The sequence below is a fragment of the Anser brachyrhynchus genome (genome assembly GCF_964034855.1).
Source record: "Anser brachyrhynchus genome assembly, chromosome: 6".
Lineage (NCBI taxonomy): Eukaryota > Metazoa > Chordata > Aves > Anseriformes > Anatidae > Anser > Anser brachyrhynchus.
Window position 1 is genome coordinate 25,369,934 of NC_137700.1, and position 226,434 is coordinate 25,596,367.

At 41.9% G+C, this 226,434-nt stretch overlaps 5 protein-coding genes across 25 annotated transcripts; 1 reads left to right on the forward strand and 4 right to left on the reverse strand.

The window, feature by feature from the left end:
* Window positions 1-1,676: 1,676 nt before the first annotated feature.
* ALOX5 (arachidonate 5-lipoxygenase) lies at window positions 1,677-32,832 on the reverse strand. 2 transcript variants are annotated; one of them, XM_080597137.1, is made up of 14 exons: window positions 31,840-32,832; window positions 24,183-24,381; window positions 22,292-22,373; window positions 20,297-20,419; window positions 18,210-18,316; window positions 14,928-15,100; window positions 14,039-14,185; window positions 13,738-13,941; window positions 13,423-13,509; window positions 12,851-13,029; window positions 8,858-8,979; window positions 6,443-6,543; window positions 4,264-4,434; window positions 1,677-2,998 (listed from the first exon to the last, which is right to left on the reverse strand). In XM_080597137.1, the coding sequence occupies exons 1-14, from the start codon at window positions 31,987-31,989 to the stop codon at window positions 2,819-2,821; spliced, it is 2,025 nt and encodes a 674-aa protein (XP_080453263.1). In that variant the 5' UTR covers window positions 31,990-32,832; the 3' UTR covers window positions 1,677-2,818. The 2 variants fall into 2 exon arrangements, with proteins under 2 accessions (XP_080453263.1, XP_080453264.1); XM_080597138.1 differs by lacking the exon at window positions 31,840-32,832 and adding an exon at window positions 31,596-31,777.
* Window positions 32,833-38,889: 6,057 nt separating this feature from the next.
* Window positions 38,890-134,447, reverse strand: MARCHF8 (membrane associated ring-CH-type finger 8). Of its 10 annotated transcripts, none has more exons than XM_080597139.1 (9): window positions 134,211-134,434; window positions 112,082-112,260; window positions 79,477-79,606; window positions 64,463-64,513; window positions 53,568-53,647; window positions 52,420-53,265; window positions 50,303-50,483; window positions 46,238-46,385; window positions 38,890-43,727 (listed from the first exon to the last, which is right to left on the reverse strand). In XM_080597139.1, the coding sequence occupies exons 2-9, from the start codon at window positions 112,132-112,134 to the stop codon at window positions 43,423-43,425; spliced, it is 1,794 nt and encodes a 597-aa protein (XP_080453265.1). In that variant the 5' UTR covers window positions 112,135-112,260; window positions 134,211-134,434; the 3' UTR covers window positions 38,890-43,422. The 10 variants fall into 10 exon arrangements, with proteins under 10 accessions (XP_080453265.1, XP_080453267.1, XP_080453268.1 ...); XM_080597141.1 differs by lacking the exon at window positions 134,211-134,434 and adding an exon at window positions 82,564-82,720 and having other exon boundaries at window positions 112,082-112,192; XM_080597142.1 differs by lacking the exon at window positions 79,477-79,606 and having other exon boundaries at window positions 134,211-134,431.
* Window positions 134,448-146,569: 12,122 nt separating this feature from the next.
* On the reverse strand, window positions 146,570-169,098 carry ZFAND4 (zinc finger AN1-type containing 4). Of its 7 annotated transcripts, none has more exons than XM_080597131.1 (10): window positions 168,298-169,098; window positions 167,497-167,799; window positions 160,266-160,341; window positions 160,103-160,170; window positions 158,298-158,484; window positions 155,383-155,530; window positions 153,327-154,508; window positions 152,668-152,722; window positions 149,486-149,603; window positions 146,570-147,475 (listed from the first exon to the last, which is right to left on the reverse strand). In XM_080597131.1, exons 2-10 carry the CDS (start codon window positions 167,678-167,680, stop codon window positions 147,340-147,342), a joined length of 2,154 nt encoding a protein of 717 aa, XP_080453257.1. In that variant the 5' UTR covers window positions 167,681-167,799; window positions 168,298-169,098; the 3' UTR covers window positions 146,570-147,339. The 7 variants fall into 7 exon arrangements, with proteins under 7 accessions (XP_080453257.1, XP_080453259.1, XP_080453256.1 ...); XM_080597133.1 differs by lacking the exon at window positions 168,298-169,098 and adding an exon at window positions 168,092-168,271 and having other exon boundaries at window positions 149,486-149,600; XM_080597130.1 differs by lacking the exon at window positions 168,298-169,098 and adding an exon at window positions 168,092-168,271.
* Window positions 169,099-170,067: 969 nt separating this feature from the next.
* On the reverse strand, window positions 170,068-204,460 carry WASHC2C (WASH complex subunit 2C). Of its 5 annotated transcripts, XM_080597125.1 has the most exons (31): window positions 204,407-204,460; window positions 204,184-204,297; window positions 203,876-204,040; window positions 202,197-202,262; window positions 201,472-201,645; window positions 200,748-200,841; window positions 200,303-200,361; window positions 199,471-199,518; window positions 198,153-198,242; window positions 197,531-197,618; window positions 196,216-196,284; window positions 195,738-195,850; window positions 193,971-194,043; window positions 193,124-193,180; window positions 191,044-191,205; window positions 190,509-190,642; window positions 188,958-189,050; window positions 188,348-188,452; window positions 186,929-187,045; window positions 185,959-186,122; window positions 185,416-185,527; window positions 184,304-184,486; window positions 183,125-183,304; window positions 181,723-181,851; window positions 181,415-181,510; window positions 179,163-179,264; window positions 177,492-177,554; window positions 176,597-176,809; window positions 174,460-175,071; window positions 173,673-173,847; window positions 170,068-170,552 (listed from the first exon to the last, which is right to left on the reverse strand). In XM_080597125.1, exons 2-31 carry the CDS (start codon window positions 204,295-204,297, stop codon window positions 170,416-170,418), a joined length of 3,987 nt encoding a protein of 1,328 aa, XP_080453251.1. In that variant the 5' UTR covers window positions 204,407-204,460; the 3' UTR covers window positions 170,068-170,415. The 5 variants fall into 5 exon arrangements, with proteins under 5 accessions (XP_080453251.1, XP_080453255.1, XP_080453253.1 ...); XM_080597129.1 differs by lacking the exon at window positions 177,492-177,554; XM_080597127.1 differs by lacking the exon at window positions 193,124-193,180 and having other exon boundaries at window positions 204,407-204,451.
* Window positions 204,461-215,173: 10,713 nt separating this feature from the next.
* LOC308197188 (beta-microseminoprotein-like) lies at window positions 215,174-217,190 on the forward strand. The gene is made up of 3 exons (XM_080597276.1): window positions 215,174-215,312; window positions 215,843-215,945; window positions 216,835-217,190. Exons 1-3 carry the CDS (start codon window positions 215,189-215,191, stop codon window positions 216,962-216,964), a joined length of 357 nt encoding a protein of 118 aa, XP_080453402.1. The 5' UTR covers window positions 215,174-215,188; the 3' UTR covers window positions 216,965-217,190.
* Window positions 217,191-226,434: the final 9,244 nt, after the last annotated feature.

A 226,434-nucleotide genomic window follows, 5' to 3' on the forward strand; every position in this document is an offset into this window, starting at 1 on the left:
CAGGGAAATATGAAGACCTGTGTTATACTGAGATCAGCCTAAGCAATCATAAATACATCTTCTGGCCATAAAAATCCATGACTCAGTTAACATCCAAACTTACCAGCCTTGTCTGTTTGTGTAGTATTTACGCTTGTTTATAGTACAAATAAAACAAACCAAGCACTCTGAGCTACCATCTTAGCATGTGCAATTATTTCCTAAGGTACCACTTAGCTGCTACTGTGGCTGGAAAGGTCAACTGCTGATTACAAGTTGCTGTTCATGAACAGGTCTTTTGGGGGCTATTCCATGCTCTGCCCTATGTGAAACAGAGCAAATAATTCTGCGTGCCCAGCCTTGAACACGGTGTCTGCCCTCTGGAACCAAACTGTTAGTGTAAGCAGGGATCAGGCACTCCCCTTGGGCAGAGGAACGTGACAGAGTGATGGCTACCTGACGGGGCTGGTGACTGGGAGAGGCCTCTCTCATGCAACACAGAAGAAAGCTGGATAAATGAACCAGAGTCTCACTCTGCCTAAGGGGGAAAGCTTCCAACAACACTTCCCCATCCCTTTCTCACTAGCACTAATCGTGTTTTACAGCTGGAGCATACTCTTCTGTGACCAAATGCCAAGAGGAAGGGCAGAGACAACTGAGCCTCCCAACTTTCTGCCAGGACATTTGCAGGGGATGGCTCCCAGTCAACTGTGAGTCACCACAATTGGAAAAGACAGCAAGGAAGCTCAAGCTGAAAAGCTGGGTTAAATTTGCTTGGTTGGGCCAGCAAAAACAGCCATCCAGCCAAGACACTTACCATTGATTTTCAAATCCTGTTAGATACTACCGTTCAACGTGCATCATTCCTTGTCTATTACATTGAGTGCACGACCCACACCCCTCTGAAGAGTGAGCACTTTACTTTTTGCTTGTTATTTGCTTCGTTACAGCAAGTGTTACTTTTAACCTCCTCCCCTCTTTCCGCAGCCTCTGCTGCAGTTGAATTAGGCTGCTAATATCAGCCTTCAAAGCTTTACAATCAATTCCCCATGCTGTACTTGTGTCCCCCAGGTCCACAGGCTGGAATGCAAGGGAACAGATACAAGAGAACAACCATCAGCCTCTCTTCTGATATTTTTCCTAGACAGGTGCTTGACTGTACAGATCATTATCATAAAAAAGCTGAGGCAAGAGGACATTCACTTTACACAGGCAAAGAACACGTGTAAGGACTAGTAAGTTGGATATATTGCATCAGTTTGTTGTGAAACTCAGTGGTGTTTTTTTTTTTTTTTTGGCTCACGTTATGTTCTCTGATCCCCTGGTACTATTTCAGCATCACTAAGCAATTGCATGCCTTGGTGTCTGCAGTCATCACTTCTTACGTGTTGTGGTAAAAGGAATATGTACTTCCTCAAGAAAAGGAAGTGGTCTCACCTTCCACATTTTTGCTGTAACTCTTCAGCTAGTGGGAGAAAAAGGGAATCAGACTACTGTAAAGAGTCTAAAATCAGCTGTGAAACAGAAAGAAAATTCACTTTAGTAACACCCTTTTCTGAAACTCACACGAGGGACAGAAATAACTGCATTTCTTGAAGTGCAGAAGTTTCATTTCTCTACACAGCACATTGTGCATATTCCTGCAAGATTTTCAAAACATACAGCATTAGAAATTGAGCGAAGAAGTAAAAGCTAGATTTTCTTGTTCAGTTTTATTAGCATATGAAGCTTTCTTATTTATTGAAAAAACACACCGCAGGCTTACGACACCAGTACAATGAATAATTTCTTTGAAAAATATGAAATAAAAATGACTTTTTCTCAGGTGAAAGAGATAACGATTACTTGGACAAATCCAAAGATTCCTCTTAGAAACTGTCACTTAAGCCTTCTCCATATTTTTTATTATTATACATGTAGCCTTTTTTTCCCCACAAAACAAAAGAAACTATCCACAAAACCCAGCTGCCTCAGCAACAAAATAGAAATTGAGCATAAGCACTGTTCAGTCTGTACTTGTTATTGTGCTAAGCAAAATATTTGTCCATATGTATCAATGACAGTAAACTCTGCTGGCAGAGGCTGAAACAAACCTTGCTAGTTTTATGTAGAAAGTACATATGTCCATACAGGTAAAAGGTTTTCATCTCTTATGAATCAGGTTTTATAATTTCACATGAACTCAGTAAGAAAGTGATAAAAAACCCCTCAGCTATGTTATCAAAATGTCCTGCTTCTACCTTCATCTTGATGGGGGCATTCAAAGTTGTAGTGAAAATATTAAACATTTGCCTTCTAATCAGATTAAAAACAATACATAAACTTTGAAGTTTATGATATTATGTAACAAGTGTCATCTATTAAAAATAGGATGGATTTTAAAAACATGACTTGCTTATTGCTCCTGGTACTATTTTCATTGAGCAAGATGAGCGACATGAGGAATATGAAGACACTCATCTTCATTCAGTTTTTACTGTTATGTTCAATTCTCACATGTAATGTGGCAGTGCTCAGCTTGAAAGCAACAATTTCTGTGATTTCATTGTTTTGACTGGAAAAGGGAAAACTAACAGAAACATGTTTCTAAACAGTATAAAAATCTTGGAAAAATAAGCTTATAATAAATTTGACCTAAGGAGCTGCCAACTAGCCTTTCAGTAAGATCAGTCATAATTAAACTTGTTTTGAAACCCAAAATAGACTATGGGTCAGCTCCTATGGAGAGGGTATGTTTGTTATATTACCCATTTCTAAAAGGTCACGGTGAGAAAGAAGCATATGTAACAGGAAAGCATACATTAGCTTTATGTTCCTCTGAGCTCTCCTGGGTATCCGCTCAAACAGCAACACTGTTGGGAATGCGGTCTGGGGAAAGGTAGTAGTAAGGGAGCTTTTTGCTCTTGTTGCGCTCAGTGATGGTGCTGACGATCTCATCCAGATTCTTGCGGAATTTTGCCATAGCCTCTTTCACTGGCTTCTCCACGAAGTGTTCATCCGGGTACATGCCCAGAAACAGCTAATCGAAAAATACCAAGAAATCATACTCTGAGATTTAAAAAGCAAAACAAAACAAACAAGCAAAATACTGTTCTGTCTTAATGTTCTCTCACCCAGTAGAACAAACACCCTGAGCTTCAGGAACATTACTGTTACATACAACCAATATTAAGGTAGCCTACCGTAGTACTGACAGTGAAAGATGCTGTCCTGTATTCCCTCCCACCCTAGTTGCTGCTTCTCATCCCTGCATGTGCCTTTCTGCAGTACTGGTACAAGTACCTATTTGGAACCACCTCCACCTGCAAAAAGATGATCCACTAAAAAATTAGCACTTTTTTCAGGCTAGTGGTCAGCCAGACCAGTTTCCCAAGCCTGATCTCTGCAGAGCCACTCAAACATTTGTGCTGCTAAAGGAAGGAGCAGCATGGGAGGGGAATGAACAGCCAGGGATGAGAAAGGATGACTGCTTCTTCCAGCGACAGTGGAAGTTTCTTCTGACTGTCCTTTGAAGTTCAAATTTACAGCTGCTTTCGTCAACTTGGATTTTAAAGGTGCACTGAACACCACGTTGCCAATGTACTTGTTGGCATATTACCTGCTCAAGGTAACTATTTCCCATAAGACTACCCATACTACTAGCTTCTCAGCTGAGATCTGCCTCGCCCTTAGAGAGAAACTTCATTTGAAGTACCCTTTTGCCTGCATCTTCCACTTAAGGACTTCAAAACATGATCTCCAGGTACAGCCTTTGGGTGAGACAACCTACAATCCCATTTTACATGAGGGAAATGTCTGTAGACCATGCCTACGAAGCTTCCTATAGGCTTTTTTTTTTTTTTTTTTGCAGTCCACCCAGCCAGGCACAAGCCACAGCTCTATTGCACATGGCACTGGGGCAGATTTTCCAAATGGACAGGACATGAAGAGACAAAGAGTGCCCCAGCTTCTTTACCAGCTCTACTGGGGCAAGGACTGGAGAAAACTCTTGTGCCCCAGCAACTCTTTTCCTCCCACACCAGCATCGTTACTCAGTAACCCCATGCCCAAGTTCAGAAACTTTCATCTTGGCTGAAACGCAGCTACAGAATAAAAATGACTTATTGCTCAGAGCTGGCTTGTATCTCACTGAACAAGGGCAAACCCACACATCTCCACATGTTCAATTCAATCACAGAGCCAGGAGCAGCATTACAATCTCATGCAGACACGGGGTCTTGCCATGGCCCCTGTGGTCTCACCTACATCCCCCTACGTCCACCAGGAGAAGGGAGGTCGACTTACTTCATTGTCCTGGAATTGGCTCAAGGCCCAGACAGCTCCAAGATGCCAACAAGAACGTCCCCTGTCTGGCAGACTCTCCACAATCTGCTCAATAGTGACTGTTCCCTTTTGTGTCGGAGGAGGGCAGCGCATTGTTGGTGGGGCGTTTGGAATCCAGGAACACCAGTCATACTGCACAAGGCGAGAGAGCACATTGAAAAGCTACAGTGGCTGGTAGCCATTTAGGAACACTGCAAAGAAAATGACAAGTCTTTGCCGTGGGGATTTTGTTTCTGTAATATGAGCCCTTCAAAAAAGAGAAGACACTTAGTACTGTAGTAAAACAAGCCTGCAGTTTTTATTGTGTTTTGAGATTTTTTTTCCTCCAGTCATAATGCATCATTCTTAGATCCCCAGATTTGCTAACAATCCTTGTTATTGGGGTTGTGATTCCAGTGCCACATCTCTGAGCTTACATGTGCACTTGGTGCTGGGGCACTGTCAAAGTCCCCCAGGGCTCTGGTTCCCCGACAGGCACCCACTCAGAGTGAGCCATGGCCACAAACCAGCATTTCCTTGCCAGGCTACTGGGGGAAGAGGGTCGGAGAGGCAGCTGATGGTGAATATCACAGAATCACACAACTGTAGGGGTTGGAAGGGACCTCAAGAGATCATTGGGTCCAACCCCCCAAAATATGGCATGTGGATGTGGACACACTGAGCATCAGACTAGGAACACAGAATCACTCCTGGGCTGCTTCAATGTTGTGGAATGGTGGTGCCTCATTTTATTTTGCCTGAGATATGACCCTGAGTTTTGCCGCCATCTGAGGTGCAGCAGTTACCATTACCCTTTCTTTTCCAAGTAGTTTTTCATTACTTTCATACATATTCCCTGCCATGCCTGATGCTAAGTCCCATTTCAGCTGTGGGCCACACTTACACTGTTCTCAGTCTGTTCTCCACACTGCACAACCTCTCTCCCTGCCATTTTTTCCTATGGCTGAAGACCCTTTTGCTGACAAGCTGAATAACCTCTGCATGCCGAACTCCCCCTCTCATTCTCTGGAGAGAGAATCTCATGTAACGATGGATTAGAAGCAAACAGTTGCAGAGATCCCCAGTCACTGTTGGAACAGCATGGGTTCGTTCAACACCTGCCTCTAGACCTGCTCCGGGGGCTTCTGAGCTGTAGGGGCGGACAGGAGGGTCAGCATTGGAGAGTGATGTAGGATATGTTTGGGAAAAAGGGTCTCCCTGCTTATCTGTGAGATCATCTGTGCCTGAAGCCAGAACATGTACCAAAGAAAGCTCTGCGCAAAAGAGATTGACGAAGAAATTTGCTTCTGGCTGTGAAGTCTGTTTCCCAAAACACTTTGATGCTGGGAGAAACAGCATTTGAAAAGCAGACTGCCACTATAATTTCAGGGTGGATGTGTGTCAGTGAAGGGATAACACAGAGTATCAATATATGACACATTAAACATCACAGAGAAATTGCCAGTTGGATCTCAAACATGAGAAATGAACAGCAATGCCCTATCCATGCATTGGGAATATTAAGCATGTAGGTGCTTTTAAAAACCTGACCATAAACGATCAAAGAAAGCCAAGATCCTCAGGGATATAGGGATATACTGCTTACAAGAACTACTCATGGTAGTCACCCATACATGCCCTCACGGAAAATGCAAAGCAAAGCCACTTAGTGTTACTCTTTGCATTTTGTTGCAGCATGACCCACAGACTACCAGCACACATCCAGGCAGTTCAGGAGATGTCTGGAAGGTATGGGGCTGTGATAGCAAGATTGTGCACCTGAACCCTTCAGCATTTCTGAAACAGGTCTTAGCAACCTGTTTAAATGCTTTAAAAACAACAACAACAAACCTGTTCCCCATAATAAAATATAAATATAAAATAATATAGAAATATAAATAAAATAGAGAAATTATAACCCCCAAACTTGAGCTTTGGTACCTACTTAGGACTCAAAATGTCTTTCTCAAAATAATTTCAAAAGCCTCCAAAACAATTGTTTCCACAACCTTCACAGGGATATGCAGATGGCCCTGCAGTTATTTTGGCCAGAAAGAACAATGTAAATCTGTTCATCTACTAAAAAGCATTTCTCAGACCTTGCCCCAGTAGATGCATCTCCCAGACCAGAAAGAAGAACAGTCTTCCCAGAAATTCCTACCTGACCAAAATTCACAGCTGCATGCTGGGCTGATGTGGTGAATATTATCACTGTGAGATACTCTGCTAGCTTCTCTCGTGTCTTGATCATCTTAGGAAAGCCTGAATGAGAGAGAAGAAAAGCTGAAGTAACCCAGCCATGAAATAATCCAGTTACCCAGTAGCAATCAGTGAGTCAAAGACGTGAGTTAGAGGACCACACAACAGTCACTGAAAAGCAGGGCATTCTCTCTCTGACTCTGTTATGGTTCTGCCACGTGTTCTAACAGGAGTTAATTCAACATCTCTGTGTCCTGGCTGCGCAGCCATAAAAACCAGAGTGATCCTGCCTTACCCCATTCAGGTTTGTGAGGCATCACTACTGCTTGCAAAGCATGGGGCATTCCTTAAGGGAAAGGCAAAGCACAATTATACCTTTAGAACATATGGTATCCCCTGTCCTCTCACCCTACCTACCCCGCAGCAAGGAACCCAGAGAGTCTACAGGGCAGGGGCCTCAGGTCCCTTTTTCTTCCCAAGCTCACTTTTTCTTCCATCTGCAATGCAAGCAGGGAAAGTTCATGCCAAGGAGCAACTCTGTGTATGCTTGTGTTTGTAAAGGTCCAAGGCTCAGTGACCAAGCGTACTGAGAACGAGCACAGGGAGAGCTTATTTGCTGGAAAGGGAAGTGAGGAAATGAGAACTTCTGAAACAGAAACAGCAGAATGAGGAACAGAAATAATTGCATCAAGGTGTCTTTGAGAGATGAATAATCAAACATAGCTATACAAAAAGGAAGAAAGGAATAGGCAGGGACAAGGGAAATATTTTGTTATCAAAGCACAACCAAGCCTGCGTCTCTCCTGTCCTCATTACACCATGGTCCTGTGTTCCTCTCCCTGTCCCAGCCCAGCATGACCACAGGCCCTGGGATACCTAGAGAGCTGACAGCATCCTGGGGTGAGCTGCCTCTGCCCAGGCTGCCTGTGCCAGCTGCTGCCACATCTCCACCATGAACCAGATGCAGATGTGAACTTAACCTGACAGGGGCAAGAAGACATGATAACTCTGGCCAGCCACCAAACCCAAAGAGGAGAGGATGTACCATTGCTTCTTGCACCCTCCTATCCTCAGCACATTGTGCTCATTTTCCAAAGGGGCTCAGCATGATCCCAGTCAGAGCAGTGCTCCCTGGGCACGAGTGGAGACTGGAGAGGGAGCCTAGGGTGCAACAGCACCCCCTATTTATGACTGTCCTGGTTTTTACAAACCCAGACAGGTTACCCTGCTCTCTCTGACCCAACCCTTCAGGTGGCAGCAGTGCAGACAGGTGATGGTGCAGGTCTGGAAATTTTCCTACTACCTATAGTGGCAGTCCTGCCACCAGTGGTGCTTGTATGGTCCCACTCCAGCTGTAGCCCTGGACAGGCTTGCTACTTGTCCCCTGTCAAGACGCTAACGTCAAGCATAAAGTTCCTACAAGCAGGCTATTTTTAAGCCCTAAGAGACAGCTAGAGAAATTAAAATGATAATAACTAGGTATCGTTCAACCCTTTGCTTGTCCAGGCATGTAGGCTCCAGGAGGTTGTTAAAATGAGTGGGAACATCACAGTTTTGCTTGGAGTTCTCACATATAAATATATGTACATGTAATGCCAATGCCAAAGCAATCTGACACAGATCACCAGCCAAAAGGTGCTTCCAGATTTAAATCAGTCAGGACAGTACAAAAAAATCCCCACCCACATGTATTAGCTCCTGAAGACCCTCTTGGAAAAAATATATGGGTGGAAGAAAATAACATGTTTAGGAAAAGGCTGGAGAGCATTAACTTATGTAGAAGAACAGGACCATATTAGAGGTGAGAGCTCCTACAGTCAAGTAATGGTTTGCAAGAAATGAGAGGCAGCAAGAGGAGACAGAGCAAAGGAAAACACTTCTAACGAATTATGAGTACCTTCTCTTGAAGGGAGCAGAATAGCTTGACCATGACTAGTATGCTAAATAAATGCGAAGTGCAGCTTGGCAGTTCTGGGGAGGTTCTTACTTGTCATTTGATGCAAGCTTTGGAGGGCAGGATTCAAGGGGGTGTCACTGCTCCCCGGGATTTCTATCACTATCTGTCTGGTGGTGCCAACAACACATAAAGACAGGCCCTCCCCTGACAAGCTTACAGTCTCGACAGAGAAGATCAAAGGTCCAATCCCCCATGTAAAGAGAGATTACATGAGTTGCCCAAACATATGATGAGAATCTGCGGAAGAGGAAGGAGTAGTCTCCCACGGGAGGGAAGGAGGGCATGACCCAGGGTCTCACCCATAAAACTGCGAGTCTTTGGGCCAAGGGAGAGGCCCTCCAACAGTTCAAGACGTGCTGTGCACACTGCCTCGCTGTCACTAGGGACCTGACAAGCTGCAGACCTGGCCAGGTACTTTACCTGCGGCCTTCATGCCCCTCATCCCGTACATGTAAATGTCCTTGACGAAGGCCTGGAGTTCCACATCCTCACACACCACCTCGTCGGTCTCGTAGTAGATGTGAATCACATCCTCTGCAAAACTGCGGACAGAGGAACAAATGAACAAGACGAAACGAAAAGCGGAAAGAAAGCCTGCCACTCCCAAAGGCCTTCTGCTGAGCTTGCAGAGAGGACGGACACCGCATGAGGAAGAAGGGGGGGAAGAGCAGGGCTCAACATGCTCCCAAAAGCAGTGGGAGTGCAATCATTCTAATTACAGCATCACTCCTGCTCCACCAAAAAGACTCTAGACCACACTCCATCCCCTGACCAGACCCAGTGCTTCCCTGTGCTCCTTACTCTCTTACTTGAGCTTTGCTCCTGCCCAGACCTCTTCCTCACATCCATATCCTTCCCTTAGCACAGACTCCATCTGTGCATCGTACACGTGGCTCTTGCACTGAGAGCAGGGGTTCCCAAACTGCGACAGGGGCACTGTCCCTTCTATGTGGGACGTGCCAAAGCTGCTCCTGAATACTGTTCAGACAGCTCATCTCCTCCTACCACATGTACTTCTCACAAAAGCCAGGTGGCACACTCTGAAGTGAGGGCAGCCCAGGATACTACTGTTGGGGACAGAACAGGGGCTAGAGCTTCTTCCCATGCCCACAGCACACATCAGACATCTCCTCGCTGTTCAGTTCCTCTTCTCACAATCCCTCCTTCTATACAGCCTGCCCAGGCTAACTCATCTCAGGGAGAAAAGCTCTGAAAACACTAAGATAACAGAAACGGTTCTGGAAGCAGTGAAAATAGAAAAGACCAGTTTCCTGCAGATGTGCGTCTCATGATTAACTGAGCTGTGCTGAGAAATTCTGTTAGCTCTGCAGGTACCTATAATCTCTTTCTAAATATTTTGACAACAACCCATAGGGTGAAACATTTGACTGCAGAAGCTTACTGACGGGATTAAGAATTGTTATCTAATCCAGACTTCTCCTCTAATAAGCCATCACTTTATAGTAATTTGGAGACCTTCACGAATCTGTATGTGGTTTCTGTTAGCCAACCAAATCAAAAATTGTTATGGAGGCAGACAGACAAATAACTGCACAAACAGCAAGGATTTTAGTAATTTTTGCTTCCATTGGAAACCAAATAAAAAGAAAAATCCTGCAACATGCAGAGATAAAGCTGCCCTGCCTGACCTCTACCTCCGTCACCTAGCACCTGTGCCAAATGATTACAGAAGGTAATCCTTCTCTTACACAGCAGCAACATTTTAGCCCTCTTTCCATGCAAACAGAAATTAGGATATGAAGTGTAGATAAGGTCTTTGGGATGGAATATTTTTGCCAAGATCTGCAGTTAGATCAGAAAAAAAAAAGCTGACTATCAGAGATTTAAAAATTTGCTGCCTGACCTTCAGTTTTTCTAGAGGGACACACTTATCAGTTTTCTTAAGCCTAAGCCACCTACCTCCTATGAAACAATGGTGGAGACAGAAGTTATTTAATCAAAAGAGTGGAGACTGACACCCCTTCAGAGTGTCTTCAAGGGCATCACACACTCTAAAGGGCACTGCTCAGGCAGATTTGTGGTGACTAGATGCATGACTGTGGATTCAGGGGTCCGGACATCATGCACTCTAAAGGGCACTACTCACACCATTTATAAACCAAATACTTATGAAGAATCTCTCAATCATGTCTGAGGCAGAGTAATACCTTCCTCCAGCTAAATTAAATCATACAAACAATCAAACTAAATTGAGCTAAGCACTATCTGGTATTTGAAAAGGCATCATATCTCAGTTAGCACAAGAAAACACAGGAAAGAGAAGAGGGGCAGGAACAAACACACACAGGCAGGGAAACTACATCAAGAAAACAACCACAGAAAAGTTATAATTTCCTTTTCTCTCAAATGGGCACTTAACAATTGCAGGAAATATCACAAGATAACACCTTGCCAATACACAGAAAAAGCATATGAGGCAAAGATATAACCAACACTCTACTTCGTGTGCACAAATGATCTGGTTTTTACTGAACATGCTTTTCAAAGGCCACAGGATCAGAAACAGCTGCATACTTAGCAAGCAACATATATGGTGCAAAAATACATTGTTTGTTAAATGAAATGCCATTGAAGAATAACTTTAAAAAAAAAAAAAAGGAGCAGTCCATTCTGATTCAGGATTTCAGTTCCAAAAAGGAGCTATGTTTGTATGGCAGCCTTGCAGGACCTCTCCAGATTCAGAATTGCTGCCCTTCCTGGCAAAACCTGGGTCTTGCAATTTTAAGGCATTTTAAGAAAGTTGTTCAAATTGGTTAATGGATAGTCTACTGGGTTTCAAAACACAACTCTCTCATGCAAGCCACACTTACATTTCCGCTTCCACAAGAACCCTGATGAGCTCATGTGGTTAGCTCAGACAGACCACTGGGTTTTCTCCTGGCTTGTGCACAGCTAAAAAAAATACTAGTTAAATTCCCTTTGCAAGGCAAAACTCCAACTCACTAAACCCTGTTAAATCCCATAGAATTCCTATTTCAGGGCTTCTGAAATACAGAATACAAGAAAACAGGGCTGAAAAGAGCAGGAATAAAAAGTCTTTCAGGAGTGTGTGCTTCATTATATATTTTTTCTTCAGATGAGAGGTAAGCTACAGGTATGGCTGTCAGACTCCATCACAGTCCAAGCTCAAAATTAGGCAGAAGGCAGACTGTACTTTGCAGGTAAGAGACTGTTAGTCAGTTGCTCAGCTGTGCCTCACAAAAGTAAATCTGAGAGAAGCAGCAAACACTGAATAGGAAACCCAGCAGGAGCTGTGAACTAATAAGTGTTTTTCGAGATGGGTTCACAACACCCCATGCGATGTCATTTATTCCGTGCCCTGGTGCAGGATCATCTTTACCTACACCACTCCTCCAAATTATTTATTTAAAATGGTATTGGAAGCCCCCACATTTGAGGACTTCACAGGCTCTCCAGATGAGCTCTTCCAGTGCTCCTCTCAATCAAACAGTGATTTGTCCAAAGTCTAGCCAACATCATCTTTGTTGTAATTTTAGCCTTTAATTTCTTTTCCACTACAGACACAGGGAAAAATTCTTTCTGGAAACATTTAACCCTTCTGAATAGTTCTCCCTCAATCTTCTCTCCTCTAGACTTAAACAATGCTAACTCTTTGAATTTCTCATTTTTCCCCTCCGGACTCTGTACCATCAGCCCCAAACTTTCCAAAACCACACTGCTCACTTTGTGGTTTGGTCTTGTTGCTGCCACGCCACTGCTACTGTTTGACATACTGCTGGTTTTGCCTCTCCACTTCCTCAGGGGACAGACGTCTGTCTGTGAGGGAAGGCACACTGTGTTTGCAGGTCCTCCCAGCTCTGCTATGGCAGGATTGAGTCAACACACTCTTTTCCAACCATGCACAGTTCCTGATGACCAAATTCAGTGTGGAGTGGTGGTACCAGCATGTCACTCAAGAACAGAAAAGGGAGGGATGGTGACAGCCTTTGGCCTGTGAGGTTGTATGTGAGCAGTGGCGATGTGGGCACTGATGTGTTAACGACTCTGTGGGTCATGTGAAAGGACAAACTGGTGTTTCCTAGCAAAGGTCTATACCTGAGGAATCAAAACCTGAAGGGAAGAACCACCACAGACAAGTTACAATCCACATGTACAGCAGACACATAAGATGTGCATTACACAAGATAGCATTACACATCTATTCCAAAGAAAACGCTCAAATCAAATGCACCAGAGAGGAGTGCAAGGCAGCAGCTAGTATGACCTACTGATCTCCTGTTGCACCCTTACTGCTCAGTGCAGGCATTACCAAGACATGCTGGTGCCATGTTCACAAGGCTGTGATGAAGAGCAAAGCGTGCAGTGAGAAAACAGAGTTGTCCCTGTGGGACAGTGACTTTATTGGCTCTTTTCAGAACTACAATCTCTTACCTCTTTATAGCCTCCCAGACTTTAATGCCATCATCCCGGTAATAGTAGTAGGGGATATCCTCTTTGCTGTCCATCCCTTTAGCTTTGATCTCATCAGGGAAGCAGAGTGAGCTGTAAGTCAGATCCTTCATTGCTTTCTGAACCATTTGTACATGTCCTCCTCCACCTGTAGCATTTGCCTGCAGGAAGAATGGCAAGACATGAACATAGATAATGTTTTCTTCATGTTGAGATTGGCTTTCCAAATCCCCAGGAGATGGCAGTCAACATGTTGGTGAGTCTGTTTTTACCAGCAGAAAAGCACATCTCCACACACAAAAAGCACCAAACTGCAGAGTTCCAGGTTTGGACATGGAGATTTCACACAGTTCTGAACTGGTGACTCTGAGGTGAAAGATACCATCTTCAGCACAACAGGAAATGAATTCACTATCTCTGTGTCTCAGATGATGCTGGTTATGTTTCCCTTTTAGTAGAAAGGTCAAGAAACAACGTGGTATGTGATGGTTAGAGAGTTGAAACACATAGGGTACTATGAAGAATAATGAAAATATGCAAAGGGGATTACTTACCTTGTCAAAAAGGCCACATTCACAAATAAGCTGTTCTCGGGCTTTGGTATTGATGGCTATTGTGAACCGCATGTGTGGCACCAAGAGCTGTAAAATGGGATGAACAATGAAAGAAAGCAAATTCTCTGACTGAATTTAACAGCAACCATGTATAGAGTTTGATGTCCTGGATGACAGCAGCTAGCTGTATGCTGCCTTGCAAGGCAGCTAGTTGAATCATCTCAACCGAGCAATTACCAGGACTTAACTTTTGGTTTGTTAAAGGTAATGTGAAAACCTCCCTGACCTCCACATATCCCTCATGCAAGAACCAACCTTGAAGAGGGGATGCACAGCAGGCAGCTGCCGGAACATAGCTATGCTGAACACCTCTGAGACTAAATGTGTCCGTAACAGATGGGTCACTGTCTGGTGGATGTGGAAATCAGATGAGCGAACCCAAATTTTGGCCAGCAGCCAGTCATACGTGGCATCTGAAGGAAGGAATATGGGATTTTCTGGCCCAGGCTTTTGACCAAGCTGAAAGACATGAAAAGAATACAAAACCGAAGTCATCCACATTTAAGATGAGACAATAAGAAATGTGCTCCTTTAAAGACCCTGACAGCAAGCCCACCTGGATTGCAATGGGTACAATTTTATTCTCCAGATTCTTGTACAGCAAACAGATGGGTGCAGCCAAGTACTGTACTGTGCATGGGTCTGTTTTATTGGCGTCCACACCATCCAGCAGTTCATAGTCCACAATGAAAATGTTTCCTTGCTGGAAAAAAAAATAATAAAGAAAGCCTGATGTGTTTTAACAGATACGGGCAAGAGGAAAGAACACAGCAAAGTGTTCCTGGTGGGAAGGACAGAAATAGGGCAGGGCAGCAGCTGGAAGGCAGATGAGAAAGGAAAAAGAAAGCACACGGGGAGGATAAGAAAGAAAAGCAGAAAGGCAGAAGCCGCAAGGCTCAGAACAAAAGTTGGGAAGTCTTGGCCAGAGGCTGGCTAGTGCCCTGCAGTTACGAGTGGCTGCAGGCCCACCCTTGCTCATGGTGGCCCAGGGGTGATGTTTGCCACTGGCACAGCAAGCACCTTTACACAGACTACCTGACTTGTGTCTACTAAGCCTGACGGCAAACCTTTCAGCAAAGAGTGGATATATATTTGGTATTCATGCAGTGACACTAAGGCGCAAACAAATTTTGTGCTGTTTCATCCCCCATGCTGATTGTACAGACAAAAGGAAGACACCATCCCTGCCAACCCTTCTTCAGAAGGTTAGTTCAGCTCTGCAGGTGACAGAGGTTAAGATGATTCTAGGTAGGACGTTTTGTCCCTCTGAAGCTCCCTAACCTTTTAGACAAAGCCACTGAAAAGGACCCTTCACCTCCTGGTGACACCTCTGCAACCTGGCCTGCAGCCGAAGAGAGGAGATGTAGCTGAAAGCAGCTAGAACAGGGTTGGGATGTTAGAGAACATAAGGAGCAGATGGAGTCCAACCTCACTTGGAGCCTCACCTTTACTTCCTCCTCCAGGGTCAGGTTCCTCTCCAGACTGCATTCTACCATATCCATAGTCACTGGCAACTTCTTGGGTATCTCTGTGCATCTCCGGATCAGCACGGGATTGCACCCATTCAGGAACTGGTATCCAAACATAAAATCTTCCTTCCAGTGCTGCATCACATATTCTAAAGGAAAATGAGTCTGCAGCATCAATATCAGCGCATTTTGGATTTCTCCCTTCCTCCCCACCTTTTGTTATACTCCACTGCAACTTTGACTAAAGAAAGTTGCAAGAAAGGAATTCCAACAGTGGATTTTTTTTTTTTTAAATCACTTAGACAATGCAATCTTTGCTTTTCTCTTTGACTAGAATGGAATTGATAATAATTTGTTTCTTCATATACAGCAGCTATGAAGAGTAAAATATTCCATTCCAAGGAAAAATACTCTCTCCATCTGCAGACCACCTTCTCAGGTCTTCCACAGCATTTTTAAATCTCACTCTTCAAATTCTCAGGGTGTGCTGTACAGACTGATGACACTGGCAGGGGAAGGGAAATATTCAACATGGGAAGGGAAAGAACAGCAGCGGATGGAGCAGTTCACTTGGCTGGAGCTGGGTGAGGGCTTCCTGGGGAAGGGTTTTGGCTGTGGGCTTCTCACTAAGGCTCCTCATTGGCTGTTTTAATGTTTGTTTTTTTTTTTTTCCTGTTTATTTTTCAATTGTTAATATAAACCTAAATTAACAACTCTTCTGAATAAAATGGTAGTTTTAGGTACTCCATCTTCTTACTATTACATGTGTAGTAATACTGCATGTTTCCAAACTTGCAGTTCTCAGTTTCCTAATATATTGCCACTTCAGCCTACAACTTCAAAGTCAGAAAAAACATGATTAATATTAAAAATTCCATCGGTATCTTCAAGGGAAAAACAAATGACTTAACCAAGTAACATTTCCCACTATGGCCTGTTTTCAGGAAAAAAAATTCATTTTTCATTCAAAAAAATTTTCAGAAAAAAAAAATCAGAAAAACTTTTCCTGAACTCAATTTGTTTTTCCAGGAAAGGTGAAAGGATGAAAAAGAGAGACCTGGAGGAATGCAGTGATAATTAAAAAAAAAAAAATCTCACATTTTTTTCTAACAGAGGAGGAAAAGTTGAGTTTACTTAAAGTTTATATTTACATCATCTCTGTCAACTGCACAGTGAGTTTGGAGCTGTATCTGAAGTCTATAGGGAGTAAAAAATGACTCATCTCCTTGGACAGAAACTGCATGACTGAAAAATGTCTTGAACTTGTTTCTGCCGGGGTAGGGCTTGCAAATAATCATATTTGGTTACGTTAATATAATTGAGACTGATTCTTAAAAATTTAAAACTTGCAAAATTGGAGTATTCCTCATGGACATGGAAATATTATCAATTAAATTAAATGTAAATTATATCTAAGCCTTGTGTTAAAAGTACTTTAGGAAGCAATCTTATTAAATGTAACAAATTGCTGTAATTAGCTTTTAATAGCTCTGGACTCCTTGTGTGGTTTATTTTATACCTGAGACCGTAGAAATTCCTCCTATTTTTGTTAACTGGTCTTTAGCCAGCCTGAAGAGAGGAAATACTTCAGGGCAGGAGGGAAAAGTATATTCTTTTGCAGAGTCAGAACAGGCCATTTACACGCACTTGAGGAGCCACACAGTAACTGCTGAATAGTATCTGTGTATCTATTATATCCAGTAACACAGTAAAATTAAACCAAGTAATATAACCGCCAGTCATAGTATCAGGTTGGGTTTGGCTCACAAATCAAAGGCTTTCCAGCCCTGCTTTACAGAAGTGACACCACCAGCTCATTGTGTCTGCAATACCTTTACTCAGCTTTCAAATGACTGCTAAGATTTCATACTGAGAAAGATTAAAGAAAAGAAGAATTTTCTCTTTGTATCTGAATACTGCATCAGTGGAAGTTTTAGCAGTACCAAAGATACTCCAGAAACCAAATAAGCATGAATACAAAAGTGAAACTCAGGCTCTTACAGTGTTATTTTTTTTTCTAGTAAGAAGATGCGAGCATGAAACGGTAAATGCAGCACCACATTTAATGCAGTACGCACCAGTAATTCTGACACATTTTTGAAGAGAGGTAACATTTTGGGTAGATGCCGCAAGCCTTTTTAAGCACTAACTTGCACTAATTTCCAGTAAGAATTATGGTTCCTCTGGTTGTGGTCTGATGGCCTATTTTGTCTGCAGCAGAACCAGGTAAAGAAGCTACAGCTCCCAGGTCATTCTCAGCTCTGTGCAACCTCTCCCCTGACCTGCTGGACTGATGGCATGCATTTTCATGCTTGAAACAAGTTCTGTCAAAATGACCCCTGTTAGGAACAACTTACCACCAAAAGCATTTGAGTTACACCTCACAATTGGCACAGATGGCCCACAAGAACTGACAGAGGGGAGCTACAGCAGAATTGAGGCATGGTTACCTCCCCATGCCAGAACAGGAATGAGGAGCCGGGAGCTTTAGCAACGGTGTAACCAGGACCAGGCACATGGCTGGGATGTTAGGCAACAGACTTTAATTTGGACTATGCAAGAGGCCAGAGGGCTGATTCTAGCACTAACTTTTAGTGGAGAACATTTCCAAACAGAGCTCTTAGCAGATTGTTCACGTATTTTTATGACTGAAGCGGGAGATACGTGAGCAAACTTTCAAAAATGGCCTTATAAGTTAATATGCTCTGAAAACCCCACTAAACTATCTTTAGGTTTAAATGCTAAACACATTTGAAAATTTGTTCAATGGGACTTGCACATGTCTGAAAAATAGGTTTCTAAAAGCCAAAAGAGACTATGATGCCCAACTGACTTGATCTCCAGTATAACTCAGGACAGAGAACATCACTGAGCAATCCCCAGCAGTTTTAGCTTGTATGACATTGTAAATTAGAGAAGTTGTGGATGCCCCATCCCTGGAAGTGTTCAAGGCCAGGTTGGATGGGGCTTTGGGCAACCTGATCTAGTGGGAGGTGTCTCTGCCCATGGCGGGGGGGTTGAAACTGGATGACCTTTAAGGTCCCTTCCAACCCAAACAGTTCCATGATTCTATGGTAACTTCATCTTTTGGTCTTGCAGGCTGTTACTATGATCAGCAGTCTAACATTAGACGCTGTTTACGATAAATAATGTGAGAGCAGAAGTGTAGATCAGCCACTTCCATCCTAATCAGATATATTCACAACAACAAATTAGTCATTTGACGACGCAAACACAAGCAAATGCTGATAAACCCACCAGAGATTGTATTGCTGATTCTCACGAAGATCTTCTCAAAATCCGCGAAGTCACTCCAGGAGGACTGGAACATGTGCATAAACCGGTTGATATAAAGATTCTCCATTCTAAAAACAAAACAAAGTCCTGAACTGTTACATAAATGCTAAACTTGCTGTTATTAAATAGAAAGGACTTATTTTGATTAGATGACAGTGGATATAGAATAAGGTTGGCTTTCCACTAACACTTCAAATGTGCAAAGAAAAGCACATTCACTGTACAAAGATGGGTGGGGAAGATAACAGAGCAAAGGAAGACCACAGTGTCACAGGAAATCCTCCCAAACAGAATTTGAGGGACGAACAACTCCAGAAGTCTGGAGTTATAAACAGTAAACTAAGACTGAAGGACATTAAAACGAACTGCATTAGAAATGGCCGAAGAGGGCAAAAAGCCTGAGTGAGGGTTTCTGCTTGCTGATAGTGTAGGTCACATAAGCACCTTAAATCTTCAGGATTATCCCCACCTACACATGATTAATCCTGCATATCTAAGGAACTATACGCTGCCAACAGCATCTTAAGATCCAGCCCTGCAAGAGACAAAGGAATCTCCCAGCCATATCTTCTTCTTTCTAAGTTCAGTTTTGCATGTCTCAAGAAACAGAACTTTCCTTCCTTTCTTCCACTATTCCCAAGTCCCATATAACTCTCACAACTCTCATATTTTTCCTTAAGTTTGTACCCTGTCCACTGTTACACTGTGCCTGCCTTTGGGTTTTCAAACACGCCTCAGGTGTCTTCCTTCCTATTGCATCCAACCTAAAGGAAGACCTCATGCCTTCACCTCAGTTGTGCAGATAGCTATCCCAAGTTCCCAGAACACAACAGGGTAGCTAGATAGGAGCTATCAAACTAATTCCCCAGAGCTTTTCAGTCTAACCAGCCAAAAACGTAAGCGTAGATTTTCAACCCAACATGCCAGGCAAGTACATTGCTGTTCCTTGGAAAAATGTCTTTTGTGTCACACCGGTTCTCCAGAACAGCTGGCTATCTGCAATAAAGCTTCAGTTTTCTATTTCACAGCGATGTGCCCTTACAGCCAAAGACAACAACAACAACAAAAGTCCCTGCACTCTGTTAAACATTCTGCAAGTTTTACTTGGCTGTGAGTCAGGATCTCTGACAATATATTGCAGACTGGTAGGAAAGGATGGCTAGATGGGCTGCTAAGCTCCCTACTTCTCTTATCGAACTACGCTTGATGACAAAACCCCCATCTGATCTCCTGGGAGGCACATCTTTCCAAAATATGGAGGGACCAGCATGTTATCAGAATCACAGATGTAGAAATAGTGGGTGATCTTAGAGCAGCCTGGTCTCATCTCAGACTGTCTCACCATTTGATACAGCACGATGCAGCTTGGCCTTGTGAGACAGCTCTGAAGTGGACTCACAGGCCAGAGGGTTCCTATTTTCCTCATTAACCCTGTATTATTTCAAAGAACTCATCAGAATTTTTCAGGCTCACCCAACAGCTCGGACTCTGTTTTTTCAATGACATGAGAAGTGCAAGTGGGTGGGCAGTGACTTTATTGCCACAGGCAGAACACACTCCAATGCAGCTAACCGCACCTACCATCACTTCAGTGAGGAGCTGCTGGGAATAGCTTTTCTTCAGCAGGGTGTCAAGGGCACCCTGATACCATCTTTTGCTATCTGACTGAAAGGCCTAATTTTCCCAAATAGCCAGAGGAGAGAGTATCTTCAGTGGGTGACACTGAGCACTAAGTCAGATGCCTAAGGTAGCACATGACAATAATTCTTCTTCCTGTGCCTTTCATCAGAGCCTCCTCTCTACAACCAAAACAGTCTAGCAAGGATGCAGAGGTGTAGCCAGTTCCAAGTGTGAAAAGCTTAAAATATGGATTTAAAACAAGACATTTTTTCCTTCATTTTTTTCCTACTTTGTTTGACTGCAGGTCCAGCTGGGAGAAAACAATCAAATGTTGAGATTCAATGAAACATAAAAGGTGAACACGTCCTTACCCTGCACTAAAAAAAAAAAATAAAAAAATTTTTTTGCAAAATTCCACAAACACTTACGCTTTAGAGTAGTTCAGGACGAAGTCAATTCCTTTCTCATTGTCAAACTGGATGTCACGGGGCAGTTCACTGTGAGAATGGGCATCAATGCTCAGTGGAAAGCCAGGATGCCACTCCTTCCAGCTGAGAAAACAGGAGAGATTGAATTAACTACTTAACGTTACCAGCACAAGAGCTGTATCATTCATTCACCTGCACTGCTTCTGTGACTCAGCTATAAAGAAAACTTGCTGCAGACTCATTTGGGACAAAAATAGTGACTTACACTACATTAATACCTACCAGTAACCTACAGAAACCTGAAGTACAATAGAAGCCATCTACTTGGCCACCTACCTTCACAAAACCTGAAGTATCTGTTATATATTTATATATGTTATATGTATATATATATGTTATATATTTCCAAACACCTGTCACATTTGGCTGAAATTGGCAGTAGCTACAAATTTACTGGGAGCGGAGGCGGTAGAGAGAAAGATGGCTGTGTAATGCCCACGGTTTGATCACATTATCCTAATTCTTGGTGCTACAGTTTTGCAGAACTGAAATACAGGTGGAGCAGGGTGAAACAAATAACCTGAGATTTGGAGTAAGCAGTGACTCGATAATGTTTTGTTAATTGTATCTGCGTAGTGGAAAGACACAGAAAGACAGACACAGAAACACACAGGAGTTGTAACTAACTTGCACCACAAGTCTCTGGTGACCAAAGGCATGCTCAGACAGCTACCTCCATAAGATAAAAATAATGCTTTACCCAACTGGCATTGCAGAAGTCACTGAGCAGCAATATTATCTGCTCTAAATTTGCAAAAAATACTGTGAAATGACTAGCAGCTAAAAGTACTCAGACATGTATTTAGTTTCCTCCAAAAGGCGACTCTGCCAGAGACACACACAGTCTTGCCTCAACTCCTCAGAAGAGACTCACCTTCATAGCACCCATCTTCTGCAATGTAGGATCTTGCACTGTGCCCCATTTTTACTTCAAAAGAAAGCGGGCAATTTGTAAAGAAGGTTTCAATGGTATTTCCAAATTTCCTGCTGCACATAGACTGCATTGGGCACTGTCAGTTAATGCACATGAACTGCAAATTGCTATTTTCCTGGAACTAAAAGTGGTTTTGCCTTCCTTTTTGCATATATAAATAAATTTTTGTGCCACCCATTTTTTGATCTAGCTTTTCCTCTGCTCTGTTTCCCATCATTTGTATTCAAGATCTTTTCTTAGTCAAATGATATCAACAACACATATGCCAAACCTCAATCCAGCAGTTCTGAATGGACCCACTGTTATTCTTCTCTACTGATAAGGAGGGGCAAGTGAGAGAAACTTTTGTTCTTTTAACAGAGAGTATGTTTCTACAGAAAGGAAATGCATGTCTTCTGGAATTACCCACTGATAAAAGATAGCATTTTCCTGTTGTGACCTTCTCTTGATTAGGAACAAAGGTCCATGACAGTATAGAGGTGGGTCATACAACTGTGTTTTGATGGCCCATTCCAGACCACTCAAACAGGGCCAGATCTTCCACTGCACCTTGTGCAAGAAGCAATTAAAACTAACTTGCTAGAGCAGCCAAGGAAGTTCTGCTAAGAGATGACAAGCTTAGATGACGTTCCAAAACTGGAGTACTACTTGCAAAATTAAAATTAAATCTGTCTTTGACCATTCTTGAAAGAACAACTGTGGGTCAGAGGCTGTACACATGCAGAGACTGTACCACTGAATTCCACCTTAAATCTTCCAGACAGGCTTATCTGGGATTCAAGTATCTCGTAATGCCACTTGCTGCAGCATGGCCATTATTTACATGAATTCCATCTAAAGTAAAAGAGCATAAATGGCCAACATGTGAACTTACTTTTTTTTTTTTTTTTACCCAGCAATTCAGTATTTAGAGGAATATGATGATCTGAATATATTCTGCCAGCCCCTGACACCTGATGAGAACAGGGCCTGGACTTTCTGGGGAGCTATGAGAGACTCACCGATATGTTTTTTGACGGTTCTCGAGCTCTTTGCGTCTGTGCTGCTTGAGAATCTGGGTCTTGTCATCCCGGGGGAGCTTTGCTGTGAACCAGGGAAAAAAGACAGGGTTATGAGGTTTCTCTATCCCCACACAGGTCTTGAGGAGGACAGCAATGTTTCCAAACCTTCAAACTTCTGACCTATACCTTTACAAAGTTTCTGTGGGAAATGCTCACATGATCCAATTGAATACCTCAAGTAGAAATGCAGGTCCCTAGAAAGTCTGTGGAAGGAGATAATCTCCTAACTTGGTGCCTCCCATAGGAAATTCGGATAAGCTAAGAACATCTGTCTTAACTCTATATAAAACCTGGATTCCTAACATAGACACTTGCTGCACTTATCTGGTGTTATATGGTCTGAATAGGATCATTGGAATTAATTTTATATTTCAGCATCTAAGGGTGTTTTCACTGATCAAAGAAATCACAACCACAATTATTCCAGCAAATCTTCTAAGTTAAAATATAACACTGGGAAACATGTCCTACCCTCTCACCTTACACTGCACTCTCCTTGTGCAATGAGCACATTTTTGTATCATGAAAACAGAAAGAAAACCAGGGGGGCTTCATTCCCTGACAGCTTGCTCTTCTGGCTGCATATTCACTATACCACTAAATAACACAGAGACTTCCTTAGTGATCAGGAGAAAGGGCAAGGTATATGGCTTACTTTACATATGCAAATGGAAAGGCAGATAAAGCCCGTAGGAGTTCCATCGAAATACCTATTTGGGGTTGGACACTTCAAAGGTAATACAACTGTTAACATATATGGCTAACAATTTCCAGGTGGTTACGTTTAAGTTACCAACAGGGTTTCACTTGATTTTGTCCTCTACTTCACCGTACTCTGAATGCCATGAAAAGCTGTTTTTTTATGGAAAGGTTGCAGTTGTTACAAATCAAACTATTAAGCATGAAAAGTCCCCTCTGAAGACCAAAACTAAGGAAACTGACACATAGTTGTCATGACATGACAAAAGGCTTTAAACATACATTTCTTCAGCATGCAGCATGTCTAACCAGGAAGCCAACAGATTAATGGGGAGACGAGCATTTATTTCTATCACTTCATATATTGTCATCTGTTTTCAGGCATTCATGCTGCAGACCTCTACAACTACCAATACTAGGAAAACACAGAGGGGAACAAGGAAACACTGGTGAAAAACACCTGCCCCAACCCTGATCACAGTAAGTGGGTAATTGAAGACTGTTAAAACACAAATTTCAGGACCAGTAGGCTACTTTGAACAGAGAACAGAAGTGCCGTAACACTTCTCTCAGTTGGTCTCCGCTACTCACAGCAGACATATCTATCTCACCCTGCTTTCTCCTGGACTTGATAACATGCAAAGAGAAGGGGCCAAAAGCGGAGCTGTTGTTTCATGTTGTTTCACCTGCTGAGCAACCTACTTTGAGATTTTATTTTACTCTCAAGAAAATGAGGCAATTTCCAATCAACTAATCATGGGCCATTTACGGGCTTAGCATGAAACAAAGATGGGACATTAATTATATTAGCTCAAGAGGGCTATGGAGATGTGGAACAGACAAAAATTTGGCATTAGGGTCAGCCTTCAATTTCAAGACCAGCATACTAAGCAAGGGAAAGAGCACTCCCTTGCATGTGTTTCCCAAAACATCCAACTCAACTGCCAGTGTCCAGCCTGACAAAGAAAGTGGTCCTAGTCAGCAGGGACAGCCCGTTCCCTTGGATGCAGAAGGGTTCTGGCACTGGTTCTCCACATGACAGAGAAGACTGGGATGTACATCAGGAAAAAGGAAGGAGAGGTGGGAGAATTCTGGGAACTCCACAGGAAATCTGGTTTCTTAAGGTGCTCACCTCTTCCATCTCGAAGGACAATCTCTTTTTCATCTGTAATCCAACGGTAACATGGAAATTCCAGATAATCACCCAGTGGTGTTTTTACAGTGACATACTTAAGGTACCAATCATCTTGGTACCAATATTTTCGTTTCTCAATTTTTATTAGTTGAATTTCTCCAAGGTCTTCTTCCACTGTCACATCATAGGAGTCAACCTACAGAGCAGAAATACAGTCAATGGTCCACTGCATACATAGGGAGCACAACCAGCACTACACCAGCATACCTGGCCTTCCCGGTGGCCCGGTATGGCATGGGTACAGCAAAACTTTCTCACTTCCACTGGTTGAGAAAAGGAAGGACCATTATGGGATTGCAATGCAACAGTAAGATGAATAAAAGAACAAACAAGAACATGTAGAGCACTCGAGAAATGAAGAAACATTTTGTATGCAAAGCAAAAATGGTATTACTCCTTGAAACATTTGCAAGTCTGAGAAAAATCTACAGACCATGAAAGCTTTTGCTACTGCCCTAGCAATAACCAAAAGAGAGATTGGTTGGGCAAGCCTATTCATGCAACTGGACTGGAAGGATGACCATGAGATCAACACACTGAATTAAGAATCAAAAGATCATTGTGTATTATTCAGACAGTCTTCAGACTCAGGACAGCATACAGATCACCTGAATTCCCTTTGCCTCATGCTTGTTGTGGCTGATCTGCTTCAGTTCTCCATTTTAAAAATGAGGACAATGATGCATTTTTTGTCTTTATCACTCAGATTCACAAAGGAATGTAAGCAGCTAACTGAAAGCAAGGTTCGCAAGAACCCCATCTAGCTCTGTAGGTACTTCAGCATCTTCAGGCACTCAGTCTTTCACAGAAAACAAGTCAGCATGTGGAAACATGGCTTAGTTCCTTCCTTAGTTTAGAGTTAGCTCAAAGGCTCAACTCCCACAATGAGGAGAGACCTCAGAGTGGCACAGTAGCTAGTCTGGTTAGTCCTTTCCCATGCTAAGGGTCACAGGAGCTTTCCACCGAGTGGGTACTGATGGCTTGGGCCACACACACCTCCCCCTTCAGCTGTGTCCTCACCAGCCGCCTACGGGGACAGGCCCCAGAAACCTTGGGCCTGTCCCTGTAGACCTTGCCAGGAAAGGCAAGAAACCTTGCTCGGCCTTGCCAGGAAGTGTGTATTTCTGGCCATGTGCAATAGCAAACCTAAGTAGCCAAGTGCTCTAGCTACTGAGGTGTGATGAGTGGCTGAACTGAGGACCACGTAGATGTAGTCACCCAGACAGAACAAGATACCTCTGGCCACCAAGGTCAGGCACCAGTTTACTGTGAAAATCCTCTTTCCCACAACGCTGCTTTCAGTGTTGCAGCATGGCCAGGCCTGGGAGAAAGCTGGCTGTGAACGTGCTGCTCCCCTCAGCACTTCTTGCCCGTGCTAAGCACCTCCAACCCAGAGCAATGGCTGTGATGAATGAGGATTAAGCACCTCACTAAATGGGCTAGTGTATTTAGGATGGTGGACTCTTACCCCAAAGACAGCTGCTTCAGTCCACTCATGAGATGCATGCAGTCTCTTACTGCATGCCGGGACAACACCGAGCAAACTGTAGTTTTGGTGGCACTTGAACTACCAGAACAGAAAGAAATGAGTAATCGTTTCCAGTATGACCAGTAAGGAAAGGCATGGTGCTAGGCAGTTCTGGAGAATGAAAACTGACTCTCACTTTCCAACAGCATAAACAGCTCAGGGCAAATAGGAGCAGCCAAGTGCTCATTGTAGTTTGCATTGTAGTTTTGCTGAATTTGCTACAGCAGTCAGGAGAGCAGCAGCCAAACCCCGCTCTGCACAGATGATCTGCTAAGCACAATGTGGTTACAAGTGGAGACTGCATTCTGTCATGTTTTTTCTAAATGCGGACAATAATCTTAGAAACAAATCAGTTGCTGATATTGAAAGGGTGAAGCACTCTTCCTCTATAAGCTGCAGAGTCTTGTAGGCACTCACCTGCCTGCATGTGCTTTGTCATTTGGCTCCTTGCCTAGACACCATGCTCTGCTTGTTCCTTTCAGGAGGACTTTCTAAGCCCTCTCCTGGCAGGCATTTGATATATACCCACTATTACTGTCTTATTTGCTTAAAAAAAAAAGCAGCTATTTCACATAAGGACCAAAACTGAAATGTGAAGCAAGTTTAAATTCCAGACAGGGAAAAAAAAAAAAAAGTAATTTATAAATGTCTCCGGCACCTGTTATTTCAACTCTTACAAAAATAAGATTCATAGCACCCATACAGTTAGAAGAACACACATGCTAAGAAGGACCCCTCAGTATCCTTCTCTTTCTCATTTCAACCCAAGTTTCCCACATTACTGATGCCAAATACCCTTTTCTGTGAGCTGTGCATGAATTACTATCTGTGATAATCACTTCAGGATAAAGACATCTACCTGTCCACCAAAAATTTGGGATGACAGACTTCAGTTCTCTCACAACTTGCTACATGAAATTACCAGCTTTCATAAAGTTCATTGCATCTAATTGACTCACAAAAGTGAGAGAAAAATAAACAACCAAACCCTCTAGGCTTTGAAGTCCAAGCTGCAGACAGTGAAAGATTGTCTGTCTGTCTTCCCCAAAAGATGTTCTTCAATATGCTTCGAAACTGTTCAAGCCAGATTGCTACACTACAACTCTTATGAAGTTGTTTCACACCAACAAAGATATTGGAATTTCTTCTAACAAGCAGCCTAATTTCACTTTAAACTCCAATATTTAAAATCAGTATTGGCATCACGTATTTTGATATGCTGAAACTTAACAGACTAATATCAGTTTGAGCTATATTTCCCCTTTCCTACTAAAGCTAAAGACATCAAACAGTTCCTTTTAAAAGCAGGCTTATCATGTCTTAAATCAAAATTTGCAATGTTTTTGTTAACAGTGTACCCATACAAACAAGGTGATAGCAAATGGGGGAACTGTGCTTCACAAACAGCATGGCAGTCCTTGGCAAGCCTGGAATGACAGCATCTGCCTGCCAGGACTGGAGCTGAGAGATGAAAATCACAGAGCTAAGATTTCAGCCGGCATATTAAAATGATGCCTCTCTTTCTTCTTGCATATCCAAGCAGAACAGAAACAGCTCTTTTCGTAGAGCTAATAAATACACTAGTTGTAAACATTTTTGAAAGCTTATGTTGCTGGATCTTGAGCCCTTTCACCCCTCTCACACACACTGTCCCAGACCAGCTAGAAGCATAATGTGTACAGGTAAATCCATTCTCTTGATGATTCAAGATTTTGAACCAGATGTGGAGACTGAAAAAAGTTAAGCAGCTTTTCTCAGAAATCACCATAACAGTGACTTGAGCCACCACTATGGTGATCTGTGACTGCAGGACCTGTGCTCCTGGCTACATGGATGGATATGCCTTCCTCCCACAAATGGAGATTGCAAATACCACCCTGATCTTTGCCTATCCCCCCCGTCCAACATCCTCAGCTTCACTTGTCAATCAGCACAAGCAATTCTGGATGATGCCTAGAAAACATAGGTAATAGGCTCAGATTATTTCCCATTCGTCAAATCTTTCCAGAATGCAGTACTCAAACTGTTTCTAATTCAGGTTAATTTCCCTGCAACTTCTCATTTTCTCAATAAGAGGAGTGACCGTAAGCTTGTAACAATAAACTCTTCACCAGGCTCAGGTTTCGCATTGAGTCAGTATTTCTGCAATTCCGTATGTCTTTTCTAAGACCATACAGCACCTTGCAAAAGTGCTGCTAGTCTCAGGCTATCATACCATTTATCTCAAACTCAGTCACTTCCTGCTCATGTACCTCTTTACGCAATTACAACACAAAATTAATTGTCTTTTCAATTTCAACATGATCCTGTTGCATTTGGCAGTCCACAGCTGGAAGTACCCACCTTTCAGAAACACAGACCCGATGAAACCACAAAGCTATGCGAATAGCTTGTGTTCATCACTGCAAAAGGAATTTAAACACATCAAGACTAATGCAATAACCTATAGAGCAATAGTAAACTACATCTGGATCAGAATTGCTTTGTATTTTGCTATTTGGGATTTTTTTTCCTCCAACTTTTCACTCATTTCCAGTTCCAGAGCTAGTCACGTACAGAGGAAACACAGGCTGAACAAAGACAGTGTCTGGACAGGGGAAACATACTGGACTATTTTTAGCTCAAGTCCTCATGAAAACCTCTTGCTGTCAAGTGTTCAGTATAGCACAGAAAGTCTGAAACTATTTCCCCAAATCCTTGTTGCCCAAGGCCCGGCTACTCTTTTTAAAATTTCTCTTCTTTAAATATTTAGCTAGCTTACATTAATAAAGAATCCTCATATATTTATGACTATAGTTTCGATAATTTCACACTTATATAAATACATCTAGGATTAAAAATGAAACAGCAATGTGAACCAGACCCATCTGTTGATAGAAATGTCAATTTGACAGCCAAGACTTTGGCATAAACCCATTCCTCTGGTAAAAATCTCTTTGAGAATATTACAAGAGCCCTAAAATAGTTGCATAAGTCATTATCAATGTAATGCAGAAAGGACATTCAATTAGCCTAAATGTTGCTGAGGGTTTTTAGCCATTTTATGACCATCATGGTTCCACGTCAATGGCAATTCTGGAAGCAAGGATTCCCTCCTCGCTCAGCTTCCTTTACCTCCGAGCCAGGGAGGCTAAGGAATAACTGAGATTAACTAATGCAATTTTGCTAATGCAGTAAAAGTACATCAGGCGACAGAAATGGTGCAAGGTCCTGATAAATGCTGAAGGTTAGTTGTTCAAGGTTTTTATTGTATCCATTACATGGGGTCTCCTGGTAAACACATGGTGCCCTTGATGCCTGTGCAGTGAGCCAGTGGTGACTGGAGCTTTTATACAGCTGACCTCAGAGTGAAAGAACAGAATTAGTGACGGCTGCTGGACTCTCCAAACTCCCGTAGCATCCTGTCCAGCAATTTACTCTCTGTAAAACCTGAGCTCTTTCTGATTAAGGGGAGCCTCCTGCTGACCAGCCTAATACTGCAGCAGGGATGACACAGACCACCACCCCTTCTGTAAGCTCAAAGCGGACAGAGCTGTACTTCCCTTCTGGAAATAGTTAAGTGAGTTTCAGCAAAAAGCAGATGAAGGGGTAACAGGAAGAAAACAGAACTGAGGGACACGATGACACTCATGCTGAAATTGCTCTGCACCAACAGGAACTTACTCAAAAAACAGTGAGTGAAGAAGAGCAGCTATGGCTTTCTAAATTACCCGTGTCCAGCACTTGGAGTAAGTCAGACTAAAACTAAAACTGAGCTGCCTTTATGCAAGCCCCCCCAGTTTTCTCCCCACCCCTCTCCCTCTATCAACATTTGGCACACAAATCTTCTGTTCAGGAGTGGTTGGAGCCCCTCATCCACTGTATCTAGTAAAACCCACAATTTGCATTAATTTAAATGAAGCCATTACCAGAATAACGGAACTACTGAGACTGGCCCAACATTTAGCAACAAAACTGTAAAGTGGACAAAGCCTTACAAGATAGTACTGCAGAACTGTGGTTATCCACAGGAAAAGTGCCCCCTTTTTTCTTTTTGTGATCACATTTAAATTGCTTGCCAGAAAAAAAAAGTTATAGGGATACTAGTGAAACATCAAGACAGGACTGGTTTCAATTGCTGCATTTTACAAACCAATCAACCCGAAATTTTTTTTGCCTTCTTTGTGTTTTTGTTTGTTTGTTTGGTGGTGGTGTTTTTTTTTTTTTTTGGGGGGGGGGGAGGGAGGAGGGGTTTTCTGTTGTTGTGTATCTGTATTTTTTCTTTTCTTCTTTCTTTGCACAATGTATTAGTAAGACTCACAGTGTTTTGGGCACAACGTTAACTGAATAGGTGCCTGGAGAACTCCACAGCGCTTTCCAAGAAAATGCCTGCAGCAACAAAACTTAGCACATCATATTGCAAACATCCCATAAACCAGGCATAATACAGATCACATTAAGAAAGGACTGCATATTTCTCATATCAGACAAACTTATAACAATGAACGGAAATAATTAATTTGGATACTAGGAAAAGTAAAGGTTTCTGTCAAGGACCTTTGCAAGTTGGAAACAAGTTCAGAAAAACAAAAGTTGGACCCTGCCTCAGAAAGCTTACTTAGCTAACAAAATATTTTGTATAAAATGCTAGGTAAACACTTTACCCAGACAAAAAACTTTCAAATCTACCTAAAAGCTACATTCCTGAGGTGAATGTAAGTGCTTCTTCTAGGTGCACACATCTGCCCTAGAACTACCAAGCTCCACCAACCTCCGCTCCTCGCCCTGCAGATCCCAGTGCTCACACGTCTCTGCCCCTGCCGGACCTGGTCCCAAAGCAGTTCCCAGGCAGCTGCCGGGCAGACACTTGATGCTCACATCATGGCATTTTCTCCCTGTGACAGGATCCAGTCCCCCCTAGATGTTCAAAGCACTGTCAGCCACTTCTCAAAGATCCTGAAGCCCTCTTTTGGAGCCTCGGGATAAGAGCAGACTGCCTGGTGGCAGGAGTCCCTCAGTGCTCATCTCCTCAGCCAGGAAGGGCTCACTCCTGGGCAAAGCACACTAACTCTGAGTCTGCAGGATACTCTGAGGTCTTCTTCAACCTCTCTCACTAATGCTAAGCTTTGCTTAACATTGCTTACTTTGTTAAGTATGTGACTATTCACTGGATAAAGGAAGAAGAATGAGAGGATACCCATTTGGGAGATGAGGATAGCAAGACCTCTATGCAAATGAATGTCTAATCATAAAGGAAAGTAACTGCAAGAGCAGTAGCTGGTAAGTGCCCACACCTCCGAACCTTCTAGACCACTTACCTCAGAACTTTTAACTAAAAACATTGGGGGACCGTATCTACACACACCATCAACCCTTCCTCAAAATGCTGACTTCTGTTAACCATACCTGAGGTGTCTAACGCAGAAGAGGCTGGATAGCTGACTTAGGCTGTGAACCTCATGGGTAGAGATAAGCCTCAATGCAAGGCAGCACCGTGACAGCAAAGTCCCACTTGTATACGCATCTGTAGGTCTCATTTCCAAAGTGAGTTATGCTAAAACTTTCAAAGCCACTTAAATTTTGTTAGATCTTTTGTAAGCTGTGAGTTAGGTTTACAAATAAAAGACACGTTTAAAAAAAAAAAAAGGAAAAGAGACACATCTATTATTTTGACAGCAGACAATAAACAAATAAATAGCATGCTAAAACGGTGAGGATAAACTAAAGCATGTGAGGTTGCAGACGGATAGCTGGGACGCTGTGACAAGGTGCCCAGACCCCTGAGAGGACAGGACACACGCTGCAGTAGCCAAGGGCAGCAAGAGCAGCCCAGCCCCCCTCACCCCTGCACGTCCTCGCTGTTTTCCAGCTTTCCCTGGGGCTGGGGGGACATTTCTCCTGGCAGGCATCCCGCCGCCCCCCCGAAGCTCCCGCCAGGAGGTGCCTCGGGGGCGGCACTGCCCCGACTGCCGCCCCTGAGCATCACCCGCCAGCAGGCAGCACGAAAGCGGCTTTCCCAAGGAAGCACCGGAGCCCCCCGAGGGGCTCCACCTGCCCCGGGCAGCGCGTCCGGGGCCGCGCACTCACCGCGCCGCGCTCGAAGTCGTTGTAGAAGGGCTTGTCCAGGAGGTGCCTCTCGCTGCAGCCCGCCGTGCCCTCCAGGCTCAGGTACACGTAGTCGTCCGTGCCCGCGAACCACTGGCTGCCCGTGGCCACCGTGACGGTGTAGGACGGCATGGTCCCGCCGAGCCCAGCCGAGCCGAGCCGAGCCGAGCCCAGCCGCCTCCTGCCCGCTCCCCGCTCAGCGCCGCCTCCTCCCCGCAGCCCGGCCCGGCTCTGCCCTGCCCGCCCCCCCGGCCCCGCTCCGGGGGGGGACACGGGGACACGTCCCTCGCCCTCTGGCCCTCGCTGCGCGCACCCAAAAGCCGCAGGTCCCCGCAGGGCACCCTGCTCTCGGCTCCCGGCAGCCGTGCGCTGGTAGGCGTTGTGCAAGGAACTCCCCGGTCTTGTCAAAATCCCTCTTGTCCCGGCACAGCTGCCTATCAGCGCATCAGAGCTGTACACACGCGCACCCCCACACCACTTCCACGGTAAAAATCCCGTAATTCCGCAGTCTGCACCCTGCCTATAGCGAGCACCAAATTTCTGCTACAATGAAGATGCTAACATTAGGACGAGTGGAGCTGTCTGATGCTGTACACTTGGCCCTTAGGCACCAAAACCTTCGAAGCTATTCTCCTGTGTTTTCACCCAAAACCACATGCTGTAACCCAGCCGCCCGATGCCCTGCCGAAAGGAGCCAGGCTGGGCTTTTGCAAATCCCAGTGTCCTGCCTCCATTGCTCTGTGGTCAAACCAAGCACCTTGCTTCATCGCTGCCAGCCAGGTTTCTGTGCTGCTGTGAATTTCTGTGGCAGGCAAGCAGAGCAAGATCAATTAAAATCAGCTGAGGAGTGATAAATTAAAATCAGCTTTGCTCATGGCACACTTGCACCTCAGCTGCTGCGCTCACACACATTAACCCACTCCTCACAGCCTGAGGCACTCATTATCAGCCCCCAGCCGTCACATACAGATGACAGAAGTGACAGACATCAGCAGTTTGAAGTTAGCCCTGGCTCTGCCTGCTTCTGGTCTGGCAAGTCTGGCTGCAAAGTGCCTCGTGCCCCCCTCCAGCAAGGACAGGGAGCTGCGGCAGCTTGGGCTGCTGGGCACCACTGCAGATACACTTACTGAGACTCTGCTTCAGCTTCTAAAACTGAAGCTATCCATGTAGGTTGTGGCTTGCTTGCTTGCTTACCCACTGTAGTCAGTGGTGGCCACAGAGCATTGTGGACAGCCTGCAATGCCCTGTTCTTCCATCTAGGAAGTGTGACGGCACTGGGCTAAGCTCCAAACGAGTTGGAGGTCTCCTACATCTCTTCTGTACAGAGAGACTCAGCCACTTGCTATACTGTGACGCCATCAGATATCAAGGCTCTCCCACACTGAGAGTATGTATTTACATGTAGGCACAAAAAAAAATCACTGTGCCTTCCTTGGCTATATGGAATTGCTCAGCGTGAGTCTCTCGTCTGCTGCTGCTTTTTAAATAGCACCCAAAGTGCAACATTGGCAATGGTCACATCGCACACCCAAGGTAGCTGCAGAACCCCAGCCCAAAGCTCTGATCTCTCCTCCCGAGGTTTAATCAGCAAGGGATCCTTCCCGCTACACCGTGATCCCTTCAGACGACGCTGTGACCCCATGAAAGTGCACCACAAACTCCTAAGTCTTTCCTTGCTTTTGATTTTCCCTTCATAACAGATTTCAAAGAAATCACACATCATTTTTTGCACAGGTGCTAACAGTACTGAAGTTCTTAAACTTAGGCTGACAGTCAGCTTTCACTCAGAGTTACCTGAAAATCTTTTCACACGTCGGTGCCTCAGAACCCGCTTTTGTCAGACACGAGGCCACCTTCTGGGCACCTTTGGTTTTGCTGCAAATACAGAGCAAAGTGTTGTCCAAACCTTGTTTGGTGGGTTTCCACGTTTCTTTGCATTTCAGTTCCCAAGCAGCGTTTGAACCCATCCCATTCCCCTGGGTGTTAGGTTTTGTTTTCAGACTGTTCTGGCTTCTTCTGCACAGATATGCCTGGGGAGTCTCCCTACAGTGCTGCAACTTCCCTTATCAACACAGTAAAGAAAATACTTGATAAACTTGGTCCTGTACCTGAAATCCATAGGAGCGCGTTGTTCTCTCCCTCCAGCCCCTTCACAACTCACTCTTTTTAGTCTTTTAGAACCTTTCAATTTTATCTCGATTTCCACCTGCAATGATTTATTGATGATAGCGTTTACTATTGGTAGAATTGCACATGCTTCATATCAAGATCCTGCCAAACAAACTAGATCATTTTCCTGCGTGCAAAGAGCAAAACCAGCCCTTTTATCAAGAGACTACCTTATTTCACCCCTGAGGAGACCACACCATATGAGACCCCTGCATGGTCCTCTTTTGCGTTTTATCCGATGGTTGCTTGACATTGGACAAGGAAACCATACTTGGAAAAGGCAGTTGGATCACCTGGCTGCATCCAAGGCGAGTGTCCTAAAGACGAGGACAAGGGACGAGCGAGCCTGCTGCTCAGGCACGCAGACAGAGGCAGCCTGCTTTCCTCTGGCCAGGCCTGGGATGCGCTGCCTCTGCCTGGTAGCCTTGTTCCTGCAGTAGGGGAAAACACCCAGAATGGTGAAATAAAACTCCCTGCCCCTTTTTGGAAGCAGGGCACGAGCCCGCTGCAGGGACAGGAGGGTTATTCATGGGTCCTGTTCCTCTAAGTACTGCTCAGATTCACTGTGTCGAACTTTCCAGCAGAAGGCAGTTGCTGCCCCTCTCAATCTCCTTGCAATGCCAATGAGAAACAGGGTTGTACTGTGAAGATGTCACATCTCTTATAGCTCCCCTGAGGCTATAGATAATTTGGATCAGCAGATGGCTCCTGAAGTATGCTAATAAAGGGCTGGGGATGGGGAGGAATGATGCAACATGGTAATTACCAAATGATGGAGGTGATCAGCAGAGCCTGCAGAAATTTACAAGCTACATAAGTAATCTAGGGGGCATTGGCTTAGTAGCTGAGAACACACGGGTGCTAAATCTGCACTGCTCCACCAGACCAGAAAGCAGCAGCTCCTTGTTCGCAGGCCTGCTTCTGTCCCAGCTCAGAGGGGCCAGAAATCAACTCTAAGAGAGCAAGGCTCAGCACAGGGTGTCCTTGCTCTGCTATCCAGGTGGTGGCGACGCTGACACCAGTTGAGTCCATCACAAACCCGAAGCAGGGTTGCTATACCAACGCTTACCACAATATCCTTAAACAGTCTGTGTATCCTTAAACACTTACCCGAAATCTGCAAATCCTCTCGCTGCCCCTGCAGATGTAGCCGTGCTGCTCTGGCATTTTGCAAGAAGAGAGAAGAAAGGAGGCAGACAGACAAGGAATGCAGCAGCATTTGGGGCCACCCTTTTGGGATCTGAGAATCACAAAACTGGAATAGCAGTGGGGGACTGAAGTCTGGTGCAAATGTCCCAAGCCCTGGTGACAGTCCCAATAGAGGCACGTGCAATATCAGCTCTAATTTGAAGGCAAGCAGGTCCAAACTCATCCCTCAAATAAAACCTTTGACTTCTGCCTCCACTTTGGCCCAGTGCTACCAGAAAGCTCAACAGTTGGATTTAATTTTCATGAGAAAGTGCTCTGTTGGGATAAAATTAACCATCATCTTGCTGGCAGGAGAATGACTTAGGTAATTCTGTGGTCCTGGAAAAAAAAATCAATCCTCCTGTAACAGCACTTTCAAGACGAAGAAGTAAAGCATGAGAACAAGACAAGTGGCAAGACAGACTCCAGAAAGACCTCTGTTCATCCTCAGGAAGGAAGCAATGGTACTTTATTAGTTAATTTAGGATGCAGAGGGGTAAAAAGCCCATATGAAGTACTACATATGTTGCCTAAGACAGCTGTTTTCTTAGTTGGAATCAAGCCTTCAGTCAGAGACATTTCCTATTCTCTCCAAACCACAAGGATAACCATTTCCCTTGACAAAGGAACACGGTGTCCCCAGCACCAGACCCTACAGCTCTAATAGTGATGAATTCTCCTAAGCTTGCATGGTCTGCCCTATTTGCAGGTGGCCTTTGAGGAAGAGAGCATCAGAGCAAATCAGCACACCAACAGGCTCCCAGCAAAAATGGTTGGGAGGTTAATTTTAGTGAAGTCTAAAAATGTTAGGAATTGCAAGCCAGATTCCTTGAAGTTTGAGGATTTAACAAGCACACCCTCAGTGGTGATCTCCCTCCTCTGCTCTGTGCAGCCTCGGGGTTGTTTTATTCAGTTACTTCAAACCCTCCTCTGATGTTAAAGCCTTTGAGACAACTTCATTCAGCCCCTTAACACTGCCAGCCAAGGTCTCCTCTCTATTTTCAGCTACCAATTCCTCTGTCACCAATCTTGCCTTTTCTCTAGAACACACTTTAAAGGAGTATTCTTAAAGTTTGCCATCACTCGACCCTTTCTGAGCAATATTACTTTTTCAATTATTCTATCCTGAGTAATGCACTGAACTTACTCCCTTTTCCTTTACCCAGGGCTCTATGATTTTTTATTTTTTATTTTTTTTTAATTTTTAAAACCTTCCCTGCCTCCCTTCTGAATTACTTTCTCCTCTCTGTGTGGCCAGGATGATTTTTTTTAAAACCTCTGTTTCTTATTCTATGAGATATTTTTGCCTGATTTTCTGATATCATTCATCCATCCTAAGGCTGTGAAAAAGCATCCTCTTCTCACTGTCTGGATTGTGGTAACACCATACCCCATCAATCCCAAAACATCAGAGAGCATCCTACACATCAGAGAAAGGATCCAAATACATGATTTACAGGAAAAACTGGGAAGGCAGGCTGACATTGAGCTTTATATGCACAGTGCCAGTTTTGAGTACTTCCAACAGTCATCCTTATGAATCACATGCTGATGTAATTTGGCTCCTCCTGACACAACCCTCTCTGCCTTACTTGGCCAAGAGGCGAGCTGAAGACTGAGAAAATAATGACATTGGTGAAAGAGGAAGGGCTGGAAGGAAGACAAAGGAAATTTGGGTTGCATGAATAGAATGAACGGGAAGGGCAAACACGCTATGATATGGGTAAACAGGCTGAGGATGGGGAAATCTGGACAGTGGCCCACAGGGCAGCTGTGGGGAGACGTGCTGGAGGACGTACAGTCCCTGCATGTTGGGCAGAACAGCAGGGCATGGCCCTTCTCCTGCTACTGGCTACACGTGTCCTGTGCCTGCAGCAGGCCTCAGCTCAGCCTCCCAGCCCACTCTGCTGTTACCAGCCTCTCCAAGAGCTCACCTGCTTCCTCCTCAGACATTGTGGGCCCCAAACTCCCGGCCACAGCCACTACAGCTGTTTTCCCTCCCCTGGCTTCCTGACAAAACCCTTGCAGAGAGGTGATCTCCTCTCCAGCCAGGGCGTCCTGTGAACCCCCTTTCTGCACCTCATCCCTCTGCTTCCCTCAGCCCTCTTTCCAAGGGGTCCCACCAGAGCAGGTTAGCAGGCACAAGTCTGGCTCTCAAGGCCCTTGGGGCTTGTTTTTTTGAGGAGCTGGGAGACAGCAGCTGCAGTCTCCATTTGACACCTCCACAGCCTCCAGAAGACACTCAGGTGGATCTTCCCAACCCCTGCTGCTGCCCTCCTGCCTCACACGGCCTCGCTCCGTCCTGGTGCAAGAGGCAGGTCACACCGATACTGCCCACCAGCTGACAGTAACTACTCACCACATGGCTTCAGCTCCTGAGGTCAGCTGAAAAGTTCAGTCCCTGGAGGCACAGCTGTGCCACTGCTCTGCTCTGCCTTGGAGATGGGCACGCTTCACACGGTGACAGCAAGGATCTCAGATCAAAGCGAGGTTTGCAAGAGGGAAGAAGTCATTTTGTAATTAATTTGAGGTGTCTGACCCCAAGATGAAGAACACTTTTAAACCAGAGTCCAAACAGCTCTACAGGCTCTGCTCCTTAGAAAAGCCCATCAGCTTTTCAGCCCAGAGACTGTCAATCAAACGGCAAGCCCTGTATCTTACTTACCATATCTCCAGCAAGGTATTTTTGTATATAAGACTTGCTGGTGCATTTTAGTAAGCTTTATACAAATAGTTTCATGTACCATAACCAGACTTGCTTCACTAAGGAATACAGGACATAGACACTTGTTTTTTTTTTTCCATGCAAAGCAAACAAACAAACAAAAAACTCCTCTGCAGTATTAAGGTGCCCTCCCATTTCTTACCTTAAATAAAATTCAAAACTTATCCTTCTTTTTAAGGGGTGATTAACTAAGAGTCTCTTTGAGACCCCCATGTCTGTTACTGACAATTTTCCAGATCTTACTTCCTCTTTGGCATTTACGCTTTTGTTACAAGCTGTCTCACAGTGGCGCAGATAGCAGTTTTCCTTGATCTACCGGTGCTAGAAACCTATTCTAGAAAAACTGCTGAAGACTTCGTGTCTGAGGCGTGGTCTTGCAATGAAAGGACATATAGCACTGCAGTTGTGCTTCATGCAATAAAAGGCTATTGCAGTTGTCCACCACTCCTTGCTTACGCAAACTTATTTTCTTCTTAGACATGAATCAGTGTAATGAGCATCATCTGTTCAGCACCAATGCACGTGAGAATGCCGACATCAGACATCAAGCACTCATAGCAACACTCAGCGTTGACTCAAGAAGCTCCACAGATTTTACTGCCCACAGGAATCCTCTCTCCACCTCCTGCATGGCACAAGCCAGAAAACTCTTCCCACAATTCCTGCGCCTGACCCCAAAGCACCTATACAAAGTTTTATCTTCTCACTACAATGAAGGGGTCACCCACTTATTCTGATGATTAACTAACCTTTTATGATCCACAACATCATACATCATATTGTCATGGATCCTACTGCGTGTTGGCCTCATACGCTGAAGAGCTATGAGGTCCTGGGTTCACTCTGGTGAAATTAACTCACTTTTTTTGATCATCTCACTACTGGGAAGCTCAACTTTTCTCCAGGCTGGGCCGCTAATGCTGTTTGAAACAAAACGGATACTATGCTGATTTTGTTTTGTTCTGTTTCTTTTTTTTTTTTATAGAAACACTTTATTGTTGCAGTCAATAACCCTGTGTATCACACAACAATAACCAATTACAGTTTAAGAAACTAAAAATAATTCTGCAAGTGTCAATACGGAGAAAATGAACATACATGAAAGGATACAAAACTATACATTTAAGTTACTAGAAATTTACTAACTAAAAAATTCTGCAGAACTGTGAAGTGTCTTGTATAAACTATACAACACATGCCAGTGTAAAGTTGTTTAATGTTATACAATTACCTATCTACAAATGTTTTACCTAAGTACAAGATCAGCTGCAATTTTTAAACAGTTATCTTCTATACAAAGACAAGTGCTTTCCGTACTTCATTGGAATATACAGACACTGCAATATCTCAAAACTAGAAAATAATCACAAAAAAGGTCCTGTTTAGAAGTTTTCTTTGCATATCTAATATAATGCTGTGAAAATCCAGCCAGCAATATCCTTGCTTTTGTATTTGCCCTGTTTCACCCATATTTGAGAGGGACCCAACCAGAAACACAGACCTCCCTTTCATTGCTGGCCACAACCTCCACAGCAGACTACACTGGAAATCTGTATCTTAACACGCCTCAGCTTTAGGCGATCCGAGTCCCAGTTTGTAATAGATACTTACCCAGCCAAGCACAGGGCAGAAGGAATCTGCTCCTGATACAGCACCAGCACAAGTAGGCTGGATGCCCTGATCGGTACAGGGGACACAGTAGAAGGGCTGGACAGGGAGTTACTATTGATTCCCAGGACTTCTCAGGCTGTGGGACAGAGGCCCAGCACTTGTCTAGCTCCTTGCAGGCTTGGTGTAACCTCTGTTGAATCCCTCCTGCTGAAGCAAAGCCAACCTCAATGACATTCACCAGGTAATGGTGCCAGGACTGGCCACATCTTCAGAGCCCAGGGAAACATTTTAAACACTGACCCCCTCCCCAGAATACTGGATTACAACTGAAGAAAGTCCTGAGAAATCATAGGAATGAATTTAACATCTCACGATCTCATAAAGTGAAGCAATCTTCTGCAGCATATGCCTGTATTTCTAACATAATGCATGTTCATGACCTGGCAGATGCACTGAACACGACGTAGCAGGGAGATTTCCTTGGCATAGCCAGTGATTTTTTGGACAGGACTTAAGAGTCAATAGCATGGAAGTCTGGTCAGATGTCTAAGCCGTATCAGTAAAGGCTCTGGCAATTTAGTGAAGGGGCTGTGGTAGATGGTATTAAGCCTTTACTCCCTCCTATTTAAATCTCATCTCAGGGAAGTCACAGGTAATCTGAACTAATGTTGGGGAAAGGACAAGGACCAGAAAAGACTTTATTTGTCATTTCAAAAGCTGCCAAAAGGAAGTTTTGGAATGCCTGGTGTGATGGGGGTGTGATTGTTTCCCTTACCAACATCCGGGCAGAAAGGACGGTGCTCACCTGAGCTAGCATCAGTGCCTCACAGCTAGAAGCTGAAAACAAGTCAACAGAATCTCCTTAAGGAGAAAGAAAGAAAAAGCACCACTCAGCCTTCTTACACCACTTGATAGCACCATGCAGAAGCAGAGAACTGCAGCTCCAGAAGCCCCCTGTTAACATCAGGCAAGAATTAGCACAAGTGTGATTGGCAGAAACAAAAAATCCTGACAGATGGATCTCTTCTGGTTCACACCAGCTCAAACCAGCCCCTGCTGGTTTAAGCAATCCTCAGTAGCATAAAGGATTAAATACTATGCCTTTCTTTCAGAAAAAAAGCTACTGTGGAAAGGGAACGGTAAGCAGCAACACTGGCTAAAACAATTTTATCTGCAATTATTTTTCTCCAGATGATTTTACTGGGGATGGTTTTTCTTCCCAAGTTGAAGATACATAGGGTTACAGCAAAAACAAACAAACAAAACAAAACAAAACTTCAGCATCCTGAATACACTGAACACCAACTGGCATATGTTGCATGGAGCTTCCAAAATGCCAAATGAGATTTCACAATGCTTCACCAAGAATCATTTATGACAGTGATTGAAACAGGACCAGCATTTTACAGTATGCCATACTGGTGCTTGTCAGAACATCAGTCAGACACTTTTGCCTCAGATGTGAGCTGGAGCACACACAGGTTTCATACCAGAACTTGTCCATTTTCATTTCCCCTACTGGCCACAGATCAGATGAGAACACACACAGCATCAGTCTGCAGCTGATTCTGTGCATCTTGCAGACATGAAAGCCATGTGCACTTGGGCATTTCAGAAGAAAATGATGAAGGTGTGTAAGACGTGATTAACCCACCTGTGTTTATCCAGTAAACCTTTTCACAGAACAAAAAACAAACCAAACCAAGACTGTTATCTATCTGGGTTTTCAGAGCAGGATCATCCACAGCAGAGTTCGGGAAAGGGTCCAAGTAATTGCACTTTAAAATATGGCAGGTGTAGGCAACAAACTCTACATGCACATGGCCATGAAGATTGCTGCCCAGGCACTGGCAGGGCTTGTCTGCCTTTATCACATAAGCATGAGACATCCTGACACCTCGCACAGTATGCAAACCCATGCCAGTGCAGCTTTGCTAGAACTGTCTAGAAGTCTGTATATTTTAAAACATCAAGAACAAAATACTGTGTTGTTCATGAAGATCACAGCCAGTAAACTTCAAGCGTGAGATCATACAGAGGCACACACACACACTTCTAACAGCTCTTAGTGTGTGTTCTCTTACCATAGACCCCTCTCAGGCATTTTTTTTTAAAGATTAATTTAGAAATAAATTAATATTACATTTTAAGAAAAAAATCACTGATCTCTTATTCTTTGGGATATGTTAATGCAACTAATTTTAATATGAAAAGATTATGCCCAATGAAAGTTGTACTTGAAAAGGACAAAGTAAAACCTGAACTGGACCTCAGGATTTAATTCAGTATCTCTATAAGCAAACAGAAGCTTTTACCTAACTGAGAAGTCCAGGCAACTCCTAATAACAACAGTCAGAAAATTATCATTGACTTTACAGAGATTTAGACTGGGCTCTGGTAGAGAAAGTTAGCTTTCAGATGTAGAAGCCTCATGTGCTGAGTTTTAGCGGGGCTTCAGGCCTGCCCCAGTCACACTGATGTGAGACTTTGGTTAAATGACTTGAAGATGGACAGTGGTTCAGTGAAGCAGAACGGTCAAGTAAGTGGGTAAGTCTGTCTAAAGCCCTGCAAACAGATTTTAACACTGTCCCTCTTTTCATTAAAGCTGACTGATTAAGAAGTCCCAAATTCAAAGCAATAGCCAAAGCAATTCTCTGACCATGTAATTTATCACATCAGGACTAAAACCATTTTTAAACTCATACACTTTGTGCAATATTTACTTCCTCAACTTTGAACTTAGTACCTCCTCTCACAATGCCAAATTCTCGGGTAATTCACACATGACACAGCACTAAAGAAGGAAAACCAATTTCAGCTGTATTGACTAAGTATCTTTTTTCCACAACAGCTCATGTTTTTACCAATATACTAACAAAACCTTAACCAATGGTTTGGAATGAAAGTTACATCAGGTATATAAGTGCAGGTCCGTTGATGACCTAACCTGTTTAAAAAAAAAAAAAAAAGCAAAACCAATCCCCAGAGCATTGAAACCATTACGCATTGAAAACAAACACTGTACACACCCACTACTCCCCAAACACAAGTCACAAGTGCAACATCCTTTGAAAAAAAAAATTGTTCCTCAAAGGAAACCCAAAGAGGCAGTTTTTTAGTGTTATGTTTAGTAAGATAATGTGTGCATGTGTTAGAAATCACAGGTTGGAATTTTAATTTTTTTTTAAATAAGGCAAGAGGTTTATGTTTCAGTAGAATGAGTGGGATAGAGAATGAAGAAATGTTCTGAAAATGACACATTCTTTCAAGTTTCATTCACATTGGACATACATATTACAAAATAAAGATTTTTAAAAGTGCTATATGCTTTATGAGTCTCATCACAATATGCAAAGCATAATTTTACACCTGCTGCCTAAGACAAAATGTTAGTGGCAGTGTTAGCAGTAGATTAGACTCTAGCTTTCTCATTTCCCTCAGTGTCTGGGACAGCCTCCTTCATCCTGCTTAGAAAAAAAACACAAGACAGGAAAAAAAAAGACAACAACCAACACTCTACACATCTTCCAGAATCATTTAGAGTCATCTTCTAAAGTAACAGACTCCATGAAGTTGATGACAGTTCACTAGTGGCTTGCTTAATACCACAACCAAGGCTCATTCTACTCAGTAACCTGTGGCTCTTTGATCAGCCCAGTACGTGAGACGAAATGTTGAGAGGTATGCAACCATGATAACGCTGATGGATACGCCAAAGGGATTTAAAAAAATTCCCACAAAACGCAAATGTAAAAAACTTCATCTGCCAGCCCTCGGCTGTTAGCCAATTTTAAAAAGGTAGAGCAGTTTGCAGTAAACAATGATATTTTAAATCTTCAAGGACATACAGAAACACCCCTCCCACCCAGCAGTCAGACGTGAAGGATTTCTGCAGCACAGTCTTCTGGCTCTGTGTAATGTGAAGAGTTTGTATCTGAATGGTGAACCCCAAGCATTTCTTTACTTTCAAAGTTTGGCTCCATTAGTGCAGGTTTTTCAAAAATATTCTTTTTGCTAGTTTCCGGACAGTTTTGTACATATATTACTCGGTTATAAGCTTTAAGTCTCTTCCATAGCTGTACGTACACTTTGCATTGTACATACATGAACAGAAGTCCTCCAGTGAAACCAATAGCCACAACCACCAACTTAGTCCAAAATGGCCATTCTAGAATCCCTGGAAGAAAGGAAAAAAAAAAGGAATAAATAAAAAGGACCAGGTCAATATTGGGTAGACTACATTGCATCTCTCAAAAACATTCCTTAAGGAGACTGTCACAGAGTTCCTATTTTGCCTTTTTTTTTGTTGTTTTGTTTTGCCTTTTTTCTCCCTTTAAGTTAAAGGCATGCAGGCTTCTAAGCTTGTTGAGTTCACATAACATGTTTATTTTCACCCACCAGAGGAAAAAAAGAAAAACAACAACAGAACAATTAATCCTCTGTGACTGAGCTCTTGTACAGCACTATCAAGGCAACAGCCAGTAATAACTTCAGGTCCTTTTACACCTGTTTTTACAAGAAAATTGGAACAGATTATGAAAAGAATTCTATGACATGTTTTCCTCTTGATAGCAAGATACTCAGTGACTTAAGAAGTCTGTTCCACTGTCATCACACAGTATACAGTCATAGTTTTCGAACTCAAAATGGAACCACTGATACCATTTAGCTTGACGTGTTCTTTATGCAGAGCAGACAATTTTATCCTCATCAGACCCAGTAACTTCTAGTTGAACTACAGCATCTCTTCTGGTGCAAAATGGGAAGTGTTGAAGATACTGAAGCGTTCTAGCAAGCTTATCTGCCATATTAAGAACAACCACCTGCACTTCTCCTGAATTTGTCTGGCTTGAACACTCAGCCATTGGATCTTGTCACATCTCTATCACCTACTTTTAAATGAGAGATTACTTATTTTATACATCTTCTGCTTTTACAGGTCCTGCATACACTCAGTCTCTCTCCTCTTGAAAGATAAGCATCACAAGACGGATATGAAACCGTACTGAATCGCACACTTCCAGGTTTCTCACAGAATCAGCAGCAGCATAGCAAAATCACAGCCAAGTCTTCAACGTTTTTAACTGACATACAGGCCACTGTTCTTTTGGAAATGCATGGTAGTGTGGGAAGAAAGAAAATATTTTAGTCCCCAAACCCAAAGGGCACTGCAACATGACTACTGATGAAATCCCACCAGGGATTAATATCTGAACCTCTGATTCACAGGTGAGCTATCCGATGCTATCTGTGGGCAGCAATAGCCTACGCCTGCCACTGTGCAGACATGAATTCATAAATGTATGCACACTCTCCACAGGCACCCCAGCTCCTCTGAGCACTCCCTGAGCACTCAGATTTAGAATCCAAATCAAGGGAGCAAAGAAAGCACTGTAACAAGTACTAAATACTCCACTATTCTTCCTAGTCATGTTCATCTAATATTTTTTTGTTTGTTTGTTTGTTTGTTTTTACTAAAATAACCTGGAGACTATAAATCTTTGACAGCGTATGCTTTTCATTATTATATGGAAACCTTACATTGAAAGAACAACAATTTTCACCATACACAGAAAAGAGCGTTGGATAGAACAAAAACTACAAGCTTTCATTCAAAGCAGCTTCCTGACTGAAGCTATGAACAATCAAACTACAGCTAAAATGAAAAGTTACTGCAAAACAGTTCTGTTTGAAGTGTGATTCTGCTCGGAAGAGAATAACAGCTCTGTGGATTTGGAGGTTTATTGATGCTCAGCTACATCCACAGGTGATGCTCTTCAACCACAAGCTAAACATTCTCCAGCTGCTTATCAAGTTGGCATCCAATGCTCTGCAAGCCAGTACAGCTTACTTTGAAACGGCCACAATGGCTCCCAGCCTTGTTACACACCCTGTCCCTCCTATCCCCGCCTTCAGGGGGAGCTCAGCTGCCTGAGAAACCATTCTACAACAGATGGAAATCATGGCCCAGCACACCAAGGTAAATAAGATGTCAATTTGGTAAGTTTACATTCTGAAGAAAACCTATTCAAGAAGTTAAGATATCCTTGCAGTGGCGTGGCAACCTCTAGATGAATTGCAGTGTGTCTCATCTCAGTTGCATGAATTGGAGTCCTAAGAATCAACCTGAATTTCTTCTGCTTCATGTACAACCACTAATTACAATTTCTCCAGCTGAACATGTCTCTCACAGGACACCTGTGCTAACCCATCTCACAGATGGCTGAACAGAAAGAATAATCCTGTTAGTTTGGCTCAAAGATTTGGATTTAGGTTCCTCTTTCTTCTTCTCTTTTTTGAACTGTTCTCATTTTGCTCAGCTAAAGGTAGCCATAGCAGCAAACAAATGCTTACATCCCTATCTGCTCAGTAAGTGTTGCAGTTGAAAACTAAATTAGCTAAGCCAATGCAATTTTGTGTCTGCCACAGTGGATTGGTTCCCATATCTGTGCATTTCATAAGTGCAAAATAAATTGCTATGAAATAGACTTAAAAGCACCCACAGACAAATTTACACCAATTTAACTAAATCATTTAAAAACTGCTTTTAACCCAAGCCAACCCCAGGCTAAAGCTGCCTGGTCTAAGTAAAAGCAGTACCTGCACACTCATGTTTTGCACCCTCTCTGCATTCAGGATCAATAATTATTCCAAGGGAATAAGTGGGAAGATAATCAGGTAACATACCAGTAGTCTGTCCCTGTTTAATCTCTTCAGCAGTCCTGTCTATGAGGACATACAGAGACCACACAACGCAGGTGATGGCAATGATATGGAATGTTACAGAGCACATGATCTTCCTCCTCTCGCTGGCTGTCATCTGTAACTTCTCCCACTGTCAAGAAATCCAGAAGCAGAGCAAAAGATTAAGTGTTTATCACAGTTAACAGAGAGTATAAAAACCAAACACTGATAAGAACAAAAACCAGACAGCAGACCAGTTTTAGAAGTCACACAACGACTGCCCTGACCACAACATGCGTGTGATGGCTGGCAGCTTGCTCTGCTGTGACAGGAACAATCGGTTCAGTCCGGGAACATCAGGGCTCAGCTCTCACCCCGAGCCTCAGCACAAAGTCGTCGCACCCTGCCCACCCACACAGGCTCCGGCACAGAGGGATCCACAAGTAAGGCTGCTTCTTAGTGCGTTCATAACTGAGCAGCAGGCACCCACACTCAGAAATGAACATCTTGAAGGACAAAAGGGCTGCCTTGCTCAGGCAGGCATTCAATAACACACTGCAGTAAGAGTAGTACATGATCCAATCGTCCAGTACGTGTAAGATATCTCACTTTGTGCTGTTAAGAGTCCCCCGGTGCACAGTCAAGGCTGTTTAGCTCTCAGCTCGAGGCTGTTTAGTTCTCACCTCCTACCTCTGGAGGCTTCATTCAATCTTCACGTATATTTAACGCTACTTACAGTAGCAACACCCATATTTTATTTTCAGTGTTTCAAGTGCACTTAAACACGTGCCCTAAGAATATACATCAGAACTGGGATAACAGCTTTAGAAAGTGAGATTATGCATTAAGTTAAACCCCCAGACCTGCATCTTTCAGCAATGTCTTTACAGCCGCAATAGAAACCATAAAGTCAGGTCACTGACATTTAGGAAGGATAGAAAGAATGTAGACAATTATTATAGATGCTTCTAACATAACATACACGGAAATTTTCAAAAACACCTTTTATTTATTTATTAACCAATGGCACCTGGAAGTTTTTTGTTTGTTTTTGTTTTTAAATGCATTTTCTCTATATGATGAAAGCTTTTGCAGGTTTATTACGCATCCTTCAGTGTATTTGCTTGGAACAAAGTGTTAAGGTGTTTTGTTTTTTTTCCCCTCACACTTCCATAAAATATATACCAGGGCACTTAAGCTTCTCATACATACCCATGTGTTATACAGAGCTGCATTTGATGTCTCCTGAGATAACTCATAGAAAAAGTTGACTTTGAAAAGGAGGGAAAGTGTGGAAGATAATGAGGATGACCTTACTGGTATGACTGAAATCACCCATCATGTTGAATTATTGTTACCACTGCTTCAAATACAAGAATGGTTGAACCACAAAACAGAGACTTTGTGATCCTCTGTCTTACCAATAAATAATGTCTTTGGCCAGTTCAAGCCATATTTCTAGATCACTGGGCATCCAAGTCTCATCGTGGCACAAGAACTGAAGACTTCTAGCAATGACATTAAAGATTTGGGTCATGCTAGGAAATTATATTCTTTCAACTTCCTTAGAAAAAGACTGGAGAAAACATTCCCTTTGGATGCTATGTTTTAAATAAGAACTGGATTTTGTATCTAAACAAAGATGTTTAGTTTCTACAGACTCTTACAGAGTCACAAGGTCTTGCGTTTTGACTAGCTAATGCTCCTCTTTTCAGTTCTGCAGCTAGAGCTCCTCTGCTGGACTATATCTCCTGTGAACTGCTGCCATGAGAGCCACCAAACCAACCCACATCACTCCATCTCTTCCATCGATGCAAGTCCACATCAGAGAAGCTGTTCTGCAAATTATGTATTCTGCCCCATCCCCAACTGGAAACTAGAATCTGGAGGCCCCTGGTGCACTGTTCTGATGACAGAGCAAATGGCATTTCACAATTACAACACTCAACATTTCTGACTTTTTTTTTTTTTTTTTAAGTGTTGCTGGAACAAACAAAAAAAATCCACAGAAAAATCAAGTCTAGTTGTCTTCTTTTTTTTTTCATTTAAATTTAAAAATAAAGCTTCCCTCTCTCTCCCCTCACCTTCACTCGTACCATGACGTGGTTTGTTCCTCATTCTCTTCCCTTTGTAACTTACTGTTTGAACACGTCACAGGCCAATATACAGTGATGCAATACAGCCTTAAGATGGTGAGGATGTTAGACTCCATTTCTACCCTACAAATAAGCACAAGCCCTATTATTTGTCCCATCCTGTTCATAAACACCAGTTCCAGACTGTTTTCTCCCCACTGATAGAATACCATTGAGGGTGAGTTGAAGATACAGAAGCAGCTTGTCTTCTGGCTGCAGCTGAACCTCTAAAGGACTCTTCAGACATGTTTGAAAGGTAAATTCCTTCTTATCCTTCTACTTATCCTTCTGGCATCTGGTCTCTCTTCCATGGATGACCTGTTCAGATATAACTAATGATGCCAGATGACTCATTTCTGAAGGTGCCCAACAGCTTTTTCTCACAAATATGCAGAAAATGCTTCCCCTGCCCACTCCAGGCAGAGTGAGCATAGAAGAATGAGCAGCTAATTGGCACCTATAGCACCTCTTTTCACTTGGGCTTCTCTAGAATAATTTCTTTTGTGTCCTATGAATGGGCTGCGCAAATAGTCATCTGTTGAAATAACAGAACCTATGGCAGCCAGTACTGGCAGCTCAGAGCTACAATGCTCTGTGCTAAGGGGCTACCAAGGAAAAAGCTACAGTTCTTCAAAGGCAACGATTTGCTGCAGTCATAAGCAGAGGTCGTCCTATCAACAGGAGATGCTATGCTATATATATTGCAAACTGCACATCTCCTTTTAAAAAACAACAAAAAATGAAGTGTTTGAATTATGCTCCATTTTCCGTTAGGAGTTAGTTGTGGAAACTGGACAAGTTCTCACAGTAGCTTTCAGATAGCTGCAGTCTAGACTGCAGACCCTACATGATTTAAGATCATCATATTTGATTGTGACGTTTCTCATTTATTTGAGCTCCAGACTAAGGTTATTTCTATTAACCTCTTTCACTTTGGTAGATGTGGCAAGATTTGTCTGTGCTAAGAATACCAGTGACTTCCACCTCAAAATCCCAACGGTAAGGATTAACTGAATTTGAAAGCTTGGCGGATGTGGGAGAACAAAAAGAATTCAAGCACAAAACTGGTCTTACAATACAAGTAGTGTTTAAGCACCTATACTTTAAATCACCAGATTTATTAAAGGTATTCCTATTTTATAAAACAAAAACAGAGGTTCTAGCAACCTGAAGTACTAAAACTTAGTCACGCACAAGGAAAAGATAAAACATTTATCAGTGAACCTTCTTCTACTTATACTAAAATAGGTTTTCTTGATAAAAAATGCTACAAATTTCAACTGAATTATATTCAGAACTTATGATTTAAAACAAGTTTAAACTGAGATCTTCATATTTTCAAAAGAATTTAAAAGCCATGTAGACCTCAGTACAGCAAACTGAAGCAGGTAACAGTAATACAAAGCTCAGTCTTAAAAAAAAAAAAAAGGCCACCAAAACCCAATACGGATAACTGCAAAGCAAATGCCTTTGTGCATTAGCTCAGAAATGCAAATATGAAGTGAAAAAACAGGTTGCTGCATGCACATATGCATGAGCAAGCATGTATGTATGTACACTTATACAGAGAGAGCTGCAGGGCTATAATAAATCTCAACTATTTTTTTCCTGTTAGATGTGGGGCAATGCAACGAGAGAAAGGACTGGAACTCGTCTTCAGGTTGGGCATTTGAACAGGATTCCCACCTTGAACTCTCAAAGCAGAATTATTATGACAAAGGTTAAAGCAGAAAAATGCTGCCTCTCAGAGCTGGATTCCATCGACGTTGAATTTGCGAGGCTGAGTGTTAAGCAATTTAAATTCTTCTGCAACTATACAAAACTGACCGGACTTACTAAGGAGCCATAGAAATATGATAAATACGTTGGTTCTGTGAGACTGTGGGCAAGGACAGCCTTCTTTCAGCGTGGATGCATGTGTAACAGAGCCTACCTTTCGCAAAGGCTTCAGTTTTGTCTCCATGATGAACTCGTACTTGCACAGTTCACAGCATCGCGTATCTGAGCTCTTGATCCATTGCTGCAGGCAGGCTTGGTGCACAAAATGAAGACTTCCCGTGCAGTGACAGGGGGTAATCAAAGGGCTCTCGTCATCTCCTTCACAGTGACATATCCTGAATCAGAAGCAAAGCTGCTCATTAGAAGAGGAACCAGAAAGGATGTGAAAGAGGCATGTAATATCTATGATCACACACGGCTGTCCGTTGAGGATCCGAAGACATACATATCAAAGGAATGTCTTTCATAAAGGAGCTAAAACTAGAGAACTCCCTTGCTGCACAAGCACACACATACACGCAAAATAATTGAGTGCAGACACTGCTAACTAATAGATGAGGCGGACACACAGAGCCTAACAGAAATTTGGTATCCTAAAGAAAAAAAAAAGTGTACAAAACGACAACCTTTCATCTACTAGAACAATAGCACTTAACTGAAAATAGCATTTAAACAAATCAGACAGCACTGCCCAAGACAAAATATGCAGAGGTACAGCTACTCACGGATTACGATCTAACACAGAGGATAAAACAAAATTCCCAAACGGATTATGAAACAGCCCACCCCAGTAACATGAAGAGTTAATTTAGCCTGGATTTTGCACAAGGGAAATGATTATTTCTGGTGCCAATTGCTAAGAAACAGAACCATGCTGCAAAGCTATAGCATCGATTTTCCTCAAATACACCTACTCTAAAAGGACTAATGGCTTTGCTCTTCAATTCCTGCCTTGCAAGAGCTGCTAAGGAACAGCTCTGCAAAATTCCCAGTTTCCCTTACTGCCTAACTGTGCAGACAGAAGGGGCACCTGATACAGTGCTACTGCCAGGTGATGGCATTTGATTTCCAGCTTTAATTTATACACAGCACTTGGGCTGCATCAACCACCACTAACTCTTTCTAGCCATGTGGAAGAGGTCATGAATTAAAAGGGGGATGGTAAGAAGCTCAGGGAATGAAAATAAGTTACTACGCATATGCGAAGTATATCCTGGCATGCTGCCATCCCTGTCTATTACTGAAATCTCTTACTGATGTGTAGCATCTTGCCTCTCACGACCTTGCTGATAGCTAGCAAGTGGGACTGAAGGAGTGGGTGGATTACAAGAGCATCTTGTTGATGACAAGCCAGTAAGTAACTAGATATTGCTGGTAACGGGGTGTAGTGGGGGGGGGGAACCAAAAACTGGCAAGTAGTAACACAGCCAGCTCCAGAAAGTGGTGTCAGGGAGGAGAAAGATTAGGACAGTAAAATACTAGGTAGAAGGACCTGACAGTTACTCCTGTACTTGGTGTCTCCTGCTCCTCAGACACATCTTGGAACTGAGATGGGGCAGACCTGCAGACAATTCACCATGAAGACAGTCCAGAGCAGCACGCTCCTACCACCTGCGTATATGATTAATCCTTTGTAGCTGGAACAAGGACACCCCATCCTTTTTGGACCCCATACTACAGACATCACTTGGGCTCATCACTAACACCCAGTGCTTAGGTCTCCCCTTCAACTAAGGCAACCAGAAAGCTCTTCACGAATAAAACAACATGGTGGGATACAAACTGGGACGTAAAGGTTAAAAAACAATCCTAAGATATATGGACCAGATCTCAGAACCAATGTTCAAGCAGCCTCTTTTCCTTCTTATTCCCCACCCTCTGACACAAACCAGCAGTGGCTGTCAGGAAAACACATTGCTCATTAAAAGCCAACGATCTTCAGCTTGGCTTTTAGTATGTGTAGCTGATTCTCTCATGATATTCCCAGTTTGGGCACTGATGAGAGAAAAATACAGCCTCAAAACCCTGAACCTGAAACAAATTGAAGACAATTTATTTGACTCCCAAGGAAATTCTTTTGTTTAGTAGACTTGTTAAGTGCATCAGAGGGGTTAAGGGAAGCAGAGAGAAGGTTGCATGCTTCAAAATGCACAAATTAAAGCAAGGTGACAGGGTGAAGGAAGAGACAAACAACACAAAGGCAGGGAAAGCAGAATGGTCACCACCGCACATGGGAGGGCTCGAAGGTAGGCGGTTCTCCAATAAACCAACCTGCAGGTATCCCCCGATGTAGACACAGGGGAGAGAGGGGGGAATTTTTCTGAGAGAGGGGAAGGGCAGTCAAGGTCACTGTCCTTCTCAACCGAACAGAGCGGCGCCCGCTGCTCTTTTGTTTTCAATTTCACTGAGGTGCTGTCCTCAAAGACGTCATCATCTCCCATATCATCAGAGCAGAAGTCCGTGCTTTCCACCAGCATGCTGGAGGATTTCTCAGCTTGAAAGTGACTGGAATAGCTCTCCAGTTCATGGAACTTATGCAGGCTGCTGGTGCTGGAGTTGTGGGAGAAGGAAAAAAGGTAACGCAACAGTTTTTTGCTTCTTGAGGTGTCATGGTCCACTTTGTCCTCCAGCAAGGGGATGTGTACAGCGCTGCGGTTCTCCGCTCCTCCCGATGCACTCGAATAGTTGGAAAGTGAAGGGATGTAGGAGTGCTTATAATTGCTAAAAGAAAGAGGCCTGAGATTCAGCGATTTCCTCTCTTTAAGATGAAATTTGTTAATCCTCAAATACTGCTCTTGAGTCGGGGTCAATTTGCCTTCTGAGCATGTTCGCTCCACATAGTCAAAGCACTCGCTGGTGCTCTGTGCCTTCTGGTCCACGTCATTGAGGGACTTGGAGAATTTCAGAGTGCAGGTGGGCTTTACATTCTTAGCAGACCTGAGTGCCTGGCCCCGATCCTGCCCACGGGAGTTTCTCTTTGCTGCATGTAACGTGTCCTGACAGATTACTGTCACAGTGACCCCTTGTGTCAGAGAGCTCTGGCAGTGAGGATTTTTCAAGACAACAGCAGACTGCACTGGACTGTGATGACAACATTCAGAAAACACTGCACTGGAACTGCATGCAGAACAGTGGAATAAAAGCACAGAAAGTAAAACACAATTACATAAGAGAACATGTAATTAAAAGTGAAGAAATGAGAATTACAGCTAGTGTGGGAATGTCATACACAGCGGGCCAAACAGTCAGTGGGATTCAATGAAGCAGTGTTAGAAAGCAGCTGAGTCAAACAAATGGGACGCTTCAGATCAGAACCCCGTGTTGCTTACTTCCCCATACACATGCTTTTTCAGTTTTGTTTTTTCTCAACTTGAATCTTGCACGAGCCTCGCTGTAGCCATGCAAATATCACACTTTACCTGCAGATGTCCTGATTGGATGGTGTAACAGAAGTCCGAGAGAAGCCATGAGGAGCAGAGATAGAGGTTGGACTTCCAGCCTGCAGTGAAATAAATCAAAGGGAAAAAAAAGTCAGAAACTGGAAGAGTTTGGTAGGCACAGCAGTCGCCTTCAGGGTTGAACACAGCATATAGAGCCAGATATCACTCTACATCACACTCAAGGGCGAGCTGCAAGAAAGTGAGGCTTCATTGTCAAGTGCTAAGAAGGGAGGTCACACAGCCTCATCCTTGGGAGAAAAGAAATCAGAACAGAAACATTTCTCCCCAAGGTCAAATTCAGCCATCTCTGGAGCAGAACCTGCCAGCTGTCAGACATTGCACAGAACAATAGCTCAGGAAATGAGCAATGCTACAGTAATTAGCATAATTAGACGGAGGTGTGTACATAGACTAGTCGTAATTGAGCTACCACATAATAGCTAATCCTTCCACTCACAACGAATACAAGAGATTAGTGACTTGTTATTTTTTTTTCTCCCCACAAGACGTCACCATCAGTAATTCAACAACCCAGGCACTATTTGGGGACGTATTTTCAGTACTAGCATATGTACACGAGCACCATCTGCCAAAACAGACCATTCCCTGAAGTACTCTTTGTACTTCACGAGGCCTTTCATCCTGCTCCTACTCTGACAGGGTCTTCCACCTACTTGCAGAAAAGGTGTGTCAGCAGCCACGCTCAAGGGACCAGACAAGATCACAGTGTGAAATAGAATAAGCAAAGAATTCAGAGTAAGAAGCATCCTGTTTCAGAGTTGGAACTTGATGGCCTATTATTACCGGCCTTTTTTTGCTGCTATATGCTGTGGGTCACTAGCTGAAAATTCAGGACGCTTCCCAAAGGTTTTGGTGAGAACAAGACCAGTGTTGATAACTCCCTTAATGGGCAGAGAATCTCTGAAGCAGTTTTTCCCATGTTCCACAGCTGCTGGATATGCTGTGCAGCTTACCCACTGCTGCAAAACTGTGCTGTCATATCCCAGTTCAAACAACGGTTTATAGCTCTCTTGATCTGCCCAAGCAAAGCCTGAAAACTACAACAGAGGAATGCATTCAGCACAACAAAACTGTTTAGACCACACCACTGCATTGCATCTGTTCTCGGTACACAAGCATACACTATCACCTCTCTCGGGTCTCTTCAATTCTGTGTTTAACTCATTAAAAGACCCCATGGTGTATTTATACAGGACCACTGCGGGCTTTTACAATATACTTGTCGAACAATATTTTCTTCTTTCTTTCTGTGAGAAGGTGGGTATGCTGGGAGACTTATGCTACTTTATAAATACAAACACAACCCTCATCTTCCATGTTACATGACTCATTTGTCAAAGTTTTGTTTCTCTAGCCCACAGCAGCGAAGAGAGCAATGTGCCTAGCATCGCATCAGGATGTCTCAGGTGCACAAGGCCTGAAAAAACGGGTATCCATTTACAGCTGGGTCTGCAAGAATCAGGAGCAAGGCTCAAACACACATCTCTTGATCTGTAGCGAGGCACCTCAACTTGTTTCCCATCCTACCCAGATAGGTATGTATAGAGAAAAATAATTAAAAAGGGGATAACCTTGTTCTAGAAGGCAAACTGAACAATGTCATGACTGTGACAAAACAAATTAAACATGTAAAGATCAGTCTGGACTTTAATCTGGAAACTATGGTTCTTATATTTTACACCACTTGCACATGCTAATGATATAGGATGTTGATCATACAGGGAAGTGAATTCAGCTATTATGTGGAATTTTTCTAGTTAGTGTCTAACCTATTCTACAAATAGTCAACTCCTATCTCTTAAAAAGAGTGCAGTAATTACTTTTTTTTTAATGAAAGACGAGTAGCAAAAGAGCCGACACTCTATAATCTGGTGCGATAATTATGCAAATGAAAATTAATATGACTTAAGTAATGAATTATTTAAAAAGACATATTTAGCAATCTTCTAAAAACAAAATATTGAACCAGTAAAACAGCACATTGCATTCTGCCATGGAAACAGAGTCATATATTGCTGGAACTGCAGTGACAAATCAATTAATAAATCTGTCTTTTTTTGTTATGAATATATCATGGAAGGTAACCTGCTTATAAAGAATCCACTCTCTTTACTCCTTCATTTTAGAAATGAAGCATTAAAAAAAAAAACACAAACACAAGAGATGTGTATACAATGTGACAGTCTAATGGCAGATGACTAGATTGAGTGATCCAAAATTTCACTTCTGAACCCATATTATCGGTTTCTTGATCCAAACGCCTGGCACCAAGATAGAGTGTCAAAGTCACACTGCTTGGGAAATCAAAAGGCTGGGACAAGCAAGAAATTATGAAATTTTGTTTGCATTTCAAGATCATTATTCTGTGTCTAGATGCCAAGCACTGCTCACAATAGCTTGCAAACAAACAAAAGCTAAAACCACAAATCCACACCAAAACAGCAACAAACATACCAAAAAACCACCCATACACAAACACGTGTGAAGCAACTTTCCTTTTCCTCTTATCTTCCTGCTTCTCTTATACAGGAGGTCTTTTACTCCATCTTCAGACAAAAATGCAAATGCAACCAAAAAACAAACGTAAGATAACACTCATGGAAAGGCACCACAAATTGGAACAAAATACTGGAGGAAGTTATACCCACCCTCAGCTGAAGCTGATGTAAGCTGTGGCTACCGCTAACAGCCACGGTTCAGTGCACCTCCAGTCTCTCATACCTCCCACCCTCCTTTCCTCCCATACTTTTTGCTTGTGAAACTATTTACACAGCTGCACTGCAGATCAGATTAGGATACTGAGGTAAGGCCAAACTAACCACTTACTTTGCTGAGCTTGTTTAACGTCAGTGACTTCCCCAGCTTCATTTGCCAGAGGAACATTAGTTGGTTACAGCAATGAGTCTCTAACGGTGAGAAGAACACAGAAATTTACAAGCTGCTGCCCAAGAAGTAAGAAAGCCACAGCAAAGAATAAAGGAAGAAATACCAGCAGCCCTGGATCAGAACAGGCCAAAGAAGAGGTGATGTTATGGGAGAATGCAGCAGAGAGGTGGATCCAGCTAGCTTGTAGTTCTGACAGCTCTCCCATGCAAGGCTTAGCTCTAAAGAGGTTGAGAAAATAAGCAATCAAAGCCTTTACCATCATCCTTTATGCATCAGAAGCATCCTCCCAAGTGGTAGCACCTTTGGGTAAACTAGCTACTTATGATGTGGACAGCAGTAATGGGTTTTAAAGCACTCCTTATGATAGGGGGTTTCTGCCATGCTCATTATCTGACAGGTATCCTAAGCCTTAATTCTACCCGTCTAACCCCAGAATCACTTGCTGAATCACTGTGGACTTTCATGCCCTTCACTCTGGGTGAATATCACCTCCAACAACAAGCCCTAGGAGCTATGTGCTAGAGAGTTATCCAGTACAGCCAGACTGGTGGCCTAAAATAGCTCAGAAATAAAGGTCAATAGATAGTTAATTGTGTATATTGACATTCCCATCTAATGCAATTCAGTGAGGTCACAGTGTGGTCCTCTGCACTGGTATTTGGATAACCACAATAATTCTGAAGGCAGCAATCCCCGGAAGACAACAGCTCTCTATACTGTTGCCATCAAGAAGATATATATACACATCTTACATATCTTATATAAATATTTATATCGTACATGTATAAGATACATAACATATGTGCATATATATATATATATAAATAAATGCATATGCATATGTGTGTGTGCAGCCACAGCTGGTTGTTCTCATTCTCACCCTATTCCACAACCTGTGATCTCTTGGTGAAATAACTTGGCCTTTTCTTATTACCTACTTGTGACCCCATGCAGCACACGAAAAACAAGAAACGCACCCCACCCTGCCTCAGAAAAATTGTCATCTTTGAAGTGAGCCACAGTGAACACGTCAAGGGCTTGGGTACATTCCCAAACAACCTGTTTACCTGAGATGCCACTTCTGGGTATAGTTGCTGTCATCTCACTCTGAGCTGCGCTTTTGTACTAGTAGTTATACCTCATTTTAAAGAGCAGGGCCTGACACATTTTAACAATGTAATTACATTATTTATTGATGGTAGAAAGTTAAAAAACAACTTCAGTCCAGTATATTTTTCTCCACTGAGGGGAAGTCTGAAGGAAGCAAAGAAGGGGTTTCCCCCATACCTGCAAACCTTATCATTTCTTGGTGCCACATGAATAGGAATAACATTGTGCCCCTAGTATTTGTGCTACAAAATCATCTAGAAGGCTTAGCTAACGACCTGGCAATTAACATACTAAGCACTACACACATTTTAAAATGGATCATACCTCTCCTGCAGTGTACGGATGATGTTAAGGCAGACAAAGAGTTAGAGAAAAGCAGCACAATCTTAAATCTTTTGCTCACGAGGAACTGCAGCACAAGAAGCTTCAGAAAAATATAAATGTAACAATAGAGCAAGCAGCCCAACACTCCGCAACCCAAATCTCAACCTGGCGTTTTGATTATAGGTTTGCCTTTATTTTACACTGCGAATAACCCTTTTCTAAACTACTCTCTTCTGCCGAGTTAATAAAAAAAAAAAAAGGAATAAAAAGCTTAAAAACGTAGCTTGCACCTGCTGTCAAAAAGGCTGGTGCTACAAGATGTGTCAAGTGCCACCAGACCATTGCAGCTGTTTCTGTCTGCCTCTTCCCTGTAAAAAAAACAGGAGCACAGCAATAGTTATCTCCACTGATACAACTCCAATGACCACCAGGTCCTCTGGGGGCTTAAGGAGACACAGATAATCAGGGTAGGTGCTGGCTAAGGGGAGACATGACCACTGCATTGGAGTTGTCAGTGCCCCAGGTACAACAGAGACCTAGCCCCACCATATTACTCCCCACCACACACAGCCTCTGCACTGTGATGCTTTTTCAGCCCGGACATCACAGTGCTGCAGTGAGCCACCAGGACTGTTGTCTGAATCAGATTCATCTCCGCTGGCATTAACACATCGCAGTGATCAATGTGGTAGAAACACACAAGAAAGACAGAATCAGAGGGATGGTCATCATGCGCTGTATTTTAGAAGAACTCATTACTGAAGAGCTGTTTTATCTCTCTTGCACAGATCCCATTTAAACATGTATTAAAAATGCAAGGCTGCTGCTAGACATGGACATGACAGACATTTATCTCGCATTGTACATCTCCAGAGGCAGTGAAAGCCCCAGGCTCTGCTGCCTCCTTAACTTTGACCACGGAAACCAGAAACAACCACCCCGTATCTGTTCCCTGGCAGGATCTAGGTACTGTCAGTACACAGTGATGGGGACCTTGTGAAAAGAGGCCCCAAGCACCACTGCAACACACTCCATAGCTAACCTGGCTATTCTTCAGGTACTTGAATGACATCTATGAAAGGACGCAGGGCCAAGACTGTTGTTCTTCAAGAAGGGGATGCCAGTTTGTACATTACGCAACTGTACCACATGCCAAGAAAGACTGCAGCTACCTATGATCTAGGCTCTGCAATACAGCCATTGCTCAAACACCCAGCTCTCACCTCCGCATTAACCTGTCAGCTACCTTTCCCTTTTTTTTTTTCCTCCCTGTGTTAACAGGGAAACAGCAGGAGCAACTAGTCTAACTGTTCCTCCACCACACCCTCCCAATCCTCCATGTTTGTGGGCCACTTCTGTACCATTCTCTGCTTGTTCCTTTGCCCCAGCCCCATCTCAACCAAAGCGGCAAAATTTAGCTTTGCCTGAGAAGTCCTGAGCCTGGGCTGAGGGCAGGCAGGAAGGTCTCAGTTAAACCCAAGGGATGCATCCATTGTTACATCAGAGTCACTGCAGAAATAATTGCTTTGCTGGAGCCATTCGCCTTCACAGGGATGCAATACATTTGTGTTTGTACATTTTCAGCAAGCGCTGCATTCCCTGCACTCACTGGCCGAGGGCTCCTGCAGAAGTGCACTGCAGCTGTAGTCTCCGACGTGTATTTGTGGAACAGATGTGGCAGCTTTGCTGCACGTGTGATAAAGGAGGCCTCCAGCTGAACCAGCACACCCATGCAGCAGTGCAACGGGGCAGAGACAACTAGTTGTGCAACCAACCTGGCACTTGAGGTGGCCAGAACAGGCCACCTACATGCAGGCTGGGCATTGTGGAGGGTGGGCAGCCCTAGATGGCGTGTTGTTTTTGAAAGCTTTTTCTAAATACCAGCATGTCAGGATCAAACATCAGTAACTTCTGGTCTACACAAGCTAAAATTACATCTAGAAACTAGGAGTAAAGGTGCAGTCAGCTTCTCCTCACATTTCCCCAAGACCTCTAAAGGTGAATTCTGGCAGGAACTTTTCCTAGAGATATCAGAGCTGTAGGAAACACAAAGCAGGCTATTTATCCTTTCAAAATCTCCCCAGGCATAATTCACCCTGCCTATAGCACAGGATTAAAGTTGACTGAAAACAGTAACAACTACACAGATTCTGCAGAGAGAAAAAAAAAATAGCCCATCAACTATAAAATCTTCCTCAAAATACCTTGAATAGACTGGGGAAAGAAATCTCCTGCAGGTTTCTCCTTCACAGGGTTCCCTCCACACCTATATGAAGTAAGAACCCGGAGCCTGGACAGGCATCACAGCAGAGGGAGACTGTTACATCCCTACCAACACTACTGCACTGTGCCCCAGCACAAGCTTACTTCTCTTCTGAGTGGGGAAAAGAGCATACATACCTTTACCTTCACATCAGGCATTTTTTCCTCTCTTATCCTATCCCTAGTAGCTCAGAAGAATCAGGATTTCTTTTGTTTAAGCAACTTCTTTTTTCCCTATTCCTCCTTCCCCCCAAATTGACATACCTGAACAAAACACCTCTGGAGCAGCAGACCTTTCAGCTAGCCCTGGTCATCTGATAAGACTACAGGACAGCTAAGCCCAGTTACTGAAAAACCTGGACTGCTTTTCTACGGGCAAACGCCCACTGAATCCATCTAAGCTGCAGGCAACAGTGGACGTGTGTATTCATATGCTTTCCTAAATCTGTTCCAAGCTGATGAACAGCCTAAATGGATTTTAAATTTCATAGCAAGCTTAGGCTACCACTTTGCATCTGCACTGGCTGCCATTCAGCCCAAGAATAATTTAATACTTTACAGCATGCTTCTGCTCAAAAGATAAAGCTGTGCAGGCCTTCAGAAAAGACAATTTACATTTTTAAGGAGTGTACTTTTGATTCCTTTGCTGTGATCCCAGTATTAGTATTTTCAAAGTTTACCTCTCAGAGGACTATGAAAATAAGACTAGAAAGTGCTTCCCCACTACACTAAAATCAGCCCTCCACAGCAATCAGGTGACAGGAACTATATCACGTCATCAGTTTCGGGGTCTATCAGACACTTTAAAGGTAAACAATATCACTAATATCAGGATAACTGTTTACAGACCAGCTTTGTTATTGACCCCAGTTGTGCTCGTTAGCACAATTTCTTTATTTAAGAGCAGAGGATGTGAATTACCAATGCTGTGCAAATCCTTTTTTTAGCTACTCTATGACTAACTGTGTTTTAGGGTCAATTTTATCTATATTTAGAGGATGAAGCTTCTATTACGCTTAATTATTTCTGCGTGGCTTGTATGATGAAGGTACTTACTAATGAATGGTGGCTTCTCCACAAAAACGCTGGCTTAGGGTACGCAGCTGAGATTTGAACCTGGCCTGTGTAGTTGTGTGCCAACCAGCAATGTTTCAATCAGTCACTGCTCCTGAACAGGGCAAGTTTGGAATTGTGCCTTGCCTGAGTCCCATGACTGAATCAATTCAACCTCCCTCCAACACTTCTTTTTTTTTTTTAAATTTCAAAACAAACATAGAAGAGATTCCACAAATTCAAACATTTCTTGTGGAGCAGATTTAAAAAGAATGTTTGAAATATACACACCAGAAAAGCAAAGAAGGGCCTGGAGGAATGCCACATCCCCCAGCGTGCAACAGACTGCCTAAAACCTAATAGCACCATATGAAGATCCTCCTACATCTTATCCCCTACTTCTTTTTCTGCTGCTTCTGGCCTCCATCCCCAGCCAAACGTTCAGGTTCTTCTTTTCACTTGGCCTGGACACATGTACCAGCGTCTCTTCAGCCTCTCTTAGCATCCTTGGAGTCCTTGGAGGACTGCCCTTTGCCCCTTCCTCCCAAGGGAGGGCTCCACCTGGCCCCAACGCTAGAGGTCTATGTTTGGGGCGGTCCTGCTACCTTCACCAGCTGATCTTATTTTCAGTGGCACCATCTGTCTGCCTCCCTCCTTGATCACTTTTAGCCCAAGGGCACTGACTCCTTTACTTGGTCGCACTGAGTAACACAGCATCCTCTCTTGGCTAGAGGCTGAGTTCTGACTCAATCCTTTCCACTCAGGTTGTACTGTGCAACTGAGAACAGTGGAAAGACACACAGTAATAATCACAGCAGGTTCATAATGACATAGCAGCACCAGAAAGGGCTTTGAATCAAGTGCCAGCACCAAGCATTTGTAGCAGCTCTGCTATACTGTATGCTAGATTTGGATGGAAGAAATAACAGCTGAAACAGTCATTTGCAGAAAGTGTGATCATTATTTCTGTACACACACAAATACACACACACACACACACACCAACATATCTGGTAAAGCAGCATATAATTGATGAAACTCAACTTTAGTTAAATAGCTCTTCTTAAAATAGTGCAGTGTCAGCAAGCTCAGAGGATTCTAGAAAGGGCTATATAGGCAGCCAAGCATTGCCTGACGTTTTCCTCTACATGTATTCAACCTGCATCACTAGCTAGGTTGTTACGCTATTCTAAACAAAAATAAAAGGCGCTTTCATATTAAACCTCGGAACTAATGAAAAATGTTTCATGCACTCAAGATTCCCCATAGCATCCTGCTACTATAATCCTTCCTGGTTTGCCCCACAAATTGCTTGTGACAGCCATCCCAGTGGTGGACTGCAAAATAAATTACTGCAGCTTAGCACTGAATTGTCTGGATGCACAAGGCAGCATTCAGATGAAAGAGGCAAAATCAGGTGACTGATTTCAGCAGCGGGACTTTCAACTCTTGCCCTTGCTAGGAGCTACCTCCAGAGTGAAGTGGTTGTGGATCAGACACAGACAACAGAGGGTCAGTAAGAATGTTTGTGCCTCTGGGAGGCTCATGTTTGGAAACAAAAATTCTCACAAGTTGAACTGGCAAAGCTGACTTTAGATCCCCTTGAGAACTTTAGCTTTTGCAACATGCAGCAATCATTTTGAACGTTTTAGTGTTCCAAGAAGAATGCAAACATTAGTGTCTCATTCGCCAAAGAGAGCTTTGCCAGAGTGCCAGGTCCTTCCCATCGCACTACCACACCATCAGCTCTTGATGAATTAAGAACGAACTGTGCAGCCAGCTTTGCGTATGCTGCTTCTGCAGGGACTGGCCTCCTCTGTGAGAACAACTTAATGGGAATGAAACTGCTGCTGCCAAAAGGCCTGTTGTGCTGAATTTCACACACACCAAGAAAAGTATAGTGATACTTGATAAAAACTGCCATTTCTGATGAAAAATGCCTGGAAAAAAAAAAAGAACAGTAAGGATCCCTAAAAAGAGAACAGCAAGGGCAAGGAGGAATAGCAACAGTGCTGTTTCAGAAAAGTACAAATCAAAAGTTATACTCACCTGATATTTACTTCAAAATCCTGTGAATACACCTTTTCTGAAGCTGAATGCAAAACAAAGTCCTACATCACTCCACAATAACAACACCTTTGGCTTGGTCACTGTTATGCACTTGGCCAGTTGCCCTGCTTGTTATTTAAGACATCCAGTAATCCTGCCTTTCTATTCCAAAGTGAAAGTTGTCTGTGCCCATATAAACCGTAAATTAAGTACAGCCACTGTTTCCTTTGCTGCAGATAGGCAAGAATAGCTTCGTGTATCCCAAAGTACCCAAAATGGCATGAAGTGACTTGAGTCTGTCATTAGAAGTCACTACTACCAGCAACAACAATGGTGAAACAGAGGGGTTAAGGTTTATGCACCCTGTGAAAAATACTGGTCAGCCAGGACAATGTTGTTTGCACGAAGGCTTTAAACAACTGTATTCATGCAAGCAAAAAGGTAAACTGAAAGCAAATTAGATTTCAGCTAATTAAAAATCCTCTTATTCATAAAGCAGAAGTGGGAATAGGGTGTGTTATTGCCATAGGTTGTCTTGGGCAGAAGATTTTTTTTTTCCTGATGAAAACACAAAACAACTGTGCTTTTGAGGTCTCCATTTGTTATATTGAAGTTTGACTACAAGGGGTAGTGCATTATGTTTCCCTCACAAGACCAAGGTTGTAATAGCAAACAATTTAAAATACTTACATAGCCATGACCTGATAGCAATGCACATCATGACACTAGCAATATAATTCAATGTTGAAGTGACAATAAAATAATTCTTAAGAATGTATCCAATACATATTATGGGGTATATGGCTATATGCATCTTACACTGGACAGCTTATGGAAAAAAAGAGAACATACTCAAGTGATGGTTTTGGAGCATTTTTTCCCCAAGATAAAGTCTCAGGCATGTGTCATCTATCTTGCTCCTGCTGAGCTAAGCAGGCTGACTGTGTGAAAGAGAAAACCTACTGTAGCTTCCATTTCATTTGACCTGTAAAGACAATCTGCACAACACCAGACAATTCTAATGTTTCAAGAGAGTGACTGTCAACTACAGATAGTCACGAGCAGCATTTTCTACTGGTCACACTCTAAAATATACCACCCCAATTTTGAAATGAAAGAAAACCCAGTATCCCCAAATTTATCAAAGACAGCTATATCGAGGAACATACCTTAGAGATGTTACTGGAGCGGCTCACAGAATGGCCCAAAGCTTTCTCATTCTGAAAGAGGAAGAAGATCATTACAGGAACAAATTACAGTTATGAGGATATTTAAAACTAGTATTAGAAACCAAGTATCATGGAGAAAGTCTTACAGCTGTGACTTTTAAGGATGTTGCTTCTATTGACATCAGCCTGATTTGCTGCATTTACTAAGCTGTTTTGTTTGCTTAACAAGCTATTATGCTGCTGAAAATCAAATAGACAAGACAAATACAAACTGAGAATCACTAGAACAATGACCTCTTCTATCTGTACTGCAGAGCCCCTTCCCCAGATGCCACCTGATTTGGAAAGGATATTTTTCAGCCCTGCCTCATCGAGATCTAAAGGCAAACATCCAACCACTAAAACTGAAAGCTCTTGCTTAAAGAAAACATTCCAGTGATGTAAACAGAAGTATCCCAGTGGTGCCCGGAAACAATTCTGAATAACCACATGCATGTCATTTCAGAAGACGAAGCAGAATTACTGAGGAACTTCTTATCTACCACAGAACTCAGAATTAAACTGGAAACGTTATACAAGATGGAAATCAAAAGCCGCAATTCTTAAAACTGAAGTCGGTGACGAATGTATCTGTTACTTTTCAGCATGCAAGCCCTCACGGATATGAATGACAAACATCTCCTACCAAAATAAACTGCAGGTTTCACCAAGATATTTCATCCTTTACGGCTTCCTGCTTTCTGAACATCAATTTACTATCAGTGTAAATGGATGTGATTGTTCCACAGGTACGAACCTAGAAACTGATCTGCAAAGGCTTGTTGCTCGATTTTCTGAATAAAATCCAACAACAAAAACATTCTCCTAAATATATTACAAACAGAGCCAGTCATAACATTTCATTACTGATCTGTATCAATGCTTTTCTAATTCTGGGAAGCTGGGAGGCAAAGCTGTTTGAGACTTAAACCTCCCAAAACAGGGCATATTTACTACTTTCTCCTATGGGCTCTGTGCTGGCTAAGAGCTTCTAGAAGTGCACCCTTCCATCTGGTATTTCAGGAACCTAACAGAGGCGCTTTGACAGCACCGTCTTCCAGTTCGCTCTGGCACCAACTGATCAGACAGAGACTGAGAACAGAAGTCCTGCATACATAACAAATGGGGGCATTAAAAAAAAAAAAAAAAGCAGCCAACCACACTTGCTTCTAGGTCAGCTCAGATATAATGCACTTGGTTTCAGATCTTATGCCTGTAATTTGTCACAATTCAAGTGACCTTCAGTGACTAAAGCCTGCACCAAGCCCGCCTGGGTGGCTGGGCACCCAGATGCTACCCCCACACTTTGGGATCTTTGCACTCCCAGACATTTCTCCTAACAGCGTACTCCCTGAGCAGCTTGAGAGCTCTGCGCTGAGAAACAAGAAAGCAAAGCAAAAATATCAGCATATGCTTACAACAGCAGGATGCTCCATCTTACAACACTGGTTGCCTCTCCACACGGTCATGGGCACTGCCTTGGTTGACAGATATAAATTGCACTTCCTCCTTTAAAAATTTGAGGAAGCAGACAAGGTGTTCTGAAATCCTCTATCTGTAGGAGTTTGAGTACCTAAATGGCAGCAAAATAGTCTTTCAGAAGAACAGAGGAGAAGTGACAAATTTTGACTGATAGCCAAATCAAAAATCAGCAAGGACCAATGTAAGGTCTGGAGTAGCTGTGGCCTAAATTACCGTCGACCTGAATGCCAGATCTGCATCCTGCAAGGCTGAACTTGATTTGAGAGACGACTATGAGCTTATATTATGTGGATATCAGTATCCCTGGAACAGAAACAAACAGCTAAAGACCCCCAAAGAATACAGACATGATGCTTCTGTGATGACTAACGCTGGACTGGGCTCCTGCCAGAAGAAGCATGGCTAGGAACTGACTCCAACTGTAAGGGAAGGACCCAGCTAATTTCATCAAAGACATTGTAACTATAGCAACAGAAAAAAAGTTCATTGAAGCTACAGAATGCAGGAGAAAGAAAGGGGGCAGGGACATCTTCTCAAGCTATGACGACGAGAGAGCAACGCAAGTTGGCAAGCAGGGAGATTTGTCACTGCCTGCGTGTGAGGTGCGGAGGGAAGCAGGCCGTGCTTGGCCTTGCAGGGATGTGTGGGAGGTAAACAAAGCTCAGCTATGTGGGACAAGACGAAATGGTAATGAAGAGTGAGACCTGCGGCCAAGAAGTCTCTGCCTGAAGCAACGCGCAGAGCCCTACGCAGATGACAGTCTCAAATCCAGCCCTAGACATCAAAGACTTGCAGGTGAAATTCCTGGAGACAAAATCAAACAGAGCCGAGCTCTTCGCATTAACTCAACACTCCCCAAATACTGCTGTCTAGCTGAAGATAATGCCTGCAAGGGAGCGTGGCTGAGCTTACACAAACACCTGTGTTGAAAAGGATGTGCTAAAACTCAGTAACTCTGAAGAGGCTGGAGGACAAGAGCTGTATTTGCACAACACAGTGAGTGATGCAGAGCAAACATACTCTTAGCCGTGCCACAGAAACTAGTCTTTCTGCTCTGCTCCCAGGACTGTGATTTTATCTGATGGATGCCAGCAGTGTGAGAGAGAGATGCTCCCATCATCTTTATTGATCTAATGTTGGAAATGTACCTATCAGAGGTTCCAGTCAGTACATGACTGTGAACAGCTGGTATTGTTATTGCATGCGTAATCATTTCTAAACAAAAAGTGGGCTTATAAAATATTCCTCTATAGAGAGAGTACACATGCACATATTTAAGTATCTGTGATATTTCTAAAGGACTCAGCTACATAAATGCTTTTTTATGGTTCTGTTCCTTTACCACATAAAATTGGTATGTCCATAAAGTCAACAGGAAATTCACTGAATCTTAGCCCAGACTGGCCAAATTCTGTCCTCTTAAGGGCTGCTTGTACTGACAAACAGGAGGAGCACCAACTCAGGCATATGCTCAAGGAGTGACAACTGACACGACAGCCACTACCAGATCCAACACGGATTTGCAAATACCCACACACATTTTTTTCAGTTAGGTTGGCCTATCAATGACCAAGCAACTCCCTCACCTGGTTAAAATTGCTTCAGCCTTCGGTCACCAATTAACCCTGCTTTCTTCCACCTTCTAATCAGAGACATTTTTTTGAAACAGCTGCTCCAACTCTCCCAGTTTACATGCACACAGACTTTAAAATGTGGTGAGCTGGAAACAGATAAATAACTGAGTTTCATTGTGTAACAGCAATTTCCAGTTTACTATGACCACTCAAATAGCATCTCCACTGAATGCACGGTGTTTTTTTTCCAACTTCTGCAAAGAACCAAAAAGATTATTTTTTAATAAAAAAACAGCAACAGAAACATCTCTAAATAATATATTTCACGAGGTCTAGCTATACCATTTAATTCTCTTTTATAAATAAAATAATAAAAATCTATCCTTAAGGAAAAAAAAAATACTGTGGAAGACATTACATACAGACAGCACTTGATGGTGTTTTTCAGGCTGCAATACATTAAGGATACAGTATACGCTTTCCAGTCATTAAGCTAGAAAAGAGCTGAAAAGCCATGGAAGGAGCTTTTGGAATAGATGGATTTTAATGGCAGGCACAATACAAACAAACAAAAGCTCACTTTTCACACTATAACCATCACAAGTACATTCATCCTGGGATCTTTCAGATTATTACATTACTCCTCTCACTATCCAACAAATAAAGGTGCTCAGAGACTATTTCTAGTATGTTCTCATTGCACAGTAAGACACATTCTAGTCCAGTAATTACAGCTCCAAACAGGCTCTCCTTCCCTCTTGCAGAAACACTAGTCTTTGCACTTGAATAGAAAGGTCAGGACGAATGTAACATCTGCCACCATGGACCACACAATTATCACCACTTAAAGCAAGTGTGGTTCTCCTTTAGCAGATCAGTCTTTCTGCATGGGATAATGGCAAACCTGCCTTTCAAAATTCATCCTACTCAAATAGAATTACCTGGCAGGCACTTAAAAAAAATCATCATCCAGATAGTGCAGCAAGGACTTAACTTCTTACAAGTCACTCACTGCCCACTGCTGCGCTGAGGTCCCCATCACAGCCAGGCTTTAGGGAAACAAAGAAGAAGGCAGGATGGGAGGACAAGACTTAAAAACAGGAAAACTGCTACCAGCTCCTACTGTGGCACATGATTTTCTAAATTCTGGATAGAGTTGCTTGCCATTGCTTGAATTGCCCTCCCAACTTCCCTTTCTTTCTCTCCTCCTTGAATCTACTCCCTACTGTGGCGGCAGAGCTGTCTCCTTCCTCCCGCAGCTGCTTCAGCTCACATCTGTCCCTCTGTAGGACTCTTCACCTTGCCGTCTCCACCTGGATGGCTCCTTTTCCCTTCTGCCACCACTCCTCAGTTACTCGCGCATAAATGGCTCGCCTCTCTTCAGAGATCTCAAAGCCGCCACTCCCCTCCTATCCACCTGTCTCCCATACTTGTCACTTTAAGTTATTTTACCCTTGCTTCCCAACTATAATGCACCCATTTTCCAATAAGAGCAACAGCTATGTAACTCACACAGCTACGTGAACCTCAAAGCACTCGTTCCTATTGCGTGAGCCAGGAGGGTTGTCCACTCCTTCACAGCAGTTCAAGCAGCCAGAGGTGCTCTCGTGCACTCACAACACCCACGTGTTACACCACCCTTTCTCCAAACTCAGCTGTAGACTCAATGCAGCCTTAGCAAGTGGGTACCCTGAAGAAAAATGCTTTGGATGTCCCTTGCCAGGATAGAAGGAGAAAATAGTGAAATGGTTTGGATTTTGTGTTCCAAAACTACTCAGGACTGAGCTGCTGAATGACCCTTCCACAGTCAAGCTGCAAGTCAGCCAGGAGTGAAACTCAGTTCTTCTATCAAGCCCCGTGACAAGAGCATGAATGCTCAGCTGTCCTGTAAGCACGCAGCTATACACACCCAGGTATTGTTTCAGGTTTCATAACTGTGACCGGATTTCTAAGCAACCTCTTCCAGTGTTTATGCAATCTTGCACTGCAATCCTATACCTGGGATATAGGAAGTACAAAGAACATGTGCTTTTAGTTCACGCAGGGGGGTGTTATTGTTGTCGACTGTATCAGCACATGCACTTAATTGTCCGAAGTGCCTATGATGAGAGGAAAGAAATGGGAGATGGCTTTATGAATTACTTTCTTCGTTTGTCAGAGCTGATGGATTGTTAAATGACAAAAGATCTGTCAGCACTAGATCTTGTGACTGACAGAATCTAACATTTAATTATTTCTGCAGGAAATGGTATTTTGCATCATATCAAATGAACGTGGCTTTTATTTCTTTGGCAGTCACCAGGCCAACATGGAAAAGCAATAAACTTAATAACAGTTTATATAAAGCCAGTGCTTGACAAACTTCTTAGGCCTTGCTCCTTTCAATTTTTTTTATCTATAAAATACAATCAGATATCATCAAGGTTCATCAATGATTTTGCATGCAGCTATTAAAATAATGGCATCTGAGCCTTGCATCTCTGCTCCTGTGTAGTATTTACCTCTGGACATTACCTCTGCTGAGCTGAGGCTGTCTGGCCTGGAAGCACAAATTTTCATTTCTGCACGAGACCATCAGCCTGGTACGTTTCACTAACATCGCATCCATTTGCGCATTCATATGCCATGTGCCCCATTTGTAACAAAAAGTAAACTGCAAAGTGTTTGGCATCCAAGATGTTTATGGATGTTCTTATCTTGCTGTTGCCAGACAACCTGTCTAAAATGGATGCATGTCTATGGGATACAATGCATAAAAATGAATCCTTCCCTCAGGGAACAAGTTATATAAACTACAAAAGACCTGACCCAAAAATATATACCTTTCGTGGTAATGGAAACAATACGCATTAAACTTACCTGCGTGAAAATGCCATTTCAAACAATTTCATGTATTTAACAGCAGAAAGAGGGATACAAACACAAGAAGCCAGCAATTATGAACAGATTAAAAGGGATAACATACTGTCTTTTGTAGAGTAAATGCACTTAATGCAACTACTGGAATTCTCATGGTACACTAAACACGTCAATATGCCAAAGCAATCGACAATTTTAAACATTCACAAATTAAAAAACCCTCTAGGCAACTGATAATTTCTAATTTCTTAAGCTGCCAACAGACATAGGGAGACTGCAGCCCACATCAACTCTCAGAAGAGCTGGACTTTCTCAGTGTCTACTTAACTTTGCATGTTCAGTTGTTTACGTGCATGATACCACACGTTCCCCATGCTCGGTTGCACAGTTTGCTAATCCTGTGGAACCTCCCAAAAATGACATTGAGAAAGCATTTAGGATATTTTTGGTAATATTTAACATGATACGGCCAAAAACATGCAACAAAAAGCTCTTGAAAGAGAACTTGTAGGTATCAGCCCTATTTAGTAATACCTACTCATTACATACCAGCTTGGTTTTGCCTGAAATTTCATCTTCCCATTTTTATCAGTGCAGTTTGCAAAATATTCTGAACCACAGCATTTCAAACTCAGTGTTAAACAACCACACAAATTTAGCTAAATGAGGAACTGGGCCCTACAGAGCCCACTAAAGTTATTTAGCCAAACACTGGTACAGTGAAATCATTGTAAAAATCTGACCTGTAATGTTTTGGAGAGTTTTAAGCAAATTGTTTTTAACAGTAGTTTGTAAGGTGAAAGAGTACACATATCATCTAAGAGAAAACAAACAAACAAACACATTTAACCATCCTTATATAAATAAATCATAACTAGTTAAGGAAAACGACTCTCTGGAAGGAAAGATGTCTAGACTAAGCTGAGAGAAAAGGTATGCTCATCATTGAAATGGTAGCACATTCAAATTGCAGAACAATAACCTCAAAACAAAATTGTGCTAATAAAAGTTGTATCAAGCGACCAGTTCAGAGCTCCTAGCTAATCATGCCAGAAATTGAGGTGCAAGTGATTATTTACCCCCAATCATTTTAAGAACATACATGTGCACCTGTGAATGCACACACACATTAAGGTTTTCATGTTAAAACTTAATAATAACTAAAAAGACCTACACCAAGCACACACGCACAGCCAACTACCCTCTCCTTCCTGAAAGCACAGCCGCTGTATACAAGGAACAAAGCAAATAACTGTTTAGGTGCAGCAGACTACTTCAGCCAGTAACCCAAGAGCACTTCATACCCATCACATTGTCAGGCAATCACAGTTGGTCTCGCTTGGGACTAGCCTGATGCTTTGGGATGCAGGCAAGCAGTACATGCCCAGAGAAAGCTACACAGCAGTCTCTCCCTAAACCCAGAAGATATAACATGCTGTAAATGTACTTACTCCTTCTGTAGCCTAAAAATCTGTACTCATTTACTTCAGACCAACAGTCAGGGTGCTGCACTTGAAACATCAACATATTTAGCAACATTAAGGGAATTCAGAGTGCTGAGTTCCCAGGAGTCACAAATAAACAAGTTTCAGAAATTGGTAAATGTGGGTTGCGCTGAGAAATACTTCATTGTTCATCTGCAAGCAGATATTCTGGCACTTTGTCATGCAAAGGATGCTCAGGACCTGTGATTCACAGGAGAAAATCCGGCCGATTCTGGTTACCTTCCAATCATACAGCAGGGATAGGCAAAGTACATCACCACACATCCAAGATATCAAGGGGAAAAATAACAAAAATGAAGGGAAAGAAAAGGACAGAAGCAGAATTTTGATGTGTTCTGTTTTTCTTTCCTATATATAACACTCATTAAACTGGTCCCTGATATAGGAGCAGGACAAGAATTCAGCATCTATCTGCAGATCAGTTAACATCACCTAGATCTGTGCCTACCTAACAGCCGATGCTATCCAGTTTACTGGTATTGATCACTGGGATATGCATACGTCATGTTCCCACTTTTTCTCCTACATCTGTCTCAACAGCTTATGCCCACAAATGAAAATTGATTACAGAAGTCTTTTGGGAGGAAGACAAGCACTCAGGAGATTTAGATTCTCTAAATTCTTGATACTTTGCCTCCGAGTTATGCTTATCATTTCTGAGTAGGAAAACAGGATGAAAAAATCCTACAGGAGACTTATGTTTGCTTAGGAAGGTCAACTTTTTGTTTAAAGATGTTACTGAAGAAAAAAGAGATGGTATTGTCATACAGAATAAAATGATATTCTTCCATGAAGGCACGGAAAGCAAAATGATCAGCCCCATTCTGTCAGGGACATCTTTTTTTCGTTCTGTATTCAGCAGTAGTGCTTCTTGAAAAAGGAGACCTTACCAGATCTTCCCTCTCTTCAAAACGTAGCAGCAGTCAACACAGACAACAAAATGCCAGCACAGAGAAAGAATGAGTGGAAATGAATATTAAAACCAGTATAAAAAACAAGGCAAGCCAACTTGTGTATGGTCACTAGAGATTAAATCATGGCTTTATGGAAGTTGATGGAAATTCCACCAATAATGCGATCAGGTCTGGAGATCAGCCTCTGTTGATATGAGCAGGTATCAACAGAGAGATATTATGGCAGAAACGCAGAATTCAGAGCAACAAACAATTGGGGTGAACAACAGTATAGACAAGCCTTTATATGAGGACAGCTGAAGCAACGTATTATTGAAAAAGAAATTAAATAAATAAGATGAAGAAAATACATGCCGCTAAGTAACTAGACATCACAGCTGTATCCCACACCTTCAGAAGAACACCAGAAAGCAGGTGATGCAAGTCAGTTATTGCAGACTAAGACACATACACTTGTCGTGGCTTATCGAGCATTATTTCCTGGAAGATGCAACAAACCAACTCTCCATGTAGATGTAGTGGTCCCACTGAAGCCAACAAGAAATCCCGCTGGTTTCAGGGAGACTTGGACTGAGCCATGACCAACATCCTGATCCGAAACAAAGTATTTCAGAAACTGCAACTGGCGTTAGGCACACCCTAGCACATTGGGACCTAGAGTACTTCATAAATACTGACTTGCCTTACAGCATGAGGAACAGAGAAAGAAACTGCAGCGGGAGCTAGCTAGAAAAACGTGTTTACCTTGCACATGGAAATCTACATTTGCTTGACGTTCAGCTGGTAGAAACAGGAACCCCACACAGGAACGTACGCCTGTGCACTGCTAACACTGAGTAGTGCTGCAGCCAACGGAGCTAAATAAAGCAGGGACGAGCCCAGTGACCCAGCAGAGCAGAGCAGATAACCTAAAGGCCAGCAAACAGGAAGCAAAGGAATGAAGTTGTATGAGCAGGTGGTGTGAACAGGCAGCATGGTGCTCAGAGCTTCTCTAAGTACCACTCCTGTGCAGGGCTGTCGTAACTGAGAAAGGGACGCTCCGTGTAGGCGTCCTCGTTTCCCATCACTGTCATCCTAAAATCATCGTGTCAGATTACAGCGGAAGACTGTAGGCAATCAGACGAGAGATGAGCAAAACTTGCCGGCTGCAGAGGAAGCCCTCCAAAAGAGCACTGCTCTTCACCCAGTTGGGAAACTTCAGAGCCGTCACAGACTAATGAGGAGGGCTGAGGTTTTTGTGTGCCTGCTGAATGAGCTGAATGCCAGCAGCTGCGTAAGAACTAAATTTATCACCGCAGTCCCAGGAACGCCTGCATTTTCTGCTAAAATAAAATCTCAGGGCCATTAGCCTATTGAAATAGAAGCTTTTCCACTTAACTGAAGACATTTACTCATTTTATTCCTCAGCTCTCATGCTCCAGTTCCAGTAAAATCCTGCTTGGTTTCAAAATTTATTTTATGGAAACACATGCGCATCAGCTCAAAAATCCTGATGTTATGTGAGCAGTATTAAACAATTCACTTCACTGGGCTCCTCTGCCTCTCGCATTTATTCACATGAAACAGAAAATGAGCTGCAGCTGTCAGAGTGCTGCCTGACCTATCGGGGACCGTACCGCATTCTTGCACAGGCGCTGACAGAGCGTTTTCTAAAGTTTATTTCCTAAGGGGAAAGGGTTATAAATAAGTCTCATATTCATAGTAAATCTCCTGTCCTTCATTCCCGAGAGCTTTGAGCTAGGGCAGTTTTTGTCACAGGAAATTGCAGCAAAGTTTTCAGAAAAAGTGTATTAGCTTATATGATTTGCTTTTGTCAAGCTGCCTTTAAATTTACCCCCACCAAAGCTAGGTTTTAAAAACTAGTTTCAAACTTTCTTTGTTCACTGCTGTACGCATTTGTTATCTGTGGAAATCATATTGTACATCTATGAAATCTGCAGTTGCTGTAGAAGATAATAGATTTTATTAAAATACCTTTTGTAGTTTTTAGAAGTAACTTCTTTGTAAGGGTACAAAGAACTGCTAAATGGCTAAAGGCATTTCTGTGTACCTTCTGAAAATACATAGTCCGACTGCTAAGGATGTAAAGTTTTCTGTTAGGCTCTATGCTTGTAATTGAGCTAATGAGAAACTGAAACAATAAAGGAAGGGGCTCACCATGGGCTCTAGAATCCAACAGAGAGGATTCACGCTTGGGGTAGGATCCTCGGATTGTAAGCTTTTATGCCCCAGGGATCACACTGACAGTGTTTGCTGATTCCATTACAACTAAGTTCTGATTGAAAACTTTCATACATACATATATATATATATATATATATATATATATATATATATAAAAACATCTCTTTTTGATTCCTCTTACTTTTAAAGATACAAAAGATAAAATTATCCCAGAATGAGAATACTATCCTTCTGGTTTGCAATGAAGTATTTTCCAGGAGGTTGAAGAATAAGTAACTGCTGATTTGGAAATTTATGTTTCTTAAAGGCCAAAACACAGACAAACAATATTGCCTATCTAGACGTCAACAAGATGTCAAAATTCTTCCTGAGATTTTAGTTTTAAATGGGTCTTTCAGCAGACACACAGTGAAAAAGAGAAATTAGATCATGTACAGTCATTCTTTAAAAGATGAAATAGATGATTTGGCCAGATTACCACCTCAGGGAGAGGCGAAAGAGCAGGGGGAAGTATTAGATGCTGCTGAGCTGCATCTTGCAGTGCAGGCAGTTAGACTGATGAAACAGCAGCATGGGATGTGGATGCAACCTGCAAGAACAACTGGACTCTGTTCCAAAATACAAAGACCTAAAAGCATGAAGACTCAAGAACATCCTGGTCCAAATTCAGGCTTCCATATTGGAGATTCCCAGTTCTGTGTTTCTAAACACAGACAGTTAGAAAAGGTGAATAAGACTGATCTAAATTTACAAGGAAAGACTAAGGGTTAGATATTGTTTATGCTGGGTCCTTTGCATTTTAACCCTCTACTTCTCTATCACAATCCTATACCTAAGCGCTTTGTTTTGAAGAAATTGTTTTCTCACAGGCATCCAGGAGGAAATTCATTAATTAAATTAAATTATTCGTTAGGTCAGGCAAGACCTGAGACTAGCGAGCAGGGATTCCAGGAACAAAACAAGCAGCACAAACAACTGAAACCTACTCTGAGACAAAGGCAGGAAGGATGGGCACCTTGAAAGGGAACCCATTGAAAAACAGATCAGAGGAAGGTCACACGGTACAGCTTGGCCTTGTAGTTATGACATCTATCTGCAAAACTTAACCGATGAATTTTTAATAACCCTCAAATTAGGGAGATGGGGATATATAAATACAAGGTCTGGAAAAAGCCTGTGGCTCCTTTGAAATGCTCCCTGTAGGCTCTAAATAAGCCTCCCTTGTGACCTCTCATTCAGCACATGGAAGGGAAGAAAACAGCTGGACAAAATTCAAAGCTCCTAAAAGCAGTGAAACAGGCAGTGTTGTCCTTCAGCTAAGAACAACGTAGTAGAGCAGAACGGTAAATTACAAAAGCAAGAGTTCAAAGGGACAAATGTCTTTTTCTCTAAGAACACAATCAGAAAAAAAAACCACACAATTTAATACTTTTCTTGCGGGGTTTGTCAATAACAGCTGCTGCTAGCACCATGGAGGACAAAATGGATGATACCAAGAAGAGGGTGTAAAATTGGAAGAACCTCTCATAATGCAAGTATGCATTGAAGTAACACACCCAAATCATCAACAAAAATCAGGCTGGATCACCGGGCTGAAACTTCAGCATGTGCTTCTTGTTTACAGAATCACAGAATCATCTAGGTTGGAAGAGACCTCCAAGATCACCTAGTACAACCTCTGACCTAACACTAACAACTCCTCCACTAAACCGTATGTTTAACACCTTTCTTACGAAATACTATTGTCCAAAGTGAAATACTTGAGTTGGTTAGTGCTGAACAGCAGTAGGGAGCAGCTCAAAGTAAGAACTGAACAACTTGATAAACTGTAAGAGGGAAGCTGAAGCCAGTTTGCAATTTACAGGCCCTTGCACTCTACACGACTATCTTGAAGAAGGCAAATGTGATGGTCACTTGGTAGATGACAAACCCTAGACACAGGGAAATTTTGCTGCCCTCTGAAATTTGCCCTTCCTTGTCCTACACCTACACACAATGATTCTTAGTGTCACAGGCAGCAGCTGTATCCAGTAATACGTGTGGGGCTCAACACTGCATGTATTTTGCACAGTACTTTTGCTTTGCACGGGGTGACTTTTACGTATACTGAAACCGTGCCAAAGCAAGAAGACTGTCACTGAGATTTCTCTTTCATTTTTCTCAGTAGCAGAACACAAGTCTCCAACCTGGAACTCGTCAGGGCATTGATTTTCACGTGGAGTATCAGACTTTGGGATTTACCCAAAGAGCTGCCACCTGGTAAAGAACAACTACACTTTATTAAGCTCTTCCTTGAAGTCAGAAGAATGGTCTCAATCATCCCACCAGTCTTCCTCCTTGAAACTTTACACTGCTTGTCCCATTCACTTGTAAATGTGATCCCAAATTCTCCTTGCACTTCCCTTGCCGAACAATGGCCTTTGGATCTCTAAGCATGGTAGCTCTTGAGAATGCAGGTGGTGGTACTCCATGCCCTCATTCCCATGCATAGAAGCAAGCAAACTGAGGTTAATACAGATAGATAATAAACTAACATTCAAAAGATGCCTTCTTTTTGTTAAAGGTGTAAAACTATCATGGCACCACAACACAAGGTATCTACAGGCTTTTCCAAAAAAAGATGGAATTTGGGATCTTGGGATTCAAGACAGTACTTTGGACAACAGCTCTATTGGAAATCCTCATCTAGGTATACTGATATTTTGTTTTTTTCAGCCTTTGGCGAACAGAAGCCTTGCTGCCCGCACTCCCACGCACGCATACATAACCAGTGTAACTGTGGAACTGAAGTAAGAGGATTACATTCCAGGGGGGACATGTTTTGGTGAGAGACTAGAGGCTTAAGGGGATTAAAAGATAGGAGCTGCTTCTGATAGTGACAGGGTGAGAAACAGCAAAGCCCACACAAACACTGCCTGAAAGTAAGCATTGCTTTGTATTCTTCAGCAGCAATGAGATATATCAAGCAGAAAAGCAAATGAACCCGTGACCACACCAGCTGCATCTTCAGCCACCTCCACTGGCCCCAGCACCATCTTAGCTCATATCACACTTGAATTTTCTCTGTTTCTTTGTGCCTTTTATTACCCTTATTTCTGCTTAGCTGCAGCTCCAACCACGTGAACCAGACATTTTCTCCTATCTCTGTATTACCTACATTGGTTTATCCTGTGTCATTTCCTGTCACCACTGGTAAACAAATTGGAAATACTTTTCAATTCCACGCAAGAAAAGGGTATAGGAATACTATATAAAGGAGTGCAACTTCTATAACAAGTAACTTTAATGGACAGAAATGTAGCTGTCTTCATAAGATCTAATCCTGGGTACAAGGAAACTCCTGTAAGCTTTAGCAAAAATGACTGTAATCATTTTTAAATCCAAGAGGACTTTATTTTTATGCTAGCTAACACTCCTCAAAGGTGAAGCATTAGAATTAGCTTCCAGTTAAATATGCTTTTCTAACAAATACTTACAGAAGCAAGAGTTTTGCTCTTTGAATGATACGAAATTAAAATCACTAACAAGAGTTACAAATGCCAGAGGGCCTAGCAGGACTGGAACACCCTATCTGGATGCAATTTAGAAATCAGAAAACAGTGCCAAATTCAACTGATGCTTTCAAGTAAGAACAGAATTCAAGAGCAGAACTCTGTGGTGCTAGGTATTATAAAACATGGCAAAAGGTTCAATTGCTTCAGAAAGCTTATATGCCAATACAAGAAGATATAAAGATGACTACAACACCCAGACAACAAACATTAAGAAGGATGGACACTGGTGTATTAGGTATGAGGAAAAGCAGCTAGGCATATTTAATGTCAAGTGCATTAAAATAAATACATATATATGAATATACACATGTACATGCATTTGTTTATATGTATATTGCATGTATAAACTTAAAAACTACATTTTTGTTTCATTTAATGGAAAAAATGCTCTAAACCAGGCCAAATCCCAACGGATACAGTAAAATATAAGTCAAAGAAACTATCTCAAAAGAGAAGTTCTGAATTGTCTGCTGATTTACAATGACAGGGCAGTTGATCTCATTTGATCGCATCCCAGACAGCATCCTAGAATAAGAGCAAGGCTCAGGATGACCACTGAGCAAGCCACAGGCTTTGGAACCAGGAGATGCACTTTCTGTGGTCAGACCTTTATGACCTTGGATACTAAACCTTCCTGAATCTCAGTTTTGCCACTTGAAAAGAATCGCATAGAATATTCAGACCTCACCTCAGAAAAGTGCAGACGGTGAAACTAGTTCTTGCCTATAAATGGTAAAGAAGCCTCTCTTATGGAGGACAACCTGCAAAAATGCTAGCGTTACAGTAAGTGTACTTAAATTCTCTTTCCACTGCTGTTCATGACCTCACAATTTCCTCCTTGTTAAATTCACACTTCTTGATATTGCAGATGTTCTGTTTTCATTTCAAATAATCTGTGTTCACCTTTCTTTTCCTCTCAGTGAAAAGAATGTTAACATCTTCCCTGCAGTCAGACATGTGAGAAGGTTTCCACTTGTGCTTCCACAAATCAAAAGCAGCTGCTACATGGCACGGCATGGCAGAAGTGAAATCTCTTAAATAAAAAAAAGAAGAGCAAAATGTGAAAGGAGGATGCAGCAAGCAATATAGCCTACAATACAATTGACGAGTAGTAAAACAAACAAAAAGAAACAATCTCCTCCTTTTTTCTTTTTAAACGGCAAGGTAACTCTTACATTTATTTGTTGAATTCAGGATGAGAAATGTACATCTTCTGATGAAAGTCAAGTTGCAGAAACTTAATGGTTTGAAGCATCAAGAAAAAGTAGACTGAAGGGCATGCTTCATACTATTCTTCATGGGATAGGGGGAAATATCTAATAAAGGTCAATGAGGATTTCCCTTTCCAGCTGTTCCCATCCAAGAAATGGCCTTATCCCTGTTGTACCTTGCTTACTTTCAAGTTAATGGACTACAGAAATGAGAACATTAACATCCATCCTACAGCTGCTGCTTCTCAGGAATACTTTGGGAAACCAGCACCAGCTCCCACCACTCTTCCAGGCTGAGTTTGCAGAATACGCAAAGTTCCTCAAAATGCCTTTAAAATGCCTTTTGGGGAAGGATGGACAGAGGGAGAGAAAGAGGCAGGTCTGCTTTCGGGTTAGAATATCACTGCATGTACTTAGCTTGATTTTTCTATGGCATTATATGAATTTGGCCTTTGTTCTATTTGTTTTGTATAAATGCAGGTATGCCAGGAAAAAAATGTGGTGCAACAGGAACTTATACCCACACAAAACTCCCTGTCCTGTGCAGCCAGTGTTAGTTCTCCAATCAAAATAAGCTTTATGGACAGACTTTTTATTTCTTGCCATTTTTCTTGTGTATTTGCCACTTGTCTGCAGGTATTGTGCTAAATTGTGAACCTTTAGAAGTACAAATTTTTATCTCTGTTACCCTTGCAGCTATAAGAAAAAATTGGTAATAAGCCTTTTCATTGCAAAAATGCTTCCAGTCGAAATACACAGGCAGCCTGAACCAGCTAGTCAAATGGGAGCAAGCCCCCTTTTGCTAAATGCTTATGTAGCAAGGACGGGGTATAGTAACAATTGCACATCACCAAAAGTTCATACTTCAGGGTTGATGAATATCAACACGCACAGTTGCGAACTGTTTCACCATTGAGGCCAGTAGCTTCCAAGCTTTTCCATTCAATAAGTCATTTCAGGGATGATGACTGCAGTTAGGCTCACCATTTCTATATTTAAGAGCTTCTGTCCAACTGTGATACCTACATCAGGCTACAAGACAGACAATCAGCTAGTCAACTCCTACTATGGACTCTGACCATAACCCTGGAAACCGGGATTCAACAGAAGTCAGGATATTAACTTGACTTCAAACAAAGGATATTTTTAGGGAGAACAATGCATAGTCAGTGCTCTCATGCAGACTAGAGGGGGTGCAGGGCCACAATTACGTGAGGAGAAAGTATTACAAAAAAAATTAGCAGAAACACTAGTTCCTTGACAAAGCAGACAGAGAAAACACATGGATTATTACCCTAACCACAACGGCCCAGCCTGGATTTGAAAGCAGAGCTGGTGCCTCAAATAGCCTAAGGTATTACATCTGGTTCTTCAAACTAGTCTGACCCCTCTGAGACAGACAAATGCTTCCTTGGGGAAGAGCATCGTTCTTTCAAAGTCGTAATGCTAACCAGTGAATGGCAATCAAGATAAAACAAGCACCCCAATGAGTCACAAAACATTAATTTTCCATTAGACAGCAAGAGAGAATCTGATGACAAGAAACAACAAAATTAGCTATTAACAGAAACCAGATGGAATGGCAAAAACTATTCAAAGAAAACTATTAACCTAATATCAAGAGAAAGAAGTAACAGGGTGTAGTAACCACAAGACGTCTCAATACAAAGACCAACCAACCATCAAGGTCAACATAAGGGAGCTTAAATTGGTTGGTTCTGAGATAGCTTCCTGTTACGCTAGGTTAAGCTGACATTAAATTATCCAGAGGGAAAACAAAGAAAACACTCAAACAAGAGAAACTCAAAACCCCACGTTGACAGCAACCTAGCTGCCCAACAGAAAGTACAAGAATCTGGCCCTGGAAGAACATTTTAACGACATTTCTTCCTCTTCCCAGCAATTCCCTGCTACCTCAGTGCCTTCTCTTTTGAACTACAAATCTATCACTGACAAGCTTCAGATTCACTAAAATAAAGTGAAAGATTATGGCATCTTCACAGTCCAGACTAGGACCTAGGATAAGGTTGGTCTAGTAATATGCCAATTCAAGCCACCCAAGTGCCACTGAAGCACTACTGGATGTATTACTCAGAAGCTAAACTGTTCCCCACTTTTTTTTAAACAACTACAATTCAACGTTGTCAACCTCTGATACACACAAAACATGACTCAAGTTTCAAAGTGATGAGATTAGCTCTAAACTCATAAAAACAAGTATGAGTGTGCACATCCCCAATCACAGAGGCCGAGTACACCAAAATACACATGATAAAAATAAGTCTGCAACACTGCCTAGTAACTGCAAAAGACATGAAAAAATGCAAGTTTTAAGCATCTGACGGAAAAAAAAGAATTTGAATAAGGTTAAAAAAATGTACTTTTAGCTTCAGCGCCTTTCTTTCAGTTACATGCAGAACAGATGCATAAGTATGGTGCTTCCATGCTCCTGAAATATATATATTTCTTTAATATTTCAGTAACCCTGTTTAGACTATACTTTCAAAAGTGTTGAATCTCAGAAGCAAGAATATATATGGTTTTTGGTTTTAGGCAAATATCATCATTTTCTTTTCTAGTACTCAAATTCTGGATTTTTTTTTTTAATTTTAATTTTTTCCAAATAAGGCTGCCATTCATAGAGGCAAGGCTGTCTGTTTAAGGTTACTACATAGCAAATGGGTTCAAGTCATTATGTCCTTTGCATGCAGTCCCTCAACAATGGAATATGGAGAGATGAGGGATAAGACAGAGGGGAAAAAAAAAAAAAAGAACAAACCTGTGTAGTCTTTCAGTCCTGAACTGCTTAACTGAAGAAATGGAAAAATCACCCTCTTGGAAAACTCTTCTTCATTATCTCACCTTCACTGAGACAATAAGCTCATTGAAGTGCATCCTATGTCTTTAGGCCCATCTGTACAGCACCCTTCTGCTGTCTGCAGATAATAACAAAAAAGAAAACTTGGAAGAAACATCTGGGGATATGCATGTCTGGCTGTATGACAAAAGGCTTGAGCTGGGCCCTTCTGATTTCCTCACAGGTAATCCTCAGAAAAAAAGCACCGGGAAGCCATACTGGGAGAGACAAGTGCTACTTCTTTCAAACCCATTGTGGAACCGGTCTTGCATGAAACTAAATGACTAAAACGAGAGTAAAAGGTGATATGAATCTCACAGGTTTTGCTCCTAAGGGCAGTAGAGGAACTTCAGAACAAATGTCTTTAGACTGCTACTTGAGCTCCTCTGACTCATTAAATCCTAGTTTCTAAGAACACTGGCGAGACATTGATGGCTTCGCTGCTCTTGATTATCCGTGTTTAAGGCGTGTAAGGTTTCTACACACCTGTAAGTCACCAAGCATATTTATCTAGCAACATTAGTTAACTGGTGAGCTTGTAATCAAGGTAATAAAGCAGAAGCAGAAAAGCCCCTAATCATGATCTTTGTCCTTCATCCATATATAGCAGACAGATGAGAAAGGGATGTTGCTAACCAAAAAATACATGGATTCTAAGAAACATTACAAAAGAATAGTTTTAGCAAATGCAACTGTAGGAAAGAAGTGTATAGTTTAGCAACAAGTGAAAAAAATCCATAAGTGAAAACAACATATCTAGAAGAAGTGATGCTTAACAAAAATTCAATGCTGATGTCAAAAGCATATCAATAAAAGACATGAAAGGGAAGGAGAGCAAGCCACAAAAAGACATCAAAAAGGAGAGGTGGCAGCAAGAACAACATAATCTGAAATTCTCTGTTCCTTACAGATTTATGATTGTTAAAGACCAGAAAGAAGTTGTTTTTCTTTCCCCTGGACTTGTTTTTCTCAGCAAATCAACACTATAGTAACTTTGCAAAGTTTAGGCCTGTTCTGTAGCTTCAACTGAATAGTTTTAACTATCTTTGTTCTTCTCCAAATGCTCTTCTAACTTTGTCAAGTAGGGTTTCCCCACTGGGGCTGACTGATTTCTATCGTAGCTGATAGGATTTCTACTCTTCTAAAACCTCTGTAGTCCTTTTGATACATCTCAGAAGGAAAGATTCAATGTGGCCCTCAAAGCATTATCAACAAGCACAAAAGATATGACTTGGCAGTTACAAAACTTATGGTCATGATGTGTACGAGAGAGAAAGACAACTCTGTCACACCACACATATCGCAAAAGCTCTATTATCTTTAAAAAAGGGTACTGCTAGACACCCTTCTTTCAAACCAGGGAGACAAATCTAACTCTTGAAAAAAAAAGTGTTGCCAGAAGGCAGTATAGCTGAGTAATCGTCATGAAGAAATGACAATTTACGCTAATCGGAATCACCAATACTAGTTAGTGCCAGGCTGCCTTTACCTGATGCAGTTAAAATCCACTGATGCCACTAAGAAATCAACATACTGCCTGTACGTAAGCTTTGAGAATTACAGTAATCACATATGACCATTTAACAGAAAGCTTTTAACAGAAGAACAAAACAAACAAACCCGGAGATAAGCCCTTCCCTCCATTTCCAGGTACTCCTAGCATCTCCTCTGCTGAAAGAGTTTAGGCTTCAGAAGGAAATGGCCCAACTGAAAACATTGTGAAGTTTCCGTGAAAGAAGCAGTCACAGATATATTGCTGATTTTCGAGTCGGGAGACGCACTTTCAGTTCATGGTTTTGTCACTGTTTTTGTATGCTCCTTGGGTAAGCCATTTCAGTTTATAATTTAGTTCTTTAAACGTAAAACGGAGCAAGCAAAACTTTCTTCTCTTGCCCTGTGGACTCACTTTATGAGATTGAACGTTTTGAGAACAAAGGTGGTCTTTACCTACATACCTACAATACCTAGTAAAACAAGACATATGAGTGATCTTCAGTGCCAATATCACACCACAGTACCAAAAAATAATGCTTTAAGAGTGAAAGTACATGTTCCCAAAAGCTACTTTAACTGAAGTCTTGCTATAAACACCATAGGGACTCTAAATGCCACCAGAAACTGGAGGTGACACGAGCAAGGACCATACTGACAGCCAAGTTCAGCTCTTAGAAGTCCAAAGGAATATCTGGAAAAGTTAAAAACATATAGGGTAAAAAAAATATTTCTTGATAAATCAACAGCAATATGAATTACCTTGCCATGACTGATGCCAAGGTTTAATATTTATACAGAAGCACAGTGTTAGGTAGCTCTACAGTGATACCCCAACAAAAACAACCTTAGTATAAGACAAGCTTTGTACCAAGTCAGAATATTCCTCAAGCCTCCTGACTAAAACTGTTTTAGCCATACTAGTTTCTAACAAAGGTCCCAGGAGGTACTGGAGTACGGAGTAGGAAAGCCAACCTCTGTACTGCACAAGATCAGTGAATAAAGCACCAGCAACCTAGCGAATAAATCTTACACATTAGTGCTTTTGTAAAAGAAAGTTATTTTTACAGATTAAGTAGTTTGGGGTCCTTCCCCACTTCCTTTGAAAGCACCTCAATAAACACATAGACTACAAGATATTTAGGGTTGAAATTTTGTCAAATTCTTTCTATAATCCAGGTAATGTAGGTTGACTAGTTCTGGGTTTTCTGTGCTACCACAGGCAAAAGGAAAGGCTTTTACATGGCAAATAATGGACTAAAGTAAAAGAGAGGTGTTGGTTGTTGTGGTTGTTGTTGTTTTACTACAAATAAAGAAAACAAAAGTTTTCACAGCAAAAGGGAGTCATGAAGTAGAGTGTCACAGGTATCCATGCCAGGGCCCGTGCTACTTAATACAAAACAGTCTGAAAAGCAAGATACTGAGGTTGCAAAGTTGTCTTCCTGTAGAGCTTCCTGTCTTTAACAAAGACAAGGTGCAGAAAAAAACAATTTTACCAGTTGCTAAAACAGCAGATGAAATGCAGGATGGATAAATGTGAAGTGACAATTTGAATTTTACATATTCAAGGCTGGGGTCCAGGAACTTAGGAATACAATCTTCAGGTTCTAAAATAAATTTTAGAGAAACATCAGCTGAGTGCTTAGTAGTGGACAAATCAACAACAACAAAAAAATAAACAAGAACAAAAAACTCCACAAGTATTTGTAATTATTAAGGAAAGGATGGAAAATAAAACAGGGAATCCCCATGTTCTTCAGAAATATCACCTTAAATACCACGTGCCGTTCTAATCCCACAGAAATCAAACAAGAGTTAGTAAGACTGAAAAGGATACGAAATGGGTAATGGGGTGACTAAATGTCTGCGTGAATGTTTTCCACTGAAGAAATGACTAGAGAGACTGGGGCTCTTCAACATGGAAAAGTGATAACTGAGAGGCTGTATGTGATAGAGCACACAGAGAATCATGACAGTCATGGAGAAAACAACTAGGAAACTACCACGCTTTTCTCCCATAAAAGAACCAGGAGGCAGCCAACGAAATGAGCTATTCAGAACAAAAGAGACAATTTTTTGCACAATCCATATTTAATGGTGGGACCCTTTGCCCCATGTGGCTGTGGATGCTCAGCATTTTATTTGGGTTCAAAAACCTGTTGGATAGATTAGTGGAAGAGGAATCTAGTAAGAACTATTAAATACGAATACAGAAAAGTCCTTGAGCTATAAATCAGTGGAGGCCGGGAGAACTTTCTGGGGAAAAGCATATGCTTTATGATATAACTACTTTTAGACATATTACATAATTATATGCCTGTTTTTATTCTAGTCCCCAAGCACGCACTTTGCATACTGACAAAAAGTGCTTTGGTCCAACCCGGTATAGCAGTTATGTTCTCAATTCTATCTGTGATTTCAACTTTGTTGACAACTTCAGGATTCCTGATATTGTGAACGTAAGGCACAATTTTGTTCTTTGTGTCGGTTCTCTGCAATAATCATTCATGAGATATGCATTGAGTCCTGAAGGATTCAAGAGAACACTACTCTCTACTCCCATATGGGAGACAAATCTGTCCAGCAATGGAATTTAGGACCTTAGGAGAAAAAACAAAACAAAGAAACAAAAAAACCAATACAGAAATCAGAAAACCAACAATGCATCACAGGAAGCAAGTAGGAAAATAAATGCCACCAGCAGTGACTTAGATACATGTGGTCCAGGTACCCCCTTAGATAAAAATACCCTGGGACAATCCTATAAAGAGAACTGTGCTCTCCACTGCAGGAAGATAAAACAAAAATGGATTCCCCAAATCCCAAACCGCAATAGCTGCTGTCAGTTCCTTCCTGACCTCCATTTTCTCAGTGCCTTTCAAGCCAGCGTTCACTATCTTCACACAAACTCCTCCAGAAACACAGGAAAGGCACAACGGCCAAAGCTCCCAAAGTTCGACATGGAGGTGGTCCAACTTGGAGAGGTTTGCAGCTCTAACTGGCCTGTCTTCATGATTTTGGATCTAAACCCAAGGTCGTAAACAACCCTATACCAACATTTGCCAACCGTGTTGCAATGTCTTTCTGTTAGCTTTCAGCATGGATGCTGTGCTGGTATACAGTCACCTCACCACAAGATTGGTCTCCTAACTCCACCGAGAGGCAAATGCAAGACTGGGGAGCTCCAAAGCACAACTGCAATGCCACATTACCATTTATTGTACACAAAACCTTGCAAAGCATCAAAACTCTACTTTACCTCCAACCTCTTAATTCTGCCTTACTTTAATAGGAATGCACAAATACGTCAGACCAAACCAGAGCTGTGCAGCCAAGATAGCATATCACTGTGCCCGGGACTTGCTCAGAGAGACTACGTGGCTAGGCAAAGCTCTGCACTGATATGCTTCCACAGCTTTTGGATTGGAGTTTGCTTGCATCAGCAGTCAAGCCCTGACTTGCCTGACTTGCAGTCAGTCCACAGAGGTGCACATGGTTGTCTCACCACACCTTACACATGGTCAGTATCCTACTGTAACCTCTGTATTTGTGCCCACATTGCAGTCATTCCCATCCTGCTGTGGCAATCACTGACATCTTGCTCTACTGTTCACCAAGTTCTTCTACCACTGTATACTACCATTAGATCACAAGCAAGTGGTGTATTTACTATAAAAATCTTCTCCACCCAGGACCTCTAGTCCCATCACTGTCATGCCACGTGCCCACTTTTCCCTCAGCTGATATCGATTCTTCCTGAGAACACTGAGTAATATTTTGCTGTTATTGAAACCACTCCTCCTCACAACAGTAACCATATTAAAACATCAGCATCCTTCTACTGATGTCTTAGACTAAATCCATTGCACCAGTAACAAGAAGAGAGCTGGTCTGTGTTGAGTATGATTTATTTTCCTAGCGGTCATGGGGATGGCCAGACCACAACACCCTTTGGCCTTAGGACAAAACCTGCTACTCTGAACCAGAAACATACACTCATGTCGTTCACAAACAAGAAACACAGATTTGCAGTTCCTAACAAAACTCCAAGGCTTTCAGAGTTGGAAAGCAGTAAAAGGATTGACAACATGGTTTCATTCCTTACTACTCTGTTTTCATGGTATCAGCACATCCTGTGGTTGTAGTAAGCAATTAGGACAATGAGACACAGAGGTCTGGGGAAGTGTTGTTTGGGACAAACAGCCTCTGTCCCTACTCTTACTAACCCTGTGCAAATGAGCCTCCCTTCTGCAGCCCACCTGGGGAGCAGCTCCAGCACTTCAGAGGGAAGAAGCTGTTTTATTCTGCGCTACTGAAATCTTGATTTTCAATCTAAGCTTATTCTTCATGTCTTTTAAAATTAAGAAACAATGAAACAACAACAAAACAAAGGTACATCTGTTCATCTACCTTTAAGATTCCTTGTCAGCTGAGAAATATAAAACCAAAGTTTCTCCACTGCTTGACAGGTCCAACAAAGAGGCCACTCCACACTTGGCCTGATCTTTTTCCCCTCTTTTCCCAAGGACATCATAACTGCAACTGTTTCATTTAGGTGCTGTTACAATAAGATGTTGCCCCTGTATGACAGAATTGGTTAATAACACCTCTTACATTCACTACTTTACTACTGACATAAACATACTTTTCATTTTAGTTTGTGTTGTTTATTGCTGCTGCCAAATTTTGTATATTTTCACTGTATTTCTTACTGTAGCATTAGGAATTGTTATATTCCATTACAGAGATAGTGCTGAGATTGGAGATAAAACTGGTAAGGAGTTTTATCAAGTAAGTATTAGTCTCCTCACCTCAGTCTGAACACAGAGTATCATGTTTCCCTTTCTGGTTTGATTCCAACTCTTTACTCTGATCCATGAAAGAATTAGCAAAAACTGGAGTCGTACCCTTTTTCCCCCTTATTAGTTAACTTTTTTCTTCAGTGCAAGCTCTCACTTTCCTGGATTCTAGGTAATGCCTGAAGTACTCTTCCTCAGTCTGAATATTTTCCTCATTCTTAGATGATGGAGCAAATCTTTGTGAACTTTTGCAGATATTTTGATCCAGACATGGGAAAAATCCTTTTTTTTTTTTTGTTATTACTGATAACAAGTGAATTGCAAGCACCTAAATAAGGCAACCTCCTCTCCCCAGGAGTGAGATTTTATGATCTGCAGTGTCATAGTCCGCCCAGATTCCTTATGCCTCAGCTGCACAAGGATTTTGAGAAATTTCTGCAGCACAGGCATAAGCCTGAGAACCTTCAGATGGCACGTCAAAGACGACTCTCCTGTCTGGGCCCAAACTGGTTTACACCAGAGATAAGCATGCTTGACTCCCCTCTGTACCGGTAAGTCTGTAATTGCCATTTTGTTCTACAGTGACAGTATTAAATCAGTATCTGATTATTAAAAAAATAAAAATTATGCAAAACCTGGATGTTGATAGTTGAAAAAGAACAACACAGAGATGCTTTTGGAAACTATCAACAACCACATCAACCCACTGCATTAAATATGAAAGTGCAGAAATAACTTCCTTCTCTATCCCCTGATGACAGACAACAGGGCTCCAGACTACAGGTGTAACCAAGTAGTGCAGCAGAAAAATATGCTAGTAACGTAAAAACAAAACAAAACCTTAAAGTTTAAATAACAGAATCCCAAACCTACCTCTTCATTCCACTGGCTTCAATGAAATAATTGAATGCCTGGAACCTCCTAAGTCTCAGGAAATCAGAGAAAGAGCCCTGGTAGTGAGTTTCCATGAAACAAGGACCTTACACATTGGAAGTTTTCACAGTCTATTTTCAAAAGAGCATTAGACTGTCCTCTCCTTACCTTACAAAAATAATGAAACATCTGCATAATTCAAGTGACGGATCAATTCTTACTGTATGTACAGCATATAATTTACAGAACTTTAACATACTAAGTGCAAAGGAGCTGAAAGTTTTTAAAAAGTAAAGATTTCAAGTTATTTACTTGAAGTAAAACTTTTGGGAGTATTTTACTCCCAAAAGTACTAATGTGCCCCACCCCACAAAACCACAGGTGGTAGTGTGTGACAAAATACAGTCACTTCTAGTTGCTAGCAAAAGGAAAACAGAAAAATCACTAAATATCATGCTCTTGTGTACATGCAAGTTCTATTTAGGTGATCAAGTAATCTTGAAAGAAAACATACTGCCAGGCAGTGTACATTTAAGCTTCACCAAAAGCATGTGATCATTAATCTCCTCCTGGGGGATTTCACTTAAAGCTGACAATTTCTGCTTCCACTAGTAATGCTTATTTACTAAACACTGAATCAGACTTAAAGCTACCATTTCTAAAAGAAAGCAACTTGTCTGCACTGCACTGCACAGCACACCATTTCACTCTAGTTGTCCGGCAAGGACTCAATCTTTGCACTCTCAAGTTTGGAGTTTTCAGCAGCCCACCCCTCTCTCTCTCAAAAAAAAAAAAAAAAACAAAAAACAAAACAAAAACCAAAACAACATGAACAACAAAAACAACGAAAAGCCCCTCCGCAAAGCAAACCACCCCCCTAAACAGGGAAGGCAGGCAGGCAGGACACACACACGCACCCGTGCAGTTAGCAGCCAGAAGCAGCATCCATACTTAAGGCACACAAAACAAAAAACATTTGAACATTCTTGCCAAATGACATTACGCGTTTGCATTCTTCCCTTTCTCACACATGCACAAACCCACACATTACAGAGCAAATAATGCTCACAGAACCGAACAAAGACCCTTTGTTATTGTTCCATAAGGTTTTGCAAAATCCCCCTCTTTGTCTAAACCGAACTAGTGGTGTTGCTTGAGCCATGATGATCTAAATACACAAAGCATGTACGGAAAAGGAATATAGACTACTTTTAGAACTGATATCATTAGAAAATATAGACAAGCTTTTGAGAACGCAAGCCCAAATCTCCGAGCATCTTTATTCAGGAAAATTAAAAAAAAAAAAAAAAAAAAAAGTAGTAAATACTGCAGCCATTCAAATGCACACACTCTGAAAGGACACAATTGAAGCTTAAGGCTTATCACACCCAGCTGTGTTTTAGCAGAACCTCTTATGCTTACCTCCCCCCGAATAAAAGTGCTAATACCAGTACAATTAGAAAGGGAGTTTAAAAGAAAATTAAAAAAAAAAAAAGACCAAAACCAGCAAGAGAAAAAAACAACAAAACCCAGCAAGCTACCTCTCTACTTTTAATAACCAGCACCTTCAGAAGAATGTTAGTGTGCATGCAAGAAAGGTGCTTAATAACAACAACAAAATGCAGCTTCACAATTAGGACTGAACAAAGTACCACACAACAAGGGATCGCTCATGTAGCACCCTAATGAGGAGCCCCTACAGCAGTCTCTCCACCAGCTGCCCTAACGTACATATTTATTCTGCAAGGTTTAACAGCATCCCTACAACAAACTGCAAGCCACAATACTCTGCTGACAAGGCGTTCGCCTACCTGAAGCTTCATTTTCCAGCACGAATGCATGCGTGCATCCTCAGTGTTGCATCCCCTGATTGCATGACTCCTGTTAGGCAGACTAAAGAGATGGAGCTGTGTAAGCAAAGCTGCTGACTGCCCTACATTTGCCTGCAGATGAAGAGAGAGAGTTGGTACTGTACTTGCCCGGGCTTGTTTAAGCCCCCTAAATATAATACTAGTGGAGCTCAAACTAGACTAACTACGTCCTCCAGCTGATCAAGTGAAAGGAGCTTGTGATGAATAATGCATGAGAGCTCCCATGAACACGCTCCATTCCTTGCTGCAGCTGATGTCCACCTCTTCCCCCTTCCCAAAAGGGATCCCTAACATTTTTGTGCTATGAAGCACGGCAGTTTTCCCTGTGTTCAAAGAGCAAGGAGGATGCCCCTCCCAGCTCCAGTTTCTTTTCTTTACTTAGTGAAACCAATAAATGTGGTGATTTCTTTTCTTTTCAAATATTACAAGTCCATGCAGGTAGAAGTGAAAGAAAGAATGATAAGCACAGGGCCATATCTCTGGACTGTACAGTATCAGCAAGTTCAGTCAGTTCCTTTGAAATTATTTTTTTCTTATTCCTAAGGGAATAAGAGAAGCCATGTAAAGATGAACATTGAAGACAGGAAGAGGGGGACAAGTCAGAAAACAATACAACAAAAAGAAGGTGGAAAATAAATACTTGCTCTAGCTGGCGAGTTCAGTTGACTGTTTACAGAAAAGAGAGATTAGGGGAATTTAGTGGGTGGAAGAATATGGAGTATAAATTCACATGGTTCTTCTCCTGAGCAATCAATTCCACTATCTACTACAACTTTGCAAACTGACCACAAAAATAACTTACTTTTGGATATTCTTCCGAAGAGTGAACAAATACAGGACTAATTTGCAAGTACTTTATTTGCGAGTGCAGTTACTGCAACAGGCAAATATCAATAAATGCCACTTGCAGGTTCTGTACTATTTCTCAGAACTGTTTTGTTTTGATTTCTGTTAGATACACAATTTATCTGGCATCTGTTTATCAGTTACCTGCTGCAATCCAAACGACAGAGCCATCCAAACACAACTGTCAAGGCTCTCACAAATGTTTAGCTTCCTGCAAAGGAAATGCAGCTTTAATGCATTATTTACAGTGAGAGAGTACTTGCAACTTCCTAACCCCTGCACCATGGCTCTTCATTTGGGACGTAACTCACAGGTCACAGACATCTCTCAGGTCATACTGAAACTCAAGGCAGTCCTTGCTTTCTCTCAGTGCCCCAGGTACAAGTTAGGCAGAAAGTGAGAGACCGAAGTTGAAGACAACTGAGAAGGACCAAAGAGAAAATGATACTCAACGCATTCAAGAGTCACCTAGTGCTCAGTTGTGACTGGTTATTCACTTTAAAGGGACTCTTCTTTCACCTCCTCTAGGGGTGAGGTGAGGATTTTTCCCTTTAACTCTCTCTCTCTTCCCCCCCCAAGGTAGAGGAAGCTGAAGGATCTCTTCAGCTTTTCCTTTTTAAAAAGGAAAAGTCCAATGCAAAATCAAACCCACATAAAAATTTACCAAATCCATAACAAAGGTTATGAAAATACTTATCAAAATTCTACAGATAAACCTCAAGGATGCTAAGGTTTTAAACACTTAAAAGCTAGGGCCCTAACTGTCTCCTCGAGGTCTTCCGTAACTATTTTAAAAAAGGGAACCAAGAAGCTTCCAGAGAATTAGCAGGGCTGCCCAAGCCAGAAGGCAGTGTCTGTGCATGAGTCCAGACCTGTACATTACATCCTATCAGGTAAGCAATTGTGCTGAATATGACAGGTACAGGAAGAGTGCTTTACAGAGAGATCTGTTTCTGCAAAGGAAGCCAAAAAGAATACACCTTGCTAGGGAAAACACAATCATATGGCATTCTCAGAGCCTGCACTACAAACAAACAGTAGCAAATTAAACAACTGAAATTAATCATTCTGAGTGCAATACGCTTCCTAGTTTTGAAACAGGGTATGTTATATTTGTTTCTATATATCTGACTTGATTTCATATACTGCAGCAAGTAGTAAACAAACTGCAAGACTGCTCTATCAATGGCAGGGTTCAAAACCCATCTATTTTCATACCACATTTCAGTTAAACAACAGAAACCTCCTCCCACTCAGGGCCAGCCTTGCAGACTCCTGCGTGCATGCAGAGCAATACCTGGATTTGGTCCTTGCAGCACCAGTGCTAACAAGAACTTTGCAAACAAAATTTCTGCCTTGGCTAAGCCTGGACATCTGCACTGTCATCATTTCACTCTCTAGATGTTTTCTTTAATATCTGTGCGTACGACATGGAAACTAGAGTTGAGCTCTGAGATTGTTTTCCACTGAGTTCTGAGATTGTTTTTCAGAGGCTCTGACTTACTGGGGCTAATGGGATTACTGGAGGGGAGGGAAAAAAATCTGTCATAAACATACAGTTGTCAGGCTTTGTATAGAGGGAAGTATACATCATCCAGGCTTAGTTAGGAATTTGCCTTTTTTTTTTTTCCACATAATCCCTTGGATATTTGCCCTCTTCCTCTAAGTACTCCAGGAGGTTAGGTCAAAGGTTATGAAGGTCGGTTTCTAAACTTAATTGGTATCTTACTACCATTACGAAGAATTGTGCAAACATGGCAAGCTGGAAGAGAAATGCAGTTTAACCACCCAATGCACCAGCGTTATGCCAAAGGACTATCCCAGAGCTGTCTGCACGTGTCCCACAGGGCTGCTCCCACGGCACTGGCTGCTAGGAGTACAATTCTGGGAGAGAGAAACCAGAACACAGACAGATGAACATAAGAGTAATTAAATGCTGTTTATTATTCCAGACAGTTCTCTCAGTTGGGTATTTCAATTTAAAATGTAGCATGAGAGAATTCTACCCTATCTTCCTGCTCAAAAGGGTACTTTATCACAGAGATTTAAATTAAAAAAATATAATTTTCCTAACCTTCTAAAGAATAATGAACACTTTTTTTTTTTTCCTGAACCCATCATTTCATTTAACTAAAAATCTCATCTTCCATTTAAGAACACACACCCATACACAAACGCCCTAATTTCTATACGTCATCCATGTACCACAGCACTGGGGGGAGAATAAAAAAAAAAAAAGGAAACATGAACATTGAAAGTCTAATGCCACATGGCAAGCAACTTCAAAGTGACAGGAGCTCATGGATTTTTGAAGTGACTTGTGATTTCTGACTGGTTAGAGTTCACATTTTCTTGAGTCATGCCCCCAAAATAAAGCAATTTATTTTTTAATCAGGTATTACTAGGCTTCTAATTGGAACTTAACCAGTATATTCATTCTTATGTTTATGAGGCTAGAAAGGGCAGTTTAAAAAGTAAATGGGTTCAGTTGAGCAGTTTTACATTTCATTTAAACTGAGGAGCATTTCGTAGCATTCTCCTGCATGCCTGAACAGTGATGTTGCCACCGTGAGAAGAAGAGATGCAGGAGAGGCCTCGCCCCAACAAGAGCTGTGCAGAGCACAATCATCCTTCATTCATGCGCACTTAGCAGGTGAAACTTGAAATAACGTGTGCAGTGTCAGCTCAGAGACACATCACTTCATTATATGCTTATGCTAGGGGCCAAGTTGAATCATTTTGGTTAAGTACTTAGCTACTGGCTGGACAGTTAATTTTACAGTCAAATTTTGTACAGTCTATTTAGTTTCTCCCATTTTTAAATAACTGCAACCTCCTGGGGAAATTCTCTCGTAGACCATCTGCTCGTTTCCTATAAATCTCCTTTTCAGACCTTACGCAAATTTCCAAGCTGCCAATCAGAACTTCTTTGATGTTTCGGTGGTAGTGAGGAAATAAGAAAAAAGATTAAAAGTACTGTGAAGTGAAGCCTGCAGTACAAAAAGCTATCACCTGATCAGCAAAATAATGACAGCAAGTCCAGTCATTTCTCTGCAGCAGATACGTCCTCAGTAAGACAAGCATTTCTGGTCCTTCCTGGCCACAGGCTAGGAGAGGACGGTCATGATCCAGGGGCAACATACCTTGCATCTTTATCTGAGTATATTTTTACCCGAGAGTCTGCACAGCCTCGCAGGGCAGTGCAGGGGTTGCCCACAAGCATCTCTTCAGCTTTTTGGCTGCTGCCACACATGATCTGACCCCAGACTACCCCAGTGCAGTGGGAGAGGGGCTTCCAGCTGATGGATGTAATGTCACCCACGTCCAAACGCAAAGGTGGGTAGAGGGAAGGAAGAACCAATTTGGATGGCACAAGGGTAAGGAAGGAAAGAGGAGATAAGGAGATGGCAAATATCACTGTTTCTTATCTGTGAATTTGCATGACCTTGCTTGTGCAAGGCCACCTGCTTCCCTGCTTCGTGCGGCGCTGCAGGCCGCGGCAGGGGCCATGCTACCTGAGACCATTTCCAAACAAACAAGGCAGGAGGGAGCTGCAGCAGCCACCGAAGGAGCTAACACACTTTGATCCAGCAGCTGTTTCTCCCAGCCTGTGTGTGTTTCACAGTGTTAAAAAGTGAGGGGTTTGTATCTATTTTTAATGAAATTAGCACCAGTGTTCAAACTCTCTACCGAGCATTAACAAACACCACATAAAACCCCACACTTCCATGCAGCAGGCAGAAAGATAGCAGCACCTGCGGGTAGGAGCTAACTTTTGGCTGCTGCCTGTGCCCAGTTCAAGTGCTTGTCACTGCCACAGTAAAATTACACTTCTGCAGAGCAATTTAATGCTGCTTTCCAAGGGCTGTGGGTGTCACTAATGCACCTACCAAACAAGAGTGGGATGCAACAATACAGTCTGCAGATTTTTTTTCCCCAAAAAGTGTTAGAAGATTGAAGGAAAAAAAACCACACACACAAAAAGCACTTCACACTAGAGAAAATCTGGTGACTGAACATGAAATAAAAAGGCCAAACAACTAAAGGGCATATTGAGCTTCCTGAATGGTTTTATTTCCCCTCACATCTACAGTTTTGGCTCCTTGTTCTGCTTTTTGGCCTCAGAAAACCGTGCTGAGTTCAGAATAACGGATTGTACACAAGTTCTGCCCAACGTAACTACACATGCAGGAACTAGTTAAGACACTTTCACAAACATTTGAGAAATCTAAGGAAAAAGTAAAAAACAGAACTTTATAATAAAGAGGAACTGCAAGAGCTTCCTCAGAACTTCTTCCAAAAATAAATAAATAAATGAGATCAGATTCAAACCTAGCAACAGCTGAAACCCACCTAAATATTGCACAAGATTTTAACAGAGAAGATGCAACAGACTTGGGGTCAGGGCTCTGCACTGAACACCTCCTAAAGTTCTGGTTATAAACCAGAACTTCAGACTTCAAGTTATTTGTCTTAATAACTGAACTGAAAAACAGCAGGGCCATGAAATCAGTTGATCTCGTCTGCTTTCCTTCACCCTGTAATCCATGGAGACTTGTGTGCATGCCTCAGCCAGGTTTACTGCAGGCAGCAAGGCTGAAGCAAGTCTTCAGGCCCTCCAGTGATCGACTTTTTGTGTTCCAGTTGGTTACCCCACACCATCCTGGTGGGCTTTGCGGGTGCACCAGAGCCTGCAGCCGACCCATCGATGGCGGACACGAGTAGAAAGGCACGGCAAGATCTTTGCTGGAAGAGGATGAACAGTAAGAGTGTATTTCAGAGGCAGGCAGAGAAAACACATCTGGGTTTGGCTGGGTTAGGGCTTGGGGAACAGCACTTTTAAAGCAATTCCTTTAAAGTAGCAGCTGTAGCACTAGAGTTAGGGAGAGGTCAAAGGGAAGTCTTTAAGGGCTTCTCCTAATGGATAGCTATCTTCTATCTGTTTTTACAGATGGGCTTATATTGCAAGGGTCACACTGAAACCAACAAAGTTGCCAAAACACTCAGACCCAGATATCGGAGCTCTTGAAAGCAAATATTTGGATCTGGAGAGCATGCCTAGCACATTCAATACATACTTCTGCTCTCTCCACATAAGTCAGTGACCCAAAACAGATCAGACCAGAGCCAAGCAAAAACACTGGGCGCTTTGATGATGGCACAGCACGCTTTGAGCCCCTTCCCCAGCAGCTGACTGCATCTGTGCTGCTCCCAGAGGGTGCTGGGGCCACGGTTTGGTCCTCATCTTGCAATGTCAGACAACTTGCCTGAGCATTTCACTCTCACCAGTTCTACTCACCTCACAGCAGGACAAGCTTCCAGTGGCTTCACTACATTTTTATTTTATTTATTTAAGTAAGTATTTAATGTCATGGTAGCCTCAGGGTCTCAGTGAACTCAGGGTTACACCACGCAAACACAAACAAGAGTTACAGTCATGCAGTAACTTGGAGACACATGAGGAAAGCTTCCCTGGCATCCTGAAAGCCTGAATAATGCCAGAGACCTAAATACAGCTCTGGCAGGAGCGTGGGGACAGCAGGAGGACTGCTGGCAGTTCAGGGGCAGAACTGAGGACTACAACAAGGAATGCCTTCTGCCGATAAGCAGCTGATACCAATCCTGACACAGAGGGGGCTGTGAAAATGTTCATAAGCCCAGGAGCAACGGCACTGATTCATGATCTTTGCTGTATCTGCATTCAGAAGGAAACAGGTTTATAGATAAAGGGTTAAAAAAAAAAAGAAGAACAAAACAGCAGGGCATGGACATGAAAGAGTAGGAACCAAAACCTGGAGTGGGACAACACAGCCCAACCACACAGGATATGTACCAATTTCCCATGGAAACTCCGTGGACACTTTAAGGAAGGGAGGGATGTCTTGATGGAAACGTGCTCTCCCCATCTGTTTTTTTGCTAACCTATCATCTCCTATTAACATTTCCCTGGTAGCATACTTTAGTCCACCGAAACTCCCACCTTTACTATGCCTGCAACGACAGAGTGCTCCCTCTCCATCACACTCCACAAGTTACAGCAGTCTAAGATCAGATGCTGCCCAGTGTACAGCAAAGCATCATTTTTTTTGCAGTCTTTGCATTAACTAGTTGCTATCCCTAGAAACATGCAAATATTAGGAGATAGGAACAGAACAGTGTCTTTTCCAATTACCAGCATGAACTAACAAGATTCCATTTGACAAAAGCTGTAAGGAAGCCATATGTTATTAGAAGTATTTTCCATGGTAGATTAATAGAAACAATGAGGATTTGATTTGCTGTGTTCAACAGAAAAAATATCTCCTTAAGAAGAGGAGCAATTCTGTCCAAGGTGTTTATGAAACTATTAACTCACCCGTAAGTCTGCCTGGATTTGTATTCATTAAAACTGTTCAGTCCAGGTCAGGATTTTGTGAGAGACTTTGACTTGATTTCCTAGAAGCCTTCTGTGGTGCCCGATGACACTTTGTAAAGAGCACAAGACAGCAAAGCTCTGACTTAGCATAAGATGTCATTCTGCATCTGAGTGACAGAAAGGGACACTCACTATTCACAGGCTTATCTGTCGTCAGAGAAGGAACATGAGGGGAAATATGCTAAATGGTTAAGAGATGGCTGCTGGCAAATCTGAAGTTGGCCTTGGTAATATACAATCAAATAAAGATATTCCTACTGGCTCCACAAGATCAGTGCCAAGCCAGACATCAGTCAATATTTTCAATAATTGTGTGGAAATTAATAAAAAATGTAGAAAAGTCACTGCCAACTACATTTACAGGTGACACAAACCTTCGCAGGATGACAAAAATGATGAGGATGAGTCTGTCTGCCACTTCAGAGACACTGACCAACTGAAATTGATTTGGGGAGGGAAGAAAAGAACTCAAAACTGTGTTTTACTTTCAGCAAGTCAGTGACACCAAACTGCAACTGCAACTACACAGGCTTCAACCCATAAAGCTCCTGTACAGTGAAGGATTTAGGAAGTTGCAGTGAAGTAAGAACTGGAGATGAGAACCAGAATTGAGTTTAAGGACCAGAACAATGTGATTCACCACTGCGTTAGAGCAAGGAGGGATCAGTTTCTCCTCTGAAATACAGCACTGCCAAAGAAAGGTGCTCAAGAACAAAGGGAGGACAGCAGCAGCAGCAAAGCACTAACAGCAAAGAAGTGTGGCTTGCCTTGTAGTTGAGACTCTTGCATATACAACTCCAGCATTCCAATCTTTCCTTTCAAATAGGAGAGGGGACAAGAAAAGGATTTCTTTTCCTGCCCCCAAGCATTTTCAAGGCTGTAGGAAACACCCAACTAGGAGAGATTTAAGAACTTTATCTGTAAGTTTTTCTAAAAAGAGGATGACCTAACTTGTTTGCAACAACCAATAGGTCCAAGAGCACAATTTAAAGCCTGTTTCAATTAATGGAGAAAGAGGCACCAACAACTAGCTAGAGCTGGAGACAGATAAAATCAGAATTAAAAACATAGAAAATACAAGTCAGGTATGGTTTCTGTAAACTGTGATGGTGGTTGGCATGGAGACAAACTGCCAACTAAACTAGATCTACCACTTGTCTTCGACTCAAGGCTGGAGGCTTGGCTAAAGTGCATCTTCTCACCAAGAGTTAAGGGCTTAATGTACATTGCATCTGGTTAGTGCTGTAACAGAGGTCATTGCAAATCAGATGTGACCACCCCTGCTGGCCTTCAACATCAAAAACTTCAAAGAAGTCATTAAAATAAAACAAGGCATTCTCAACCTGACTATGGGAAAGGGTTTGGTGGTGGAAGGTGCTGCTTTTGTGCTGCAGACTTCAGTTTAGAGGACAATCTGTCCTTTACTACCAACGCCTAGAAGGACATAAATATATTTTTGTTCTACTTTACATCATAAAAAATTCACCTAAAATAGATTTTAAAATAAAAATCTGTACTCCAGCATGCCTTTCTCTCTTTTGTGTAAGTCAGCATCTATTACTACTGTTTATGACAATAAAGATTTTTTACTTGGTGACTTGACACAATGTAAGCCCAATAAACAAGGTTTTCATATTAATCACAGAAAAGAACCAGTTCTGTTCTATTCCCAACTGTAATGGGAGAGGGTACCTTGTATTCGTTTAAGCACAACATAACACTGCAAGTACCCAGTGGCCCTAATTTGCAAATGTTTCTGTGATGTACCCTAACGCTCCCCTTTTAAGTGCTTAACTTAAAACAGCTTTGGTTTAAAGCTTACAGGTACTCGGTAGCTGTGCTTCTCTTTTCCCAAGTATCCTAACCTGGGTATCTGAAAACAGAGCATCCTATTTAGGGGGTCACTTCAACATTTCTGCCTGTGGATGTTTCAGTAACTCCAGTGGCTCTACAGTACCTGACGCTTGTCTGCAGCCAAAAGGGAAGTTGCATAGGATTTCATGTGTTATAAATCTATTTAACTGCTGTTATATTCATCAGCTCATAGAAATTAAGATGTAAAAATAAGCGAACATTTCACTTGGTTGACTACAAGCCTGCCTTGCAATCTTTACCCAAATAATGTGCTTTCTGCCATTCACATTACAGTAAACACAGCTAAAGAGGACTGGAAACTGGGAGGGAGGGGGGAGCCCCCATATTTCCTATTCTCTGGAGTCAGTCAAAAGTTTCCACTGTTGTGCATAAAAACTGAAACCAAAAACCATCAATGTAGCTACTTGCTGAGGAAAAATGTAGTGATTTTTCAAACTGATCAATCCAGAAACCTATTCCTCTGGCATCTACTGGTTGGGAATAGTTATCAGAAATAGGCAGGCAGACAATTGCCAGTAAAAAACTTTACAACTGGTGTGGGTTTTGTGCATCCAGTCAGAACTGACTAATAAGTTTCCTGCTCTGAAACTTTCCATTATGGAAAAGCTATCAATCTATGTTAAAAGGCTGCTCCCTTGAGCACTTTAAAGGGAAAAATAATAATAATAATCAATTGACTTTTTGGGGGGGCTCCTGTCTCCAGTTCCTAGGAAAAGGATGATCTTGTATTTCCTTTAAGAATTCAGTGCCAATCCCTAATCCTGAACAACGAGGTCGTGGGATTTAAACTATAATTTAGGAAGAAGAAAGAAAAGCTAAACAAAATATTGCAGACTGATAATTTCCATGGGCTGTATAGTCAAATCTGATATCAGCATTCCCGTGGGGCCTCGGAGGACTTACAGACATGCCTGCTTACATCTGCCCTGGAAAGACAGCACTGAACTGTGGGAATTACAACTTTTTGTTCTATACAACCACTCCTCAAACGCTAGAAGATACACTTGAGATATTTATCTGCCTCTGGTTTCTGGCAAGCATCTTTGTCTCTGTTTAAGAGAGGTCAACATCCCCCACAGAGAAGCAAAAGTCAAACTTGGTGGCCACCTCTGAAAGGAGTCCTGGTACTAGCTGAAAAGCTATCCTGAAATAGCATGAAAATAAAAAGGGACAGCATGGCACGTCATTCATTCAAGTCACTTCTTATTTTCCTAGTAACTAAGTACAGAAGAAACTAAGACCTAGTTCTCAAGGCCAGGCTGGATGGGGCTTGGAGCAGCCTGGCCTGGTGGGAGGTGTCCCTGCCCATGGCAGGGGGGTTGGAACCAGATGGTCTTTAAGGTCCCTTCCAGCCCAAACCATTCTGTGATTCTATGAAAGACTAATACATTGGCTCAGAAAACTGTTGTTCAAAAAAATAACCAGCTTCTACGCAGATTTGTGGTATAATGTGGGGTAAGCTCTTAATGTCCACATTTGCCAGCTCTACAGAAACTTATCTATTAATATAATAGCTCATAAAAAGCTCCACCAGCAGAAAGGTCAATTACTTCGTTGCAAAAAGATTTCCATGACTAATAGAAAGTCAAGGAAAAAACATCCACACCTGCCTGCCAGTGAGTGTACATCGTTCTACTGCACACGACCTCTCCTTCCCAGACTCATTTCCTCACCCGCCTCATGAATCAGGTCAGCTTTAGCCACGCTCACGGGGATCAGCATCCCCAGAAGCCGTGATCTCAGGTATGCGGAGGTGTTTCTAATGTTCATCCTGCATTCTCACTTCCCCTTATGATCAAGCCTGCTACTTCTGTTGCTGAAATGCCTCCTGGACTGGCCTTGCCACTTGAGATCACCTCCCTCCTGAGCTAGCCTTGAGGCTGCGCGGCACTCAGAACTCAGCCCTCAGCATCTGCTCAGTTCAATACTGTGACTCCAAAACTATACAATAAAAAGTGCACCTGAGCTAAGAATAGCATCTCAAGGATTTTTTCCCATGTATCACCCGTTCTGCGAGCTTCCTGTCTACTGGCTGTCACCCACCTCTGTTTGCATCCTCAGGCAGGCCAGAAATCTGGTACATCCCGGAGCAGCAGAAAATCCTGGGGATAAATTAAGTGCGTGTGTGAGGGGGAGGTATTTAATTATGTGTTGCCTGGCTTCCTGGCTGTACTGAAGCTTATCCAAGAAGGTTGCAATGAAGGATAAACACAGCACTGCTACAAACAAACCCAGAGAAATATGGTTAAGATAACTGTAATTAGCTAACATGCCAAGTGATGCACATTTTCCTTCCGGGTAGCTGGGCACACTGGAAATCTGCATCTCCAAACCCACCTTTGATATATACTCAAGTAAGTTATACAAAAATTAAGATGTATGTGACATTTCTTTGCTACAAGCTCCCTGAAAAACCTGAAACGTAAGATAGAAACTTAATACTGAAAATGTTCTAATGTGAACGCTATGCCCAAACCTGCTTCCACATGCTCTCAGAATCTAAGGACGTGAATATCTAAGCTACATGCACACACTTGTGGTTACACTGACAGGTGCATAATGTGTGCGCAGTGTGTTTAGTCACAGTCTCCTACTATTGCCTCCAGGAACACCACGCACATGCTGCACCCTTGAAGAACGTGCCAGGAGCGCACAGCATGCACGTAGCACAAAGGCTAAGCCAAATTCTGCAGGCATGAGGACAATCCCCTCCCTGATCCACAAAGCCACCTGTCGTCAGGTCCATGAGGAAACTGATACATCCTACATTCAAGAAGATGAAAAAAAATATAAAAGGGCTACTTCCACTCATTTGCGTTAACATCAAAGTAGTGCTCATTTCCAAAAAGAGAGAACTGGATTGTAAATTAATTTAAACCTCCGCAAGTACATGATCCCATTCTTCCCTTGTCTCTGAAGAAATCAGAATTCAGTTCTCAACTGACAGAAAATGAAATTCTGAATTTCAGCCACTAACCTCATAAAAACACATTTGGGATTGCTCAGTAATAATAATAAAATTCCATTGACTTGTGGCTGTCATGAAAAATCTCCTTAGGTGACTTCCTAAAACAGCAGCAATGTAAACTAGCAAAGAGAAACCTGTGGTTTTAGTGGCAGATGAGAGACCATCACTTCTGGGACATGAGAAGCTGAATGGATCCCAAAGGTGGATTTTGTTTCCAGGTGTGAGGACTACTGACTCAGAAGGCTGTAGTCCTCACAGGTTAGACTTCTGCAAAGAGCAGAGAAGCAATTTCTGAAAAAATGAAGTGGATTTTTTTGTCCCTCCCTTCCCTGCCAGCAAGAATTCTTCATAAATAGCATAAAGGCTATGCAGAATTACTTAAATTCAGAAGTGCAAATCTAAGGCCACATATAACTTTTCAGAGAAGTGGGGTGGGGAGTTTAAAGGAAAAATCAGCAACTTGAATGCCAAATGCAGCTTTGAAAACTCCGAAGTACAAATACTTTAAGGATACTCTACCACTTCATGCCTCCCTGGCACAATTTCTAGGCTTTGTTCTCTCTCAAAAAAAAGCTTAAAACACAAAACCCAACCTACTTTAAGTACTTCACCAAGTAAAGAAACAGACCTGTCTGAAAAAGCAAAACCAGACACTCATTACCTATCAATGCATGAGGCAAAACATGTTACAGGGAAAAAAAAGAAGTCCCTGCATTTCTGGTTCTCCCATTTACAAAAATTACCTATAATAAACAAAGAGCTTTAAAAATCATTTTGCAGGAAGCTTGCTTGACAGCATCACTTTCAATAAACAGTATAGCTCCTGGATAATAAAAAAATCACTGTAAAGTATGTTTAGGGCCTTGACCCATGCCTTTGTGGAACTGCAATGGTTTCAGTAGTACTCTGCCTCGACACAGGCATTTATATGCAGATACAGCTCAGTGTGGCATCATGGCTGACACACATTTCATGGAAAGCGAAAACGCAAGCATGCTTTTTTGCCAGGGAAGAAGAAAAACTCCAGGATCATGAAACAGCAACACACCTACAAACCACTGACAAAATGCACCAGACTACCGCACAATTAAACGCTCCTTCTATCAAATTTTCTGTTTCTAAAATGACGCTCAGCTTGTTGACATGATCTGCTAATGAAAACTAGACAGAGATTGTGTTAATATCAGAGAGCTGGTTTAAGGATTCAGATTAATGCAACAGCTACAGATGATAACAATTAACTATAAGTTTCTGGTCCTGAGACACCAAAGCAAGGAGTTCATCTGCAATAAGCAGACAAAATAAATCAAAACTGAGGCTGTGGATAAATGAATCTAATTACAAGCAAACAGTGAAACCTGAAACTTCAAGAGTGTCTCCTCTGAAGTATCACTACATAAAACTCTGCTGTATCAACTGCTTCTAGTTTCTGTAATGTCTACTGAATTTTTAAAATAGTTTTCTCCTCTTCTCCCAAATCCCTTTCAGAAGCCACTTCCCACAGTTCGCCTTTCATAATTCAGCTCCACTCAGAAGCCATCTGCTCCTTTCCTCACACACACGCTACGCACACTCCAAGACGAACACAATGCAGAATCAAACTGCGTGATCTCACTTTTTTTTGTTATGACTGCTCGAGCGAGAGCAGCTCCCTCCCACTTCCCGCTTCCTCTCTTCCTCCTCTGCTGTCAAATTTTCTGGGAAGCCGCGTGCTCCTGCATTCGGCTCCTGAGAGCAGGCCTGCAAAGACAAGCTGCTCATCCTGCACTCAGCACAACGAGAGCAGAGGGCACTTACAGGGATTTCAGAAGGTCACAGTCAACCGACTGCAAAGTGTCTCTCTTGCAACACAGCCATCTCAGAGGACAATTACTTCTGGCTCCTCAGCTTTTATCTGTAATCCTGACGCCCTTTCCTAGGCTTCAGTCGGCAGTGCCAGCCCTCTTTCACAGATGGCAGGAAGCATAGCGTCAGCACCAAAGGGACTTGCCCAGTTCCACCTAGCAGGGTGGGAAGAGACTAATTAAATCCCAAATTCCAGACCAGTGGTTTAATCCAGGCCTGGCTGCACTCAGTGCACTTCCTGCCAGCTTTCCAGGTACCATGCTGAAGGGGGAGGTCAGCGGTGCTCCTGCCAGCAACACAGGGGTGAGAAGGAAGCCCTGAAGCTGGCAAAGGACGGGAACAGTGGCAAGCGCCCATGGGGAGAAGGAAGGCAGGCGAGGGCAGAAGCACCACCTCCAGACACCAAGATGCTTGTAGCAGTAAGGAAATACCCTACGTCCCAACGTCTTCAGGTTTAATGCAAAAACGGGTTTGATGCAAGCAATGGCTCAGCTGTTGTGACAAGCACAAGGACTCTCCTAACGGCTGAAGAGAGATCTCAGGCAGTGGGGTGTTGAAGTATTTACCAGTGCTCCCATGGAGAAAAGAGACGTGTTTGGTGTCAAGCAGTCTCTCAAACAATTTTTCTACAGTGCTCCTCAGCAGAGTGTTTACCTGCTGAGTGGGAGTACATTCAGCACGTGCTTCTATGCAAACAGGTACTAAGATGTCAGAAGAAGTCAGTCTGTGTTAGCACAGAAATCAGCCGTGGAAATCCCACTCTTGGCACGACAGTATCACTGCAGGAGTACAATTCGGACGGCTGCCTGAACAACTGCCTCCGTCATCTGATGTGCTCTCAAAGCATGAGGTCTGGAAAGTGTTCCTACCTGCTCACAGACTGCAGAAAAAAAAAAAAGCATTTTCACTGCAGCTCCTCAGGTATGCTTCCGTCACAGGTTGGCTGTCATGCCAGATAAAATGTGTTTATCTGCAACTTTTTAAAAAGGAAATGTGATAGGAAGTGTGATATTAGCTTCTTCCAAGAAAAGCTTTGGGATCCACTGAAAAACATGCTAAGTAAGAGCCAAGGTTTGTATTGCCAGGAAAGGATTTTGCAATTCTCCCTTTGAGGCTAAGTTCATAAGCCTCTCTACAGCAAGAGAGATGTTTTGCTTCCCACAGAAGAGTTAAAAGATACTTGAACAAAAAAATCTTCTGTAGTTAACTTGTTTCTACACAAAGTGAATTTAATAAAAGAAAAATGCCAGAGACAATGTTAATACAGTACACAGCTATACATAAACACGCAGATCTCGGTATAAGAATAATGAGGGGGGAAATTCTCAAAGGATTCACAGCCTGGCTGCTTAATAACTGGTTTGATTCAATGGAGAAGCAAAACTAAACACACACTGCCTTACAAATGGAAAGTATTTGAATTAAGTTCAAGCAGTCAGAGCCCACATACGCAAAGTCCAAAGAGTGCCTCTGTACCTTGAGAACAATCTAAGAGCTCACAAAGCATCACACTAGACTCAACAACACATTCACCTTTTATTACACTACTAATCTACAACTAAAAATTCTTGCAAATGCATCTATTGCCTTTTTTTTTTTAAAAAAAAAAAGTCCTTTTCCAGTAAGACATGGCTTATGTGAGTTATTAGGCTATAGTGCTTTTCCTGTTATAGAATGCAAGAGATCATTAAGAAGACAGAACAGATTTAGCAAGACACAGCACAATGCACTTCTTTCATTATAATTTCAGCCAGACAAATTGGGTAGTCATAGTACCTGCAAGACAGCAGCTTTGAGAAGCACCTGGAGATATTTGAGATTGTCAGAAAATCTCTGCTGAGCACATAGCAGCCAATAATTATTTCACAGCACTCAAAAGACAAGAAGGTAGCTCCTCTAAGAACAGAGGACAGAAGGGAGTTTCAGTCATTCAAACGGAATTAGTTAAGTTTAAATTTGACTAGAATATTCATCCACTTTTGTGCTCTATCTTTGCTACATGACCTTTGAGAGCAATTCAGTATTGCATCACAAGTCCAGGCCATTGTGTACCCAAAGTGATTTGCACCAGCATCTCCCACTTGGACACCGACCCAGTCCACCCCAATCTGCTTACGAGATCTGCGGAGATCACAGCACACAAGGTCACTGTTGTGAAGTTACTCACACATTTTTAGAAGAGCCATATAAAAGCTATTGGTCAAGGAGCTTCATTCACCACAGTAACTTTTACCAACATCTTGTGTTGTACAGAACTCTCAAACAGGTAATGCTCCATCACAAGACAATACAAGAGCAACACCTTAATCGTATGCCAGCATCAGTGCCTTGTTTTCATTCCAAATGCTAAGGGCTGTTGGCTTTGGGTTAGGCAAATCGCTGCCAGCACAATACTCACTAAATGGGCAGGGTCTGTTGCACCTCACAAACAATAGAGCAACTCTCCCTTAAATCAGGTAGGTATGAAGTTATTCCCAGTGAAGGATAAGTAAGAAGCTAATGGTTGTTATTAATAGCTCTTAAAGCAAACAGTTCATCTGAGTTAAATGCAAGAATAATAATCCCTTAATGACCTTCTCCATTTTTACTATGAAAATGGACAAAGTTTCATCCAAGATTGTTAACCAGTTTTCAACTATTCTAAACCTTGAAAATTACACTAATTGGAATAAGATTCTACCAGGCTCCACTATTAATAAATATCCCTGACTTCTGAGGTCTTAACGCAGAAATGGTAAGCAGGTGCTTTGCATTTTAGCACATCTTCAAATACAATAGGATTTTTGCCACAGACTTTCACAGGTATTGAACATATAGGAGACATGCCCAGCGACTACAGATTATCCAGTTTAAAAACTGTTGTTTAATAACGGTGGTGAGGATTTCTTGGTTTTCTTCACTGTTAGTCCCAAATCATTAGTCCAGAAAACTTGTCCTTGTAGCAAGGAAAACTATTACTAAAACCAGTCAAGCCTTAACCTGAAATATCAAAGCTATATCTTGACCAGAAGCAAGAGAGAGAGAAGAAACACTAAAAGATCTGAACTATTCAGCTTGAGAAAAGTTCCTCTGTACTTCTGTTACAAATGTAATATGGAAAATTAAACACATCCATATTCACAAAAAATAGACTTATTCCCCAGAAGGAAGATGCTTTATATCCTATTCTTCTAACACTGATTTTTCTAATACCGGCAATTTTTCCTCTCTAGACACATTGGTGCTTCATTTTCTAATGTTGTACTTCTTCAGCCTTTTTTCTGACAGGCTCACTACAATGCAGGTACAGACAAGCTAATGGTCTGGTTTGATATATCAAGTTCCCAAAGGAAAAGTAAACCAAAACAAGAATAAAAGCAAGAAAAACTTTTGATCTGCTACCTGACATTATACCTTTATACACTTCGGTTTTAGCCAGAGCTTGGTAATAGACAAGGCAAATATGTACAGAGTCTGCTCAGACTACAGAGCACATTACCTGGAAATGCACATGGTCTAAGAACCTGGTATAATAAAGCAAACCTCCATATTATCTGCAAAAAAGTAATATTGGTTTTGATTGTGATTTGAGGTTTGTTTGATTTTGCTCAGATTGGCAAGTGGCTTTGTACAACTCATAACTTCTTAAGACCACAATGTACACAACGTGTACACAATGGTTTGAGGTGCTCACTGCTATTCCTACATTGAAAGGTATTTCTATTACATAGAAAAGGTAAGGTAAGAAAGTTATGGTACTGGAAAACAAACTGTTAAATGTTTTACTCACTCCCCAAAAAAACATGATATATTTTCATAGAAATTCATGTGAAAACTCTGTCTAGGCCAGCCACAACATGGAGAAATAGTTGAGAGTTGTGCTACATAATAAAAAGTTGCACAACTGAAATCTGAGAGTATTGATGTTACACTGAATTTGCACTAAACTTACAAAACTGAAGTGAAAATGCCTTCTTTCTCAGTTTTACCTGTGTCTTTTCTCTTGCATCAACTCTCTGCATCATCTGCAGATGTTACCCAGGGCACAAAAAATCATCTACAACTGCTCAGTACAGTTTGCTCAGTACAGGATCATGCTCTTTATCTTGCAGTGGTTTCTACCTCAAACATAGACATTTTGAAGTGCTTTTTAAAAAATATGTCAACAATGATCTACAATTTCTTTTTCTTACACCCTATCTCCCCTTTACCTTAACTATAAGCAAAACTCACAGTCATGGCCAGCAGGTCCTGATAGCATCCAAGAGCTGACAGCGACTCTGCCTAGCAAGTGGCCTTGGATGTGCTAACCGATGCAATATCAAAATTTAACTGGATTGGTCAAAGTCAACACATTAACAACCTGACTGCCCTCCAGCTCATTCATTAGATCCAATGTTAAAGGTTAACACCAGAAGCAAGGCAGTTTGCAGGAGAGGGGAAGAATGGAGAGGGGACACAGCACGTTGCCTACAGTGTCTGTTGCGTGCCGAGGGCGGCGGGCTGCTCACCCTGAGCTCCTGCAGTGGGTCTGGCAGAAGAATGGACGCTTGGGGGATGAACGAATACGCTGATGGAGACAGGAAGGACAAGATTTGGGAGACACAAAGTGTTTCCAGGTTAGTCTCATTTATTGCTTGTATAGTCTCAATCCCTAGTATCTTCTCCACAATATTTCACATATTTAAAGCAGCAGCTTTTTCCAGTCCTGACTGTAATACTCTGTTCTGTTTTAGATGTCACAGGTGAAAGTACAATGGTGGCCTGGTGAGGAAAACAACAATCAACCCTTCAATTAGTCACCTCCAAGAAAACATATGGAAGGTTTGTTAACACTGAGGTTGCTGTGTCAGAAACGAACGGGTTTAGAAAGAGACTTGGGACTCTCACTTCTGGGCTCGGGGCATGGTGAAATAGTCAACGCGAGTTGTTCTCATCCCATTGGCCTCTCAGTTCGCATGACCCTGCTGGAGGAAAGCCAGTTCACAGAACTGCCATGTATTTGCAGAGGGACTGTTTCACGCTCTCTCAGCACACAGCATTTCCATATGGGAGGGAACAAAAACGAACAAACAAAAAAACCCCTCTTACCCAGAGAGCTTCCCAGCACAGTCACAGACTGCCATTAGTGCTCTAAGTTGAAAGTGAGAGATCCAGCAGACACCTGAGAAAAGATGCCTCACTGAGTTAAAGCACCTCTGCTTTGAAGACAACTTCTTCAAAAGCAGCACTGCACCAGCCTACCTGGATTCAGGAGTCCAGGTAACTAATTACTTGTCTAAGAATCTGAAGGGCTAGAATCCATTTTAAGTTGTTACTAAAATGACAACTCCAAAAAACAACCATGCAATAATTTATTTTTTTACTGACCCACCACAGACTTCGGTAGGTGAAATTCGGACAACTGACAAGTGAAAGTGGTAGTCAGAATAGATGACCCTAACACATCAGAAAGCAACTTTTTAAAAAATTCTATCTGAAGTTAGTCTTAATTAACCCCTTTCTGTAACGTGACTTTGCAGTCCCTTATACTTCAGTTATGCCAAATCTGTACCAGTGTTGGTCTAGGTCTCCTCAGAATCTGACCACTGCTGAAACGTGTTCCTACACCACAGAACAAGTCCAGTCCCTGCAGTTCTTCCATAACATGAATATTCTCTTGGCCTGTTTTTATGCTAGAATAGAGCTATAAAAACATAAAGTTTATATGGAACTGACAGATAATGTAAAATTCAATGTATCTTCAGTGTAAACTAAAGCATGATGCACACCAAGATCTTTGGGCTTGACCAAAGACACAGCCCAGGGGTTAAATAAGGTTAACACAGAAAGATCAGACACAATATGCCATCATTATTTTTTTAAGTAGCCTATTAATTAAATTCTAGTAGACTTCAGATATTCTTGCCTTCTGTTTCTCTCTAGCACCACAAGACCTCAAAATGATTTCACCCACATATGCTCCCAAGTTAAGAATACAAATCATATCTTCAGGAAACAGCACAGCAAATATACATAGAGGTGTATATTTCCTTCCTTGTAATACTCTAGTCAATACAAACCACGACATGGCTACTAGATGCTGCAAAGAAAAACAGAATGCATGGCTGCATGTAGGGGCTCATACCCTATACTACTTTTCTCTTTGAAAGGTAAAATACACCTGTTACAGCTTTCATGACAACCTTACTAGACCTGTTACACAGAATTCCTGTGTGCCTTGAACTGTTATGCAAAACCAAAAGTCAGTTTCTGTTTTGCTGAAGTTATTCAGCAACGAGTTCTAGTTTTTTGCAGCCAGCTGCTTTGAAATGGCAAATATTAGAACGAAGAGATAATTAGGTAACATTCGTTTTCGCTAAGAGCAGTAACCATGCAAGGAGTTGGATCTCTGGATCAGAATCAGGTCTGATTTCCTAACTCCCAGCATTTTATGTTCAGATGTATACAACTTTTACAGGAAGTTATCTGACATTACCTGTTCTTCTTTTTCTTTGGTCTTGCTCCTGGAGACTCTGGAAGAGGTAACATCCTGAGCTGGAATGACAGAGATTTGATGCAGTGGCATGTTCATCACACCGCCTTGTTTGGTCCAATCATTTACAGGAAGGAGGCTTGAAGACCGCACTCATTCAGTGCCATTGTCAGGCATGGCACCTAAAACAACAACCAAAAAACATGATGTTAAAGTAGCTTGAAATGCAATGATTTCTAAACCAAAGCTAACCCATCAATTAAACCAAGGTGCACCTCTTTCCCTCTGGTTTCTGAACAGGAAATAGTCCAGTGCACTGGCTGGGTGAGAAAAGACACAGGACTTTTCAGGAGCCAGTACCTGACAGGTCAGAGCACGGTTTATGCAAATAAATAAGTAAGTTATCAACAGTTCTGGAAGCGGTCCTAGAGCAGGACAGAGGGCAAGGCTCAAGCTTGAGCATGCGCAGATAGAGAGGAGGAGAATGAGCAGCTCTCCCTGCTGAGCAGCTGGAGCATGCTACCTGGAGGTACAGAAAGCAAAGCTGGCGTGGGCAGTTTCTTGGGCTGCCAGCTTCACCACACCAGATCAAAGTGCCTCAGAAACAATCCTGAATGAGGCTGAGTGCCATGGCTTTATTTAAAAACACTCTGGTCTGCATTTGGCTCCCGACATTCATTCAAAGATGTACCAACAACAGGAAGACACATTATGTGAGCTTGTGCTTTCTTAGGGTCATTGGAGAATATTATAATCCAAATCCCTTGCTAGGAATCAGAATCCATTGGATTACATATTTTTCCTTCCCTCACTAATACAACTGCACACAGAGGAGCATTACACACAGGAAAGACAGTAATAGACATAAATTAGCCAAATTTGGCAGCTGTAATCTGAAAGGCATGCATAATTAGCCATACCTTTTATTAAATTAGCAAAGTTGCATTAAATAAAAAGCCTTCTGAAACATGTAGGATCATGGAGTGTTTAATTGGAACCTAACCTGTTACAAATTAAAAACAATCAATTGTGTTTAAGGAAAGGATTAGAGAGGAATTAACGCAGCAGGGACTATATAAGTGGGGCAAAAGGATGACGCATTGTTCTTGTGTTTCCATAACATATCAACTTTTTGTTTGTTCATGAATCTGTCCCAGCAGAAAACAAGGACTAGATAGATAGCCTATATATTACGCTGCTAAACAATTTGGGAGAGGTATAACTCAGCACTTAATGTATACCCTTAGCGTATAGTGCACACATTTCTTAGTGAATATTTACTTAGCTGTAAGTTTTAAAGATAGGCCAAACTTCCTGGGTTTTTGATTCTGTGAAAGATGCTGGTCTGGTCCAGTCCTATTACCATTAGGCTCCACAGGAGTCCTGTAGGATCTTTGACTGCTTTTGATTAAATAGGGGAAAAAAAAAAAAAACTAGATATTGCAAGGCACTTTATGCAGAGAATGATAGTTCAGCATCCTCTTTCCACTGAGGGGGAAAAGAGTAACCAGAGTTCATACAGGAGGTCACCAGCAAAAACAAAGGTAATGCCTGCTGCTTCCCAATCACACACTCCATTTGCCCATTAGAGCACTCAGCCAAATTCAAGAGCGTTCCTGACACCTGGTCAGAATTTTTATTACTTTCAATGCCAAGGCAGCACATCATAACGCATTCATGGAAGCTCTGAAGGCAATGCCTCCATAACTTCTAGACACCACCGATCTTAACAATAAAACACATCTATATGCATGAATAGGCAACAGCGAGGACACTTCCTTGTTGGAGGACAGAGGGAAACATGGGACTTATCAGCACTGCTGTAAATCAGCTCTAGAAAAAAGAGAAAAACCCTGAACCTCACTGGGTCCTCCACAACTGTTTAGTTTCATCCTCTAAAGGAGCCAATCCATAAGTGGCAGGAGGAGAGATAATCATGGGCTGAATCAGGAATAGCAAACTGCAGTAAACAAAGCAGGAATGGAAGGTATTTTCCCAAGAAAACATAAGGAAATGAAATCCAGAGAGCGTCATGCTCCAACGAAAATATGTCAGGTAATGTGTTCTGTACTACTGCCAGCAACGGCTGAACCAAGGGGGAGGAGGGCAAGGAGACAGACCCTGCTCTGTGCCCCCCCCAGAAGGGTTCTGGCCTTGCAAGCAAGGGCATTTTATTACCATAAAGAGAATAAGGAAAATTATTAGAAAACACAGCTAAACCCCTCTGATTACGACAAACACATCAGACCAGTTTTTCTGCAGGTACTTCGAGGATGGCGTGTGTTAGAATTCTTTGCCAGAACCCAACCAGCAGATATAATCCAATTAGATATTCAAAGACGATGTGAAACAGCCCTCCTCTGGTAAAGTAGCCTGGCAGACACTCAATAAAGCCTGCCTTTGTTCAACTGCAGCTTAGAAAAAGCTCTAAACTTACCCCAGATGCCACACAGTAACATCTCCAGCCAGGAAGGTCTCTAACAACACACACACTCAAAGCCTGTTGGTCTCAACCCGAAGCACCTTAGCTCCGCGGTGCTAATTAAAGGATAAAGTTACACAAGTCAAGAGACCATCTTCAGTAACCAAGTGCAAACAGACCAGGTGCCAGAAACGTAACGCCACTCAAAAAACACAACCAACTGAGGCAAGCTCCGCAGGACCTTTTCCCCCAGCTAAATTAACACCATGGGCTCCCTGACCCAGGGGGGCGAGGAGCTGTGCACCTGGGAACAAGGATTTAAGCTTCAGGCACGTCAAATGGGGGACCTGCCAGAAAGGTTCCCCAAGCAGGCAATGCTAAGGCTAGGGGACTGCTCCTAGTTGCTCCCTTCTATTCAGGATTTGCAGCTGTAAGTAGTACTGTGCAGATAGCTGTGTAAGCCCTCTCTCGTACAGCCTGAGCAATCCTTTATTGCTGCAGCACCTCTCCCCACCTACTGAACAGCCCAGCACACACACCCAGGGGGTGGCAGATAACAGCTCCACTTCCTCCTCCTTGTGCAGGATCCGGCTGACAAACCCCATATGCGAGGGAAGCCCCATGACCACTGGTGTAGGTGTTGTCCTGTTTGTGGCGGAAGCTCTGTCACAGCTCCGTCTTGCCTGGAAAGCTGAATTAATCATGGAATGGCAGGAAAGGGAGAGAGAGGGCACATGCACGATCCAGGTCCCGTAACCAGCGCAGTCATTTGCCTGCAAAGGATGAGGGATCCTGTTCTCCTGCCCCCAGGGCTGATAACATATCATTCACTCTAGGAAAATACTTAAAGAACACCTCTAAGGAGTTTGGGCATTCAGCAAACAATAATGAGCTAATCCTGTTTTCATAGCTGTAGCCACGAGAGATTTCCTTACTGATGCTGCCAACAGCCTGTAAGCCACAGACTGCTGCTCGTGCCCCAGGTTTCCCACCAACCTGTCCGGGACACATGGGAAGCCCTACTGTCCCCCCATCTACAGCCACACTGGTTCCTGCAAAATGGATTCCAGCAATGCTGCCAACTGCAGAGAGCCTTCAGAAACCAGAATCATTTTGACAGAGAAAATCCTGGCCTCAGAGCCCACAGGAGAGCCCTCAACGGAGCAAAGATTTCACTCAGGTAGCCCAGTTCTGCTCTCTGCAGGGCACGCAGACAATAACTAAAAATGCCAGCAAACACCTGGAACCACTTCAGTTGTAACGCTCGGACCCTCCTTACCTTGCTAGAACCATGGCAAGATCAGTAAGATGCAAAGGGAATGAGATGAAGTCTTTTAAGGTACTCAAGAAGAAGAAAGAAAGAAAGGCCTGGTGGCTGGGCACGCCCCGGGGCAGTTCAGTCTCCTGATAGCGACACAACATTACATTCCCTTGGGTCACCAGCATTAAGTACATGAGAGGGGACAACTGACAGCAACAGGTAACCTCACCATGGCAAAAGCAGCTGGGAGACCATTTAAAACCCCACTTCCATTATCCACCCCATCAGGACCTTGCTGACGAGACAAGAACACATCGGCCATGAGGTGAGCCTAATGCTCTGCAAATTGTTGGCCTGCCACGGCCAGAAGTGCCATTGGAAGAACCAAGGCAGAGGAAGATGTTCTGCTGTCCCCCACCCACCAACAACTGCAGGTTTTCTGTCCATTACATGTTCCGAAATAAAGGCTCAACAGCTCCTTGCCAAAGATTCCCAGCTAGACTGGGGCAAGCGAACACAAATGCTGGTTTCCTGTTCGTGGTTTAGTATCTAGCAGAATCTAAAAATCTGCAGTATGAACTGCAGGTTTTATTAGGTCATTTAAACTTCAAAGCCCACCACGTTCCCTTGTTACACAGCCTATGTTGGAGAACTCCAACAGAAACTCTAGAGCTTTAGTGGCAGTGGCTGCAGATGTACACAGGCCGTACCAAAATGTGGATGTATGTAGGTGTGCGCACATGCTTTACATTGACCACAGGAGGAGAAAAAGAGCCTCACATTTCTGTTGTTTTACTATTTGAAGTATAATAGATGCTCAGCATTACAAAAAAAAAATACACCTACTTCCTGTGCATGAAAGATAAACCCTGTAATCTGCAGTATAAGCAAGATAATAGTTGCTAAAAGAGGGAACTAGAAGGAATTTCACCTGTGAGTTGTTCCTGACTGTCTGCTCCAAGGCTTCTGATGCTTTTCGTCAATTCCCTTAGCCCCTGTTGATGGTTGTGAGTTGTATCACACAGGTCAGTGGTCTGATAATCTTTGGGAGGATGGGCAAGTTAAAAATAAAGAAACAGATCACTGCTGTCCAGATAATCCAGACACTGCGCAGCACTGTGCAATGCCACGAATACCCTGCCTCAAAGCTGCTCAAGTCCGTAGAGTTCAAGGGATGCACCAGCTGCAGGGTGTAAAGTGCTGCCCTGAGGCTTGGTGGAACACTGATGTGAACTGTGATCTTCTAAAACTTCCCCTCTACACAGCATGAAAACCAACCAACTCAAACAGGAATGGAAACCCTCTGAAAAACACCCTCTGACTACTGCAAGACAGTATAACGCTTACTTTAAGTGAGACTGGAAATAATCTATTAATGCAGCTTTGGAATCTGTTTTTCTACTGAAGGTCTTGATGAAGTCCCATAAGCATAAAATTTTATTTTTTTCCCCCAGAAGTTAGCAGAAGCACTCATCCAGTGAATTTAGCAAATTCCTGTGTGCATCTTACTTTGCTTACCTACCTTGACATTTGAACTGGATATGGCTTATATCTACTTTCTGTACACTGTATATTCCATATTTACAAATACTTCCAATCCTATTAGCTTGTGTTGGCTCTAGTTTGAAGCTTTTATTTATTTTATTTTGAGCTTGTCAGGACTCCTCCCCTACTAATGTGGCTTACATAATTCTTTTCCAGAGATGACAGATGTGCATTTTCAAAAAGAGGATCCTGCATCTGCGTTTCATTTTGTTTTACTGTAGTTCAATCAGTATTTTGTTAACAGCATCATTTAAGAGATGTCATCATGGTTTATGCACTTCACATGCTTTTGTTAACTTGACAAACAAATCTAATGAAGAGAGCTTAAGCTGAGAGGGAAGAAAAACTGGCACTTCTTCCCTGCAGTACCTTTCACATTTTAGGGTTCATTCAATGCTGTACATGAAAAGAGCTGCCAGAGTCGGACCTTGCTCTATGCAGAGATAATTCTGAATTATTGCTATTTACAGCTATGCCTCTATACACATTATCTTGCATTGTTTACTAACTCAGCTGCAACTTCTCACTTTGTTATCTCAGTTCCTCCTTTCCTCCACCTGCAAGTGTACTAAAAATAATCAACTTCAAGACTTAAAAATATTTTTCTTTTAATATTTTTGAATTACATTATGTAGTTGAAATGAAAGTTAGAAAGGGGACAAGAGATCCTTCTGCACATTCTCCATGTTCCCTTTAAAAGCTTCCCAGGATACAGGAACATACAGCTGCAGACTACACACACCACATAGAAAAACAGAGGTATCTGCCAGCTCTGGCTGACTCCTCTCTAAATACAAAAATGATTGGTTTTACAAACATTTCTACATAATGGAACTAGACAAGCAAGCTGCTAAACTACAGGATCAGTAAATTATGGTCCCAGAGCTCTCAGAAATCCCCTCCCTTGACTTCAATGGAAGCCGAGCATGGTCTGCACCTCATAAACAGATTCCTTCAGCTGTCCCCTTCAAATCCAATCAGTTGCTACGTGCAATTACGAACTAGCTTGGCAGCACTGAGAAGAAAACGTCACTTCTCCCTGTTCCCGTAACAAAATAACATAGCCGTTATGTTCCCTTGAGGAAAAAAAAAAAGAACATAGAAATTACTATTTTCCGCTTATCCTAGTAGTGACTTACCTGCATCACAAGCATCATCACACCCTGCAGAACCATCCAAGCACCCGGTGCATGTACAGGGAGCAGCTCCTGCTACAGAGGCCCAACTTCACTGACTACATCCATGGTCTGCTAGGTAGAACATATTTTTAAGAATTCCCCTTGCATATGTGTTGATGAAACTGCCTGTAACATCACCAATAATCCCTGGGACAGTCTCTAACTATCACAAGCAAAAAGAAACAGAGGCAAAGCCTCAGTTTCATTCTCCACACTGGGAACCCCTAAGGATGGAGGGGGGAGAGGTCAAGAGCCAGAAGGATGCTGTTTTCTAAGCCAGCATGCAGAGGTCTCTAACTGCACCACTGAATTTCCACACCCATTTGCATTAGGGAGTACCACCCATTTTTGTGCCTAGACCATCACCATTTCACTTCATCCCTTCACATCAAACACCTTCCTGCTCCAACGTGCTTTCGAATAGAGCAAGTCAAGCACACGGATCGTGCAGAAACCTCTCTTCATGGCTTTGCTCCGAGCAGGATGTAATATCGCAGCATTTGTGGGGTGTGCCTTGTTACCACTCTTAGCCACGATCCCATCAACTCCCACAACAAGTAGAGGTCAGCTTTCTGAGAAATTAATGCCCTCCTCCAGGGAAGACATTCCTCACTCTGATCTGGCACTGAATGCACACTTGAGAGCAAGAATTCACCTGTTTTGATCACATGGCTCAAATTAATATTTCTTAAAGACAGGGATGACGACTTGCTTCTTTACCATATTCAGTCAGATAACAACATGCAACAGCACCACAACTGTTCCTACAGTTTTTAAGAAAAGCTTTTACATCTTCATTGTGTGTCCAAAATCACTGCACAACGTTAATCTACACCATCCCACACGGGTGGCTGCTTGCTCTTGCTGGTGATGGCCAATGCATCTTTTCCTTACTAACCCATAGGAATGGCTAGAGAGTGCAGTGGTGAGGTTTCATACCGTTTGAACTTCTTAAATGAAGTGGGGGAAAAAAAAAAGATTACTGCAAACATAGTTTGGGAATGGCAAAGAGCACCACAGTCAGTCCTCTGCAATCGTCCATCACCCTGCGATCAGCACAGAAGGGTCCACAGCACATCTGTTGGATACAACAAACGCATCCTTTCCCCTACTACTAGACAAAAGCCAAAGCCCACAGAACTGTGACATGCAGGCAAAGACCAAGTGATATCAAGTGCAGCGCAATAACGCAGGCCCCTAGAGTAACAGGCAATCTCTTAGGCAAAACATCCACATGATCTGCACGATTAGGCAAAGCATTCCCTATGATGATTGATGATTTTTGAAAGAAAATTTTGTTGAAGGTTGCAGTCAAATGGAAAGAGGGACACACTAACACATGTATGGACCAGTGAGAGAAGTCTGCATCAAAATATATTTGTAGGCAAGCTTCTAGTCTAGGATAGAAGTCCACGTGATATAAAGCAACCCCTATAATTTATGATCACCTCCCATTCTCTGCCGCAATCATTTTGAGGTTCATGAAACTTAATCAGTTCTGAAATCCAAAGAAAAATTGCTTTATATTTTTATCTTCAAAATTAATAAAGACTATTAAAAACAAATACATAAATTTACATCGAAGATAATGAAAGTCTGTTTTTCTCAAACAATGTAAATATTTACAGCACAAGATAGCGAAGAAACAAAACAATCTCATTATTGTTCAGTGAGCACATTGCTCACATTCTGTATTATGCATGGATAACAATGATGCATTTTTAGGGTAATCCTGTACTACATCACTTATTTTCCAGTACATCAGAAGACAACGTTTGTGAAAGCTATTTAAGAACAACAGGCGCCTAAGCAACGTTTTTCACCATTGTTTAATTGCTACCAGGCAAACTGTTCATCCTAAGCCAGAGTAAAAAGAATATAGTATTGACTAAACGATTCTGCATTTTGGAGAAGTATGAAATCGTTGTTTCTTTATTGCTGGGTGAATAAGAAGCTTCCAAACTGGTGCATATCAGAATGCATTTCTTTTGAATGATTCATGAGTTAAATCTCAGATCACTATTTATAGGCTTAAGTTACAACATATCTTTTCTCTGGAAATCTTTAAAACAAACAAGCAAACAAATCTAGATTTCTGCATCATTATGCCTAACCATTAGGCTCTTTCTAAGGAAATAGCTATAAAAGATCCTTAGAACCTGCACTGTGCAGGAATTGGAGAGCCCCAAACCAGTTTCTTCAAAAGCTCAAGCATGAAACAAGACTGTCAATGTGCCTAGCATTTTGTACCTGATTATTCCACAAACTTGCATGACATAGCATCATTTTCAACCATATTTCCCCATGCTTTAGAATAAAATGACCTTCTGATACAAAATTAGCTACATGAAGTCATTTGCTATGCCCTGAAGTTAAGAGTGTTAAATTTTAAATACATTTTAAATCTAAGGGAATGCTACAAGTCACTACTTTTTATTACAGATATATTCAGGGATAGCACGTCTACTTTATGACTGGATAATGATACTTCCAACTTCCCTACCTCCTGGCTGCTTCATCCACACAAAAAACTTATAGGACTGGCACTGCTCCTTACTGTGGCAATACACAGTATCTGGCACAACCAAATCCCAGACGCTGTGTAAGACCCGCAATAACAGCAGGACGTGTGTTAACCACTCCTGCAAGGTTCACACCTGCACAGTCACAATTGCGATTCTTGATTTGACACAGTTGCTATCGAGGCAAATATGGTATTTCTCATCAATTTCAACATGGAAATTGCGCTATGAAGAGTTTAAGAACCTCTGTGTAACAGCATTATAATTAAATAGCATAAAGCCTACAGACAGGGTCCAGGTCTGAACAGAATTAATTCCCCTCCAGTGCCAGAACAAGACAGTCTCTCCCAGCTGCAAGCTCGTCACAGTGCACCCAGCGAGATTAAAACCCTGCACCTTCTCTTCTTATCTCAAGCATCCATACTGTAGCTTAAAGCCCAGGCAAGTGATTTCAGAGGGCTGACAGGCAGCCGGGCTCCCCGCATCCCAGCTCCCCACGCGACACATTGCTGACACCAACGCGCACTGGCAGCAGAGAAGTGTCAGCAAAAACAATTTCCTTTCACTAGCGAGCTGGTTCATGCAAGTGTGCTGGAAGGCGTATGTCAGGTCTGCGTGTCCTCCCCCCTCAACCGTGCTCTGTGCCACCAGAAAAGAAGGAACTGGCGTTACTGAGCCCCCCAGACAAGGCACTCCTCACCACGGTCTATAAAAGGCCATTCATCCCCACTGTACCTAAAATAGCCGCTAGATGCGGTCACGAGATGAATACACGACTGTGGATTCCTTTCTTACATTTACAAGAAACCTAGTGTCCACTGCTTACTTCCTCACCCTCTGTCCTTGTTCTTTGTTCTGCAACCGAGCGTTCACCCTTTCTGTCCCATCCCGAATTTGTCCCTTCACTTCTACAAATATTTAGATGCTTGGAGAAATGGTTTACAAGAAGTTTAGAGAAACACTACAAAACTCCATCAATCCATTCCTATGCACATACAAGCTCTATATAAAATCTTATGAAAAAAATCTATTGCAGCTATCTACCAGGACTAAAACAGGATTTCTAAGCCCATCTGTCTACCACGGGCAGATGCAGAAGGCTGCTAAGACAGCAAGCGTGCAGGTGAACGGAAACTGTGCCTGTTCATGACAAACCACGAGAATTGCACAGGTCTGTTTCTTGCTGCTTGGGAAGAGGCTGACTCACAGTGCCAAAATGACTTCTGTTTTTTCACCCAGGAGATGCTCCAACCAATCTTCAGGTATCTTGTAAAGGTAGGGAGAAACCCAGGCCATTAGAGAGCAACGAATTGTCAGACAAAACATGTTTTAGATGAAGCTGGTAGTAGCCAGGGCAATGCAGTGGAATGGATTCTGGGATGCAGTTGCATATCCACAGGGCAAGCAAAGGAAGTCAGTATGGGAAGCTGTCCGTACAGGGAAAGGCTTAAAATAAAATTCAGGATCATGACCACAGCACTGATACCAACTGGTCACACTTTGCAACTCTATCACATTTATAAGTGGTTTTTCTGTCTTCTTGCCTAATAGATGTGCTTTCCTTTAAATTAGTTTAGACAGGAGCCATCGAGATAAGACAAGTGTGCTGAATAGAGCCCATGTAATTCTGGTGCACGTGCGCACTATTATAAAACCTGAAACATTTATGAGGACAAAAATTGGAAGGAACAGCAGTTTCCATCAGGCATCTACCGAAATTGAAGGCAAGAAGAAAAAGGTCTTTTTTTTTTTTTTTAACTGAAATTTCATCAGTCCTGGAAGAAAACATCCTGTTGGAAAGAGGGGAGCATTGAACCTGTTGAGGTTGCATCAGAATTTTACATCAGCTGCATCCAAAGCTGCAGTTAAGAAGAAAAAGAGCCCATCCTGCTTTCCTTCATATTTTCCAGGACCTACACCTGGTGCTCATGTGGTTTCCTTCTCTAAGTAGTCAGAATTAAAACAGTATCCAGGCATATCCGCTCTTCCAAAAATTAGATAAAAAATTACTACCAACAAATAACATGAATGTCTGCCAAACTGGCCTAATAGAGCAATAAGGACATATTTCTTTATTAAGCAGCTTTAAATGACAAATGTAAGATTCTTTTTTCTTTTGTAATTGAAAAAAAAAGAAAACTACTCTCTATTCCAAGTGCAACAGATGATGTCAGAGAACCCAGACAAAATCCCCTCAGTTTTCTGCTTGCTCAGGCCAGCTGGCCTGTTCCACCCCAGAGACAGCCCCAGCTTCATTACAGGCTCACATCGGCACCAAGGCAGCCATAAAGCACTTCATGCTGAAGGGTACGGATTCTGTTAGTTCTGAAGTGGCAGGAGCCCGCAAGTGACCAAAACACCTCCGATTTCTCCTCGGAGAACCCAATCGTCTTCCTTCAGCGCCCGGGTGCAGGAGGAAGCACCTCGGGCATTGAGGCCTCAGTGTCACAAGGCACCCAGTGCCTCGCACACTTCTGCATTAGCTGTGCTCTCTGAACAAGGCACTAAACCTTGGTCCCACGGGAAGTCACACTTCTGTTTCACAGGGCCACAAGCTATTTGCTGAAGAGTATCAGCTGGCAATGGCAAAAGCTCCTCTTTTGCAAGCTCCCTTTACCATCCTCTGTCGAAGAAGTAATTTGGTGCAATCCCACATTCCCTGCATTTTCTGCAAAGTTAACAGAAGTTTCACAATTTGGTGAGGTCAGCTCAACTCTCACTGCACCCTTATAGAGGACAGGGACTATCTAACTTACAAACTAAACAAAAAAGAGGCTAGCAAGTATTCAAAGCCCAATCTTATGAGATGTTAAATAACCCAGTGGAAAAGGCTCCTTTTTCCCTTGTTGCCAAAACATGCTGGTTCTGCAGCAAAACCAGGCAGCTTGCTTGTTAACGCTAAACCAACGTTATGTAACAGTTTGAAGCGGGAAACAAAAAGGATACCATGGACACACAACGTGGAAAGGTTCGTTTGCGTGCTCAGTGTTTTGGGGGAAACAAAGAATTTTCTCCAGAACAGCACACCAAGGAGGGCATCTCCTCTGCCTGAAAAAAGGCACTGCTGACAAAACAGTACCCTACAGCACATAGCTGGGGACAAGATTCAGCAGGAGCTCAGTGCAAAGTCAGCACCATCACCCTTAGCTGGTGTCCCCTCAAAATTCCCTCTCCGTGCACTGATTCTGCCCTGACTTTCTTCCTGACTGACAAATGCGAGATTTCACTTCAGTCTCCGATCTTGTTCCATCTGCAGGCTGTAAATTAGAATACCTCTTCAATTAGAGATCAATGATGGGATTAGAAGGTGGATTATTTTTAGCAGCCCTCTGATTGAGCCAGTATCACAGTCAGTTATGAGTCACTGCCCTTCCTAGAACTACGTTTTACGCCCCAACTTCCAATGCAACATTTAGTAGCTCTTCAAAAGCCATCATCTATCAGTCGTCTTTGCTGGGAACAGAGAAAAGAGAAAGCAGCTATCGTTCAGCCCAGAAGAGACTTCTTAAAATCCTCAGGATTCTCGTTCAAAACCTAGAAAGAAGCGCAAGGGGAGATAAAGAGCTCTGCAAAGGCACAGCCGTCTTCACAGCTGTGCTGAAGACGGTTACAAGCTCGAGTAACCTATCCCTGACAGCTGTCGTGCTGGAGTGGCATCTTCTACACAAGGGGTCTTATGAGGCCCAGTGACAGCACGCTGCACTGTGTTCTTGTTCGCTGGGTTAAAGCATGACTTGGTTTGCCAGTGATTTTCTCTCCCCACACCGCCACCTTTTTTTTGGCGCATTCCACCAGAGGAAAGGCTCAGCACAGAAACTTGCCAGCTCTCCCTTGACTCACGGGGGTTGCTGGAGAGGGAGGACAAACAGCACCCAGGAAAAGCAGGCCTGTGCTCTAGCACGTCCATGCCACTGGCCTTGGCAGGACGTGCTACGCACGGCCATGCTGCCTTCCACCCCATCCTCTGCTGGCAAGAGCTGCTTCCAGACTTGAAACCCAACAGTTTCTTCATCTCACTAAATTCCCTATTCTGGCTCAGATGTCTCTCATATGCATTAGTTAGATTACATCAGTCACAAAGAGCTGTAAATGAGGCTCACACGACACGGCTCAAAGGAGGCCAGTCAGAGTCCGGATGATCAACCTGCAGTTTCTCCTTCCCTTACTCACACAAGAAATAATGCCAGTTACAACTGTGTGACAACGGATGAGTATATGTTTTCTGGGGTCTCATGGAAAGCACAGCAATACTGAAGTATGAGGGTACAACCCCTAAGCACACCTTCCCCAAGCTAGGCATGCACCCTGGAGCAGAGCCATCCCTGCAGCTTCCTCCCACAACCCCTGCACAGGCTCAGCCAGTTAAGACAGGCTCAGCCAAACCCATGCAGGATTTGCAGAGCTGAGAGCCTAAATGCAGCAGCTAGGGAGGACCTGAAAAGAGAGCTGACAGCAGCCAGCCAGCAGCCTAACCAGCAGGATGCCCTGATGGCAGCACGGGCTCATTGCCAAGTCTGAGCACAGCACCTGTAATACTGCACAGGTATACTTCCCAGGGGGCATTCAGAGATGGAGCACATGTCCCAGCTGACAAGCAGAGCTCAAGTACACAGAGTAAGCAAGCAACCATAACAAATGTCTAATGCACACACAATGGAAGATCACAGCCAAGAGTCAAATGCATGATGTATTTAATTCCCTTTCTATGTAAGGAACTGATCCTGACTCAGCTTCCTTGCACTCAGGATCTCTGTCAGCTGAACCACACAATGCTGCGCTTGCTTCTTGCCAAGGTATCATTGAATGAAGGAAAATGAGTGAGAAAACTGATATCAACACCAGCAGTGAATAAAAGCCTGGGCTTGGTGCAGATACAAGTGTCTCAGGGCTCCCCACATACCAGATGTTTACCAGGGGAGACTCAGATCCTGGGAAGAATAAAACCACCAAGAGACTGCAAAGCATACATCAGATTAACCAACTGCATGCGGCATGTAGGTAAGTAGAGGAGATGCTTCCACTATTCACTACAAGCATCTGCAGTGAGGAGAAACAAAATGCAAGAAGCACTTAGACAATGCTGGTACAAGCCACAGGGCTCTGGCGGGGCTGTCTCCTGCTGCTTTGAACACAGAGCCTTGAAGCTGAAGTTCTCATCTTTCACTTGCACAATGTCCAGCTAGAAACAAAGCCATGCACTTCATTTTTAAAAAAAAAAAAAGTAATTAGATTAGGAAAGCTCAAAGAGGAATAATTTTGAAACCCTAGATATTTAGAAAATACAACAGGACCTTGCAAACCTCACCTTCTCAGCAATTCACCTGGAAAACACCACACTGCAGTTTTCCTACACTCCCAGGAAGGTATATAAAAAGAACCTCATCTCTAAAATGCCTTGGAGCTGCAGAGCTCTTCAGGTGTACCCGAGCATGGCTCTTTCTCACCCACCTGCCAAAACATGTAGCAGCTTGTATAGAACAACACAGAGATCTTTCAAGCCTTGCCATTTTACAACGAAAACAACTCAGTGAATATTTTCCACAACATTTGAAAGATTTAACTCCAGGGGTCTCACTCGGAGGTTATCATCTCCTTTCAGGTCTGACCCCAGGGCAAAGGGTACAAAATAGCTGAACGCTACTGTCACAGGAATCACAGAAACAAAGTACACTTCTCATGCAAAGTAACTGCTAAACAGCAATTATAGAGTTTTCATACCCAAAAGCAGAGATATTTCAACAATACAGTGTTAACACACTGCATAAGAACACAAACACTTTTAGAAGGCTGAAATCTTATCTCATTTTTACTGGCTTCTGCTTTGTCATGCCAAGTGCTAAGTTAAAATCCCCTTCTATCTTTTAATCAAACATGCTACTTTTTTTTGTTAACTCCCAAGATCAAGCCAGTCTGACAAGACTCCTGTAATTTTACAACTAAATCTCTCCTCCCTCCACCCCCTTATGTCATCAAACATTAATTTTGTGAAGAGTCTGATGCACAGTGCCAATTCTAATTTAGTAACAATTCTTAACCTTTTCCCTCCCTTACACTCTCAAAACACCTTGCAAAGCAAGAAGGGCATCCAATGGACAAAAGGATCAGCACAGCGAGAGCATACATTTTGCTATCTTGTGGTTGCAGTGTTCCTAAGTGTCATCCACCCATGTGAAATATCTGGTGTCTAAAAAAGTGCTATCTATCTCCATGAGCTTCAGCGCAGGGTGAGGCTACAGCTCTGGGTCATGACATTGCAGTTTACATTCCCTTCCTCCTGTTACATCTACAGTTTCAGCAAATATCTGACATTTGGCTGACAGGTTCAGAAGTTACTTGCAGTGCAATTGCATAAGCACACTTCCCATTGGAAAGCAGACTAAAAAACAATCCAAGAACATTAAAAAACACACGGGACAGATGACAAATGAGCTGCAGAAAGTGAACATATGCATAGGTGAGGTAGCTTACACCAGAAAAATACAGGGCAGAAGCAGAACAAGACTCAGATTTCCTGTCTTTCACAACAAACCTTTAGCTGCAAATGAACTTCCTCTTTTTTATAGAGCTAAGCAGACTTTTTTTTTCTATGCAACAAGACAGTATTTATTTATTTACACATTTATGCTGTGTGGAATAAGAAAACTCTCTCACCTAGAGATCATTTTCAACGTCAAAGAGCTGCAGCTCCCCTGGAAGCTTTCAGTCTCCTTGGTTTTTATCTATTATGTGTACATATTTATGAATATACACATATACACTTTACAGAAGCAGCTGCAATGTAAATGACTTGTTATGGACTGAGCTAGAGAAAAAACACTGATGATTACTGTCCTTCATTGTTCTGGCACCTCCAGTTCAGATCTGGCAGGCAGACTGTATATGAAAATGACCCTGAAAGCTACGATGATGATAATCACATTTAAAAGGACAACCTTTTGGATGCAAAACTAAAAGGGAAATTCTCTTCATTTACCAGAAAGGAAGGAAAAACTGAATTCTACTGATAACCCCCCAGACTGTTCCCATGTGTATTTTGCACTCTGTTGTCACCTACGGTAAACTATTACCTAGTGCTCTTCACATTGCTCTGATATGTCAGACTTTACCGGGCTCATTAAGAACAGCAAAGCCACTGCGAACTTTCACTTTCTCTCTGTTGTAGCAGAGTTTGTCCGGCCGTTCAGCACAAGTCCCTTAAGAACAGCCTGCTGAAGGCAGCCACGGAAAACAGGTGAGGAGGAGACAAAACCACAAACAGGGCAAGATGAGGCATCTGCAGGAATTTTATGCTGTAACACGGCCCATGGTATGAAAGCATGGCAGAGCCTGCATCGCATGACTCTGAGTTTCAAACCATCCATCTTCCCACACACAAATATAGTCTACACAGAAGTATGCCACATTTTTCCATTAGCCTTCCTGTTCTGACTGATGCGTTCATAGTTACAATAGATTATAACAAGGATTGGCCTAGTAGCAAATCACCCTCAACAGCACACTGCACTTTTACAACTAGAAATAGAGGGATCAGAGAGATTAATCCTCTGTCCTGGCTGACATGAGGAGCAGGGACAGGGAAAGCAAACAGAAATAGTCAAAGAAGGTTCTTCGCCTTGCTACAGCCCCCCCCAGTTGGTTCTGAAGGAGGCTCTGTCAGCATGACATGCTTTAAGAGGCCATTAAGAATTAAAATAAATAAAGGAATCCCTGCAGTAATCGGGAGAGGAGGCACTCCCATTAATAACCTGCATAACATCTCCTTCCTCCTCACAGGAAGGTAGAGGCCCATGCGTGCTGCCACGTGAAGCACTTACCGTACGTAGTAAGATTTGCCTGAACACTTCCTCAGTGTTTAATTGGTGCTGCAAGGTGGATCATACACAAGGAGGCTGCTGCTTCCTCTTCAGCTGACATTACTCAAATGACCCTCTACAGGCAAAAATCACCTATCGAAAAATTCACCTGTGAAGAAGGAACAGCCTTCGGTACTAGGCATCATGGCAATGCCTGGACCCCCCACGGTTGCACCCCCAAAAATTCTTGGATAACAAGAGACTAGAAGTTATAAACAAACTGCTGATAAGAACAGAAGCACATTTCCCATCCTCAAGCTACACCCATGGCACAGAGTTATTAGCAGTAAGTCAGAGTGACAGATTATTCTGGTCATCGGAACCAGCTGATCAGACCCAAGGGAAGCCTGATAGTTTATTAAGAAATGCCTTCCCCTCCCACCCCACCCCCTCCAGATATTCTTCCTTGCAGGAGCAGCACACACGATAGAGAGGAACCAAAAGGCTTTTTAAAAATAAAGTATGTTTGAGAGGAAGGGGTTGGTTTGCTTTTCTAAAAAGTAGCAACCGCGTGTGTGAGCTTCTATCCATATATAGGTATTTTTGGCCTGGCACCCTAGTTCCTTCTTTTGTTCTCCTCTGTTCGATTCAGCTGCCCCTCCTGGTTCAGAGGGTCAGTTTCTCATTGCACGTCCAGAATATGACAGAAGTCAAGATACCTGCTCAGGTAGGGAAGAACAGATGGGAATATTTTTGTTCTTTGTAATGAATCTCTTACCCTTCATGGTGTGTAAAAGCAGGATCTTGTTGAAGCTGGGGCCAAAGTAGGGGCCAAAGTCGCCCTTGAATACACTGAAATATATTCTGTACTCCTTAAGGACAGAAACTTTTAGGGGCAGGTATCAACGTATGCCTAACTAAAGCATAGGATTTACCCACCCTTACATATATGATATTCGTGTTCTGTATTGATTCTGGCCACTTGCTCTGCAAGGTTTAAAACTGGGACCCTTACATGAGCCTCAAGGAGCAAAGTGCTCACCTACTAGTTGACTAAGCACCTCATTTCATCCAACACTGGAAAATCTCAACCACAGTTTCCAGGATCTGTTAATATTTTGTAACTTATGAGAGAGATACCTGGCGTCAAAAATCCCAGCACTGTTTTCAGTTGAGTTCAATCAACCATGACTTTCTGTCAGGTCTCCGGTTAAACGCGAGACGTGCTGCCAAGATCCCCTACTCGCCTGGAGGTCTCCCAGGTGAACTCCAGACAGGCACCTACTTTAAATGACATAGAAACTGAACAGTCATTTACATGCACCTTTTATTTACGCCAGCCCAAACCTGATAACCAGCTGGGCACAGAATAAAGGCCGGTTTTCCCCCTGGTCCCTGGGGAAAGAAATTGCAAGCACTAGAAACCGTTGATGGTTGAGATAGATCTCTGCTGCTGTTTGTGAGCTGTCTGGTGATGAGTTACATTTAAGAATAACACAGTTTTTAAAGCGTACTGTTAATTGCATTGAACAAGTGGAAAAAAAAAAAAAACAGTGCTTACAAAGACTGCGCAAAGGCATCTTGTCCATTTACCTAACCCAGAATCAATAAACACAATGTAATCTGTTAAATGCTTGTTTAGTGCTTCGCAGCGATGTGGTTAGATTCCTTGATAAAAGACCCACAAAAACACAGTGGTAAGCAGTGAAAGAGAATCTGCTTTGGAAATTACAAGTTCTTTAGCCAGCTGGTGTTTTCAGGAAAGGCCACACAACAGAAATAGTAAAACTGGCCCCAGCTTTGCGAAGACGGTTTCAAGGACCTGGAGCTGTGGAACTTCACTACTAACAAAACCCATCCAGCAAGCTGAATGCAGCTCTGCAATGCCAAAATAAGCTGCCACCAGATCTTTACAGCCAATGCACAAGTTAGCGAAACAGAAGTCACAGCAAACGCTGCACAAGTTCCATGAATACTGCTATTTCCGTATCTCGCTGTAAGAATTCATACAGTGAATTAGACGTGTGGTTTATGTGGTTCCCTGGTGCTGTTCCTGCAGCAGCCAGCCTAGATCCTTCAGAGAAGGAAGCACTGGAGTAGGCAGTAACAACATCGCTTGATCTCTAGGAAAACTGCCCCTTTAATCTGTCCTAGATTTGAAGTTTTCCCAGACTTTTAATTTTCTGTTCTTTAGAGCCTTCTACAGCTTTGCTATTCACTATTTGTATGCATAAATAAGATGTATTAAATTAATTCAGCATATTCTAAAGCGAATAAAATGCCATTTCCATAGAAGTGACAGTCTTTGACCTCTCAAGCTCAATGCACATTGTTTCTAAAAATTTTGCATGACCAAGTCTTACTCAGAAAAACCTTATGTTGCTCAGCCCATGCTACCCAAAGTGACAAACGAGCCTCCCATTGGTTTTAGAAACAGGGGAGGAAGCAGTGGATGCAAAACCTAGACAAGAGCAACTGCTTAGAATTACAAGTGTTCTTATTCTCCAGTATGCAAACCCATGAGAGCACCCAGGAAAGGCAGCACTCCATGAACAACAAACATCTTTGGGTCCTATGAACCAATCAAATCAAATGCAAGACCAGAGATGACCTATTTTCCTAAGCAGTGTTTCAAAAGAGGATGAGCAGTTCAAGGGTCTCAGAGGCCAGAACAACCATAATTAAGAAAACAGGACAGCATTCCCACAAGGGGATTTGACTGGATTGCTGAATGTCTTAAATTCTGCTTTGCTGCTTATGCAAGTTCTGGATATCCAAACCTTTATACATAAACAGATAATGCAATTAAAGTTTTGGGGTAGATTTCCAGGGACATGGATGACATTAACTTGCCTTGACATCTAATGGAAGTCAGGCACTTGAACTATTTCCTATGCATTTCTTCAGAACACACTGTATAAACATACTGTTCATTTGAGAACGTAAAGTAAAATTCAGACAAAAAAAAAGGCAGAAAAGACTTTTTCCAAAAAGTGCCATGATGAAAATACAACTTGAAACAATAGCTCTCTGGTTACAAATAAAAAGTGAAAGTTCTGCCTCTACTCCACCTCTTTCTACAGCAAACAGAGTGGAAGCACCTCCCCATCTTTCCAACCGCATCCAAAGCACTGCAGAGCTTTGAGCTCTTACACAATACTCATTAGACACTTCCAAGGCTCAAGAGTTCCTTATGTCTAACTGGGGACAAGGAGGGTACAGACACAATAGCAAAAGAAAATATAAAGCAAAATTTTAAAAGAATAAAGAAGAGGACACTTAATTCCTGTTTGCATTCTTCCTGGCAAATGACCCTTCTCGCTCTAGTCTTCAGTAACTATTTATGAGGTTGGCTATCACTCTGTCACCTTAGGGCTGACTACTTCTGACAGGCATGACAGGAAAGACCCAGAGCAGGAAACTCTTTTTTCTCAGGATGCGGAATCAATTTAGGACTTGTTACAAGAACCTACCGCTCCTTCCTCGAGCGGTATTGCTACTAAGAGCCGCAATGATCTGCTTCCTTCACCAATAAAAGTGCTTGGAAGAGCAATAAGGAAACCAGGCTGGCAGAGGCTGCAGACTTTGGCATGTGTTGACAGCTCCAGCAGCTGGGAAGATTGAGTCCTTTCACCCTTGAACATGGGAGGGTTGTTTGTCCAAAGGGTTAGGGCTATAAGAGCAGAAAAACTTTCTGAAAATATAGGGAGTTCAGCCAGCCTGCTGAATTAATACATACTTGTGACACTTAAGACTAGGCAAAACCAGCCAGAGAACAGGTGGATTTCCTGGTGCTAGAATAATAACTGCTTCATTTGGACACCTCCGCCAGCTCTGACTACATATCCGTACACTGAGTTATGAAAAAGGTTATAGCGCTTTTCTTCCAACCTGACACCCCAAGACAGAAAACTGCTTCTTTTCAACTAGTTTACCTCTGTAAGCAAGACTACTGACTAGTGCTAGCAGAAAGCCAAATCAAAGAAAAATCCACAAACACCACCACAACACCAAATAGTCAGCGAATTCTGGATTTGTCAGGTTCACAGCCGACAGTAACCAAAGTTACACGAAGCCCCCAGCGAAGAGACAGTTGCTGGGCCTCCAGCAGCAGTGTCAGCAGCTGCAGCAGCGCTAAATGCTGGGGAAGGTCTCGCTCTCGCAGTGCAGCTACAGGGTTGCTCCAGGGAGTCTGGCACCAACAGCGTGGGTCACAGCCGAGCAGCCTGCAGCACCCCTCAGCAGGTATTGTTATCCTGGGCACATTTTGTTATCCTGGGCACATCTCTGAGCCAGGACCCTTGATGCTTCCAGCAATCCCGGTCCAGAGACGAACTTAGCTGAACTCTATGTCAGCAGAAATTCATCGGCATTGACAGGTTTCAAAAAAAAACCAAAACAAACATCTTGGGCTTGATAAACAAGCATTTTCCAAAGAAAACTTCTTTCCTCTGAAAATTTTCTGGCTATTTTAGGACTGTTACTGGTTCAAGCCCAGCCTGACCTGACACTGCTCCAGAACTGAAGTCAGCAGCAAAAGCTCTTAAAGAGTGCTGCTGCTTCGAGTGAAGTGCTCCTGTCAGACCAGGGCTCCTCTGCCAGCCCCACCTTCCTTCCTTCCTTCCACGACCTCTTTGCACACCCACCGGGCCCGACCCTGAGCGTCCCCGGCCGTTTACGCCGCCGGTAGCTCCGCAGGTTTGCTTTGCTCAGGACCACGCGCAGACTGTGCCAGTTGCAGAGCCAGAGGCGTGCTGTCTCACACTGCTGCGTGGAAGACGGGCATCTTACACGTCTGGCTTTGCTCGCGCTTCCAGCACGCTGGAGTTAGCGTTACGCTTGGGAGACAACCGGAGGATGACACCCACCAGCCAGCTCCTGCAGCCGCCAGAGAACCCCATTTCTCTGCCTGCCGGCTCGTCACGGTCACGCCGCGACCAGCGCACCTCGCACAAAGTTTTCTCCCCGACCGCCTCCGTTCCCCACCGCCAGCCGGACGGGAACCGGGGTCCTCCTCGGAACCGAGCACGCAGCCCAAAGCCAGCGCCTCTCCCCCTCGGCTGCCGGGCTCCCCGCTCCCCCTGAGCAGCGCTAACACCCCCGGCGCCCTCCCTCGCCGCAGGACGAGGTCAGGCTGCGCAAACAAAGCCGGCGGCAGCGGGCAAAGCCTCTTAGCGCTGCACCTGGCGCCCGCACCCCCGGGCTCGGCGCAGCCCCCGGCCCGGCCGCCTGTTGCTCGCCGCCTCCCCGGGGCCCCGCGGGGCCGGCCGGGACGAGCGGCGGCCGGGGGGCAGCCCCACAGCGCCCGGCCCGGCCTCCCCGAGCCCTAAGGGGGCGGCGGGGCTCGCTGGGCCCCCGCGGAGAAAGCGGCGGCGGCGGCTCCCCGCGGCCGGGGCGGCGGCCGAGCCTACCTCGGTGCCCCGCGCAGGGCCCGGCCCGGCGGCTCCTCCTCCGGCTGCGGCTGCTGCCCGTGCCCGCGCCCATGCCCCTGGGAGGCTTCCGAGCCGCGGTCGTTGCCGACGGGCCGGGGGGGCTGCGAGGCTCCGGCTGGGCTGGGCTGGGGCAGCCCCAGCTCCCTCGCCCGGCTGCTGTTTACGGCGGGCGGCCGGGCTGCCTGTCAGCGCGCCGCCCCGCCCCGCCCCGGCCCGCCCCCGCCGCCATGGCCCGGGGGAGGACGGGGAAGCGAGGCCGGGCAGGGGCGGCGGGGAGCCCTCCCGGGGGAGGCAGGGACCGGGAGGAGCTCTCTGTATTCGGCTTCCCTCTGCCCCCTCGCCCCGGCCCGCAGAAAGCTTCACCGCCGGGCGCGGAGCGGAGCAGGAGCGGCGGGGAGGCCGGGGGCAGGCGGGGGAAGCCTCACCTGGAGCCGCGGGGCGGGCGCGGGGGGCCTCGCCTGCCCCGGCCACCAGCGGAGGTGCTGAGGGCGTTGCCTCAGGGCAGCGCGGCTCGGCCGGGGCTCCGGCAGGGCTCCAAGGCGTTACGCCACCTTCACGAGCCGCCGTATAACTTTATTTTTTATTTTGCGTGTGCTATAAGCCTGACGACGGCTTATAGCCACCTTGACGGTGTTGCTAGTTATTAACAGGGACTTCCTAATTTATCTTGTAAATTTATCGTTTAGAAGATTATGTGAATGAAAAGGTTCAAGTACTAATGAAACTTGCCCCAGAGCTCTGTCTGGGTGCCAGACGCTGTAGCTATTTTATGCTTCCATGCTGCAAGTTTAGTCGTTTCCTCCCAAAGAAGAAACTGGGTATAAACATCTGCTTGTTATATGCAGGAGCAGGTGAACTGTATATGCTACAGAGGTGAGCTATGCAGAGAAAAAAAATGAGAGTTTTATGAGAAAATGCCAAGGGAGAGACTTCCTCTGTCCAGGCATAGCACGTATCACACTCGGGAATAAGTGAAAAAGAACAGGAATATGGGCAGCGCTGCTAAACTGTTCCCGTCAGTGCAGCCCAGACAGGAAAGCAGGCGGTAAGAGACAAACCAGACAGAAAACAAGGAGAGCTCCCGACTTGACATGCAAGTTCATTCACTGAATCTGGTCAAAGTTTTTCATCTCCCGAGTCTGCACTTTTTCACGTCAATAATTTACAGGGCTCCTGGGAGATTACATTTACCCTTAAGAGTACAGTGAGAAAGAATAAGTTGAGTAAGGCAACCCCGTTTCATGCAGAGCACAACCACCCCCTACATAAAAATCTGCCACGATAGGTTTTTCAGAGACCAATGATGCCAGGCTGAAATTCTGTCATTACGCTTCAGAGCTAGGCCCCAGCACACCCATGTAGTGAAGGAGTGAGAAGCACCACCTACAAGTACACAGGGCATCTTCCTGGGAGAAGGAGAGCGTGTCTACAGCTCCCATTTAGTCCTACATTGACTGAAATCAAAAAAACAGACTTAGTTTATATCCCTTTAGGAGACAGGGGGTAATGATGTCTGTGTGATGATAACCGTGTCCTGTTAGTAGTCAGTGTAGTATGACACCGGCTTGTAAAGAGAACCAGTTTCTGTTCTCAGATGTGCTGCTGGCTTACCTTGAGGCCACAGGGAAATCTCAAAGGAGACTGTTTTCTTCCTTCATACTTTCAGTCCTTTTGTTTTTTAATTACTTTTCAGGGTAGGATTGTATCTCACTATGGGTTCAGCACAGCTCACCACCCAGTACTCAGTGTGCCAGACTAGGAAGGGTGAGTGTTGACACAGCTAAATAGAAATTACACAGAAACCCAGTGCATAGAGGGCAGATTTTCCAGACAAACTGGATAAAGAAAAACAAAAGTTAAGGCCTGAATTGAAAGAAGCCACCATAAACCACCAGTACAACACCCTTAATTCCAAAGAAGAGCAAGGTGCCTAAATTCCTTTGCAGATCTAAGCCTTCCCAGTGTTTTGCAACTATCACACCATAGTCTTTTTGTTTCCCCAGAATGCTTGTCTAGTATTTTAAATGCGTTGTTGTTCTGGAGTTAAAAGTCCCTGCAGCACCCCGCGTGCAGTACTGCAGAGCCAGGACCAAAGCCTTGGTGCTGAGGAGCACTATTTGGAACATCCTCCCTCAATGCCTGACAGACCCTCAGTAGAAAATGCAAACCCGAGCCCTTGCAAATGTTTTCCCTCAAAATTTGCAACTAATTTAAAAAATAGGGAAGAAACTATAAACTTAAGGCCATTAGTCAAGTGGAAAACTTAAATTCTTCCAGCTAGCATTGCTGTTGATGATCCCACATTTTAAACACCACCACACAACAAAACACGGAAACATCTCCACCTCGTTAATTGGATACCACTGGCTCAAAGTTTAGGGGAAACTGTAGCTGGGCAACATATTCCTAGAAATGCATGTCACGCTTAGCTGAAGATACTGATGGGTCTGGAGAAAAGGGCTGTCCCGATGCCCTGCAGATGGGATGTGGACTGTGAGCATACTGATGTGGCCTTTATATACTTGCCATTAACAATAAATACAATTTGTTTAAAGTCACAATAACAGAATTATCCCTGTGCCCATGAGACTCCAATTCTCTGCAGGTGCAGCACAGACTTAACATAGTTGTTAAGACTATGCTTTCCAGAAATACTTTTGCTCCTTTCAGTGGGAAGGCCTGGTAAGTCTTGTGGGGCAGAAATGCTGAATTCTAAAAAATATGCATTGGACAACTGTGCACTCCTCTTTGTCTTCAGTTATGAGAACACATACAGCAGTTCTTATGTGGAAAAGAATCATTTTTCCCAAATAATTATAACTGATCATTTTATTCCACAAACTCAGCCTGAGCACCTGCAGGTTTCCATAGCAACTGCACAAGACTTTAGGGGATTACTTCAGAATTCCACTGTGGTTTGGGTCTCCAAAGTTATTCAGATTTTCCGGGTAAAATCTGTTTCCTGATATAAATTGAAATTATTGCTACCACATATTTAATGAGCTATACCAGTCTATGTTATCTTAAGAAACTGAAACATTTTCTTGCAGCTTTCTACACAAAAACATGCAATATGGTAATACTGTAATTAATTAGTGTTACAGCTATTAGGAGCTCAGGACTGGAAGCAGCCCCAGACGTCTTGCAGGGGATCACACAAATGCGAGGGGCAGATGGGGGACTAATTCCCATAAATCCTTCTGGTCACCTCATCCCCAAAAGACCCCTTGGAAAAGAATAGGCAGGTGTAAGTACCTTCATGCACTCCAGTACACACATGCTCATTCATTTCACATGCATGTGAATCACCTCTCCCGTCTGTGGGTATTAACGAAAAATGTAAAGCAGCAGATCTATTAGACTGGATAATAACAACTAAAAGAAAAGAATGTGTGCCCTGGAAGCCTTAAATTTAGACAGTGCCCTGTCAGGCTGCTAGAAACATGCAAGCCTCCCTCGGTGTATGTGCTTGTATGTACAAATGCAAGCATGCAGATGAGACAGGATGTCTTCCCAAACCTGCTTTGCTAGCTTTTCTCCAAGTCAGCTCAGTTCCTCTACTTCCTTCCACCTGCATATCCTGTGCTGTGTTCCCCCATTTGTTTGCTCTCGCCTATGCACACTACTTGCAGAGAAAAGAGGAATTTCTTCAGTTCTCTGAAGGCCCTTGGTGCAGATGAACCCAGGATTGACTCCTTCCTGCACTGCTGTCTCTGCATTATCTGCCTGTGCTAGGTGAATAAAACAGATTCTGGTAAAAGAAGGAAAAAGTATGAAGGTAAGAAGAATGACAAATCTAAGTGGAAGGATTGAAGGAAATAAAAATAACATTTATGTCCTTTCTGACCATCTTTTTATCCATGCAAAGATGATTTCAGGTTCTGAAAGAAAAAGGAGGAAAAACAAACAACGAAACACCACCTTACTTACCTCTCTAACATCTGGAATTCCTTAATACCTGTTACCCGTGTGCTTCACACAGCAACATTTCAGTCTGCTCTGTGGGATAAATAGGAATGCTTTTTGCCATTCTCTCACCTAGAACATCAAGAAAGCTAGATGCACCTTTCTTGACAATTTTAAGATGAATATTATTTGCTGACATTTTTTCAAGAATATAGGAAGTTGGTGTTTTCCTAATTCCTTCAAGAATAGGAAAGGAACAAGTACCATTCCCCTTCTTCACCAGCCCAGAATATCAATGTTATAACCAGCAGTGCTCAGACACACGATGACTGAAAGACGCTCACTGTCTGAAAACTGTTCTGCTCCAGTAAAGGGTAACAGCTTAGAAACGAAAGAAGAATTTAGATGATGCATGAGAATTGCATGGCAGGCACGTGAAAGATACTGCATACTGAACCACACAGTGTTAAAGCACTGACTCTGTTTGTAAGAAAAGAGGTAAGAAAGGAAGTCCAGAAGTGAGGTTACTCATCAAATATATACAGGCAACATATCCAGAGCTGCCGTCACTGTAAAGTAAACCACTTCACTTTCTTAGATTGTCTGGGAGCAACATTTGTCTATGTGACTTGCACCCAGCAGAATGCACCAAAGCCTGTTTAAAGACTGCTTTACAGCTTTAGCCAGTGAGGCACCAGATTTCAAAGCTTGTATCACCTTTAATAAAAACACCGCCAGAGCTCCAAGTAGGTGATTTGCAGACATCTTAATCAGTGTATTCCTAAATTTCAGGCACTTATCAGATTTTCTTCTGTCTTGGATGCCAGATATAAATTAGCAGTACAGTAATACATTTCAGTAAAACCCGGCCTTGGAAAATCACTAGGATGAGATCATTTGACATCCATCTCTGAGACTGAGTGGCATCTGCCCTTAAAGTTTCACTTGGAAAGCAACCAGAAGAAAAAGCATTCCTGCCTGCAAACCAAATCGTAAGCTTTCTCCCAGTACAGGGATGAAAGACCCTGGTATGTTGTGCAGTCAGCAGACAATGACTGCAGCCAGCCCTACACGCAGCAGGTTTAATCTGGCGTGGTGCGTGACAAACAGGCGTACAGCTACACACTCCAGCAGGCTTCAGCAAGGCCTTACAGTCATGTGAGGGTGCCTTTGAAGACTGGCGAGATGGGATACAGCTTTGAATCTGTCTCAGAGCAGATAAGCTTCTGCAGTCATAAAGCCTAACCCAGGCCTCATAAATGCTAACCTCTGTAGAAGTATTAACAAGGATTTTCTCATTACTGAACCTCAAAACTAAGGAAAAGGTTGGCAAATGCAACAAATTGACCTTTAAGGCAATTTCTCTAGATAAAGTCTAGGTAGGGGTGAACCGGCTCTAGGGCAATCCAAACCACAACATTAAGGCATCACACTTGATTAGGGCTTATAGCACTACAAGCCATCTGGTATCTGGAAAAAAAAAAAAAAAGAAAGGAAAAAGTCTGCTCCTTGGTCCCTTCTTTGCACCCCAATAAATTTAAAGCTTGTTCAAGGTAGAATACACACCACCTAGGGGGGAGGAAAAAAAAAAAAAAAAGGAAGCTCAGTGGGAACTGATGTATCTCCAGAGGTCAGACAGTGCTGCAGCTAGGCCTACGGCTCACCATTCTTCTCCTCTACTTTGCAACAAGCAAAAAAAGTTCCATGCTCTGCTGATCGGAACTTGGAAAAAGGATCTGACTGGTCTGCTGCACTTCCAGGTTTGTTACTCAGACTCCTGAGGAGTGTACAAAGTTATGCAAACTCACCCTTCCCAGCCTCAAACATGAAGAGGAAAGACATTTGTCCTTGCTAAGCCTCTCTTAGCAATCCGTGTTTCAGATTTGGCTCTCCTACTGTAACGAACAGCTTGCATACATCCAACACATGCATGCGGTGAAGACATAAAAATAGACAGCCCGTTTCTGTGTAACAAAACCCAGACATCATCTTCCTCTTAAGCACAGCTATTGTGCTGAGCTTCTCAGCTAGATGTTCCCCTTACATTTTCTCCTCATACTGTATTGCTATTTATATCCTGTCCAGAGAGGACAGATTAATACTAAGCATTTCTATAGGACCTCCCTTTGAAGAACCCTGGGTATATTTTACCGTTTGAATCATGTTTTTAAAGGTTTCCATTGTACCTAGTAGCTGTCACTACCTTGAGCAACTTGAAGCTTAATATACAAGACAGGAAAATTGGAAACAGGGAACTGAAGAAGACAGAAGGATCTCTGAAAGTGTACTCCAAAATTAGAGGAGATTCAGCAGACAGCAAGCACAATTAAGGCCCTGGAAAAGCAAAGACAGTGAATTGGTACCACAAAAAAAAAAATGAGTAAGAAGAGATGCTATACAAACATAGAACAAATTGAATTGTTTAGGAGACACTGTTCATGCTTTCTCACAGCAATAGACCAAATTAATTTCAATTAAAAAAATGTAGGAAAGTAAAAACTGCAGTGAAAGAAAATGCTTTTCACAGTACACACAATTAGTACTAAGATTCAAAGACAGTTTTGGATTTTTATAGACCTCCAAATTAATATCATACTGCAGATATAGACAGTAAATTCTTCACCAGTCACTAGCACAGGAGATTAAGATCCAGTGTTGAAAACAGGTTCCCGCACATTAGTTACTGAAGAATTTTTGCACCTTCTTCTGAAGGTGGCTGTTACCTCCTACTCCCGGAGACACGTGCTGGACTGATCTCAAGCCGATCCAGCCTATTTTGATGAGTCCTACGTTTCCACTGAAGCAAACTACCTAGGATGATTGGCAAAACCAGCAATGCTAGGAAGAAATACTGTCACTCAACTCTCAATCACATCTAAAATCAAAGATATTTCATTACAAATGCCTGTACTGTAACGTTGCACTGGCCAGCACAGGAGTTTAAGCAAACCATTGTGGCCCCTTACAGGCAACAGTTCTAGCACTTGACGTTAAGTATAAAATAGGTTCATGCAAAATAAATCTAAAATCTGGTGGTGTTCAAACAACTTATTTTCAAGTAAAAAAAAAAAAAAAAGACTGTCTGCACAAAGTTTATGGAGAGAAAAAAAACTTTTTTTAAAAAGTTGTAATTAAAAAAACAGGGGAGAAAGAAAAGGGTGTTTTGAAACCCTTGATTTTTCTTTTTTGAAAACCTTTTTGGTTTTATTTCCAACCCATTAACCCTCTTAATGATATACCATGTAAATCATACTATTTTAGTGATTAGGTATTGTTTTAAATTTCTGATGCCGGCAAGAATGCCTAATTTCAGTAACAATTCACCATCTAGTTGCGATCAGAATGCATAATCCTTATCTAAAGATACATAGTCATCAACCCTACAGAAGACTGGCTTAAAAAGGATTGAAAACAACCTGAAAGCGTGGATTAGGAATGAATTCTTGTTGCTGAAGACCTGTAAAACTTCTCAAATTGCAGGGGCAGAAATGACAAGTAGAAAGGGGCAGTCAGAGCTTGTTTGAACTGTTATTGGTGTACACTCCTCACATACCACTGAATTTATTCTTTCATATTCTTATTCTGTATCCATAAGACAACAATATTTGTCTCCTTACAGTATGAAATTATGGGCACAGGTAATATTTTTTACTATGTATACAGCATCCTGTATAACTTAGCTAGCAGACACTGCTGAAATACACATTTGCATGGTTAGTGGGGAGGAACAGAAGAAACCTCTCTATTCTGCAGTATACTAAAATTAGGTAATAGTTTTCGTCATAAGAAAAAACAACAGTGTTCAAGCACATTTTTGTGTCATTCTGTTCTTTTTAAAGCTTTTTGAAATGCTTCAGATTTAGGCAAAGGCAAGGTACGCTCCTCAAATCTGTTCAGAATGGGCTGAATAAAGGTCATAAAGAAATGCTGTCTTATCTATGGTTTTCTTTTGTAAAACTCATTGGATAAAACCAAAAATTTCCCCCATTCTTAAATCCTCCGCTGCCCCCTGGTGTCTCCTTTCTGCAGCTTCATACAGAAAGTTAACACCTCACGTAGTTCTTTGCCAGAAAGGCTGTATTCCAGAGGAAAATTAGGCTGCAAAACAGTTGACCACACTTTTAGACACTAAGTTCTTTTTGCATGCTTATAATCACTTCTGAAAAAGAACAAATTACTAAACAAGCTTCATTCTAATAAGATACCGAAGAACAAACAAAACCAGTGTCCTATGCTGAACATTTCCAGACCAAATCATTCCAAATTATCCGGAGTTCCAGTAGACCAACCCGGACTGCACTGAAGATGACTTAAGAGTAAGCAGGGAAATAGCTGGTTTCCTCTTTTCTGAAAACTTCTGCAGATATGCTATTAAATTGCTGCTGATGCAAGCATATTCTTTTTCTTTGCTAAAGAACTGTTCAATGGGAAACTTTAAGCAATAACCTATTTTCTGTAATATATGCACAAAATAGCCCTAAAAATAGAGAAAAAATACAAGGTTGCATTGACAAGAGTGATAAAGAAGCCCAAACATACTGGCTTATTTATGGACTTGATATGATTTAAAAGATTAAGATGACCAAGTTTGAAATACAGAAGAGCTGAAAACACAAAACTTCCATGTCACCAAGAGTTTTATGGCTGGGAGAAGGAATGGCTGGAATAGACAGAACCTACCTAAGCTACAGAGTTTCACGTACTGGTATAGCATGATGCACATTGGATTCTGCACTTTTCTTAAAAGGTGCATTCTTTTTTTGACATATTTGATGGTTTTGAAACAATCACCTTCGATTCACTCTAAATAAGACATATCTAGTGGTCCCAAGATAAACTGGTTACAACTGGGTTTCTTATTCATGGAATTAGCTGCGGGAAACGACTTGGCCCAAGGAGCCAATCCACACATGAGATTACATGGCTACATCTTTTGAGAGAAATACACAAAATCTGGCACGTCAATCTTGAAAAACTGGAAAGGCTTTAAGTGTAGCTTGTTCTTTAACCACACAACTTTCTTAGTGGAACTCTTATTGGATGGCAGGATTCATCAGGAATAACCCTACAGGATCTCAGCAGGTCCCCAGAGCTAACAAGAACAACTACAGTAGAGGACCTGCTTCTTTAACCCACGGCTGTAAACTCGTGACAAAAAGGGAGTGGTGGACTTCCCTCAAGAGGAAAAATTAAGGCAAGCATCCACCCTACTGTAAACAGAGCAAGGAGAGGACAAAAAACAGCTTGCTGAAATGCTTGGCCCAAGAAGGTCAGCTAACAAATAAAAGAATCTAAGCTTCACTGATGAGGAAATAAAGATAGGCTATGAATATAAAATAGGTCAAAACAGCAAGCACCTACGCATTATTAGAAATACCTGATTCTGTCCAATTTTGAAGGCATGTTTGAATAGTTTATCCTGAATCTGCTCAAACTGGCATCTCCACTGACAACTAGGGGCTTTGCATGACATTCCTTAGTAGAAACACAACCCTTGTTATCTTTTCAAGCAATTGCTCTTTTTTGTTTTGGCTAAATGAGTGGAAAAGCATTTCTGACTAGCTGTAAAGTTTTGCATGCAAAACTGTTCATTTCTATATTTGCTCAGCGTGCGTAGAGAAAAGTGGAATTGAAACCAATACTGCAAAAAGGAATATCCCTTTACTCATGTACAGATATGCTTGTAATACTCAATGGTACTCAAGTAACCTTAGGAACATAAAATACAAAACAGGAATTGAAAACGGCTAAACAGGAGACTGTTTTGGGAAACTTCACCTAAGAAAATTTAAAAAATTACAGTTCTATGTATTAAAAAGCAAGCATTGCTACCCAAAAAAATCGCAATGGCCCTGAACACACTTGCTTCACAAGGAAAATCCTAGAGTTCATCTTTCTATTGAGCACATCTTGTGACTTTAATAGGCAAGAATCTTAAACAGAATAACCACACAAAGGAAATTGCTTTCTTTCGTTGTTTTCTCTCCAACACTCCATCCACTGCAAACATTGCAAGCTCACCCCAAACTAAAATCAGGTTAAGAACTACAGTATTCAGAAGCAGCGGAAGCTCACACAACTATTCCATAGCTGCAAATGTCTGTCTTAGTCACAAGAATGTTCTCACATGAGTAACTGTGACTCAGCGCTAACAAATATGCCAAAGAAAACAACAAATGCATTTCAAGATGAATCTGAGTTACATAAAAATTAGAAAAACTTGACCAACACAAAGGCTGTAGGTGAAAGCAAATTCCTAGAGGTAGAAGCAACTCCAAACCCACAGTTTACACCCAGGAGATAGTGCCCCATTACAAAAGTTGAAAGTGTTTGAGAAGAATTCTAATTCCTCATGTGTAAAAAAGCTAGAAAGACTTCATTTGGATAATATAAAGCATTAACAATTCCAGCCTTGTCTATGACAAGATTGTTAGTGCAAGGCATCAGTGCAATTACATCTCAAGGGAATACCAGCTGAGTAGAGATGGGAATTGCGAGCAGGCAGACTTTTATCACCACAGGAGATTTCAGAGAAAGGAAATCTTTCATTCAAGATTCAGAAACACTTCTGACACCTCTGTAGAACGTAATAATTTGACACAAGAATTCCGAAAGTCATTCAACAAGAGACCAGCCTGGTTATGCCTCAAAGGTCCTCACATTAAAAGAAAAAAACAATACAAAAAGAAAGTAGAGGAGCTCACAAAGTCATTGTTCAACTCCCATTGTGTGAAAGCCTTATGATACAATCTAGTTACATGAACAAGTACACAAAAACCAAATGGTTGTGTACAGCAGATGCACAGCACCACAGAGCACTGACTAATGTTCAGAAAACCAAACCATTCAGGCAAGTTTACACAGTAAACAGTAATTAATCAAAAGCACAGTCCAATACAGGATTTGGTAAAACCTGATATCATACATTAGCAAGTAAAACAATTAATTATAAATGTTAGTGCTCTTATGGCTGTACTACTGGTTGGAAATAAGGACTGCCTATAACATAGTATTGTTGACCAGGCTCAAGAAAAGCCTTTATCAGGTATAATTAAAATGAGGTATAATAAAAATGATAACAGGATACAAATACAGAATTTACATATTATTACTACACTATATTTTCTGAAAAGAATGGTTATGCACTTCAGAATGTCATTATGCATATGTAGAAAGTGAGAGTCACAACTGAGACTTTATTCAAACTTCCTGATCCAACTTTCAGTTGTACACTCCTTGTAAAATTTGAGTATGGCCATCCTAATGCACTGCAAAAAAATATCCACATATCCTGCCACTATACTTGAACAATATCAGATTACGTTTAGGTGATAACAGCCTACATTATTTTAATTCCACTTCCTACCAGAGCTCTACTTTATCTACAAGAGAACAATACCACTGTCTTAAAGATGCTGAGCCGCAAATAACAAATTGCTAGGAAAACACTGTATTTGCCCCGTTTCTTATGCTTTTGCTTCAGCGTGAAATATTATCCTGTGTTGGAAAGAAGAAAAACTACATGCAGTTTTTTGTACCCAGTGCAGCTTTTTCTAATAAGAAAAAAGCCCTGAGATCACATGCAGAATGACCATTTTACCTTGTGACTGCTCAGAAGAATACATTTGAAAATTGTGTTCCAAGGACATCGATTTCTGAAAATTCCAAAGGAAGAAGTTGCAGGTGGACCAGATGTAAAAGCATTTCTCCAAGGATGAGAATTCTTCAAGTTATTTCTCTATCTTTCATTGATCTACTTATCTTTATTGGCCGAACTTTTAACATCTGTGCTCCTCAGATGCTACTGTTTGACTACAAAGCAGCATAGAGCATTTGAAATCCTGAAACAACCAAATAGCTGAGGAAACTTTTAAAAAAGGGACCATGACATTTAAGCGTCTAGATGCAATGTGGAGGTTCATGTGTGTTCATACTGTAACACCTTGGGCAACATAAGCTCATAAAGACTCTAGACATGTTAAGGGAATGAAAGAGAACAGGCTTTAGGTCAGGCTTTCAGCAGGTACAGCTCCAAACGCCACTTGCTGAAGTAGCTACATGCTCATTAGGGGTGCCTCATGCAAGTAAGTACTGAATTGCCTTTTTTTACAGTATCAGCAGGAGGTGATAAATGCTCAAGATTAAAATATGCCACTTGTTGAATACCCGTTTTGCCTTTACTGCCACATCCAGGAGGTTTATTTAATTCATTTAAAGCACACAATGTTGGTCACATTGTTTCTAATGAAATGGGTGTGAATTTTGCCACTTCAGTGGCTTCAGTGGGAACAGAGATGAGCCAGTGCTTCTGAAAAATACAGATGTAAAAATATCCCCTTCTCCCCACCCCAACAAGGCCCAACTTTTAATTTAGGAATGTGCTTTGAAACAGGATGAGTTATTTTGTGCATCTATAAGATCATAAACCAGAATAAAATTTAATATTTATTAGAATTTCTTCCAGTAACAGCATTCGACATCTTAACAAACCAGGCTGTGAAGTCTTAAAAAAATCTAGGATTACAAAAAAAGTTAAAATAAGTTGTTCCTTATATTTAATGTCAACAACGGGGAAGATTTTCTATTTAAAAACAAATTTGTCATATAAACAGTATTATTTTAAGAAAATGTGATTAACATGATATGTTATTTTCAGAATGAATACACAGTGTATGAATACCAATCTGAATGGAACAGGGGGCAGAATGCACTACCACCTCGGATATCTCAAAACAGGCTCTTCGAAGAAAGGGGAGGGAGGAGGATCATTCTAGTGAAATAACTTAGATACCACGCAATGGACAAAAAACGCAAGAGTACAGAAGACATTACATGACACCCTCATTACAACACCCCCTCAAGTCTGGTTATACAGTAAATGTAGTTAGTAAAGTGCATCTTTTAAAGACTTGTCTAGTGAAATAGCTTTTCCAAATATAAAACACAACACAAGACGTGCAGTAACAGTTAATTCATAGTGTAAGTTTTTAAAAACTATCTTTAACTTTTCATTCACTAAAGAAGAAAAGTTTTAACTGCAGTAGTGTTCACATTATTCTTCGATAGGATGCATCCTCATGTGCTTTTGTTACTTGGCAAATCTTTAGATATGGAGCATGGCAAAATTACGCAGTTTAAGCAAGTGCTTCTCTCAATGTAATAATTCTTCAATGGCAGAACGGCCACATGCAGCAAAACCATGTTAGATTTTGGGAAGCTTTGGTGCACTAACGACGGGATTGGTCTCCTGCAAATACCTTCTCCCTGCACTCTTATAGTCGTAGGTGCAGGTGTGAGTCTCTGCATAGCGGTGAGTTGCACAGAAGTTGTTTCCACATCTGAAGAATCAAGAATATTAGAAGTTACAAGCTTTTAGAAGCTTTTAACTCTCTGACATGCTGGGAACCCTTTGGCTTAATCACGTCTTTTTTGTTTGACGTAACTGCTTAGATTCCGATTATCCTTGACTGATAACATTAACTGGTAATCAAAATGACATTGTTGTCACTGAATGCTGCAGTTTTGACCCAACGATCTCTTCAGCTGGTAAATTAAACCATAGCAGTATACCAGGAATCAGCTATAGCAAGGATCACAAACACATAAGTTAAGAACGATGGGCTCTCATTTATTTTCCTTCTTTTCTTTTTAAAGACCTCACACAACATCAGTAGGTAGACTTCGGAGGACAAAAACGTGGAACTAAAATAATGGCATTAGGTGAAAGCCACAATGTATTTCAAATAAAAAACACCACATCATTGAGACCACCAAAATAGATGTTTAGTTCAGCATGATTTCTGCCTGGCATAAACTCAGATTAGTAATTACCAATTTAGTCAGCTGTAAAGATGACAGATGAACTATAGGGAACATAGCTTCCTATATGATCGGCTAAGCATGCATCATTCCAGAATCAGTTGCAAATTGAATGAGTTAAGATGATAATTTTGCTTTGACAGCTCACCAGCTAAGACTCTTAGCAGGAAAAATGGTACCATATATGCTGTACCTAATCTGAGCTTGGAAATCAATATTAGTGTCCTGTTGCCTGACGTACTTGACTAAGTTGCTTCTTGACAGTAAAGCAATGACATCATCCAAAATCAGAATGCTCTTTAAACAGACTGAGCATTACTTATCCACCTTAACATATCACACTATTAGACTGCACTTCTCTATTTATCTACCTATCTGGGTTCACAATAAACTTTGCAGCTGTTCCTGAGGCTTGTGTGCCTGGTAACAAACTTGTTTTTCTTTGGTTCTTGGTCCTGTAATCACCAGTTCTCTCATATGACTATATTCTCCATTTGGTTGATGTTCCATTCTAGTAAGAGGTCGTATGGCTGGAGATGTACTTCATTTTTAACCTTAGCAAGCTGCTTAGTTACTTCTAGAAGAACTTACATCTATTTGCTCAGTAATAAGTTTTATATTGTCCAAAACTGTTTCAAACATAAAAACTGAAGAGTCAGTAAGAAGGTAGTTCCTCACCCTGAAACTCCCCATCACAATTCCCCAATGGCAGAAGTCTTTTATTTTGCTGCTGTTTGCCATGAACCAAGATCATCTTCAAATGCAGCCCTCAGTGCAGCAGTTTCTAACTTTTTCTAGGTCATGGGAAATCACACTGAGAAAAGAGTATCTTAGGAAAAACACAGCTTTGAGAACTGAGAGCAAATGAGTGCTTTTTGCCTTTTTTTTTTTTTTAATCTCAGTGCCCACCACCAAGCGCCAAATCTCATTACATTGCCTACAAACCATGACTTGGGGGAGCAGCACTCTTATATTCTGCTTTTGAGGCACTTAAAGATGACTGAAGTTTCACAAGAATTTGAACACATATGAATTTTCAAGTTGTCAAATAGAAATTTGTAAGAGGCAATCAAACGGTGCAGATGTGTTACAAGTAGGGCCAAATCTGAGGGAGATTTTCTTAAATTGTAAAAAAAAAAAAAAGTTTTTCCTCAAGTTGTTAATAATTATTGTTGATAAACTATTCAGGACATAAATCTGCAGGAAGTTCTCCCCTCACCAGTCTTCTGTATTATATGATCACAAAAAAAAAGAATGATGACATGTTCATTATTTTCATTATTTCCTGATAACTTGCATTTCTTGATTTTCCTCAGAGAACGTACACCTCAACAGCAGAACGAGTACAACATTCCTGAGCTTTATTTCTTGGAGTTTTGCTGAACTGAGAATTGCAAACAGTTCTTTCAACTTCTTTTGTAAATTCTCTTTTGATTTCCTATGTTCAAGGAGTATCGTGCAGCCCAGAAAACCTTTTGGTTTACCCAGCTATCCATTTTAAACAACAGCTGGTTATATACGCAGCCTACCTGCACTCATAGCTGGTTGCCAATCCAGTTTTCTTGCCACAAAGAAAGCAATGCTTTGTAATTTTCTTTTTTGCTTGAACTGAGCCATTCACAGGTGGAAGATGGGTTGCTTCACCTGCTTTCAGAAGTAGAGAAACAGCAAAGACATTTTAATTTTATTTATTCCTGACCACAAACTACTTAAACGTTCTTCTGAAATCCAAATTCAATCTGCATTTCTTAGGATACTTCAGGTGGGACCCCCAAGCCTAAACAGGGAGCAAAACCACAAAAGCGAGAACAGTGAACACACTTCAAGCCTATGAACCTTATGGTGATGATCCTTATGGGTCCCTTCCAACTCGGGATAACCTTTGGAAAAGGCAGTGCGATGCAGGTGTCCAATGCACTATTTTTTATACGTTAAAAATTCACATAAGCAAAAAGTTACAGAAGTCAAACAATTCCTAATACTATTCCCAAATGCAAAAATGAAAATACATAATGCAATTGGGAAAATACCCCACACAACAGCTTTCCGAAGAATCAACTGGACGCTCAAGTACATAGCATCTAGTATATGCAGTATCTAACAATCTAAGTATCTAAGTTTGTCAAATAAATATAGCAACATTTTAAAACCTTGCCGGTACTCCATGATTGCAACAAAAGTGCATTATTAGACTACAGACCTCCACTTAGCTTGAAGGTTTCATAAGGCACTTTGTGGATGTTCCTTAGACTTCTGTACTTAGAAGCTTATTTTACTCTTTTTTGTCCTATAATTCTTGGCTGTTGCTTCAGAACTGGTGAGCACATAAAGAAAAATCATCTTTCTTCCTTCTGCAGAAATAAGCTCTTACTCATGCATGCTTACCGTATGCTAGGATAATGAACACATGCAACACAGTCTCTCAAACATTTTTCAGTACTTGAATCACTATATTGTCAGGATGCTGCCCAAAAAATGACCTCATGAGCTGAGAAGTGGTCCTTGTGCAGTGCACCTTAATCCCAACAGTCGTTTCTCAGCTGAGGTGCAGTAGCTGCATGCAACAGTTAACACCAGGTAGTCACTACACATTGCAGTCCTATTTCCCAAACAGTGCTATCATCCCACTGCTATCCAGTATAGCAATTTCCAGGCAACGTTTGTCAGTGCCATCTACTTCATCATCTAAAAGCATACTATCCCAGAAGCATCAGTTAGCCCAGTTTGTGAAAAAGACAGAGCTTGAAGACAGTCCTCATGGTGAGCCATACCAAAACAGAAAAATGCTACACCTGTTCTCTAATTTACAGTCCCACAGCAATTATAACAGGAAGTAACTATAAATAAAATCAAGGCCTTAAGATAACAAACTAAACCTGTTCTTTGGCCAGTTACATAAGTGATTATTACCAATAACCTTTCTCCCAAGAGCATGCATGATATTGAATCACAGAATCATTTAGGTTGGAAAAGACCTCTGAGATCATCTAGTCCAACCATAAACCTAGCACTGCCAAGTCCACCAGTAAACCACGTCACTAAGCACCACATCTACGTGTCTTTTAAATACCTTCAGGGACAGCGACTCAACTACTCCCCTGGGCAGCCTGTTCCCGTCACAGCCCTTTCAGTGAAGACATTTTTCCTAATCTCTAATCTAAACCTCCCCTGGCACAACTTGAGGCCATTTTCTCACCGCTTGTTGCTTGGGAGAAGAGACTGATCCCCACCTCACTGTAGCCTCCTCTGAGGTGACTAGAGAGTGATAAGGTCTTCCCTGAGCCCCCTTTTCTCCAGGCTAAACAACCCCAGCTCCCTCAGGCACTCCTCACAGGACTTGTGTTCCAGGCCCTTCACCAGACACACTCCAGCACCTTGATGTCCTTCTTGTATCGAGGAGTCCAAAACCGAACAGAGTACTCGAGGTGCGGTCTCATCAGAGCTGAGTACAGGGCAACAGTAACTTCCTTGCTGGCCACACTATTTCTGACACAAGCCAGGATGCTGTTGGCCTTCTTGGCCACCTGAGCACACTGCTGGCTCGTATTCAGCCAGCTGTTGACCAATCCCCCCAGGTCCCTTTCCACTGGACATAATGACACCCACTTAGTCTTTCACAAGCCTGAAACCTTTTGGAAAATACACTTTTGTCTGACAAAATAGTCCAGAGTAATCTCTTCATCACTGTTCTATCCAAAATGGAGCAGGTGACAAAAAGGTAGGCTTCCCCATCCTGCAGATTTGCCTGTTAGGGCATCACCTCTTTGGCCACGGAGAATTTATGGACAGATGTGTTTATTAATTTTGACTGCAGAAGATGTGGAAGCAAATCATTGTATTTACCAGTTTAACATATCCATGGGGAGAGGATAAAACACCACAAGATTCAGCAAGTACAGTTTTACCTACATAGGCATTTGAACACACCCAGGACAATTATTTTCTTGGCCAAGCATTTTTCCACAGAGAAGTCAGGAGATACATCCCCTGAACTGTTTTACACTCCTAAAGAGATAATACGGTCTAGGCTCACGACCATTCTTCTACCCAAGACATACAGCCTGGATGCTTCAGGCTAGAGACCAACTCATATGGATTAAGAGTTTTTTAGTGCTCCTCTAGACAACTTCATTCCTCCTGAGAGAAATAATCACATAAGTTCACATTTAGGCAAATAATATCCTTTTTCAGTAGATGTTAAGCATTAAACACAATACAGTTAACAAGACTAGGGTAGAAAGAGCAAAATTATAAAAAAATCAGCATATCAACGGTCTTCGGTATCCATGTCCTCCCCGCTTTCCTTTTGCAGAATTGTTTTGGCTAAGGCTGTAGTCCTAGAGCAAATGCTACCAATGAATATGGTCCCTCTGATTCTAGTACACTCAGAAGTATTCGCAGAACTGGTCTTTTGGAAACTTCAGAGCAGAAAGTCATGTTTTATTTCTAACGACGACAAGCAGCACTCATTAAGTATTAAAAAATGCTAGGGAAGAGTCACAGCCATATCTATCCAAGATCAGAATGACATCTGTATATTAAAGAATTGCTTAAAATATTTAAGGTTATACCATGCTACAGAAGTATAACACAGCAAGGACTTTCAAAGACGTATGCCTTACAAAAATATGATCCTTGCCCTCTAAATATGTAATAAATCAGAAAATATCGGGGAGTCATCTTTAATTATTATTGAAGTCATATTACTTACCTACTCTTTTCCCTACAGCTGCGTTAATTCCATTCATTCCAAGCGCATGAGCAGACTAAAAAAAAATTCCACAAGGAAATTACTAGCAGATGGAAATTAAATGAAAGATTAGGCAGTCTGGTATCAAATTGTTTGAAACCAATGCTGTATCAATCAATAGACTTACAAAAACAGTCCAACACTTCCATACGAAGAAATTAAAATTCTACAATATAAAGCCTTACTCAAATTAATAATCTCCCTGTACTTCACAACATACAAAACAATAAAGTACATTAGAGATCTGAAGCTAGGAGCATATGGTGCCAGTCACAGGGAAAACTTTGGATTAAGTGGCAATTAGCGAGCAGCAGGAGAAGTAAGATGACACTTCAGTCATAATTTTATCATTACAATAGCTAATAATTTTAGTTGTGAACTAAACAACCACTTTAATTCTTAAGAAAAATTACTTCTAGGACCCATTTAGATAAGCATGCAGTTAATATACCAACAGGAATTTAGAAAACAGTTTTAGACTAGTAGAGATTTATGTATGCACCCCACCCCATCTGCGTTCCCTGAAAAGACACATAGACATACACAAAGTACGGCTTAGATAATGCCAACACCAGAAGGGACAGGAAGACCCCAACTCCTTTAGGGGTATTAGTACTCACTAGAATATATTCAGCAGCTTCATTTGGAGGAGTAGTTTTCCTAAAGCTTTCTTCCTGAAAATGTTGAAGATTTGTAGGTAGTGCAATACCAGAAGTCCGAAACCTGCCTGTCCCACAGGAACTCTGTAAACTTTCCCTGTTTGCGCTTCGGGCCAGCGAAGCTAGAAATCCTAAGTTATTTACAGAACTCACAGGTTCTTTGGATGCCTTGTTAGTCACATCTGTGATGTCCCTAGCTTCTGCTTTAGCAGTTACATCAGGTCTCTTGCCAAGTGAATCTACTTTCATGCTATGAAATCTAGTAGTCCTAGAAAAAGAGGAGTCTGCTATACTACGGACTTCCAAAGATCGAAGCACATTTGGGGAGGCTGTAGATCTCAAGTTATCAGCCTCAAAGCATTTGGGTTGTGTTTGTGGTTTCAGAGAACTGTGATGTGTCACTTGTGCTGAATAACGAAGAGGTGACAAAAGCGAATTTTTCCGAGGACTTAGTTCATGAGTACTGAGAAGTCCAGTCCCCATTGCTGCAGTGCTCAGCACTTTACTAATAGGTTTTCTATGCTGTTCTAAAACCTTAGATTCTTCATCTCCATCAGACAGTTCAAGTTCTGGGTTCACTTTTCCTATATCATATATCTCACTACACTGCTCGGTGGTGCTTGCTTCTGTTAACAAAGCAAAAGCATCTGCTTCAGATAGAAGTTTTTCTTCTGTTCCATACAGTTCTACATTTGTTAGATTTGGATACAAAACAGAATCTTCCTCACTTGCTGAGGTCACATTTTCAGATACTTTTTCCAAGTTTGCAGACAGAGATGAAACGGGAGTCAGAATACTATTTGTAGGTACTTTTGCATTTTCTAGTTCAACACGAGATATTTTTGGTGGTAACCTGATGCTACTAACCGAACGAGACCAAGAGGCACTCTGCCAAGTGTCATCTTCCTTAAGAAAGTCATTAGTTGTGGATGGCATTGTTCTACCAGCAGTGGCCAAAGAAGCCAACGCTGAAAGTGCATTTTGGGAAGACTCCGAAGGATATGAATTCCCAGGAGGAGGTAGGCAGGACTGTCCAATATGGGGGAGCACTCTTAAAAACCGGTGACGAGCAGCAGCTGCTGAGCCACTAGACGGTCGAGGAGCTGTTGGAGGACGAGGTTTCACTTTGACAGTTTTTTTAGGCTATTAAAAAACAAGGAAAAAACACACAACAACAGTTAGTATTTAAATTATGGAAGCATTCAAAGACCTTGCTGAAATCATATTCCCACGAATTCTGACAGTATATGGCCAGAGATGACCACCAAATCATTCACTCTACTCTCTTACGTATTGCTAACCACCAAAATTTCATAGTAACATCACAATATTAAAATCAAAGATTACAATCAGAAAAGGCCACGTGTCAGAGGAATAAGAAAAGGGAAACCAGAATGCCATCAAAGTTATCCAGAAGAGCTTAGGGTCTCAGCCAAGACCAACAACGAAAGAAGAAGTGTAATATTTTCATCTTACATCTAGGGAACCAAGACAGATATTAAATAATTTTACTAATCCAGATCTCCTGAACGCCACCTGTATTTTTATCTGCCAGGCAATCTCATCCTTGTATTTAGTTTTACAGGCCTTTTAGTTACAGTATTTCTAATCGCAATTTTAAAATTAAGTTCCACTTAAGAACAAGTTCAGAAGTTCCATTTAAGAGAAACACTGTTTTCTACCAGAGGATTGATGTAAAACAACACTACTTAAAACATAATATATATAAAACAAACAAAAAACCACACACATAAAAAGAACACCAAAACAAACACATATCCAGGACCAGTAGTGAATTCTTCGTATCCTGACAGGTTGATCCAGGTAAAGGCTATGCCCCACAACAGAAGAACTTTAATAAAATAGCATTCTTCTTTCTTAATCAGATATTAAACCATATACCCTTTTATCACTCTACTTCCCAAGACAGTAAAGTATCTGACCTGCTTTTTAGAAAAGCCAGTATTGGGAAAGTACAAACCATTTAATGATAAAAGAATTGAAATCATAGCTTTACCTTTTTACTTAGATTCATGTTCTCCATCTTTGCCTTAAGCAGTTTCATTTTATTCATAGTAATTGAATTCTCAATAATCTGTTGGCCAGAAGGTGATGCCTCCGTCTCATCTTCATCATCAGCATATAAGTTATACACTGAACCACCACTGAAAGTAATAAAAGAAATTTGTTTTCACCCTCTAAGTAATTTAATTGTTTTCAATGTAGAGTATTCTCACAACTAGAAAGTCAAATCCGTAGGTGATCTGTTGACAAAGCATTACGTAAAATCGTTTGCAGAGACATTTCAAATCCATTTATTTTAGAAAATAAGCATTCCTTATTAGACTGCTCACACAAAGTGCTGATGCTGAAACCAGAACATAGCCCCACTTCTGGGAAGTTTTTATACCATATACAGTTGGTTCACACTCACTATATATTTTCCCCACAGAGGGAATATCCAGTTCCACAAGTGTCTCCTGAAGGTATGGCCAAAGCTGTTAACAGTGTGATTCAGACAACAAGCTGATCAGTTTTCCAATTAACCAGACACTGGCATGGAAGGAAAGTCCAAATTTCTATCCATCCTGAGGGGTGTTCTCACCATAAATGGAAATGGAGGGGTCACCCATGTGGATGTGATATTCTATTTCTCCTTTTCAAAATAAAAACAAAAAATAAAAAAGGATCAGTTTAGGTTTCCAAAAAGTCTCACATTTGGAAAAAAAATTATACAGATTAGAATTGCTAGACCTAAGACAAAATATTTTAACTCAGTCACTGGAAATTTACAGCATCACATTGAAGTTTTGCATTCTGTTAGAATACAGAATGGAAAAAGACAATGTTTTAAAGTCATTATCTGAATTGTTTTTCCTATGAAGCATTAATCACCAACACACATCCAACATTTGACAGAGAAATAAAAGAACGATTAGGAGTGTCTATTCACTACAAATTGATGCATTTTCAACACTGTATATAGTACATCTTAGAATGTTTTAATTTTTCCATTAGGCTGTCAACAACTAGAAATGGTGACAATCAGACAATTCCCTTGTGTTCATACAAATGTCTTAGGAGATATAACAAAAGTTTCTTCTCGCTAAATAAGACCAAGGAAGAATTAAGGGTCGTGGGAAAGTCAGTACCAAAAAATTTTCCACTAATTAAAGCTGGCATCTTACCTGATTCTTGGAAATACTCTGTTGGCTTTAGTCAAGAGCCAGTGTGTTTGTACTGACTCTCCCAATCCATTTCCTAAAATGTAGCAAAATTCAGAAGGCAACACAGCTGGGAGACAGATTTTTAAGAACAAGATGGCAGCAGAACAGCCCAGTCATTTCTTACTAGAAACTGAACAGCTCTGTATGGGAACGGTCAGTATAAACATTACATACCTCTCCTGGTAAAGAACCAACACTATAGAATTATTTCAGAATTTTAAATCTGCAAAGACTTCAGCTGTCTACTCAGACCCATTCTTTGAACTCCCCTTCATTCAAGAAAAGGATAGAAAGAAAAGGGATGCAACAGTCATGTTTCCTTTCTTCCCCTTTATGCAAAAAACTGCTACTCTTTTTCTTGCATTTTCTGACTAAATAAGAGAAAAAACACCAAAAAAGGGCTAATAAAGGAGTTTTTCCTTTAACATGATTGTAAAGTTATGAGAGTTGGGACAGGGATCTTTGCTCTTATAGTCCATTTTTTAACTGACTTTGTCCACAGGTATCAACGTTCCTGAGATCTTGCTTGTAAAACGTGTGCTTCAAAGATGATCCATATCTTGTTAAAACACTTTTTTCTTGCCACCAGTGCTCTACCACAATTTCAGGTATTTTATTTTAACCCAGAGACAATAATCAATGTATTTACACCTTGTCAAGTTTTAACCGTTAACGTAAATGCAGGCAAAGTAAAATGATCTGGAGAACTATAAAACAAAACCATTTATAAATTGTAGTCACTGAATTCTGCTAATGTGAGACAAGCTGACCTTGCTTTCATTGCTTTCAAACAGGAGCAAGAAGAGTTACTTAAAACACTGCAAACCTTAGTCTTGGAGAAAATGCAGATAGTCCCTACAACGGTACAACTCCTTTTCTTACACCTGTACAAATATTAAGTTCTTCAGGAAATTAAGAAACCTGACCAAAAGCTGCAGTATAAAGACAATCTAATATTTTTCCAATAGATTTTATCAATTTTGGTAGCTTCAGGAAGAAACAGACTAGCAGTCTGTTTACTGTAACACGGTAGCATACGTGACAGTCTCATTCATTTGATTATATCAGTACTTCCATTCTGAGACAAGTTTGGGGTCTCGACAGTAACTAATCTGAGGTCTAGTTACATCCAAGGGCCAGCTCTATTAGTAATTCTTTAAGTACATATAAAAACAAAAAATAAAAACAGTTTTTCTGAAACTTCAGGCAGACCCCATCAGGTCTTTGCGCTGCTAATCAGTTATCTTCCTGACTAAACTTCCTGACTTAAACTATGGTCAAGCCATATCCATACGGAAAAGAAGATTTACATCATGAACAGAGAAATCTATACAATACTAAATATAATACTAAATAAATATCTTAAGATGTAAAAGTTTTTTTATAGCTTTTTTTTTTTGATTAACAGAAGTTTTTAATATCCCTATGGCCAAGTTGACTCTCTCATGTAAAGTTCTCTTTGGGAAGGGACTGGAATTGCCTCAAGCACAAGGTCAGCATTACCTCACTTTACTGACACACACAAATAGACAACAGTTAGCATGACCACTGACCATAAAGTCCTACTGTGTAGTTAGGCCTCTCAGTTACTGCAATTTGGTAGCCCTTAGGGCACCATTCTTCCAAAATTCCAGATATTCTTTTGACAAAGTCAACACAGCATCCCCATCTTGATGAATAACAGTAAGATTAAAACCAACTTTACCTCAAAGATTCAGATAATGGTGTTAAAGTGCCATCTCCCCGGTCTACCACACGGAAGAAATTCAACTGATCTCCTTCTCGATATACCAAGAAGGTAACTTGTTTGTTAGATGGCCCTTTCTCCCAGATCTCATCTCTACCAGGATCCATGTATTCAGCCATTTCCCTTATAGGGTCTTCTACAGGAACTACAAAGAGAAAAACAGAATAAAACCAAATTATTTCACCTTTGAAGTCCCATATTTCTGGCAAACCCCTCACATTTTCAGACCATGCCTAAAGTCAACTGTAGTTATGATACAGAAGCATTTTAACAGGCCTGTCCTCTGGAAAAACAACAGCAATAAGATTCAACTTGAAATAGTCAATTTCAAACATTCCTGCTGTTTTGTAAGTGGCATTCTCTAGATTCAAGTTAGATGCTTAAATACGTACACACAAAACATCTGGCTCAGGTCCCTCTCTGCCAGTTATGCAACTCTACACTTCAGTGTAGTTATTAGCAAACAGAGACTAAGAAACAACAAAGAAGTCTTTGTAAATAAACTAGTTTAGAAGATAACTACTAGGCCAATTGTTTTAATAATCCATCCTCTGAAAACTTCTTTCTGTTCAATCACCTAACTATAATTTATTCCATTTCATACATACTCTAAACTGTCCTACTCTCAGCTTTTCTGACAGATATAAGAGGAAAAAATGTAGCAGCACCTACCAAACCATACAGAAAAGCAACAGACGACCTTATTATGACCACACATATTCTGGAGACTGCTTGGGAGGTATTTTTACTTCCCACATACAGCAGGCTGGCTGAATTGATAAATACAAATCTAAACTTCAGAATTAAAGGAGTCCGGTTCATTCTGTTAAATTAGCTGTTCCTCCTTACTATCACATTACCACTCTCTTTTCTTGTTCCATTAACGTATAGGATGTCACTTCACAAAAATCTGTCCCACCAACACTGAGATATGTGTGGAAAAAACGGAAGGAATAGCCTAAGAAATCGACTCAAGTTACTGAATAGCTGGCCCAGTAAGATCATCACATTATGCCCCTCCCTGATTTACAAAAGCTTAAAGGAGAAATTCTTTCTATATTGGTGATTGTAGAACAAACCTTTACACATCTCTCTTAAGCCCTACTGCAGATAAATAGGAGATGGGAAGTATGACACAAAACATCTTGGAAGACCTCTAGTTCATTAAGCATAAGGTACAATTAGAGTTGTATAACCCAAAGGTATCAAGTTAAGTAGAACCAGTAACAGAGGAGGCAGGCCAGCCCCTCCCACAAATTATTTTTAAATTTATTATTTTTACTTCAGAGGTAAGTTTATTTCAGAGTCAGAAGAACGGGTCCAAAATAAAATTACTGGAATCCCCCCCCTTTTTTTTCCCTGTGAAGAGCCTAATTTTGGATAATTCTCTCACTGCAGAATAAAATAAAATGTACTTTAGTTCAAACATTTCAATTTTACATGGAAAAAAGTAATTTCCCAATTGTGTTTGTCACTTTAAGTCATATCCCTGTATTCTTTTATTAGTACTCAGGACTCCTAACAGGGTATTTTTCGGGAAGAACAGCTAAACATTTACAGAAAACCTTTCAGAGATGGAATTATCCTACTGTCAACTGCTGCTAGGTGACAGTCAGTCCTCTTATGGCACTGAGTTCTCTTGAAACAAAGACTAACATAATTCTCCTGCAGTAATACAACTTAAAATTTTAATTCAGCTAGCTGCAAGCTGTTTACAGTTATGTTACATGAAAACAATCATTTTTAACAAAGTTAACACCTACCTCTTCTAGTGTTAATAGGTCCACCTCGCATAGCCAGAACTAACTTCAGAGTGCAGCCTTCTGAAATGCTGTAAATAACAATAAATACATTTTTATAGCATTTTCCATTGCCTATACTAACAATCATATAGAAACATTCATTGCAAATTTATTCTATACTTACTTATAATCATTCAAACAACAGTCATCCTTCAGTTCCATATTATTCCAAATTAAGTGCTGCTGAGAGACAGGAATACCTAAAGGGGGAAAAAAGATTAAAAGTAGAGTTTGATGGGAGGGTTTTGGGGGAGTTTTGCTTTTGGAAGAACACGGGGGTATATAGAAAAGAGGTGAGAAAGGAGATAAGAGAAGAAACGAAGCAGGGCAAGGACATGCACTTGGACTGCAGCCGAGTCATGATGTCCAACCTACCGAATAATTATTAAGAACAAAGTTAGGGTTTTCAGTAAGTTTGTGCTTGCAAATGGAGCTCAATCACTTGGCTCAAGAGGTCTGTAGAAGCATTCAGTTGCTTCAGACTTATTGAATACCTGCTCTTTTCCAGTCACTGGTCAAGGGAGGGTTGGTTTGTGTTCTTCCCATACAAATGTTAATCTGTACCTCAGAGTCTTCTGTTTACTTACAGGAAAAATGGGATAAAATTTCTAACTACAGAGCTGCTGAATAGTTTATCAGACTGACATTCTGTGTTACTGACAGTAAAGACAAGGTCGCATTAAGTAACTGGTGGCAGCTCGGTTAACAGCTCAGGTGACAGCAATAAAGGTGTTTTTATTACTGTTTGACTTGGAACCTGAAAGTTCACATGTACAATATAGTAAACTTCATACTAGAAAACTTTTACTTGCTTTAGGTGTTCTTTTAAGCCATCAGAATGCTTTATTGTTTATATCCAGTAATACTCATTTCCAGCTCAAGTTCTGGGACAGATTTAGAATGACTTCTGTTAAAAAGAGGCAAGCATACAAAATATTTGTTCCTTATTAAGGATCTACAGTCTACACAAGGACTATTTCCTCTTACCTATACAGTCAAGTAATTTAAATACAGACCTAACACACATTAAAGAAAATAAGCACGAGCAGGTAGAACCCAAGGTCTTCACACAGTTTTATTAGGATGCTGCCACTTTCCATATTTTGAATAGAGTACCAACCAGGACAGTTATGAAAGGATGACACATTTCTGACCACCAAAAACCATGAGGGCTACTGCAAAGATGAACAGCTTTTTCTGCCTTTGAAAAAAATAAAATAAAATCTTCCCTTCAGCATCAAAAGGAAGTAAATTCTGTTCAGCCTGCTTAGTGAAACCCAGGTAATTAAGATTTCACTGTGCGTTCCTGAAAAAATGTAATTAAACTGGAATCTATAGAGGCCAAGAACTATTTGTTGAAAATGGCCCAAACACTACTCTTCAGCTTAAGCACCAAAAATTATAAATACATTTTCCAAAAGGTTACATTAAAGTAATCTCATCATATACTTTCATCTTGGATGCTTTAGTGTCAGATTGTGCCATTCACTGCTTATTTGCATGCTCAGATACATAAAAGGAGATGTAAGTAGCAGTACTACACAGACTTCTCAAAATGCACCTGGGGAAAGGGGAATCCAAAGATCAGAGTCTTCCAGTTGTTTCGCCAAAAACACCTCAGCTTCCCAAGGCTTGCAACTGTGCTTGGCAAGCAGCAGCAAAAGGTCAGTTCAGTAGCCCCTTCTAACACCGGAGAAAAGGCACAAGGCTACCAACACCCACCACCAGCAAGGAAGAAAAGGGGGCCAAATTCTGGTGAAAGTCCAAGCAGATTCAAGAGACGAGCAGAAAACCTGCTAAGTGGACACCCCCATGGAAAAGACGGATTGCATTTTGGTGCAACTATCATAGTTTTTAGTAAGTTTTAGAGAAGATCATCATGTCCTTTTCTCACCACAGCTAGCATCTAGATTTTGTCTTTTATGAATGACCGACACACCATTACTGCACTTGGAAGGCAGTCAGAACGAGTCTTGTATCCTCCGAAGTACACAAGACTTTTATGAGGGGAATGTATTCATATAGTAGACTAACATAATAGCTGTTACCCTGCCAGCTATTGAATAACTGGTTATTGGTTATGTTTCAAGTCTGCAGCATAAGCAAAACAAGAACATGCTGGCAAGAGCCAGCAAGTCTGCAGTGAAGTTCTTTTCTTTGTTGTTTTGTAGTCCTCTGATTACAAACAGTCATTACTGTCTGCATTTGTTATGGTTTCAGCAGCCTCCAAGGAGCAATTTCCAATTACTTTGATAAACTGAGAGAGTCTATGTTAAAAAGGCTGCCTCGCAACTGGCAGTGCTGCAGTGAAGCATGGTTTTGTTCATCCAACAATGACAATGTAATTTTGATGAACAGATGAAAACACTATACTCTGGTGTAATGGGAAACAGACGAGTCTTTATTACTAATTCCATTTTATGCTGCTTTCTAAGAATTCTGTACTTATACACAAATGAAACGGTATGTGCTTTATAGGTTCAAGTGCAAGAAAATATGCATCAGCTGTTCCTTTTCTGGATTATAGTAAGCCTTTCTTGAAGAGACATTTGCACAGGGGATCAGTGCATGGAATTGGCAACCATAATGACAACTGCAAGATAATCATCTGCTACCCCCTCCTCCCGAAGCAGCACATGACTGTATCACTGGTCTGCTCTAAATCGGTCCTGAGCAGAAAGGAAAACAGGGCAAAAAGCTAAAGCTCAACACTCAAATGGAAGTGGGCAAGCCAAATGATGCTGTGGGAGAAAAGAAGTTCCTTCAGGCTGTCAGCACATCTGCAGCCATTTCAATAGAAAATACGACTTACTAAAATGGTGGCAAGGGGGGCACAGAAGAGGGAAGTAGGGATTTGATTCTGTCTCTGAATCATCCTGTCAGTCACACCCTTAAGGTTCACTCCTTTGCTTTTCTTTCTGGCACGCCAAGTAAGCTCATAGAAACTGATGTGGGCTGAACCCCCCAAAAAACCCCATAGATTTCAGAGCAAGCTTGATTTTATGTTGTGGGTGGAAGGTTACTACACTTAAAAACACAAATATTTCAAAGTCAAAGTTCAAACTCAGTGTACTTATCTTTCATCTAATGTTGAAATTGCTGGAGACTTTCTTAAACATTTACTTTGTGTTCCTCCTACAGCAAGGCTGGGCCGACGGTCTTCATTTTGCCGCATTACCTAGCTACATTATGGAAGAGCTGCAAAGGTTTCCAACAACTAACAGCAGCAGGTACTGGTTTTATAACTGTCAAAATCCCCAGCTGTCATTTACATGACGGTAACCTACATTAGCGTACATATTTCCAGGTATTATCTACAATTATTTTACAGATCAAAAAATTAATCACCACTAGGCGTGTGCTGTCTAAATGCTCCTTAAAATTCAATATAATAACTTGTGTTTCTGAATGAAGAATACTAAACCTTGACCAGCCCAGCAGCCACAAAGACTTGTGCAATGGAGGAAGCAAGGAAAGATCACCTGAGGGAGTGACCAGTGATTCTCATTTAAAATAAATGCTATTTCCTCTTCTAGTGAACTCCTGCTATTTTTAACCACGATTCCTATGTTAAATCTCAGACTCTCTCATCGCCTTGAAACCCAGGTAGCGTCCTACCTATGATCATCAACACATGGTCCTGATTTAAAATACTGAGTAGAACCAAGGGAGCAGGCAGCACTGCTCACAATACCACATCCTGCTGCTGGCTGAGAGTATTCTGGCTTTTATGCCACCAGCAGAGACAAAGGGAGCTAGTTCTTCTCTAGTACACCACCTAAAAAGGCTCATTCAGTGAATCTGAGACTAGAGATGACTGGTAGCTCCAAAGTCATCATTATAACAAACCAAAGTTTTGGGAACCGAGTGCTCACTTTGCATGGAACATATTTGAGACAAATGCCTGGATGGCATCCAAACACACACATTGAGTCTGCTTTAACTCCAATTTACAAGTTGATTTGCACTGAAGTTTTCAGATGTGCTAGAACCCATCAATGCATTTTAACCCATATCCACTGGCTAAAACCAACTGGAATGAGACAGCTGGAGGTAATGGAGCTCTTTTTTAGTAGGATACCGACGTCTACTGCAGCTGTCTAAACAAACCTTTTCCCATCAGATCATTAAAAAGGTACCAAGAATGACAGACGGTATCAGAAGTATTGAAAATTCCTTACATGACACCCATACTATCCATTCTTATTACAGTCTGCAGCTATCAATATCCCAGTTGTTGACAGAGGTCACCTCTTGATTTAGTTTTAGCATTAGCCTCATACAATTAGAGACGCTGATGACAACTGAACAATTCTGTTAACTTCTGATATGATTTAAAATTTTGTGCTTGGAGACGTCAGCAAGACTAATCATTTTCCAGAACTTATTTTGCATGCTTTTCTACCATCCTCCTCACACATAGATCAGTCCATGGAGACAACACGCACGCCCAGGGCCCCGTAGTGTCTCCTAGCAGTATACGTAGGAGGCATTCTGCAGGCAGATATGCCCAGAGAGGTTCACAGCCCATGAATGTTGAAACGATACAGCAATAAAAAGTGAAAAATCGCTGCTGCAACGGGAACAGAAGTAAGCATTCCGCTTCCCGTGCTAGACCACAACCACAAAATTACTTCAGGATTTTCCCTTCACATGGGTGATTCATTGTTTCAACTTGTACATTACAGCAGAACTTCGGTACCGAGAAGCTGCTGGTTTTTTGTTTGTTTTTTTAAAATCATGCAATGGTAGCCTCAAATGCAATATAAAATGGATTTGTCATAGCCTCTGTTCCCTTCACAGTTACACACATAACCAGTTTTTTCTGCCTTCTCCCCTCCAAGTTATAGTGACTTATGACTTGGGAAGTTGCAGATCTTTTAATTGTATTCTGGAGTATTACAGTATTTCATCTGACTTCTAACAATTCAGTGGTAAGCACCAGCAAACTCTTCTGTGTTTTAATGAAATTTACTTATTAATAATTAATTCAACACAGCAGGCAGCTAAGTCACTAACTGCTTTATCATCCTAAGAACTACAACATGTAAACCAAATTCCTAATAAACAAAGCTACAACCTTAGTACTGATCTCATGTAATTGTGATGCTTTTTTAAGCTAGGCTCACCCAGCCCACAACAATAGGCTGTAGATATAGTTCAGTGTGCCAATTTGCAGTCTTCTGTTTTGAACTACAGGAAATTCAAATTCTTCTCTCACATTTCCCACTGGTATTTTCATGCAGCCTTTAAAGCTCTTTCCTTCATCTGTATGGTCTCTATAGCCTACCTTTTCCTGTACTCTATTGCCTATGCTCCCTTTCAATTCACTTGACTGTATCACTGTATCGTGTATCTGCTCACACCTCTCCCGGTGTTATACTCAACCACGGAAGAAAAAGAAAAAAAAAACCACCTTTCCTTGTCCTGTTTCACCTCTAGCCTCCAGGAGTTCCTCAACACGTTCTCTGACTCATGTTTAATTATGGCCTTGTCCACAGGAAACAAAAGCATGTCCACATCGCTACCCTAATGTAAACCCTAGTTATAGAATAGAGTAGAAGAGAATCATTTAGGTTGGAAAAGACCTCTGAGATCATCTAGTCTAACCATAAACCTAGCACTGCCAAGTCCACCAGTAAACCACGTCACTAAGCACCACATCTACGTGTCTTTTAAATACCTTCAGGGACAGCAACTCAACTACTCCCCTGGGCAGCCTGTTCCAATGCTTTACAACCCTTTCAGTAAAGACATTTTCCCTAATATGTAACCTAAACCTCCCAGAGACTGATCCCCACCTTGCTGTAGCCTCCTTTAAGGTAACTATAGAGAGATAAGGTCTTCCCTGAGCCCCCTTTTCTCCAGGCTAAACAACCCCAGCTCCCTCTGCTGCTCCTCCTCAGACTTGTTCTCTAGGCCCTTCACCAGTTTTGTTGCCCTTCTCTGGACACATTCCAGCACCTCGACGTCCTTCTTGTAGCAAGGGGCCTAAAACTGAACACAGTACTCGAGGTGCGGCCTCACCAGAGCTGGGTACACGGGAACAATCACTTCCTTGCTGGCCATGCTATTTCTGACACAAGCCAGGATGCTGTTGGCCTTCTTGGCCACCTGAGCACACTGCTGGCTCATATTCAGCCAGCTGTTGACCAATCCCCCCAGGTCCCTTTCCTCCAGGCAGCTTTCCAGCCATTCTTCCCCCAGCCTGTAGCATTGCATGGGATTGTTGTGCCCCAGCAGGACCCAGCACTTGGCCTTGTTGAACCTTGTACAGTTGGTGTTATGCGCATAGCGGAGCTTCTAGTATGTAATCTCTCTAGCAAAATATCACCCTTACTGTTGCAACTCTTATGTTTCAGTTCATTAGCACAGATTTCCATAAGAGGAGGAGAGTATCCTCAATTTAATCTAAAGCATCGTATTTACGTCTCCCAAAAGGTGGCTTCCACAGACAGAAGCATTAAAACCCATGGACAAGTACTGAGTAAACAGGAACCCTTGTTTTGAAATAAGCAACTGGCAGCTCATGCAGTCACACAGTTCTGTTAGGCTTACAGAGCGAGAAGACGCAATCATGTTCTTCCATGCAGGCTGAGAAAGGGGTGAGAGAAGACTAATTCAACACATATTTTCTGCTTTCATTAGCCAGACCAACAGACCAGCCTCATAAATTAAAGGAGATAATCACTTTACAAGACGCGTGCCAAGTTCATCATATTAAGACAAAGCAGTACTCAGCCAGACACCTGCCAGCAAAGCATCAGTCACCTGAACAAAACTCAAATCAGAAACTTAAAGCTGTCTTTGCGGTTGGCCTGCACAGCAATTACTCTTGGGATTACGGTATCATGGACAATCCAAACTACCACAAACCAACGAACCTAAGAAGCAACAGCTACAGCACCAAGTTTAAAGTGTGCTCGGAGCTGCAGTAAAGACATACTGCGAGACTCAAGCTTATAACCTCAGTTTTGAAAACCCTTGCTGGTTAACAAGCAAATTTTGTCACATAATCCACTGAACAACAAAAAGATTACATGCCGTATAATATGAAGACAATTCATGATTTGTCATAAATTTCTTATGCTTTATCTTACTAACAACACACACAAAGAGGAAAAAATGGGAAAACACCCATTCCAATGAAGCCTAAGATATGAGCTGATAGGAAAACAAAAGAAACAATAGAAAAAAAAATCCATTTAAACCAAAGCCATAAAATGAGCGCCTTACTTTGCCTATTATTGAATAAGTAATTTAAATTTTCTGCTCTGATTTCAGGAATTATCGTTTGTAGAACAAGACTTCCCCTAAAGTGGTAAAGTTTAAGCTGAAATAACAGAGAGGAGTACCTTCCAATCTTTGAATTTTCGCTTTCACAGAAATAACTGTTTCGAAGGGAGAAACTCGCAGTTCGAAGCAGGTTCCCGTGAGCGTTTCGATGAAGAGCTCCATAGTTTCATAGAAAGGAAGTTTGTAGTGAAACGGCCCCATGTTATCTTCATTGAAAAAGGGAGGCTCCTTCTTGTTGGCCATCACAAAGGATTTATAACTTCCTCGCAAGACGATCCGTCAGGAAACTACGCTCTGCTCCTAGCCAGGTCAGCTCGGAGGACAGGTGCGGTGTGTCGCTGCTCATCTTTGGGGTCCTCCACCTACGAAGAAACGAGCACAGCTCTAACAACGCCCGAGCACAGCCGGCCCGGTTCGTTCGAGAAGAAAAACCCAGCAGCCGATAGCAGGCGGTCAGTCAGTCAGCACCTGGATCGCGCAACAAACGGTGCCGGCAACCGGGCACCTTCCGGGCTGCGGCGGCAGGGCCCGGCCGCGAACAAAGGAGGGCAGCAGCCGCCCGCCCCCGCCGCCCCTCACCTCACGCCGGCCTCTCCCCGCGGCCCCGCCGCTCTCCCGGGGCACCAGGGCGGGGCCCGCTCCCTGCCCACCTACCTGCGGCCGCCGCCGGGCCCTCAGAGGGGTAGCGACCCGGCCCCTCTCCCCCCGCGCTGCTCGCCCGCCCGCCCGGCGGCTGCGCGGGGACCGGCACCGTCACGGAGCCGCCGCCGCCGCCACGGGGTGGCAGCCAGGAGCCGCCCGCGCCGCCGCCCGCCCGCCGCCCGGCAGCCCCCGCGCCGCCTGGGTGCAGCCTTTATCACCTCCCCCGGGGAGCTTCCGGCCAATGAGGAGGCCGCTCGGCGGCGGCTCGCCCAATCGGCTGCCTCCGGGGGCGGTGCTCCCGGTACCGACGGGGGAGGGCGGGGCCGAGAGCGTTCGGGGCGCTTGTTGTGGTCGTTAAGGGGCGGGGCCTGCGCGGGAAGGGCCCGGATGCAGCGACTCCGCTGCTAGTGGCGGGCACGTGACAGGCTGCGGGGGGGAGGAGCGCAGAGGCTCCTGGGTAGTGTAGTCCCACGCCTCAGGGGGATGCCTCAGGCTGTGGGGGGGTTGGACAGGCTGTGAGCGGGGCCGTAGTGCCAGGCTCCATCAAAGGTTTCTCTCCCCTGAACCTTCAAGCCCGTGCCACGCGTGTTTTTACCTCCTACTCCAACTGCTCTTAGCCCCTAGGGTGCTCAGCTCATGAGCATCACTCTCTGCCATGCTAATGTCAATTATTAATGCAAAGGGAGCAGAAAAGAAAGAAAAGAATCCACCATCTTTCTCCTTTCTCCGCCCGGGCTGTCATTGAGTCCGCTATAAGCACAAAAGAAAGGAGTAAAGAGGCTGTCCAAACATATGCATGAGGCACGTATGAGGCATATGCAGCAGATGCAGTGCCTATAAATAAATTGTGAGCGCTTTCACTGTAGGCACCGTTTGCAGACATCTCCCCCAGTCTTCTCCAAGCTGCTACTCCCAGCTTACCCCCCACTTAACGTGAGTCAGTACCAGGCTCACCTATGGTGCAAGTCAATACGTGATACTTCTCCATTCTTACCTCTTCCACCCTTCCCTTCTGCTTTACCCTCATTAATGCTAGATGCTCCATCTGTAGTAGCTTCTGTGCCCCATAAAGTAGACCCAACCTGAGTAATGACAGATGGAAGCACGTGTCTCAGAACAAGGGCTTCAGTGACAGTAGGAATTGCTCTTAAAGAGATCTTCTGAGCACCTGCTTTAAACTCACAGAAAACAGAACAGTCTAAGAGCTAAGGTAGGGCATTCCTATCATAAAAACAGCACACCTAGTTTAAAAGTTAGAAATTCAGGCAGTCACTAGTAAAATTTATACATTTGCTCTGCTTGGACATGAAATATGGTTAATCACATCCGTTCCACAAGGATAATCTAGAAAATAAGGGAACCAAGAAGGTTAAGCCAAATGCAGTAGAGAGTTAGACAGCTTACACAAAATAACAAGTTCCTGTAAACAGCCTACGATGTGTTACGGATGAGAAAGAAAAGCAGATAGTAAGAGGTGATCCAAGCCTTTGGCACAAGTGAGCCGCTGCATTAAGGAATGCACATAGGCTTGTCAACACAGAAGTGACCAACCATGCTCAGTATAGATGGACTGCTTGGAAAGTGTTATTTGCAAAACTTTGACAAATCCAAGCAGGCCAGAGTCTCATTTAGTGGCTTACAACTTGAATAGAAGACAACGTTAGGTTTCTATTGTTCTCATAGAACACTAGGTACTCTTCTGTAATACACAATGGCAGAGAAGTTTTAAGCATTTATTTTTATAGACCATATTAGCTGCCGGTATGAAATAACTGGTCTCTACCTGGTATCAATTCCTGCTCTACGTGCAGGATTATATATATAAGAGCTATACTTAACAACAGACAGAATCCCACCTTACACTAACATTAGCTCAGGAGATTGACAGTTGGCCCACACAAAGCATAGTAGTGGTTTGGGTTATTTTCCAGTCCCAGTGCAGATGTCCTTAACAAGTGGTAAAGCAGAAAGCAAAACGTACAGACGGATCTCATTTAACAGACTCCATTTACTATTTAACAATATCAATGATTTTCTCTATAGATCTGTTCAATAAAACAAACTATACTTTGTATATTAGATTACTTCATCGCAGGTATTGCACAGGCTATATTCATCTGGCCACCATGGAAAAAAATAGCAGGAGGTTACCATCCTTTTTTAATATATCATTAAGAGTAATTAAACCCAGTACAAGAGCATAGTAACTATTTATAATGAGTAATCTGTCATTTACATATCCACAGCTATCTCATTTCAGCTCTACTGGATTAGGGAATCCAGCGTATTAGACAGAGCATAAGGAAGGCCTCCTCTCTGCAACACATTCCCCTTGGCTACTGGCCTCCAAAGGCATTCAGTGGGTCATCAAATGTGCTCAGTGCCTTGCTTTCAGACTTCACTTCCGAGGCTGTCTGGGAAGATCTACTTTTGGGAGTGGGTATCTTGGTTTGGCTGCTAGAGAAGATATCATCTAGAGGGGAAGAAAAAAAAAAGATGCTTTTAATGGGAAGTGACTGCTAAACAGAAGTAACATTGTACAGAAAAGTCCCCAGCACACAACAGGGACTGCCAAGGACATTCTGTGATAAACAAATGCTTTCCTGCTGCTTGCAATTCTACATCTATTTGTAAGGACATACGTGGGAGCTGTTAGCTGTAAGTCAAATCAAGAACAATTTTTCTCCTCAGTAAAGCAAAATAATACTTGTATTTTATAACATGTCTGAACTCTCAGAAGCATTTGAGAAATATAAGTTAAACCTCCACAATAAGTTTCATCTTGCAAGTTCCAGATAACATTCCGCTTATCTAGAACATGAGTGTCTGAAGAACTTGAGAGACTCCAAGACCAGCCAAGATTGGTGTCAAAGAAAATCATAAGAGAAAAACAGCACTTGCTAGGGACTATTGTGGCATCTGCTAGCCATAAGAGAGAATCTTTAACCTACGGCAGAATAAAAACACAGCATACATCACTTGAGAATAGGGCACAGCTAAGATGCAAGGAGGCAGACTGCTCTGACTGCCTCAGGCTGCCATCCTGCTGAATATTCAAAAGGTCTGTCTACAGTCCTCAGTCAATATCTTCCCCCACCTTCCTTAGTATTAGCATTTCTGCTATGAATAAATGGGACCTCAAGGTAGAAAAATCTCACGCTGCTATTAAGAAAGAGTTCTTTCCCAAAGGACAACAACAGGTGAGAGGAAACCCTCCGACAGAGATACCCTGTATCAGCAGAGCCCACAGGCCTGCAGTTCTTGCTGGGGCTAGGGCTGCTGGTGTCTAGGCTACACTCAGGGAAGAAGGCCGTTTCTCCAGTACAAAACACTGAAGTGTTGCTGTGAGGTATCTGAGTCACTAGCAATTCACAAGACCCTTACATTGCTAGTCATGAATCCCTATTTAGGAAACACGCCTTACACTGAGGTTCGTAGCTATTTACTGGTCCAGAGGATGAACATTAGTATTCCAGACTTCAACATATATCTTAACCATGAGCAAAGGCCAAGCAAGAAGTGGCCTATCACAGCACACTCTCCTTTCTGTCCTCACTGCTTCTTCCTCTCTGGTACATTTGCTACTGTGCTTATCATAAAGGATTACACAGGAATAATCCAGGACAACATCTCAGCACAAGAGCAGTTTAGAACAGCAGTAAAATAAAGTAATCCCCTACTGGCATCACTCCAGAGCAAAAACCTATCACATGGATTAGATTCACAGCCAGCTGGGACGTACAGTGAGTGACGTCAGCAGTAGAGGTATCACTCACATTTTATAACAAGGTTTAGGAAAGAGGAGAGAGTTTTGGCCATGGAAAACAGCATTTGTCAGTGCACAAAAAAAGCTCAATCTCCATTTTTCTTGGACTGTCCGAGATTGGCAGAGATGGCTGTTGATTAAGCTATTTGTGTCATCAGCCATAAGGTCACTGAGGAGGCTAGAAGAATAAAGATGTGAGATAAAATTCCTCCTAATGTCTAACCACAAGCTTACCACAAATGTACCAAATAATGACTCAAAGTTGCGGTAGAACAAAGAAAGCAAGTAGCCTGCCTCCTCCAAACTGCATCCAGTTATTTGCAGTAGAAAGGATTTCCTAGGACAGCAACATTCAGCCTAAATAAAGTGCTACCACAATCCCTGAAGCCAATCCTTAACCTACCTGGTAGGAAAGTGCCAGTTCTACTAGCCTAGTTCTACATCCAAGAGAGCATCCTCACTATCAACTATCTTCCCTACACTCCTGTTGGGCTTCTGAAACTCCATACCTTTGGGCACTAAGAAGCTGCATACCTATAGCTGCACTGCTAAACAGCCAATACTCTAGAGGAAAACAAAGTCTATCAGATAACAGGATGCTGTAGCTGCTTGTAGGCATCACCATCACATGTAAGAGACGACAAGCTCTAGGACCAGAGTAGATGTCAAAAGCAGAAGCACAAACAGGCTCTGTTGTGACTAATTTTCCAAGTTACTTTCAAATGACAATAATTGTTTTTCCACGAGGTTCTGATTTTTTGTGCAAAAGTATTTAGAAGGGATAGCTGCTTCAGAAGTCCTTTCGTTTGATATAGGCTATATCTAGAAAAAAAAACTAGATATGTTTTTGTTGATCCCATCCATATTTCAAATACCTTACTTGCAAATCTGTAAGGGTTATTTTTTTTTTAATCAATTGAGAAGATTTTGAAATCTCAACGTTTTCATTCTCTGGCAAGTTTTCTAACATCTTTAGAGACTTCAGCCAGGTCATTCCATCACGTTTGAGTGCTTAAGAGCAGCACAAGCAAAACTGTGATAAATCAGATTCGATTTGAATAGGCAGAACAGAATGAAGGACAGCTGACAGGAATCAGAGCTAGAGGTGAAGGGACTTCTTTTTCTTCCTGTTAGAGGAAAAGAAATAAGTGCAATTCCAAAGGAGAGCTGTAAACACGAAGACTGAGAACAGATGCAGTCAGGGATCAAATGACTTCTGATACCTCCACTGACAGAACAAGAAAGGAGCATGCTTTGCTCCATTTTATATTACTATATGTTGCTTTCTCAACTAATTATACAGGGCAATCTTTGCTCTTAGGTGTAGTATATGCAAAAATGCTTTGGGTACACATAGACATAAACAAAATCTTATGGGCTCCAAGACAGTCTGTGCAATACTGAAGGGGGCTGAGGTGGGATGTGGGGAAAGATGCCGATCTCTTCACACCATTAGTGATTCATCTGAAAACAGGATACAAGAAGCTGTGCAAATTAAACAGAGAACGTATCTTAGTGCTGTAACAGGATGAGATTACTCTCTTACTCCAGACGAGAAATTTTCTAATTCCCAGAGATGAGAAAATCTCTACAGAAACTGAACTATTCCTTGTCTCAAAAGAGGACTTTTATACACTTTCCTAAGCCATTTAGATTCTGTGCTGTTTCTACAGATCTAAGAAGTTCTCATCCAGGGGTAAAATCCAAAGATATCCAGAGACTTGAGAGCAGTTCATAGTTAAGGAAAGCAAAGGGTTCTAAAACATCTCTGACAAACACAACTCAGGACAATATTATGAGATTAGTAACAAGACATTTGGCACTTACCCATATCATCATCAAATATGGATTTTTGTTCCACCTTTTTCTTGGTGTTCTTTTCTTTTGGTTTTATGGTGAGATCCGCAAAGATATCAATGTTATCATCAAACAGGTTAGTCTCTGGCATCTTCTCTTTTGTTTTCGTCATTGGTTTAATTGCCTCAGTAGCAAATATATCATCCTTAGAGCAAAGTACAGAGAGATCATCAATACACAATACACTTCAAAAGAATAGTCACTACCTGTACACAGCAGCTAAGGTGTTTAGAAGACTGACAGCCTTGACAAACCTGAGAATTTTCAGTCCCTTGTCCCCAAGCAAAAGTGCCCTTGTGTGGGATTGTGCACAGGTCAAGTACAACACAGAGATGCTTGTATCACCTCTCCAGCCTGACAAATTCATTCCTCCTTTAAAGATCTATTTGAGCTACTGTGCATTGAACAGGCAAGTAACAAAAAGGAACCAAATATTTCACTACTTTGAAAACAGTCATAAACATAGGGACGTCATCACAGCACATTCATTGATGCATCTGCTCTGTGTTAAGAATCCACCTTTTAATCCACATTTGCTAATAAACAGCTGAACATCCAAAGAAAGGGTTTCTGTTGCCCAATATCAAAGTATAATTGACAATTTACTTCACTCATTCTCCTGCACACCCCCAGTCCTACAACAGCTACCATTCAGCCTGTGTTTAAGTAGAAACTTCTGCATAAGGCCCTGGGGACCAAAAAGGCCAACATGGTAGGCTTTCCACCCCTACTCTTTCCAGCAAGCTTCAACCATTACCTCAAAGATGTCTTGTGCAATAGGATCAACAGCTTGCCGGACAGAAGATCTCAACTCCTTCTTTCCAGTTTTCTGACTGGTGAAAAGAGAATCTTCCTCCTCCTCCAAAAAAGGTATAGGGCTGCTTTTCGATGATGATTTTTTCTGTACAGACTGGAAGAGATCATTGCTGTCCTGATTACCCAGAACAGACAGATCAGGCTTTTTCTCTCTGCCCTTAATGGGTACGTTAGCCACATTGTCTGGAATTTCCTTCTTCAGCTTTGACTGTGCAGCTGTTCTGGATGCTGAGCTGCTTGCAAAAAGGTCTTCTGATTCAAATATATCATCTCCTTCATCTGTGGATTCTGGAGGAACAATTTTGTTTGTCCCAGCAGAAAGAACACTGCCATGAGCCGGTAGTGACAAGCCAGACAGAAAGCCGTTTTCCTTGCACTCTCCTTCAGTAACAACAGGCTCCTTTACATTCTCTATTGGTGACCTCTGTTTTGGTAGCGAGAATTGCAGTTCTTTAGCACTGTCCACCTCCTCACTCTCACCAGACTGTTGTGCAGCTAGACGGCGGGCCATTCTGCTAGGAGGTCTTCGTTTTCCTGTAACCTTGATCCTGGTCTGCAAGAAAAGAGCAGGGTTATATATAAAGGGGAAAAAAACCCAGCAACAATAACAAATTTATGGAAGAGAGGTTAGGATTCACATTTTGTTCCCTTATAACATCATCTGCCTTCATAACACCACCAATCAACACAGTACCCATTTCACACTAGCACACTGAAACCAAATTAACTCAAAGTTTTGCTTATAATGCTGGTTTAAGTAACTTCAGCAGCTACCTGTACATTTAAGCAAGTGTTCAGTTGTGAATTCTGAGCAAGGAATGATGAAACTAAATCGTTATCTGCTCAGAGAGAGAAGCAGCAAGAACCATCATCATCTCAGCATTATTCACTCTCCCTGTTTTGCAGAAAGGGGTCTGGACATTCAAGCTTGGAGTAGCTTGCAGCAAGAAAATATTCAGAAAATAACTCAGGACTTTTGCTTTGCTAGTCATTCCACAGCAGGTAGAACTGGGGTGCAAAAGCAATAGCACTTGCAAGTAGAGAGTCACAACACAGGTCAGCAAATCACACTAACCCTCTGACTTTAGGCACTACTTTTTTCTGACACTTTGCTAATCCAGAAACTTCTGTGGTGCACAGTTAGTCTAGGTCATGACTAATTACGTTTTCCATTTAATTTCATTGCTTTTAAAGACAGCACATCCTCCCACAAGTTCCCATTATAGCCTCGACCATATACAACATGGGCACACAAGTAGTAAACTTATCAGTTCAACCTCATCTTCCCTGTTATTAACACCCAGACCAAGTCTTAACTGTACGATTCAAGATTTTTTTTAAAGAACCATTAAATCCTTAAGTAGAATGTCTTTTGCAGTCCATTAAGAAAAAGGTAGGAATGAAAAACAAGTGAGCCAGGAGACAGATCTGCCATTTCAAAAGCTGTAACTTTTTTGCTTGTGGCTGGGTTTGTTTGTTTTTTGTTTTTTGTGTTTTTTGTTTGTTTAGGGAGGTTGTGTGTTGCATTTTTTTGTTTGTTTGTTTTCTTTTCTTTTGATTTTTGTTTTTAAGGGCTTTTTTTTGAGCTTTTGTCTGAAAAAGAATTATGACTGACAGTTCAGGACAGCATGACGTGTTTATCCACAGAAGGGATAAAGCTCAACCTCCAGTAGTGACATGTCCTTGACATCTTGCTACAGCAGCTGTCTATAACATATTTTATAGTTAGCCTAGAGAAATGCCTTCTTTATGTTTTTCAGGCTGGCACCTTTCAAGACAGTACAAGGTGTTAGACTAAAATACCTCCAACCTATAGGGAAAAACAATGTATTTGGGTGCTGTATGCATGTGCCTTAAAAAGGGACTGAATTGGGCATATGCGTAAGCCCCTTACAGAGCTAAGAATGCAGTGAACTTGACCTTCTCTTCATTAGCCTGGTATAGTGGATTAGATTTCCACACCTTTATTCAGATAGACTACACTGTTAGCAGAATTTGCACAGCAAAACATAAGTTTCTGAAAGAGAACAGAGACTGTTTTTAATCCCCTTTTCTATCCTGTTAAATACCAAGGTTACCTTATTGGCACTGTGCAAGGTATCCGCTTGCATAGGCTGATCGAAGCTTACACCCAGTTCCTCATTGCTTCCGGCAGCAGGGAAGGCTTCACTGTTCTGTACATCGTTGGGTTCATTCAGTGGGGTGTCCAAAACTGGCAAGGGGGACTTTACATTGGAGACCTTAGGCATTGCACCAGGAAGTAAGGCTGCAGGGTTAATAGCTAAGTTAGCCTACAAAATAGAGAAAAACATACAAACACACACAAAGAAGTCACGTTAATACTGCTCAAGAGCAGGCATGGCTCCAGAGAAGCAGCAGGCGTGTTTAGGCATTCAAATTCTACTCCTAAGAGTACCTGTCCTCTCTCACATCTACTCACTTCTGTATATCCCACATCATCTGTCTCACTAAATCTGTCGAGTGCTCAACACTATTGTCCTGTATAAAAGCTTCAAGAACAGCATGGCCACTCTGCATCAGGCAAAAACCTATCTAGCTCAGTATCCTGTCTGAGGAAAAGACTGGTTCTGACATTAAAGTGATATTGTCATATAGATAGTTATTAGATTTTTCATATCAGAGAGGGAAGCAACCAAAACTCAAAAACCCTAAGAGTCTCTGAACATACTTAAAATAGTGCTGAGTAGATTAGCAGGCCAACGAGCAGCCCACCCTCTGCCCCCAAATAGAGTTAAATAGCATTGCTCATAGTCAGCTCTGAAAGGTGAGAAGGGGGAAATAATGTTAAACATGCAATACAGAAAAAAGTAACAATATAGAATGTAATCTGAAAAAAATTGCAAGAGTAAGGTAGGGAAGCAAAAAGATTTTGTTTCAGGGAGAGCCATCAGTAAGGCAAGGAAGATTTTTTTAATTTTTTTTTGAAAGTCAAAATGCCAATAAAGTAATTACTTGTAACTTTCCAATCCGAGATGAGGGCTCTTTGGTTTTAATGGGAACAGGACCTGTAGATTTCTGCACAAAATTACACTGGATTAAACAACAGCTGGACAAGTTAATATCAACATCTTCAACCAGACTATAGCTTACGTTTTAACACAACTAAAGAAAGGGACCAGCTCACTCCTTACCAGCTTTTTCTGGAATACTTTGTTATCAAGGCATCTCATTACATTCCAGTACCTGAGCTATAGTCATTCAATTTTCAACTTCTCAGTTCCCAACATCATAGCCTTATCTTCATTATGACATCTGTTTCACCCTCTTTCTATCCAATATTATGCTTTGCCATAGTAACTCTACAACTTCCATCTTCTCCATGTCACACATGACTCTTGTCAAATCAAATTCTGACAGCCACCCTTACTCCTTGCTTGTTCCCTCCCCTAAGATCCTCTGAGGCCATGCTGCCAGATCACGATATAATGAACTTCTCTTTGTAACCAGCTATAATAGGGCCACAGGCTTTAATGCAGCACACACAGAAGCCAAGAGGGTTACAAAATAGAACCTCTTAGCTCACAAGGAAAACAGCTTCTGAGAAGGGAGTGCTCCTCTACAGAAAGCAGACCGTCAGTACCAGAAATAAGACCAGCAGACTAAATGAGCAAGAGCAGCTTTGTGGTCTGAAGATTTGAATCAATTCTAGGACTCGGGGATAAACCAGATCAACAGAGGTGTTTGTCCGGGGTTTGCTCACTGCAAGCGTCTGATCTAACTTGGTTCTATGAGCTGGGCCATACTGCCATTGGTGTGAGTGGGCAGTCACTGAGGATTTGAACACTGTTTTGGGGGACTTGATAGCATGACAGAAAAACCCTGCTGCCTGAGATTATTCTCCATTTAAATGCACATGGGATTTGGCTGAATCTTACACAGGCTAAGATCATTCTAGGCTACCAGTAGCTCCAAAAAAAGGGAAGACAAGTGTGGTTCTCCACATCAAAGAGTACTTCACCAAAAGGGAAGACAAGCTTGCTCTGTGTTCCTCAACCCAGGAGGCAAAAAACAGCCTCCCCCCTTCCCGGAAGATGAAAAGCTCATTTCCTACAGCTGGAAGTCAAACAAGCAGCTCTGATGAGACAAGACAGACTTCAGATCCAGACTGCCTCTCTGCGATACGCTGTTTCTGCAAGATTAAGAACAGGAGTAGGAGTCTTGTTTGCTCCTCATAAAGCCTCCAAGAAAAGATTCTCAACAGCCACAGATTTGTGCCATGTGCCATGATCTCCTATCTGAGAAAGCCTACTTATACTTTAAAGATAACATTCACTCCATCAGACACTGGCAATTTGAAGAATGAGCAAGTGATCAAATCACACGGTTTTGTATCAAACTGCATCTGAAGCCTAGATCTTCACTGCTTTGCACTTCGCCCTCATAAGCATGTGGATAAAGAACAAAATACTATCAACAGCATTTGAATTTCTTGCAGTTAACTTAAATTTCTGCTTATCAACAGTGCTGCTGTAGATAAGCAGAGATAAATATGGCCATGTATTACTGCATTTCTGCAGCTTTGCAGTCAGTGAATTCAGGCATTAGTTTTGATCTTTTCAGGAGACTTTAAAACATCTCTTTTTCCTGTGCATATTGTTCAAGACACAAGATTTCAGTACTTGCCTCTGTAGTTACTGTCTTCAGAGCGTCATCTTGTTTGGCACTTAAAGCATTTTCCAAGGGAGGGCTTGAACTGGCTTTCACTGTTTTCTTCTCCACTATTTTCTGAAAACATTAAGAGCACAAGTCCCCATGAATTGGTAAAAAGCACAGTCAGCAGAACAACAGAGTAAGCAAAGCTTTTAGGATCTCAGTTCCATTTGCAAAGAAAACTACCAATATCTTTTGAGTCTGCAATGCATAGGCATTGCTTTTTGGTCTGCAATGGCAAGGGCCTTCCACTCCACCATACTTTTAACCTACCCATGGCTTTGTTGTCTATACTAAAAAATAAAGTGAGTTTGGATAAGCTTCTGAATGCATACGTATGCTGTCCTCATACAGAGGACAGCGGGGAAAATAAAGGTACAAAGATAGCTAAGCAACACTACTATTTTTATGGTTTCAAGCAAGCAGGCTCTGTACATAGCTGCCAAGCACTAATTAGCTAAGACCACCCCTTCTACAGTCCTCAGAGGAACAGTTTCCAGGAAATATTGCCAGTTTTCTAGCCTAACTTCCAGCTAACGACCTGAAAATAGATTAAAGTAAGAGTTGGCTTCATTTAATTAAACTGTAAATACATTTAGAGTAGCAGTTTAGAATGCATGTTAGGACTTTGACCTCAAACCACCTGTAACACAGTCCAGTTCATTACTGCAGCTGCTTGCACCCTAAAAACAATCCAGTGATCAAGAACATTTTAACACATTCATTACCTCAAATGAAACCAATCTGCAGTCTTTAACAAAAGTTATCAAGTAAGGCTCAGTCATGCATGAATCACAGGGAAGAAAGTGAGACTTCAGTTGCTAATATTACAAGTTGGCAAGAACTAGAATATCATTAGGTAGACAAACACAATGAAAGATGTAAAGTCTTAAGGTAGAGATCTAGTTTTGTTCTGTTAAATAGCCTGTTTCTAAAACCAGGGCATTTGCAGTAGTTATTGAATGTGGGTTCTTGCACTTATTAGACAAAATAGTAAAGATAAAAAGGAACACGAGCTCTCTACAGTCTGTATTCTTCAGGGTAAGAAAGTCAGCTTATTTTTTCCCCAGAACAATGCTGCCAGGCAATTAATAGTTTAAGATCAACAATCTGCCACTGTACTAATGATCTGCGGTTCCTGCACTAGATATTCAATCATGATTAACCGAACTGTTAAGCCTATTGAAAAGAAAAACATAATCACATCTATTCTTGCACATTTAAAAGGTTATTTTGAAGTAACAGATGTTTCCCCTTGTTACCTTTATAAAGTTAGTAAAACCACTTAGTTCTATGAAAAGAAAAACATAATCACATCTATTCTTGCACATTTAAAAGGTTATTTTGAAGTAACAGATGTTTCCCCTTGTTACCTTTATAAAGTTAGTAAAACCACTTAGTTCTATCTAAACGCTCTGTCAGAAACTAACAAAAAAAATTAAGTCTACTCGAAGAGACCTCTCAGTGATATGCAAGTATGTTAATCTCAGTATTTTTTGTTGAAAGTGTAGCTATACCTTGAAGAAGTAGCTGGTCACAGGAAGATAGACCAGAATAGGGTTACAGCCCTTATCCATCTATAAGGGTAACTATACAGCTAGTCCACTACAGTGCAAATTAAAACAGGTTCATCTGAACTACTATAGAAGTGGCTCAAGCTGCTTCTTATTGCGGTAGACAAATACTGTCATATAAATAGTGAATGCCTCAGGGAAGGAAGTGTAATTTTTTAATCTCTTTTCCACAGCTTGGTTGTGAAGCTGTATCTGTAGGCAATCTGTAACCTGGAAAGGCAGATTTGAGGTTGGCCATCTGTGCTAGCTCTCCCACAAAGCATGCTGAGCCTAAAGAACCTCATTGCCCTTTGGAGCAGAGAAGCTGTTAGCTGAAGTTCTACCATCCCCCTACCTGTTAAACCAGTCAGACCCTGAATAATAGAAATGTAACTCCACTACTCCGATTTCTGCTCAGTTGTATTCTCTAACACTTAAACAAATCCCAGTGGCATGCAAAGAGGAAAATAATCCACTCCTCACATCCCAGTTTTGCAAGTCTACTGCATCTATTTGTTCCTTAGGTCTTCAGGGTCACATGAGCCATTTCTATTCTCTTAAAAAAGATTAATTCATTTCATTTCTTGTGGGAACACGTATGGAAAAAATCCCTTCTATACACTTCTTTCCAAAGTCTTTTACAATAGTCATTTATAGTAGAGGACCAGATACCGGAGGGTTTGTTTTAGCAGTACTGAAGAGATCATCTTCATCATCATCCCCAAAAAGCCCACCTCCAGATGATGGTTTCAGGATACGGTTTGCAGACTGAAGAAAGAGATGATAAAAATAAATAAATAAAAGTGTCACTGATCAAAAGCATGTCTCCTCCTGCCTGTGATGCCTGAACTGATTTTAGCATTTGGCCATCCCTGGAGATAAGGGACTTTTAAGTTATGTACAAACAAGCAACATTCATAGGTTGCACACTTCAAAGACCATTTTTAAGCAGAAGGTTCAGAGGAGGGCTTTGAACTCACCACCGACTTCTTGGGGCTGGCAAAGAGGTCGACGTCTGGATCATTGTCCTTCTGAAGTTTGTGACTGAAAAGAAGCTCTTCATCTTGAAAGACCCCAGTGCTTTTGGGACGAGTGCTTTTCTTGGAAGGCTGAGAGGAGGAGAAAGGTCCACAAAATGAAAAAAACCCTCCTTACGGAGGGCATCTAGTTCATGGGTTTACTTGCCTAGTAATAAGGCAGGTTATAATTCACCCAAGGCTACACTACAGCCTTGGTAACAAAAATACAACTTTAACTATCAGTTGCATTTTTCACTTTGACTAAATTTGCAAAACCTACAAAGTAAATACATGTATTAACAGTTCATTTTTATGAGAAGACATTAACCAAAATACACCTGTCTGCTGACCTGAAAGCCAGCTTCTATTACCTACTCATTACATGTCCCTAGGAGGAAGAAAAGTTTTTCAGTATGGTATCGTGAGTGTACAGGAAGGTTTATATTTTAGCAAGACACTTTTATGCCTTGGATTGTTCAGATGAAGGTGCAGGACAGAAGTGAAAAGAAGAGAATCTGGGTAATTTTTTTTTAATTAAAGGTAGCTCAGAAAAATAAAGGAAAAAAAAGGAAAAGACAGACAAAAGACAAAGTCCTGTAAAGCTGTTATTGTTGACAGTGTTCCCATTCTCCTCCCTTTAAAGCAAAAGCACCCCCATAAATAAGAAAATAACATAATGTCTGCCTTTGGCAAAATTATGTACTTACAACTTCGCTGCTGAGTGGTAGGGAAGGTTGACAGTCAAACGGAGCACCTTATCAGCCCTCCATAATCCAGCAAGCCAACTGGTAAAGCTGCTATCTAAGCAGTTTCCAGCACATCATATTTGGTCTGCTCTTCCTGTTCTACATTTTTTATTACTGCTCTGTTCTCAGCCTTTCCATGCATCAGTTTTAACTTCACATCAAAAGCGAGGTCAATTTTTTAGAGAGCTAGATGTGCTGTGTATGCCTAGACACGTGTAGACCTGATATAGGTCTAGTAGCATCCATACACAAAACACATACTAGACTGAGACAAGCACTCAAAATAGTCTCACCTTTCAGATTTCCCTACTAAAAAGATAAGGTTCCTAAATCATCTATTGTGGTTTTTGCATTATCATACATTTCAGCACCTTAATCACTCCGTGGATGTTAGATGCTGACTGCTGAATGCTTTCCAGAAAAGCTTTGAGGGATTTGGGATCATAGGGAAGAATAGGAATCATTTCTCATCCAAGAATTTGGAAGTTTAAAATTTGAAAAAGATTAAACTTCATGACTTGCAGAGAAGGGAGGGTAAAAACAAAACCTTGCCTAGAACAGAAGAGGTATAGAGGCAGAAGTATTATTTCTGTGTTCAAGAACGTCTCTAGACTCACCACACCAATTTCTTTCTGTGCATTTTTAGTGCCATCATCTTCCAGTCTCTCCTCTTCCTCCTCATCAAACAAGCTTAACACTTTCTTAGCTTGGGTCTTGACATCTTTTTCCAGAGCTGGTGGTGACGTTGCAAACAAATCTGAATTGCTGTCTGGCTCCAAGGATGTTGCTGCAAAAGGCTCCACCAAAATAAATAAATACATCAAGCTGTTATTTAGTTCAGGTTTGCCCCCCAAAACCACTAAACTTTACTGTTTAAATGCCAGCAGCGGTCAGAGTTCTGTAATCTGGTACCATATCAGACAACTAATTTCAATTCATTTTTCCTAAGCAGACAGAATAGCAATATGCAGATTATCAAGATAGATTTCAGTATAAAGATCACACTTTATCGCTCTGAAAGGAACAAAGGCTTCCTCCTGGCACCCTAACACCACAGTGCTGTTGATAAGCAGCTTTCTGCATAAGGTTTCCTCCCCATCTATAAGTCAGGCTGTCTCTGCTCCACAAGAGTGTATACAGCTGTTTTGACATTATCTATGAGGCACCCAGTTCATGCAACCTGAGATTCCTTGTAGAATCTCAGCACTACCTGAACACCGAATGTGATCAGGAAAACAGTGTGATAATAGCACCCTGGAAACACATCAGCTGGTATTTCTCCAACAATCACTCAGCAGGAGAATGCCCAAGAGTAAGTTCTGCTGAAGCTTCTTCAATAATGCACTCAAATCTCATTTTGTAAACAATGCAGCCCAGAAGAAACTCACAATCCTGAGAGACATTTCTACAGCTACCAAAACCATTTATAATTCACCAAACAGTATGCTCAAACAATAAAGTTACTGAGCTTTACAAAACCTATGCGTTAGTATAGCCTGCTTTTTGAAAGGAGAGCTCTGCGAATGCAAATAAAGGTTGCCCTGGTCAGTATGGAGGTGGAAAGAAACAAACCCAAAACAGAAACCTCTCATGTATGCCAGCTGGAAAACAAATTTAAATGTCATGTAATCAGTTTGCTGTTGGTTTGACCAAGTGATTCTGCTATAGAAAGATTGAATTATTCTTTCTTTAGCAATAGCAGACAATCCAGAAAAATAACTGTCCCAAAGCAGCGCCGCTACATTTTTAAACTGAACCTTTGCCAAACTTCATATTAATGTAAGAAAATCGCTCACTTTTTCCTTTGTATGCTGCCCTGCAACATCTGTTCCTCTAGGCACCGGAACTGCTGCAGGCTCTTCTAAAGACCACAACGTATCTTCTACCTGGTTAGACTTTGCCTTATCTGGCAGATCTCCCTTTTCCTCCTTTTCTTCATCACTAAACAAAGGTGGTGCTTGTGCTGGTTTTACTTTCTCCTGCAAAATTAAGAGAATGTCACTGACACAAAATTGCTTGGTATACAGGAAGTACTTATGCTGTGGGATAGCAGACTCACAGTATGTTATCTATAGGGATCTATGTGGACACTGGCAACATGCTTGATGCCTCCTACTTTCTTCCCATGGGGCTTTCTGATTTGTGACTTTTGATTTCTATTACTATAGGCTCTTAAGACTGAATGAAGAGTGCCAGGAAGCAGCTGCAAGCTTAGAGTAGATGCTGTGGGAAACCTGTTTAATTACTGCACTGGTTCCTGAGACTGCCAGCAGCCAGACTACGGCTTGCCTGTTTCTTTTTCTATTCCCAAGCCTACATTGAACCCAAACTGAAAAAGACAAGGTCTGGAATTATAATTATGTTTATGGCAACTGTTTTCCTGGTAACCAGAAAGGCAAAACTGGGGAGTGAGGGCACACAAGTGCAGGGAGTCCTACAGATACAGCTGAATTCAACTTCTGCAATTCCTACTTACAATTCCAAAGCACAACCAGACAGCACACTACGGGTTAAGCTCACAAGACAAAGGACAGCATAAGTGCTCTCCACAGAGGGTCAGTCAGCTTGGGCCGAGGTGGCACAAAGGATGAAATCCCAGCTTCGCAGTCAGCAGTAAGCCATCTGTTCCTGTTAGTGGTACCTTTCAGCTGAAAGCTCTTTACACATGCACACATTTAACATAAATTAAACAAGTGTAGGGTTGACGATCAAGACAATTTTGAAATCTCTTTTAGGCTGATGTTAGAAATTTTACATGTGTGAATTCAGTCTGCCCTGATCCCCTTCCAAGTTTGCTAGAACTACTGTTGTCTAGAACATTTTGGGTTTACATTACCTATCAAGGAAGATATCCTATGAAAACACTGTGCAAGTGTTCTGTGTTATTTTTAAAAGAAAGAGAAGGTACCGCTGTGGCCTTTGCAGCTGAAGGAAGTAGTGTTGATTGGGAACTGAAGAGTGATTCTCCATTAACAACATCATCTTCAAATAGCAGCGATACTTTCTGTGGCTTTCTTTGGCTGCAGGTGAGGAAGAGAAAAGTTGAAGATCAATGCAAAAGTTTCAGGGCCCACGTACTGCATCTGTTTAAGTATGACTTCATTTGCAGGGTCTTGTCCCAGATCTAGGACTATGTTTCCTCACCACGTCAACAATTCTACCACCACCCCTCTCATCTGCACAGCTTTCTGCAGGAGTGAAGACAAGAGAGGTCAGAAAGGTATCAAAGGCAGGGAAATGGGATGCCCAGTTTAGTGCTAGGGAGGAAAACAATCCATCATAGACATAAATGAGGTGAAAGAGCCCAGCCCAGCCCACTCAAGCAACTCTACTTTCTCCTCAACAACACTAACAGGAGACAACACTCAATATGCCTGACTCTGTCAGGTTTTGAGGACAGTGCTGAATTGTTCTGAAAAAGCATTCCCATTTCCCCCCAAAGGATTTTCACCTCTCTTTAGTGATTGCAAATAAATCCTCCTCATCCTCTTCCTCAAAGAGGCTCGTCTTCTTCACAGCTTTAGCTTGACTGATGGTGCTAGCTGATTTTGTAGGTCCCTCTTTTCGGTTATCTTCTGAAGGAAGTTTAGGTGGCTTGGAGACATTCCAGTGTTCCTGAAAAATAAGGAACCTTTAAGTTTCTTTTGTCTTGGTCAAAGCCACTTTCACATCTTCTCTACAAACAGAAACAGTTCAGCATCTTGGCAGTCTCCTTGTATCTCTTTACCAGTTTCTTTTTGTGCCTTTGTGTTAGCCACTGACATTGTTCAGGCTTTGCAGAGGGCCCGGCCACCTTTCGGCATACGGTATTTGCCAGCACAACAGTATACACACTTTACTGTTATAGTTGCTCTCAAGAAGTGAGATCGGTGCAAACTGCAGTTATACTATTCATGTGAGTAAATTCAGAGGCTTTCCAGACAATTTTTTTAGTTACTTAGTGCCTCTGATTTTCAATTAAGTTTTAGGACTACACTTAATCTATCCCTAATAGAGTGCTGGTCATTTGTTTCATTTTTCCCATCCCCACATTTCAAAACAAAAAAAAAAAACCCACCCTATCTATCTAGAACTGTTAAACTTTCCTCACAGAAATTAAGTCAGTAAGTGAAAGCAAACCCACTTTTTCCTCTTTCAGTATTTTTAAGTCAGGCAGCAGCCTCCTCCATTTATTATTGACCTTACTATAAATTACATTGAAAATACTGATTATCTCTTCCACATAACTTCTGTTACCCAGATCCTGAGTTAACTTGAGCCAAGAATCAGCTTCCTTGGCTGCAAACAAGTCAGAGGAATGAGGTAGCCATGGCACATGGACACAAGCAAAGTCTGGCTGTGGTTCCTATCTTAACAGTTTTATGCTTTGTCCATTAATAAAACCTTTAAAGCCCTTTCATCCAAATCTCACTCTTCACTACCTCTTCATCACTGCTGAACAGTAAGCTGGAAGCTTTCTTGAGTGGCTCTGACTGTTTTGCTTTCTCTTCCAGAAGCTTTTCCTGTTGCTTCTTGGCAGGTACCACACCAAAGAGATCCTTAAAAAAAAAATTAAAAAAACAAAACCATGATGGAAAGCTCACTGAGAAGTCGTAAACATGCAAGACACTGTTGCCACCTACTCCTCAGATGAAAGAAACATCTTTTCCTTGAACCTTTTCTGCAGGCTTTCTCAAGCATGTCACAGCATTGTAGTTAAGGGAATTCCATGCACACAGCATTTGATAGGCCAGAAACTAGCAAGTGCACAGCCTGATTTTGGCCCACAGGTTCTCCAAAAACCACCACACAGCAATACTGCTGCACAACAGCAAAAAAAAAAAAGGGGCACAGTTTCTACATCTATTCAGTGATATGGAGAATGAATCCCATTCTACAAGGATGGGCAATAGGTAAGCTGAACCACTACCTCTGAGCAAGAACCACAACTTTCACCTGAAGATAAGCATGCTGATTTTTATAAAGATATCAGAACATACAAAAACAGATGTTGACTTCATTACGTAACACTTAGTTATGCTTTGCCCCACTCAACTTGAACATCAGTTCCATAATGCAACCTTCCTGACAGACACCTCAGACTCCAGTGCATTAGAAAACGTTTCATTACCCTGCCAGTTACTTCTGTGAACAACCCCTAGTCAAAGAGGAGGTGAGCTGCAAGCAGCCCCTTCCTGAATAGGAGACTGTTACCTCAAGTTTGCAGACATTCCTGGTCTTATGGCTCTGAACAGGTCTCCTGTTAGCCTCATGTTAAAACTATACAATAACCTTAAAGTCACCATGAAGGCTGCAGGCCCAGAGTTGAAATCTCTCTGGAGAGCGTTTGCGAGGGAGAAGAGGGTACAAAAGGTAAGGAAAGCACACACTAATCCAGATTTGAAAAACTTTGCAGAAACTGTGCTCTCATCTCAATCTCTGCACTAGCAACCATAATTTTTACATACTGAAAAGAAAAAAAAATAAAATCACCAGCCGCGACACACAGGAAGCAAGAAGTCCCCATGTGGCTGGCTACCACAGGCCAGGATAAAGCAGCTTCTCTAAGCTCTTAACAGTTCTGTATCTCAGTGCTCCTTAGCCACATGAGCATGCCAGTATCCTTAGTGTTTAGGTCCAGAAACGATATGCAGTGACTAAAATACTAAGAACCCACAAGAGTATCTGCTCAATTCTCCTCCCTGATGCTGTCCACATGCACAGAACTGTTACACAATGTAAGACCACCAATTTTGTGCTCCAAATTTAGCATTTTTGAACACCTGAGTATTTCCTGCTGCATTTGCAAGGCTGGGCAGGAGGATTCCCACACATAGGCGATATCAGGAAGTGGCACTTACCTCTTCATCATCATCAAACAAAGAGAGTGGAGTTTTTGTCATGGACTTGCTGGTGGGGAGAGACGGAGCTTTCGACTTCACAGTTTTACTTGATGAAAACAAGTCCTGCACAAAAACAAAGAAACATCACTTTGCAAAGCAATGCTAAGGATTTAAGAATTCTAAAAATGACATTTATATTCTTCCTTTAAAAAAAATTTAGTATGTCTGTGAAGTCAGGAAAGACTTTTTCAGGTGTGCCAACAACCTGAAACTCCACAGGGATTTCCTTCAGCCTTGCAGATTAATTGCTAGCTGCAAGTCCAGGACACAAGGTTAAACACATGCAGTCTTTCGTGATTCTTGCTTTTGACTTGCTGCTCCCCTCGTCCCCCATCAGACTTTTAATTTATGCCTATTTGTACCACACAAGTTCAGGTTTCTAGTGTTGGGGAAGAAATTCTGACAGATTTCACTCTTGGAGCAAGAACGAACTTTCAAAAAGAACAGGAACAGATGCATGGATGTCCTCAACCTTATGGGTAAACAAGGTGTCCCCCAGATACCAGTGAACTGAAGTTAGCGTGACCCAGATCCCAAAGATTTCTGTAGTGATTTAAGAGATACTCACTTCAGAATCCTCCTCATCAGAGAAGAGGCCCCTCTGTTTCCTTTGAGGTGCTTCAGATAAAGGCTTGAAGTCATCACCTGATGACGGCTGACTCTTTAAGACAAAAAGAAAAACACGCTTCATCTGCACCCATTTAAGGTCAGTAAGGACAGACACCCTATATGTCCCTTTCTACAGGACAGCATCCCAGCAGTCAAAGGGACACAAGCTTGCCATCCATGAGCTCAAGTCCCACGTGCTGTGTGAGCAGCTCTTCCTCAGCCAGAACTATGCAAAGGTGACAAGCAAATCTTGGCATAGGCCTCCTCTCCCACCACCTTACTTCTCAGCAGAGAATGTGTGCAGCAACTCAGATCAGGCCCCATTGTGAGTTAAAGGGAAAATAATTTTTTAAAGCCATATTTAGCAAAGAAAGATGGCAGTTTCTGCCAATCATCATTTCCTGTATTAGCAGTGTGCAGCCCAAGCCTGCTACCAGCTATATTGCCATTAAAGTCAGAATGATTCCAGACCCAATCACTACTGTCAGCAAGCCTGGAAGATAAAATAGACTTCACTTCCTGACACTGCTGCTGAATCAGCTGTCATGCTCTCCCTCCAGGAAAGCTAAGTGCTACCAGATCTGAGCAATGGCTATGGATGACCTCCCATCATCACTGCTGCTCCACTGACCACGGATACTGTTGCAGTGCACCAGAAACAGAAGCTGGCCTTGGGCCTTGTGCTCAAGTGCTTTTTATAAGGCTGTATGGAGAGAGTCCTACAGCAATTTGCATCACACACGCCTAGCTCCGTATGCTTCTCAGTGCGGAGGGGAGAAGAGTCACTGTAGCTCATTATGTTTGTATACTGCTTAGACAGTCAGTATGTATTCAGTGAACACATACAGTTTGTTACGGAAACAAAGAGCATTACTGCTTTTCTCAAGACACTGCTCTGAAAAGGAAAGTGGAGCGTGCATTAGGAGGGTCTCAAAAATTCCATACACGTGTCCTCAGGACAGCATTTAAAGCTTTCTACAACTTACAGTTTTCAGCTGAAAAGCAGCTTTTTGAACACTCAAAGTTTTGTATATGCTTCGGTAAAACTGTGACACCCACACTCCCATCCTAAAATATATACAAGCAACAGGTTACCAGTAAAGTTCCTATCTGTGGTCTGTATAAGTGCAAGCACAGTCTCTACACAGAACCATGACACCAAAGGTTCTTAAGTCAAGCTGGCTTCCTTCCAGCCATGAACTTCATAAACTGTTTTAGTCATTGTTTTGTCCTTAAACCGAGGCTTCTCATTTTGCTCTCACTTCAGTCCTGCTTTAACAATATTCTTCTAATCATTGTCCCCCCCGCAAACAACCTAAATAAACCCCAAGTTTGAGAAGCAAAATACGTTTACGGACACCTGAAGCAGTTCGGTCACAGAAGACTATGAATGCGGTTCTGCCTCACAGACATGGCATTTCCATATCATTTTACATGGAAAGATGACTTCAGCTGCAGTAATAACTTTTTCCTCAAACCTTGAGGATATGATCCATTTATATTCCATTACCTTTTTTGCTGTGACTGTCTCCCTGTGACTTTCTGTTTCTTTAGTTGTGCTGGCAGCCACAGGAGGAATGGCAGGCTTTTCTTTGAACAAGTCACCTTCATCATCATCATCAAATAGGTCAGCTGTAGACTTGACTGCATTAAGAGACAAAACAAAAAGGGAATGAATAGAACAGAACAACCACTATTGAACAAGAGGAGACAGCAGTCATAAAATATACCATGCTCCCTTTTTAAAGCTGACCAACACCAGAGATCTTGAGAAAAAACTAGGCATGCTCTCAAAATGAAACATCATTTACCTGAGAGCACTAGTAACAGACAATGCAGTCAACATGCATTGAGCTGGAGTCAGCAGACACTTCTAAATTCCTGAATGCAGTGTTTGGCATTAGCTTGGCACCTCTAAAGGCACAGAGTCTGCTAACAGGTAGTGGTGAGCACAGGAGTTGAGCACTGAACTCACTGGGTTCCTATCAGTTTGAATTTTGATGACCCTTAATGTTTCACCTGCCACTGCACACATACAGAGATACCTGGATCTGGAGGCTTTTTACTTGCTCCCCCAAAGAAGTCATCGTCATCATCATCAAACAGAACAACTTTCCCAGGCTGTTTAGGAGATTTCTCTGTGCTCCGTGCTGCAGGTTTCTTGTTTTTTTCTACAATTACAGGGGAACTAAAGACATCACTCCCTCCTGCAGGTCAGATAGGAGAAAAAACACACACAATTATTACCAGAGTTACTGAAAAGCTACTCCTTCCTAAGTGAAGCCAGGCTGATAGTTTCCATCACAGCAACTTTTGATGCATTCCTGCAACAGTGTCTCATCAAAAAGCATTAACTAGAAATTTCATGGTAAAATCAAGTTGCAGACTGATGGCCTCTCACTCACACTGCAAGCACTTCTTCCTAACACCTGCTCATCTCCCCTAAAACAGCAGTCAGCTCCTATGTTAAAGGTAGCAAACCCATCAGTCCCACTCTGTTGTCTGCATGGACTTCCCAAACCAGAATCCTACTTTACAAACCAGTAAGCTACAAAACAGTGGACAAATAGAAGTGATAAGGTACCTGGGGAGAGGGAAGGGCAGATGACTGAGCTCTCCTAAGGAGCAGATCTTGTCATGCAAAAATCATTAATACCACTGCACTATGAGGATGAGTTTGGTCCCAAGATCTCCGAATACTTTAGACAAACTGTCTGCGAACACTTTAAGCCTTTCTGGTAAAATAAGCAGTCTGGTTCTAAGCCATCTTTTTGCTACTTAAATACAGAAATTTGGAAACAGTGAAGAAAAGAGACTAACTGAAAGCCTGGTAAAAAGAGTAGAACTGCTATCTGGTTAAAACTCTGCTGATTGCATGAATTTAGAATCACAGCAGCAGTTCATCATTTAAGAAATAAATCACAATTAGAAAGTGCCACGGGATTTACAGGAATACAGTCAGAGAACTTGTTTAGGTAGTTATTATTCATTCTCCCATTCCTAAATGGGCTGTTCACTGGGAGTGTGTTCATGAAGTGATTTTGAAGAGCAAATGAGCTGGTGACTTTAGCCTGTCTACAAGGTACTGAAAAGATGCAACAGAACACTTTGAATAAATGCTGCATACCACTTAACGAACAGAACACGATTAGAATGATGGCAAATTCACTGCTTATACAATAGTACCTCCAAGAAAGAACAAAGGATAAAGAAAATTGCTATTTGCTGTTTTGAGCTTGGCTATCAAGTCTTACAATTATGTAGAATGACCACTGCTGAAATGTACATTTGATCTTGGAGTAAAAAGGCTGTATTTGTATATTTCCTACTCTAAAGCGTGCTGAGGGCTCAGTTAGCTGAAGTTGTTATATTAAACCAGGCCTTTCTTAGTAACGTGCAAAACTTAAAGCTGAGGTAACTCAGGCAAAGACCCTGCGCAGAGACAGAAATTACTGTAACTCAGTTGATTCAGAAAGACTGAGGACATGTTTCTTTTCATGGCTCAGACTGAAGTTGTATATGCAACATGCATCTTAGCCTTTTGTTGTTGTTGTTTTTCTGGTTTTTTTTGTTTGATTGGTTTTGGAAAGCTCTGAGCTACAGATCTGCTCCTTCTCCATGTATGCAGATCCTCACAATCAAAACTGAAGAAAAATGAATGTTTTTTTTTACTTGTGTCACAAAAAGAGGAACTTGAATACTGTATTTAAACTGTCCTTCTGCTAATCTCAGGGAATATGAACAAGTCTGAAAAATCAAAATGCTTTTCCTTCACAGAGTATAGAAGGAAGGTGTAACTGTGTACTGCAGATTTAAACAGCATATTACTAGTTAAAGTAACACACATCCTTAAGAGTAAGCTAGCATAGCAGCAGCTGTCAGCTTCCAGAGTTATCTCCCATCACTGACACCTACCTTCAGAGCTCCTACAGAATATGGATTAAACAAAGCATGCTGCAAGTTAGGCTTAGCATGGTAGAAGCGCCTGTATTTGTCATTAAGCACATGATCAAGCAATGCAATGTTGCTGTATTTTCATAGCTTTCTTCTTTAAAAGCTCCCTAGTATGGTTTAAAGAAAAGAGCATTTTGTGCATGAAGCAATTTGCTATTGAATGGGTCATACCTGGGAACAGAGACACTGCACCTGCAGGAACTTTCTTTAAGGACTTTGTAGAGGATGCTGAAATCATAGGAAGTACAATACAAATGGATGCACTTGCTTTACACTGTCAAAGCTTTTAGAACTCTACCATAGAAATAGGAATCTGAGAAGTCGTCTGAGCTCCAGTTTTTCCTCAACGGCCCAGAAGTCTTTAGACATTTCTCCTTGAACCTCTTTCTTTTTGCAGATATGTATAAGAACAGTCTAGCTTTTTGTGGTCCATTGAAACTTGCCTATGAAACTGAAGCTTACAAATATGGCATACAGCTACACACAGAATTATTTACAAGGGTTGACATTCACACATTTGAAACCACTTCAACACAAAGTGCCTAAACCAAAATGGCTTAGTCTCCAAAGCCATGTATGAAAATTCAACAAATACAATGCTTCAACAAAACCTACTCTAGTACAGAATGCATGCTCATCAGATTCCTGAAGAGTCTGGCTATATAGCTAATGTGAAACTTAAGTGTTCATCCGTCTGTAAGGATCAATCCTGACCCCACTCAAACCCACCACTGGACACTGCAAAGTACTCTTCAGCAACAAGAACCCGTTGTATGCAGTGAGTTCTGCCAACACCAGCAAAGACCTCATTTTTAGCTCCAGGAGAACAGGAGTGTGCAAACGATCACAGTGAACAAATGTGTAAAATTCAAAGAAAATATAGCTGTTCTCTATTAATATTGGGCAAGAGAGCTGCCAACAATTGCTACTTCAGACTTTCCAATTCAGAAAGAACAAAACACTACCCGCTAGCTGTGATAAATCCCAGCATAGACAGGACTACAGAGTTGGTTCTTACCTTCATTTATCAGGACTTGCTCCTCTTGCTGTTTTGATTCTTCTCCTTGTGGTACCTCAGCAAAAAGATCACTCTAGTAATAGACAAAAATGCGTCAACTTTTCCACGCAGAATATCCACTTCTGAGCCAAGACAGAGGTAACCACCACTCCCTTCCCAAAGGTATGTCTGCACATACAGACTTAAACCTAGCTACTCAAGAGTTAACCTGAGCACAGACATTCAGAAAGGTAGCTTTCTGCCTTCTAAAGTTTAATTTACACTACAATTCACTTTGATTATCAATCTGTTTACCAAAGAGAAAGAATGAACTTTCATTTGCACCTCTTCAAGGGCTTACACTAATTAAACTACAGCTGTTTAGGTCCTGGTTACACTCCTCCAAGCTTTCCTATAAAGGCTTATACAGTAAGGTTTAAAGGAAGAATTCAGGTCAGGACACACATAAAAATACTCCTAAATTTCATGTGCATAAGATGAATGATTTATATTGTTGCCAATGAGTCTCCAAAACACTGATTTGGTGCAGATATATACGTTATAGCTCAAGAGCATTGCAAGACCCTAGCACAAGAGTCTTTGAGGAGCAGCACACATCACAGGTCACTCCCCTTCTCTCCTCACAACCCAGGGGAGCAAACTCTTACAGCACACAGAACAGCAGCTAAACTGAAACAAACCCATTTTTAGTACATCCAAACCCAGAAGAAACCTGTGTCTGCCTTCTGGTTCAGTGAGGCCTCCTCCATTATATAAGGTAAATGAAGATATGTTACCCTTCCTAGATGATCATTTTTCAGCTAACAGAAAAATAATATTTATATGTGGGCAGGCAACACTCAGACAAGTCTACTTGGCTGTCCTTTATCTAGCAGGATAAAGAAAACAGTCTTGATAATAAGTAAGCAATAGAGTTTAACGATACCTTCATCTGAATTTGCACTGACATAAAGCTGGCTAACAGTACCAGATTTAAATTATTATTTTTTTAAAGCTGTCAGCTGCCACTTAAAAAGAAAGCCCGCTAGTTGTTTTGTTTTCCAAATAAAGGCCACATCTGAGTGGAAAGCATTGCACAGAACTATCCTTTTTCCCCTCACACAACACTCTTGACCAGTGCTTGTTGGATATATTCCAGCAGATTAGCATGGTAAGCTTGAAGTCAGCTGTACATGAGGTCTCCTCCCAAATTTCAGTCCAATAGCTTCCTTGGCTCCAAGGAAAACATAACTTTTGTTCCTCTAGTTATAACTAGAAATATAACACGCTGCAAATGCAGTGATTTACCTACCATTTTGGACAAAGCTGAAGTGTTAGCAGTATCAGCTGCACGATAGAATCAGAAGCAATAATTTATTTTACACAGCTTTACTGTAAGATTCTTAAACCTTATTAATTTTAATATAAATCTTTTGTTTTAAGATGAACAAACTGTATGGTGTATGGTTTACTTCCACAGACAGAAGTGAGGTACTGAGCATACTCTGCTGGAATCAGAACCACTCTAGCATAATGCCAGGACAACATTTGAATTTCTATCAGCACCACTGCAGAAGAAAGGGCTTTGCGCCAAGGGGAACACAAGCATCGTACTTGTGTGGTTTTCTTTCTCCACTAGAAAGATAACACTGTCCTATTATGCCTGAATGTTACCAAGCAACAAAATGTTGTTTCTTCTCACTGCTGTCCAGAGATGGAGCTCTGGGGTTGTGATTTTTTTGTAAGACACACACACATCTCTATCTCTATCCTCTCTTGCATTCTCACCTCATCATCATCAAAGAGACCTGTCCCACCACTGAAGAGTCCACCCCTAGAACCAAAGGGTGTGAAGTCTTCATCGGTCAGCTTAGGAGGCTTGAAGATGTCGTCATCATCATCTAGAAAGCACAAGAGCCAAGAGCTGTGACCTAATTTCAGGAAATGGGATAAAGGGACAGCCAAAACAAAAACTGGTATAATTCCAGCCCCTCCCTCTTATAAAGATGATACATACAGAGAAGCTGCTGTAGATGGATCAGGTTGTATCTGGTTCCTCCACAATGCCCCATTTAAGCAGAAACTCTCACTAGGCCTATTTCTGGTCCTGTTTTGCACACACAGCACAACCTAGATTTGTGTACACACTCACCCTGAAGGATGTTCACTGATATCCCACCCAGTTTCTACAGCAGATACCACATTTTCTGAAGCAGTGTCTTACAATCCAGCCAGTGACTGAAAAAACAAGAAGAGGAAATCCTACCATCCGATGGAACTCTAGCTTCCTTCTTCTCTTTTGGGGTTTTCCTTGTTTTGGTCTCTGGTGGCAGGGCTTTTAAGAAGAAAAGTTCAAATGAATGAAATGTTACTTGCAACCTATGGTAAAAAGAACCTTAAAAAAGTAATATAATCAAGCTGAGTTGTGTGTCTTCACATATATATAAAATCAACCCACTGAAGCAATTCTATGAAGTACAGGTTCTAAAATATACATTTGAAATCATAATGGCATCATTCTGGGAGACACTATAGGTTCAACGTGGTTGCCCACACAGTGACTAGTGTCACCTGAGATGCCAGAGAGCAATGCAGCATTTCTGATGGTACAGCTCTCACACAGGGCGTGCAGAAGCTTTGAGCACCTCAAATGGCTCCAGACATACACTATGCCCTGATTCGGTTACCAATCCAGAAGTTTTATCCCCTCTCTCATCCCTCGACAAGGTTATTTCAATGAACAGAAGACCTGCCTGTAACTCAATAAGAAGTTAACCTGGTAGTTTTTAGTACTCCATCCAAAATCCTAGCTAGATCATTTGAACCAAGTAAGAACAAATACATTTTGTATTTGTCTGTTTATGCTCTCAAAATTACAAGCCAAAACCAGGCTCACAAGCACTCTACAACTCAGTTTCACTCAGCTATATTCAATTGCCGCTTTGCTGCAAGAATAACTAGAGAGATACCTCTCCATTTGAAATTGTAGCAGAAGTAACTGTAGCACTTATTCTATCACTGAAAACAGCTGTAAGGACAAGCTCCTGAAAACACAGCATATTTAAGCCACAAACAGGGAGATAAAAAGCACCCAGACCCCATGAAAACACCAAACTGTTGCTTGAGGGATTTTCCACTGTAGAGCTTTAAGGAAGACTATAGAGACCAAATGACTATAGAGACCACAGCTTCCACAAACCTATCTTAAGCAGGGGGGGGGAAAGCACATGTGGTCAAACACGCAGTTTTGCATACCAGTGGAGAATCAGATTAGAGAGAAAACCTGTACTATAATATATGCACCTGGGGAATGACCTGTCTCACCCAAAAGCATTAAGTTTACCACTATAACACTCAGTAGATTTTGGTTCATTCCTGTAAGTAATGACCAAAAAGTTTCTCAGAGCACAAAACCATTATAACAGTGTCTTTAATTCCTCCTGTCAGGTTTTCACCCAATACGTGCTCAAAAAATAGATCTGTGTAATTTCAGATACTGTTACACAAAGTTTCCTGTCCAACACTCTCAGGAGTTTCCCACTATTTCACAATCATGTATAAAAACTTGAGAGTTATCTTACACGAACGGTCTTCATCCTCTTTGACCAGTACTTCTCCTTTGATTCGGGCTGCAAGCTCATCAGCAAACGATGTCGGTCTTTTCTTTTTCTGAGGAGTAGGGAAAAATAACAGCATATTCATAATACGCAATTCTGTTACCAGTTTGATGCAGTTGCATTGTATTCTACAGCCTCATTTGTACAGTTTCCTATCTACACTTTGATTGAAGCACTCATAAGAGGCAATGCAGCTTTCTATTAAGAAGGCAATTAGGAGATCATGCGTGCATCAAGGAAAAGCCGTTTTTAGTCCTCCATGATAATACAGTTTTTAATATCACCTCATTTTGGGAACATGACCAGCAAGAAGCATTTACCGCACACAAATGCAACAATTTCTTAATGACATTTAAAGACAGCTTTGATGCTAATTTAGGGTGCAGGATTCCACCAGTTTAAAGAAGCAAGACTGGAACAATCATGTTGAAAGACCATACAGGATTCTTACAGGCCCTCTCTACAGGATCCCATCTCACGTAACCAAGAGTTACTGTTATAATCACACTTTTCAGATTTTTCATGAGGGAAGTCAAAAATCTATCCCCACAGAGTGTCAACATTTACTTACAATCCTTGTGCTTACCTCTATGTCTCCATCCTCATCTTCCTCTTTTTCAGAGTCAAAGAGATCACCACCATCATAATCGTCTTCATCACTCATCTGTGCTGTCCTCTAAGAAAAAAAATAATACCCTGTTGTGTTCTCCTGAAGTTGGCATACAAAAGGACATGCAAAAAAGAAAAAAATCCACCTCCTTAGATAAAATATTCAAAGCAGATTTACTGAAAGGATGGAAACATTCAGCCAGTTTGAGGTACTGCACAACTTTTTAGAGGTACAAACAGAGTGCCTCTAGCTGGAAGTAACTTGCTGTATTCTCTAGTACACCTCTGTGGTGCATCACCAAACATTTCTGGATCAGGGGCAACTGAGGACAATAAGGCTGTCCTCACAAGGAGTGTACTGCTACCATACACAAGCCTGAACTGCTTTTGTCTGCCTTCCCTTAGTTTACTAACTGCTCTCCACCAAAGACCTAGTAATTATGCCTTATTTCTGGAACGCTGAGATTAGCTACTACAAAATTTTGCCATTTTGAGCTATTCCAAATGTAGATAGCAGTATCTTAAATACAGTACTAAAAGTTACTAAGTACTTAAAATACATCATGCATACAAAGTTACCCTATGAAGACCAATACAACTTCACATAACTAACATCTGAGTGCTTTTGTAAGATTGCTTTTACAATTTTAAAAAAGGGTTGCTTTTTGAAACACTGTTCTTTTGGCCCTCATCTTCTCAGCCAGAGGGTCCCCACTATAAGTCCCTTTTTCACTGATACATTTAACATGGATAAGATTCCTTCCCCTAGCACCAACAGTTGAAATCAGGCTTGAATTTCTAAACCTAAACGTTTATTTTTCTCTTTCCATTGTTACCCAAATAGTCACACTTTCCAAATGTTTCATACTATTCTTATCTTTGATTTCCTGTCATACCCAGACTGCATTGTTCCTTACTTCCTGCTTTGCAAGTTTAGAATTTTGATCAGACACAATAATCTCTCAGGAACCTAGCTCTCCTAGGGTTGATTCTTTCACCTCTCTTGGCTCTGAAGTTATTCCTGAGGAAAACACACATCAGGCAATGCTATTGCACATATGCTTTTCATCTAATGATGGCTTGCAAGCATGTCTTTAACCCCAGTAGAGGTTCAATTGCACAATACAGTGCCCCCTAGTCAGGACAACCTCCCCATACAAAGTTATACAAACCAGGCTTAAACAAGGCTTTTAATAGTTAACTGTCTAGAGCTCTGATCTCCTTCCTCTTTATTACATTCTCACTCTGTCTCAAGCAGAAAGAGTTTCAGGTGGTACCAAGGTGTATAACCGTACCGTCTTTTGGTCATCTTCACTAGGGTTTCCAAATTCATCATCTGATTCCTGGAACATAAGAGACCAAAGACAAGCATCACACATTGCTTCATTCAGTGGCTAAGGGATAGGGCTCAAACTCCAGACTTGCTTAGGTTTGGGTATTCACATCTCCTCACTGCAAACACACGATTGTTTGCCCACCAATGACCATCTTCATGAAAGGAGCTCAGTAAAGCATCACTGAGTTAGCAAAGAGAGCAAGCTCCATTTCAGTAACTCAAAAGGGATTAAACTTTAATTGAACAAAGATACCAAAACCAAATTCCTGAGGAAAAAGGGAGTGCTTCTACAACACAGCCATAAACCAGAGACATTCCAGCTAAGGCAGACAAAATATCGGAAATTGTTATTCCAATGCAGTGGATTCATAAGGCAAAGCCTGGAGGTACATCACTGAAACCTGTTTAAATTTATTCCTGTTAGTTTCCACTCCATTCTTTGTCACTGTAACTTACAACAAATTTGCCCTCCATCAATTCAATTGTTCATTGCAAAAGCTTCAAGCTGATTTTGCTTCACAATGTGAAGACTAAACTGGAATAAAAAATTTCAGTCTGAAATATTCTACTATAACAGCAGTTAGAGCCAACACCACTTTACTGCTCTTCTGAAAGGCTGCAGAGGAAATTATAGTGTAAGAACAGGAAAATACATTTACAACTGACACAGGGAGCATACATTGCAATACTGTCTTGATACCACACATGGAAAACCAACGTAGGTAATGGCCTCGCAGGTAAACAAGAACTCACGAATACTTATGCAAAGTAGCTAGTACTCTGTTGCTTACCTCTTCATCCTTTTCTTCGCTGTCAATCACACTTCCACGATCACTATCTACCGAACCTTCTATTTTAAATGAAAATAGAAAAGTTAAAATCAGACATGACATCTGCACACAGAGCTTGCTGGTCAGCAGACATACCTACTGCAACTTTAAAGGCTTTGTGATGAGAACTAAATATCAGGTAAAAAAGAATGGTTTGAAAGTGATTTGTAGTCTGCTGAAATTCTAGCATTTTGTGTTTCCAATACACAGAGCACAAGGTACTGACAACTCATATTTGGAAAGCTGGTTGTTACAGCATAGTGCACGTTTCCCCAGCTAACTGCAGTATGCAACTAAATGTGCAAAATCACTACGCACTATCACACAAGCTATTACAATTAAGACCAAAGTCTCAAATTAGGAGCTAGTTACTCCCATAGAAATAAAAGGTCATGCTAGCACATACCTTCACTAGTCAGATCTCCAAGGCCAACATCATCTTGTTCCATGAACTGCTGAGAGCCAATCAAGTAAGGTAAAGGCCTGTCAATATAGAGATCCTAGAAAGAGACAACATGAAGTCTTTCTGACATCTAGGAACAGCTCTACATTGCTAATGAGCCCTACAATACTTATTTTAAGGCAAGGACGATACAAACTAGTTTCATGTGAATCCCACCAGACATACACTTCAAGTGGGGTGGGCCAACTGAGATTTATGCCTTTCAACACTGTCAAACAACATGGGCTACTTCTATTTGCGTGGTCCCAGCACATTTTCTAGATGTCACAATAACATAAAAACATCCTTGCAATTCCTACATCTAGGGTTTTTCATTACTGGTACAGTAAAAACTGACTATGAAGATACTGTTTGTACCTAAAAAGCATGACATTTAAAGGTGCCCTTCCACCCAGAACTCAGACTTCCATTTCCAAGTTCACTACCACTGAACTAATCCCTTAAGGGGTGCCATTCCTTAACGATAAGCCCAACTGCAAGACAAGCAGGCTACACAAAATAGCTCAGCAAGGAGCATTTCTGCTTTAGATACAGTCACCAAATCCTCTTTTTAGATAAAGAACATCAATTTTATACCAACACAGTGACACTGCTTGCAGAAGTGAAGAGCAAATCCAACAAAACCAAACACAAACGCAGTGCTCCCAGCAAGAACAGGTCTCTCTACCTTTGGCTCAAGTATCAGTTCCACCCTTTCATTACTTTCTTCCTCTTCAGAGTCAGAGTTGCCTGCTTTGATGTCTAGCTGTTCAAAAGCACTGTCTAGTACTTGCAACCCATAATTCACTGCTTCTTGGATTTTGGGGATCAGATCAGCTTCTTTCTGTTCCCGTGTCCTTTCCTTCAACAAGAAAAAAAACACATTGTCATTGCATCTTATTAAAGACTCAATCTCACTGCAACATGCATGAGAAAATCTAACTTTTTTTCCTTAATTCACCTTTATCAACGCGGTGAACAGAGATGTTCTAAACACCCCTACCAGCACAGCACTATCCTACTTGTGCTTCCAGCTCATCAAAGGAACCTTTGTGGTATAATACACCATAACTATAAGATATATAAAAAAGCTCTGAGTTTTTATCCCTGGGAATTGTAGTCAGATTCTGCTTCCTTAATTCACTACTTCTGAATCCAATAAGGCCTGAGGCCTCAATTCTCTTGCTGAAAAAATATGCACAGCTGTTGAAAAATCAACACAAGTCTTGTCTACTAGATTACAATATTGAGTTTGGGGAGGCTCTAACGGGTTATCACAAGCTTCAATACTACTTTTCAATGTTATGTTTGAATGACATAAGCTTATAAAGCAGAAAGACTTCAAGGAGAAATTAAACAGTTTGATTTGTAAGCTCATGGAAGTAAGTACTCATGGAAGCTTAAGGTAACTACCTGCTCTGTTTTGTCTCCAACATCAGCTTTGGGAATAGGCTCTTCCACTTCTTCATCATATACTCGCTAAAAATTCAAGCACAAATAACTGAAGTAAGAACAACATACTGCTGCAAGGGCTAAATCATGAGCACTGCCAACAACAACAAAAAATACACTGTTAATGTATGATTAAACTATACATTAATTCATGAAATACTAAAACACGAAACAAAACACAGATGATGCCAGGCATCTTCATAGCCTCCTTCATGCATTGCAGTCATTATCAAGTTCCTATCATGCAGCCTCTCAAGCCAACTGAGGTGATTCAAGACTGCAAATGTCACTGCAGTAGAAGACAAGTTGGCCATTTAATTCCATTCACAGATTGACCTAAATACATTTAAAATAAAATACACACAACACTATTTAACCCTCTATTAAGCTGTTCTAGAAGCCTTCAAAATCAAGCATAGATTTACTTATGATGTGTCAGGTTTTGTCATCTAGCAGCTTTTCCCCTTCTTTTCTATCTGTCCTTCTCTTGTTCTTACAGAGAAGGGTCACATCCTCCCTCAGACTTCAGTTTGTTCTGATGATCCCCCCATCCAGTACTTTTGGTATTCTATTGTAGGAACAGCTACAAGGAGACACAGGGAAATAAAGAACACTCCTTGAATCTGCAAACTTGAATCCAAATCTCTCAAGCACAGATCAAAGTTATCCCCTTGGAAGAGACAGGGCTCTTTCTATTGCTAAATTGAGAACTAGAAGTGAGGACCCGTTTCTGTGGGCTTAAATTTGGGCACAAACGTTTCGAAGTACCCAAGACTTAAGACATTTGGTACAAACTGTTCTCAGCAAAATCGTTAAGCTGAACAGCAAAGGTAGGCCAGTAAAGACACTGCTGTACTGAGGAAAAAAAAAAAAGCAACACCCACAACGGAAACCCAGATTTTCATTGCCTTGTCCTCTGCCAGCATCTTTTCAATAATGGCATCATGGCTTCAGAGGAGATACATGCGGCCTGCAAGGAATGCTGATCAAAACAAAATACTTGATAAAGGCCAGTGCTAGGAAAAAAAACAAAACCCACAAATCTGTAAAACTATTAAAGCTCTACATCTTAATTACACACTTGTTATTAGCAATACAGTATCATAAGGGGCTTTCACATCTTTCTTGTAACCTTTCCAAAGCAGCAACATTCACAAAATGGTACGATTCACTAACAGGCAGCGATTCCTGACCAAATATAATAGACAACCACCTGCAGACTAGCACCTCTAATTTTACGTTAAACGCAGTTTGTGTAACAGCACTGAGCAAGCTTACAGCACTGTACAGCATTCTTTATATTTAGACAACCAAGTGCTACATTCATGCTACCTGTAAAGATGTGCCAAGGCACCCCAGAGATCCCAACGCACTCATAATCCTGGAAAGGAAATCCCAATCGCCACATCACACATAAACAAGGAGGTAAGTAACTCAGAAGAGGCAAAAGGGAATCTGCACATCTTGGACTGTGCCTCACTCACGAAGGATTTGGGAGACCTTTTAAAATAAAGTGTTTACACGCCACTCCGTCTCTAAACCAACACTTGCCACGAAGTGAAAGCATTTTTACCAGTTACAGCGCGTGGACACGCCAGGGTCTGAAGCACAAGCTTGACGCCACACACCAACATACTCACGTTCTCTATGAACTGCGTGTTGGACAACATGAGAAAGTCGTTGAAGACATTGTGGAGGCGGCAGTCCGCGGCTTTTGTTTCACTGATCAGCCCGTCCACTTGCTTCTTGATCTCGTGCGTCCTGGAAATGGTTTGCTGGGAGAACTCTTGCAGAAACCGCAGCAGCTGTTGTGGACAGGGGAAGGCAGCGCTCGGGGGCAGCTCCTTCTGCCCCCCTGCGCCACAGCCGGCTGCGATCGCGCCCTCACCGCCACGCACACGCCTGGTCCCGGCCCCCTCCATCCCCGTCCCCCGGTCCCGCTGCTCACCCCGGCGTCCGAGGCCAAGGACCAGCTCTGGCTGCCCTTACGGATCTCCTCCAGCGACCAGGGCCGCTCCCACACCGGCGCCGGCTCCGCCGCGTCCTGCGCCCCGTTCATCATCTGCGGGAGAAGGGCCGTGGGGAGAAGGGCCGTGAGGCGAGGGGCAGACGGGCGAGGGGCAGACGGGCGAGGGGCCGGGGCCGGGGCCGGGGCCCTCCCCGCCGCTCACCGTGACCACGGGCCGGGCCGGGCCGCGCCGCACCCCGGGCGCCGCAGTCAGCTGAGCGCGGTCATGTGAGGCCCGGCCCGGCACGGCCCGCCCCGAAGCCTCCGCCCCAGCGGGGCGAGGCCTGCGTGAGGCCGGCCCGGGGCGGCAGGGGGCGCGGCGGCGCCGCGGGAGCAGGGTGAGGGGCAGGCGGCAAGAGGCAGGCCGCAGGCCTCGGGGTGTGTGTGTGTGGCTGTGGCTGAGGGGAACAACCAGCCCTCCGGGCACTCGCCGCACTCCTCAGTGCCGGTTCTATACGAAGATACCATCGCTAAGCTGGCTCAAACCTTCAGCCTTAGTCGCATTTAAAGTATTTTAATAGACATAATAAAGCAGAAAATCAAAAAAAGTACAAGTAGACAAATGTTTGTTCAGGATCGTTTCACAACAACATCCTGAGCAAGGTTGTAAAAATGCTACACAGATGGGATTAATCTAAAATTATTCTCCAGGCTCTCAGTGTTTTGCCATAGTTCCTTCCTCTGCAGCATTCCAAAAAGCAGCAAAGCCTTTAGTTAGTTTCCATATTTATTGAAATGTGGGATTAAATCCAACAAGTTCTTGGTTGTTAATGCAAAGTGTTTGTCTGCTTGGCACAGAACTTTGTGCGTTACAAAACGTGGGGTTTATATGCTCTACGTGTCGTGATGCTGAAAAATTCAAGGTCTTGCAACCAGGCAGCTTCAGGTCTGAGGACCTTGTGGATTAGGTTCCAGTAGGAAAAAAGAAAGACAGCAACATGGAACCTAAATGTTCCTTAGGGAAAATTGTTTCTTTGAGACATGTACACCAATCTCTGAGCAGATGGGGCTACAAAGAGCACAATAAAAATCTGCCTTCATGAAGGTCCAACCTAAACATTATTGTCAGGCACCCAAAGAACATTTCAATCCCAAAATTCCTTTTGGAGAAGAATTTTGCTATATTGCTTGTAGAGGTTAAAGAGAAGATGACAACACGAAAAAGCACTTGCTGTTCCCCCCAGAACTTTACATATAAGTATACAATGTAAATGTACCAATAATCACATTTATCATCAGGGACTGATCTGCATGCTAAGAAACAGACCATGTAAGACTGCACAGAGCTGAGCTGCCTGATACCCGTGCTTACAGGCATGCCTGAGCTCTGTGGCATAGCTTGCTATTTCTATGTGACATTGAGATCTGTATTTGTGTAGTTCAGATTCCCTAGGACCTTCCAGAGCAGGGCAGAGTGCTTCTGGAATCAGGCTGTGGGGCAAGCTCTTTCCTGCATGGCCACCAGGACAGAAGTTACATCCCTCCAGTTTCTGATGAAGAACTAGTACAGTATAATGGGTTGCTATATTTACGCAGACATGATGCAAGAGGAAACAAACTTTCACGGACCTCTTCCCGGTCCTATTTCAGTCTGTTTTCTGTAGTGAAGCTCCATGGCAGAAAAAGTCACTGACCATCCAGAAACTGCTTGTTAGCCTTGTCTCTAAACATATACTATCCCAGACTGCTGCCAGCTCATGAATCTTCTGGTTGGTTCTGGTAAAACAACACTTAGGACTGGAGGCAATAGCAATGAAAGTTCGCTGTTCTGATCTAGAAGCTTGCTTACATAGAGACTTGGCATCACGAATATGAAATTACAGCTGGCTCTGGGGATTTCCCAACTGAGCTTGAGACACAGATGTAAATATGTGTCTGGAGTTTGCCTCCTCAATAAGACAATGAAATTAGCTGAGCTTAGACTGAGCAGTGGAGGGTTCATCCTGGCACACATTAGTATTCTGTGCTGTAGCAATCTGGATGACTTTCTCCTGGCTTAGGTCCCTAAGCTTCCTTCCTCTGGAAACTAAGGCATGGGCTGGGGAGAAAAAAGGGTGAGACAAGTATGAGAAATGCTTGGAGGTACCCAGACCAAAGAGCACAGTAAGACTCCTTAATCCACCAGTTTAAGTGTCGGTTGTCCTAACCACAAAGCATGTTCTTTATGTTCACAAAGAAACATCTGCAAGCATCGGTACAAAAAGCAACTGCAAAGCAAAGGAGAAAATCCAGTATTTACACTCTTGCACAAGCTGACAACTCATCTTCAATAGCATCCACAATGATTTCCACAGGCCCATGGAACTGCACAGGACTTTTCACAGCTGCAGAATGGCTGCAGAAGGCTAAAGACAAGATAATGGAACCTTGAAAATCATTTGGAGGCCAGTGGTGTGCACTTGGTATGTATGACCACAGTTATTGCCTCTGCACAACTTCTTCAGAGCTGAGGGCAAACATTTCCATTTGGAATGGAACCTGACTACTCTCAAAGCAAGTTATAGGTTGCTTTGTCCAGAAAATATCCCAAAAGCAACATGGCCAGCTTTAAGGAGATATTGTGTATGCTGTATTTATTTGCTTCTAGACCATAAGCAACTATTTTAAGCACAGAATAATTTCTAAACCCCATATGCTGACTATGAAATAAAAAAAACATATATTCTGAGTTGGTACAGGGCTATTAGAAGGATCATCTGATTTTTTTTTTTCATTTATTTTTAAACTCTTTGGATGAAGCATTTATTAAATTCATATTAGTGTTTGTTCATGAAGAATTTACAGCTTACAGTAGACAAAGATTTAGGATCTTGATGTGAAATTTGATATCAATTTAAATATAATTCTCTCTTCTTGAGAATCCAGGGTAATGATATGCCATACAGCTAGCCTGGATAATTTTTTTTTTGTAGGTAAAACCTTTGGCAGAAGTACTGCTTTCTGTTGCCTTAAATTTGAAATGCTAACAAAAGCTTAAACAGACACAGCATTTGGTTAATCTCACAAATGTTTACAAAGTGTTTTTATTTAAAAAAAAAAAAAAAAAGAATACCACAACCAGCTTTCCTAACACAAAGTAAATATGTTTTTTATAATTTTAGAACAGGATGCAAACAAAAGAAACAGTTCATTTACAATAAAAAGATAAGCTCCTTTATCATGCCAGGAAAAAAAAACAACACCACAGTTCATGCATTGTTCTTCATTTTTCCTGCCACTCCTCATTCTTCTGCATATATTGTGTTGTGTAGGTTGGTACAGACATGGATTGAGATGCAGCTGTCCAAGCCCTGCAATTACTAGAACCTGGGGCTGGCTACTGAAGTCAGGGCTGGAGTATGCCTCGGTGCCTGGTGCACAGTGTAGAAAGGAGTGTCTATAGCTAGAAATAAGCACATGCACTGGACCTGCCTGAAGCCCCCAGGGGTACTTCCTCCTCTGCTGGTCAATGCATGACAGACCACACCACTTGTGTATCAGAGAATTCATCTCAGGGAATCCAAAATCAGCTGACCTTTCCTTTAAAATAATTAATTATAACCTGCGTGTCAGAAATTAGCAGACTGTGATTACCCATTACCTAAAAGTCCTTGCTGCCAGGTACTCAGTCAAATTAAATGGATTTTTCTTGCTGAAATAAGTTGTCATACAAGCAGGAAAAACAAAACAATAACCAAAAACCAGACCAAAACAAACCAAAACAAAACAGGGCTGATAAACTCATTTCAGGTAACTAAAAGTCCTAAAGAAGGAAAAAGAGCAGAACTGCTAGCCCTCTAAAAGAACCTGGGCTCAGACACACATGACTTTGCTGGCTCATCAGTTACCCCATGTGGTTTTTGTTCCTAAAAGTTAATCTCTAATGATAAAGCCGTGGTCTTAGAGGATGACCATTACCCTGGAATTCCCTTGCAGTAGGGCAGGACTGCCTAGTGTGTGAGGAGGCAGGGGAAGGTGAGTATCGGGCTCCATCTCCGAGGTCTGAAGTCCTCTATAGTCAGGTAGTAAGCTCTGAAACTTGTAACCTCCAACACACTTAAGCGAGCCACCCGAAGTAATGCATCAGGTCAATATTAGAATCAACAAATAAAAAGATGCTCAAATCATAGTCCCATGGTTGTCCCATTCATTCTTTATCAAAAAATGGAAATAAGAAACTCACATGAGTAGTGAAATATTTCTACCCTCCCACTTTTGTAAATAGGTCGAGAAATCACACTTCCCATATCAGTTGATATATCATACTTGATAAAGCAACGAGGATTCAGGAGAACTGTGAGTTTATGTTCCCACCATATGACCCTGGTTTTGATCCAGCAAAGCCTTTACCAAGCCTATGCTTGAGAACAAGGAGTGGCTTCGCTGGAGACAATGAAATTACCCACACGTCTAAAGCCAGGGGCATATTTAAGTGCTTTGCTTGATTCAAGCCCTAAGATCTAATCTGAAGAATGCAGAAGTTAACAGATGTTTTCCAGCCTTCTTTGGTGGACTTGGAACTTAGTTAAGCTAAAACTGCTATTTCCAATATATGTAAACTTTAGTTCTCTGTGTGATTTCTGTACAAATATTTGTCTGTATGGTATATGTATCTTAGATGGAATCAGCAGTGAACATTGCAAAATCCTTGTTCTTCCATCGAGGATTAGCCCACCACAAGGACAGATGTCTTCTGGTGGGGCAGGAGCTGAAAGTGAAAGCTTTGATGATAGAAAGTAAGAACATGCAGCTTACATTTAAAAAGAAGGGAAAGGCATATTGCTTTTTAAGTGAATTTGGATAGATCAAAACTATACATACTTAGATGAGAAGCTGAAAGCAGTTACAAAGGGAATAAAGCTGCAGGATAGTTTAGAAGCATACCAAAGAATTCATGCTAGGTTCTGTGTATGCATATAAGCAACACTGCTTGAAAAACTATTAAAGGATCATTAAAGGACTTTTTAATTGCTGTTAATAGATTGCTGTTGCAGTGCATACATCAATCCTGCACACAGGAATGGCACAATAGCGGCAAATCACCGTCTTTCCATCACCCCAAATCAGTTTGGTAGGATTTCATACACCCCTGAAAGAAGGTGAATTCAGCTCCTTTGAACTGAAGCCCTTCCACCTTGCTTTCCACTGTTGCTGCTGGCTTGTGTCTCTTGCTGCTCCAGCCCCCTCGGGTGGGCTGGCTGCTCAGGGAGACCTGCTCATCCAGCCTCAGTTTGCCCAGGCAAAAGCAAGCGATGGTCTGAGTATCTGCTGCTGGCTCACAACAGGCTGGATAAATACTGGGTCATACTGGGCTGCCTGCTGGAAGGTCCCAGAAAAGTACTTGTAACATCTAGAAAAATAATACTATGATAGCTGGGCAGGATGAGCTTTTCAGGTATTTCTCCAAGTGTCAACACTTCTGAGAAAGTGCTGAGAAATGAGAAGCTGAAAGAGACCAGACATGTTTAGCAGCATTCAACTGGGAAATTAGGAAAGGTCCGAGTAGTGGTTGTCATACCAACAAAGCCCTACAAATGTTTCCTGATGCCTTGGGCAGACCTTCAAGGCAGTTTTGTCTCTCTTCTTCCTGTATGACAACAGGTGAAAAGCAAATCAGCACGTTATTATGGAAACAATCATTCTTGCAAAAAGTGATTTAAAATCATCTCACTGGAAGTGTAGCGCGATCTAAGACTTGAGGAAGAGACTGGGGAAACAATTCTCTTAAAGCAAGATCTGTGTGTCCTGAAACGGGAGGTTCAAAGACACTCGGAGGAATGCCAGCCTACCAGCAGACAATGAGCAGCACGCCTGGCAGGGCTCCAACGTGTTTATCAAGAGCTCATTGACAGAAGAATAAGGTGTTCTGCCTAACAAGTGCCTTGAAAGCAAAACCAGTCTTGCTTTGAGCTGTCTATGAAAAACCACAAAAGGACAGGCATAAAATTTCTTGTCAAGCCCAAGGTGACCTGGGGTTAGCAAAGCCTGAACATGGTAGGTGAAGGGAAGGGAATAATGTAAATCTGGTGCGAGCCATAGGTGGGTACACATGCTCAACAGTTCCTCTACACTTGTATGATTCATCTATATCAAGTGATCTGGGTGAAAACATAAACTCATTGTTGGGAGAGTTTGCAAACAATGCTTAATGAGTCAAATACTGATTAAAGTTGTGCTGATGGTGAAATAAACTGCATTGCTTAATCTATGCTTTAGAGATTTTTTACAGTTTGTAGAAATGGGAATTTTGCATGAATATCAGTGGGTCTGAAAAGAATTCAGGGATGGAAAGCCAAAGTTCTGTACTTAGAAAAATATGGTGCTTAACATAGCAGTGGTGATACAGCAAAGGCAATATGCCTTTTCTTAATATCTGGGGTTATTTTCACAGCACAGGCAAACTTCCATGTTTTTTTCTCTATTCAGTTTTGAGATGAGATACTGTCGAATTGGAGACTGTTCAGAAATGGGTTACAGGAATGAAAGGAAATCAGGACTACACACCTGACTGCTAAAACTAGCGTACTCATCTGAGAGAAGTTATAAGCTGACTTGACAGCCTATAAGCACAGACAAGAGGAAGATTTTGATGATAAAAGACTATTACCAGGTATGCAGGAAGCAAAGGATGAAAAATGAAAGTTATTCATTTTTTCTCAGTGACATAAACAGGATTTTCATGAAATGAAAGTTTTAAAACACGTAGTGATTATAGCAGAACAACAACAAAGAAGAGACAGGTGTGTAGTCTGTAAAATTGAATGCTTATGAACTTTTCATGAATTATGTATTTTTTCCTAAGTGATTATTAAACCTGCATGGACTTCAACTTCAGCATTTACTCCAACGGGATCATGGAATTATGATGTGATGTACTACAATTTTGTTGTTGTTTTTCCTGCTGAATTCTTTGGAATGAGCACATCCAAAAGCTAAATTAATTATTAATAGTTCTCAGAAATACACAGTGCATGGAAGTATGTGAATGACAAATTCTCTTTCCACCACTCCAAAATATCTAAAACTCTGTGAATAGTTTAATTGACTCTTACAACAAATAAACCCCAAATTATTTAGCTTACAGTACAGCCGAATTTTATTTACTATTCCAAACTTTCTAAATGTAATCTTAAAATCATAGGCTAAATTCCTTAATCTGGTGATCAGTCTCATGTGGGAATGAATGTTCTATTGCTTGCTATCATCCATAGCTAAGTATTTATTTTTAAAACATAGGCCACAGCTTATTATTTCTCTCTGAAAAGAGGTTGCAGGAGTAAGAGAAAGCAGAGTATTTGTTAGCACTCTGACATTTTTCACTTGTGAAAGCATTTTGCACATATGAAAGTGGTCACATACTCTATCACAGTTACTCAAATCAAAACCTGAACAGTCCCACAAGAACAGCAGGTGGCTTTTGATTTGTTAGAAAATACTTCTTTTAGTTGAGGAGAAAGAGAAATGTTGCAATTGATCCAGCTTTGATTAACATCTGAATGTTAAGAGGTTTTAATAGTGCTATTTCCAAGTACCTTTGGTTATCTTGCAGTACACACAGTAGCATTAAATATACATATCCAAATATCTGGCAAGAGATCTCTAAGCTATTAATTCCTTGTTTCCTATTCTAAGCATGTTCCAGCCCACTGATAGAAGAAATGACCAGTGTGCATTTCTCCCACTCCTGAAAATTACCTGGACTAACCGTACAGTTCTGCCTACAGCTTACCTAGCAATACTTGAATTTTATCAGAAAGGCATTTTTTCTAATCATAACGCTTCCGAGCAATACTTGATTCTGATCTCAACTCTTTACTCACGTCAGTGCTGTACAGAATCAAACTTTGCCAGCTGGCAAAACTTCAGCAATTTCTTCAGGAATTTCAACATAAGTGCATTTGAGTTGAGCAAGCTATTTTTCTAGACATAAATTGCTCAACATAAAGGCACCATAGAACATTTGCTTTCAGATTCCACAACAAAGCACTTGTGGAGATCTTCTGGGGACTTGGAGCTCTTTGGGAGCTACACATTACACAATGGTGAGTAAAGGCTTAGCTTTTTTTATAAGGAAGGTACAGATCACTATATGTTTTAAAACTGCAAAAGAAGGGTATTTGAAAGATTCACCTAATTATGCCTATATCTATATCCCTATTAGATATGGATGTATTCTGTTAAAAACTGACAGAAGATTCAAAGAAGGACACATTTATGAAGATTACTGTGAATTTGGGTTTTGCTTAGTAATGATTTGAAAAAAAAAAACCAAACAAACTATATATATCTCTCTAGGTATTTCACCTGCTGTTATCCTTTTCTCAGAATTGTTTGTGACAATATTCAGAATATTGTAAGGTATAGATATGAAATAAAGCATAAGACATAGCCCCTTTACAACAAAATGTGTAATACAGTGTACTCATTCTGTTTTTCTCTTTTGATTTATCAAGACATGTCCTGTTTCAGCTTTTCAAACCTCCAAATCTGTTTGCAGAATCTGAATCAACAGTTAGGTATTGCTAAATAGATAGACAAAGCCCTATGGCCCAGTTTTCCTCTAATTTGTGCTCACCTAGTCCCCAAAACTACAGACATCAATTACTACTTCTGATGATAATCTAGGGAATGGCATAAGTTTTAAAGAAGAGTTAGCAGTTTCTTTAGTATATGTAGATTTGGAGATGAAGGGATAAATTATCATCTACTTATTTCTTTGCTTAAGCTTTCCTTAGGGCTTGTCTTGTCTGTAATCAGTTGGAAAAGACTTTGTTGGACAAGGTAATCTGGCACCTCATTTCACATTAATTCATCCAGTTGCAAAGTCCATTAAATCCAGTTCAGAAGATCCTGCTCTGCAAGATGGCTGGTGGCATTCCCTTTTTAAGAGAGCAAACAAGCAGAAAATATTCCTTGAGGTGCCATGCTCTTGAAAACCCAGAACAACGCAACCCTTATGTTGAACTAGAAATCCTTGCCATTAGTGTGACAGTAATAACGTCACCTATTTTTTAATAAAGGATATTGTTTCTGCCACTGCTCATTGATATCTTCTGTGCTCAGCCTGATTATATGTTGGACCTTTGCTGCTAGCTAATTGTTACTTAGCTGGTGTACCCATTGATTGTTCCAGAAAAAGGTCAGTTCAGAAGTGGTTAAACACCACACACTTCCCCTTCTCTTTCTGTTCAAATCCAATAGAGGGTCCAGAACTTTGCTCTTTAGAGAGAGGAGCGTGCCCGGTTTCACCTAACTGACATTTCTTTGAATAGCAAGATAAGGACAGATGTTGGAGCAAACTAAAGACAAAACATTCACAGAACACAGCCCAGGACAGCAAATGACAAATTTTAGTCATTACTATAAAGACATGAGTATAGCACTCAGACCTCTGATAGAAGTAGCCTGTGCAGCTGCAAACCTCTGCACCGGTTTGGAGGAAGCACCACCACCAGCATGCTCTGGACAACTAATATAAAGCTAGCAGCATCACAAGCCTATTGAGAGAGATCCTCTCTGGAAAACTACAGGTCCCCAAACTCACATAGCCCCATACAGCTGCACAGCATGAGTAGCCCCACAGATCCACTCCAAATGCCTTAAGAGAAGCCTTATGAGAGACCAATTTTAATGTTACGTATACTTTCCTACAACTTCACAGAACAGGAGGTACTTAGACAATGTTCCTTTGACTGGAAACCATGGAATTAAAGTTTGAGAGTTTCAGTCTTTCTTCTTTGCTTTTCTCCTTCTGGCTATGGTGTTCACCATGGCAGCTGGCTCTATTCTACCCCAAAGCCTCAGGAACCCCAAATGGCAGAGCCACTGTGGACATTAGCATTGTACCTTTCCCAGACCAGTCCATAGTCCCTTCCCCTCCCTTTCACAACACCAGAAATGCCCCTCGGCCCTGTAAGAAAGAAGCACCTAAAATAGCAAGGGTCTTCCAACACAGACAGAGGAGATTCCCCGTGGGTCTCCATGTTCAGAAATTTTCACTCTTTTGACATTTATGATTCAAGTAGTTCAAGGTAAGCAGCAGAGCTGTCTAAAAGCAAAGCCTCTCATTGTTTTTTTCAATCTCACTTCCAAGTTGCAACAGCCTCTGGAGTTCAGAACAGCAACTATTCATTTCACAATCCTTATGTGTTGATCTGCAAGTGCTATCAAGAAAACTGAAGTATGTTCCTCACTGCTTCTCATTCTCTGGCCACTTCTAAACTTTTGCCTTAAGTTATCCAGCTTGAGGAACTCATCAAAATAATCTGGGGCTCCAGACCCTCTACCCCAGTAAAAGTACCCTTACAAAGTTATGCAGGCCTTTTCAGAGAAGTCCTGGGTGTTCAGCAGGTCCCAGCTGACACCTCTGAAGAGCTCTTGCAGATGTTTATCTGTTGCCACCACTAGGCAAGAAGAAGGATGACCAGACCTGTGCGTGCATGTTTTGACAAGATGTTTCACACGCTGCTAAGCAGAATATACAGCACTGGGATTCTGCCCCAAGGCACCAATTTGTGTCTCTTCTCTATCCAGCCACCTATTTCACAAAACTTATCAGAATCTAATTAGTTATGCGATCCAAAGATTGCCAAAATTTTGGTGCAATTGCTGTGCTCAGAAGTGAAACACTGGGATGCCGCACAGACAGTGATGTACAGGAGAAATAGCTAAATATGACTCAAAGGCAATAAATAAAGCACTAATAAGAATCTGACAGGGCTTTTAAGTCTACTATGGAAGCTTTTGGTGATTTCTAGAGCTTGGATTTTGACAGGGAGGGATGCTGCAGACACATTTATGTTACATCATTTTGTCTCTTCCCATGCAAGGAAAATGCAGTGAAGTATCTGGATTTCCCTTTTCCAACATTTTCATGTTTACATAAGGTTGTTTCTAACTCTTGTTTCAGGTTCAGTGACTTATCTGTTCAAAACAAAGATAATCGAAGTTGAATTAAATTCATGCCATGTGCTCCATGTCTCTTTTACAGAAAAGCTTTCTCGCCTTCCTTCTTGCAATGGGCATCATTGTGACACTGGGTGATGCATATTGCTTTACAAAAATAAACAAGCCAGGGGAGTCTGACAAAGGTAAGAACAGGGAAAGTGCTCTCACTTGATATTTTTTTGTTGGCTCAACTCTATGCAGAACTGCTGGGAAGGGCCCAAAATATCAGGGAGGTGGAAGTTGTCAGAAAGACCTGAATAAGAGGCACCAAGATACCAAAACTAGGGAAAAATAGTATTTTCACCTGGACTGGGTATAGTTGCAGCAATACTATTGCTATTGGTGGTGGGTTGCTAGTGCTATGCCAGCATGTGGAGCTGCTGCTGGATTTGGGAGCATTTCTGAATGCAGTGTGGTTCTAGATGGCAGACCTGGCTGTTTGGTTGCTCACTTTCACCCCAGGTCTGTAACACTGAAACTATCTCTAAGAAGTAAAGAAGAAACAAGTTCAGGCTCTCAAAATAGTCCAAGTAATAGACAGGAGGGCAAAATGACTTCTGTTTAATCATTCTCAGGAAAAACATTTTCAGAAAATATATAGGCATTTTTAAACCTTTCATCTTTAATGTGGAGGCTTAAAGAACATCTTTTGTTTTGTTGCTGTGTTATGCAGGCTGTGTCCTGAATGGAAAACTGTACCCCTTTGGACATATCTCAAGGACAGATGATTGCTACCGATGCAGCTGCACCCAAAACCAAATATCTTGCTGCTCCCTGTAAGTCTGAACTCACTGGCAGCATCATTGCCCATAGGAAGACCACAGGTTTCCATCTGCTGGGAATAAATGAGTCTCTAAAGGCACAAGAGAGCCTTTCCTCACCCCTCACAGAGGGATAAAAACCTCACATGGCTTCAGATGACTTGACTCCTTGGCTGTGTTTACCTTAGTTCACTTTCTGCTGACTAGGGGTGGAGACAGGCCCTTCCAAGCACATCCAGTTGGTGCTTGTCTTTAATGCTGAGCAACTTGTGAACCCCTCTTACACTGTGGTTAAGTCATTCCTTGGCAGGGAAAGTGGAGAGTAGAAAGGAGTTCATTCCACAAGCCGCTTAAGTACAGATCCTCTAAAGAACTCAGGATGATCTGAATCCCTTTTCAGAGATGCTTTTCTCCACTGAACATTGAACATGCAGACACTAGAGTGGCATGGCTCTGCTCTGAAGTATCTCTTTCCAACATCCTCTTTTCCTCTTATCCCACCTTCTCAAAATGCCAAAATGGCTAGATTACAATCATTGCCTTTTCTCAGGTGACACCCACTGTCAGGAAACAGAAATCACACTCTAAGCATACTGAAAATAATGAAAATTGATGGAAAAGAGATAAAACATGCTGAGACCATGCTTATGTCACATTGTAGAGTGCTGTGCTACAAAATTCCCCGTACTGGTACATCTGCATGTCATTGCAGAAGGACATCTGTTGAGGCACTGGAAGCTGTAGCTGTGGGTGCTCAAGCTAGCTAGGCTGGTCTAAGTCACAGTTTCAGAGATTTCTCACTCTGCACTAGTTTGGTAGTTCAATATATAGTCACTGAACCACTGAATTATTGAATCTTTTATTGCTCTCAGTCTAACATTTTTTTTCTGTTTATCAATGATAGCTTTCATACTCCTGTTGGTTATAACAAAGAAAAATGTAAAATCGTTTTCAACAAGAGAAGCTGCAACTATGATGTTGTGGAGAACAATGACCCCTCCAAGGACTGCTTTGTCCACAGTCGTGTGGGTTAACAATGCACCTGCTCCAAGCCTACAGACGCTTTGCCATCAAAGATGCTTAAAGACATGGGAGATCTTATAAAAGAGAGTACTTCAGCAGCTCACTTTTAATCTCCCAATTATTCTAATTCAGTAAACGAGATGCATAATCAGATACAAAGTCTTATTTCTGTCATTACTTGTGTTGGTATCACTGAGCTTTGCTGAATGCAATAAATCCAGATGAAACATCCAGAAATGCTGCATATTGATGGCTCTTTTTATGTTACAATGCTTGGGAACATCACCTTCCTTGAGAGAGGAACGCATTTATCTCAGTACTCCAATGTGCCATACACCAGTGCCCTGGCAGAAGCTGCTCTCATGCTTTGCAGGTTCTGTTCTTGCCAAGCATCAGAGCAGCCATACTAGCTCCCCAGGTGTCAAAATTTGGAGGGGAAGCACTGTTTGGGATATGCTCTGCCACAGCTCCTACTCCAGGCACACAGCGGCCTAGGGAAGGGAGAAGGACACTGGATCAGATTCCCTTCAGTGTGCTCTCTCCTTCATGTCACAGTCTCTGAGGTAACCTTTCAATAGCTTCTTGTTAGTGACTGGCACAACTGGATCCCACCTGCCAGACACTCAGAATCTACAGAGTTTGAAGAGAACCCAATGCCAGAATAATCTTAGCTGTCTCAAGGTATGCTCTTGGGATGCAGAGCCTGTATCACGTCTTTGCCAGAGCTGGACACGCAGATGAACTATCTACTGCCAGGATCCAGAAAATACCTTGCTAAATTAAACATATACTCTCCTACCACTACAGCCAGAAGTGCAAGCCTTCAAACTACAGTGTAATTCTTTGGGAGGGAGTCACAGTCTGCCAAGCTAACAAGCCTTTCTATTACGTAGTAGGCAAAGCACCAGCGATTACAGATCAAGTAGAAAACATCTGATTTTTGAGCCATTGTCTTCCTACTACATCTTCTTTCTTCTGGGGCATTAAGAATGGCTGCTGAGTAGAGGGAGACACATTTCCCCCTGACTCGTTGCCATATTTCAGCCAGACTCTGGACACAAGGAGATAGAAGAGGTTGCAGAGAGAAGCAACCAGTTTTCTTTCACAACCTGCCACTACTCTGACAGTTAACTCCCAGATCAGCCCAAAGCCAGGTACTCACTTGCCAAGGCAACATCCTTTCCACCTGCCCTGCTCATTCTGAGGGGACCTAGTACCTAGGTCTGCTGCTGTGAGTGTTCAACAATGGTCTGCTTCAGTTTGACAAACTACTTTCTGGTTCCAGTTCACAGGAACTGCAGCCAGGCTAGCCGGGGAGTAACAAGCTGTATAACAAAATGGACCTTGTAGCTTGGACAAGTACACACTGTGAGTTCCTAGTTCCCTAAAGCATTCAATAACTGCCCATGGAGGTCATTTGCACTGCTGCAGGAGTTTTGGCAAGACCCACGCCGCTAAAACCCATGACCTCTGAAAAATCAGTGAGGATGACAGATCATTGCCCTTTTTCTCCCCCTCCCTCTCTCTCTTGCTTTTTTCTCCAGCAACATCACCGCCCAATAGCAGCCACTGTTCCTCTCCACAGCCCCCTCTGACTTGCTGCCAGGTGTCCTCCTCCAAGCTCCACTCCTGAAGCCTGTACACACTGCGCTGCTTAATGGTTCTTGCCCACACTGCGAAGAGAGCTGGGTCGGCTCCTGGAGACGTGCTGAGCCACAGCTTCCTCATGGCAGCTGGAGAGCCTGAGGTAGTAAGAAAAGGCAGATCTTTGTAGGCTGTGTACAGAACAGACATTATGACTATGGTGGGGCACACATAGTTGTTTCTTCTATGAGCAAGTAGTTCCTCGCTAATAAGAAACAAGGATTTTCTTTCTGAACACTTCCCACTAAAAAGAGTGAATCTGTGTGCCTAAATATGTTCACCATGCACATTTGCAATAGATTTAGACTTGGCATCCATCATGTGCCCTTCAGATGGGAAAGTAGAGTGGAGTTAATCTTATTTTCCACTTCTGACAAGGTATGAATTGTGTCTTCCCAGTCACTGCTCCATGTTCTATCTTCTGGAAGGAAAAATGGTAAACACAGCAGTCCTTGTTAATTCAAACACTCAGTCAGCCTGCAGGTGCTAGGACCAATTTGGTACTGGAGAATCTCCAAAATAGCAGAGAGGTGGAAACAACTTCTGACTGACAGGGTAGGTTGCAAGGACAAGTTACAGACCAATGCAGCTGTGTGCTGGAGTCCTGTGTAACATGTTGAGAATGTCTTCTCCGGGTTTTTAATGTAGCCATTGGAACAATAAGAGTCTCCTCCTATAAAACTCAAACTTGGACTTCTGCTGAATGACACTTACACTTGGCTGGAATTTGGGGAGGTAAATTCCTGTCTGCGTGAATGGACAAATTAACACAAAATCAAGGATTGGCTGGGATTTGACAAGGGAAATAGCTAGAAAAACATGCTGCAAGGTGAGTTAATCCACTGTGTACCACAGGTTCACCAAGGGCAACCTTTTCCTGTATAGTGTAGGCAGTGCTGGGCATTGCTGCTATTCTGCCTTGCCACCATTTGCACTCTGTACTGGAATGATAGCTTCATTTCTCTTGTTCCTTTTTCTTCTTTATTTTTTTCTTTTCTTATCATGAGACCTTGAGACTGCCTTACCCTCCCGAGACAGCAGGTGTTCTCCTGCCTCTGTTTCATTTGAACAGCTGTGCTATGCCCTGACACCAGCTTCTGCTCCCCTGTCCTACCTGTGAACCCATTGCCAAGGCCACCCCAAACCCAGTTTCCTGCTACATGCAAAGCTCCTGCCTGGGGCCTCCCAAATCCCTGTGTTTCTGCAATCCAGAATTTTGGATTCTGCCTATCACTGGGGTTAGAATTTCAGCCATTGATGGGCTTCTAACAGAATCTCCCACTCCTTAATGGCCTACATCTGCCCACAAATAGGAGACCAGGCAACAATACCCTATAAAATGCTGCTTCTGCACAGTCTCTTATCTCCAAAACTGATTATTAAAAAAAAAAAAAAAAAAAAAAGTCTGTGGTTAAGCAGTGTATGGTTTGAAAACAAACACCTCTTCCAGGGTAAGTGCATTGTTTAATGATACTTCACAGTCATGGAGAGTCTGTTGTCTTGTAAAAATGAGCATTCTTAGGTAGGACAGGGATCCTCACTTGGCCCAAAATAAATTGTCTCCCTATGTTCATTCAGCAGAGGTATTAGCTTCTCAAGAAAACCTGTGACAAGCTCTGCCAGCCATTAGTAAAATCAGAAGGATTTAATGTGGAATGTTTTCTCTGGCTTTGTTTTTGGTAAATTGCCTATGAACATTGTTTTAAGCTTTCTTATGGCTTCATTTGAGATACCTCTTTTTGGGAAAAACATTGAAATGTTTTGCAAGCATTAGTATTACATTCTTAGCCTTTTAAAGTCCTCTACACTGTGGGCTGGATATCAGTCAATAATTCCATGTTTCTGTAAAACTGTTGCCTGTGAAGCTGAAGGAAATGTGAGGGGCCAGAAATAGAGTCAGTTCAGCTTTTTCCAGCATGTACATTTGTATATGATTTTTTTTTTAAACCTGACCTTTATCCACTGATTTAAGCATGTTATTCCTCAAACTTTTGCTTCCCCATAAAGGAAAACCATATGCATATGGAAATGAATGTTCTCATGTTGCTGAAGGTAAATTTTCTCCAAAGAGATTTTGTATCTTGCAGAAGAAGAAGAGTTTTGAAACTTGTCCTGAATGGCTTATTCCTTTTTCTTACAGCTCATGTCAAAATCATAAAGAGTACAGCCTCAACTGGTACCTATGTGAACCTTCTCACTTAAAAAGCAGACAGCTGTTGCTTCTTAGCAGAAGAAATACTTTGAGCATGGAGATTCAGAGACTTCCTACTTACATAGCTCATACAACGGTTTCTTGAGAAAAATCAGTTTTCATATTATTATTTTTTTAAATGACAGTTTTAAAAATCTTTTCATCGCTAACAAAAGTGACATGGCGGCTTCTTATGGATTATTTTTTAATTCATATCACTGAGAACTGTACACATCAGCATTAACAACCTGTTTGTCGCAGTTGGGAACTGTGCCATACCATAAAGGAATTATTTCTGAATTTCAAGTTTTGCCTTACCATAGTCTTACAAAGTAAGACTACATTTTTTCTTCTGAAATATATGAAAAACATTTTATTATCTCATGAGGTCACATTCATATTCTTAATATGAGTAGTTCCTCAGCAAGACCTCAGATTCTAAGTGATTTGCAGATGTTTAGTTTACTTTGAAATTAAGTAGAATTTAATTCTACATATCACCTTTTTTGGATCCTTATTTATTTATAATTAGGAACTTTATTACCTCCTAAAGTCCCAAGTGTTTCTGTAGAAATTAGGTGCAAAATTTCTTACACAAGAAGATGACTTTCTCACTGCAAGAAGATTTCTAATGTTTTGACAATACCAGTAAAAGTATGAGTGACTGGAGCAAGAAACCTAGCACACCTTTTGGATCTCCAGCTTAATATAGACATTAATGTTATGGGACTGGGAAGAAACAGCACATTTGATGAACATGGTTCATAATTAGTATATCTTCCCAGAAGCCCCCCATGTGTGGGGAGGCCCATCTTCCACTGCAAGGGCACCTCCTCCACCACATCCACTCAAGGCAGAAACTGAATCAGCACAAACAAGAACTGACACCAGAGAAGCAAGGAAATGGATTCTGGTGAGTTTACTGGGCAAAGGAAACGTAGGAAATGTAGAAACTGACCTAGAGGTGCCAGAGAATCATCCAGCTTCACTGAAACCCACAAATTCCCTCCAGACTTCTTAAAGAGAAGTCTTTTGGTTTCAACATGTAATTGTATTGGGTTTTCTGCTGGGAGGGGAAATGCTTAACAGCATGCTGCCGACAATGTTTTTTCCATTCATGAGATGACCCTACTGTAGAAAAGCAAGATGTTACACCACTTACCCTCTGGTTTGAATATTTGCTATTATTTGTGTACCGCCAAAGACAAGCACTATATGTGTAGGACAGGAACATGCAGAGATACCATTTCAGTCTACTATCCTTTGCAGTGCTAAAACTGCTAGTCAAATTTCAGTAACTCCCTCAGAAATCTCAACAGAACTTCTCCAAAACTGAAATATTTTTGTAGTCGACACTTCACTGTATTTTCTAAGACATTGAAGAATACATTTTTGCCTTTTTCCAAATTTCAGATCCATATCTAAATTTCAGATTCTTCAGATTTGATAGCACTCCACCTGTTAACATGTATGTGATCAGTGATGCCAACACTGTACATGCATTTGAACTGCAACTATTTCACATCTGAAGGAATAACAAAAATAAAATGCTAACTGTGTGTTTGTGGAAACAGACGCACAAACTCTATTAAATACACATTTTATTATTTATTTTATACACATTAAATACACATTTGCTTACACCTGTGTTTTTAAACAAAGACTCTGATGACTGATATTTTCTCTTTTGGGAGAAAGGGAACTTTGCCAAAACTCTGCAGACTAGTGGTACTGAGAGCAAATCAAGTTGCTGATGGAGGACACTGTACGTGACTACTAGTACTTCGCATATCTTTGTTGTTTCAGTATCCATTTCTCATCTTGCATTCCTTTATTATTCTCAGTGAAGTTGTTTATGCCAGGTAAAACATTCTCAATATATTTACAGCCATAAGCATGGATGGATCTCAGAAGCTGCAAGCTTTGCAGGATAGGCAGCAGGTTTTGTTCAAAGTGTATGTAAGAAGTGGCAAGATGGTGAATGGAGACAGGGCTGGAAGAGATGATATCCTGAGTCATTGAGCACTGTTCTTTACCATTGCAAGATATGCATCGTACTATCACTTTCACAAGCTTAGAGTAGTGTCCCAAGTCCTACCCTTCAGATGCATCCCCTTTTCTTTGTCAAAGAGAGGGAAAACAATTCATCTAGCACAAGTATGCTTTCACTGTTAAGATACTTCCTAGAAACAGTCACAGACACCGTATGTGTTTTTTTACAGCAATGTTTCCTCAGCTTCCTTCTTGCCTTTGGCTACTTGACATCCCTATGCAATGTATACTGTTATTATGAACTAAATAGCCCAGGAGCAGTTCTGGTGAAAATTGCCACAAGAGCCACAACAGCCCTCCTTAGGTTACTCTTTTCTAGTTGATACCCACTGGAAACAGAGAGAAAGTGTGCAGAACAGGAAATGGGATGAAGCAGGATTTTATCCATTACAGTGGAAAACAGCAGAGAAAGAAAAGAGAAAACATCCAGACAGCCAAGATATCCCATGAATTTGACTGAAGCACTCTGTGGCTGCCCTCCCCACCCCAGACTGTTATGAGTCCATGCAGCAATAATATCCAAACAATGAGTTTTATCTTCATGGAATCAGTGACTAACAGATTTAAAAAATGGAAACAAGCTCAAGTCTCTCAAAATAGAGATGAAATGTAGTGTAGGTAGAGTATAAACAGAATTAACTAATTTTTCCCAAAATGGCCCAAACCCGGAGGTCACTGAACTAAGTAATTGACAGCATAAACCTTGACTGCCACCCTTCCCATAGCTGACTGCTTAGGTCACACCTCCATCAAAAATCTTTGCTTTTTCATAGACTTATGATCTTCGTTTGCTTAATCAACTGCAGAGTTTGGATAACAATCTGTGTATGAAAATACTGTGTTTTCTCATTTCTGGAATAAGCTTTTCTTTGATTTTCTGGTTCGCAGAAGATTTCTATGATCTTTTTGTTACCACATGGCTTGAGCTGAAAATTAGCTGTGTAGGAAATACTGCATTTCCCATAAATTCAAGCTCTTTTTTTGGCTGACTATGCCACTCTTAACTATTCTGTTTTTCTGCTCCTGGACTTTTAACCTTGCTGCCATAGTGTTTGTGGTTATCTTCCCCAGTGCTGCCCACACTGCAGAGACAGAGGTAGCCTTCTTGCAAGCACAGCCTGGGCTTTACAGCTGGTCCTTTAGATCTTCTTGTCCTTATGTTCTTTACCTAGCACTGATTGTTTATTTTTGGGATCATGACAGGACAGGATTTTCTGGACCAGCTGAAGAATTACCATGCATTTTAAAACATGTGCCTTCGCAAGAGGGATCTTTGCTTTCCCACAGAACTAAACAGGAAGAAAATGAAGTGTTTCTCACCTCCCTGAAACTGCATTGAATTCAAACTGAAATTTGGCCCAGTGATGGAGACTCTGTTACATATGGAAGGAGACAGGGCTGTTCAAGTCAGGGAGGAAATGACGTTGTTGACTCCAGCTTAGGCCTTCCAGCTTGAAGTGAGACCTCAATTGAAATTTCTGCTTTGCCAGATGCCATCCTGGTAAAGCCATTCACACCATTAGTCTTTTGACTATAACATTTATACAGCTCTTTAACAATGCCTAGAACAGGAGGGATCTGAGGGTACAGGTTTTGAGGTTTGTGGGTGTATAAGCCTCAGAGTTAACAAAAATGTTCCCACCAAGAGAAAACTTCCTTCTAACAGATTTACTGTTTCAAAAGCGCACCATACTCTTTATTGCTGTTTAACTATGCTTCTCCTTAAACAATTGTCCCGTCTCGCATGCAAATGTGGAAGATCATCATCATTCAACAGTTGTAAAGCCAACATACACTACACCTAGCATTGTCCATTTAAGATCACCACGAATTTATTTGTAAAATTGTGTTTACTTATGATCTGTGAGCTGACACGCCTCACACTTCCTCTTGCTTTCTCCCTTCGAAGGGCAGTGCCAGTCAACTTACTGCTTTTAGCAACTGGATATGTGAACTCGTCTTCCATAAGGAGTACAGCACATACTCTCTCCCCTGCAGAAAGCAGAGCATTCTAAAGAAAGTGAGGGCAGTACTGAAATGACCTGTTAAGAAACAGTGTTCCTGGGCTGCTTTCCTTTTATCTTGAAGTTGTTCATGGATATTAACTTTTTTTTTTTTTTTGGTTGGTTGATTGGTTGTTTAAGAACATTATTGCTCTGAAATCATGCTGTATTTCTCTGTTGACTGCCTAGCACTGAAAAATACAGAAAAAAAGCAAGGCCGGTGGCCTTGCATTACCCTAATTATCTCAGTGGTCATCAGTGACATATAACCAGAAACCCCAGGTGAAGAATGAGCAACTAAAATAGTGAGATAGATCTTCAAGAAAGTCTCCAAGATTTCCCCCCCTTCCTGAGGAAGAAACAGGATACTCTGATCATCAGCATGAGTGCAAAGAGGGCACAGAACTGGGTGGAACAGAGATATATTCTTTGAATGTTTTTAAGAAGAAATAAACAGGTTGAGTTGACAACAGGAAATTTCAACAGAGCAATATCTGCTGTAGATGTCTGTTCGTTCCCCACACAAGCATGGCATCTATCATCCTGCACACAAGCAACGTGAAGAAGAAATGCAACATGGTATGGGCCATATACAACGACCTCAGTAAACATATATGAATGGACTATTCACAGAATTTGCTGTTCTGTCTCAGAAACACAGCATATTTTAAGGGTCACCTGAGGTACGCAGATCATGCAAAAAGCTTCTTCACTGTCCCTAGACATTGCACAGGCTTAGACAGATCAGTCCCTGCTGCATTCCGAAGAAAGCTGCTTGCAAGAGCCTCTCTCCATTCCTGGCATAGCTTGTGCCTAAAAATCAGGGAAGGGCCCTGCAATGGGGACGGCTGGGCGGTCCGTGCTTGTCTGAAAGGTTGACAGAGAGTGCACACACCCGTTGGTTGGATTTGTGTTTTTTGGAGCTAGAGTAATAAACACATTCTCTGTCACTCAGCACCAAACTAGCAAGTTTAATGGGTCCTGGGTGTAACAGATTCCAGGGGTCTCACTCCAGCACACCTGCATCACAATTTGCAGTGTGTCTGGCGGTGAGTTTTGTTCACATACAAAACCTGCTGCAGGTCACCCATCAAGCAAAATGTTGCGTGCAAGCTTCCACACCATGGAAGGAGAAAAAATATAAATGTCTCGGTAACACTAACAGAATCAAGATGATATAATTTGATAGTCCTTTTCTTATGAACTGTCACAGAATACTTGCTCCTTTACCTTTGTACCTCCCACAGCCTTCTCAGCCAAGGTGAAATAGTTACTTACCCACCACGTAGAAGTTGCAAAGTACAGGCAAGCAAAACAAGTACCTGTCTTCAGCCATCTCAGACGTAAGCAATTAGGTCAGGCAGCATAGCGACAGGACAATGGAAGTGAGAGTGTGAACTCTCTCCATTCTCACTGTAACCAACACAAAAGAAGGCGTTGGCCAAGGATCAGGATATATAACTGTGTTAACCTACCGAGTGTTTTATTTCCTTTAATAGAACAATGCATCTGGTCTGGAATACATTCTCTGAAAAACTATCCCAAACCGCAATGACACCGTGAAATTGGTTTCAGATATGTTTGTGACACA

Bases quoted from the DNA above. Each gene is read 5' to 3' on its own strand.
- ALOX5 (XM_080597137.1), bottom strand. From the start codon at position 31,989: ATGCCGTCCTACACCGTCACGGTGGCCACGGGCAGCCAGTGGTTCGCG. The intron at 24,382-31,839 runs GTGAGTGCGCGG...TCTGCTCTGTAG, and splicing joins ACGACTTCGAGCGCGGCGCG to GTTGACTCCTATGATGTGAC. The intron at 13,510-13,737 runs GTTGGTTCTTGC...CCCATTTTACAG, and splicing joins CTGTGCATCCCCTCTTCAAG to CTCTTGGTGCCACACATGCG.
- MARCHF8 (XM_080597139.1), bottom strand. From the start codon at position 112,134: ATGTTACCTCTTCCAGAGTCTCCAGGAGCAAGACCAAAGAAAAAGAAG. The intron at 64,514-79,476 runs GTGAACACAGAT...TTCCTCTTTCAG, and splicing joins TCACTGAGAGGAAAAGAAAG to AATGAGAAAGCTTTGGGCCA. The intron at 53,648-64,462 runs GTATGTTCCTCG...ATTTCACTGCAG, and splicing joins GCTCCAGTAACATCTCTAAG to GCTGGAAGTCCAACCTCTAT.
- ZFAND4 (XM_080597131.1), bottom strand. From the start codon at position 167,680: ATGGCCAACAAGAAGGAGCCTCCCTTTTTCAATGAAGATAACATGGGG. The intron at 160,342-167,496 runs GTACTCCTCTCT...TTCCCCCTTTAG, and splicing joins GAAAATTCAAAGATTGGAAG to GTATTCCTGTCTCTCAGCAG. The intron at 158,485-160,102 runs GTAGGTGTTAAC...TTCTCTTTGTAG, and splicing joins ACCTATTAACACTAGAAGAG to TTCCTGTAGAAGACCCTATA.
- WASHC2C (XM_080597125.1), bottom strand. From the start codon at position 204,297: ATGATGAACGGGGCGCAGGACGCGGCGGAGCCGGCGCCGGTGTGGGAG. The intron at 202,263-203,875 runs GTGAGTATGTTG...TTGAATTTTTAG, and splicing joins ACACGCAGTTCATAGAGAAC to CGAGTATATGATGAAGAAGT. The intron at 177,555-179,162 runs GCAAGTACTGAA...AATTTTGTGCAG, and splicing joins TGAAGACAGTAACTACAGAG to AAATCTACAGGTCCTGTTCC.
- LOC308197188 (XM_080597276.1), top strand. From the start codon at position 215,189: ATGTGCTCCATGTCTCTTTTACAGAAAAGCTTTCTCGCCTTCCTTCTT. The intron at 215,313-215,842 runs GTAAGAACAGGG...TGTGTTATGCAG, and splicing joins GCCAGGGGAGTCTGACAAAG to GCTGTGTCCTGAATGGAAAA. The intron at 215,946-216,834 runs GTAAGTCTGAAC...TATCAATGATAG, and splicing joins CAAATATCTTGCTGCTCCCT to CTTTCATACTCCTGTTGGTT.